Source organism: Camelus bactrianus, chromosome 9 (genome assembly GCF_048773025.1).
Source record: "Camelus bactrianus isolate YW-2024 breed Bactrian camel chromosome 9, ASM4877302v1, whole genome shotgun sequence".
In the NCBI taxonomy this organism is placed as follows: domain Eukaryota; kingdom Metazoa; phylum Chordata; class Mammalia; order Artiodactyla; family Camelidae; genus Camelus; species Camelus bactrianus.
Genome location: NC_133547.1, coordinates 44,316,574 through 44,557,593, shown reverse-complemented (window position 1 = coordinate 44,557,593; position 241,020 = coordinate 44,316,574). Strand labels below are relative to the sequence as shown.

The window sequence follows — 241,020 nt, the reverse complement described above, 5'->3', positions numbered from 1 at the left end:
AAGGACAGTGCTCAGACAGATACAGGAATAGCAGCTGTTCCAAGAAGCAATAGTGAAAACTCTCCTAATTCATGGGAAATTTGGTCATATAAAGGTTTTGCCTCACTTTGGGGGGAAAATTAGCCCTAGACTAAATGCTATTCTGATCCTGCCTGGCAAAACTTAAAAGCTAGACCCAAAAGGATCAACTCTTTGCAAGTAACTGAACTGAGTCAAATAACAAAGGTGAATGATATTTATAGAAATACAGCAGATGTGGAGAACACACTAGTGCTTACCAGCTGGGAGAGGAAGGGAAGTAGGGATAAGATAGGAGTAGGGGATTAAAAGGTACAAACTACTATGTATAAAATAAATAAGTTGCAAGGATGTGTTGTACAGCATAGGGAATATAGCCAATATTTAAGAACATTAAATATTGAATCACTATATTGTACACATGAAACTAGCATAATATTGCAAATCAACTATACTTCAATAAAAAAATTATAACAATATCTGGTACCCAAAATTATAATCCATAATATGTGGCATTCAATAAACAAATTACTAGTCATACAAAAAAGCAAGAAAATGCAATTCATGATGAAGAAAAAATTAATCAATTGAAACTGACCCAGAAATTGTACACATAATAAAATTAGTAGACAAAAGACTTCAAAATATGACACCACCAAATGAACACAATAATTTTCCAATTACTGATGCCAAACAAATGGAAGTTTGTGAGTTACTGAAAAAGAATTAAAAATAATTATTTTAAAGAAACTCATCAAGATTCAAGGAAATAAGATAAATAACTCAATGAACTCAGGAAAACAATACATGAAAAAGAGAGAACTTCAATAATGAGACAGAAATCATTAAAAAAAAAAAACAGGAATTCTGGGGCTGAATAATTGTAAATCATATTGAACTCCAGAATATAAATTAAAAGACAGACTTGTTGAAAATAACTGTGGCTACAATATTTTGTTAATAAATGTACAATATACAAAGATATAAATGGGGGTATCAACAACATAAAGTGGGGAAAGCAAGAAAATTTGTAGAATGTTTTTATGCAATTTGTTACCAGCTTAAAATAGACTTATAAATATGAGATATTTATATGAGCTTCATGGTAATCACAAAGAAAAACCTATAATAGATACACAAATGATAAAGAAAAAAGAATCAAAACAACTACAAAAAGTTAACAAATCACAAAGATGGCAAGAGAGGAAGAAAGGAAACAAAAGAACTACAAAACAGTCAGAAAACAACAAAATGGTAATAGTAAATTCTTAAATATCAATAATTACTCTACATGTAATGGTTTAAATTCTCAACTTAAAAGATATAGTGTGGCTGAATGGATAAAAAAAAAAAAAGACTCAATAATATGCTGCCTACAAGAAACTCACTTAAGCTTTAAGGACACTCATAGGTTGAAAGTGAAGGGTGGAAAAGATATCCCATGCAATACATAGAGTTCGGAAAATTGGATAGCCACACGCAAAAGAATGATATTAGACCATTATATTACACCATACACAAAAATTAACTCAAAATAGATTAAAGACTTAGATGTAAGACCTGATACCATAAAAGTCCTAGAAGAAAACACAGGCAGTACGTTCTTTGACGTTGGTCTTAGCAATATTTTTCTGTATATGTATCCTCAGGCAAGAAAAGGAAAAGTGAAAATAAACAAATGGGACTAATCAAACTAAAAAGCTTCTTCACAGCAAAGGAAACCAAAACAAAAATAAAAAAACGACCTATCAAACAGAAGAAGATATTTGCAAATGATATATCTGATAAGGAGTTAATATCCAAAAAGTATAAAGAACTCATACAGTTTAACATTAAAAAAAAACCCTATTAAAAAATGGGCAGAGAACTTGATCAGCATTTTTCAAGAAAAGACAAACAAATAACCAACAGGCACATGAAAAGATGTTCACCATCACTAGTTAATAGGGAAATGCAAATCAAAACCACTATGAGATATCACCTCACACCCATCAGAATGGCTGATCCCTCATATAATCAAAAAGACAAGAAATAACAAGTGTTGGAGAGTATGTGAAGAAAGGGGAACCTTCAGACACTGTTGGTAGGAAGGTAAACTGGTGCAGCCACTATGGAATACAATCTGGGGATCCCTCAAAAAATTAAGAATAACACTATATGATCCATCTTTTTCACTTCTGGGAATAAATCCAAATGAAAATACTAATTCAAAAAGATGTATTCAGGGAAGAGAACAAGATGGTGGATTAGAAGGAGCCAGAGCTCACCTCCTCTCACAAACACACCAAAATCACAACTAACTACAGAACCACTATTGATAAAGAAGACAGGAACCTACTAGAAAAGATCTTCCATAACTGAAAGCATAAAGAAGAAACCACAACAAAACAGGTAGGGGGGTCTGATTCACAATATAATCAAATCTCATACTCCCTGGGTGGGTGGCCCACAAACTGGAGAATAATTGCATTGCAGAGGTTCTTAACAGGACTGACAGTTCTGAGCCCCACATTGGGCTCCTCAGCCTGAGTGTCTGACAGCAGGAAGAGGAGCCTGCAGAGTATTTGGCTTTGAAGTCTAGTAGGGTTTAATTGCAGGAGCTCCATGGGGTTGGGGGAGGTAGATATTACTCTTAAGGGATGCAAAATCTTGTGCTCACCAGGACCACAGGTGAAAGCAGTAATTTCATAGGAGCCTGGGTCAGACCTACCTGCTGTTCTTAGAGGGTCTCCTCAGGAGGGGGGAGGGGAAGCTGTGGATCACCCTGGGGACATAGACATGGTGGAGGACAGATCAGGGAATACTCATCTGCATGAACTCTTCTTTCTGGAGATATACATCTTTCTTGGGTCATTAGCACTAAGACCTGGCCCCACCCAACAGCCTGTAAGCTCCAGTACTGGAACACCCCAAGCCAAACAACTGACTAGGTAGGGACACATCCCCACCCATCAGCAGATAGGCTGCCTAAAGACTTCCTAAGCCCACAGCTGCCTCTAGACATGCCCCTAGACAGAGCCTTGCTCACCAGAGGGCCAAGACACAGCTGCATCCACCAGTGGGCAGACACCAGACTCTCCTACCCAGAAACCTGCAGAAACATCTTGACCAGCCTCACTCACCAGGGAGTAGATACCAGAAGCAGGAAAACTACCAACCTGCAGCCTGTGGAACAAGTCCACAAATGCAGGCCAGACTCTACCCTGGGACTACCTAGCCCCTGGCCCTCGGCTGCTATGATGCATAGGATGTCTCCTACAGAGAGGAGCCATTCCTCCAAGATTGAGAAACATAACTAACCTACCACATACATAAAAATACAAACTGAAATTTAGGAAAAATGAGGCAGCAGAGAAATATGTTTCAGACAAAGGAACAAGATAAAATCCCAGAACAACTAAGTGATGTGGAGATAGGCAGTCCACTCGAGAAAGAGTTCAGAGTATTGATTGTAAAGGTGATCAGAGAACTTGGGAGAAGAATAGATGCACAGAGCAAGAAATTAGAAGTTTCTAGCAAAGAGTTAGAAAATATAAAGAACAACCAAACAAAATTGAAGAATACAATAATACATTAGAAGGAACCAATAGTAGACTAAATGAGACAGAAGAACAGATCTGTGAGCTAGAAGACAGAGTAGTGGAAATCACTACCACAGAACAGAAAAAAAGAAAAAAAGAATGAAAATCCTGTATGAGGACAGTTTAAAAGAACTCTGAGACAACATTAAACACACTAATATTCCCATTATAGTGGCTGAAGAAGGAGAAGAGAGAGAGAAAGTACCTGAAAAATATTTAAAGAGATAATAGCTGAAAACTTCCCTAACTTAGGAAAGGAAATAGTCACCCATGTTCAGGAAGCATAGAGAGTCCCATACAGGATTAACCCTGAGAGGAACACACCTGGACATACTGTAATTAAAATGACAAAAGAATATTAAAAGTAACAAGGAAAAAGCAACAAATAACATAGAAGGGAACTCTCATAAGGTTATCAGCTGATTTTTCAGCAGAAACTCTGTAGTCCAGAAGGGAGTTGCACAATATGTTTAAAATGATCAAAGAGAAAAACCTACAATCAAGAATACTCTACCCAGCAAAGCTCTCATTCAAATTTGATGGAGAAATCAAAAGCTTTACAGATAAGCAAAATCCAAAAGAGTTCAGCATCACCAAACCAGCTTTACAACAAATGCTGAAGGAACTTCCCAAGGCAGAAAACAAAAGGCCACAACTAGAAACAAGAAAACTACCAAGTGGAAAAGCTTACTGGTAAAGGCAAACATACAGTAAAGGTAGGAAATCATTCACACACAAACTAGGAGGAAGATTAAAAGACAAAAGTAGTAAAATCATCTGTACCCACATTAAGCAGTTAAGGGATACACAAAACAATTAAATGTAAAATATGATATCAAAAACAGTAATCATGAGGGAAGGTGAGTACAAATGCAGGGTATTTAAAATGCATTTGAAATTAAGAGATCAGCAACCTAAGGCAATCAAGTATATATATAGACTGCTATACCAAAACCTCATAGTAACCACAAACCAAAATTCTATAATTGAGATACACACACACAAAAAAAGGAATCTAAACATAATGCTAAATATAGTCACCAAATTACAAGAGAACAAGAGAGGAATAAGAAAAAAAAAACCCTACAAAAACAAATCCAAAACAATTAACAAAATGGCAATAAGAATATACATATCAATAATTATCTGAAATGTAAATGGACAAAATGTTCCAAACAAAAGATACAGACCGGCTGAATGGATACAAAAACAAGTCCCACATGTTTGATGCTTACAAGAGATCCACCCCAGATCTAGAGACACACGCAGACTGAAAGTGAGGGGATGGAAAAAGGCATACCACACAAATGGAAATCAAAAGAAGCAATACTTATATCAGACAAAATAGACTTTAAAACAAAGACTGTTGCAGGAGACAAAGATGGACACTACACAATGATCAAAGGACAAATCCAAAAAGAAGATATAATAATTGTAAATATATATGCACTCAATATAGGAACACCTCAATATATAAGCAAATATGAAAAGACATAAAGGGGAAATTGACAGTAACACAAAAATAGAGGGAGACCTTAACACCCTCATTTATATCAATGGACAAATCATCCAGACAGAAAATCAATAAGGAAACACAGGCCTTAAATGACATTTTAGACCAGATAGACTTAGTTGATATTTATTCAACTAAGCATTCCATCTGAAAGCAGGAGACTGTACATTCCTTTCAAGTGCACATTGAACATTCTCCAGGATAGACAATATACTGGGCCACAAAGCAAGCCTTGGTAAATTTAAGAAAACTGAAATCATATCAAGCATCTTTTCTAACCACAGCACTAGAGATTAGGAATCAACTACAAGTGGAAAAAAAAAAAAAACAGCAAAACCCACAAACACATAAAGGATAAACAATATGCTATGAAACAACCAGTGGATTACTGAAGAAATCAAAAAAGACCTACAGACACTCAAAATGAAAACAAGATGATCCAAAATCTATGGGATGCAGTAAATGCAGTCCTAAGATAGAAATTTATAGTAATACAAGCTTACCTCAGGGAATAAGAAAAATCTCAAATAAACAACCTAACCTTACACCTAAAGCAACTAGAGAAAGAAGAACAACAAAACCTAAAGTTAGTACAAGAAAAGAAATCATAAAGATCAGAGTAGCAATAAATGAAATACAGACTTAAAAAACAATTAAAAAGATCAATGAAATTAAAAGCTGGTTCTCTGAAAAGATAAAAAAATTGATAAATCTTCAGGGGCTCATCAAGAGAAAGAGAGGGCATGAATCAATAAAATGAGAAATGAAAAATGAGAAGTTACAACCAACTCCATAGAAATATGTGATCATAAGAGGCTACTATGAACAACTATAGGCCAATGAATAGAAAATCTAAAGGATGAATCCAGAAAACTACTAGAGCTCATCAATGAATTCAGTAAAAAAGTTGCAGGATACAAAATTAAAATACAGAAATCTGTTGCATTTCTATACAGTAACAATGAAATATCAGAAAGAAAAATTAAGGAAACAATCTCATTTATCACTGCATCAAAAAGAATAAAAAACATAAGAATAAACCTACATAAAGAGGCAAAAAAAACATGTACTCCATAAATTATAAGACACTGATGAAAGAAACTGAACACAAGACAACAGAAACAGATGGAAATATATACCATGTTCTTGGATTGGAACAATCAATATTCTTAAAATGGCCATAGTATCCAAGGTAATACACAGAGTCAATGTAATCCCTATTAAATTACCGATGACATTTTTCACAGAACTGGAACAAAAAAATGTTTAATTTGTTTGGAAATACAAAAGACCCTGAATAGCTAAAACAACCTTGAGAAAGAAGAACGAGCAGGAGGAATCACACTCTCTGATTCAGACTACAGTACAAAGCTACAGTAATCAAAACAGTATGGTACCAATACAAAATCAGACACATAGGTCAATGGAATAGGATAGAAAGCCCAGAAATAAACCCATGTACTTAATCTACAACAAAGGAGGTAAGAATATACAATGGGGAAAAGATATTCTTTTCAAAAAGTGGTGCTGGGAAAACTGGACAACTTCATGTAAAAGAATGAAATTAGAACAATCTCTAACACGATATACAAAGATAAACTCAAAATGGATTAAAGATCTGAACGTAAGACCAGATACTCTAAAACTTCTAGAGGAAAAGATAGGCAAGACACTCTTTGACATAAATCACAGTAATATTATTTTCAATCCATCTCCTAGAGTAATGGAAGTAAAAGCAAAAATAATCAAATGGGACCTGATTAAACTTAAAGCTTTTGAACAGAAAAGGAAATCACAACCCAAACAAAAAGATAACCTATGGAATGGGAGAAAATATTTGCAAATGATGAGACTGTCCAAGGATTAATTTCCAAAATATCCAAATACTCATACAGCTTAATATATATATATAAACCCAATCAAAAAATGGGCCAAAGACCTAAATAGACATTTCTCCAAAGAATACATCCAGATGGCCAATAGGTACATGAGAAGATGCTCAACATCACTATTAGAGAAATGCAAATCAAAACTACAATGTTGTATCACCTCACACCAGTCAGAATGACCATTATTAAAAAGTCTACAAATAATAAGTGCTGGAGAGGGTATGGAGAAAGGGGAACCCAGCCAATTAGTGATTGCCTGGCAATAGGGGAGGCAAGGAAGAGCAAGAAAGAGGGATTACAAAGAGGCATAGGAAATTTTTAGGGGTGATGAATGTGTCCATTATCTTGATTGTGATGATTTCATAGGATATACATATATAAACCTATCAAATGGTAAATAGCTCTTTAAATAAATGCAGTGTCATGGTTTGAATTGTGTACACCCAAAATTCATATGTTGAAGTCCCAACGTCTAGTGGCTCAGAATGAGACCTTATTTGGGAGATAGTGCATTTCAGATGAAATTAATTGAGATGAGGTCATACTGCAGTAGGTTAGGCCCCTAAAACAATGATTGGTTTCCTTATAAAAGGGGGAAATTTGGACACAGACTTATGAGCAGGGAGAATGCCATGTAAAGACTGGAATTATGTTACCACAAGGAGAGGAAATTCCAGAAGCTAGGAGACAGACCTAGAACAGACCCTTTCCCAGCACCTTCAGAGAAGCAAGACCCTTCCCTACCAATACCTTATCTTGGACTTCTAGCCTCTAGAACTGTGAGAAGATACATTTTTGATGTTTAACCATTTAGTTTGTGGTACTTTATTACAGCAGCCCCAGGAAACTAACACATGCAGTTTATTGTATGTCAATCATACCCCAACAAAGCTGTTTTTAAAATTCAATAGATAGAAATGATCTGTGCCTACTCCTCAGGATTCATATCATATCACTACTTCACTTTTACTCACTATTTTCCTTTGAACATTCTAAGCTTTTCTTGCAACAGGGCTTTTGCATTTGCTGTTTGTTCGTTATGAAGAGCTCTTTCACCAATCACCAAATGGCTTCCTCATTATCTCAGCTTAAAAATTATTTCCTCAGAAAAGCCTTCCCTGACCACCAAATCTAACGTATCACATTGCCCCTATCACTTTTCATCCCACAATTTCATTCTTTGTTCATAGTACTTAATAACTTTCTGATATTTGTTTACACATTTTTCTCCGTTTCTCCTTTTCCAAATAGAATGTAAGTACCATAAATGGAGGGGGTTATTTGTCATGGTCATCACAGTACCCTCAGAGTTCAAACCAGCCTATTGTATATATTATATGTTCAGTAAATATTTACTGAATGCATGAGTAAGTGAACACACAGATGCTAATCCCAGAGTTGTATGATTCTATACATAGAGAGGTTATTAACTGCTCCAATGTTCTATACTTACAGGCAAGCTAAAATCCAAGTTTCCTAAAACCCTTTTTATTACATTAAAATGTTAACGCATTCTCAAAGGGAAAAAAAAACCATCCACAATCTTCAATTAGCTAAACAGAGAAGTGGCATTGGAATATGGATCAGACCTTCTAATACTTTCCCCTCCTCAAAGAGTAGGTACTTTTCTAGCTTGCAAGATGCTCTAGTTCCATAAAATTCTAAAATCCTATGCAACAGATATTTTTTAAACATCAGTTTATTCATCTGAAGTCTGAGTTATCTCTAAGAGTCAAATTACAATAGTCTGCAATTTGAAACAAAATCTTTTTGTTTATTAAACTCCTTTCAATGTTCTTTTCTTAAACAATACAGACAATTGATAGCAGGTAGAGCTGGGCCTAATATGCATATTGATCATTTTATTATCTTGAAGCTCTGAAGTAGAGAGACAATTTTGATTTAATATGTATAAAACTTATGTCAATTTGCATCTCTCTTTTGCTAACTGGTCAAAAAGCCCCTAATATGAGATTTATATGAATTTATACATGCCTGTCCCCTCCATTTCAAAACATTTTTAAATTAAGGTTATATATAAATGTTAATAGGAATTGCTAATGTTTTCTGTAATAAAATTCATAGTGTTAAAAAGTCAGATCAGTATTAAGTTTTCTTTCCTATATATCAAAACTTATTTCTCTAGCCTTAGTATAATATCTTTCACTCTGTTTTTGTTACTTTATATAACCTCCTGGTAATTAGATATTATTTCTCTGGCTGAATAATATGAGCAGTATTAACTGTACTCACAATAACATGTGTAACCACTTCTCAGCAACTAATCAACAATGTTATTAATCTCACCAAAAAATATTTTAACTTTTCTCATCTTTGTTTAGTAGAACTTTTACTATAAAAGAAGTTCACAGTATTGTTATATGCAAAAGTCAACAGATGATTGTTAGTAAATTAATCTGTGGTAGCTAAGGAATAATAAACCAATAATATAGTTAACTTCCTTCACTACATGTGTGTAAAAAAACAATTGAAGTGAAAGTAGCTAGACAGAAAAGATTACATATGGTATGATTCCACTTCTTTGAAATAAACAGAATAGGTGAATTTATAGAGACAGAAAACACACTGGTGGTTACCAGAGGTTGGGGGAGTGGGAAATAGGGAATAACAGCTTAGTGGGTAAAGGATATCCTCTTGGGGTGATAAAATGATTTGGAACCTAGATAAAGGTAGAGTTTGCAAAACACCGTGAATGTATTAAGTGCAACAGAACTGTTCATTTAAAAATGTTTATTTTTATTTTGTGAATTTCTCATAACTTTAAAAAAGACAACTGAAAACTTAACGCAAAAATATTAACAATGTAGTGTTTAAAACATATGCAGAAGTATATTGTATGTCAGGAATAGAACAAAGGACAGGAATGAGGAATGGAAATATATTTCTGTAAGATTTTTATACTATGCGTAAAGTGCTATAACATTATTATAGGTAAACTATGATAAACTGAAGATGTATATTGAAAATCCTAGAGCAACCACCAAAAATAATAATATGGCTAAAAACACAATAGTTCAAAAGAATGAGAAGACACAGACTGGGAGAAAATATTTACAAAAGTCATATCAGATAAACCATTGTTATCTGAAATATTCAAAGAATATTAATACTTGACAATAAGAAAACTAACAACCTGATTTGAAGATGGACAAAAGACCTGAACAGATACATCACCAGAGAAGACATACAGATGGCAAACAACATATGAAAAGATGTTTCACATTATATGTCATCAGGAAATTGCAATTAAAAAACAAGAAACCACTACATACCTATTAGAATGGCCAAAATCCAAAACACTGGCAACAGCAAATGCTGACAAGAAAGTGAAGCAACAGGAACTCTCATTAATTGCTGGTGGAAACGCGAAATAATACATCCACTTTTGAAGACAAATTGGCAGTTTATTACAAAACTAAACAACCATTACTATAAGACTGAACAATCATGCCCATTAGTATTTACCCAAAGGAGTTTAAAAGCTTTTCCACACAGAAAATTCCACATGGATGTTTACAGCAGCTTAGTCTATGACTGTCAAAACTTGGAAGCAACCAATATGTACTTCAAGAGGTGAAAATGTAAACAAATTGTGGTACATCCAGACAATGGAAAATTATTCAGCACTAAAAAGAAATGCTCTATCAAGCCATGAAAAGTTATGGAAGAACCTTAAATGTATATTACTAAGTGAAAGAAGGCAATCTGAAAAGGCTACATACTATATGATTCCAACTATATGACATCATGGAAAAGGCAAAACTATGGAGACATTAAAAAGATCAGTAGTTACCAGGGATTAGGGGAGAGAGGGATGAGTGGGCAAAGCACAAAGGATTTTTAGGGTAATGATAATATTCTGTATGATACCATAATGGTGGGTACATGTCATTACACATTTGTCAAAATCCATATAATATATACCACCAAAAGTGAACCCTAATGTAAACTATGAAATTTGGATGATAACAATATGTTGATAAAGGTTCATCACTTATAACAAACATCACTCTGGTGTAGGATATCAGTGGAGGGGGAGATTATAAATATGTGGGGCCATGTATATATGGGAAATCTTTGTATTTTCCATTCAATTTTGCTATAAACCTAAAACTACTCTAAAAATTAGTCTGTTACTTTTTAAAAAGCCCATGATAAAAATAAAATGGAATCATGACAACATTAAAATAATCCAAAAGAAAATATAGGCATACTTTATTTTATTGTGCTTCACTTTACTGCCCTTCACAGATAGTGCATTTTTTTACAAATTGAAGGTTTGTGGCAGCCCTGTGTCAAGCAAATCTATTAGTGCCATTTTGTCAATAGCATTATTTTAAAATTAGGGTATATATATTGGTTTTTTAGACATAATGCTGTTGCACACTTAATAGACTACAGTATAGTATAAACATAACTTTTATATGCATTGGGAAACCAAAGAATTTGTATAACTCACTTTATTTTGATATTTTTATATTGCAGTGGTCTGCAACTGAACCTTTATTATCTCCAAGGTAGTCCTGTAGAAACAGAGAAAAAAAGGTACAAAGAACAAATGGAACAAACAAAATAAGTGGCAAGATGGTAAACCTAAACTCAAGCACATTAATAATTATTTTAAATGTAAACAGTAACAAATTCAAAAGATACATGCACCCCAATGTTAATAGCAGTACTATTTACAATAGGCATGACATGGAAGCAATCCAAGTGCCCATCAACAGATGACTGGATTAAGAAGATATGGGGTGTGTGTGTGTGTGTGTGTGTGTGTGTGTGTGTGTGTGTGTGTGTGTAATATATAATAAATATTATTCAGCATAAAAAAGAATGAAACATTGCCATTTGCAGAAACATGGGTGGACCCAGAGAACATTATGCCTAGTGAAGTAAGTCAGACAAAGACAAATACTATATGATATCACTTATATGTGGAATCTAAAAAATAATACAGTGAATCTATATATAAAGCAGAAATAGTCTCACAGACATAGGAAAAAAAAGCTTATGGTTACCAAAGAAAAGGGGGGTGGGGGAGGAACAAATTAGGTCTATGGGATTAACAGATACAAACTACTATACATAAAAATACATAAGCAACAAGGGTTTACTGTATAGCACAGGAGATTATATCCAATAGCTTGTAATAACCTATAATGGAATATAATATACAAAAAACTGAATAACTACATTGTACACTTATAACTAACACAATATTGTAAACCAAATCTACTTCAATTTTAAAAATACATAAATGGTTTAATCTTTCAAATTATAAAGCAAAGATGTTCAGATTTGATTTAAAAATCAAGACTGACTGTATTGTGTCTATAGGTAAACCCAGTTTACACATAGAGACACAGACAGATTGAAAACAAAAGTATGGAGAAAGATACAATATGCAGACATTAATTAAAAGAAAGCTATAGTGGCTATACTAATATCAAAGTAAATTTCAGAGAAGTGAATAAAAAGGGACATTTTACAATTATTAAGGAGTGAGTTCATCAAGAACAAAAAAGCGATCCTAAATGTACGTACAACTAAAAACAAACTTAAAAGTATATGAAACAAACGCTGATAGAATTAAAAGGAGAAATAATCTACAATTATAGTTGAAAATGTCAACTCTTTTCTCTTAGTAATTGAAATAATAAGTACATAAAATAGCAGAAAGGATATAGAAAACTTGAACAATCCTGTAAGCCAATTTGTCCTAATTGACATATTTAGAATATTGATCCACCAATAGCAAAATGCACATTCTTTACAAATACACATGAGTGCATATGGGACATTCACCAAGATAGACTATATTCTGGGCTATAAAACAACAGTCAAAAAGTTTTTAAAGATTGTAATGATACTGAGTATAAGTTCTGACCAAAAGACAATCAAACTGAATTATCAACAACAGAGGATATCTTGAAAAATATTTGGAAAGTAAACAATGCACTTTTAATATAGAATGGTTCAAAGAAAAAAATCACAAGGGAAATTAAGAAATACTTTAAATAGAAATCAAAACACAACATATCAAAATTTGTGGAATGCAGCTAATGTAGTGCTTAAAGAAAAATGTACAGCCTTAATGTATATACAAGAAAAGGTCTAAATTCAATTATTTAAGCTCCTACCTTAAAAGAAAAAGCAGATTAAACCCAAAGTAAGCAAAATAAAGGAAAAATAAAGATGAGAACAGAAATCAAATAAATAGAAAACAGATGAAAATCAATAGAAAATGCAATAAAATCAAAAATTTTCTTGGAAAACATCAACAAAATCTATAAACATCTAAGTAGACTAGTCAAAAGAAAAAGAAAGACACAAATCACCAAAATCAGGAATGATACAGAGTCCTCACCATAGATTCTACAGACATTAAAATTATCATAAGAGAATACTTTAAATTTTATTGCCAAAACATTCAATCACTTAGAATAAAAGATACATTTTATGAAAGATACAAATTACCAAAACTGACTCAAGAAGAAATACTCTAGCCACATCTTTATCAAATAAATTTGTTTGATAATTAAATATATTACTCAAAGAGAATTTCATTCCCAGATATTTCACCAGTGAATTCTATCAAACATTTAAGAAAGAAATAATACCAACTTGACACAAAGTCTTTCCAAAAGTTGATGAGAGAACACACCTCAATCAATGTTATAAGATCAGGATTACCTTGACAGCAAACCAGACAAAAACATTACAAAAAAGAAAACTAGAGATTAATGTCCCTCTCTCAAAAAATGTAAAGATGCAAAAATTCTTCATAAAAACTTTAGCAAATCAAATCCAATAATATATAAAAAGGATAATATATCATGACCAAGTGAGGTTTATCCCAGGAATGCAAAGTTGCATTAACACTCAAAAATCAATTAATCTAATTCAGCATGTCAACAGACTAAAAATGAAATACCATATATTCATCTCAAAATATGTAGAAAAAGCTTGAGAAAATTCAACATTCGTTCATGTTTAAATTAACCAGAAAACTAGTAATAGAATGAACTTCTTTAATATGATAAAAGATATCTAGCATCATACTTAGGGTGAAGTAATTGGGAAAAAGCAAGGATGTCCACTGTCACCATTTGTATACAACATTGTACTAGAAGTACAAGCCTGTATAATAAGGCAATAAAAAAGGGAAAAAATCATACAGATTGAAGATGTAAAAATGTCTTTATCCATATATGACATGATCATCTACACAGAAAATTGTAAGGAATCTACAAACATGCTACTGGAACTAGCAGGTGAGTTTATTAAGGTTTCAGGAATCAAATTCATTAGACAAAAATTTCCACCTCCCTAGGCATCATTATCTTGCTTCTGCCACAGGGTTTCTGGACGGTCAGACTATGCTACACACATGCTCTCTTTCTGGGTCCAGAGCACCAGAATGTTAGGGGGCCATCCTTGGGTCCAACTACTTGCTGGTTTGCCAGCTAACCTGCCTTGACTCCTATGTACCAAATACCATTCCATGAATCCTTCAAAGCAGATGCAGACCTCAGCAAAGCAGAAAGCACTCAATCAGTAGAGCTGGCACCAGAAGACCAATGCTCCATGCCAATCTGGTCTTTCACAGATTGTGGCCACCTATTACTGGCCACAGCTGCCTTAGGAGGCCCTCACATGTCCATCTGTAGGAATTGCAGCCTATGAGTTAACTTCTGTTTTCAAAGGACCTGGGAGAAGCAGGTAGCTCGTAATAGCTACAGCAAGCACCAGCTTGGCAATACGGATTCTGCTGACATTTCATGTACCCCTAGGACAGGAAGGGGGCTTCTGAGGATAGAGAGAGTCCACGGGGCCAATTTAGAACTAGGGAACATCTAGAGTACAAGTCCTCCTTTTTCATTGTCTCTGTTGAATTTTCACCTTTATATAGGGAGTCAAATTCATTAAAACCCACTGAAAGTCCCCCTATCATGGGCATTCATAACATTGATTTTATTAATAAAAATGAGAGATAATAATTATTAGCACTTGCTCTGTGCTAGACACCTTTCAAAATGTCTGTTAACTCATTTTCTCTATTTATAATTATCACCATTTTACAGACCAGAAAGATGAACCACAGAGAAGTTATTCGGAACTTGAATGGCAGAGCTAGGACTCCAGACTCAGTCAACCAAACAAACCCCATACTTTTAACATACACATCTTATCACCTGTGGTCTGGCCTGCAGAATTAGTTTTGACTTAACTAAACAGGATAATCCAATAAATTATATTTGTGATTTAGCTGATCAACAGGATGTACAAAAATCTCAGATACTATTATAAGAGCGAGAAAACTTTTAATGCAATAGTTCTTAATTTAGTGGAAGTTGAGAGAGGGTTCGGCACTATGAACAATATTGCTGGCAGAAAGAGAAATTTTCTACTTATTAAGACTAGGTCATTTAATGACTATCAATCTACTGGGAAAGTCATTGGGAAAAAAATGATGCATTTTCCCTTGACAAATAGTTCCTACACAGGCTTCTTTTAACTACAAACAGATACATCAAACAAATAACACAGCAATGATTTTTAAAGTAAAATTATTTGGAAATTATTAGAATAATTAGATGACCTGCACTACAGTTTTATCACTTGGTTAGCGGTTTTATAAGAAAATAATATTCAGTTTGTAGAATTAATTTTTGTCATAGAATATATTTTCAACTTTTGTTTATATAATGACTTATATATTTAATATATATTTCCATACCAGTAACTGCATTTTTCTTACTATCATTCCTAGGCAACATCTATTAAAAATTTAAATATATATATAGATAGATATAGATATAGATACAGATATCTCTCTCTCTCCATAGGCCTGAGAATTCCAAGTTAATAATTTATCCCACAGAAATAAAAGCACTAACATTAGCATTGTTCATAGTGCATAAAACTGGAAACAAAGAAAATTCCCATTATGTCAGTCATAGATTATGCCAACAATAACAAGCAACCTTAAACTCACAGGGGCTTACCACCTCAAAGTCTTATTTCTTATTCATTCTATATGACCATGATGGGCTAATCAGAGAACTTTATTACATGAAATTTTCACTCATAGACCTAGGATGACAGAAGTTTCATCATTTATAACATCACAAATTGCTGCAGTAATAAAGGGTCTCATACCATTAACCAAATTCTCTGGTACAGAAGTAATTAGTACACATCATTTCTACCTAAAATCTATTGGCCAGAACTTATCATATAGCCTTACCAAGGTGAGTGGGGTAGTACAATCTTCTCATGTGCCTGGAAGTGAGGAAGAACTGGATACAGGTGATCATAAAAGTCTCTACCATATTCTAGTAGATAAATAGCTGAATTATGGTACATCTATGAACTATTATACAGCAATTTAAAAGAATGAATTAGAACTATACCATGTTTTAGAGAGATTTCCATGAGATATTGAATGAGCAAGACTCTGAAAAGTACACATTATCCCATTTTTGTAAATTAACCATGATCAGAGAACCCTGTATGTATGCATGCATATGTAAAATTATATCGAACTAAATACATTATATCTGTATCTATCTGTCATGGATAAAAATAGGGAAGGATACATGTTAGGTTCTTGTCAAGGGTTAACCAAGAGAGGGGGATTTGGCGGAAGGGGATCCTGATGTGTTTAGACAGGGGAATAGGGTAAAAAAGAAAGCAAAAAAAAATAAATAAATAAGATGCTAAGAATTTATGTGATTTATGCATTGATATAAATTATGTATATCTAACATAGAAACTAGGTCACTGTTTAAACTTTTCCTTATAATTTTGATTGCTTTTATAGGCCTCAAACTACTGTGTTGAAACTAAATGCTCTTTTCGCTTCACCCCAGCTCTAAATTCTATGATTTCATAACTAAATGTTAAGTCTTATCTGTCTCCATTTGTCATTTCTATTTCTAACCCACAGTTGACCTGTCACTGATTAAAGTTCTTGATGTACTACTACAGCCTGTGGACTATTAATTATGCTGAATTCAGGTTGCCTGAATTTTGAATAATTTATCTCTAACCTTTATATCAACCAAAGCAGCTTGGTCTTTGACATCATTAATTTACATTTACATGAAGTAGGAGACTTTTATTACTGTTAAAATGATAAAGTTATGGATATCTTTCTTAGGACAGGTATTAGATCTAATCTAAAAGTCTACAACTTAAACTTTCAGTCTAAGAAATTTTCCCATCTCTCACCTCGACTATTTAATAGCTTCAATAGCCTCACATGTTCTGATTTACATCTAATGATCTTTCTAAAACAAAAGTCTTTTTCAAGTGGGCAGATGGATGATTGAGTTAGGAGACCATATACTTTATATCCTTTTGTAAATTTTTCATTTTAAAATATCACATTTTAAGTAATAAAGTCTTATTTTCCTTGCTTAAACTCCATTCCATTTTCCATATAAAAGAACTCCAAACTTTGCAACATAATGTACAACATCCTATAGGAAGAGACCATGGTCTAGTTCTCTTAACTACTCTTCATCTCATCCTTTATATTGCTATTTCTTTTGCTTTGATTTCCTCTTGTCCTTCTTATACACCTGTAACATTCTTTTTTATGTCCAAAATTCATCCCTTTCAGAAGGCCTCTGTATCCTTTCTACTTGTATACTCTTGAATTTGTTTACATATTTGTATTTGCTACTTGACTACAAGTCATTGAGAGCAGATATTGTGTATCATATAGATAATCCCAAATCCAACTACTTATTCTATACTTTCCAGCATTGCTACTTAGGATTTGACACAGGAGAATACTCTGTTCTTGATTTACTTTGTTCTCTAGGCTTCCATGATCCTTTATGCTTCATCTGTCTCCCTTATTATTAGTCTTTCCAGCAATTTTTCTATTGCTTGACAATGTGCCAGTACCCCAAAGCTCAGTATGAACTCCTTTCCTTTCTATAACTAGACATTCACCATCTGTAAAGAGAGTGCATTCAGTCCTGTGCTTTAAATGGCGTATTTATGCCAATGATTACTATATACCAACCCTTTTGGAAAACTTCAGATTCATTTGTTTAGTGACCTTCTCAACATCTCCACTTAGATATCTAAGCTATCTCAAATATTACATATTCCAAAACAGAACTTCAAAACCCAACCTTAACACCTTTTCTTTCTTTCACCTCATCCTTACCTCCAGCCAATTTGTCAGCACACCTTTTTGGTTCCACTATAAAAATATATCCAAAATATAACCTTTGAGTCCCACTCCTTTACTTAGTCTAGCATAGCTAATATTTCTTCTTTTTACAGCCCAAATTTGGCTGAGGTCCCCTCAGCCTGTGCTTCTCCTGGAGCGTATGGCCTGTGGACACACTGAGGTACTTATTTTGCTTCAGACAAAGCTTACACGCTATTCACTTAAGATCCAGAACCTGCACCCTATTTCTATAAAAACAGCAATTCATGTAAAAACAGCAATTCGTGTAAAAACAAGGCTACCATAGGCTACAGTGACCGATCAAGTTAAAATTCCTATGGAGCTATTATCCTATACAGGATCACCTGAGCCACATCAGAGTTTCAATATTAGTATGTTTTTTAGCTCCCCCCAATTCCACTCTATTTCAACTGTGTAATTAGCTTACAAAATGTTCATAATAATTAAATTATAAATCTGCCAATTGTTCATTAATAATAGCTGCAATTATTTTTACGAATTTTTTTGGTTGGGGTTTTTTTTTTTTTTTTTTTGGTGAAGTTACCACAAATGAATGCACTGATCTCTAAATTTTAAATGACAATTTTTCCCAATCTGGTTTTTTTTAGGAGTTATCTAAAAGTAAAAATAGCATTAGTCTTAAATTTTATTCTGGATTTGGTTGTCAAAACGGACTCTCTAGAGCTCAAAACAGAAGAGACAAATATAGGCTCCTATAATAATGCTTTCAGAAAATTTTATGCTTTTCTAATTGCTAATATTTGATCTTATTTTTAAATCATGTATTAAACATTTTGGTTCTGAAGTTTTACTCACTGTAAGAATCATCAGTATGGTACATGTAAGTTTTTCTTAAATATGTATTAATATTTTATGTAATCAATTCAACAAATATTGACTACCTACCAAGGGCCAGGCAGTATTTTAAGCACTCAGCATATATCAATAAACAAAACAGACAAAAATCCTTATCTTTCTGAAGTTTACATTCTAGTGAGGGAAGACAATGAATAATAAACATACTAAAAAAAGTACATAGTATGTTAGAAGATAATATGTGCCATGGGGAGAAAAGGAGCAGTGTAAGGGGAATCACTGGAGAAACAGGGAAGTTTCTAAGGAAGAAGCATGCCCAGCATTTTCAAAGAACAGCAAGAAGCAATCTTTCAAAACTTAAGAGCCTAACTAACTCATCTTGTTTTAATTAAAAGCAACGAGGAACAATATTTGAAAATTTAAAGAGTGTAAACTAATTGTGACAGGCTGGCTAGTCGTTCACCTGACCCTTTCCCTGATCTCCTCCTGAGACATAACTAGAAATGAGTCACAGTCTATCTTAAAATTAGGCATGGCCAGATGATTTGGTCCTAGAAAGTAGAATGTGGGTGGAAGTGATGTACATCTACTTCAGCCCTGGGTCATTAAAACTTCGCACATGGATCTTCCATGGTGTTTCCCCTTTCACAACAAACTTGGAAGCCAGTTGTTGAAGATGGCAGAGAGAGAAGTTGGAAGGAGCCAGGGTCCCTAAATCACTGCCTAGAGGAATGCTGCTTCCTAAATAGGGCTGTTTATTTTGGACTTTAGATAAGTGAGAAGTTGATGATTAACCAGAGAAGCTAGTGTTACCTTAACTAATACACAAGTCTTGTTTTATTTTAAAATGTTTGAAAATCTATAGTAGCTTCAAATGTGACATACGTTGTCAAGACTAATAATTCTCTAAAAAATACTTGCTCAGGAGACTATAAAGTTTCAATTAAGAGATCAAAAGCTAGAAATCCAAAGATCATATCCAGTTTTCAGAGTATAGTCTTGGGCATATAAATTGAAGGATGAACGTAATTTCTGTAATGTTACAGCATTTCCATTTTTCTTGGCTAGCCTTTCCTACAAATTCTCTACCATTAGGAAATTAAAATTCTACTACACTAAAGTTATTATTTATAGACAACTCTAAAACTATTTTTTATCTATTTGTCAGGTGTTTTTATGAAGTTCATTCACCCCTCTACTTTATTAGATTAGTCTTTCATACCCACTCTTCTCTTCACAACTTGCAACACTTTTATTCTAGTGGTTGATATTCTTACTTTACTAAAAAAATTGAAGCTATGAAACTAAAGTTCTACAAACTCCTATCTACCATCATCTTGTCCTATATACTATTCCTTTTCTCTTATTACTGTAGTAGAACTGTCTTTTCTCCTAGCTAAGGCCCAGCACTTTAATCTTCCACTAGATTCCCTCCCTCTTGCCTATTATAGGACATTCTTTAAAAAAAAAAAAAAAAAAAAACTCCTGCATATTCATTTTACATCATCTTGAATCTCTCCCTAATTATTTAAACATATTATTAATTCTTGTATCTTTAAAAATAATTTCTCTTGACTCACTTCCAATTCTAGTAGCTGCATCATTTATCTTCTTCCCTTTAAAGTATAACTTCTTGAGTTCTTACTCTTGATGGAGATAGCTATCTCCACTTCTTTCCCTCCCATTCTTTCCTTAACCACCCCCTGCAATCAAACTCCACTTCACTAAAACTGCCATTGTTAGGATCACCAAAGACCTCCATATTAATAACACATTAATCCATTAATCAATTTTACTTTCTTTCTGAGGAGTATTTAATACAATTGGTCACTCTTCTTTGAAATACCTTCTTGCTAGACTTCATTTTCATTCTAGCTAATGCCTCTCACCTCTTTGATCTCTTTTCTGGGTATAGTCAATCTCATGATTGTATATGTTCTCATCCAGTCTGATAGCTTTAAATATGCAGCTGACTTCCAAATTTATACCACTATCCTGGATCTGTCTCTAAGCCTGTCACCATCTCCATTTGGATGTCTAATATGCATTTTAGACCTAACATGTCCAAAATTACATTGCTCAGCCCAAAAATATTGACATTATCCTTGTCCCCTTCTCTGTCTTATCCCACATCTAATCTTCAAAACATCCAGAAGCTGACCTCTTTACTCCTCTGCTGCTCTCACCCTTGTTCAAGCCACTACCATCTCTCATATGCATTATTAAAACAATCTCCTGTTTTCTCTGTTTTAACCTTTTGTCCCCTTTTCAAAATCTGTTCTCAATATAGCAGTCAGAAAGATTTTAATTTTAAAACATGAGTCAGATTATGGCTCTTCTTTGCTCAGAAATATATACTAATTTCACATCTTATTCAGAGTAAAAGCCAAAGCTCTAACAGTAGCCTATAAGCCCTACATAATCTGCCCACCCAAGTTCCCTATCCTGTTAAATATCAGGCCTTTTCTCCTTATACTCTTCTTCTGCTCATTATCCTCTACCCACACTGGCCTCCTTGCTGCCTCCCAGACACACTAGGCATACCTCCACTTCTGGGCCTTTATACTTTTTCTTCCTTTTACCAGGAATGTTCTCCCCTAGACAGCTAGAGGCTTACGAGTTATTCATCACATCTTCAAATGTCCTTTCAGTGTGAGCCATACTACATAAAATTTCAACCCCTTTCAATACTCCCTAATACTCTTCCCTGTTATTTCTCTTTAGCAACTATCATTAATATACTATGTGTTTTGCTTATTTGTTTATTATCTATTTCCTTCATTAAAATGTAAGCTCTAGAAGAACAGAGGGCCTATTTTTCTGTTCTTTTTATTGTCATATTCCCAGTATCTAGAACTGTGCTTAATTCTTAGCAGACATTCAATAAATATTTGCCTAATGAATGTAGAATAAATGAAATAATATTTCAGGAAGTCATACTGGTAGAGCCTTTCTTCCTGCAACTTAAAGCCATTTATCAATTTTGTAAATAGGTAAGTCAAAGCTGCTTCAGAACTGTGAAACTTAACTAAAATGACCTGAAGATTTTAAAAATAAGTATTAGCAAAACTATAATGATTAGCATTTCAGATTACCTCACAGAATCAATGAGAAGTATTTATTTGCATCCAAAATATTTTAATAGTAAAGAATAAATAGTAAATCCCAGTAATATACTTCTAGCATTCAATGGATAACTGTGCAAATGTGAAAACTTAGCTAAAACAGTTTTCATGAATACAAGAAAAGGTAAAAATAAAATATAATCATCTAATTATCTGAATACAATTACAAGTTTTCAAGTAACATGTAGTCATTTCCCATTTAGGCTAAATTATAAAAATATAAAGAAACAAATTATTTATGCAATATCAAAGAAGTCTCAATTTCAGAAAATGTTTGGCTCCTTAGAAAATAATAATAAAAAATTAACTATAAATTTGATGTTATTAGGCTCCTTAATTACAATTTCCTGAAATTAAACAAATAGCTTTTCTGCTTCCTTTAGTTTCTGTTTCCTATCCATTTTAGCAATTACAGCCCAACAGTCCTCCTGCATATTTCTCATAGCTCCAAACTTCAGCGTAGATCCAGGGGTTGTTAGAGATGAAGGAGTCTGAATAAAAAATAAAATTATAATACGTTTAACTTAAAAAAAAAAAGAATTAAATCCAGTTTTTGAAATTTGCTTTCTGAAATAAAATTTAAAAGCTACCTTTTTTGGTGTTCTGACACAAAGATGAGAAATTGGTGGATTATTTTTCTTGTATCGCTTTTTCAGTGTCTCTTCCTCTGAAACCATGCTCTTAAAGAAAAATATAAAAATATAATTAGGGGCTGCAACCATTAATATTATATTATTAAATTTTTGTCTACATACCACATATAAAGGTGAGGTGGTGGAGGAGGAGGGAGGAAAAAAGAGGAAAGAGATGAAAGGAGAAAGAAGAGAAAAGAAAGAATAAAGACTGAAGAAAGAAGACAATGACAGAATAAATCCTCAATCTGCTAAACAAGGACCTAGATTTTGATTCTATTGACTATATACCTCAAAGGTTATGTGGAATATAAGTTGTGCATGAATAGTATTTTTCTACTGATTTCTATTTTAGTTTCAGGATCTTTATACAACCACTTCCTTGTTTTCCCCAACCTAGTTGTTCAAACACACTTAGGCCTTATAATAAGCATTCATAATCCTATAAAAATTAGGTCAATCATCAATTTATGAATATTTTCCCAAATAATAATAGCTGACACCTATTTAGTACTTTATGTCAGGCACTATTTTAAGCACTCTGCATATTTTAATTAGTTTTAATCCTTGCAACAATTTCGACATAGGTATACTATTATTATCCCCATTTTAAAGGTGAAGAACTGAGACACACAAACATTAAGTAACTTGCCCAAGATTACACAGCTAGTAAGAAGTAGAGCCAGGATTCAAATCCAGGTAGACAAGGTCCAGAATCCATTCTCTTAAATATGCTATATAAATTTAGTCAGGTAAGCAATCAGTTCACATTATCTTTTCCTGCTCATTAAAGTCATATTTAACAAAAATTTCAGAAGCTTCATGGATAAAAACATTCAAACATTTTCATGGGTTCTAAGATTTCAGCAGAATCATTAAGTCACAAATAACTGACTTTTCAGTATGCACCAACTGACCAGCTTAGAAAAGAGAAATTATCTTAAAAATTATGTTGTAAATTATCATTAAAATTTTACTTAGTGCATGGTAACTGAATGTTCATTAATGACTGATCATATAAAAATAATAAATTAACCAAATTTAAAACAACAAAAATGTTATCCTTATGACTCTGTAGCATTCATCTTTCATGTGCTTATTGGCCATTTATCTTCTTTGAAGAAATGTCTATTCAAGTCTTCTGCCATTTTTGAACTGGCTTGGTTTTTGTCGCTGAGTTATGGGAGTTCTTATATATTCTGAATATTAATTTCTTGTCAGATATATGTTTTGCAAATATTTTCTCCCAATCTTTATCTTGCCTTTTCACTTCCTTAATAGTGTCCTTTGATCTATGAAAGTTCTTAATTTTGATGAAGTCCAATCTATCTATTTTTTGTCTGTATTTTGGTATCATCATATCCATGAAGTCCTTGCTATTCAATGTCATGAAGATTTCCCCAATATTTTCTTCTAAGTGTGTCATAGTTTAAGCCCTTAAGTTAAGGTCTTTGATCCACTTTGACTCAATTTTTTTAATACAGCATAAGATAAAAGTCCAAATTCATTCTTTTACATGTGGATATCCCATTTTCTTAGCACCATTTGTTGAAAAACCTGTCCTTTCCCCATTGAATGATCTTAGCACTCTTTTCAAAAATCAATTGACTATATACATAAAAACTTACTTCTGGGCTCTCTTTTTATTACATTGGTGTATATATTTGTCTGCATGCCAGTACTATACTGTTTTAACTACTAGTGTTGTAAGTTTTAACGTCAGGAACTGTTAGTCTTCCAATGTTATCTTTTTCAAGATTGTTTTAGCTATCTGGAGCCCCTTGCAATTCTGTATAAATGTGACTGTCACATTTTCCATTTGTGCCCAAAGGCTGTTGGAAATTTGACAACAGTGAATGTTGTTGAGTATGTAGACTGCTTTGGGTAGTGCTGACATCTTAACAATATTAAGTCTTCCTACCTACGAAGAAAGTCTTTCAGCAATTTTTGTAATTTTCAGTGTACAAGGATTTTACTTTCTTGGCTGGATTTGTTCTTAAATATTTAATTCTTTTTGATGGTACAGTAAGTGGAATTGTTTTCTTAATTTCCTTTTTGGATTATTCATTGCTGGTGTATAGAAACAACTCATTTCCATGTGCTGATCTTATACCCTTCAACTTTGCTGAATTCATTTATTAGCTCTAGAAGTGTTCTTGTGTTCTGTGATTTTCCATGTATAGATATGTCATCTGCAAATTAGAGACAGTTTTACCTTTTTTCATTTGCATACCTTTTATTTTGGGTTTTGGGGTTTTGTTTTTTTTTTTTGTATTTGTCTAATAGCTAAAAGCTGTGGCTAGGACTTGCAGTACAACATTGACAAGGAATTGTGAAAGTGGGCATCCTTGTCTCATCTTAATCTTAGGGGTAAAGCTTTGTCTTTCACCACTGACCATGATGTTAGCTTGGGTTTTCATTAATGCCCTTTTCATGTTGAGGAATCTTCTTTCTTAGCTTTATGAGAGATTTCATCATAAAAGGATGTTGAATTTTGTCAAATGTCTTCTCTATATCAATTGAGATGATCATGATGTGGATTTGCTTTCCTTCATTCTATTAATGTGATGTATTACATTGATTTTCTTATATTGAACCACCCTGGCACTGCTTAGATAAATTCCATTTGGTCATGGTGAATGACCCTCTTAATATTCCGTTCGGTTTGATTTGCTAATATTTTGTTGAAGATACTTACATCTACATTCAGAAAGGATAATAGTCTATAGTTTTCCTCTCTTGTGATGTCTTTATCTGGCTTTGGTATCAAAGTAGTGTTAGCTTTATCAAATGAGTTACGAAGTGTTCCCTCTTCAATTTTTTGGAAGAGTCTGAAAATGATTGGTGTTAAGCCTTTAAATGTTTGGTAGAATACATCAGATCTCACTAGAAAGCCATCTGGTCCAGGACTTTTCTTTGTTGGGAGGTTCCAAATTACTAACTCAAACTCTTGTTAAGGTCTTTTAAGGTTTCCTGTTTCTTTTTGAGTTGGTTTAGGTATGTGTGTTTCAAGTAATTTTTCCATGTTTATTTATTCTCAGTTATCTAATTTGTTGGCATACAATTATTCACAGTATTCTCTTTTTACCTCTGAAAGTTTGGTAATAACATCTCCAATTTCATTTCTGATTTTAATAATTTGCATGTTCTTTTCTTTGTCTAAGCTAAAGGTTTGTCAATTTTGTTGGTCTTTTCAAAGAAACAAATTTTGGTTTTATTGATTTTTCTCTGTATTTTTCTCTAATTTGTTTATCTCCACTCTAATCTATTATTTCCTTATGTCAGCTTTGGGTTTAGTTTGATCTTCTTTTTCTAGTTCCTTAAGGTGTAAATTTAGTATATTGATTTCTTTCTTTCTTTTTCAATGTACAATTTACAGCTATACATTTCCCTTTGAGCAATGTTTCTGCTGCTCACATAAGTTTTGTATATTGTTTTCATTTTTCTTCATTTGTTAGTCAAATTTCCCTTGTGATTTCTTCTCAGATCCATTTTAGATGGTTAGAAATGTGTTAATTTCCATAAATTTGTGAATTTTCTATTTTTCCTTCTCTTATTAATTTCTAACTTCATCTTATTATATTCAGAGAAGATTATTTATATGATGCTTAGCTTTTTAAATCTAGTAAGACTTGCTTTGGGACCAACATGGTCTACCCTGGAGAATGTCTACGTGTACTTAAGAAGGATATGTACTCTGTTGTTGGATTGAGTGTTCTATACATGTCTATTAGATCTATTTTGTTTCTGTTGTTCCTGTTTCCTTACTTATCTTCTGTCTAGTTATTTCCTCCATTATTAAAGGTGGGGTATTGGAGTATCCAACTATTAATGTGTAACTGTCTATTTCTCTTTTCAATTCTATAAAGCTTTGCTTCATATATTTTAAGGGTCTGTTATTAGATATGTAAATGATTAAAACTGTCATAACTTCTTGCTTTACTGAAACTTTTATTAATATGTAGTGTCCTTATTTGTTCTTGTAATTTTTGATTTAAAGTCTATTTCGTCAGAAATTAGTAAAACCATCTCACCTCTTTTTCTGGTTACTATTTGTATGAATATATTTTTCCATCCTTTCACATTTGGCCAATTTGGATCTAACATGAGTCTCTTTTAGACTACACACACACACACACACACACACACACACACATATATACATACACACATATATTTTAGACCATATTTAAGCCATTTTAGAGAATCTATTCTGCCAATCTATGTTTGTTTATTAAAGAGTATAATCCATTTACATTTAAACTAATTACTGATAAGAAGAGACTAACTTTTGCCTTTTGTGATATTTATTTTTTATATGCTTTATAGGTTTGTTTTTTTTTTCGGTCACTCATTTCCTCCATTACTGTCTTTTGTACTTAGATGACTTTTTTGGTAGTAAAATGTTTTGATCCCCTTCTCATTTCCTTTTGTGTATATTCTGTAAATACTTTTTGTGGTTACCATGCGTATTACATTTGACAACCAAACATTAAATAACCTAATTTAAATTTATACCAACTTCAACAGCCTACACAAATTGCTCTTATACAGCTTCTTTCTCCCTCTGCTACTGATGTCAAAAAATTACATCTTTATATATTGTGTGCCCAGTAACATAGACAAATAATATTTATGCATTTGTCTTTTAAATTATGTAGAAAATAAAAAGTGAATTTAGAAGCCAAAATTACAATTCCAGCTTTTATAAATTTCCATGTATTTAACTTTATCAGAGATCTTTTATTTCTTCATATGACTTTGAGTTACTGTCTAGCATCCTTTCATTTCAACCTGAACAACTGCCTTCAGAGCTTCTGGAAGAGAAAGAAGGTCTAGTGACAACTCCCTCGGCTTTTTTAAATCTAGGAATGTCTTAATTTCTCCATTTCTGAAGAAAAGTCTTGCCTGATATTAAATTTTTAGTTGACAATCTTTTTCTTCCAGCTCTTTGAATATATAAACCTACTGTCTTCTGGCCTCCAAGGTTTCTGATGAGAAATCAGCTGATAATCTTCTCAAGGGTACCTTGTATGTGATGAGTTGCTTCTCTCTTGCTAGTTTCAAGATACTCTTTGTCTTTCAACAGTTTGATTATAATGTTTTGATGTGAGTCTGAGTCCATCCACTCAGAATTCAATGAGCTTCCTAAATTTGTAGATTCATTTCATCAAAATTTGAAGTTTTCAGCCATTTCCTCAAATATTCCTCTCTCTCTCTCCTCCTTCTATATATCAATTCATATATTGACCTTTTGATGATGTCCCACAAGTCTCTGAGGCTCTATTCACTTTTCTTCATTCTTTCTGTGTTTATACTCAATAGTTTATTGTCTTATCTTCAAGTTTATCAATTATTTCTTCTGCTTACTTATATCTGTTTTTGAATCCCTCTAATACACTTTTCATTTCAGTTACTGTACTTTCATTTCCAAGATTTCTTCTTTATTCTTTTTATAATTTCTATCTCTTTATTGGTATTCTTATTTTATTCATACAATTTTCTGTCTTTGTCTTCCTTTAGCTCTTTGAGTAACTTTAAAACAGTTATTTTAAAGTTTTTGTCTAGAAAGTCCAATACCTGAGCTTCCATAGGGATATTTTCTATTGATTTGTTTTGTTCCTTTGATAGGCCATACTTGCCTTTCTTTGTATGCCTTGTGATTTTTTGTTGAAAACTAGACATTTTAATCTTACAACTTGATACATCTGCAATTCAGATTCTTCCTCTTCCCCAGGGTTTGCTACTTATTTATTTAGATTTGTTTTGCTTTTTGTTTTACTTTTGAAAGTATCTCTGCACCATGGACAAGCCTCTGGTGAAAATTTGAGATCTTTTTGGTTTTTTTGAGAGTGTATCTTTCCCTGGGCATGTGTAGTGGCTTTCTAAATGCCCCATAAATGTGACTGATTTTGAATGTTCTAACCCTTAAATGTCTGACTCCCCAAAGAGAAGGAGAAAGAGAGACAGAGAAACAAGTTCAGTTCATTTAAATCTTCCAGAAGACACTTCAGCCAGTAAGGACTGAAACAATGCCATAAATGTGATTATCCGTAATAATTTTACCAAAAGATCTGTACCTGTACCTCAGTGATCAGAAGCAGCAATCAGCAATCAGAACACTGAACCTCGATCTCTGGAGAACAAGGTCCTTTTTGCTCACCCTGACTCCAACAAGATGCAAGCATGGCTGCCTACAATATGGCTATGTGTTAGGTGATAGGCATCCATTACCACTTTTAAACCTGAAAGTGACCAAACTTAACCATAATTTACTACCCAAGTTTCCCCCTGGAAGTTGCAAGCATTCAAATAGTCTCTAGAGTTCCAAAATAAATTACTTCAGATAATTTCTGCCAGTATAATTGTTGTCTAGGTGGAGAAATGGATTCCTGACACTTCCTACTCCACTATTTTCTCTAAGGTCATTCTAGACAATACATTTTTAAACTTTACTTTTTATAATATTTGAATGTTTGCCAAAATTTAAATGCAACAGCTAAGAAAATTACAAAAATAACTAATTTCAAGTGATAACTACAACCAATAAAGCCCATTGTGAAATGTCCTGAGACTAGTTTAAATAATTGTTTGCAAAGTTGTGATGCTCCTTTTAAAAACGAAGTAAAATTATGAGTCATTCCAAATCTCAGATCAGCTAAGAAATTGGCCTAAATTCACACTAGAAAAACAGTATGGATTTCAATCCTGGCATGTCTAATTCCAGAGCTCATGCTCTTTCTACCAATTCTCATTACATTTTTATATACTTAGACTTCAGTCTGAACTGGTAGATATTATGTACAATGCCATACATAGGATTTGGAGACATACTGTCAGTGTTCAAATTTTAGCTCCACGTATTACTAGCTATATGATCCTGGGCAAGGTACTGGTAGGACATAACTGCCTCATCTGTAAAATGAGAATAACAACCCTGTCTATACTTCTAGAGCATGAGATTATTTTTAAGAAATAACTGAAGTAATTTGTGTAAAGTCTTTACAACAGTGCCTGATTCACAGTTCTAATCATTAAAATGTTAATCACTATCTATAAAACAAAGAAGTACTAGAGTAGTGATTTTCTGTAAGTTAATTTTAGTAATTACAATTTTAAGACTTTAACTACTCATTATTTCAGAACAAATGAGAGTAAAGGATCCCAAAGCAGTATAAAAGCTTGAGGGATCACATAGTTATTAGTCAGAATAACAAAACAAATGACTTTGACTTGAATTTTGTAATTAAGAATCTTTGGTATATTGCTCCATTTCATGTAATGAGATTTATTTGTTTTTAAATTAAATGAGTCTAAGTTTAATTATTCATTTTCAATTAATAATAATTATGCCTTTGGAAAATACTGATATGTGTGAATATACTCATAGTAGGGAGTAATTGGGGATACAAACTGCTAGGGGAAATATCCTCCTTAAGCACGCCATCTTTAACATATTAACTCTTTAAGAATCATAGAAAGGTTAAGGCTGTCAACCAATACTTTGATACAGATTTCAACGAGTAAGTGTTATAAAATAAAGGAACATGTATAACAACAAAATCAAGAGGGGTGTCAAAAAACAAATTTGGCTGCAGCAACATTAAAAATATTCATTTGACCTTTCTTTAAAAAAAAAAAAGAAAAGAACACGCCAATGGAAAACAAGACGGTTAGTCATCTCATAAGCCAACTATGTTACATCAAGTGTTTCAAAATGTCATGTTTTCTGAAGTTTAGGGAGATTATTTTAATCCTAATTTCTTTAAAATGCCGCAAAAGCATAGAGTTTTGTTATAGTAGGGTCCTATTTTTTTTCAGTATTGCAATGATAGATACTATGCCCATATATTCTGTATATACATCAAGCAATAATGTAGAAGTAGAATAATGTAAATAAATAATGAATGTGATTATCCGTAATAATTTTACCAAAAGATCAGTAGTTTCTGAACTATCCGAATTAATATCAAAATCAAAGACTGTTTTTCTCTTTTTGTTACATTCTTCAATGGGTACGTTCTTGTTTTCTCTTTGCCGAATTTTTTGTTTTGTTGGTGTCTTCACAGTATATGCCTATCAAAAAAGAAAAACAATACATTATTCCATCAAATAAAACATGTTATTAAAGGCAAATTGAAGCTTTAGCGATCAATAACTCTCCATTATTATTGGCATGTATATAAAGTAGAAATTTTGGATAAGAATTTAATTCATATGTTTTTGCAGAAAATAGTAGGGGGTTGTGAGGAAGAGGGTGGAGGGCAAGGAAAGAGTGAGAAAGAGAAAGAGAGAGAAAGGAAGAGAGGATGAGAGAGACTGCCTCCAGCTTCAGCAGTCAACAGTCTTAAGAAAGACCTTAATTTTGCTAACAATGATTAAGACCAAAGAACTGAGAGCTTTGCTCTCTCTATAAAAATCCTTACTGATTTATGAGAAAATAAGTTTGCTTATCTTTTGTTGGTAAGGTAATTGTATTGGTGAATGTTTAGTATTCCATATTACCCTGTAATATGTAAATTTTATAATTTTTAAAAATTATCTTTAAAAAGCTCACTGAAAGGTAGAGTAAGGAGTTACAAAAATTTGCTTTTTCACAAAGCAACAAAAGTGCTCATAAAAGTGGTCAAAATCAGCTTGTTTAGAACTCTAGAAATTAACAAAAAGCTTGCCACAACCTGGAAAGTATTTTTGGTTTTTTGTTTTTAAATGGCTGAACCTCTGTAAGAACAGCAACATTAGTGGTATCAACTTTTCCTCATCTCATCCCCTGCTCTCTAGCTCTGTGTTACCTTTAAAAAGTAACAGCCCACATTCCTGGTCCAGCCTGGTAGCCACTAAAGAGAGCAAAACAGAACTAGAGCTCTTTCAAAGCTTTATACTCAAAGAGTTGTCATTATTTGACCTGTCTAGTCATTCTCTGGAAGACTTCATTTACAGGGTTGTCTGTATTTAACTCACTCAGAGTTGGGGGGGGGGGCTCTCTCCTCAATGTGTGTAGGGTAGGGAATAACATTTGTCAAAAAAAAATTACAGACAAGTATTCTAACTTTTCAGCTCTCTGAGGCAATGACCATCAGCTGGGGTGAATGAAAGACTAACCAAAAACCTTACAAGGACAGCTAAGAAATGAGATGTCCACAGGGACTTTGAGAAGCTTTCATATATTACTGGAAAAACAGCCACTCTCGTGGATAGGGCTGTGAGTAAGCACAGGAAAGACATGAGTAGGTCCTAAGCTCTTATCTTTGGCTCATCTTGAGGGTCTGCAAAAGCAGAAATTGGAGGCTAAGGCAAAGTCGTCTACTGTCTGGCTGGGTATTGAAAGTGCCTTAACACTAATAGTCCTTTGGCAACAACTGGGAGATTTAATGATTCAAGCATTTAAGAAAATCTCTACTCAAACAGCTGAACATTAAGCTAACCAAGTAGAGACTTTAATGGCACTCAAAGAATATAAACTTTATAGAATTAGTTTACAAAAATCACTAATCGAACAATTAAAAACTGATATGCAGGAACAACAAACCTTAAGGAGAGAGAAGAATTTGATTATCCAGAGTTGTCACATTACATTATTTTTAATGTTCAGATCTCAAGAAAAAATGATAAGATGTGCAAAGAATAAGAAATTATGACCCATACATGGGTGGGGTGGGGGGCAGTCAATAGAAACTATCTCTAAGGAAGCCTAGTTATTAGACTTCTTAGACAAAGACTTTATATCACCTATTTTAAATATGTTCAAAGAACTAAAGAAAACCATATCTCAAAGAGCTGAAGGCAAGCATAAAGACAATGTCAAACCAAATGGAGTATCAACAGAGGGACAGAATTTATTTTTAAAAGAATGAAACAGATATTCTGGAGTTGAAAAGTACAATAACTAAAATGAAAAAATCACTAAAGGGGCTCAGTGTCAGATCTGAGAAGGTAGAGGAAAGAATTCATGAACCTGAAGATAGTTCAAATGATACTATCCAGTCTGAGTAATAGAAAGATGAAAGAAGAAAAATGAACAGAGCCTCAGAGAATTATAAGGACACCACTAACCACACTGACATACGCATAATTGGAGTCTCAGAATGACAGTAGAGAGAGAAAGGGCAGAAATAATATTTGAAAAAATAATGGCTGAAAACCTCCCAAATTTGAAGCAAACATTAATCTATCTACACATCCAAGAAGCTCAGCAAACTCCAAGGAAGATAAAAATCAAAGAGAACCATACATAGAAACATTATAAGCAAACTGTCAAAAGACAAAGAGGGAGTTTGAGTTTTCGAGCCTGTTGCCTGTCCTCTTTGCTTGGCCCTGCAATGAACCTCTCTCTGCTCAAAAAAAAAAAAAAAAAAAAAAAAAGACAAAGACAAAGAGAAACTTGAAAGTAGCAAGAGACAAGTGACTTATTACATATAAGGGATCCTCAATAATATTAACTAGATTTTCCACTAGAAACCAGGCTATCCAAAAAGCGTTGACATATCCAAAGTGCTAAAAGAATTGTTACCAAATAATTCTATATCCAGCAAAACTATCCTTCAAAAATGAAGGAGAAATTAACATATTCCTAGATAAACAAAAATTTAGAGAATTGTCACTAGCAGATCTTCCTCACAAATATACTAAAGGGAGTCCTTTGGGCTGAAATGAAAGAAAATGAAATTCAAATTCACATAAAGAAATAAAGAGCACCAGAAAAGGACAATGCATAGGTAATTATAAAAGATAGTATAAACATATTTTTGTTTGTAACTTTTTGTCCTACCTAATTTAAAACACAGACATATAAAGCAATAATACTGTGTCAATAGGCCTAAATGTATAAATACATGATTCATATGATAAAAGTGAAAAAGAGAATGAAGCTATAGTGGGGCAAAGTTTTTATATATCATTGAAATTACTCTGATATTAATTCAAACTAATCATTTTAAGTTAAGGTGTTAACTATCCTTTCCAGGTTATCATTAAGAAAATAATTCCAGAAGTATAGTTTTAAAAAAAAAAAGAGGATTAAAATGGTATACTAGAAAATACCTATTTAATACAAAGTAAGACAGTAATGGAAAGACACAGGAACAAAAAGACATAAGACATATAGAAAATAAAGAACAAAATGGTGGACTTAGTTCTACCTTTTTAGTAATTACATTAAATGTAAGTCAATTAAACATTCCAGTAAAAATGCAGAGTTGTCAGAATGAATGATGGAAAAAGCAGGATCCAACTATGTGCTGTCCACAAAAGACACAATTTAGATTCAATAACAGGAGTAGGTTGGAAGTAGATGGGTGATATATCATACAAATAATAAACAAAAGAAAGCTGGGCTGGCTATCTTAATGTCAGATGAAACAGACATAAAAAAGATTACCAGAGACAAAAAAACATTCTACAAAGGTAGAAGGGTCAGCCTATCAAGAAAGAATAACTGGTACAAGTATATATGCAGCTAACAATATAGCTCTCAAATACATGAATCAAAAGCTGAGAACCGGGTAGGAAGGGATAAATTGGGAGTTCTAGATTTGCAGATACTAATATACATAAAATAGATAAACAACAAGTTTGTACTGTATAGTACAGGGAACTATATTCAATATCTTGTAGTAACCTATGGTAAAAAAGAGTATGAAAATGAATATATGTATGCTCCTATATGACTTAAGTAATTGTGCTGTACACCAGAAATTGACACAACATTGTAAACTGACTATACTTCAATAAAAAAGAAAAAGAATAAAATTTTTTAAAAACTGAGAAAAACAGATAATTAAACAATAATAGTAGGAAGTCTCCCACATCCCACTTTCAATAATGAAAAGAACAACTAGACATAAGATCAGCAAGGAAATATAATACTTGAATAACACTATAAACTAGCTAGATGAATACTTAGGAAATTCACAAATATGGCAATACAATGCACATAACTTTATTTTTCAAAAATAAATAAATCTTAAGGGAAATTAGAAAGTACTTTGAGAAGAATGAAAAGGAAAATACAACATACTTATAGGATACAGTGAAACCAGTGTTCAGAGAAAATTTTATAGCTACAAATGCCTATATTCAAAATTAAGATTAAGACATTATGATTAAATACAATGTGGTACTTCGGGTTGGATCCTGGAAGAGAAAGAGGACATTAATGAAATAACTGAAATCCAAATAAAGTCTGAAGTTTAGTTAAGAGAACATATGATTCTTAGTTTTGACAAATGTAAACAGTAATATAAGATAATAATGGAGAAAACTGGGCAAGGAATACAAAAGAATTCTCTGTACTACCTTTGTAACTTTTCAATAAATCTAAAATTAATTGCAAAATAAAATAAGTTCATTTGAAACAAAAAAGTAAGGTTACCACACCTGAATGGCTAAAATCAAAAAGATGAAAATTACCATGTGGTGGCAAGAATGTGCAGCAATCAGGACTCTCATTCACTGACAGCCAGAATGTAAACTAGTATAATATTTAACAACAAAAAAACCATGATTGGTAGTGTGATACAATAAGAAATACATGTTTGTTATTTGCCTTTGGTTTCTGACATAGAACTTTTAAAACCGTTGTAACTTCTCGAGTGACAGGGTTGACAGGATGCACCTTTTGGTATAACATTTGGTCTCTGTCCCCAGTGATATGATAGAATAATCTTTTGTAATCCATAATGAGCTCCTTTCAACTGTACCTGTGTTTATGCTAATGAACTAACTGGTGGTAGGTGGTGCCTAAGCAGCTTCAAGATGATGTCTGGTTGCCAGAAAGATCAAGGCATGATTAAAAGTTTGGAACCTTTCAGCCTCACCCCCTGTACTCCTGGAGAAGACAGGGGTTAAAGGTTGAGTTAATCATCAGTGGCTGATGATTTAACCAATCATGCCAAGTAATGAAACCTCCATAAAAACCCCTAAACAATGAGGGTCTGAGAGCTTCCAGCTTGGTGGACACATGGAGATGTTGGGAGGGATGGCACTCCCAGAGAGGACATGGAAGTTCTGTGCCCATTCCCCCATACCTTGCACCATATGCATTTTTTACATTTGGCTGTTCCTGAATTATAACATTTATAAACTGGTAATAGCAAGTAAAGTAATTTGCTGAGTTCTGTGAGTCATTCAAGCAAATTATCAAATCTGAGAAGGGGGTTGTGGGAACCTCCAATTTATAGCCAGTTGGTCAGTAGTACAAATGGCAAGCCAGCACTGTAACTTAAATGGGAGCAGACTTGTGGGACTGAGCTCTTGAACTGTGGGGTCTACATTAACTACAGGTTGGTAGTGTCAGAATTTAATCAAATGGTAGGACACCCAGTTGGTGTCTGGAGAACTGGAGAATTGGCTGGCATGGGGAAAAACACATGCATGTTTTGTGTCAGAGTTAAAACAGATCAGGCAGTATCTGTTAACATGGAATGTGTTATGCATAACCCTATAACCCAGCAATTTTACTCCTACGGATATATACCCAACCAAGATGTGTACATGTCAAGCACTAGAATTTTTATAGTAGTGCTATTCATAAAAGCCTACTCTGGAAATTAACCACATGTCCATTAACATTACAACTGATAAGCTGTGGTACAGTCCTACAATGAAATGCCAAATAGAAATAAAAATAAAGCAAGTTCAAGCAACAATATGGATGAATCTCATAAACATAATATTAAGTGAAAACGTCAAAACAAAAATACTGTTTCTAATTATAGAAAATGCAAAAACAGGTATATCTAATATTAGAAGTTAGGACAACAATTGGCCTTGGAGGAGGGGCTAGCAACTGGAAGGGGAAACAATCAGCTCTTCTGAGGTGACAGTATTTTCTGTGTTTTAATCTGAATGCTGGTAATAAGGTCATGTTCAGTTTGTAAAGATTCATCAAGTTGTATAATCAGGATCTGTGCATTTTTCTTGCATATATTTCAATAGAAAGTGTTTTTTAAGAAATTCTTAAATAGAGACCATTTCATATTCTGAGTAACAGAATAGTAAATACAATAAAATAATTTTACATAAAAGCCTCTCTAAGCTATGTAATTTACTAATTTTCATAATTTCCACAAGGTGGATAATATTGTATATATAATAGGATATGAGTGGGACTCTTTCTTTTGCTCTAGACTTGTCAACGAAAGCATGAAGCTGGTGGGAAAGTGCTAGTAACACATATTCTAAAGGAAGCAACCTATGATTAAGGCCAGCTCCATCTCTAAGGCTTATTAAAAAATGGTTGAACAGGCCCAACAATTACCAAACATCTCCCTTACTCCCAGTTATTTTAAGGAAACTGGGAGGGAAAGGCATGAAATTTCAGCTTAGAAGGGTAAAGACAGGTTGAAATACTCTTCCCCTCAACTTCCCTGAGGAAAAAACTCTAAAAAGCAGCCTTATAAAGACTAGGGGTGCCTTCAAGAAGGGGAGACTGGCATCTTATTCCCCAGATGGATATAAACTTGGGCAGAAAATTTGTTTATCTGTCTTTGTGTCTGGCTGAGCAGAGTCAAAAGAAATTAGAGATAAGATGGCAGAGAAAGGGGAATGCAGAGTCAGAAGTAGAGCATTATATACTGCTATTTAAGCCCTGAAAAGTTGACTGAATTCCCCACAGATTAAGTGACATGTGGAAGACAGCTAGATATGAGCCACCTTGCTAGTGGCACCTGCTCCAAGAGGGCTGACTGCTAAGTAAAATACTCCAGCAGAAAGATTATGAGGAGTAAACAGCAAAGAGAGGTAACTGAGGTGATAATGGAAAATGTCAAGTTTTTGCACATCAGAGACCTATGCATTGGTGAATGCCAGAAAATGATGGAATTTGCCCAAGATGTCATTAAGTTGTGAACAGTGACAGATTAAAAAATGAAACCATTTTATGCTAGTTTAACAAATAATTGAAACTTTCAAGAAAATGGTTCTATATCTATGTGTGCAATACCACATATATGGTATGTGATACTAGAGACTTCTTTTTATTTAAAAAAATTACTGCTTTCTTAGAAATTTTAGCAACAAACCTTTGGTAATGGTGCAGATAAAGTATTTTTGGCAGATGTCCACAGATTGTTTTTTTTATCTTTTGATTTGCCATGATCAGCTGATGCGAATTTACGAGATATATTTTGTGAAGGAGCTGCTTTAGAATCAAATTTCCAATAACTAGTTTCAGGTGTTTCCAGTGAAGATGTCTGTGTTTTCTATATTAAACACAAAAGTGAATAAAATCATCATTAAAGTCACTTTAATTAAAATGCACCAACGAGTAGAAGTAACACTGAAATAAACCAGAATTTACCACCAAACTTGTTATTGATTAGAAAACTTTGAATAAATTACACTTATCTTCTTTGTCACTTCATTTTCCCATTTAAGATGAAAATGGTATCTGCCCCTCTCTGTCTTCACAGAGCTGCTATAAAAACAAGTAAGACATCTCAAATCCCCATTTGACCAAAAGTTGAGGATTCTTCAAAGAAGAATCTCTGTTCCTGGTGGCAAAAAATCTTAATCTGTGGTTCATTCCAATAGCCTGAAAGCAAAAGGGCATTCTCTTTTATGCTTTCATATTTCCTCTATCACCTATAAACATATCAGCTGTTTCCTATTCACTAGCCTCACTTCCTCTAAAAAAAAAGAGAAGAAAAAAATTTTAAAGAACTAGAGAAATTTTTAAGAAAAAAAGGTGAAAAAATAGCTTTTGCTTCAATTCTGAAAATAAACAAATTGCAAATTTACTTTAAATACTTAGACTTTATTTCAACTCAATTTTTTCAAATTCTCTTTCTCTTACCTTTATACATATATTCCTTCAGCACTTGACCTAGCTTTCTAGTGAAAACTAGTAATAGTTGTTTTAGTGGACTCCTACATGAAACCCAGCTCATCAGTTTCTATTTCAGAACTTCCTTCAGTTATAAACATCTCCATGAATACAATTATGGCTATTAATCACTAGAAAGAATGAAATACACAAACACACACACACACACTTACACACAAAGGCTACTCTCAAAACAAAAGCTTGGTGGTTGAATCTGGAGTGAGTTTAAATTAGGAGGGTATAGCATGCAGGATTAAGAGGTGACCATGCATGTTATGAAAAAACACTGGATGATGAGTCAAGTAATATGCTGTTTTCTCCTGGATCTTTTACTGCCTTGTTGGATAATTTTAAGTAAATCTCCAAGTATCTCCAGGCTTAAACTTATTCCACCTACATAATCAAGGAGCTAAATGACTTGGAAAACTATAAGACACTGACGAAAGAAATTGAATATGACACAAACAGATGGAAAGATACACCATGTTCATGCATTAGAAGAACTAATATTGTTAAAATGACCATATTACCCAAGGCAATATACAGATTCAATGAAATACCTATCAAAATACCAATAGTGCTTTTCACAGAACTGGAACAAACCATTTTAAAATTGGTATGAAAATACAAAAGACCCTGAATAGCCAAAACAATCTTGAGAAAGAAGAACGAAGCTGGAGATAAGCTTCCTAAAATTCAGACTGTACTACAAAGCTTCAGTAATTGAAACAGTATGATACTGGCACAAAGATTAGACATAAATCAGTGGAACAGAACAGAGAGCACAGAAATCAACCCATGCACTTATGGTCAATTAATCTATGACAAAGGAGGCAAAAATATACAATGAGAAAAGACAGCCTCTTTAGTAAATAGTGCATGGGAAACTGGACAGCTACATATAAAAGAATGAAATCAGAACTTTTTCTAACACTATATACAAAAATAAAGTCAAAATTTGAATTAAAGACCTAAATGTGAGACCAGAAAACATAAAACTCCTAGAACAAAACACAGGTAGAACACTCTTTGACATAAATCATAGCAATATTTTTTGGCTCTGTCTCCTAAGGCAAAGGAAACAAAATCAAAAATATACAAATGGGACCTAATTAAACTTAAAAGTTTTTACACAGCAAAGGAAACCACTGAAAAAACAAAAAGCCTACTGAATTGGAGAAAATATTTGCAAATAGTATGACTGATAAGGGGTTAATATCCAAAAAATATAAATAGCTCATACAACACAACAACAAAAAAATGAACCCAATTAAAAAATGGGCAGAGAACCTGAACAGATATTTTTCCAAAGAAGACATATATGGAAGGTCAACAGGCACATGAAAAGATGCTCAACATCGTTAATTATCAGAGAAATGCAAATAAAAACCACAATGAGATATCACCTCACAGTTGTCAGATTGGTTATTATCAAAAAGACCACAAATAACAAATGTGGAGGAAAGGAGATCCTGGTACACTGTTGGTGGGAATATAAATTGGTGCAGCTACTTTAGAAAACAGGGTGGATGTTTCTCAAAAAACTAAAAATAGAACTACCATATGAGCCAGCAATTCCACTCCTGGGTATACATCCAAAGAAAAGAAAAGCATTAATTACACCACATCAACAAGAGAAAGGACAAAAATCACATGACCATCTCAATAGATGCAGGAAAAGCATCTGATAAAATTCAACATCCATTTATGATAAAAACTCTTACCAAAGTGGGTATAGAGGGAACAAATCTCACCATAATAAAAGCTATTTATCACAAACCTACAGCCAGCATAATACTCAATGGTGAAAAGCTGAAAGCCTTCCTCCTAAAATCTGGAACAAGACAAGGATGCTCACTCTTACCACTTTTATTCAATATAGTATTGGAAGTCCTAGCCATAGCAATTAGACAAGAAAAAGAAATAAAAGGCATCCAAACAGGAAGAGAAGAGGTGAAATTGTCATTATATGCAAATGACATAATACTATATGTAGAAAACCCTAAAGGCTTCACACAAAAACTACTAGAGCTAATAAAAGAATTCGGCAAGGTAGCAGGATACAAGATTAACATACAGAAATCAGTGGTATTTCTTTACACTAATAATGAAATGTCAGAAAAAGAAAGTAAAGAAACAATCCCTTTTGAAACTGTATCCAAAAGAATAAAAGACTTAGGAATAAATCTGACCAAAGAAGTGAAAGATCTATATGCAAAGAACTACAAGACACTGACTAAGGAAATTAAAGCTGACATAAAGAAATGGAAAGATATCCCATGTTCTAGGATTGGAAGGATTAATATTGTTAAAATGGCTATGCTACCCAAAGCAATCTACAGATTTATTGCAATCCCTATCAAATTACCCAGGACATTTTTCACAGAATTAGAACAAATAATCCTAAAATTTATATGGAATCACAAAAGACCTGGAATTGCCAAAGCATTACTGAGGAAAAAGAATGAAGCTGGAGGAATAACCCTCCCAGACTTCAGGCAATACTACAGAGCTACAGTAATCAAAACAGCATGGTACTGGTACAAAAATAGACATATGGATCAATGGAACAGAATAGAGAGCCCAGAAACCCACATACTCAATTAAACTTTGACAAAGGAGGCAAGAACATACAATGGAGTAAAAACAGTCTCTTCAGGAAATGGTGTTGGGAAAACTGGACAGCTGCATGTAATCAATGAAGTTAGAATATTCCCTCACATCATACACAAAAATAAACTCAAAATGGCTTAAAGGTTTAAACATAAGATAAGACACTATAAACCTCTTAGAAGAAACCATAGGCAAAACACTATCTGACAAATCTCAGCAATGTTCTCCTAGGGCAATTTACCCAGACAATAGAAATAAAAGCAAAATTAAACAGACAGGATCTAATTAAACTAATAAGCTGTTGCACAGCAAAGGAAACCATAAGCAAAACAAAAAGACAACCTACAGAATGGGAGAAAATATTTGCAAAAGATGAGACTGACAAGGGCTTAATTTCCAGAATATATAAACAGCTCATACAACTTAACAAGAAAAAACAAACAACCCAATGGGAAGAAGACCTAAACAAGCAATTCTCCAATGAAGACATTTGAATGGCCAATAGGCACATGAAAAACTGCTCAATATCGCTAATTATCAGAGAAATGCAAATCAAAACAACAATGAGGTATCATCTCATAGCAGTCAGAATGGCCATAATTCAGAAGTCCACAAACAATAAATGCTGGAGAGGGTGTGAGAAAAAGGGAACCCTCCTACACTGTTTGTGGAAATGTAAATTGGTGCAGCCACTACGGAGGACACTATGGAGGTTCCTTAAAAAACTAAAAATATACTTAACCACATGATCCAGCAATCCCTCTCCAGGGCATATAACCAGAGGGAACTCTAATTTGAAAAGACACATGCACCCCAGTGTTCATAGCAGCACTATTTACAATAGCCAAGACATGGAAACAACCTAAATGACCATCAATAGATGACTGGATAAAGAAGTTGTGGTATATTTACAATGGAATACTACTCAGCCATAAAAAATGATAAAATAATGCCATTTGCAGCAACATGGATGGGTCTGGAGAATGTCATTCGAGGTGAAGTAAGCCAGAAAGAGAAAGGAAAATACCATATGCTATCACTTATATGTGGAATCTAAAAAGAAAAAAGAAGAAGACAAACAAACTTATTTACAAAACAGAAACAGACTCACAGACATAGACAACAAATTTATGGTTACAGGGGTAGAGAAGGGGGTGGAAAGGGATAAATTGGGAGTTGAGATTTGCAGATACTACCTACTACACATAAAATAGATAAACAACAAATTTATACCATATATAACAGGCAACTATATTCAATATCTTGCAAAAACTTATGGTGAAAGAGAATATGAAAATGAATATGTGTATGTTCCTATATGACTGAAGTATTGTGCTGTACACCAGAAATTGACACAACATTGTAAACTGATTATACTTCAACAAAAATATATCTTAAAAAAAGTTGTATGCACCCCAATGTTCACAGCAGCATTACTTAAAATAGCTAAGATATGGAAGCAACCTAAGTGTCAGTCAACAGATGTATGAATAAAGATGTGAGGGGTGTGTGTGTGTGTGTGTGTGTGTGTGTGTGTGTGTGTGTGTGGGTGGTGGAATACTACTCAACCATAAAAAAGAATGAAATTTTGCCATTTGCAACAACATGGATGGATTTGGAGGGTATTATGGTTAGTGAAGTAAGTCAGACAGAGAAAGACAAACACTGTACAATATTATTTATTTGTGGAATATAAAAAATAAACTAGTATATAATAAAAAAAAAAGCAGACTCACAGATATCACAGTGGGGAGAAGGGGGGAAGGGCAAGATAGAATTAGGATACTATGAGGTATAAACTATTGTGTATAAAATAAATAAGCTACAAGGATATACTGTACAGCACAGAGAATATAGCCAATATTTTATAATAAATATAAATGAAATATAACCTTTAAAAATTATGAATCACTATGTTGTACACCTGAAACTTATTTAATATTGTAAGTCAATTGTACCTCAATTTAAAAATAAAATAAAATACAAAATGTTTAAAAGGCAGTTTTGCAGGTTTTTGGCCCAATTCAAGTGATCTCACTTCATGGTCCTTTTTCCAACAGGTATGAATTTTGGCAGCATTTTTTCACAGAGTTGCATTTCTATATCCTTTTCCCCAAATATTTCTACATCATAACTGATAACACAATACTTTGAGGGTTTTTTGTGTTTTATTGTTTTGTTTTGTTTTTGGAGGGGAGAGGCAATTAGGTTTATTTGTTTGTTTTTATTTTTATTTATTTATTTATTTTAAATGGAGGTACTGGGGACTGAATCCAGGACCTCACGCATGCTAAGCATGCACTCTACCACTTGAGCTACCCTCCCCCCTTTGCGAACACAATTTTCATGAAAGCAAAGTTTTTCTGCTCTCTGGACTCATCAGGAGTCATCCTCAGAATCTCCAAAATGTAACTGCTTTCATGGATAAATTTTTCTCACCCAGAAGGACTGAGAATGGCAACTGCACCACCTTGTGGTCATATCTGGGAATCTAACAGTTCCCTGGTAGCCTGGTAGCCTAAAAGAAAATGCACCCCCATTGTAGACTACTGAAGTAACCCTCTTTATAATATATCATGGAAATGTATGTACTTTCCTACAAGTTACATTTTTTCTTAATATTACATTTCCAGTGATGCATATATACAGAATATTCATGACTTGCTCTGTCATACTTTTAAAACATTTATATGGCATTTCTTAAATGCCAACAAGCACTATTTTAAATGCTTTACAAATATTATCTCATTTATTCCTTGTAACAACTTTAGGAAAAAGATACTACTGCCTTTATAGATGAGAAAACTGAAGCATGAAGTAACATGCTCAAATTTAGTAGTGTTTGATAAACCTAATGATTATTATACATAGGCTTGTGATACTTCAGTATTGTGGGAATAAAGCAAAGCACACCAAAGCCTATTTAAATCTTTTCATCTCTTTTATCACTTTCTCATTATTTGCAATATGTATATCCAAACCCCAACATAAAATATAAAATATATACATAAATATAAAATAATTCCTATTAAATAAATGTTTATTTAATTAAAATATAAATAAAATAATTCCCATTAACTGGTCTACTTGATAACACATATAAATAATAGGCATATATTACTGGAATTATACATGAATCAAAACAACTCTAAGAATATATGATATATACTTTCATAATATGAACACATTCTACATTTAGAAATGAATACTGCAGTTTAACCAATTTATTATCTTCATCAGACACTTCCCTTAGACTATACCTAACGCTCCTGGCTAATTTTACTATGATAACAACTTCTCCAAATATAATGTTTTCAAGTGTCTCTCACAATGTCTGGACATATGAAGCACTCAATATTCACTCAGAGATACAATATTTCTTCTTTTCTTCTCTTTCTTTGAACCCAAATGTAACAAAATTGTAGCACTGTTTATATGTAACAATTGAACTGTTCTCAATTACTGTCACTTTCCGTTTATAGTCAGAACGTCTGTGGGGACTTAGGTGACTACATCACTGTGTATAAAGAATATTTAATCATTTAAACTAAAATTTGCAATTAAAATTTTCTGTAATTATCCTATATTACCAAATGGATTTGAAGCTGAATAGAATTATTTCTCATACCTGGTGTTTCCTTCCAAGTGCAGGAAACATTCCTAACCTCTCTCTGCTTCCTTAGGGGGAGGAGCAACAACTTAATGAGATTGTTGAATTTGAAAGGAGTAACTAGGGACAAACAGTTTAGCCCCTTCCTTACTACTCTCCTTAAGTACCAGGGAAGCACACATTCTATTCTATGCCATACATTTTACAAGAGCAGGCCAATCAAGTACATAGACTTGTCCTGGTCCAGCTCTAACTGTGACAGGGTAGACAAATTTGTCTAATTTAGGATTTCAGGATTAAGAAATACTCTTGCCTTCAAACATAAGCCACATTCTCCAATATTAGTTGTCAGTAATAAAGATATTATTTTGATTTTCACTGTCTTTCTCAATTGGCTCAGACCTAAGTAAGGAAAGCAAGATGTCATTTATTTAGCCCTCTCAAAACCTAAAATTAGACTTAAATACAAGCTTTAGATTTTTTAATGAAAATATTTTGCCTCTAACATTGGAAATTTCTCAAGAGAGAAATACACAAGTGCCTAATTAAAGATAATACTATAATAAAAGTTATAGAAGATTAAAATCTTCTCTAAATTTCCAAACAAAAAATGCTTTGAAATTTTTAGCAAATGTCTTTGATTTAATAAATGGCAAGAAACAGTTATGAAAATGAAACTGTGTGATATATTTTTGTTCTTTTCCCATTTATGAATAAAAAAATTTAACCAGAAAATGAAATGGTTATAAAGAGATCTATGAGAATTATATAAAACTCTTACCTTGTCTTTTTTTTCTTTGAGAGTAACTGTGTTTTCTTCTGTCTCTCTTTTGAATTTTTCCTATTAAACATGAATATCAAGTATACACAAGTAGTTATTACTATTATAAAACAATTAATGTTTCTATTATCAAATCTTTCCTAAGAAGTATTAACAAAGAACACTGCCCTCTAAATCTTATAAAGCAATGAAAAGAAAAAAGAAAAACAAAGTTCCTTTTCTACAGAGGTATGTTACTTGGTTTTGATTATCTTTTTTAAAAATTCTGATCTGTCTCTAGCAGGTGTCTAAGGAACACTGAGGAAGGTCCTTTAAAAACTCTGAATCTCAGCTTTCTCATTTGTAAAATGAAGTGGATGAGTCAGATCATAAAGTAAAGGATATACACAAGTAACTAACTGTAAAGAGCTGCAAAGAGATTCAAAATATTATGAGTCTTTAGAGGCAGAATTCACTTTTTCTCTGTATATTGAGAAAAGCATTTCAGTTGGACACTGAATAATGAATTTTCAACATGAGATAAAAAGTGATGAGGGATAAAAAGAAAATTAAAAAAAGTACAAAATACTTAGGAAATAACACATCATTTCTCTAGTGCTCCAGGAAATAATACATTTTGCTGTATATTAGGGTGTGTGTATTCAGTAGGAAAAAAAGAAAAATTAACCCTGGCCTGGGAAAACAATATGTGCAATGCCTTTAATATGACAGTCATTTGGAAAACAGAATTGTTACAGCCGCAAGGAGCCTTAAAGGTCTCATAGAAGGGAAAGTTTCAATGTGTAGAACTTTAGGCCTGTCCATGATGCCTATGCCAACACCTGTACTCACTGAATGCCTTATGTACACCATGGTCTCTCTCCCAAAGTGTTGCTCCTAGTCAGAGAATACTCTTCATCATGAAAGGATAAAGTATAGCCTCTAAACTAACAAAATTACACTGACTCTCAAAATATTTATTTTGGCTTCTAGAGGACAGAAAGGAGAAGGCACCTTCTACAACTGCATTTTTTCTAAAACTCTTACTTTTGCTGGTCTAGAGATCTTACCACAATCTGCTCTGATATACCAAGTGTTTCCAGAGAGTGAATTAGAAAGATGTGTCTTTGACAGTGTCTCATTGATCATGTGTTCCCTAAGACCAAAGTAATGGGCAGTCCACCAAGTTCCCTGTTTAATCTGAGTATCTTAAAAAATGCTTCTAATATGGTCTGGCAAAGAGAGGATTGACTTGAGTTACAGAAGTAGAGAATGACAGTCCCTGTGACTAAATTTCATACCTGAAAAAAATTTACAAACCTAGAACCCTTTAAATTAATAGGAAGCCTGGTACTCTTGTGGAAGGATTTTGCAATCACATCACAAAGATATACTGCACCCTTCCTACTACCATGTGCACTGAAAGAAATACTAAGATTTATGGGTAATTGGTCATTGACAATGAGCTAACACCAATTTTTGTAAACCATAATGTTACTATTTGCACTAGTTTGAGCACAGATGTATTGGGATTAGGTGATAAATATCATTTACTCCAAGTCCACTTCATGGTGAGCCCATGGTACCATAAACCCATTCTGTGGTCATTTCTTTAGATCCTGAATATTCAGTTGAACAGATAAACTCAATAAGAGGCAAAATCCCCATATTGATTCTGAATAAAGAGTGAGAAATTTTTATATTTGGAAAAACCAACTGGAAAACTTTAAAACTCTCTTTCTATATCAAGAATGTAAACAAATATACAAAATAACACATCTCACTGAGTTAGAGATCAAGCCGTGAAAGATGTAGGAAAGGTGATTTAACACAGTCTCACAAAACCAACCTATTTTAAGTGGAAGCTAAGACTTTCATATGGTAACAATTTCCTCACACCAATGGGTATGCAAAATAGTTCAAAACTGGGATTGGCATTTTGGCTAGGATCAAAATTGAAAACAATGAAAAAGATATAAAAGATGAGCTGAATTTCATATAAAAAGGTGAGCTGAATTTATGTAAATATAAAGCTCAACTTAAATATTGGAATTATGGTTACAGAATTTTATTAATCTTGACAATGTAAAATAATAAAATATCAAAACTGTATATGTGAAGAAGAGGTAGTAGGAGAAAGTATTAGATATATTGTTTAAAAATATAAAGGTAACCAGTAAAATAATTAAAAAGATGATACACACCTTCCAGATCAACCAAAGACACACACAATTTAGAGAAAAAGATAATAAAATAAATAATATGTAATGTAAAATAAGATTACAAAACATGATTAAAATATGTATCATATTGATAAGGTTTATATCCACAATACATAAGGAACTCCTACAACTCAACCAAAAAACAAATAACTCAATTTAAAAATGGGCAAATTATCTGGACAGTTCTCCAAAGAGGATATACAAATGGCCAACAAGCATATGAAAAGATGCCCACCATCACTAATTAAAAGAGAAATGCAAATCAAAACTACAGTGAACTATCACTTCACATTCATTAGGATGACCATTATCAAAATAATAGAAAATAACAAGTGCTGACAAGGATGCAGAGAAATTGGAACACTTACACATTATTAGTGGGAATGTGAAATGCTACAGTTATGAAAAACAGTATGGTGGTTCTTCAAAAAATTAGTAATAAATTTACCATATGATTCAGGAATCCCACTCTCATGTAAAAAGCCAAAAGAATCCGAAGCAGGATCTCTAAGAGATATTGGCACACCTATGTTCCTTATAACATTAATAACAATAGCCAAGAGGTGGAAGCAACTCAAATGTCCATCACAGATGAATGGATAAAGAAAATGTGGTATATATATACAAAGAAATATTATGTAGCTTTTAAAAAAAGAAAATTCAGTCACATTCTACAATATGGATGAACCTTGAAGACATTATCCTGATTGAAATAATCTAGTCACAGAAAGACAAATACTGCATAGTTCTACTCATAAGAAGTATCTAAAGCAGTTAAAATCATGGAAACAGAGAAAAAAGTGTTTACAAAGAAGGGAAGAGGAATTAGTGTTCAATAGATATAATAGAGTTTCAGTTTTGCAAGATTAAAAAGTTCTACAGATCTACTATACAACAACATGTATATGCTTAAAACTACTAAACTGCACACTTAAAAAAAGTGTTAAGATGATGGTAAATTTAATGATGGTATATATTTTTACCATGATTAAAAAAAAACAAAACTACAACCATTGTATCTTACGAATATCAACATGAGGGTACAAAATAAAAATATTAGGAAACAGAATCTAGCATCACATTAAAAAAATATTTCATGACCAAATGAAGTTCATTCCAGAAATGCAAGAATAATTCAAAAAATACATATCATATCAAAAAAATACTACCAGGAAAGGTAAGCTATTAAAGAAGAAGACTCTCAGATTAGAGACTCAATCAAAGTTAGTAAGAAATGGACAAAAACGTATAATACAAATAAGTACAAAAAGAAAATTAGGGTTACAACATGAATTTCAGGCAAGGCTGATTGCAAAGCAAAAAGGACAAAGATAAAGCATACAGTTTCCAAGGAACAATTAATTAGTATAAACTTTTACACAATGAATAGTATTCATCAAAACACACAAAGCAAAACTGGCTGAGAATTCAAGAGGTTCAATATAACAGTAATAGAACCCTTAACTCTTTCTTTCAGCTCATGATTGATCAAACAGAAAAAAATATATAACAAAGTTAAAGTAGAGGTCAAAAAATAACTGATATAGTAGATCAAACTTCTTGTTAAAGGTGGAAGAGTAAAAGCTACATTATAAAAATCCTCCTCTCTCTAAACTAACAAAAAGTATGAAGGGAGGGAGGAAAGGAAAGTAGTTAAGAACTGGCAAAAACAAATTGAACAGAAACATGTCATTTTCAGGCCATAATCTCTGATCCTAGTAGGTTCGGCATGAAAGACAGAGTACAGTTGTGCTGATTTATCTCAATGTGGCTCCTAACCTAACCACCACTTATATGGTATTGGTGAAAGGGAACACATATAATAATGAGAATAATTATCACTATTATGCCTAAATTCGGTAAGAAGAGATTTGAGAGGATAAGTAGACAGTCCAGGAAAAAAAGGCCTAGAAAATGTAGGAAAAGTGACTAACTCTTACCATTTTGGTCTCTCTAGTCTGGACAAAGAAAGCACAACAATCATATCCATATAGAATTAATTATTCTTGTCAATAAATAGAACATACTAGAAATAAAATCAAAAGACAAAATTTTAAGAAAGAAGAAAAGATTCCCCTGAAGGAGTAGAAAACACAAAAATAAGAGATTTATTGAGAAACCATGTGAATTTTGTCCTCATCCGTGGGCCCCCTTCTCATTACCCTGTAAATAGATATCAAATCATGATATTCTTACCTTTTTCCTCATAAAATTTAGTGAGTGAGGAAATACAGCTTGGAAGAGAGATTGGGAAAATGACAAAAATGAATAAATAAACATAGCTTCTCCTCTCAGACACATGGGCTCCAGGGCTTCACACTGAATTGATAAAAAGATGTGAAGCCTAAGCACAAGAAAACTACAGACCAATATGGATGCAAAAAAACTTCAACAAAATACTAGCAAACCAAATCTAGCAGAATACAAAGATTATATGGCATGACCAAGAAGGATTTCTCCCAAGAATGTAAGATTAATTTAACATCTGAAAATCAATTAATACTTCACCTAACAGAATAAAAAACAAAACCATATGATCACCTCAATAGACACAGAAAAATCATTCAACAAAATTCAACACCTTTTCATGATAAAAACTCTCAACAAATTAGGAACAGAAGAGAACTTTCTCAAACTGATAAAGAGCATATAGACAAACTGAAGTTCATCAAAATTAAAGATTATGCTATAAATGATACCATCAAGAAAATGAAAAGACAATTCAAAGAACGGGAGAAAATATTTGAAAATCATAGATAAGGAACTTATAACTAGAATATATAAAGAATTCTTAAAACTCAATACTAAAAAAATAGTAACAACAATAATAACCTAATTTTAAAATAGCAAAGTATCTAAATAGACATTTCTCCAAAAATATATACAAACAGCCAGTAGCACATGAAAAAATGATTAACATCATTAGCCATTAAAGAAATGTAAATCAAAACAATGATATACCATTCCACACCCACTCGGATGACTATAATTCAAAAAAAGACAAGTGTTGGTGAGGATGTGGAAAAACTGAGATCATCATGCAATGCTAGTGGGAATCCAAAATGGTAGTAAACAGTTGAGTAGTAGCTTAAAATATGAAACATAGAGACACATTACCCAGCAATTCTAGTCCTACATACATAATTAAATAAAATGAAAACATACATCCTCACAAAACTTGTATACATATATTCTTAACAGCATTCCTCATAATAGTCAAAATGGAAACAATCCAAATTTCCATCAAGATGAATGGATAAATAGAACATAGTATATCCATGTAATAGAGTATTATTCAGCAATAAAATGGAATGGACCTTAAAGACATTAAGTGAAGTGAAAGAAGCCAGTCACAAGACCATATATTATATGATTCTATTTAAGTGAAATATCCAAAATAGGTAAACCTAACAGAGACAGAAAGTAGATTAGTGATTGACCAGAGCTAGTGAATTTGTTGACAGTGGAAAAGGGGCAGGTATAATGGCTGATGGGGGGTTGATACAGATATTCTAAAACTACACAGCAGTGATAGTTGCACAACTGTCAATATGTTAAAAACCATTGAGTTGTACAATTTAAATGGGTGATTGTAAAGTACACAAATTATATATCAATGAAACTGTTTTTAAAAACTTACAGAGCTGAGTAGAGAAACAGACAAATTTGGGGACTTTAACAAACCCTTTTCAGCTACTAACAATTACCATGCAGAAAGTCAGCAAAAATATACAAAATCTAAACAACACAACCAATTAATTAAATGTAATTGACATTTACAGTACACTCCAACAACAACAGCATAAAAAACATTTCTTTCAAGCATCTATAGATCATTTACCAAGATAGACCATATCCTGGGCCATAAAACAAACCTCAACAAATTTAAAAGCATAAAATTTCTATGGACTGGATGTTTGTATTCCTCCAAAATTCACATATCAAGGCCTTAATCCCCAATGTGGTGCAGTATTTGGAGATGATAATTGGATTTGGATGGGTCATGGAGATGAAGTTCTCACAATGGGATTAGTGTCCTTACAAGGAGATGAAGAAACCAAAGCTCTCTTTCAGTCATGTAAGGACAGAGCAAGAAGGCAACTATCTACAGCCAGGAAATGGGCCCTGACTAGAACCTTACCATGCTGCCACTGTGATCTCAGACTTGCAGCCTCTAGAGCTGTGAGAAATAATATTTGTTGTGTAAGCCATTCAATTGATGGTATTTTTTGTTACAGCAGCCACAGACCAATACAGAAATCATAAAGACTGTTTTCTGACCTTAATGAAATCAAACTAGAAATCAGTAACAGAAAGACAACAGGAAAATCTTTGAACGCATGAAAATTTTAAAACAAACTTCTAAATAATCATGGGTCAAAAAAGTCTCAAAGAAATATAAAACTATAAGAACTGAATGAAAACAAAACACAACATATAAAATCATATGGGACACAGCCAAAGCAGTACTGAGAGAGAAATTTATAGTACTAAATGCTTACATTATGAAAAAGGAGCCTGTGAGTTCAGCAAAATGGCACAATAGGCGTTTTTACCACCATTCCCATGAAGAACACAGATTTTGACAATCATCCACAGGTGAGAGTACCTTTGTGGAAGTTCAAAGATAAGAGGAACAGTTTCATTTTACCCATGTCATCCCCTCTCCTAAGACAATAGAGCGCAGTGCCAAGAGAGACCCTCTCAGCCAGCAATTTTTCCCATGGGGGAAAGTGAGAACATGAGAGTGAGCACCTAGCTTTCCCAACTATGCACAACACTGCCAAATATTTGCAAACCATATATCTGATAAGGGGTTAATATAAAAAAATGTGTAAAGAACTCATACAATTCAAAGAACCTGAACAGACATTTTTCCAAAGAAGATATATGAATGGCCAACAAGCACATGAAAGAGTGTCCAACCCATTACTGATCATCAGGGAACTGCAAGCCAAAACCACAATGAGATATTATTACCTCACACTGTTAGAATGGCTATTATCAAATAAGATGAGATAAATGCTGGTGAGGATATGGAGAAAAAAGATCTCTTGTGCACTGTTGGTAGGAATGTAAATTGGTTCAGCCACTATGGAGAACAGCAGGAAGATTCTTTTTAAAAAATTAAAAAATAGAACTATCATATAAACCAGCCATTCTACTTCTGAGACTACATCCAAAGGAAATGAAATCACAATGTTGAAGAGATACCTACACCTCCAAGTAGCATTATTCACAATAGCTAAAACATGGAAACAATCTAAGTGTCCACTCACTGATACATGAATGGATAAAGAAAGTGGTGTGTGTGTGTGTATTAGAATGTTATTCAACCATAAAAAGAAGGAAATCCTTCCATTTGTGACAACATGGATGGACTTTGACAGTATTATGCTAAATGAAATAATTCAGAGAAAGACAAATACTACATGATATCTCACTTCATGGTATCATTTATATGTGGAATCTGAAAAAACAAAACACAAATAAATTCACAGAAAAGGGGATCAAATTTGTAGTTACCAGAGGCAGTGGTTGGGGAGATGGAAAACTGGATGAAAATGGGCAAACCGTACAAACTTCCAGTTATAAGACAAATATGTAGTAGGGATATAATGTAAAATCGATTACTATAGTTAGCACTACTGTATGATATATTTGAATGTTATAAAGAAAGTAAATCCTAAGAGTTCTCATCACGAGGAAAAAACTTTTTTTTCTTTTTTTTAATCTACATGAGATGATGAATGTTAACTAAATTTATTACAGTAATCATTTTATGTGTAAGTCAAATCATTATGCTATACATCTTGAACTTACACAGTGCTGTCAATTGTATCTTAATAAAACTGAAAAAATGGAACATCAGGAATAGTTTAATACAGGAAGTACTAGTCCTCTTTTACTGAAACAGGATAAAGGTAAGTATATATGTTATTGCAGGGTGAAGTGAAAGTCACTCAGTCATTTCTTTGACAAACATTTATTAAAAACAGAAAATCTTCAAAGCGCTGTGCTCAAGCAAAGGAAAGACAAAGATAAATAAGACATAATCCTAGCCCTTGAGGTGCTTCAGATATAATGGGACACGAGTGACATTAACTATTTTAATGCAGGAACAAAGCGCTATGAGAATATTTATATACAGTCAGCTCACCTTTGCAAGATGAAAGATATGTGAGATTTTCCATAGGGGAAGAAAGGAATTAAATGCAGGAAACAAAGTAAACAAATGCACAGAGGTTTGAAATTGAAAGCGAATGTTCTCTAGATATGTTGCAGAGTGATTAAGGGAACAGGATTTGGCATCATGCAAAATAGAACTAGATTTGAACTCTAGGCCATTCTACTTTTTTATTATGTGATCTTTAATAAATAACCTAACCTCTGGAAAATCGGAGATAACAATAAGTATTGCTTATAGCACTGTTGTAAGAATTAAATTAGGTAAGTAGGGTACTCAGCAGTGAGCTGTCATAGAAAAAGAAAAAAATAGTATTTTTCACTTTAAGATGTGAGTCAATCACTTTGCAAATTCCAAAACACTATACAAATATGACATTAATTTTTTCTGAAATGTGACCAATAGCTAAAAATCACACCCAAATATATAAGCACTTTATAATACATGAAACAATATTTCTCAAATACTTATATATAAAAGCACTTTTACTCTTAAAGCATACCTATATTTATGTGTTTCATATTCAAACAAGGGAATATGCTAAATACTTCTAAAAAAAGGTAATGGGGAAAATTATATTTTTTTACCCCTACTGAAATTTATCCTATTATTTTCTAATATGACATGTTTATAAAAACTTAAAGTTACACCTAAAACTTAACATTACGTTATCTAAAATGCCACAAAACCTACTTTTTCTTCTCTTTCTATTTTAAGTTGTTTCTTAACAGACCAAAGTTCGTTTTTGAGATTGGATAGTTCCGTCTCCTAAAGAAAAAGAAACATGAAGTTTATAAACGCATCCATATATTTCTCAAAACAATGAAAGTGTAAACTACTGTTTCCAAAAAATTTAGTTTTACAGGGAAATAAATTCAATCGTAAAATATATACACTTTTAAAAAACTTACTCATGTGAAGGCTGCTAGATGAGCATACTAAAGATTCCATTTAGACAAATTTTAGTTTGCTCTAAAGAAATATTTAACATTATTTATATCTCTCCTCCTCACCCTCTCCAATCTATCCCACCCCTCCTTTCCCAATCTCGATCAGTGCCCAAAATTTATCTGTGACTGGAATTTATTACTTTTCATTTGAAAAAATAAGTTCCCTCTACTGTTTCAAAAATAGAATGGAAAACTACCTACCTATAAGACACTTATAACATCCCTTTCAGATCTATGATTATTTGATTCTATAGCTCAAAAATTATGGTTTTATTTATTATTCTTTACTACCAGCCATGTTGACATGAAAATCCTATTCCTATTTGTTCTCACCAAAGATGCTTTCATTGATGACTGTTCTTGTTCTTTGCTCTTATAAAGTCCTAATTCTGAATCTCTTTCTTCAACAATCTTATCATATTGGTGCTATATTAAAAAGAGAAACCATTTTAGGTACATTAGAACCCAAAAGATTATGTTTAATAAGACTGGTATCCTTATGCATTTAATATTTGTAGAAAATGATGTTAATGAACTCAGTAATATATATTTGAACATATTTTTAAGTTTTTTCAATTACATTATTTAATTCTAACAATAAAGCCAAAAAAACATAGATAACTGTCTTAGAAATAACCTAACCCACTTATTAATTCCCTAACAGAATAATTACTTTAAAACAACAAACAACAATTATAAAATATTCTTCTGACTATACTTCAATAAAAATACATATAAACAGAAAAAAACAGAGCACACTCACAAATACAACAAGCATTAAATTTTTTCACCTATTTATTACTGTTTAGCCTAGTATGTGTTAGACACAGATAGAGGATACAAATATTAACGATTCATATATCCTAGATATGTACTTAAATAACTATAAGTTAGAAAATGTTGTAAGAGACTACTATGAAAATTTAAAAAAAAAGAGTGATTACTTCTATCCATTCAATATGATAAGGAGAGATTTTTCAAGCGACACCTAAGCTCAGCTTTGTGTGGTTAAGATTTGGAGAAGTAAGAGATAAAGGATATTCCAGCTATATATAATTAGTCATTGTTGCACAGGCAATAATTTTCTCAGACAACTCAGAATGCTATATTTTACCATTTTATGCATAAATATGGCTCCAATTAATAACTTTCATTACACAAAAGGAAAAAAATTACCTTATGTTTTTCCATAAGTGCTACCATTTCAGCTATTTTATGATGACATCGCGTATCGATTTCTTTCTGTAATTTTACTGCTTCATCAGCTATTACTTTTGCTTTCTCAACCTATTAAATAAATTTAAAGTATTTTTTAGTTAATGTACAAAAAACAAATTTAACTTAAACGCTAAACTGAATATGCAAAAAATTAATATGCAAAAAATCAAACAACAGGAAATTAGGAAAGCCAAGTAGAAAATGCATTACTGTTTTGGTTTATTTTAGTTAGGGTATTCTATCAAGTGAGATGACAGTATAACACTGTAAAGATCATTTAATCTTTCCAAAATAATTATATAATACTCAAATACTTAAAATAACAAGGATACTTTTCAATAGCTTCTATTTAAAAAACTAATTATCCCTAATATAAACTTATTAAATCTTCTAAAGAATCATGATTTTAAAATTAAGAATTAATACTTTTCTTTTAAAATGGTAACATACAAATATCAGATTTTAGTATAACAAATTCTCAGACACATTTAGTTTTTCCTACCTCTCCCAAAAGATTTTCTTCTGATAGCTTTTTGGCCTCAATTTCTTTTTGATAGCTGTCAATCATTTCTTTAAATTTTTGTTTGGCACCTTCTAGTTCTAACTCTAATTTACTGACCTTTGATTAAAGAAAATAGCATGAACATTAGTAAATGGTACAGATTACCTGAAAATGTTCTATATTCTGAATCTTAAAAGATGATTTATTCATGAGTATTATGGTTGGATCATTTCCCTTACATTTATCATATAGTGAGATGTGCTTTCACAAAATCTATCTTTTCCCCTAAAATACGTAGTCTTTACAAGTAATATTTTAAAAGAAGCCGCATTTTTATTTTTAATGAATTTCTCAACAATATTTAAATTATTTAGTCTCAGTTTGCTGTTTTATTACAATAAGTTACCATTCCACTTGGACAGAACACCCATGTGATTCAAAGAAAAGGCATTTTAAAAAAGCTTTGTTGAGGTATAACTTAAATACAAAAAAAATACACATATTTAATGTACACAGTCTGATGAGTTTGGACATATTCATACACCTATGAATTCATGTACTTCATCAATTCTAAATATTCTTAGCATTTATTGCCTCTTCCCAATTCACTCTATTCTCTCCTTCTTCCTGGATAATACAAAACACTTATAAAAAACTTCATTAAAATATGTGACAATAATAAGAGTATGACAGCATATAAGTTAGACATGAAATACAAAGATTATGTATTATGAGGCTAAAATGTACTAGTAAAAAGGACAAAATTGTCAGAGTGTATAAAATTATGAACTCCAGCTATATGTTGTTTATAAGAGACAAAATTAAAACACAAAGATACAGAAAGCATAACAGTAAACAGATTTTTAAAAATACTATGCATACACTAAACACTAAGAAGAAAATTTGTATAGAAGAATTATTCTCTAAGGCAAGAAAACACTACTACATAGATAAAGGGGGATCTTTATTATTAAAAAAAGAAGTTCTACTATATATAGATATAGAAGAATATATATTAAGTATACATATAAAGTTCCACATTGTATAGTAAAAATTGCATGTATTATAAATAATATGCACCTAATAATGAGGCATTAAAAGAAAAACTGACAGAACTGCAATGAAGAATAGAAATCCACAATCATCATGTGAGATTATTTAACACATCAATCTCAGTCAAGTAATAAAATAAAAAAAATCGGTAAAGATACAGAATCAATAAAGATGCAGAAGTTTAAATAGGACTTTAATCTTGACCAAATGGAACACTTCACCCAACAACTGTAGAATACATATTATTTTCAGATACATGAGGAATGTTTACAAAAAGTGACTGTATATTGGGCCATTAAGCAAGTGTCAAAAAGTTTCAGAGTACTGAAGTTATGCCAGAGTGTGTTCTCTAATTACAATGCAATTATGTTTGAAATCCGTAACAAAAACATAACATATCCTTAAGCTTAGAAATTGAGAAATATAGGAGGGTACTGAACCTAGCAATACTAATTCATTATGTATCTAAACCTGTGATATACAACTACAACAAAGCTTAGAATGAAATGTATAGCCTTAAAATGTGTACATTAGAAAGACTGAAAATTAATGATCAAAGAATTCATCTCAAATTAGAAAAAGAACATAAAGAAAAAAACAACAAAATTAGGAGGAAATAATAAAGAAGAGAAATTAATGAAATAAAAACAAGCACCCTACAGAGAAGATCAAAAAAGCTAAAAGTTGTGTTTTTTAAAAACTTCCAAAATTGATTAACACTTGGTAAGTTTGATCAAGAACAACAAAAGGCATAAATAACCAACATCAGGATTGAAAAGAGGACATTACTATAAATGCTACAATTTTTAAACTATAGAAAATGTAGATGAACTAGGCAAAACTTCCCCAAAATATTATTTACCAAAACTGAAGAAATAACAGGATACACAGTTAACATACAGAAATCTGTTACATTTCTAAAACACTAACAATGAATGATCAGAAAGAGAAATTAAGAAAACAGTCCTGTTTACAATCAAATCAAAAAGAATAAAACACCTAGGAATCATCTAACTAAGGAAGTACAAGACTTGTACTCAGAAAACTGCAAAACATGGATGAAAGAAACTGAAGATGACACAAAAGAATGGAAATATATACCAAGCTCATGGACTGGAAGAATTAATATTGTTAAAATGACCACATTACCAAGAAAATCTACAGATTCTTTGCAATCCCTATCAAAATACCAATGGCATTTTTCAGCAAACTACAACAAATAATTTTAAAATTTGGATGAAACTACAAAAGACCCCAGATAGCCAAAACAATCTTGGAAAAGTACAGAGTTGGAGGTATCATGCTCCCTCATTCAAACTGTACTACAAAGCTACATTAATCAAAACAGCAAGCACAAAGACAGACACACAGATCAATGGAACAGAGTAGAGAGCCCAGAAATAAGTCACACTTAAATGATCAATCAATCTACAGTACGAGGCAAGAATATAAACAGGGAAAAGGCAGTCTCTTCGATAAATGGTATTGGGAAAAGTAGACAGCTACCTGCAAAAGAATCAAGTTGGACTACTTCCTCACACCATATATAGAAATTAACTAAAAATGGATTAAAGACTTAAATATAAGACCTGAAACTAAAATTCCTAGGAAAAAACATAGGCAGTATGCTCTTTGACACTGATTTTTTTTGGATATATCTTCTCAGGCAATGGAAATAAAAGCAAAAATAAACAAATGGGAATCAAACTAAAAAGCTTTTTGCACAGAGAAGGAAACTATCAAGAAAACGAAAAGCCCTCTACTGAATGGGAAAAAATGTTTCTAAACGATATTATCTGATAAGGGGTTAATATCCAAAATATACAAAGAACACATACAACTCAACATTAAAATAACAAACAACTTAATTTTAAAATGGGCAGAGAACTGGAAGAGAAATTTTTCCAAAAAAGACATACAGATGGCCAACAAGAAGATGAAAAGATGGGCAACATTATTAACCATCAGGGAAATGCAAATCAAAACCCAGTGAGGTATTACCTCACACCTTCAGAATCATCAAAGACTACAAATACTGAGTGTTGATGAGGATGTGGAGAAAAGGGAACCCTAATGTACTCTTAGTAGAAATGTAAATTGGTACAGCCACTATGGAAAACAGTACGGAAGTTCCTCAAAAAATTAAAAAGAGAACTACAATATTATGAGCAATTCCACTTCTGGGTACTTTTCTGAAGAAAACAAAAACATTATAATTTGAAATATATTGCACCCCTATGTTCACTGCGGCATTATTTACAATAGTCAAGATATAGAAGCAACCTAAATGTCCATCAACAGATGAATTGATAAATGTGTATTATATATATATGTAACATATATAAATATATATATATAACATATATTACTCAGAATATTACTCAGCCATAAAAAAGAATAAAATCTAGCCACTTGTGACAACATGTATGGACCTAGAGGATATTATATTAAGTGAAATAAGTCAGACAAAGACAAATACCATAAAGTTTCACTTGTGTGCAGAATCTAAAAAACAAGGCAAATGAGCCAACAAAACAAAACAGAAGCAGACACATAGATACACAGAACAAAATGGCGGCTGCCAGAGGGGAGGTGGGTGAGGGGATGAATGAAGCAGATGAGGGAGATCAACAGGTACAAACTTCCAGTTATAAAATAAATAAGTCACAGGGATATCAAGTACAGCATAGGGAATATAGTCAATAATATTGCAATAACTTTATATGATGACAGATGGCAACTAGATTTATTATGATCATTTTGTAATACACAAAAATATCAAATCACTATGTTATACACATGAAGCTAATACAATATTGTAAGTCAATTATACTTCAATAAAAATTTCTTTGAAGAAACAGGACAACTAGATAATATTATAACTATTGATGAAATTGTTTCAGAAATTAAAAGCTTTCCCACAAAGAAAATTCTAGGCCAGACCTCACCAATGAATTCAAATTTATCGAGATAAAATTTACATGCAATAAAATTAACAATTTTAACTGTACAGTTTGATGAGCTTTGGCAAATGTCTATACAATCATGTATTGACAACATCAAGATATATATTAAAAATGTAAATTGGCTATACTTCAATAAAAAAAAAATACATAGGTTATTTTCACCATCCCAGAATGTTCCTTCATGTCCTTTTGCAGTCTAAACCCCACTCTCTGGAGGCAACCAATGTTCTACTTTCTTTTTCTATAAATTGGTTTGTCTACTCTGAAACTTCATTTAAATGGAATCATGCCAAATATATTCTCTTCATATATGAATTATTTTCCTCAGCATGGTCTGAGATTCATCCATGTTCCTACAGGTATCAATAAGTCTTTTTCTTAACTGCTGAGTAATATTCCATTGTGTGAATATAACAAATTTGTTTATCTAGTCTCCTATTAATGGACATTTGAATTGTTTTCAGCTTTTTATCATCATGAATAAAGCTTCTATAAACATTCTTGTACAAGACTTTTAGTGGACAAGTTTTCATTTCTTTTAAGTAAATATCTAGGAAAATTGATAGGTCATAGAGTAGATTTATGTTTAGTTTTATAAGCAATAACCAAACATTTTCCAAAGTGACTATACTATTTTACACTCCTAATAGCAATGTATGAGAGTTCTGGTTAATCCATATCCTCACTAACATTTGGTGTTAATGGTCTTTTCAATTTCAGTCATCCTTTTAGGCAGGGCCCAGTTTCATAGGTTTGAGCCCTGTGTAGTCATACAGTGCCCTGGAATTGGTTTCCAGCCCATCTTGAAATTTTTACTATTATTTGAACTATGTACCCCACCTTGCATTTTGCACTGAGCCTTGCGAATTATGTGGCTAGTCCTGCTTAGGGGTGTAGTGATAGCCCATTGTGATTTTATTTTTATTTCTTATAACTAATACTGTTGAATATTTTTTCATGAGCTAATTAGTCATCAGTAATATGTCCTTTGTGAAGTATCTATTCAAGTCTTTTGCCCACTTTATTTTTATTATGGTAAAATGCCCATAACGTAAAATTTACCATCGTAATCCTTTTAAACCATACAATTCTTTTATATGGCTATGCAACCAATCCCCAGAATGCTTTATCTCATGAAACTGAAACTCCATACCTATTAAACAACAACTCCCCACTCGCCTCCCCACCATGCCTGGCAACCATCATTCATTAGCCTATGAATCTGACTACTCTAGGTACCTCATGTAAGTAGAATAACATAATATTTGTCTTTTTGTAACTGCCTTATTTCACTTAGCTTATGTGCTCAAGGTTTATCCATGCTGTAGCATATATTAGAATTTTCGTCTTTCTTAAGGCTGAGTAACATTCCATTGTATGTATATACTACACATTGTTCACTCATCAGTCAATGAACACTGAGTTGCTTCCACCTTTCACCTATTGTGATAATGCTGCTATCAACATTGGGGTACACATATCTCTTTCAGACTCTGCTTTCAATTCTTTAGGTATATTCCCAGAAGTGGAATTACTGGATTATATACTAATTCTATTTTTAATTTTTTGAGTAACCACCAGACTACTTTTCATAGCAACAGCACCATTTGACATCCCACCAACAGCGTTAAGGATTTCAATTTCTCTGTAATTTCACCATAATTTGTTATGTTCTTTTTTTTCAGTAGTACCCAACCTAATGGATATAAAGTGACATCTCACTGTAGTTCTGATTTGCTTTTCCCTAATCATTAGTGATGTTGAGCATTTTTTCATGTACCTATTGGCCATTAATATATTTTATTTGTAGAAATATTTATTCAAGTCTCTTTGCCCATTTTTAAATCAAATTATTTGCTGTTGTCTTTTGCCCATTTTGAATTGGAATATTTGTCTTTCAGTGTTGAGTCTTAAGAGTTCTTCATATATGTAGTTTGTCAAAAAAAAATGTTTTTATCAGTTTTTTCACCTTCCTTGTACCTTGCCTATTTATTTTCTTAATTATACCATTTGATAAACAGGTCTTTCAGATTTTGATTAAGTCTAATTTATCATATTTTTATGAATGTTGCTAGTTCACTTACCAGCATACTAGTGACTTTGTAGAAACCTCAGAATTTTCAATGTAGACAATCACATCACTTAAGAAGAATCAGTTTTCCATATTCTTTTACAATCAATATAACTATTTTTTTTTTCTTGGCTTAATGGACTAGCTAGAACCTCCAATACAATGTTGAAAGGGGTGGTAAGAGCAGACACTGTTTTTGATATTAATGAGAAAGGACTCAGTCTTTCATCATTAAGTATGATGTGAGCTTTAGATATTTTGTAGATATTCTGTCTTAGACTGATAAGGTCTCCTTTTATTCCAAGTTTGTTGAAAATTTTTATCAAGAATAAGGGTTTCACAGTAATTAGCACCAAGATGGTGGAAAAGTCAACTCCCAGGAGACCTGGAGGCCCAAGATGGCAGGAGATTTGACCTCCAATGGACCTTGAACTTTATTATACAAATTGTAATGTACTAGTATGGTAAATGACACACCCACAAGCGCCATGACAGCTCTGAAGCTAAACATGAAAGGTCAAAGAGAGGGCAGTGGCCCAATTCCTGAGAGTCCCTACCCATTCCTCAAAGCAGTTCCAGTTATTCTCACTTGTTAGCATATAAAAACTATCAACACCGCACCTCGCAGTCACCCTTCTCTCTTGCCTTCCAAGAAGGCCTGCACTCTGTCTATGGAGTGTGTATCTACCTCTACCTTAACCAAACCCCCCACCCTCATATACATCTCTCTAAATAAATCTACTTTTACTCAAAACAAAACAAAACAAAAATAAGCATTTTATTTCATCAAATGCTTTTTCTGCAACCTTTGAGCTAATTTAATGATTTTTCTTTTTTATTACTTGATATAGTAAATTACTCTGTTGGTTTCTTAAACCAGCCTTACATTTCTAAAACCTCACTTATTCAATGTAACATGGTTTTAATATATTGCTAGATTATATTTACTAATATTTTGTTAAGGGTTTTATATCTATATTTATAAGAGATACTGGTCTGTAATTTTTTTTTCCTGCAATATCTTTATCAAGATTTGGTAGCAAAAACTAGTTGGGAATTGTTCTTCCTCTTCTATTTTTTGAAAGAATTTGTTTGTGGAAGACTGCTATTACCTCTTCCTGAAGTGTTTGTTAGAACTCACCAGTGAGAACTTCCCAGATCTGGATTTTTCTCTAGAAAATTTTTGAACAAATTCAATTTCCCTGATATATGTCTCTTCAGATTTTCTACCTCATCTTGTGTCAGTTTTTGAGAGCTAGGTTTTCAAAGAAATTTGCCCATTTCTTCTAAGTTTCAAATTTATTGGTATAAAATTGTCCATGACATTCCCTTGTTACCTTTTAATATTTACCATATCTATATGGTCATGGCCTATTTTATTCCTGACTTCAGTGAGTTTTATTCTCTCTCTCTTTGTAATCAATCCTGCTAGGGGCTAAACAATTTTATTAATATTTTCAAAGACTCAACTTTTGACTTCCTTAATTTTTCTCTTTATCTCACCTATTTCTTTGCTCTCTCTTCTCATCTTTATTATTTCCTTTGGTCTGTTTTCTGTGAGTTTCATTTGCTCACCTTTTTTTCAGTATCTAGATGAAAACCTAGGTCATTTCTTCTTTACACTGTTTATAAATTTCCCTACAAAACTGCTTTAGTTGTATCCCACAAATTTTGATACATTGTATTTCTATGATCATTGCCTTTAAAGTAATTTCTAATTTTCCTTGTGATTTCTTCTTTGGCCCATGAATTATTTACTAGTGTAATGTTTAATTTCCAAATATTTAGGCTTTTCTAGATACATCTTATGGTTACTCGTTTCTAATTTAATCCTGTTGTAGTAAGAGAATATACTCTATAAGATGTTATTATTTTTAAATGTATAGAGACTTGCTTTATGGCTTAGCATATGGTCTATCTTGGTAAACATTCTATGTGCACTTCTAAAGAATTTACAGTTGTAGCTAAATGTCCTACAAATGTCAATTAAGTCAAGGGAATTAATAGTATTGTTCAGATTTTCTGTATTCTTACCAATTTTTTTTCTAGTTGCATCAATGGCTGAAAGAGGGGTATTACAACCTCCAACTATAATTATGAAATTCTCTACTTCTCATTTTACTTTTTTAAGTTTTTTCTTTATGTATTTTGAAGCTCTGCCATTAAGATCAAACAGATCCATGACTATTATATCTTCCTGATGAATTGGTACTTTTGTCATTATCAAATGCCCCTCTGGATCTTTGATAATACTCCTTGTATTTCAATCTACTTTATGTTTTATTAAAATTGTCATTCCAGCTTCTCTATTCTTCCTACTTGCCTGGTATATAGTATATATTTTTTTCATCTTTTTATTTTCAATTTCCTCGTATCTTTATATTAAATAAAGTCTATCTCTTGTAGGGAGCATATAGTTTGGTATAGTTTTTGTATCCAGACTAACAATTTCAAGGCTTCTCCCCAAACCTACTCAATTTCAATTTTCAATGTATGGGGTAAGAAATACGAAGACATACACACACACAGACATACACACACACACACACATACATATATTTTAAGTTGCTTAGACGATTTTAACACAGCTAAACCACAGATGTGCACTCTATTACAATTACAAAGATTGATCTCCACAATCTCAAAAGACAATGTTTGAAAATAACTGCTACAGTATAAGGAGGTTAAAATTCCTAAATTCTCATCTATGTACTTGTATTTTAAAAACAAAAATAAAGATTCCAAATACCTTTGTCTCATAAACATTCAGTTGCTTGCTTTCTGCTGTACTCTTTTTTTTTAAGGTCTTATTCTGTTAAAAGTTCAAAATAAAGAATTAAATTTAATACCAAAATGATTCAAACTTACACCGCCACTGACTTAAATTAAAATTGCTAAAGGAAAAAAAAGCATTATTCACTAAAACTGTAGTAAAAAAAAAATTTTTTTTAAATAGTTTGATTTTGTGAATCAGTACATACCTCCTGCTGGAGCTCTTCAATAACCTTGCTTTTATTTTCAACTTGTTTCCTTAAATTGTTACACTAAAAAATCATGAGAAATTAAAATTTTATTCAATATTCCAGTCAAAATAAATAATTTCAGACTAACAAAAACATCAACATACCAATCACTTCAAAAATCATGTCATTAAATAATTCCATTAATGTCAAAATTATGCGAACAAGTACAAATTTTAATAGATTATCTCAGTACAATTTTGAAATTCTTAAAGTCTTAATCTACTTAAAGAACATGTGAATTCAACTACTCTAAAGAAAAATGTGCCTCTTAATCAATCCCATACACTGAGCTGACTTATATAATTAATTGGGTTTTCAAAAGCCAGCCAGAAGTAAGATTAACTGTAATTTGTCTTTTTCCTTATTCATTATTCTCTATTTATTATTTCTGAGATCTCTTTAAACTTATTACATTTGGGAAAGGGGAATAATGTGATACTCTATTTCTCCTAACTACTTTCTAATTCCTCTTTCAGGAATATCAGCTAAATCAATTTTTTATATTTCACTTTAAGGGACTATTTCACTTGGTACACATGTAGAATTGGATTAAGAGGTATTAGGCCCAAGAAATATTTGGAGTACCATAAAAGCAGCACAGATTTCTAAAGAGTCCTAAAACATCACAGATATATAATTTGTTCTAATGTCCATCAAAGTAGAAAGAAATTCCAATGGGAAAAAATTTTTTAATCTCCCTAATTAGCACAAAATACTGTGTTAAATATTCTCCTTGCAACAGTCATGTGCAGTCACAGTCAGCTACTATTCTGAAACTGAGTAAGATATGACCCTGCTATTTACAAGTGATTTATTTCATCTAAATTTTAATGTGCCCTTCAATGGTCTATTTCAGAAAACTCAAAAGAAAACTAAAAGAAGAAAAGCTACAGAAAAGTGAGGAACATTTTACTGATTTTTATATCAATTTGGCTGGTATAAACATATTAGCAGGTGAAATTATTTGTGTATACAATTTTTATTTATTAAAAACTAAATCAAGGATTTCCATTTTTGACAGAAAAGCTACCTAGATACTCTGAATAACCTTCTTAATAAAAATAATTTAAAAGTAAATATCTTGGAAAAAAGGAATCTGCTTACTTGAAATCACAAATTTAAAGTATAGTAATAGTAGATTTGGGGTTGGCACCAAAGCCAGCATTTGATCTAAGTTTATCTGCTGAAACTACTAGGGTACAGGAGATAGGAGATAACACGCAGAGCTCACTAAAGGCACAGAATCCATTAAGACAACCCTGCATAAAGTTACAAACTCAAAAGACTACCTACTTGGTGAAAGTGTAAACAAGAAATAAATCTGCCACACAGAAGGGTACAGTAAGGAAACTCCTCTATCCTGATCCTGGCCCGGAGTGAAAGGCATAAAAAATTGTCCCTTAAAATTTGTAGCCATGAGATGGCCTTATAATGGGGGATTCATACTGAACTCATACTATCTCTATGATCTCCAAAAACTTCAAATGGAGATTTTAATTTAAAATGGTTCCTAGTTAGTAGTGCCCCCAAGAAAATCTTTTTGGGAGGATATCAACTTAAATACAAACCTCAAAGAATTACCACAGATAAAATTCCAAGGAATCAAAACACAGAGAAATAAAGCTCAAAGAGTAAAAGTCAGCAAAAAGAACAAATAGCAAAACAGACCTGAAAAGGCTTCAGATATTGAAATTACCAGAAAAAGAATATCAAATTTAAATATTTTAATATTTTTTAAAATTAAAGGCTTAAAACTATGAAAAAGAAATGAGAGACCATAAAAGACGGTTGAGAAAATTTTAAAAAGAACTAGTTAAAACTTCAGTAATGAAAAATGTAATTGAAATTTAAAACTCAATAAAGAAAATCAGTTACTTTTTGGCCTTACCAAATGAATGCTGAACAAATTTTTAAAATATCAGTTTGAATTATCACCAGATTATAACTTTGCCCCAGAAAGCACATGTTTTATGTATTTCTCTATTATTCAGACCATCAAAATTTATTCTTTTAAGAGTTCATGTTGATGACTATACTTTTCTCCCACTCAGCTTTTCCTAAAAAACCGTATTTATAACTGACATTACTATACATTAAAAAAATTTTTATAACTAGGATTATTACAGTTTAAAAAACTGTCTATTTTACTAAAAGGATAATGACAGCAGATCTATCAACTTTGAATGTCATTTTGACTGTCCCATCTGTCATTTTGACTGTCCCATCTCACTCTCCCTTCTTTCTGAATAAACTAATGAAAATTAAAGTAACTTAAGTTTTCAATCCTTTTAAATTTAAAAATCTCCAAATTTAGGACTAATTAAGATTTATTTAGTGGAATGCCCAAAAATTTTTGAAAAGATTTTAAACTATCACAGTTCATTTTTAAGTAAAATAATTCATATGCATAAAAACAAAGAATTTTATTCACCAGAATTCTAGGTAGAAGAAAACGGTATTAATTATTAGAGGTCAGAACTTCAGAAAGTGAACTCTACTTTCCAAAGGACTACGCACTAACTCATATACAGAAGGTCAAGTTTAGGACAAATGTATGGTGAGGAGCAGAGAAGGGAAAGTGAATTGATATGGCCAGCTAGGCAGCAGAAACACATAAAGAAAGCGGACATTTTTCTGCAGCTCCCCTAATGATAAGAATGACAGAGATATATAAGAATGATCTTTAAAAGCATCTTGCTACTCTTAAGATATCCACAACAAATGCAGCTGCTGAGAGCATGAAATCTGGGGAAAGGGAAGAGATACCTCAAGAACAGTTTAATGAAGCTTTGCTCTTTGAAGCATTGTGCGAAACTCTAAACCCAGAGCCTCTTCAAAGACACCTGCAGTAAAAATCCTAAACTATTCCTAAAAGCCTTCAAAGTAGAATTGAGATTTCTTTGTACAGGACAATGTAAAGGTTGGCCCAAATCTAGTCATACATATACTGTTACAAAGCCTCTATTCCCGAACATTTTTTGCATTTGATAATACCTTGTTTTCTAATATCTTCATTTGTTTATCTTTTTTTACAACTTCACATTCAATGCTTCGAGCCTAAAAAATATTATTTGACATCAGATTTAAAATGTTAACAGAATTTCTATTTTCTTCTTTGAGTATCTTTTAGAAATGGAATTATAAAGCTTAGTCTTATATTTCTACAAAACTCTTCCAGTTTATTTCACTATCCTTTCCTAAAAGAGAAATTGTTTTTGTGTCTATATGTTAAAACCCATCATCCTTACCTTATCCTAGTATCACTTTGCAATATTTTATTAGCTTTCCCAGTTTATACTGGATTTTTAAATATTCTTATATATAAATATTTATAATCTCTTACATATGTCTTTCAGAAACATCTGTTAAACTTAACTTTGTAACAACCTAATATTATAGAAAAAATAGGTATTTTATCCCCATTTTAGAAATGAGAAAACAGAAGCTCAGAAAGATAAAGTCTGATGAAATAACGTCTGAACTAAGGTAGTAGATTGGGGAGGGGGGAAGCATAATGAATTTCAGTGTCAGGCAAAATATCCAAGAAATATTTTCAACTTGGATTCTTCCCAGGAAACTGTTTCAATAGGTAAATTGAAATCAGACCATGGAAAGCTTCAACATGCTAACAACTTATCTTGCATTTTGGTTTTCTTTTTTCTGTTTCTTAATTCATTAATATTTTCTACACTGGTAAAATAAATTTAAGTTCTTAGTGAAATATTTTTATTTTACATTAAACATTAAATTCATGTTCTTCCCCACACTGACAAGATGAGTGTTTTAAAGCAGCCTCTGATATAAATTTTAAAGTAGTGAATTACATACCAAGTCTTTAGGATATTAAATTCATTTTTTCTGGTTGAACTTAACTTATAAATATGAAACTGAAAGACAAAATAGCTTTTTGAGAAAAAAAATTTGATGTAGTCTAAAGAATGTCAGAGAGCCAGCTCTTCCACTTCTGTCATGTAGTCTTTCGAGATTTTTTAACTCTTTGGAGGCCCAATTTCCTAATTCATAAAATGAGGACAAAAATGATATCTACTTAAATAAGATAACATATATAAAGAATCTAGAATGTTCCCAGTTCATTGTAAGCCCTTAAAAATACAGTTCATCTCATCTTTGGACTATTCTAATAATCTGAAAACTCTCCAAAGTGTAAATAAAATTATGATTCTTCTCAGGTTAAAACTCTGCAATAACCTCAGACTACTAAATACAGCTTATGAGGCCTTAAATGATCTATCCTCATTTCTCCCCACCCTCATTTTCCCCCATCACATCATCTCTCCACTCACTCTCTCCCCACTCTCTCCACTATCACCACTATGTTAAACTCCACTTTTCAGCCAATGGAAACTTTGTATAGTTGCTTAAAAGTATGGGCCCTCTCATACTTCCAAGGCTCCTTCATACTTTGTATACAAGTTACATATGTATGCATCTCTGTGTGTGTGTGTGTGTGTGTGTGTGTGTGTGTTTGTAACTTGGAATACTCTTCTCCTCCCTAATATATTCGTGTCCACCCCTCTGCCTTCCACTAATTCCCATTAGTCTAGGGTTTCAAAATTAATGTTGCTTCTTTCAGGAAGTTTGTCCTGGCTCGTTTAGATAGATGCCATTTCTATGGGCTCCAACAGCAATTATATAGAAGACCTAATGTTCTGTTCTGGCCACCATCCTTTCCTGCAAAAACTCTTTTAGTGTAAACTCCACAGTAATCCTGCTCAGTTCATGTAGTTTGATGGGGATGGATCTGTCTGTAAGAGTGGGACTACTCTCAGGCTTGGCCAGATTACTCTGTCCCCTAACTGCAAAAAGTGGCTTAGGTATAAGTGAACTAAACTAGGCCAGAGTCCTCTCCAAGATTTTTTTCTGAGCTTTCAAGATGACTTTTACAGCTTTTGTGTGCCTTTCACATCTCCTTATTACATTCTTAAAATTTTTAAATGTTGTTTTCCTAATAAAAAACCTTAATTGGATCACTGTTATCCACCGAAACAAATTAAATCCAAACTTAGCACCCAGAACAGTGCCTGGCATGTAGTAAGTAGTAAGTAATATTTGTTGAATGAATGAAAAAACACAGTCAAGGCCTTTGCAATCTAGTTTGATCTTGCTATTTCAGCACTATTTTCTCCCAATATTTATATTGTATCCTATAATCATGTCACATACTTTCTACTATTTCACTTTTGTGATAATCTTTCCTAAAAGCCTTTTTCCTTTCTCAGCTCTTTGAAATCACAGCCAATGCACAACACAAACATTAATCAATTTATCAGTATATTTCATATTACTAAAGCACAAGCCTTTTATTTAGCCCAAAAAAATAAGTCAACATTTATAAATGCTCAATATTTAAAGAAATTTAGAATTATGCCACCATTTCTTCTAGATATAAACCACATAAACAAAACAACCCAACTTGCCTATATTTTTAAGGTCAACAGCCTACAACAGTCCCTAGACCACTGGTTATTTATACAATAGTATACTTTATTTGTTTTAGACATGAGGTATTGCTTTTATGATTTAAAACTTTGTGATACAAACAATTATTAAATATAACATACATTTTCTTCACTCTTGTCCAATTTGCATTTAACTTCGTCTCCTTTCTGTTTTAGTTCTTCTCTCACAGATTCCAGTTCATTCCTTTAAAGGAAATGGAAGAGTGACATTGTAATAAAATTTACATTTTTATATTTTATTCCCTTTATGAAATTTCTAAAATGATTGACTATTTAATTTTTTGGTTTATACTTTCATTTTGCTTGGTAATTTTTCATGCATTATTATCAATAGGCACACTGCTACTCATATATTTAATGTATACTTTTATTTTGAAATTATCTAGATCCTTATAGTCATTTTTCCATTTAAAAAAAAAACTCCTAGATAATACTACTCAGCCATAAAAAAGAATAAAATAATGCCATTTGCAGCAATATGGATGGACCTGGAGACTGTCACTCTAAGCAAGGTAAGCCAGAAAGAGGAAGAAAAATACCATATATCACTTATATGTGTAATCTAAAAGAAAGACACACATGAACTTATTTACAAAACAGAAACAGACTCACAGACATAAAACAAATTTATGGTTACCAGGCGGGGAAGTGGGCAGGGAAGGGATAAACAGGGAGTTCAAGGTTTGCAGATATTAACTACTATATATAAAATAGATAAACAACAAGTTTATAGTGTATAGCACAGGGAACTATATTCAATATCTTGTAGTAACCTATAACAAAAAAGATTATTAAAAGGAATACATATATGAATATATATGACTAAAACACTATGCTGTACACCAGAAATTGACACAACATTGTAAACTGACTATACTTTAATTTTAAAAAAGAAGGGGAAAAAAACTCCTAGATAGAAACCCTCATTTCTTATATAAGCCGAGATTTCACTTTACTGTTTTCTTAGTCATAAATTAGTTATCATTATAAGACATAGTCATAAAGTTTTATAAATAAGCTAGGGAAGTGATTTTAATGAAGAACTACATGACTGAGATATTTGCATATACATATTCCCTTATATAATGTACAGAGTATATCTGGAAAAATACATAAGAAACCATGATACCTCTGGGAAGAGAGACTGGATAGCAGGAAGAGAGAGGGCAAGAAAGATAGTGTTCTTTCCCCGTGTCCCCTTGTCCTTTTGACTTTTACACCATATGCATGTATTATCCATTCAAATTTTTTAAAATTAAGAATCTGTCTGTTGTACATGGAAACAATGGTGCTTTGTCTCAGATGGATATATGAAGCTATTTCTAATGGTAGTCTCTCTTGTTACTACAATTATATGTTGCTGGGTCTGACCTGAATGCATAGAACAGTATTCAATCATGTGGAATAACTGGCCTTGTGAAAACTGAGTCTGGGATGTCTACTCTTTAACTGAGTTTTAAATCTTTAATCAGCATATTTTACTTTTCCTAAACATATTTGTATTTAAAGTTCTATAAGTCCACTGAGTAGCTAGATATACAAAAAGATATTATCTAAATAATTTGAATTCTTATAAATAAAAAGCAGCCTTCCCATAGAATATGTCTTCACTTTTTATCCCTGAAATGTACCATGGCTTAATCACAGAGATTCAATCTATAATAACAATCACTTCTGAAGAAGAAAATTGAGCATAATGGACGAAAGCAATCTTTAGAAGCAAAATAAGAGATGACTTTCCAAATATGGAAAATAGTAACAGTTAAGTACCAGGCATGTGTTCAGCACTTTATTCATTTTCTCATATAATCATCAGACAGTCCTATAAGGGAGGTATATCAAGTCTAAAGGAAGTCTCAAATCATTTAAAATAGCAGGTTAAGTTTTAATGACCACATTCTTTAATCAATCAAAATTTAATATTTCAGAATATAAGTATAAATGAGAGCCCCCAAATATTTGGAAATTGTCTAAATTACTAATGGATTAAAAGGAAACTTAAAATACAAAAATAGATCATTTAGAAAATAATAAACATGAAAACACTGCATGTCAAAATCCAGGTCATGGATCTACAGCAGTGTTAGGAAGTAAACTGATATCTTGAAATGTTTTTATTATTTGAAAAAATGAAAGATATATTTTACAATAAATAAAGAAAATATTAATATTTGATTGCAAGAAGGAAAAACTTTCTAAGTATAAAATCAATAGGTGTACAGGAATCATACCACAATAAATGTGTTAAAAAAAAAAAAAAGCAATGGGAAAAAATATCAAAAGGAAAGACAATTAGATTTAACACAAAATTTTTTTTTAAAATTCTATATGACAAAAAAAACTACTCAAAGTGAAAGGAAAATAACAGGTTGGGAAAAATATGTGCTGTAAATTTAAAAAGATTAAGGATTAATGTGCTTTTTAAAGCTTAAATAAATCAGTACGAAAACAATCAAGATCTCAAAACATTAGTGGGCAATGGGTATAAGCAATTTAGAAAGAAATGTAGAAAGCACACATGAAAAATTCCAAAACTTACCCAAAATGTGCAAATTATAAATCATAAGAACTATGAGTTGTTTTTATCTGTTATATTATCAAATAAATTAATGAAAATACCCAAAGGTAATTAAAACATTTTGGAACTAGCATTTTCATACAATAATGGTTTACTGCATAGCTTACAACCGATAAGACCTATTAGAAATCATTTGTCTATCAAAAGTGATTGAAATAATTATTTGTATGACTCAGTAAATTCTACCACTTGAAATTTATCCTGTAAGAAAAAAATCTGTATATGCCAAAATGTTTACTGTACTATTATTTACGATAGCAAAAAACTGGAAAATGTAAATATCCAAATTAAAATAAATAATGTTAAAGCAACTTGTGTGACTAGCATACAGGCATTAAAATAGATGATTGTGAAAACACCTAAAGACACAGATAATACTTAAAATAATATTAAATTTTTAAAATACCTCTTTTAAATTTCTGGCATATGATTAGTGTACTTTCTTAGTTAAACAAGTATTAAATATTAGAAAATCTATGATACTTTGAAACTAATTTCTATGTGTAATATCACTATTTCAACACTACATATAAATAGACATTATTACAGTTTTATTTTTAAACAGGATTCCAAAGCAGTAATTTAAGTCTAATTTTTTACTTTATTCTATATTCAACATAAGATTAATCCAAATTAACTCTAACAAGTTAACAGAAAAGAAATACTAAAATCTTTTGCCAGAAAAAGGCCAATGCATTAGTCTTGCCTTAACTGTGTTTCTGTTTCTTCCAGATTTTCTATTTGTTTCAACATTCTTTCTTCTTGCTTTTTGCTATTCTAAAGAAATAAGCAGTGTTGTTTACATTATTTTGTTTCAACAAAAATAAAATTGAAACTAATATTTAAGACCATTATTGGTCTTAGAATTTATAAAATTCATTTAGTTACATATAACTAGCAAGAGTTATATATAAATAGCAAGAGAATGAGCTATTTAACTTGTATACTTCCATACTACTTTTCCAGCCTTATTTTATTCCCCTAACAATCCTTACACAGTAGCTAACAAACCAAGTCTTACTTGCCGTTTCCCAGTGATACTTTGAGACTTGTGTCTTTTGTTGTGGCTTCAAGGAATGCTTTTCCATTCACTGTTAGCTACTGAACTCATAATTATTCATGTTTTAAGGCGTATACTGATGCTATATTCTTTCTGAACACTTCTCTTTCCCCAAGGCAGAAATGATCCTGTGAACTATGATAACACTGTATTCCCAAAATGATACATATGACATACTATTTTAAGTTATTTTGACATTTTTTTTCTATTGAATCATAAACTCCTTAAGAGGAAGGATGATATTTTACTCATCATTGTATCCTCCACAGTGCCTTATATAATTTATTAATATTTGAATACTTTATAAAAATCTGAATGCTTAAAATTAGAGTAACTTTATCAATAGAGAGTCTCTATCATCTGTCATTACCATCTAAGATCAATATGCATATTTTTCTTCTAAAACAAAGTGGTATTAGCTCTAAGATAATCAGACTTGCAAAGCTAAAAGAATCTTTAGAGGTCATCTAATCTAACCCCATAATTTTACAGTAAGAAAACTAAGTCACTGGTACTGTCTTTTTCAACTCACATTAATATCTTCTTGCTGTTTCTTGAGTTCTAGAGCCATATCACTTGTTTCTTGTGCTAGTTCTTTGTTCTCCACTGAAAGCCTGCTGCAGCTTGCAGTTAGTTCAGTATTCTTAAGCCTATTTTTTAAAAAACATGTCATACCAAAATATTCACATGCAAAATTATATGTGTAATTTTATCCAAAATAATCTTAGGGGGAAAAAAGGAAGAATTGGGGTTATAAATGAATAAAACTGACCATTAGTTAAGAATTTTTGAGGCTGGGTAGTAGGTATATGCTGGTTCATTAAACTATTCCCTCTTAACATCATATATAATTGAAATTTTTCTGTAATACGTTTTTCAAGATGTCATATATTTCCTTGACTATTACCCACACCTCTTCCCCTTTTACCTTTCCACAAATTTTGAAAAGTACATTATTTTCTTCATATATTTTCTCTCTAGTAGACTCTTAGAAATTGTTTCAAATTTCTAAAGATTTGATTTAAGTAGTACATGAAACATTATTTTCATTTAACTATCCTCATGAAAATAAATAAAACTTTGTACACAACACTTAAACTGCTCTTACAAGGTCTGAAACAGTCTACATTGGAAGAGAGATTATTGCTGTTATTGGCTGCAGCCAGAATCAATTTTAAATGAAGAAAGGGGAGTGTGGGGCTCTATGGAATGATAGCAGGAGCATCTATTATCTCCTCCTATGTCCCGACACTGGAAACTCATCAAGGAGTAGATATAAGTTTTAACTAAAAAATGAAAAGTTGAAAAAGCAAATATAACAACAATAATACAAATTCATACTAATCAGCTCATTCATTAAAAGGGATTTTGGTTAATAAATGAATTTTACCCAGAGTCCCTATAAAAGTACTGTTGAAAAGGTACCAGAAGCTGAAAGAGAAGGGACAAGATGCTGAGTAAACTAATTATTTCTCATTTTTATGTAGAGTTGAGAAGCAACCAGAAAGGAAAAATGAAGCTCACCACTAGATTGCCTACTCGAGTTTAGTTCTCTGAGTAATAACACAAAAACTATTTCCTCCCACTTTCTCTAGAAATTAAATTTACTAAGTAGGTAAAAATCAATTAAATATTTTGTTTGGACAATGTAAGAAATAAATTCTTATTTTGCCATTTCATCAGTTCAAACCTATGAAGTAATTTAGTAAAACAACCAAAATAACTATTTAGAACTACAAATGATTATTTTTATGAGAAACTAAATAATCTCTGAGAAAAATAATAAATTGCTCTTTTAAAGCAGTTCTCAACTTTGTGATATACTCTTCTTATGTCAATGATACGTACTTCCCTTAGCAATGAAACCGATAAATTATTTTGACCTTTAACTTAAAAATAAAACACAACTTTAAGCCTATTCAAATAAGTATTGAACATAATTTACTAACTTATTATTAACTACCAGAAAGCTTAGGAATTCAATACATAAGCTACTTTATAGATAGAAAACATACTTCTCATTTTCAAGCTCAGTTTTCAGCTCTTTAACCTGTTTTGAATAATGTTGTTCACTTGTTGCAATGGCAGTTAATTCTATTTCCAAATCATGTACTTTTTTCTGGAAAATAAACATGTATTATCACAGCAAATGTTTTTACAATTTTCTCATTTAAAAAGTATGATCACTATGCAAGCAAGTCATATATTTAATAAAAATGTCAAATTTTAAAAATTTAAGTAGATTTAATACCATAATCATTATAATTTTAAAACAATGAGCAATGACAAATGCAATACAATAAGTAAATTCTATTTTGATATTCTGAAGCTCAACCAGTAAAATTATATTTGCATATTATAAAATACTGTTATCAATTTTATACAAGGTATTAATTTCAATTAAAATATCATATTACTAAGAAGAAATATATTAATTAATGAAATTAGGCAGTATCTGAAAAACTAATTGTTTTTACTATATTAAAAAGACAGTTATAATGTAATATTGTAATAGACTGAAAACATACTTTCTAAAAATAAAAGACATTCTAAAATTATAACATGAGCACTATAACAATATTGTAAAGTAAGAACTTAACTTAGTAAAGGCTAAAATTTAAATATATCATTCAAAAATTTAATTGTTACAAACCATGGCATTATGCATACTACTGTCATCTTACTATTGTCATTAAATGTAGCAGGAACACATCTTTAAAAGAAATTTTGTGAAGCAATCTTTCACAAAACTAAAAGCCACACCATAATTTACAATGTAAATCTGTATCATACTAACAAATACTTGAAAAAAGGATGTGTTCTTTTTAAACAAACCTCTCTGGTTTGGAGAAGCCCAGCTAGTTTTTGTTCTGCTTCTTTTAATTCTTCAGCAGTCTTCTCAAACTGTTTCTTCTCATCTAAAAGCTTTTGGTTTTCTGCCTATAAGAACATTAGCAAATCATGACAATCGTATCAAACTGCCCAGATAGAATTGTGAAGAGAATTATGAATTTCTCTTTGACTAAAATTTTTTAAAAAGAGAAAAAAAAGTCATCATTAAATAAATTCCAAAACTAAACATGATGACAAAGGATTTAATGGAGAGCCCTGGAATTTTTTATTTGAAAAAAATCATACAGGAGCGCCTTTCTATCTGCTAGATTGGATGCTGTCTGATTCATGAATCACAGAATTGAAACTTAATGGATCACTAAAAAAAACAAAAATCATACAGGTCATTGAATTCAAACTTTATCTTACACATAAATCACTGCAATTTATTAGCATTTGTTATTCACTCACTATTCTATATCCTGTTTGTCCTTATATTTTACTAAAATGTTCTTCCCTGTAACTTTCATGCAATGGTCATTGCTCTGCATTCCTTAGTCACAAAGAAGTCTAACTCCTCTTTCACATATTAGCTGAGAAATATTTGAAGAGAGTTATCATCACTCTCTAACTTTTCTCTTAACTATTCTATAATCTCTAATTATTATTATTATTACTGCTATGAAATGGCTTTACATTGCCTCATTCCTTTCAGATGGGCTCACTCTGTCAATATATCATTTTAAATGAGGTGTCAAGAATTGAATTCAATGTTCTAGACAATCATGGGTCAGCAAACTATAGCTCATATTGGGAACACTGGACAGCTACTTGCAAAAGAAACTGGTCTACTGTCTCACACCATACCCAAAAAAATAATCCAAAATGGATTGAAGACTTAAATGAAAAATCTGAAACCATAAAACTCTTAAGAGAAAACATAAGCAGTATGCTGTTTAACATTAGTCATAGAAATATCTTTTTGTATATGCTGCCTCAGGCATTAGAAACAAAAGCAAAAATAAACAAATGGGAGTATATCAAATTAAAAAGCTTTTGCTCAAAGAAGGAAACACTATCAACAACAACAAAAAAAGGCCACCTACTGAATGGGATAAGATATTTGCAAATGATATATCTGAGAAGGGCTTAATACCCAAAATATACAAAGAACTCATACAACTCAACATCAAAAAAACCCAAACAACCCAATTATAAAAGGGGAAGAGAATTTGAACAGAAATTTTTCCAAAAAATACATACAGATATCCAATAGGCATATGAAAAGATGTTCATCACCGCTAACCATTAGGGAAATGCAAATCAAAACCACAATGAGATATCACCTCACACCTGTCAGAATGTCTATTATCAAAAATTATCAAAAAGACCTGGCTCCTATGATCATCTGTTCTTAACTGTTCTATCTTAGCATATTGTGTTCTTCATACTGCAAAGCAAATGAGTTTTACAAAATGCAAACAGCACTGTGAACTAATGCTTTATCGCCCTTGGCACCATTGTATTATTACCTTTGAATCACTGCTTGTATTTATGTGTGATTATTTTGTGACTGTAACTCTATGAAAGCAGGATATGCATCCATTTGCTCCCCTACAGCAACCCCAGATTATACCATAAAAGGAACTGAACAAATGTTTGTTAAATTAATAAACGTGTTATATTATTCATCCCTCACCACTACCCTAAGAGATCTGTACAATTATTTCCCCCATTTCATAGATGGAAAAATCAAGCCATCAAGAGTTTAAGTAAATTACTCTAGGTCATACAGCTAAGAAGAACTGGATACTAATCAAAGCATTATAATTCTAAGGACCAAGATATTAATTATGCTCTATTGCTATTGAAATATAACAAAATCATAAACCAATTTCTGTCCATGTAGGAGTGTAAAAATAATACTTTAGTGTTAACTCAGTTGACAAATATTTACAAAGTGCTGACAAAGTATCAGTCATTGTGCTAAGTACTGAGGTTACAGGGCAAACAGGATAGGTTTTTAGCTTTTATTGGAGCATACATTCATTTCACTATTTACTGACCACCTACTGTGTGGCATCTATTTTGCTAAGTAAAGGGGATTCTACGGGCAAATAAAGCTTTAAATAATTATACCAAAAATCAATTTCATATGTGATAAGTGCTATAAAGGAAACATTCAAGGGTGCTATGGGAACAAGCTATACAGAGACCTAAACTGGCTAAGAACACCAATTGATATTTAAGCTGAGACTTGAAGTATAGGTTCACGTTATAAAATCTGAAAGAAATGTAAACATTATTACTTACAAGAATTTGTGCAAAAGCAGTTTACTGAAAAAAGGATAAGTATTTGGAAACTAGGCTTCCCAAGAGATAGAAAAATTAGGAGTTGCAAAATCAGGTAGAGATGCAATATATATATCTGTAATCATATATCTGTAATCAAACAATATTGTCTTTTATAAGCAAGGGTTAGCAAACTACAGCCTCTGAGGCAAAATCAGCCCACAGATTTCTTTTGTAGGCTCTTGAACTAATAAATAATAAGATGGCTCTTACATTTTTGCAAGATTGTCCAAAATAAAAAAAGAAAAAAGTAGAGGGGGAGGAGAAAATTAACATTCTGTATATAGCCCACAAAATCTAAAGTATTTACTATTTAGTCCTTTACAAAGAAAGTTTGCCAACCCATGCTCTACATGCTATAATCAATTAAAATATAATGAAGCCTTATCCTAACAAATTCATTAAATATGGTTCTACCTGAACACTAAACATAGGTAATGAATACATATCATACATATCTTTCTCAAAACTGCCCCTTTGTGGCTCAAAGGTATCAAAGGCACACCAAATTTACAATCAGCTATATGATATGCTTATTTGATCTCACTTAAATGTACTGTCAACACATGTTTAAATAATAGAACCACCTTCACCAAGACAATTATCAAAACGTGTAAATATTGGTACAGATAAGAAATGTGAAAAAAAAAAAGAAATGTCGCTTTACTAAAATCAAATATAATTTTTTTTTATATTTTAGCTGAAAAAACTACCATAAAACACTATAGGATAAAAATCTAAGTCACTAGATTCAACTATTTTGAAAAATAATTGCTATACATTAATAAGAGAAACTATATACTTACCAAGATATTTTTCATTTCTTCAAGTTCTACTTCTTTGTTATTTTTCAGCTTAGTCAATTCTTCTAAAAAAAGCAAAAGAATATAAATGTGTTAAAAGCTGGACTAAAAGAATAGGAAAAGAGAGACAAGAAATAAGAATACCATTTGAGGGAAAAACCAAAAGAGATGGGCTAATGCAACTAGAGCACTGTAAAGAATAGAGGAATTCCAAATGAAACTATGCAAAATAATAAAGATAACTATTAATAGTAATGTTCCTATAAAGTTAATTCCACAACCAAACGAGCCCAAGTTCATTAAACAAAATAAGCAATGGATCTATATAAAATATATTTAGAATGAAGTCACACAGCATGTGCATTTACCTTCAACTCACCACTGTCTAAACATCTGGCCTCTTAATCTTCACTCCAAATTTAAAAGGAGAAGTAATCCACTTTTCTCAAGCTATCTCTTGACCACTGTTCTGGATCTCAACATTCCTACCTCCTCTAAGACTTCAGTTGCTATATTAGCAATATACAATGACTGTAGACGAATCTTTAATTTCCCCCATCCCATCTAAACATCTATTTGAATACAAAACAAATATCTGAGTGATCTATCCTTTTCATACTATTGTCAAATTTCTTACTTTGTTTTTGTAGCCAAATTCCTGTTTGTTACCTATACATTTCTTTCTTAATCCTATGCAAAGCTAATGTCTATCTCCATTAATAAAATTATTATCTCAAAGATCACCGATAACTATTTTGTGGTGCAATTCTCAGTCCTCATCATTGTGGAGCTTTTGGCATTTGATACTACTAGCCACTCTCTACTTGTCTCCCTTTGATTTTCAAGATCTTGTATTAGTAGTATTTCCTGTTTCCTAACTCTTACTCTTGTTTTCTTTGCCAACACCCTTCTTCTCACTTTAAATAACAATGATTTTCAACGCTTTTCTTTCTATACTTCCACGAATTCAACATTAGACTAATGAATTAGAAAATCTTTCCAGCTCAAATCTCCTGCTTTTTTCTTTCTTACATTAAAAAAACTTTTTTATTTTTCCCCCTAACGCAGGCACTGGGGATTGAACTCAGGACCCCAAGCATGCCAAGCACACACTCTACCACTGAGCTATACCTTCCACCCACCTTTCTTACATTTTAAAAATAGCTACAAAGTTTCCAAGTGATGTCTAGCTGTCATCAAAAATTTTATTATACCTGAAACATCTTTCCTCACTGCTAAGGGTTATTAATTATAGGAGATACAATAGATTGAATGAAAATTTCCAGACTCTGTACATTAAAAACAAACAAAAAACTTGAAATAATTGCCCAAAGTCTCTAAGAAAAATAAACAAAATTAAAAATGCAAATATAGAGTTTAAAAGAAAAACCTGATATGCAAAACTTATTGAACCACAAAGTTTCATTTTAGGTAAAAACAGTTAATTTTTTAAAACTCAAGGATTGGTTCAAGATAGTGGACTGAGCATGTGTCCACATTCTCACTCATCCCCAATCCCATAAATTTTTTAAAAGAATATATATATATATATATAAACATTAACAAAAACCAGACAGCCTACCATTAACAAACCAAAAAGTTGAGGGATCCTTGGGAAGGGGGAGGAGAATCCATATTAATTCATTAAGGCTATGTGAACAACTAGACCAGGTGACCACACACACACACCCACCCTCCCATACACGCATACAGCCTACCTCAGGTTAAATCAAGGATTCTGGGAAACCAAACAGATTTGGCACTGTCCCTGACAGCTCATAATCTCTAAGCAACACAAGCATTCTCTATACCCAAAAGACAAGCTACCAAGCCCACTCTTCCTTACAGCGCCTACCATCTCTCCCCATAATCAGAAGAATCAGATTATAACATAGACATAGAAGAAGATGGATTCTCAGATACTTAGATGAGTAAGCAATCAAGAATCAACAATCGGTGAAGAAAAAGCAAAACCATGAAAGGCACCAAATTCAATTAAGAGAACTAAAATAAAATCCAAGGAGAAAAAAATTAATAAACAGAAGTAGATATTAAATGTTCCAACAGGATGCTATATCCATGAAATAAATTACCTAGAGGTCTTAGAAATTTAAAATTAGACAACTAAGGTTTTTTAAATAGCAAGATAAACATACCTAAGGATTGAATCAGGAAAAAATATTTCCCCAAATTCTGCAGAAAAAGAACTAGAAGGTAGAAATTTAAGGAGAAAAAATTTGGACATGAAGGATAGATCCAGAATTTGCAAAATCCAACTCTCAGAGGAGAGAGAGAGAGAGGCAGAGGCAGAGGCAGAGGCAGAGGCAGTGGCAGTGGCAGAGAGAGAGAGAGCGAGAGCGAGAGAACAATGACACTAGAAGAGAAGAAAAAAAAGAAAAATGTTAAAAGCTGAAGACAGACAAAATGTCCTCAGATTAATGGGCTCACCAAGTGCTAGCAGAAGTGTGATAACAATTCCATTTTTAACAGATGTCTTTCATATCTGTACCACTCAAATAGCCTCCTACCTGATTTTTCCACTTATATTCTTTTCCTGCTACCAGCACTCCCCACCCAAAACCAAATTTTTTTCCATACAGAAGTTACAATGATCCTTTAAAGATGTAAGCAAGATCATGTCATTCCTCTACTTAAAATCTTTCAATGGTGTTCCTTTGCTATTATCATAAAAGCAAAATTCCTTTCTTTGGTCATACCTGATTTGTTCCTTATCACCCCACACTCACTTCATTTCCCTTTCCATATTGCTTCTTACACTCAGTCACAAAGGCTTTCATTCAGTCCCATGAATTAACCAAGCTCCTTCACATCTCAGAGCATTTCTACATGCTTTTCCTGACTAAAAAGTTCTCTCTAACTCACATGCTTCACCCTAACTAAGTCTCACTTATTTAAGTCTCAGTTTAAGGCCATCCTGATCAACAAATCGAAACTAGGCCTTATTATTTTCTTATATTTTATCATTTTCATTTCCTTCATAACACTTATCCCAATCTGTAATTAAATATTTATTTGTGATTATTCATTTTATGTGGCCCCAAGTAGAGTGCAAAGTCTCATGAAAATAAAGACCATGTCTGTTTATATATCCAAAGCTAAATGAGGAATAAACATCTAAGTCTAAATTCAATAGTTACTGTTGTATCTAATAACCAAAGAAGCAGCAATAGAAAAAACTAGAAGGAACACCTGTTACATAACCAGAGTGAAAACAAACATGGGTACAGATACAAAAAAATGACTATAGTAGTAAAACCTGTTTAGAACTATATTAGACTGAACTGAAGATGGGAGACACATGAAGCAGCAAAGAAATCTGCACCAAATAAAGAAATTGAGGAAAAATTATTTGACAAAGATTCTGTATTTATAGTTGGCTTTAACTTACTTGGTAAGCACTAGCTTATTCTTTAAATGAAGAGTGAAAAGACACCTGGTATTTAAAGAATTTGAACTTAGGCAATTAGATGACTCTTAAATCTACAAGACAGAAAAATTAGATTTGTACTTTTAAAGAACACTCTAGTATTAGTGCAGAGAATGAACAAAAGGTAGACAAGACCAGAAACAAAAAGACTGATTCTAAAAATACTGCAATTAGTCCTGCTCAGAGATGTCAGGTCCCAATCTAACGTCAAGACATAAGGGGTAGAGCACACTGTATCTGAGTATTGCATAGAAAAAAAAGCAGTCTAGGATAAGTCAATGATTGAGACTGCTAAGGGAACAATGGCGGCATACTCTAATCAAGATGTAAGTCTAAGAAAATACCACCCATTAAGAAAGCAAAATGTAGCCAGGAAACAAAGTGCTAAGAATGAGATCTATTGCAGGAAGGAATAAGGTTATGAATGAAAGCCAAAGCAAACAGAAGCCTAGTAAACACAAAAATGGATGAACAAAGATGAGGACAATGAGGGTAGTCTGAAGCATGATTTGATGGTTAATCTGTCAAATTCAATTTGGGTTCCATTATATTACTCACATGCATCCCTCTGCTAGACTAAGAGAATGTGCTTGAAATTCTACTAACCAGGAAAGAAAAATGAGGATTTGAACTGTTCTAGATCTGCAGAGAAGAAAAGGGGGAAGATTCAAAAGATATTTCACAGATGCGGGGGTGGGATGGGTATATATAGCTCAATGGTAGACTGGGTGCTTAGCATGCACAAAGTCATGGGTTCAATCCCCGGTATCTCCACTAAAAAATAAAATTTTAAAAATTAAAAAAATACATAAATAAACCTAATTCCCTCCTCTCCCCCCCCCCAAATAAACAGAAAAAAGATATTTAAGAGTTAGAAACTCTTAAATTAGTTAGATTTTAACAGCTAGATATTAAGAGTTAGAAACAACAGCACTGAATAACCAGTTAGAAGTGAAAGTAAGGGAAAAAGGAGATTTTTTGGTTTTGAGAACTATACATTTAACCAAAGAAGAAAATAAACTAACATTGGATACTTATATCACTGTTAATGATACTCTCCTATACATAATACTTTGCACACTCCATCATTTCTGCAACTACCCAAAGCTTCTCTATACCTTAAAGTCTACCTTTGAAAGCTACCTCTTCTATAAAGCCTTTTCCAACTCTGCAGTCCACCCTGACACCTTTGGCTTTCTCTTTTTAACAGCATTATCACATTTCCATCAATAAGAAATCTATGAGCACTTATCTCAAATATATAAATATGTATATAACACAAATACATATTTATGTTTTGTAAATTTATAAAAAACATAAATATGTGTATTATGGTATTATTTGTTATAAAACATGTATAAAGCATAAAAATAAATAGAAATAAAAGTTCTAATATTTCTTTCCCTTATCCTAAACAAAATTCTTGCTCACTCCCTAAATTTTGGAAATACTGCTCTAATGATTTTGTGTCCAAACTTTGTCCTACAGCACCTAAGATAATGCTAAGAAACACATACAGAACCATTTCACAATTCTAGAATTCCTTATCCAAACTTCTCATTATATATTGCTCTACTAAGAGAAATATCACATTATGCATTTGATTTTTTTAATATGACAATAACAGCTATTAATATTCAATGTCAGATTTAATTGTTACAAATAAATATCCATTAAAGATATTTTAAGGACTAAAATTATTATTTAGTCTACAACATTCAATTGACCAATTCTAAAGAACATAGATACACGCAGTGATTTAAAATAGTATGTTTTGCTCTAAAAGAAGACTTAAAAATTGGATGAAAAGTGCATTTACAATCACTCTAATATAAAATAATACTAAAAAATTATTTACAATTGGTTAAAACAGTTTTGGGTGTTCAAAAGTTAATCTAGTCTATAGTGGAAAATTAAGCATTGCAAAAGGAAAACAGTGTTTCAAAGTTCAACCAATCATCCAAATAAAGCACTATTACTGATAATTATTTTAATCAGGTAAGTATTCAAAGCTAATAATAAAGATTACAGAAAATTATAGAGATTTTTAGAAAAACACCTACCTATGAATTATTTTAATTGATACAAATAATTCTTTTCACCAAAATTGGAAAAAATGTCTTTATAGCTTTATAAATCTCCACATTTGTTGATATGAAGCTTTGTAAATATGAAGCATAGAATTATTAGAATTAGCTAACTAAATGGTCATAAGCTCATAAATCAATTGAACTTCTCTCTCTCTTAGCCATGAAAGTTGATTAACAACACCATATGATAAAATAGGATCACATTTTCTTATAATAATTCATAGTCCAACATGACTAATCAATGAAATTTCAAAATTCAATTAAAATATAGCAGACCTTTCCCACTAAGAATTATTAAGGCCTCTGAATTCTAAAATAAGAAAAAAAGGCTACAAAAACATCTCTTGGCTCCTTATACTTCTGGACACCTATGAACTGCATTATGAAACTGGACAGTGTTTCTTAAGATTTAAATTTTCTATCTTCAAAAAATCAAATAAAAAGTTATCAAATAATCACTATTGGTAAACAACAGAGGAGAAAATATATTTTGTTCTGAAATAATGTTTATGGTTATATAATTAATATTGTCACATATACATGTTATTCTCTAAATCTTACCCAGTTCACTTGACTTCTTCTGAAGCTCCATGGTAAGTACTTTCAACTGATCTTCACTTTTTCCCAATCTTGCAAAATAATTATATTAGTTCACAATGTAAAATATTCTTTTACTGAGAATTTAATCTAGTAACTAAAACTGATGCAATTTAGCAACAATATATCTTAGCACAGACTCACTCATTCAATTAATACACATTTTTTACTACCTACTTTGTGCCAGATAGTGTAACATTTCAAAACAAGATATTACTATTATACATACATAGTTGTGTATCAATTGCATCTACATAAAACTTTAAAGCTTATTGTCATGATTTATCTCTTAAGTATTGATGATAATCAAATTAATGCTTCCTACAACTTTGAAAGAGATTGAGCATATAACTACTGTTATACTGAATTCTGCCTTAGGAATAATATAAATATGAGAACTGTGCAATTCTCTTAACTACGCTGGCTTTCCATTTCCTCATCTATAAAACTGAGATAATTGGAACAGATGACATTTAAGGTCACTTAGAAATTTTAAATTTGAAAATCACCTGGAACGGCCAATCAAAAATATATATAAGATTAGCTAGCAAGAAAATCTAGCCTTTCTTCCTTCACCATACACAAGCAGTAAAGAAGAAATTCTGCTAGGCTCAGGTTTGACTTCAGAGAGAAGTTTTTTCCTCTCTTTCACCCTCTAGACTTAATTAACCCTTATACTAATGGGACAAAAATAATTACCTAGGCCTCATAACACAGCTTTATAAAACTAGTCCCTTAATACAAAGTAGTGAAAAACAAAGTAAGTTTTTAACTCAAGTTTTAGAGAAACTATTCAGATGAAATGCAAATGAATACTTTATTTTATATATAGTTAAGCATATTCATTAATCCATTGATTTAATAAAAATTTTTGAGTACCTACTCTGTACAAGGCTAGTTGCTAAATTTGTAAGTCAGAAAGAAGGTTACAGACCCTAATAAAATAAACCCACAGCCTAGGAAGTTATTTCTATTTAATAATCCACAGTTTAATTAAATACGTCATATCACTGCATCAGCACTCATGAGCTTATCCATATTGCTGAACGCTATGAAAAGCATGCATGGGAATACCTGCTCTTTCCCTGGGATATCTACTTACCCAATACAAATTCTTAAAATGTGTTCCCAATTGATAGAACATAAAAAGACACTTGATTATAGTTATTATAGGAATTACAAGTCAGTTGACAAGGAATAGAAAATGGCATTGAATATTAGAATTAAATTGTTTTTATTCAGCTAAATAAGTATATTTACCTTTGCTGTTCTGTTGTTAATAATTCTTTCAAGTTGCAGATAGTAGTTTTAAGTTCAGTAACCACCAATGAATGGGCAGCTTTAGCGTTATTAAATTCTTCCTTTTGAGTTTCTTTTTCTCCAGTGAGCTGATATATTTTTTTTGTTGCTATTTGTAAATCCTCCTCTAAAGCCTTTTGAGTACTCTAAATGAAATACAGTACAGACAAAAGCTATGAAGTAAGGGCCTCAAGAAAAAGCTGAATTCATCTGCTTTCTGTAATTGACTGCCTTTCCCTCCCTCTCTCCTTATCCTCTCACCCCCTCCTTTACCCTATCCTGGCTAATCTGGAATGTCCCATCCACTACTCTTATTTCAATTCACCATTCCTCCAAAGCACACCTATAATTCCAACCACTCCATGGAGTCTTCCTAACCAATCCAGCCCATAGTGTTATTTCCATTTTTAAAACTATTGTAGAATTTTTGCCTGAATCACGTTGGTTCCCAGCATAGTCTTGTATTTTAATCATACTTTTGATATGTTTTTATCAAATGTCTCCAATTAAACTCTAAGCATTTTGTAGACTGGAATTGTATCTTCTCTATTTGAAGCTTCAGGTCCTTGTAAATAGTATTAGCATTCAATAAACATTTGTTGACTGATTGATGGGGTGAGAATTAGCACACACTAATCAGTTTTTATATCATACCACACTTCTTTGCAAAGACATTTTAGTATCTTCTAGTACTGATGTCAAATGATCTTGCTTCTCATTTGATTCTTTTAAATTTTCATTCTGTAATTCTAAAAGAGAAAGTTGTAGATAGGTAGTACTCAATAGAAAATACATACCAAGAAAACAAACTATTTGTAACAATTACTTTTTTCCTCTATTTCATACTCCAAAATGAGGAGGAATTATGCAAATATAGATGCACTGTATTGGTCATCATCAACTTTTATTTTTTCAAGATTGCTATCATCTAAGCACTCAAAGATGATTAGATAAGGACTTTCAGTGCTACATTTTTAGTAACAACTAAACAATGGAAACAACGTAAATATCCAACAGGAGAAAAATTAAATTATGGTGATATATACATACAATGGTATGCCATATAGCCACTGTAAATGATGATATAGATATTTATTTATTTATTTATTTATTTATTTATTTATTACTAATTTGGATATCATAAAATACCATAGAATAAAAAGGGCAAGTTAAAAACAATATTTATATAAATAGTGCACATGAAAGGAAAGAACACACACAAATTTCAAGAGTTATTCATCTCCTACTGGTGAAATTATTCATGATTTATTTTCATTATTTCCTATCTTGATTTTTATATTTTTCTGAATTATTATATTACTTATTTAAATATTACCCAAAAAGCTACTGACTTCACATGATAGCTAATATTTACTAAATTCTAAGTGCTAGATACTCGTCTATATGCTTTATATGTGTGCATTCACTTTTAAACCTCATAAAAACACTAAGGGAAAAAAGTTCATGCTCTTCGTTGGTTTAAATCATTCTATTTCCTTTTACTAGTTACCTAGACTCGGGTATGATACTTAACCAGTCTGTCTCTACTTTTCCCTCATGGAAAATTATAGTTACTCACATCTTGAAGGGTTGCTGTTAGGATTAAACAAGATGATGCAATTTAAAATGTTTAACCACAGTGTCTAGCGTATAGTCAACAAATGTTAAAGACTGTTTAAAATTCAAGGTATTTACAACACAACTGGGCAGGCAGAAAATTATCAAAGATAAGTACTGATGGGTACTCACTAGAAGTTCTAGGAATATACATAGAGAGAACACCTAAGCCAAATAGAAATGGTAAGGGTTAGAGGTAAGGGAAGATAGACATAGAGAGGGAGAGTTCAAGGTAGGCTTCCAGAAAGTAATAGCTGAGTTGAAACATTTGAAAGCCAGTAACAATTAACAAGAGTAACAGGAGTCGGGGAAGAAAGATATCACAAGACAGGTGAAAGAGCATATACAAAGGCAAAAATGAAAGAGACAAGATGACACATTTTGGAGTCTAAAGAAAATGTATTTTTTAATACATTTGAAATTTAAATTATAAGGGAAAAATCAAATCAGATATGATTGGAAAAATAAGGACAAAAATCGTAACAGGATTTATAGACAACTTGTTCAGGATTTATACAACTTCATAACCAATGAAAAATAATGAAGGATGTTAAGCAACAGAATAATGTTTCCAGTTTATATTTTTGTAAAAATTCCATTCTCAAAATCTGTGAAGAAATGAAGAGATCAGTGGTCCATCTCCGGAAAAAAAAAATAGGAAAAGCAGATATGGAGAGAAGGAAATGATAATTAAAGACTATCAATTATGATACTATTATGGTCTGTTATTAATAAGTGTCTCTTCTTAGAAATCATGATCACAAACTAGTACTTAGGCATGTGTAGGAACTGAATATATGCTTCTTAAATATCCTAAAAAGCTCCAAGCCAAAACTTAATTTGAAGTTCCCCTAAGTTCCTCCAGGATTCCAGAAGCTACAAAAGAAAATTTTCTCTGTAAAAACATACATCCAACTCAGGCCTTAAAGAATATCCACAGATGAAATTGCATGACCTCATAATCAAAAATCACAAGACTAACACACAGAGTAATCACAAAGCACAATGAGTAAAGTCAGCAAAATGAACAAAAGACAGACTTGGACCTGACTGCAAGATTTCAAGTGTTAGAATTACTGGCTGTGGATTAAAACAAAAGGTATTATATCATTCTTTAAAAACTAAAAGAAGTAAGGAAGATGTCCACAAACCTAAAACTTACCTAGAAATGACATATAAAATTGAAACTGGAAACTCCATTAGGGTAATGATAAGGTATGCCATTCAAACAAACATTCCTCTAAAAAGGAATGAAAGTTCAGGATAATATATCAAGAATATTAAAATAATTAAATTCCCAACAAAATAATAAGAAATTGCCAGGCACAAAATGAAGAGAAAATAGAAACTTGGAGAAGTAATATATGCAAAAACCTGCTTTTGCCCCAAGGTCATTTGCAGGTCCTGGAAAAACTAGACTTTTGATTTGAAATTATGATGAAGTGAGGAAAAGAAATATGAAAATCCAAAGACTGAATAAGGTAGAAAGCCCAAGAATTAAATCTTTGTACAATAAGCTAGGACAAACAACATATACGGAGGAAGCAAAAGTAAACTAAACCCTCAAGCAAATTTGCAGCACAGGTTCAATCACTAGAATGGTCCAATTAATCCAAAGCCATGAAACTGACTTAAGATTGTAGAGCCACCATGCACATGGTAAAAGTAAATACAAATCCTCTAAGGAGGAAGTTAAGTTACCTATATAACAGGCAGGCCTTATTATACCTACAAATAATTTTTTCAAGAGAAATAATGAAATGGAATCAAAGACAACAAGGCACCCAATAAAACAAGGCACTTGGACTAAAAACTACCAGAAACAAAAAGACAGTATAAGGCTCATAAACCTTTAAGATAAAGAATTACCAGAAAAAAACCATAAAACAGCTATTCTTAGTATATTTAAACAAGAAAACTCCTGTAAATAACAAGAAATAGAAAACTACATAAAGCAGAATAGCAGATTTGAAAAATAATAACATTTTAAAATAAACACCTTAATAACTGAAAATAAAATTGGAAGAGTTCATAATGAATGAGAAACAAATGAAGAGAGAATTAGTAAATGACAAGAATAGTCAAAATAAATCAGAATAAGGCACAGAAAAGCAAAACTGAAAATATAGAAAAGAAACTGAGTCGCAGAAGATAGAATTAGAAAATTAACATAATTTTTATTCAGATTTCCAAAAGGGGAGGAAACAGAATAAAACAATTAAAATGTTTGACGAAGCAATAATAAAGGACATTAATTTACAGATTCAAGAAGCTATAAAATAAAGTGTGTATCTTAACATACTATATGAAACTGCTAAAACATCAAAGGCAAAAAAAAAAATTTGAAAAGCTACAAGAGAGGAAAAAGATACCTTATCTTCAAAGTTTAACAGTTAAATTGACAAACGACACACAAAAAAAAGCCAAAAGCAGGATGGTACCTTCAGTGTGCTAAGAGAAATTTCTAGGAAAACATATAGGGTGCCAACCAGAAATACGTATCATACAAAAATATCCTTTCCAGATGAGAATGGATAAACAAATGTTCAAATAAAAGAGAAATCATCATAAACACATCCTCACTAAAGGATATTCTAAGCATTATTCTTGAAGGCAGAAAAAATATGATCTAAATAAAAGATCTGAGCAATAAGAGGAGGGATCAAGATCAAGATGGCAGAGTAGGATGCAAAAATCACCTTTCCCCAGGAACACCTCAAAAATACATCTACAGGTGGAGCAATTCTCACTGAAAACTAACTGGAAACTAGCAGAAAAACCCTTATATAACCAGGGCTGTAAGAAAGATCCACTTGGAATTCAGTGGGAAGAGAAGAGAAGCAATCACATTGGGACCTGTGCCCTTATGAGGTGACACAGAGGAAGGGAATCCTCCTTGGGGAGTGAGCAGTTCAAACCACATACTGGGCACTCAGACTTGTCTAACAGCAGGAAAACAAGTCTCCTTAGCTAGTTAGAAAACCAGTGACACTAACAAGGGGACTTGTAAGAAATCTAGACTCAACTCATGAAGAGAGGCGCAACACTTGCTTACTCCTGAAACAAGACAGAGAAAGCAAATTGAAACTGCACTGGACTCTGGTTCATTTCCTTTGACTTCCACAGTGTGTCACCCAGCCTGAGTCAAGTGCCTGCTCAGGCCTCCCTTGCTTCACAATGCAGCTCCACATTAGGGCAGGGGCTGCTGCAGCTGAGGGAAGTGCTCAGTTGTGAAGGACTATGCCAGCTGGGATGCAAAATGGCGTCTAAGCAGGGAAGGGGCAGCCATTACCAGCACTTTCAGAGACAGTGTAACTGAAGTGGTTCCAGGTTCTAACTGCAGCTGAGACCACCATAGCCTGGCCCAGACCCACACCAAGCACCCACACCAGCTCTGCCTGCTCTGTAGCCCAGCTCTACACTAGGGTGAGGGTTTTAAGTGGCCAAGGGGAGTGCACAGTTGTGAAGAACAAAGGCAGCTCAAACCTAGAACAGCATCTGAATAGTGCAGGGGCAGCCATTAATGGTGCTTACAAAACCAGTGCATCAAAAGCAGTTCAGACTCTGACTGTGGCTGGGGATGTCACAGCCTGTACCCAGACCCACACCAAGCACTTGCACCAGCCCCTCTGGCTCCAGCCCCCTGGGTTGAAGGTACCCGTGCTGGGAGGGAAGAGAGCACATACTTAGAAGGAATGAAGCCAGCTCAGACCTAACCCTTAGAGTTTCTCCTTGAGCAACTTGGGACTTGACACTGCCGCCAATACAGTTATATTGGCCACTGAGCAGAGAAAAAATCCTGGCTCACACCTGGCTCTGGCTCTAGTCCCTCCATTTTTAGCCCTGTCTCCTACCAAGCTGAGAGCTGCCAGCACATGCTGGGAAAAGACAGAACTCATGCTCACATCATATCCAGTTCTCCCATCACAGCCACTGGGCACGTGTACTCTCCTAGACAAGGATCTCCCTTCAGGACCTCAGTAGGTAGTTTTTCCACCTAGTTTCATCAAGACAGAGACAGTTAAGCAAAATGAGAAGACAGATGAATTTGTTTCAATCAACAGAACAAGAGAAAATTCCTAAAAAACAACTAAAGAAACTAACAGTTTACCAGATAGAATTTAAAGCTTTAGTAATAAGAATGCCAACAGAATTAGGGGAAAGAATAAATGAACATAGTGAGAATTTTAACAAATAATTAGAAAATATAAAAAAGAATCAGTCAGAACTAAAGAACCCAGTAACTGAAATGAAAAACACATGAGGGGGAATTAACAAGTGACTAAGTAATACAGAAGAAAGCATAAGTGATCTGGAAAATAGAAATATGTAAATCACCCAATAAGAACAGCAAAAAGAAAAAAAAAAATTTAAATGAGAACACTTTAAGGGACCTCTGAGATAACATCAAGCATACCAACATTCGCCTTATAAGAGTCCCAGAAGGAGGAGACAGAGAGAAAGGTCAAAAATGTATTGATGAAATTGTGGCTGAAAACTTTTCAAACTTAAAGAAGGAAACAAATATCCAGGTACGGAAATACAGAGGAACTCAAACAAGATGAACCCAAATAGACACAAACCAAGACATACCAAAATTAAAATGGCAAAAGTTAAAAATAAGAGAGAATTCTAAAGGCAGCAAAAGAAAGAGTCATAAACAAGGGAACCCCCATAAGGCTACCAGCTTACTTTTCTGCAGAAACTTTGCAGGACAGAAGAAAGCAGCATGATATATTTAAAGTGCTGAAAGGGATAAAAGTGCAACCTAAGATACTCTACCCAGCAAGATTATCATTTAGAATTGAAGGAGAGATAAAAACTGCTCAGACAAGCAAAAACTAAAATAATTCATCAATACTAAACATGCCCTAAAAGAAATGTTAAAGAGTTTTCTGCAAGTGGAAAAGAAAAGGCTATAACAAGAACTGATAGGAAAGGAAAAATCCCACTAGTAAAGGCAAATATATAATAAAGGCTAAGCAACAACCACTTAAATACTCCAGGAGGAAGATTAAAAAACAAGAAATTGTAAAACCAATAAAGATCAAAGGGGTAAAAGTGAAGATGCAAAATAAGACATCAAAAACACAAAATGTTGGGGAGGGAATTATTAAAAGGTAGATATTTTAAAGTATGTTTGGACTTCAATGACTACCAGTTTATAAGATAGAAGCTATAGTTATAGGTCACCATATATGAATCCCATAGTAACCACAAATCAAAACCTACAATAGATACACAAAAGCTAAAAAGAAAGGAACACAAGCATATCATTAAGAAAATCATCAAATCACAAAGGAGAAACTAAAAGAAGACAGAACAACTATAAAACGACCAGAAGACAAATAACAAAATGGCAATAAGTATATACCTATCAACAATGACTTTAAATGCCAATGAACTAAATGCTCCAATCAAAAGACATAGGGTGCATAGAAAACAAACTTATGGTTACCAGTGGAGGAAGGGGGTAGGAAGGGATAAACTGGAAGTTCAAGATTTACAGATACTAACTACTATATATAAATTAGATAAACAAGTTTATACTGTATAGCACAGGGAACTATATTCACTAATTCAACAACTTGTAGTAACCTATAATGAAAAGAATATGAAATGGAATATATGTATGTACATTTATGACTGAAACATTATGATGTACACTAGAAATTGACACAACATTGGAAACTAACTATATACTTCAATTGGAAAAAAAAGACATAGGGTGGCTGACTGGATAAAAAAATAAGACCCATCTACATTCTGCTTACAAGATTCACTTCAGAGCAAAAGACACACACAGACAGAAAATGAAGGGATAGAAAAAGATATTCCATGAAAATGAAAATGACAAGAAAGCGAGGGTAGTAATACTCATATCAGACAAAATAGACAATAAGACAAGTTTATGACAAAAGATAAAGGACATTATATAATGATAAAGGGATCAACACAAGAAGAGGATATAACACTAATGATCATGTCACCCAGACAGAAAATCAATAAGGAAACAGTGGTCTTAAATGACACATTAGATCCACTGGACTTAACAGATATCTACAGAACATTCCATCCAAAAATAGCAGAATATACATTCTTTTCAAGTGCACATGGAATGTTCACATGCTAAGCTACAAAAAAGTCTCAACAAACTTAAGAGGACAGGAACTTTATTAAGCATTTTTCCAAACACAACAATATGAAACTAAAAATCAATTAACAGGAAGAAAAATGGGAAAAACATAAACACATGAGACTGAACAACATGCTACTAAAACAACCCAAAGGGTCAATGAAAAAATCAAAGAGGAAATCAGAAAATACCTCAAGACAATTGAAAATGGAAAAAAAAACTTTCCAAATCTATAGGACATGACAAAAGCAGTTTTAAGAGAGTTTACAGTAAAATTAGAAAAGACATAGTTAAACTCAACACCACCATAAATCAACTGGATATAATAGACATCTACAGACTACTTCATCCAATAACAGCAGAACAAACATTCCTCTCAAGCTCATGTGGAAAATTGACCAAGATAGACCACATTCTGGGTCATAAAACACACTATAACAGATTTAAAAGAAAGTCCTACAATGCCTGCTCTCAGACCACAACGGAATTAAACTAGACACTAATTGGCTTATTTGCTTTTTTATTGCTGAGTTTTCTTTATATATTATAGATAACAGTCCTTTGTCAGATATGTGGTTTTCTGTCTCCCAGGCTGTCTTTTCATCATCTTTTAAAAAAAAATGCATACTTTTAATATTTTTCCGTATGATTCAGGTCTGTATCACTTGGTAAATATTACATCTTATGGCATAATTTCCTAGTTGACTTACACATTGCTAAGTGATGTTCCTTTATTTGTTTCCAGTCTTTTGCAAAATGACTGGAATTATCAAGATTATTAATATATTTTCAAGTTTAGAAGCAATTAGAGTTTTGGCATAAATTCCTAGGTGTGGATTTTCCAGGTGAAAGGTTATATGTACTTCCAACAAATAATTCCAATGTTTTCAGCAAATTGTACATTAAAGTGCCTGTTTTACTGCACACTTGCTAACCCTAAACATAGTATTTAGTTTGTGTAAATATGATGGGTGAAATATATATAATGATTTTAATTTGCAAATCTAAGATTAGTAATGAAGTTCTGCATCCTTACCTATTGTTACAGATGATTTCATTTATTTGGGGGGAATTACTTTTTTTTCTTGCTATTTATATAAATTGTCTTTTTATTGATTTGTAGAGGCTTCCTATATATTTCTGGTATTAATCTTCACTCTTTGCATCTATACTTCTCATCTTGAGTTCTCTGAACATCTTCGCCATCACTACGTTAAACTCTTTCTCAGACAAATTGCCTATTTCTTCATCACTTATTTCTTCTTCTGGGATTTTATCTTGTGCCTTGGCCTGGGAGATACTCCTCTGCTGCCTCATATTGTTTATCTTTCTATTTGTATTTTTAGATAGGTTAGTTACATTCCTTGGCCTTGGAGAGGTGGCCCTCTGTGGGAGACGTCCTATGCATCCCAGCAGTACACTCCTCTCTTGTCACCCAAAGGCTGTGGTTCAGCTGGTTCTAATGTAGAGTCTGGCCTGTGTTTGTGAATTCCTTCCACAGGCTTTAGGATTGTTGTTTTCTTATTCCTGGTATCTGCCGCTGGTGGATGAGACTGGACTAGAGGCTTATGCAAGTTTCCTGGCAGGAAGAGCTGGTGCCTGCCCACTGCTGGGTGGAGCTTGGTCCTGGACATCTGTGGGAAGGGCCTTGTCTAGAGGCCTTTGTGGCCTAGGAAGTCTGCTGATGGGTGGGGCTGTGTTCCCACCCTGTATATTGTTTGGCCTGAAGCTTCCCTAGGCTGTTGGATGAGACTAGGTCTTGGTGCTAATGATCCAATCAAGATGTCAGCCTCCAGGAAAGCTCATGTAGATTAACAGTTCCAAAATGTCCACTACCAGCTTTTATGTCCCCTGGGTGAGCTGCAGCTGTCCCCTATGCCCCCAGGAGACCCTCCAAAACCAGCAGGCAGGCCTGGCCCATGTTTCTATGATCACTGCCTCTGCCTTTGGACCTGGTGCACTCAAGATTCTATGTATGCTTCCCAAGAAAATGAAATCTCTGTTTCCCTTAGTCCTTTGGGGCTCCTAGAGCTAGGCCCCTCTGTCCTTCAAAACCAGATGTCCTGGGGTCTCCTCCTCCTCCCAATGCCAGAACTCAGGGCTGGGGAGCCTAACGTGGGGCTTAGAACTCTCATTCCTGTGGGAGGGCCTCTGTGACTTAATTATCTTCAGCTTGTGGGTCACCCACCTGAAGTGAATGAAGGACTGCAAATGGCAAAATATCCTTCTTTCTTATGGGTGAGTTGTGTTCCATTACATATAGGTGCTGCATCTTCTTTATCCATTCATCTATTGATGTGCACTTACAATGCTTCCATATCTTGGCAATTATGAATAATGTTGCTGTTAACAGTGGAGTGTATGCATAATTTTGAATTAATTCTTATTTTGTGGTTGGCTTTATTCCTTTGATAACTATGTAAGTTTAAAAAGCTAAATCTCTAAATCTCTTAGAAACAATGAACAGTACATACATGTAAATTTTTAAAAATATGTACAGTATATTGTGTATATGTATTTATATGCAATACACTGTATATTTGCAGTCAAATTATAACAAGTCTACCTAATAAAACTGAAAAATGAAAAAAATAAATAAATGGAAAGATATCCCATGCTCTTGGATTAGAAGAATTAATATTGTTAAAATGGCCATACTACCCAAAGCAATCCAGATTTAATGCAATCTCTATCAAGTTATCCATGACATTCTTCACAGAACTAGAACAAATAATCCTAAAATTTATATGGAATCACAAAAGACCCAGAATAGCCAAAGCAATACTGAAGAAAAAGAATGACACTGGAGGAATATCTCTCCCAGACTTCAAGCAATACTACAGAGCTATTGTAATCAAAACAGCATGGTTTTGGCACCAAAACAGACATGCAGATCAATGAAACAGGATAGAGAGCCCAGAAATGAACCCACAGACCTAACAATCAATTAATCTTCGACAAAGGAGGCAAGAATATACAATGGAGAAAAGACAGTCCTGTCAACAACTGGTAGTGAGAAAACTGGACAGCTGCGTGTAAATCAATGAAGTTAGAACACTCCTTCACACCATACACAAAAATATGTCAAAATGGCTTAAATACTTAAATATTAGACAAGACACTATAAACCTCCTGGAAGAAAACATAGGCAAAACATTTTCTGACATAAATCTCAGCAATGTTCTCCTAGGTCAGTCTGCTCAGAGAATAGAAATAAAAGCAAAAATGGACAAATGGGACCTAGTTAAACTTATAAGCTTTCGCACAGTGAAGGAAACTATAAGCAAAACAACCAATGAATGGGACAAAATATTTGCAAAAGATGAGACTGACAAAGGTTTAATTTCCAGAATATATAAATAGCTCATACAACTTAATAACAAAAAAAACCAAACAACCCAATCCAAAAATGGGCAGAAGATCTAAACAAGCAATTCTCCACTGAAGATATACAAAAGGCCAATAGGCACATGAAAAAATGCTCAATATCACTAACTATAAGAAATGTAAATCAAAACTACAATGAGGTATCACTTCACACCAGATGGAACAGCCATCATTCAAAAGTCCACATATGATAAATGCTGGAGAGGGTGTAGAGAAATGGGAACCCTCCTACACTGCTGGTGGGAATGCAGTTTTGTGTGGCAATTACGGAAAAACAGTGTCAAAATTCCTCAAAAAACTAAAAGCAGACTTACCATATAATCTAGCAATTCCACTTCTGGGTATATATCCAGAGGGAAGTCTAATTTTAAAAGATACATGCACCTCAACGTTTATAACAGCACTATATACAACAGCCATGACATGGAAACAACCTAAAAGCCCACAGACAGATGACTGGATAAATAAGCTATGGTATATTTATACAATGGAATACTACTCAGCCATAAAAAAGAATAAAATAATGCCATTTGCAGCAACATGTATGACCCTGGAGATCGTCATTCTAAGTGAAGTAAGCCAGAAAGAGAAAGAAAAAAATCACATGATATCACTCATATGTGGAATCTAAAAAAAAGAAAAAAGACACTAATGAACTTATCTACAAAACAGAAATAGACTCATAGACATAGTAAACAATTTTATGGTTACCAGGGGAAAGGGGCTGGAAGGGATAAATTGAGAGTTTGACATTTGCAAATACTAACTAGCATGTATAAATAAACAAGTTTCTTCTTTATAGCACAGGGAACTGTATTCAATATCTTATAGTATCCTATCATGAAAAAGAATATGAAAACAAATATATGTATGTATATGTATGACTGAAACATTATGCTGTACACCAGAAATTGACACATTGTAAACTGACTATACTTCAATTTTTAAACAATTACTGGGCACACCGAAAGATAAAGACAAATCACTAAAAAATACAATTAAAAAGAAATAGAGGGGGTAGGGTATAGCTCAAGAGGTAGAACGCATGCTCATATGCACAGGGTCCTGGGTTTAATCCCCAGTACTGCCTCCAAAAATAAATAAATAAACGTAATTACCACCCCTTCCAAAAAAAAAAAAAAAAAACCTAAGTAAATAAAGTCACCCAGAAAATGTAAAGAAAAAAATATTTTAGAAAAGAGAAATAGAAAGTAGAATGGTGGTTATCAGGCGCTGGAGGGAAGAGGGAATGGGGAGTTACTGCTTAATGGATACAGAGTTTCAGTTTTGCAAGATGAAGAGTTCTTGAGAAATATACTGGTGATGACTGCATAACAGTGTGACTCTATCTATGCCATTGAACTGTACACTTAAAGTAATTAAGATGATAAATTTTATGTTATGTATACTTTATCATAGTTTTAAAAAAAAAAGAAACAGACCAACAGGTGAGCCAGATATTGATGTAAAAAGAAAGTAGCTATAAAATATCAATTATTAATATATTCAAAAGGATGAGATGTCATTTTTAAAAGAGGAGAATTTAACCAGAGAAGTGGAATCTTAAGAAAAAGAATAAAACAAATTTAGAAGGAAAAAAATATGATTAAAGTGCAGAATTCAGAGATGGGTTTAAAAACAAATTTATAGACACAGCACAAGGCAGGGTTAGGTAACAGGTCAATAGAAGATCTCTAAGTCGAAACAAAGAGAAAAACAAAATACATACACATGGGAAACAATGAAAAGTAACTTAAATGAATAAATTTCAGTGCTTATGAATCTGCAGAATCACACAGTACTAGTTATTTATTACCAAAAAGTTGTTTCCAGTTTATATGATAAGATCAAATATTCATTTATCCCAATACCTATTGAATTCCTATTATACATACATAGCAATATGCTGGGCACTAGAGTTAAAAAGATACTTAGTGAGACACAGTGCCTGCCCTCAAGATACTCATAGGAGACACACAAGTAATGCTTAAGCCACTCTAAATAACAAGGAGCTCCCTGGGCATATATCCAGAAGGAATCCTACTTCAAAAAGACACCTGCACCCCAATGTTCATAGCAGCACTATTTACAATAGCCAAGACATGGAAACAGCCTAAATGTCCATCAACAGATGACTGGATAAAGAAGATGTGGTGTATTTATACAATGGAATGCTATTCAGCCATAAAAACCAACAGCATGATGCCATTTGTGGCAACATGGATGTCCCTGGACAGTGTCATTCTACGTAGGGTGATCCAGGAGGAGAGAGAGGGATACCATGTGAGATCATTCATATGTGGAATCTAAAAAAAAAAAAAAAAAAAGGAGTATGGATATGGAGCAGAGACAGACTCATGGACGTGGAGTGCAGGCTTCTGGTTGCCAGGGGGGAGGGGGCTGGGAGGGGATAGACTGGGAGTTCAAGGTTTGTAGATACTGACAGGCATATGCAGAATAGATAAACAAGATTATACTGTATAGCACAGGGAAATATATACAAGATCTTGTGGTAGCTCACAGCAAAAAAAAATGTGACAATGAATATATGTATGTTCATGTATAACTGAAAAGTCGTGCTCTACACTGGAATTTAACACAACATTGTAAAATGACTATAACTCAATAAAAAAAGGTTTAAATAAGTAAGTAATCAGGAGCTCACTAGAATTTAGCCAACAGATTTAGAGACAAGGTAGGAGGTTCATTTTGGGTAGCGAAAGTAGCCAAAATCATGATGGTGAGATAGTAAGAACATAAAATGTAAGGGAACTTAAAACAATTTTAATATATCTGGAGTATAAGATACAGTGATGACAGTAAGGTGAAATGAGCAGGCATAGGTTAGCTGGAATTAGATAATTATTTGCCAAATAAAGAAGAGAAAATGTTTTTAAGAGAAAAGGGAAAAAAATGCCACAAGATTTCTATGATGTTTTGAAAGGGGCACAGTATTTTACAAAGTGTATTATGCATTTCAAGTGCCTTACCACTAGAACAAGTTTGAAAAATATTCAATAATAAGATAGTCTAAACATAACATGACACTAAAGATCCTTCAAAATCTGATGCAAACATTTTTTTCCAGTCTCATCTGAGTTCTTGAAGATAGACAATATAGACACCAGTGTTTCAAATATACTCTTTCACACTCCAATGACTTGCACAAACCATTCTTTTCTGCCTATACTCTCTCCTCCAATTCACTGTCTTATGAATCTTTAATCATCCAAGGTCTAGCTCAATAAAAAATTTTCCCTTAATGCCTTTCCAAATGCCTTTCCCCAAGAATAATTAATAATTCCCTCCATAATGCTCCCTAAGTATTCATTTATTTATAAAATACATGAGTGCCTAATATATGCCAGGCACTGTTCTAGGCACTTGAAATGTATCACTGAACAAAGACAGACAAAGATCCCTGTTTTCATGGAGCACCTTATTGAAACTCTGAAGAAGGTGAGAATATGGAAAGGGAAAAGAGGAGCATGTATACTTTGAAAAAGCTTCCTAAGTGACTCTATAATGCCCTCCTCCAACTGGCCCAATCCAGGTTGAGAATTATGGCATTAGAAAGCATTACAACAAAATTGTAATGAAAACTAAATTTAAAACATAGTAAGAGGAATACATAAGACATAGTTATATTTTATTATATAAATCCTTACTTGTCTTTTCCTCTAATTGATTAACTTTATCTCTGGACTCCTCTAGCAGAAATGTTAAATCTTTCATTTTGTTTTCTTTCTCGGTACTCTGGACCAATAGCAGTGATACCTAAAGTGAAACATTTAAATAATACATTATAGACATGAAAATTAAATAAGACACCTTAGCATTTATCACTATCTATGACTATTTTATGTACTTGCTTATATGCTTTTTAGTTGGCTATGCCTGGCATTTAGTATGTGCCTGCACAATAAACATTTATTGAATAAAGGAATGAACAAACTAATGCAATATATCCAATATTACAGTATGCATTTTAAGTTATCACTTACAAGACTATATATTGAAACCTACTGGTTCATTTGTTCTATAAATATTATTGAGCACCTATTCTGTTCCAAAAACCATAATAAGCATTGAATATACAAAGATGATGGAACTCACCTTCAATAAAGTCATAGCCTAGACCAAGAGTCAAACAATTATACTTGAATATTGTCAGTAGCAGAACAAAAATATTATAGGAATCAGGAAAAAAACAACTAAATCAGTCTTAGGGGATGTAATAAAAAAACTAACCCTTCCCAGAACCCTACTTCAGGATGACACCTGCACCCCAATGTTCATAGCAGCACTATTTACAATAGCCAAGACGTGGAAACAGCCTAAATATCTATCAACAGATGACTGGATAAAGAAGATGTGGTATATTTATACAATGGAATACTACTCAGCCATAAAAACCGACAACATAACACCATTTGCAGCAACACAGATGTTCCTGGAGAATGTCATTCTAAGTAAAGTAAGCCAGAAAGAGAAAGAAAAATACCATATGAGATCGCTCATATGTGGAATCTAAAAAACAAAAAACAAACAAAAAAAAACAAAGCATAAATACAAAACAGAAATAGACTCACAGACATAGAATACAAACTGCTAGTTGCCAAGGGGGCAGGGGGTGGGAAGGGATAGACTGGGATTTCAAAATTGTAGAATAGATAAACAAGATTATACTGTATAGCACAGCGAAATATATACAAGATCTTATGGTAGCTCACAGAGATAAAAATGTGACAATGAATATATATATGTTCACGTATAACTGAAAAATTGTGCTCTACACTGGAATTTGACACAACATTGTAAAATGATTACAAATCAATAAAAAATGTTAAAAAAAAAAACTAACCCTTTCCAGAGAAAGAAGTGAATTGAGTCTTGATAGACAAGTACAAATTAATCAGGCTCACAGGGAGAAATGAGCATTCTAGATTCTTACAAGAACACAAAGGATTAAGAGATCGAGCTTCATTCAAAGAGCTGAAAACATTCAGACGGCTAGAATATAGAGTGCATGTAAAGAATACATGAAACATAAACTTATAAACATAAACTGAAGACTTGCATATTCAAGATGGCAGAAAGACCTCTCCACCCTATTTTCAACTTCAAATCACACAAAAAATAACTAAGAAAACACCAAAGACTTCATCTTCCACTAAACCATGAGACTTCTGTAATCCAAACCGTAACACATGAAAAAGGGAAACGGAAGGAACAGAAAATGATTTAGCATAAAAAAGCAAGGTCAAAACTAAAGAGTCTACACAGGGATGATTACAAATGAAAAGCAAGATAAATCAATCCCAAAGAAACTCAATGTTTGAAGAATTAGAAGCAACAGATGCTGTGGAAAACAGGTATGAAACAGGAGACTAAGTACAAGGAAAATGTTTGGAAGTCTGCAAAGAGTAGTAAGATTTCCCTAGGCCCTCTTACCCTCCTTTTCTGGACTCTACTCCCTGAAAGCCAACGTAGTCAGAACTAACCTACTCTATCTTTGTAAGAGACAGCAGTATGGTAAAATTGAAAAAAAGAATCTCTAAACCTGGGTATTTCAGGCACAGGAAGGGGTGGGGACAAAGAATATTAATTGAGATGTCAGCATATGGAATGTTGAGACTCAGCCTGTCTTTCCTATCCTGTCAATCCAGCTCCAAAATGCCATCAACAAAGTTTACATCCCCAGGCAGAAATCTGGAGAACTCCAGAAAAAAAAAAAAAAAAGCTTATAAATAATGACATTTAGGAGTCTCCAGCAAAACACTAGATGGCCACACCATCACTTTACAGGGAACTCTCAAAATCTATAAGCTCTGCTCATGTACCCAAATCTCCAACAAGCTTTTAGCATTTTATTCTTTTTTTGTGTTCTCTATACCAAGTACAATTTTAACTTTTAAAAAGACCTCCTTCTTTCAGAAATCTGGTTTAAAAATACAGTTAAAATACAGAAAAAAATAACTCAAAAGATCTGAGTATAATACATAAAGTAGAATTCTATCGTTTAACCAGAACTTTAAGAAAACTTTAAGAATCTTCTCTGCACTTTCAATTAACATGTCATTATTGTTTAAGTAGATTTCCTTGTTATCTATAATTACGAGGTATCAGTGGCAAGTCAAATAAAAACTCTGAAAAAGTAGGGGGAAATAGAGAAAAGAGGATTCCTTTCTATATTTTGCTTTCCATTTTGGATTCAGAAGGCTTGAAACTGATAAAGTTGGCATAATAGTCATCTGAAATTAATATTCTTGCGAATGTAAAAAAAATAGACACATCATTTTCAAGTCTCCCACAAGCAAAAGAATGTTTTAGTTCCTCTTCATTGGTGTCATGAATCATATATTTCAAAATTAACTACAAAACGTGGGTTGAGCGGTTAATGATCATTATCTTTACATTTTATGAGGTTTTTACGTGAACAAAAGTTCTCACAAAATATTTTTGCAGCAATTTCCTAATACCCAATACCCTAATATAAATATTGTAGAAGATGTACTAATTTTTAAAAAAAGTCTAGCATTCAGTGTGTGCATATTTGAGTCAATGGAAATTAAGGCAAATAGAAAATATATTTGGATATGTATAATACCAAAATTCTCTCATAGAAATTTATAATGCAGGCAGCAAATACAAATTGCTCTTGAAATTTTAAGTATCTTATGATTTAGCAACTATAAAGAATACAGAGAATTGATTTTTTAAAAATACCTGCTTTTCCTTGTCATTTACTTCCTTCTTGTATTCTTCTTCAAGGTGTTGGATTTTTTCATAATCTTCCTTTACTTTAAAAATAAAACAAATATACTTAAATATCTTAACATAATCGTATAACAGACAAAATTTTGAGTTTCTTTTATTTTACTTCACCTCCTTATTTATCTAGATACTAAACCCCAAAGGTTTCTAAGAAGCTAAAACAGCTGTTTCTATGCTGCTAACGTTCTGTTTAGCAAAATAATGAATTTAAATAATATCAAAGTTACAGTAACTTACGAAAATTCTGTAATTCTTATAACAGCACATATATAAAAGCTTATTCTTTATAACACACTAATATGAAATAACAGATTTTAAACATATATATATAATTATTTTAACATGCAACTTGACCAAGAAATGTAAAAATAAGACCAAATCACACTTATGAAATCTTAAATACAAACCATAATTTGATTTCAGGGAAAATGTAGCTTTTGAAGCCAAAAGGATATTTTTAACATATATCAGTTCCCTGCCATAATCCACAAGATTTCTGAGGGGCCTATAAAACCATATAGAATACAAAAATTTTCAATAATTTAGGCATCAAGCTGAAAGTATGAAAACATTGACAGAATCTAATAAAAATATAAATAGCAGAAGAGTAATATTAAAAACTAAGGATCCCTACACTTAAAATGCACGTCCAGTCTGGAGTTCTCAGCTTGCACACGAAGTTCCTCAAAAGCTATTATCATTTTCTGAAATATAAAGTTTAACTTTTAAGAATCATACTTAGACTTTTTTAAATAGCTTTCTTTAAACAAAAGAAATAATAAATTTGTATCATGTGATCATTAGATTTAAAACTACACAACTTTGAATAATGAAAACCCTATACTTTTTAATAATTAAATAATTTACTAAAGTGTATTAACAGTGCTTAATATGGTAGCTTCTTAGATGTTTAAAGGCACTGGAAACACATTATATAATAGCAAACAGCAGCAAAACAATTGTTCATAATCTAGTCATCTACTTAATAGCCCATATCAAAATCTGTAATTTTATATTGATTTTTGCTTACTTATTTCTGTCTTCACTAAAGTATAACCTCAGTGAGATCTCTCCCCATAAGAATCCAAATTATACTTCCATGACCTGGCAGCATGAGTTCATTCAACATTCAACAAATCCTGATTTGTAAAATTGGATGAATTCATTTATTCATTTAATAAATAGTTGCTTAGTGTCTATTATGTGACAGGCACTGTTTTCGGCACTTAGGACATAAGACAAAGGCCTCATCATACTAGAACTAACTTATGTTACAGTGTGGGAAAGAATACATACATACATACACACACATACACACGTATTTCAAATAAATGTGATGTAGTTTTAAGTGCTCTTCGAAAAAGTTAGACAAAGTGAAGAGATAGAGGATAACTGAATAGAAAGATATTTTAGGTAAAGTAGTAACAGTGGATAATAAAAAAGTAGAATGAAGCTCATGAGTTTGCATAAGATCTTGGACACAAAAGTTCTATACAGAAGAAACAAATTCAAAGAAGTAAGATCAGAAAGAGCTTAGCAAGTTTGAGAAACAAAGAAGAAAGGAACAACTATAGCAGAGAAGCAAAGTGGAAAATGACAGAAGATAGGATAAGAATGGTGAACAGGAATCAGACACTGATTAATAATACTTCGCATGTTTTTCAAATTAATAGTTGTATGCCAAAATGTGCTAGTCTCTGACACAGTTAGTATCTGATAAATGAAGTTAAATAGTGCCACTAACATGTAAATTCAAAAACTCCTAAATAGTAATACACTAATACAGGATAGAATCTTGGGAATTTTATTGTATATAATCATATATCAAAATATAAATAAGAATCCCTTTAGCAAGAATGACTGTCCATATCTTTGTAGCTATCAATCTAATTTGCTAAGAAATGCCTCTGTTTAAAATATTCAAATTTTCACTACCACTTACCTCAATGTTACTATTTAGGTCCACATAAGCTTGCCTAGTTTCTTCCCGTTCGTATTCATCTATTATAAATACAAAATATTTCAAAATTAAATGTTTAGAACAATTATAATTCCAACAAGATAATACCCAAATGTCTCACATAAACATTAAAATATTTAAAAATCTGTGTTAGTAAAGGGCACTGGTATATCTTTTGAGTCTTTTTAAGTAGCATCAAAAGCAGTTTCATAGTAAGGTATGGTCATACCTCAAAAGCTAGATGTTGTTCAATTATCTCTAATTTCCTTTTATAGAATTACTGTTCATGAATTTATCCAAACTTTGTAAAATATGTTTATAGTTTTAGCCTTTACAATAAGTAGGGATTTAAGAAATAGTCTATAAGGTATTTTCCTTCGTATATTTAAGATTCATGAAGTACACATGAAAGGCAAAGTTTACTGTTATCTCTGCTCTGTATCTGAAGAGGCAGAAAGGGAGATAAACCTAAAGACAAGAACAAGTAAAGAATAGGAGTAGTCCCAAAGAGGAATCTCCGATGGATCCTCTATGATCTTTTTTTTAGGGTTTTGTTTTTGTTTTTGTTTTTGTTTTTGGGTTTCTTTCTAACCTGAGCAATGATTCCCTCTAGGTATATCCAAGCCTCGAGTAAAATCAGTAAAACAGTGTTGTTAGGTAGTGCTGTAGGGAATTAGCATACAAGGCTGTAAGAGAAAATGTGGCTTTTCCCCTTTATCATTCCCCCAAGTGAGGCCAAGCATCACAGAAATCACATTAATAAGGAAGGTATTAGTCCTAGTAACAAGCTGCAAAATAAGAGAATGACAACTATGACAGACTCAAATGTCAATGAGGAACCAAACAACTAAAAAGAGGGTACATGAACTAGCTTTAGAAGAATATAAGTATCCTAAACCCCTCAAAAATCCTGGAGAGAGCTCTAGACTTATCATAGCATGTGGAACAGAAGCTGAATCACTTTTATTTGAATATTTAAGGGCTGGAAAATTCAAGGAAATAGAGACAGAACACCTCAGCGTTTCAACAGAAAGATAGTTCATCCTTCTCACTCCATTTATTCAGTCTCATATTCACTACCTACACATTTATCAACAAACCTTCTCTATTTCTCAGAAACCATTTGTACCAAAGAATTGTATTCTAGTGCCAATACCTCTAATCTTCCCATTACCACCATCACCAGTACTTCCAAAATACCCTCCAGTCATTCTTCTAATAAGGCAAGTACTGAAAAGTAAATAAATAAAACTACAAAAAAGAAAATAAATCGGTATAGATGTACTTTACAGTTGTCAGGAGCAAGGTGCTACAGATAGCATAGAGAAAGGACTTTGGTACAGAGAGTTCTAATGTAGTAATATAATATTGTAACAATATAAGCCTACCATTTGGGTTTTCTTGGTATTTATCCACCTATATATCTGTCTGCCCACACACATCTAATTCCCTTCTTCCTCCTTCCCTCCTGTCTTCCCTCTCTCCTCTCTACTTTTACACACACACACAGACACACACACACACACTTACTTTGCCCTAATTTGGTGAACTAGATCTTGCTGTGTTCACTGCCTTGAATAAGAGATGATTCAACCAAAAGCAAAGAAAATGTCTTTGAGTTTCAAAAGCCCAGTGTTGGGGTAAGGGATATAAACAAGTAATAGATTTTCAAAATATATAAGTCAGAACAAAGTTTCTCAACCTCTAGACCTAAGAAATACTTACTAGTTTGTAAGAAAGAAGCCTTTAAAGGAGAAAGCTGAGAGAGTTCATTAGATTCTGGCAGATACTGAAGAATGAGTTCTGTAGCCCTTTACACTCACCACAGAAACCCCAGACAGTATGGGCAAACCAAGAGCAGAGTGGGATTGTGCTTTTTTTATTTCAGTAGAACTCTAGAAAGATGACAAAATGTGAGAAGAAATGCCTGTGAAATATATCTAGACAGATGGGGCCTTAGCTTCACAATTACCCTTATCCAAGCACCGGGCACAACTGAGCATGATGGGATAAAGTACAGAGAACGAGCATACCTGAATGGGCCCTGAGGACAGGTCTGAGGGACAGCTCAGCAGCAACCCATGTGGACCAATAACTGAGTATCAATCAGAATGATGAAAGTCTCAATGGACAGATGACTCAGAAACAAATGTCCCTCTCTAACACATGGTACTATACGGGCACCCCCAAATTTACATACAACCCCAGGGAAAGAAGAAAAATTCCCAAATTTACTGAGATAAAGTTTCTTACATGCCAGCAGACTGAAGGATTTAAGATATAAAAATTAAGTTTTTAACATATTAAGATATAAACATTTTGTGCCTGCTTGAGTTTGTTGACTATAATCATTCAGAATCATATATTCTACAAAATTTATCAGAGTACCAGAAAACCAGGCAGAAGGACAGAAAGGAAATTCAGCTACCATAAACAGAGCCATGCAAGGTGAAAACTTTACAAACTGCTCAGTCACCTGCCACACAACTGTAAATATAAAAAGAGAAATTCAACCACTATACCAAGGTCAACTTATCACCTAGTTTGTTTATTTAGTCTAGGTAGTTCTTGCTTTTATCAACAATGTAGATATGGTTAGAAAACCTATATGAGGCTTATGAAAAAATACTGTCAAACAAAGAAAAGGGAACATGAAAGATGTAAAAAGGAACAATCTATCTCTGAAAATGAACTCTAGAGAATTCAAATGAAAATGTCAGAAAACCATTTGGTATTCTCAACAGAACCAGGAAAATACAGTCTCAATGAAAGAGGAACACAAAATCATAAAGAACAGGCCACAATATAAATGTGAAAATGAGATGAATTAAATAGAAAAATAAATAAGGAGGAAAAGGGCAATACATTAAATAATGAGAGACTGCAAAGGAACTACAGGTTAGAGGCAGGACAAGAAAGAACTGAAACTTCAAAAGTCAAACTGGAAATACAGGAAACAAATGTAAACATAAAGAGTTGGAAAAAAATATTTAAACAATTAGAGAAATGGATAACACAGGGGCCAACAAACAAATAATAAGTATACCCAAACAGAAATCAGATCAAATGGCCAAAGATATACAAGGCTTTCCCAGCCTAAAGAAAGACTGGTGCATATAGATTGAAATGGCTGTACTGACAAAACTGTGAATTATTAGAATCAAGAAAATGCCAAAGTCCTGGCAAGGGGGAAAATATGCACATAAATACATACATTTAGGTTAAAAATATAGGTATAGATATATGGAACCGTGATTATCCCCATTTCACAGATTACAAAAGCGTGACACAGAAAAATTATGTTATTTGCCAGAATCTCAAAATAAAAAGTGGTGGTACATAATTAAAACACAGGTCTGCCTAATGAAATCCAGTAAGGAAAAAAGCAAAGAATGCTATTTGGATCTAAAAATCTAAATGCACATACAAAGAATGAAGTTTTAAAAAAAGTTGAAGATTTTAATTAATAGTGAAGTCACTAAGATTATAATACAATGTGACAATCAAGTAAGCTGACTTTAGAGTTCATTAATGACACCTATAATTACCAAGAAATAGTCCTTTACACAGATCAAGTTACACATGAGATTACCTTATACAGGTCTGGACTCCTAAATATAACAAAGATATTCAACAGATCAACCAAAATAACAAAAGCATGAGAATCTTGAAACATCTAGGCTACGTACAAGATTCAGAAAGGACAAGTAGCCATATTTAAAGATCTAAAGAGATAGCACAAAAAAAAATGGCTTAGACTTTTTCTGTATGCCTTAAGGAGAAGAATCACAATAAGAAGAGAGAAACTGCAAAGAGATGTAAGTATATAAGATTTTAGTATAAAAACAAGAGCTGCCCTCAAATGAACTTATTTACAAAATACAGACTCACAGACAGACAACAAACTTATGGTTACCAGAGGGGAAATGGGGTGGAAAGAAATAAATTTAGAGTTTAAGATTTGCAGATAATAACTGCTATATATAAAATAGATAACAAGTTTCTACTGTATAGCACAGAGAACTATATTCAGTATCTTGTAGTAACCTAAAATGAAAAAGAATAGGAAAAGCAATATATGTATGTATATGAATAACTGAAACATTATACTGTACACCAGAAACTGACACAACATTGTAAACTGACTATACTTCAATTTTTAAAAATTAAAAATTTTAAAAAAGGGGGAAAAAAAGAAGAGCTGTCCTTAAATGACAATCTTGGGGTTAGTGAACTTCCATCACTGAATATATTCAAACACAAGAAAGGTTCCCATTTCGTAGTTGTAAAGAAAAATATTAATTTCCTATAAAGAAAATTAAAGCAATGGAAATGTATGTAGAACAAAAGGCCTTAAAGTCCTTTCCAACACTAAGTAATTTAGGTTAAGGAGTAAGGCTACAAAAAAAATGTATGCAGTACCTCAAATAGCAGGCTAAAGAATTTTAATATACTTATATGTGCAATAGACAGCCATTTAAAGGATTTTTTAAGATACATCTAAGAACAAATCTGTTCTTTATTCATTCATTCATTTATTTATTGCCTACTATCTTCAAAAACACTGTACAAAGTGTTGAATATACTGAGTCAGATAAGATAGGATCCCTTGCTGCAAGCTTACAGTGAGATGTATAGCATGTAATAGGTACTCAATAAATATTTGTTGAAGGAATTCATAAATACATGGTAAAGACATACTAAGGGTGGTAAGTGAAAGAAGAAGAGTATTTAAGTTTTTAGATAAGGATTAAAAAATTCAGAAATATTTTCCAAGGGTAGTAATACTTAGTTTGAGTTTCAAAGGACAAATAGGAATGAACAAGATGAAGAAGGCAGGATTAGCCAATAAAAGAAACAATATATGCAAATACTCAAAAGCATAATCTGTTTAGAGGTTAACAAGTAGTTCTCCATGAGCATGTATATGTGGTGCATGTGGAAAACATTTGGCAAGGTGAAGTAAACTGGCATACACCATGCTATCCTGAAAACTATGGAAAGCTACTGAAGAAATTAGACAATGACATTATTTGATTTATTTTGAAAAAGCATCTAGGACTTTGTTTTCTGGTAATAGCTAAGTAATTCAGAACAATCTTCCTCCTAAAGACAATTAAAACTCTGGAGGAATTTTTTTAATTATTAAAAGAATCAAAGATCTAAAAATATAATGATGAGTCATCAGGCCAAGAATAGGTTGAGGATTATAACTCAGAAAAGCAAAACCAACTTCCAGTGTCAGTCAAGAGGGAGTAAGCCCATTATAGCCTTTCTCTCTCATTGATTACAACTAAAAACTCTAGATGAAATACATAAAGCAATTACTTGAGGAATCTGAAAAGTAAGCAAAAGCAGGCAGACTGGGAAGAAAAGTAAGCGAAGAAGTGACTCATGTGGAGGTGAGCTTCCTGTTTGTTCAGTTTTTTCCTATCATATCTCCTAGATTACTAAAGTGCAAGGAAGGCCCCAGCAGAACTGTAACAGGAAGTATGAGCAGTCAAAGGAAATCTTGTTGTTTTTTTTTTCTCTTCCAGCCCTTCCCCAAGGGTGGCTCCTGTAGTGGAGCTACAGCAGTCACGGCAGCAAGGACAAAAAAAAAAAGGCAAGAGAAACTCCATGTTTCCAGCCAAAGGACAGGGGGATGGAACACCTGTAAGGCTGAGAATGAGGGGGAGATCCTAGAGAGAACTGGAGGTGATTCTCTAATTGTTTGTATGAATTGGCTCAAGTCCCATAGGGAAAAAGGAGGATGTGCATGTGTAAGACAGACCAAGGCAAATATAGCAAAAGCTCTGAAATCACTATCTAAGTCCCAGAACTAATATTTAGTGGAGAATACATGACATAGACCCAGAGTAGCATGGCAAAAGCTTTGAAAACTGAACTGATAATGGGACCCCAGGTAAGTAAGGTAAGACAGAACTTGTGGTATGAACTTGAATTGACTATCTGCTAAAATATAAACAAACAAGCAAACATTCCCCAGGGGACTTTAACAGGACACAGAATCTCACAGCATAATATTCAAAGTGTCCAGGATATAATCCAAAATTTTTCAACATTCAAAGAACTAGGAAACTGTGATATCATTCTAAGTCTCAACCAAACAATCAAAGATAATGAAGTGCACAATAAAATAACCAACAAAAACTAGAATCTACAAAACAACAAACCATAGAAATAGACTCCAAGGGATTCCAGATATTTGCACTGCTGGACAAAATATTTAACAAACTAAGTTTAGTATGCTCATGGAGACAAAAAGTCAAGATTAAAATTTTCTGCAAGAACTTGAAACTCTAAAAAAAGTGACACTCAGTTATTTAAAAAAAAAAAAGCTAATATTTACAGAACTAGAGAATGCAACAGTAGAAAATTAAGACCTAACAGATGAATTTTAAAAGTTTAGAAAAGCTAAATAGAGAATTAGTGAACTGGAAGAAAGATTAGAAGAAATGATCCTGAAGGGAGCACAATGAGAAAAAAGGGTGAAAAATACGAAGAGGGTAAGAAATATGGAAGGTACAGCATAGTGACCTCATTGCTATGACTTGAAAAGATTAAACAGGCTCTCATCTAAGGGATTTTGCATTTGCCATTTCCTCTGCCTGAAATATTAGTTCCCAAAATAGCTCCATGGTACACTCCCTCATTTATTCAGGTCTCTAATCAAATACCATTTAATTAGAAAGAACTTCCCCAAACACCCTATCTAAAACATTCTCTTTTTAAGCAGTTATCATCACCCAACGTATATTCTATTTATTCATTTATGGTATGTGTCCCTCTACTAGAATGCATACTCTGCAACAGCAGAAACTTTGTTTACTACTGTTTTTCCTCAGCATCTAGAACATTTCATGACACACAGGAGGCACTTTTAAAAATGTTGAATGAATAAATAAAAGACAGAGAAAATCGCAATAGCAAAGATAAAGGCTTAAGGCAAGATTCTAGACGGAGTTTATACTAAGGCAAGCATTACGATTTTTTAGGAGAAAAAGAATCTGTCACATCAAGATATATTCTTTAGTTTATTTAAGAGATCACCTAAAAATGTTTAAAAGATTCTTCAAACCTTTCCCACAGTCTGATCTCTGACTTAGAGAGCTTAGAACTAAACAAAAGAAAGAACAGGTAGTCTTATTTCTCTAGCCCAGGTTACTTTCTCCAAGGTGGTCAATATACTATCTCTCTACCCTCTACCCATATACTTTTCACCACTCTACATCTAGGCAGAAAAGTTAACCTTGAAAGTTGAATAGAGATGGTATAGTGAAAAAGCTGGCAGTGGTGCAGTACATTCTGAAAGGTATAGTTACAAATGCAAAGTAATATAGGCAAGGACCAAGAATTTAAAAACCTAGTAATACTGCATGCTGGAAATAATAATAGCTAACATTTATTGAGCACTTGGCACTGTTCTAAGCATTATATATTTATTAACCAATTTAATTCTCAAAACAACACTAAGAGGCACTTTATTAACTAATAAACAGATGGACAGATTACATAAATTATCCAAATTATTCAAGATCAAGCAGATAGAAACTGAAAGTTTGAATTTGAGCACAGGGCTGTATAACTTCAGCTCAAGCATTAAGCAGTAAGCTGTTTCATATATATACCACAAAATTAATAGAATGTTTTAAAAAAAAAAAGTTTCTTTAAGAGAAATTTGAGAACTCTATAAATAACTACATTGCTATTCTTAACTAACATGCTTCCAGCATAGCCCTCCATCAGCATTTTCTATTATGAACATGGTTATATATTATTCTTCATTCAATTTCCTAGCTGTTCCAGACAGAAGAGAAGGTTAGTTTCAAGAGCACACTTTAAGTGAAATGAGAATTAACCATAAATGCCAAGTATATAGCTTCAGAAATATATTATCTTTCAAAAAGCTTTGAGCTTTGAAAGCTCAAAGAACCAAGAATCTACTTAATACTTATACAAAGAAACGGTATGAGGCACATATAAGTTGCTCCAATCAAAATTGGTTCCAAAGAGTGAAAAGACAATTTGTTGGCCTCTCCATCCACCACCAATTAAAATGTAACAACAAATTGATAAAAATCACATAAAACAAGATATTTACATTTCTTTGTCTTTTCTGCAGATCTGGCACAGGTTTCTTTTAGTAGATTACATAAATGTCTTGTAGCATTATTCCTGAAACAAAGGAAAGAGTTTGCGTAAGTGTAATCTGACTTCCAAGCAAAAGTATATATAAAAGTTATGAAATATTACTTTTACAATCTTAAAGAAAATCTTAAAACCTTATAATATTTTGTAAATATCAAATATCGTTCACAAGTGACTATATGAAAGAAAAATGGGTTGACTGTACTGTTAACAAAGATGATTTAACAGCTGACTCCTTTTAAAGTAAATGGCTCCTTAAAAAAATAAATAAAAATAAATGGCTCTTTAACAAGTTTCTACCCAAGTAGCTTTCAATAACCTTTCAGTAAACAGTTCCATATCCATCTAATAAAATGAGAAGTGAAGACTGGGATTTTCACTACCATAAGAAAAAAAAAATCACATGATAATTTCAATAGATGCAGAAAACGATTTGACAAAATTCAACATTCATTCAAGTTAAAAATTCTCATCAAAGTTGGTATAGAGGAAATATCTCAACATAGGCCATTTAAGACAAACCAACAGCCAACATAATACTCAACAGTGAAAATCTGAAAGACTTCCCACCAAATTCAGAAGCAAGACAAGGATGCCCACTGTCACTGCTTCTATTTAACATAGTACTGGGTGTCCTAGCCACAGCAATCAGATGAGAAGAAGAAATACAAGGTACCAAAATTGGAAAGGAAGAGGGAAACTGTCACTCTTTGCAGATGACATTATATTATATATAGAAAATCCTGAAGACTCCAAGAAATAATTGTTAGAACTAATAAATGAATTCAGTAAAGCTGCAGGATACAAAACCAATATACAAAAATCAGCTGCATTTCTGTACATTAATAATGAACCCTCAGAAAGAGAAATTAAGAAAATAATTGCATCAGAAAGAAAAAAATGCTTAGAAATAAACTTAACCAAGGAGGTAAAAGATATGTACACTGAAAACTACAGGGACACTGACAAAAGAAACTGAAAAAAACATGAATAAATGGAAAAATCTTCCATGCCCATGGATTAAAAGAATTAATATTGTTGAAATGTCCATATTACCTAAATGGGTTCTGGAACCAATTCCAACTTGGGGAGGGGGTTCCCCACATCAACAAGCAATTCTTGGCACACAGTTACGTGTCCTACAAATCAACTCAATTATGACACCATGTACCTGGAGATAGCATCAGATTTCACAGGTTAAGGATTCAGTTCTACAAGTCTGCTATCCTCCCCCTGCCCCAACTTCAGATTCCAGCTGCAATCCCAGGCTGTTACTTGTGTTTCTGTCAAACTGGCAATAAATCAGAGGTTCCCATGACCTCCTCCTCAGGTTCTATTAATTTGCTAGCATGGCTCACGGAATTTAGAGAAACAAATTACTTAGTAGATTACTGGTTTATCATAAAAGGATATAACTCAGGCCAAGTGGAAAAGATGAATAGGGCAAAGTATGAGGAAAGAGCAAGAATCTTTCATGCTCTCTCTGAGCTCACCATTCTCCCCAAATCTCCACATGTTCACCAATCCTGAAGCTCTCAAACTCTGTTCTCTTAGGTTTTTATGGAGGCTTCATTACATAGACATGATTGATTAAATCTTCAGCCATTGGCAACTGATTCAACCTCCAGGCCCTCCCCTCTCCCTGGAGGTAAGGGGAGTGAAGGGTAGGACTGAATGTTCCAACCCTTTAAACACTTGGTTGGCTTTTCTGGCAACCAGCCCCTATCCTTAAATGGGATCCAAAAGTCACCTCATTAACAAGACACCTTTGTCACTCTCATCATTTAGGAAATTCCAAGGGTTTGTAAAGCTATGATTCAGGAAAGATGGCTGAAAACCAAATATATATGTGAAATATATTTTGGTCGTCTGAATGACCAAGTATTTCTTTTCTTATAAATCACAATACTACACCACTCATAGCAATCTACAGATTCAGCGCAATTCCACTCAAATTTGCAGTAGCATTTTTCACAGAAACAGAACAAACAATACCAGAATCTATATGGAATCACAAAAGACCCCAATTAGACAAAGTAATCTTGAGAAAGAAGACCAAAACTGGAGGCATCACACTTTCTGATTTGAAAGTATGTTATAAAGCTATCATAATCAAAACATTATGGTATTGGCATAAAAACAGACACATAAAACAATGGAACAGAACAGGAGAGCCCAGAAATAAACCCATGAGTATATGGTCAATTAAGTCACAACAAAGAAGCCAAAAACATATACAATGAGAAAGGACAGTCTCTTCAATAAGTGGTGTTGGGAAAACTAGACAGCCACATGCAAATGAATGAAACTGGACCACTACCTTACACCATACACAAAAATAAACTCAAAAGGGATTAAAAACTTGAACCTAAGACCTGAAAACATAAAATTCCTAGAAGAAAACAGGCAGTAAGCTCCTTAACGTAGGTGATAATTTTTTGGATTTGACACCAAAAGTAAAGGCAACAAAAGGAAAAATAAACAAGTGAGCTACATCAAATTAAAAAAGCTTCTACATAGCATAAACAAAATTAAAGGGCAACCTACTAAATGAGAGAAAATATTTGCAAATCATATATCTGATAAGGGATTAATATCCAAAATATATAAAGAAATCATAGAACTCAATAGCAAAAAAAATCAAACAATCTGATTTAAAAATGAGCAGAGGACTTGAACACAGATTTTTTCCAAAGAAGATATTCAGATGGCCAACAGGTACATGAAAAGGTGCTCAACATCACTAATCACCAGGGAAATGCAAATCAAAATCACAATGAAATACTACTTCACACCTGTTAGAATGGCTATTATTTAAAAAGACAAGAGAAGGGGAGGGTATAGCTCAGTGGTAGATTGTGTACCTAGCATGCACAAGGTCCTGGGTTCAATCCCCAGTAACTCCAATTAAAATAAATAAATAAATAAATAAGTAAATCAATCAATCAATCGATCAATCAATCAATCAATCAATCAACCAACCAACCTAATCACCTCCCCCCTAAAAAAGTTCTGGGTATTTATCCGAAGGACACAAAAGCACTAACTTGAAAAGATATATGCGTCTCCATGTTCAATGCAGTATTATTTACAGCAGCCAAGACGTGGAAATTACCTAAGTGACCACTGATGAATAAATGGATAAAGAAAATGTGGGATATATATACAATGGAATATTATTCAGCCATAAAAATGAAGGAAATCCTGCCTTTTACAACATTATGGAGAGAACTTGAGGGCATTAAGCTATGTGAAATACTTTAGACAGAGAAAGACAAATACCATATGGTCTCATTTATATGTGAAATCTTTTTTAAAAATTTAAAAAGAAACTCATGCAGATGGCTGCCAAAGGTGGGGGTAGGAGGGAAGAAAAATGAATGAAGGGGGTCAAAAGTTATAGCCTTACAGTTATAAAATAGGTCCTGAGGATGTAGTGTATATAGCATGATGAAGATAGATAATAACACTGTATATTTGAAAGTTCCTAAGAGAGCAGAACTTGAGGGTTTTCATCACAAGAAAAAAAATTTGTAACTATATGTTGTGATGGATGGATTTATTGTGGTGATCATTTTGCAATATATACAAATATCAATCATTATGTAGTACACTTGAAAATAATATAACGTCATATGTCAACTGATCTCAACCAAAAAAAAATTTTTTTAAAGATCAATATAATGCAGTCAGATCTTCCAAATCTTATTAAATGTTACTGAAAGTTAAAAAAAAAAAAAAGACCTCTGGGTGTCTTGAAGTTACTGACATATACAGCAGTTAGGTTTAATTTTCTAACCTATAATTTTCTGCAGAAACGAATTATTACAGATTAATAATTTATAATAATTTATTAGCTCAGTGAAAGGCAAAAGATGGAATATTACAAAACTATATCCTTTAACATTTTCAATAACCTAATAAATGAAAAACTTAAGAAGTCACTGGCCTTTGATTTCAATCAAAGGTGGTTTTGTTTTGTTTCCAAAGCCTGTGACTATTCTCTAGCACAGACCAGTAGTTTCCAAAGTATGACCCTTGGGCCAGCAGCATCCACATCACTTGTTAGATGTGCAAATTCTTAAACCTACTCCACAGAATCAGAAACTCTGATAGGGGAGGAAAGGCCAACAATATGTTTTAACAAGTTCTGCAGGTAATTCTGAGGCTTGCTAAAGTTTAAGAACCACTGTCTACAGAGAAAAACTTTTCTATTTTTACTGGTTTTGTAAAATCAAAACAAGTAACTATACACCTAATTCTTCAACTACAACTTGAAGAAACATCTTCAGCCTTTTCCTGTCAACTTAAGGTGAGAAGTAGAGGAGTGCCTTTGGCAATTTGTTCCCCAAACTACAATGATCCTTTGAGCAGCATAGCCTGGCATAAAACCAGCCATATACTCCATATACAAGCAATCATTCAGTCAAAAAATATTCATTGCAAGTTCACTATATACTTAGTGGCCTAATATACTTTTCACTGACTCCAAAATAACCATCTGCAGCAACTTTCAAGCTTTTTTTAAGAAACAAAATCCTTTTTCAAAGTGAAATCTTAACTGATTTTAAATCATACAAATCACAAGATTTAAAATCATATAAAAATAAAGCTGTTCTTGTTAAAGTAAGGAGAGAAAAGGAACTACACTTGTGACCACTCAGCCTTTTCTTTAGCCCACCTTTCTGTAATGCCTACCCTCCTCCTCTACTTCAAGATAAAGTCAAAACTCCTCAGCATGGCATGAAATACTAGAGTAGTAACCTCTAGTTCCCTTTTGGGATAACTCCTACTCCTACTGTATAAAGATACATTGTCTTCTTCAGATAGCCTCTAACAACCACCACCATAGCATTTGTATGCATGGGGCGGGGCTTGGTAAGGTTTAACTCATCAAAGTATTTAAACAAATCCCAGATAAGACTCTGACAAAAATCCAATGTTGTAATTTTTAAGGTAATTTCTGAAAATATGTAATTGTGATGCTTCAGGCTTGACTGCTGGAATTTGAAAATTTAAGACACCACTGTTATATCTAATGGTGAAAATCAGATCATATATGAGATCTTGTTTCATTCAAAAAGAATAATGCCTCCAAAATTATCTAAATTACCTCAAAACTCTCTTCCTGCTCAAAAATGTCAATGAACCAAAGTGTCCATTCTCTCACAAACTTCTATTACAGGCCAAGCACAAGGTTTTGAAATACCCAGAGTCACCCAAAGTCTCTTTCAAGCTCAAGAAAGAAAACAAAAACAAAAAAACAAAAAACATGAAATTTTTTTAAAAATTAAAAGATTAAAAAAAAAAGAAATAATACTCTAAACCTACATCCCTTTCAGAAAGTCATGATCATGTAAATAATGGGCTGGTTGAACTACTTTATCTTAAATTTGTCATCCAATAATCAAATCACTCTATCTTAAGTACTACTTTTTTTCTTATTTATATTCTGACAAAGCTCAACTAAATGTTAGGTTCTCTCAGATGATAACTGACAATTCAGCATTTGACGCCAAAACTGACACTCAACTGGATCAAGTGCTTAAAATAGAAAGATACCACTCCAAAAAATAAAGCCACTCCCTCCCACCTCAAAAAATGGCATAAATTCTATACTATACTATGTATACTATACTATTCTACACTACACTGAGTACTATATAACTAAACTAAGTAGTCACAGTATTTACAATGTTTATTAATGGAAGCAGCAGCCATTTTAAGAAAACTCACAAGTTACCAAGTACTGGTATTAGCTACAGTAGCCTTTAGATCTGTCTTAAACTGTAGAAACTCAATCACATACCCATATAAAAATGACAAGTACAAAAAAATACAGTAGGCACACAATGTTAGATCCTTCCTTTTCTATCTCCCTTCCCCCTAATAATTAAACCTCATTTAGGCAGGAAAAAAATTAAGGTATAACATTAAGATTTTTTTTCTGGGAAGTCATAGGTTGTCTTTCAACTGGGCTAAAACAATCCATTGTAATAGCATTTTTCAATTATTAGAAACTTCACTGACAATGTGATAAGCCTTCTAGAACTGCGTTTAGCATGATGTTTAACTTAAAGCAAGAAGGAATAAACAAACTTGGCCCTTTGTCTGGACTCACACATTAGGTTCTAACTATTCAATATTCACCTGGCAAGCAAATTAAACAATTATACTTTTCTACTGAATTCTGCATGATATCATCTGAACAAAGTGAGTAAAGTATAAAATAAGGCTTAGATATTGTTTGGACAAAGGAAAGGAAAAGTCAAAGATGATACTAAAACTTAAAACCAAAGTTAATGAAAGAATAATTGGGCCACAGGCAAAAACAGAAATTTGAAAGTGAGAATTAGACTGGAACTAAGTTGAACCCTATTCTGCATGTGCTGCACCTAAAACAATAGTCAAAGAGAAAAGCAGACAATATACATAGTTGTAGATATGGGATTATCAGGTACCTTTTTTAACACCAAGTAATGGCTTCCCCTGCCTGACATTTTAAAAAGTGATAAGTTATTAGTCAGTGACCATAGTTTGCCAAATGCAAGAATGTCAAATAGTTATGACTTCCTTTTTTCCACAACACCAAAACAGAATTCTATATATAAGTTAATATTACAAGAGAAAGTGCTCATTAAATTTTTGGAAATTATCTTAATAAGTTTGGAATAAAAAATTCATAAAGAATAAATTCATTAAATTATTACTTACTCTTTTATTAAATCTTTATTTTCTTGAATTCCTTCTTCTAATTTCAAACTTACTTTTTCATTTTCAAACTAATGTACAAGACAGAAGAAAAGTTCGTAACATTTTGATTAGCAAAATAAACATGAGTATAATCATTAAGCAGCATTTCTTTGTTAACATGCTACAATGGTCTGTAAGAGTTATTTTCTTTGAATACAAAAAAGAACTTTTTTGTCACACTTATGAAAGTCCTATAAGAACATACTTTCATCAATCTAAAATTAGGTTTGCTGAATTATCTCTGAAAAATATCCAACAATATTTTAATGTAATAGTATCTTCCCTAAACATTTCTAAACATTTGAAATGATGTTTTATCTTTGTCCTAGCCCAATGTTGCATTTTCTCAAAGTTTTCCTTTCACTATGCCATAAAATTGAAGCTAAAGAGTTTCAAATTTAAAGTTTTATCTACAAATGTCATGTTCTAATATAATAAAAAGACATTAATATCAAATAAAACATCATCAGTAATAGGAAAATAATAAAAACTAAAAATTCTATAATTAGAATCATTAAATCAATCTTTATCAAAAGTAATTTATTATTTCCCTAATCATTTGCATTAAGTTTTGTGTAGCTTGTCATCTGTGCTCATCCTAAAGTTGAAATGCAACTAATATCAATGAAACTTCAAAAAAGCACTATTCTTAAAATCCACATCACAGAAACAAGATAAACCCAACTCATCCTGAAATAATATTCTAGTTTAAATAGTATTATAAGATTTATTATACTATATTTTCAATTTCAAATCTGATTATACCTGTAGTTCTTGAATGGCTTTCCGCTGTGCTTCAATTATCTTTCTGTTTTCCTGCAACTTACTTTCTTTCTGCTTCAGCTCAGATTCTACACTCACTTTCCACTTCTTGATCTTTTCAGCTTCCTTATACAATTTTGAATACAGTCTGCTCATTGGCTCTGAATTCTATTATAAAATAGTTTTTCAAAGATTGTTAACTATTCAAAATTTTAGTATAACCAAACTACAGCTGCCTATTGAAAATATACATGAGTGTCTTAACAGTTGAGACCAAATTTCTCTTCAGTTTATGCCCTAATAGCATACTGAAAGCTACATTAACTTTTTTAACTACTAAGGCAATATTAGCTACTTCATTAAGATTACTGGTCATTTGACTAAGCTATTCCTTGCTGAATAATATCAAATAACTTCCAAATGTACTTAAGCCAGAAGTCAGAAATATTTAAGTCAATGAGAGAAACCAGCTGGTTAAAAGCTAAATAAATCACTCTATATGAAATCTATAAATTTTAGCAATGGTCTTGAAACATTTGGGTTATACAAATAGCTTAAGGATTAACCAAAGGATATGAAGTTTAAAATACAATAACATGAAAAATACTAGTGAACACAAGGTCTAACTTTCATTCAGCCTGAGGTTTTATTTGGATTTTATTTGGATATTATCCTGCATTATCCATTTGCACATTATAAGGTAAACGCCAAAGGTTTTTGGGTTTTTTTAATCACGCTATTGTCTGCTTGCTGATAGCTCTTTGTTATTAAAATATATATAAGTTCCAAATTTCTAAATTTGTGATACCATAATCCCAGCAACAAACAGTAATAAAGCACTTTATCAGGCCATAGAATGTCTCTTTACTTTAAAGATACCTATGTGCCATAAGAATGATTTTTATAACTAAAATCAAAAGTACAACATATCCTACAAGTTCCTTAGACAGTAAATCGGACAATCATACTTATTAATTCAAGAATTGTCCATAAAATACTGGCTTAACTCTCAGCCTTTTCACATATTGTATTCATCTCCCCTTTTGTTACCTTGATTTTTATGATTTAAAATTAAATTGCCCCTTAAGAATGAATGCTTTATAACCCAGGAAAATACAGAGGCCTAGTATTTCAGCAACTTCAAAATAAAAACAAAGGGAAAAAAAGGTTTTAAAGAATATAATTTAAAACATTAACCAAATATTAATACTTTTGAAACTTTAAAAGAAAGATAGATACAAATAATAATAAATGATACTCTAATTACATGAAACTTAGTATGTGTGGGAAATCTTCTGACCTCAAAATCAGAGTCTTTGAGTCCTTCCTGGTAGTGACAACTGTCAGAATTATCAACCTAAAAAAATGAATAAATTTTTCCTATAAGAAAATATTTCTGGTAAGAGTTTCCAAATAGTAGCAATTAAATACTGAAGACTAGTAATTCAACAACTAAAGACTTCTTTTTCTTTTTCAAGCAAGCAATGCAATATCTAAACAGATTCCATCTATGTACACTATACTTAACTGACCTGTTCAAGCATGGGCAAAAAGTTAACTTTTTGTAAAGCAGGATCTGCAAGATAAAAGACAACTGGTATTAAATTTGCCAACATCTTATTTTTCATATTAAGTATTATATCTTGCTTTAATGTTAAGGCTATCAATATAATACCTGTTATATTTTCAATATCTAGCAATGTATATTTTAAAAATGCTTCTATGTATGGTGATACAAACTTTTCTAGTCTCCTACCTGAATCAATGTTTTCCCCAGTTTTGGAGAGATTAGTCATTGCAAATGGAAAACCAAAATCATCTTCAACACATTTGTTGAAACCCTAGAAACACAAAGAAGTTCTTAAGCATACTATCCCATACCACTCTAATAACTACCAGTGTAATATGTGATTACATTTATAATATACATCTGCTTAAAGAAGGGACTATAATTATAAATCCTTTAATGTATATATTGTGTTAAAAATATCAAATGCTTTTGTTATGTAAATAAAGCAAAAATTTCTAATTTTCACTTGTAAGATAAAACTAAATAAAAATTAGATGATACATGCCTTGTATATACTCAGGAATAATATTAGTAATTTTAATCAGTAGCATAGAATTTTAGTTTTCTTCAATTTCATTGTGATCTTTCCCTTGCTAGAACTGAGGATTATCTTCACTGAATAGCATTTTAACGTTATACTCTTTGCTACAGAGACATAAGAATTTTTTTACAGCATATAAAATTAAAATATTCATTGCTTCATCCCGTCTCCAACATAAAGTTTCAAATGAGAAATTTAAATAAATTACTAGAAAAGGGCCTATTTCACCTGAGAAACTTGGTATAATTCCTCCCTTCCAATAAAAATCTACTATTTAAATGAATTTCCCTTTTTATCCAGGAAGCTCAAATTTTAAGCTCAGTCACACTAATTTTTACCAGTATGTCAACATATTTGTCCAAATTTTCTTAATTTTCCTTGATCCTAATATTCTTCTAATTTGTATTTTACTATTTCATTTTATATGCTTATAAGTTGCTTCAAATCATTTAAAGAAAGAGGGAGGATTAAAATAATCAGGTCCCAGTATGTATGCAGAGTTCTAAAACAGCAGTGATTGTATCTTTAAACGAATGATGCTTAAACACACTACGTACGCTCATTAATCATTCACAGCAACGCTATACAAAATTCCTGGGAAATCAGACTGTATTTAATGAAAAAAAAATATTGTATATATAAAATATAACCAGGAAGAAAGTTTACTTTGCCTCATTTACCTAAAGTTAAGAATAGGCAAATCAAGACTCATATGCAAATTTACCTTGAAGAAATTAGAATCTCCTCCCAAGGTCTGAGGTTTCACTGCAGATACTTGACTGCTACTTAATCTTGGTGGCACAAACAATGTAAAGGGCTTTTGCTTGTCCATTTTCTCTCTTCCAGTCGTAATTATCTATTGCTCCAGAGGGAGGAGAAAGCGTTTTACGTTGTTTCGTTAATCCTACTGATTCTTTATCTTAAAAGGTGACGTTTGTATAATAAATGGGGATATAAAGAAATGGACGAAACCTTCGCCACCACGTTAGCCTACAGCGCGCTTACTGCCGAGGTGATCAAAGTAGAGACATCCCCAATTTGTCCCACCATCCCCACCCCCACCCCCACCCCGACCCCCAAAGGCCACGCTGGCGACGGATATAATCGAGAAACTCGAACTAGGCATCTCCACTGCAACAGCCTGAAAAGAAAGCCCTCTACCTCCTCCAGCCCCGTCAAACTGCACCTCCTCGCCGGGAAGAACTATCTTAGGTTCTCACAGGACTACCGAGAAGATGCCGGGCTGCCGTTGTGAGGGAGCAGCGGTATCAAAACCTCGCCCCGCTCTGGTTCCGTCCTCAGGGAAGGAACTCGACACACCTGCCCTTACCTTTAAAAACCTAGCGGGAAACCGCAGACTCGGTGCCCACGCGAATTGCCACCTGCCGTCTCTTAGGACAGCGGAAAGAACTGCGGGCTTCTGCCTCCGAACCTCAGAAAAGGCGGGAAATCGCACCACCTCTGCGGCCGAGAGGGAGGGGCGGCGCCGGTGGCGGTTTAACGGCTAAATAACGGTCATCCGCCTTGGTTGGCTGGGCGCCCAAGCCCTACGTCTCGCGAGATTTGCCTTTACGTTCGTAACAATTCTCGTCCGCATTCTGTTTCTACTGAAGAGTTCACATTCTTTAAACCTGTACTATTGTTAGAGGATGAAAGGAGAACTATCAGGTGCTGTTGGAGTTGAGAGTGAAAAATCTATTTCTGTCCTCCAAGAGCTCACAGTCTTAGGAAGAAAACAGAAGAGCAAACTATTATAGACACCTGTAATAATTTAACGATCGTAATTTTTAAGACTCGTTGGGACACAGGGAAAGCAGCATTTACAGTGACTTGGGAGTCAGGAGAGGGCTGCACGGATGTGGTGCCCGTCTGTTACTGCTTCCTCAGAGAACAGAAGGGTCAACAGAGCGCTGACTGGATAGTGAATGGAGGAAGGGATATTCCCGGCTGAGGGACGGTAGGCAAAGACACTAGAGTTGTGAGAGAGAGAAGTACTAGAGTGTGTGAGTCCAGAACTAACACAATATTAACAATCAACTATACTTCAATTTTAAATTTTTTAATTTAATGTCTTAAAAAGTGAGTGAGTCCAAGAAGCGTGGTGTATGCGTGTGAGGACACAGTGGGAAAATGGCAAGAGATGCGGCTGGAGACAGAACAGATACGAAGCCTTGCAAAAGCTTTTGGATTTTAGTCTTTATAGATGGGGATCTTGACGAATTTTGAGTTGAAAGGGAGGCATGATCAAGTTCAGAAGAAAATTTGTAGAATGAGAAACAGTTTAGGTTTATGAGACAGGAGTTAGGGAGACAGTTTAAATAGCCTGAATAATGCATGAGAACCTTAGCTAGACAGCAGCCGTGAAGATGAAGCAAGGGTGTCAAATATAAAAGCTATTTAGAAAATAAAATTAATAGGATTTGATGGCTTTTTAAAGTGAGCAGCAAAAGAGAGAAATCTAAGATTACTGGGTTTCAAACTTGCATTACTAGAATAGAATAAATACTGTGGTGCTAAGTACTTAGGTTTGAGCAATAAGATAGTGAGTTCTGTTCTTGATATATTGATTTTATTTTCTAACTTTCTTCATGTATTTTAGCTGATGCTTTTCCAAAGGACTTTGGTAATATTTTTAAATAACTCATTTTGTTTTGTATCAGTTTAACCTATCAGACATAATAGTTTCTGCCAAAATTACAAAATTTTTGAGCTGGAAAGGATGATCCAGCGTTAACTCTTTCATTTTACATTTTAAGGAAACTAAGTCTAGATACCCTAAAAAAGATAAAATACTCCCTTCAAGAGATGATACCAAGAATAAATGCACAAGATAACCCCTGGGGATAGTAATTGATATGTTTAATTAAGATCTTTTATAAGTTGAGGGTTTAACAAAGATTTGTTCCTCTTCAATAATTCATAAAATGCTATAATAGGAATAGGTTTTAAATGTTAGTTCTTATCCAGTGATCTGTCCTTAAGTAATGGGGTTCACCAACTGCCTTTATTCTGATTATAATTGTTACCACTAGATAGCCTCTTTCATGTCTACACATAATCTATATATTTTCACACAATCTTCTACTAAATAAAAAAAAGAAGTTTCTTCAGGTAAGAACTCCATTTAGTATTACTCTCTTCTGAAGCAACCATGCACTAACAATAACAATTGCTTCTTTGGGACAAATCTTGAAAAGAATCCTAGATATCCATCTAGTAGTGGTCCTATATTCCATAAAATTTAATTGAGCCCTTGATGATGTCCACTTTATGGCAATATATGGGTAATACAGCAGTTCTGGTCCTATTTTTCAAATCAGTCCTCCTATGATGATAGAATAAACAATCTAGATTTAGGAAGTTTAAGACAAACTAAACATTCTAAAAGTTCAGCAATGTGAATACAAATTCCATTTCTCAGAAAGTAAACTAGCCAATCTGGGGTCCTTTGTTTTCCAAATGCTAAGTATTTCTGAGTGGTTGTGATTCAGTGTTCTCAGTTCAGTGAGCCTCCCTATGAGACGAGCAAAATGCTGTAGGTCTTCTGGATGATAAATTTTTGAATATTTGTACAAGATTTGTAAAACTGGTTCTTGTAAATTTTCCACATGTTGCTTATTTTTAAGGCATGGACGATCTGAAAAACATCATTATATATATATATCTTAATGAATACTGGAAAATGGTAGAAGATAAATTAAAACAATACAGATTTTAAATAATAAAAATACCAAATATTTACTGAACCCTTGATATATGCCAGATTTTATGCTAGATAACTTGCTTCTATGCAAAATCTTATTTAATCCTTATAATACTCTATGAAAGAGAATTTCTTAATGATTAGACAGCACCCATTCATCCAGTCATTGAGCTGGAGATACACAATGAACATAACAGACTAAATTTTCTGCCCTCATTGAGCTCATATTTTGGGTCTGGGAGAAATAAGGGAGGAAAAAGACATATATACATTTTTTAAATAAAAATATATGACAACGATAAATTTTATAGAGAAAAATAAACAGAGGAGAGGATGAGAATTAGGATAGAGGGGCTATAGCTATATTTATAAAGGTAATCAGAGTTAAGATGACATTTAGCAGAGATCCAAGATGGTGAAGGATGGAGCCATAAAGCTACCTAGGAAAGAGTTTTCCAAGCAGAAGATTTGTCATATATAGTAGAACCTATGGCAGGAGGCTGCTTGAAATTTTAAGGGAACATATGCATCAAAAACAATGTGACTGTGGAGTTGAAGCAAAAGAAATAGTAGTGGGCAATGATGGAAAGAACTTTGGCTTTAAACTGTGTAAAACAGGAAGCCATTAAAGGGTTCTGAGCAGAGGAATGACATGATCTGGCTCATCTTGTCAAAGAGTCACTCTGTCTACTGTATAGAGAATAGATCCTAGGAAGGCAAGGGCAAAAACAGGAAAGTGAGTTAGGATAGCAGTATTATTAGGGTGGCAGGGACAGAGACAGTAAGAAGTGGTTGAATTCTGGATATATTTTGAGGCTGGAGCCAACAAAATTTGTTGCATATTTGATATGGGTATAAGAAAGAAAGAAGTGAAGGATGACTTCAAGAATTTTGGCTTATGCAATTTGGGGGATGGGGTACAATTTAGTAGAGATGAAAGAAGAATATAGGAGAATTGAGGGGGGGAGGAGATGAGGAGTTCACATTCAGATATGTTAAATTCTTTATGCCTGCTAAACATCGAAGCTGAAATCTTGAGTAGCCCATTTAATGGAGTTTAGGGGAGCAGTCCAGGTTGGTATATAATTTGGGAGTTGTCGGCGTATAGATGGCATTTAAAGCCATGAGATAGGATGAAATTTCAAAGGAAATGAGTACAGAAGAAAAGATAACTGAGCCCTGGGACACTCTAATATTTATCAGTGTGGAAGATGAGGAATTAACAAAGGAGACAGAAAGAGCAGCTACTAAGGAGAGAAACCAAGATAGTGTAATGTCCTGGAAATCAAGTGGGAAAAAAAATCAAGTCAAAAAGGAGGGAGTGATCAACTGAAGCCTAGGTAAGTGTTCTAAGAAAGAGGGTGTGATCTGCTCTGTCAAATGTAGCTGATGGATCAAGTGAGATGAAGACTAAGAACTGACTACTGGAATCAGCAATTTCAAATTACTGAAGCTCTTGGCAAGTTATGGTGGAGGGGGAAGGGAGGGGACAAAATCTTACTGTATTGGGTTCAGGAGTGAATGAGAGGAAAGAAATGGAGGCAGGAATATAGACAACTCTAAAAAAACTTTTTTTTTCCTGTAATATAGAACAGAGAAATGGGAGAACAGCTGAAAGGGGATTTGAGGTCAAGAGGCTTTTTTTTTTTAAGATGCAAGGAATTACAGCATGTTTGTAAGCTGAAGGCAGTTTTTATGAAAATTCACACATTTGGAATCAATGAATAATATAACTATAAATTTCATGCTTTCATCGCCAAACTTAATCCAAATTTTTACTGCTAAATGTTTTTTTACCTGAAAAAAACACAACTGTTGCTGCAAGCAGAGCATATTCAGTATTAGTAATATTAAGCTCACTCATTCTTCTGTAGAAGTAAAACAGTGTGGTAATAAATTCTTCAACAATCCCTAAAAAGAAATATGAAATGTATTTTCATCAGAACATAGTGCAAAATCAAACATATTACTATTATCCTATTTTCTCAAAGCAGTAAAAGAAAATGAAACATATTTGACCAATTTTTTTCCATCCAATAAAATATTTTGTATTATATGTAATATTACCAGTCAGCATAGTAGAAGGACAGTCTTCACTGCAAAATGTTTCCATAGAATAAATAACACTTCTATCACCACTCTGTTTGTGACAATTCAGTGAACGAGCTGAGTGATTTGATATTTTCATAGTACCTAGTTAAGGGAAAAATATAAAGTCTGATTTTTTAAATACAGATAGTAAATTCAATCTCTCTAATCTCTGTTAGACAGGAGAAGTTCCCAACAAATGGTAGCTTTATAATTTTTATTACTGAAGTGTGGATCTAGATTAAAAGTTCTTATTTTATATAAAAATTATATAGAAGACTCTCCAAAAATGTGCCTGCCACTTTGCTATATAAAAAGAATGGCTTTCTTTAAAAGAAAAGCAAAAGCTAGACCAATGAACTGGAAAACAATAAACAGCTATTATGAAGTACTTATTCCTATACTGAGTAGTAAAATAAAAACATAATAAGAAAAAATATCTCAGTTACATAATTTGTTTCTAAATTTGATAGTGACTATTAACATTAAAATTCAATTAATTGGCCTTTTTTACTTTCAGAAGCTGGTGAAAGACATTCTTTCTGACTGTAAATTTGGGCCGCATGAAGGAACATCACTTCAGTTTTTGATCCCTTCCGTAATGCAGTCTGATCCTCACTGGTCAAATTTTCAAACCCTTTAAGAAAAGATCACATAATTGTTTGAAATAGATAATGAAAAGATAATTTTCAGGTATAAGATTTAACATTTTTATATTATTTATTTAATTATGATATGAATCCTAACTGTTCCCTTAGAATAATCATGATATGTAACTTCAAATCTGAATAAAATTCTTGATTCCACACAGTAATATTTTGGGGTACTTTCATCAGAACTGGATATTAATACTTTCCTGTGGTAAGAACAAATTAAACATAGTTGGTTTAACCTTGAAGAATTTATTTTTACAGAGAGTTATCTGTATATGTAAATAGATAGCTAAGTTTTGGCCAACAGTGGGTTGATTTTTTTTGTATTGTACAGGGAATTTTATCTGTTTCATGTTTTATCTAAAAACCAAAAATAATGTATTTCCAAAGATAAAAATAAGATAAAACATACAACCAATCATAGTTTGTCTTAACTCTAAGTCTTCGAAGTCACCTGTATATTTTTAAATATTTCTATTTTCACCTACCTGATTGATTAAAGCAAATAAAGTAAAACATGGTTTTGAATTTAGAAGCAGTTTTGGTGGAAAAATAGGTTTTGTTTCCTTAAAACATCTCCTTCCTTTAAAACAAGGAACTTTAAAAAAATTAAGTATTAAATTAATTTTTTTTTCCAGAGGTAAGGTGATTACCTGGAAGTCCCTTGGTAAAATCCATGAACATTTTTATTTGTAGGATAACTGTCTTGGAGAGTTGCAAAAAGCTCAGTTCAGGATTTGCATATTCCTGCAGCTAACCACCAGAAAGAAATAAGATTAACAATTTTTTTCTTTCCAATAGCTGTTTAAATTTTAAACTTATATTTATGCTGTTATTTTCTAACGTAATTACAAATTACTTCTTGCCAGTAATGAACACATACAAAGCTTTGTGTTTCTTCTAAAGGAACTTTGTATTTTTGATGAGCAGCCACAATGTTATTAATGAGCTGATTTTCCTCTTGTGTTAGTTCCACGCTCTCCTGAATCTGTAGGAAAATAAAGGGGCAAAACTATAGTGTATACTTATTAAATAAGACAGCATCATTAACAAAACAGGAAATTTCACTTTTCCAGATCTAGTGGTGGATGACACAAGTTTGTTGTTTACCCCTTCCTCTTTCACTTTGATGTTAGAGCAAAAACTGTTATTCTTCTGTTTAAAGTTCTTTCGAAGCCTCTTTGATTTGCATTGGATTTCTGTAAGCAAACCTGTAACATTAGAAAATTCATACAAAATGTTTTAGGTAAAGCAAATTACGGGATTTGATGAAAATTGTCTTGTACACAAATATCATAAACTTGTCTTTTCACAAAGAACCTTTCTTTTTTGGTGAGCATGTACAACAGCAATTAAATTGACTACATTACTCTCTCCTTTTCCTAACACAACTACCTGTCTACTTAAAATTACATAGTCGTCCTGGACATAAATTAATATTAATTTTGCATCTCCAAATTATAAATTTAGACCTTTTTATATTAGTGAAATTTCCACATTAATTATATCTTGGAAGCAACAGAATGTTGATTGGTACATTGAAGGGAAACTCCTAATTTATAATTCTGCTTTTTCTAGGTGAATTATATAACTTTAGGTTGAATAACATGAAAATACAATGATTTCCAATTAAGAAGAAAATATGATTATTACCAAAGTTAGAGCAATATAGTATAAAACAGAGTTTACTGAAATAATTACCTAGATTGGTAACTGGCTATCCTAACTTAGCAGTTGCTAGAGAAATAGCTTAAATTCAGACAAATATGTTACGTTCAAATATATTCAAAATAACTTGAAGAATGTATTAAGTTCCCAGCAAGGTAAGAAAAACTAAAATCCCTCTCAAAAAAACAAACAAAAAAAACAATAACACTTACATTCTTCCAACATTCCTACTGCCTTACACTTTTTTAGTCTACACTCTTGACATTTTCTACGCATGTACATGTCCATTTCACAGTGACCACCATTCTTGCAATTATATACTGCATTTTTGGTGATGCTACGTCGGAAAAACCCTAATAACAAAAAGATTTTTTAAAACTTTACTAAGTAGGTATTTTTAGTTACTTATTTTTATTAATATATAGCTCCATAGTAAAGTAATAAAGTTAGTTAAAGTTATTTCAGTAAAATATTTTTCCCCCAATAAGAAAGTTTGGTTTAATATACATTTATCTGGATAATTGTTTTAATCCTCTCCTGTTTGATATATTTTATTCCAAGGTTGTTCCTGTCCATAATTTATCTGAAGATTAAACTAAATAACCCCAACACATTAAAATAACTCTATTTTACTATGGTTATAATATATCATCCAGAAGATTTTTAAAACTATGTTTTACAGAATATCAAGATTCTGTGACACATCTCTCAAGGTTCCCCAGAAAGAATATGTACTAATGTAAAATAAAACTATAAGGAAAGCCTTTCTGTTTCTCTTCTCACATTTCCACCTCAACTCGTAAAGGAAGAGATATTCATCCAAACTTAACTCCTTTGTCCTTCTCCCTTTTTAGCATTTCCCCAGATGAGAAAATATTGCTAATTTATTTGGTCCAAGATGTTGAATGGGCCATGAGTGTGTGTGTGTGTATGTGTGTTAGGGAGAGGAGGTGGAGTGTCTACATTTTCCTAAATCCACGCATAGCAGCCTCTTCCCATTACCTCTGTCATTTCCCATTCCTGTGCGATAATCGCTGCTATCTTCATCTTATTCCATTCCAAGCAGAGAAGTTGATTAGTGAACTAGAACCCTCTTAGAACCTTGCAATACTCTTTATCCATAGACACACTTGAGAGCGAGAGTTTCATTACTCTGACTCAAAAAAAGGAGTAGAAAGCTCAAGTTTATGTTTCCAGAACTATGCCTCATTTTTCAGCTTAGTTTGAACAGCAAGGCCCTGCATTTTTATGACTAAGCAAATACTGGCCCAGCTATTCCATTCGTAAAGCTTTTACCTTTAGTCCCCTTGATCTTCAGCTGGCTATTCTTTGACAGGAATGAGTTGTGAGATTCTGACAATAAAACTTCACCCTGAACTTCTAACAGACATGTTTACCTAGTGCTGTATTGGTCTAATCATTTCCAGGTTCTGCCCCCAATACTGCATTTGTGAATTAAAATAAGAAGTATTTCAAAACCTCAAAACATCATCAAGGATTATTTCGCTCTTTGAAAATGCCATTGTCAATGATGGTCTTCACTTGAAGATTTCTTCAATTGTTTTCAAAAGAGCATTCCAAAAAGATAGCATCTTAGAAGTCATTTAATTCAAATTTCTTCCTAATCCATAAAATATCAGCCACATGAGAAGATGTAATTGTTAACACTGACATCGTTTTAACAGACATATTCCATTCCAACATCAGATTCATCTAGGAACATGGAAACTTTTTGCTACATAAATGTTTTGAAATTTATATTTAAATGTAAAAGTCTTTGAAATTGAAAAGAAAACCGAGTCAAAACTTTATTACATTCCATGTTCATGTCTTTGATCCCACAGACTGATCACCTTTAAAAACATCAAGGACTCTCCTTGGTTTTATTTTTCACATTTTAAAAAGTAAGAATATTCTTACATGCTTAAAATTTCATCACTCTTCAGTGAACACTAAGATTAAGTTTTGTTTTAACTTTATCCTTACCTTTGCAACCTTCACAAGTAAGGGCATTATAATGATATCCTGACGCTTTATCACCACAAACTACACAGAGTTCTTCCTGTCCCTTAATTCGAATAGAAGAATGAGATATTCTGGACCTTTTTATTCCAAGGTAACCATCTTCAGCATCATGGGCAACCACATAAGTGGATTTATTTAATTCACAGGAAACAAGTCCATACTCTCCACCATTGAACTGTGGATCCAAGCGATAAGTGTTGAAATGACTTTGTAAAGATTGAGACTGTAGAGCTGGAGGAAACTGGACAGTAGAACACTGGCCATAAGGAGGTTCTTGAAAATCAGTGTCATGTAGCTGATAATTGATTTGTTCTGGCAATATATCTAGTATTTTAACATAAAAAAAAAAGGTGATAGTCAAAATTCATAATCATTTTCAAATTTCAAAGAGTTTTATATTCAAGAAACACAATTAGTTTAACATGTCCACTATATCCCAGGGACTTGCTCTTCAGCTTGAGAGGCAGACAGTAAACTGAATTGCAATGCATGATAAGTGCGGCCATCCCAGAATTATGCAGAGGTTGCTCAGGAGCTGGGAGAAAGGGTTGCTCATGGCTTATATACCAACCCAGTCTATCTCCTTAAGTAGAAATGAGTATTTCCCAGAGTTTGGAATGAAAGCTTTTCCCTATCATCTGCATTTTCCTTGTCATGGATACAGTTGTTTTCAGTGCAGTCAGATCCATAAAGAAATGAATTAATAATTTATCCAACCCTCACCCTTGCCCAAAAAAAAAAAAAAAAAAAATCAAACTAAAATACAATACCAGTTATCTGGTTATTTCCAGCAAAAAAATTTTTTGTTTGAACTCCTCATTTAATATACTTTAACCATTTGTAGACCTTATTTAAATTACTAGTTTCTTTTTGTTTTGTTTTGTTGTCTATCAATTCTAACTAGCAATATCTGGAGATAAATTCACTTACCTCACAGGGTGACTGTAAGGATGAAATAAGTATGACATGCAAAAGTATATAATACAAAATGATACTTAATGGATATCTTTATTATTATTATCAGAAGCTCCCAAACACCAACTTACTTTCTGTTTTCAGGAGAGTTACTGAATCTAAATCCAGAAAACTGGGTCCAAAAAGACCCAGGAATACTTAATGTCTCTATGTCTATATCTAGTAATTTTGTAATTTTCCTGGTGCTGAATCACAAGGCGTTCTGATTTATTTTTATTCCCAAAATTCCAAGACTGGTAAACAGTATAATTCCTATTAATTCACATAAATCATTTAAAATTTTATAGCAGCCAATCCAACGCAAAATGTTGAATAAATAACATAATAGCCTGATACAAGAAAAATGTTATTGGGAAAAATAATGTAACTTTTTTTATAGAAGGGGGCCCTTCTTGGCTGAGTATCAAGACTGCAGAATACTGGCTAATGTTCCATTGGTATGGAAATCAGAGTTCAAGCTGTAAACGAAAACTGCATTTAAAACGAAATTCATATTGTAATTACAATCTTAGTCTTTTTGGAGAAAATCCCTATTGTCTCCTAAATTCTGTTTTCTATTTCTTTCCCTTTGATAAAAGTCTTATATTAAGATTAAAATTTCAAGTACATTGAATAGCTACTCTGAACTACATTTTCCAAATTGCATGTGAACTAGCTTCAGCTAATCCCTAAAAATAACTTCTAATTTGCATGTTAATTCTACTTTTAAAAATTGAATACAATTTTTCTTCTTTACATTTGATTCTGGCTTACAAAATCTCAGTATTTCTGATTTTTGAAATTAATTATATTCTCCAGTCAGGAATAAAGTCACTGGTTAATTTGTTAATTTCTTAAAAAAACAAAAAACAAAAAACAAAAACAGAAAACTGTGATTAACCATAATTCCCACCAAAAAAAGTTTTATTAACTATTTTACTGTCATTTTTTGTGACATACCATAGTACTGCACTGGTTCAACAAGACAATACCCATCAGATGCAGTGACATAAGTACTGGCCATTCTTTTGTCCAATTTTCACGTCTTCATTAGTGAATGCTAAAATAGAACCTGAAGGGAACAAAAATTTTGTAGACTATTGGAAAGTGTGATTATCAAATCCATATGATTTTGTAAAATTACAGTACTGTTTTTGAAAAATAAAGAATTTAGTAGACTTTGTACATGAGACATTTATATTTACACTTTAACTGGAAGAATACTGATTTTTCGTATCTCTACATACCAAATTATTTAATTGTAACAATTTCTTATTGATCAGCTCTTTATAAATAATCTAAATCTTTGTAATAATCATTGTAGCTCTTGAAAGGGTACCAAGCTTTGGAGTTAGACTTCATATATTGTTTTCACCACTTATTTATGGGTCATTTATTACACCTCCCTGAACCTCAGTTTCCTCATTTGTAGAAGAGAAACAATAAAACACATCTAGCAAAGTTGTTGGGAGAGTTTAATTACATATTTAAAATCCAGCACAGTTCTTGACTTAAACAGAGTCTACAATTATTATTCTAATAGTTTCAAGATCTCAGTGTTCTAAATTTAGATGAATTAGGAAGAAAAAGTACTTTTTCATAAAGAAAATTAAAGGGTAGGAAAAGAATGGCTTTCGTAGCACTTTTTTAAATCTTTTAAGTTCTTTGTAAATATTAATTTTTTATAGCACTGTGATATGCTAAACATTAAAACATGGTTCTACTTGACTAATGAAAACAGTTGTTTGATTACTGAAAAGTGTTTTGTTTTTAAAAATAAAGCCCCAAAATGATAAGCTGTTATGAGGAAAACTTATTCAAAATCTAAGACTATACCTTATGGGAAAAGCTATTTTTGCTACTTCCCAGGAAGGAACTCCAAAAATAATGAACCTTTGAATAGACTTAAACAGGAAATCAAAGTTAAAGAAATTGGAAGTTATTAAAAGAAAATAATGGTCACTCTAGAATCCTTCATATTTTATAGCTTTATTCTCTCTATTAGAACATAAAAACTGTTTTCACCATTTAAAAGAACCAAAAAAGAAGAAAATGGGTTTTAAATCATGCCAAAAGATATGCATGACAAACTTCTGAGATAGCTTCTGAGATTATATTGAAAAATCTTTTACTTAGATTTATTTCGCGTGTGATGGGTTCATGGCTAAGGTTTCTATATCCCTGAAGGTGATGCAAATAGTAATATTGCCAAAATTTCTCCTTTATTATTTAATAGACTCCAAGCTCCTTTAAAAGCACTTGAATCTTCCACTCTCTGACAGCACAGCAGCAGTCACGCAAAAGAAGCATTGGATGGAACAGATGAAGCAAAGGTGGTGCCCCCAAATAAGTGCAATTTCAATATGACTTTTTCCTTGAAAAGTAAGAACTAAAATCAATAGGCCCAGCCAGTACCCACTTCTGTTTTCCCTACATCACAATAGGATAATTGGCCCTCCATACAAAAAGAATTCTGAATGCTATCAGTTTAACCTGTGTGATACTTTTTAGCAACAGTGTTAAGACCTTTCCACACTTCTCTTTTGAGTCTCAAATAGATTTCAGAAAATTCCAAATGCATGTGCAAACTTGAAGTTGTTACTCCACCTTCTTTTAAAATCGCTGCTTTTATCATTAGGCTTCATTTAATATTAAACATCTGAAAACCACTGAAATTTTTAAAGTATTTGGTACTGCTTTGTCATAGACTTTTGCTGAGAGAGATTTCATTTAAGAAATAATACAGAATAAACCAGAGGTAACGCATTAAAACAAAACTGGTAATATCCTGGCAAATAAACACAGAAGTATCTTAAAACAATGCTGCTGTCAGGGTTCATATCATAAATAACAATGTTCTCAAACCAAATCTTTCCAATACTGAAAAATAAATGCCCCCAAATATTGTCTAAAGCAGAAAATTTTTTTCAGTCTGTGAACTACAGGTGTACCTCAGAGATCTTGCATGTTTTGGTTCCAAATCATCAAAATAAAGCAAATATCACAATAAAGCAAGTCACATGATTTTTTTTATTTCCCAGTGCATATAAAAGTTATGGTTAAACTATACTGTAGTCTCTTAAGTGTGCAATAGCATTATGCCTAAAAAAATGCACACCTTATTAAAAAATACTTTATTGCTAAAAAAAATGCTAACCATCATCTGAGGCTTTAGAGAGTCATAATCTTCTTGCTGGTGGAGGGTCTTGCCTCAGTGTTGTTAGCTGCTGATGATCAGAGTGGTGGTTGCTGAAGGTTGGCATGGCTGGAACAATTTCTTAAAATAAGGTAATTATGAAGTTTGCTGTATCAATTTAACTCTTCCTGTCATGAACGAGTTCTCTGTAGCACTGCTATTTGAGAGCATTTCACCCACAGTAGAATTTCTTTCAAAATTGGAAATCAATCCTCTCAAACCCTGCCAGTGCTTTACAAACTTAGTTTATGTAATATTCTAAGTCCTCTGTTATTATTTCAACAACCTTCACAGCATCTTCACCAGGGGTAGATTCCATCTCATGAAGCCACTTTCTTTGCTCATCTATAAAATGCCACTCCTCATCTGTTCAAGTTTTATCATGAGATTGTAGCAATTCAGTCACATCTTCATGTTTGACTTCAAATTCTAGTTCTCTTGCTGTGTCCACCACAACTGCACTTACTTCCTCCACTGAAGTCTTGAACCCCTCAAAGTCATCCATGAGGGTTGGAATCAACTTCTTCCAAACTCCTGTAAATGTTGATATTTTGACCTCTTCCCGTGAATCATGAATGTTCTTAACGGCATCTAGAATGGTGAATTCTTCCCAGAAGATTTTCAATTTGCTTTGCCCAGACCCATCAAAAGAATCACTATCTGTGGCAGCTATAGCCTTATAAAATACATTTCTTAAATAATAAGACTTAAAAGTCAAAAGCCGTAAGTTTCAGAATGGATGTTGTGTTAGCAGCATAAAGACGAAATTAATCTTGTCTATCTCCATTAGAGCTCTTGGGTGACCAGATGCATTGTCAATGAGCAGTAAATTTTGAAAAGAATTTTTTTTTCCTGAGCAGTAAGTTTCAACAATGAACTTAAAATATTCAGTAAACCATGTTATAAACAGATGTGCTGTCATCCAGGCTTTGTTTTTCCATTTATAGAACACAGCAGAGTAGATTTAGCATAATTATTAAGGACCCTAGGATTTTCAGAATGGTATCCAGAATGGTAAAGGAGCATTGGCTTCAACTCAAGTCACCAGCTGCATTAGCTCCTAACAAGAGTCAGGCTTCCCTTGAAGCTTTGAAGCCAGGCATTCTCTCTAGCTGTGAAAGTCCTAGATGGTATTTTCTTCGAATGTAAGGTTGTTTCATCTACGTTGAAAATCTGTTGTTTAGTGGAGCTGCCTTCATTAATGCTCTTAGCTGGATCGTCTGTGTAACTTGCTGTAGCTCCTTCATCAGCACCTGCCGCTTCACCTTGCACTTTTACATTATGAAGATGGCTTGTTTCCTGAAACCTCGTGAACCCACCTCTGTGAGCTTCACACTTTTCTTCTGCAGTTTCCTCATCAATCTTAGCCTTCATAGAATTGAAGGGAGTTAGGGCCTTGCTCTGGATTAGGTTTTGGCTTAAGGGAATGTTGTAGCTGGTTTGCTGTTCTGTACAGACCATTAAAACTTCCTCCCTATGAGTAATAAGGCTGTTCTACTTTCTTATCATTCGTGTGTTCACCGGAGAAGCACTTTTAATTTCCTTCAAGAACTTTTCCTTTGCATTCACAGCCTGGCAAACTGTTTGGCACAGAGGCCTGGCTTTTGACCTGACTCAGCTTTTGACATGTCTTCCTCATTAAGCTTAATCACATATAGTTTCTGACTTAAAGTGAGAGACATGAGATTCTTCCTCTCACTTGAACACTTATAAGCATTGTTGGGTTATTCATTGGCCTAATTTCAATATAATTATGTTCCAGGAAATAGGGAGGCCCAAGGAGAGGAGAGATGGGCAACAGCCATTTAGTGGGTCAGTCAGAACACATACATTTATTGATCAAATTCACTGTTTTATAGGGGCATGGGTTCCTGGTGCTGCAAAACAATTACAATAGTAACATCAAAGATCAATTATCAGGGAGAGGGTATAGTTTAGTGGTAGAGTGCATGCCCAGCATGCCTTGTGCATACTGGGTTCAATCTCCAGTACCTCCATTAAAGATAAATAAATAAATAAAAACCCAATTATCCCCCCCCAAAAAACAAACAAGATCAATGATCACAGATCACAATAACAAATATAATAATAATAAAAAAGTTTGAAATATGAGAATTACCAAAATGTGACACAGAGACACAAAGTGAGCAAATGCTGTTGGAAAAATAGTGCCAACAGACTTGCCCGATGCAGGGTTGCCACAATTTGTAAAAATTTCAGTATCTACAAAGTGCAACAAAGTGCCATGAAATGAGGTATGCTTATATACCAGGGTATATATGGGACATATACATAAATAAGCCACTGAGTAAAATGTGCCTTTTAAATTATGAAATATTTACCTATTTTATATGCTATAGTAATAGTTACATTATTTTCTACACAAAATTTTCACTAATTAAATTTTTCTTCACACTTTTAAATGTTTAATAGAAGTATTATAATATGTATTCATGGTAAAACAAATCTTTCAGAGTGTGTTTATAAAATTAGTTTAAAACACTTAAGTAATTATTAATGACATAGAGAGAGATATGTAATCAAAAACTTCCTATCCTATTAAAATAAAGAGAAAAGTTACAGTGGGTTTGGAATGATTCATTTGGTTATCTTTCCCAGTAAATATTTACTTAAAGAGAAAAAAACTCAGTTCAGAGAGGAGATTTTATCAAGAGGATCAATTTGGCATGGGCAAAGTCTATATTTTTCTTTAACAAATATGACTTTATAAAAAAACGTGCTTTTCACAGATCATGAAAGCCATGTTACTGAAAAGCTGCCTAGTTGCATAAATGAATTTGCATATCCTCTGCTTTAACCATAAATTGCCCTTAGTAAATCTTCATATATCTACAACCTTAACAGGAAAAATGTTGATTTCTGAAAACTACATCTGTATGTTAAAGAATTTCACAGTTTTTACATTTTTACTCTTGCAATATATGTCATTTGAATCATGAATAATTCACTGCTTAAAATGGACATAATTGAAAAGTAGATTGCTTCACAAGGAAAACATTTTAGTTTTCATAGTAGCCTCTACTAAAAAATGAGTGATAGTGCTTTATGATGCATAATTATTAAAAGGATTTTTTATGGTAGTGTTTCTTTGAGCCAAAACTCTTTGAACTTACTGGAACCAGGAAAAATGAAAAGAATATATTTGAATAATAACGCAAATTAAGGCTTCTTGATTCCTTCATAAGAATCTATCCTTTAACTTTAGAGTACAGGGAGGATTTTACACTGTGAAGTCTTCTCATAGTTTTATTATACAGTTTTATTGAGATGTAATTTACAGAACATAATATTCCTTCTTTTAAATTCACTATACAGTTCAGTGGGTTTTAGAATATTCAGAGTGTGCAGCTATTACCACTATATAATTCCAGAGCATTTTCATCACCCCAAAATGAAATTCCATACCTGTAAGAATCACACCTCATTCCTTCCTCTCGCCAATTCCTGACAACCACTAAGCAACTTTCTGTTCCTATGGATGTGCATATTGTAGACATTTCATATAAATGGAATCATATAATCCACATACAGATTTAAATGAAAAAAGTATTTAATATCATGTCAAGTAGCTTTCACAGTTTAAGATAGAAAGAAAATAAACTAAGTATTTAGAAAATTCATGACTATGAAATTAATATTTTATATACTTCAGAGGCATATAAATATATTTTGTGTCTATTTCCATAATTTGGAACAATTTTTGCAATTATTGCATCATAGAATTTTCAATAGAATTATAATTCCCTGAATACACCTTTATCAGAATATATTTGAAGTTGGTTTGAATTTACATGTAACTATTGCTCAAAAAAATAAAATATATTTTACCAATAAGATCTTGATTTAAAAATAAGTTTCATTTTTAAAATATAACAGTAAAGATTATTGTGAAGTGATTTACAGTATTATATCAAATGTCAAGTCCAACTACAGTCCCAAGTTACTTTATCATTCTTTAAGAAAGAACCAAATTATTGCATAATCTACTTTACTTAATTAAATTTCTTATTTTCAAAAGGAAAATGCTTTTTACAGTTTGACTACTGTAGTAACAACAATTAGCTTATTTACCTTGAAAAAATTAAGTTAATGTTAGTGGAAACTAAATATCTCAAGAAATACCCTTTAATTTATTAATATCATACAATTTAATAATAGTTTCAAGTAAATTGTAGACAAAATTAACATATTTAATTTAGACAGCATAAACACATTTTTCTTATTTTAGAGAAAACAAAATACTCACAGTTCAGTGATATTACTAGAGATTGTCCTTTTCCTCACAGTATGAGTAGAGGTAGATTTAGCAATGACTTTAACTTTCCAGCTGGAGGAAACTGGACCTTTTCCCTATTTATCAAGGAGTGGAAAGCGGGGCACGCTGCATACACTTAGGCTCCAGACAATCTGCAGAGAAATGCTTCAGCTTATCTCAGAGACAAACTTTCCACACAATCCTCTCGGGTCAAAACAAGGGCAGTTACAGGCTAACATAAATCAAATAATAACCAGATCATCAGTGATAGAAGCCTTTGGGACTTTCAGGTCACATTCTCCCAGAGTCCCTTATTGTTTACTTAACAAATATTTTGTTTTCTTGATTGCATTTGCCATTGTCCCATTTTGAATACAAAACATTGGTCTCTGCAAACTACTGAGTAATAGATACAGGAAGGAAAAAAACCTTCATTAAATTCACACTCCACTAACACAGGTGCTATAACAAACTTGAAGTTTATTTTTTCATTACCTACAAAAAAGTGAACTTGTTAAACCAAATAACAGCGTGAATAATAATTCATAGATTGCTACAATGTTAGATGTATACAAGTCATCTAATCCAACTGTCTCATGGTTTTGGCAAAGAAAAACTGCAATACAAATAAATACTACTTCTTGTCCAAGTTCTCACAACTACTTAGTAGCAGAGATGAAACTCAATGAAAATCCAAGCAGCTGAACAGGATTTATAAATAATTTCAGTATGATTTTTTCATGTCACTTACATAAATAAAGTTTGTTGGATACCAGGCTCATAGTCTCATCCCTTTAAGGCATTTCTACAAACGCAAGTAGACGCAAGTTTACAAACATGTTCCACCACTAAACTCCATCTTCCTGGTCACACCTCCTCTGAGCTGATGACTCACTTTTTTCAATCTGACTCTATGCTCTTGTCTCAGTCCTACCCAGTTCCACTTTTGCATAAATATGGCACAGCTTCAGTATACACCTTTACCTTTCCTGGCATCTGATCTTGTCCACCTCCAGTTTCTGACTTCAAACTATAATACTGATGAATTCTTCAAGGGTCTTCATCTACCACAGGGCAGAATTCATGGTAAAATCTGCAAGTCATGTCATGTGGAGTTTTATTTACTTTTTAAAATAATAGGCCTTGTATCTGTGAATTTTAATTAGTGAACCAAATAATAATCACAGCGTTGTAATTCATTTGTGTTGATCCTAAAATATTTCAAAAATAGGCTTCAAATTATGTCTCAAAGAAGTGATATTCTACTAGCAGCCTTACATTGAAAAACAGCAAAACAAACATATACTACTTGATATTTTTTAAAGCAATGCTTAACTTCTAAATATTTATCAGGAGCATTTGTTCCTTAAGAGAACACTACCCTTTCACTATCAGTATACAAATATCAGGAATAATTCATAAATTTTATTGGTTAGATAAGTCCCAATTTTAACCTCTGATTATAAGCAAAATTAGTGGTTTCTGTATTCAAATAATATATTTTCACATACTCATTTGATTCAAACTTTTCACTTATTCATATTATCTTGACCACTCATACCTTCAGTCCCACCCTAATTATACCTGAGATACTACAATTCATTTGTTAATCATCTTCTTTGTTTAGTTTCACAAAAACTAACTCATCCAGAACTTGACAGCTACAAAATTTTACATGTACTTCCCTGGTTTATAATAATATTCCAGACTTACTGACATTAGCATAGTACTCATTCTAAGGTACTTAAAGACATGCAAATATATGTTGATATTTTAAAATAAGAAAAGGAGAATATATTTTTTTTAATTTTACACAGGCTACGGTCACCTGAGTGTTCTATTTATAATCACACAGTTCACTGATATTTCTTAATAAGCATAAATGAGAAAATTTCTTGAAATGTATTCTTTTATACTGTCACTCAATACATAGCTAGTCTGTATGGATAGATACACGCCTTTTAAAATACTAACATTACCTTATCAGTTACAAATAACCTGAGTTACAAATCTAACCCATTTGTTTGCTGTAAAGTTAGGACATCATTAAGGAAGGCTCTTTAAGAAAGTGACATCTAAGACAAGACCTAAAGGATGAGGAACAGCCAGCCACAGAAAAAGCTGAGGGATGAGTGTTTTAGTAGGAACAAAACACTTATGTATGTTGGCTTGTTTACTGATGTATGTTGGCTTGTTTAACACCAAAAGAAGGCCAGTATGGTGAATGGTGACAGAAGACAGGACTAGAACAAGAGGAGACTGAAGAGAAAATAAAACCAGATTGTAAGAGACTTAGAAGTCTGAATTTCCTTCTGGGTGTAATAAGAAATCATTAAATGATTTTAAACAGAGAAGACACAATCTGAAGTATATTTTTTGTTTTTTTTTTTAATTGGATAATATGCTATTATTTTGGGGGGTAAACAAAGTTTATTCTAAGAAGAGCAACTCATTGAGGGATATAACCATTTTAAAATTTACATACATGTACTGTTCATTGTTTCTAAGGACAGTTTAGAACTTTAGTTTTTTAAACTTACATTTTTTATCAAAGGAATAAAGCCAACCACAAAATAAAATCAACAGAATGCAGTAATTCAATCATAAAGGACAGTCAAAAGTGCTTACACATTTTATTTATTATTTATAACTTAGATGATTGATTTCTTGAATGTATGTAAGAACATTTGTTGGTTTGCTTTTAATTGAGATTTTTATAGAGATCATTATAGACTCACTTGCAGGTGTAAGAAATAACACAGAGTATCGAACATATATGCTTAATCTGGTTTCCCCCAGTGGTAACATTTCGCAAAATTGTAGTACATCACAACCAGGATCTTGACATTGATATAAACCACCTTATTCAGAGTTCCCCAGTTTTACCTGTACTTATTTATACATGTGGATTAAGTTCTCTACAATTGTATCACCTGTAGTAGGTTCATGTATCTATCACACAGTCAAGATACTGAATAGCTCCAATATCAGAATCCCTCATGTTACCCTGTTTTAACCACACCCACCTCCTCATTCCCCCTCCCCGTTCCTAACCTCTGGCAACCACTAATTCGTCTTCCATTTGTAAAATTTTGTCTTTTCAAAATGTTATATAATTGCTCATACATTGTGTAACCTTTTATCATTGGCTTCAGCATAATTTCCTAGTGATTGATCCAAGTTGTTGTACACATCAACAGATCACTAATTTTCATTGCTGAGTAGTAGTCTGTGGGAGTAGTTATGGGAGTACCACAGATTCGATATTCACCCGTGGAAGGACTCGTGGGTTAATTCTATTTTCTACTATTGCTAATAAAGTTGCTATGAGCACTCATGTACAGATTTATGTGTGAACATGTTTTTGTTACTCTGGGGTAAGTGCCCAAAAGTATAATTTCTAGTTTTATGATATTTGTATATTTTATTTCATAAGAAACTGCCAAACTTTTCCAGAATAACTGTACAACTTTACATTTCTACTCACAATGTATGAGTAATGCAGTTTCTCTGCATCTTTGCCAGAATTTGATGTGGTTACTATTTTTAATTTTAGTCTTTCTGATAGATGTGTAGTGATATTTTGTGGTTTTCATTTGCATTTCCCTGATAGCTAATTATATTGTACATCTTTTCACATGCTTATTTGCCATCTGTATATCCTCTTTGGAGAAATGTCTGTTCATGTCTTTTCCTCATTTTCTAATTGGATTGTTTATCTTTTTTCTGTTGAGTTTTGAGGGTTGTTTACATATTCTAGATACTACTCTTTTGTTGCACAAGTGGTTTGCAAAAATTTTTCCTAATCTGTAGTGTGTCTTTGCATACTCTTTATAGGGTCTTTTGCAGAGCAAAAGTTTTTAATTTTGATGAAGTCTAATTTATCAATTTATCCTTTTATGGATTGTACTTATAGTGTTAAATCTAAGAACTCTTCACCTAGCTCTAGATCCCAAAGAATTTCTCCTATGTATTTTTCTGAAAGTTCCATATTTTAAGCTTTACATTTAGATCTAGGATTCACTTTTAGTTAATACGTTTATAAGATATGAAGTTTAAGTAAAGGGTTTGTTTTCTGTTTTTGTCTATGGATGTTCAGTTGCTCCAGTACTGTTTGTTGAAAAAGTGATCCTTCCTCTGTTGAATATCTTTTGCACTTTGTCAAAATTCAGTTGGGCATACCTGGGTGAGTCTGTTTCTGGGTTCTCTATTCTGTCTGTTGATTTATGCGTCTTATCTCTCCACCACTACCGTACCATGCTGTTTTGGTTGCTATCGAGAAAGGCTTAATGTTGAATGGAGGGATTCTTCCCACTTTATCCTTCTTTGTCAAGATTGTTGTAGTTATTCTAGAACCTATGCTTTTTCATTTAAATTTTAAAATAATTTTGTCTATTTCTACCAAAAAAATTGCTGGGATTTTTATAAAAATTGTATTAAATCTATTGATCAGTTTGAGAAGAATTGACACTTGTACTACTTTGAGCTTTCAAATCCATGGCGTATCTCTCCATTCATTTAGGTGGTCTTTGAGTTCTTTCATCATAAATTTCAGCATACAAATCCTGTACATCTTTTGTTAAGTAAATAACCTGAGTACTTCATTTTCTTTGGAGTGATTGTAATGACATTGTTTTTAATTTTAGTTATTTCATATTCATTGTTGGTATGTAGAAATATGACCGCATGTTTCTGTTCATCTTGTATCTTGAAACCTTGCTGAACTTACTTATGAGTTCTAAAGTGATTTTTCTATTCCTTGAAATTCTCTATGTAGACAGTCATCATCTGCAAGTATAAATAGTTTTATTTCTTCCTTTCTCACCTGTATGCCTTTATTTCTTTTTCTTGACTTTTTACAATGGCTAGAACTTCAAGTACTATGTTCAGTAAGAATGGTGAGAGCAGACATCCTTACCTTTCTCCTAATCTTAGGGAGAAAGCATTTAGTTTTTCACCATTAAGTGTGATGTTAGCTAAGATTTTTATAGCTGTCCTTTACCAAGTTGAGGTAATTCTCTTCTATTCCTAACTAAACTACTGTATGAGTGAACTTTATATTCATATAATTCTGATGCTATATGGGGAGAGGAGAAAGAAAAGAAGTGAGGTAACCAGTAAGGTGATTATAATAGTACTCCAGGTGAGAGATGATGGTAGCTAAGACTAGGATGATGGTAGTGATATGAACTAGGAAATAAGTGGGCAGATTCAAGATGTATTTTGCTGTATAAACTGTAGGATTTGCTGATGGATTGGATGGTTGGCATCAGAAATTGCATTTGGCTACAAATAACAGAAAACTCTACTACAATGACTTAATCAGAGGGTTTTCCCTTCATACAAAAGTAAGTCTAAATGTAAGCAGTTTTATTGATGTCATCAGGGTCTCAAAATCCTTCTATTCCTTGCTCTCCCATCATTAACATATTACTTTGAACTATAGGGTCACAAAATGGATGTTGTACTTCCAGGTACCACAGATGAGTCCCAGTAAGAAAGATAGAAGGAGAGTTGCAAAGATTTTCTTTTAGTGAGACTTTATTCAGAAAGTTAAGTGCCTCCAGAGACATTCACTTACATCTCCTTAATCAGAACTGTATCACTGGCCACTCAGCTGCAAGGGAAGCTAGGAAATGAATATTTTATTTTCCAGTCTCTAAAGTAGAGAAAAGCAGGGAGAAGTTTATTGCAATGGGTGCTAAGTGAGCCAATCCATAGTACCTGCCACATTAGGGATCATGGATTACGCCCATGTTTCTGGTTGTTGTATTATATTACAGTTTACTAGGATGTAGAAGAGTGGAAGAGACCTGGATTTTTAAGGGAAAGTGATAGTTCAACTTTGGACATATTGAGATTAAAATGTTTGTAAAGCATTTAGAATGCAGAGAATTTGATTTGTGAGGCTGGAATTTAGAGAAGTCAATGCTAGAATAACAATCTGAAAGTTTTCAGGATATTGATGGTATTTAAAGCTGTTGAACTATGTAAGATCACCTAAGAAGACAAAAGTAGCAGAGCATAGCCTTGAGGAATTCTAATATTTAAGTATTGCTTTGGGGAACTTGAACAAGCAAAATATATTGAGTAGCTAAAAAGGTAAGAGAAAAGCCAAGAAAGGCATCAAAGAAATAAAGAGAGATATATGTTTCATAGAGAAGGTATTCTATATTATAGAATGCTACTGAAAACCCATATAAGATAAAGAAAGAAAAATTTCCAATGAACTTATCAGCATGAAAGTAACTGATGATTGAATTAATTTCAGAGTGAAGAAACAAACAAAAAATCCACTTAAACCCAAATAAGAATCTGACATTTTTTTCCACACAGCAAAAAGTCTGGATGTAGCAGCTAAAGGCATTAGTTGGGAGCCAGTTGTCAGAGCCTGCGTCTCTGTGATTCCCTTGAAATTTCCCTTAGGGCTGTAAAGTGGGTATCATTGCCCTGGACTCAAGTACAAGGCAGAAAAAAAAAGAAAAAGAAAAAGAAAGGTGTGGTGCCAGCAACATATGTCCCTTTATTAAGAATAGAAAAACTGTTCCTATCCTCAGAATTACTTTGCATCTCATTAGTCAGAACTATGTAACACAGCCACCCTGAACTGCAAGGGAAACTCTGGGAAGGTGAGAAGTTAAATTTTCTAGGCTCTACAGTGAAAATGAACAAGAAGAAGGGGGACTGAGAATGGATGGTTTAAGCAATCAAAAGTGCCTGCCATGATGACCTTGACAACAACAGCTTTAACGGTGTGATGAGACTAAAACCAGATTACAGAGGATTGAAGAGTGAATGGGAATTGACACAACATTGTAAACTGACTATAACTCAATTTTTAAAATTTTAATTTAATTTAAAAAAATTTTTTTAAAGAATGAATGGGAGATGAGGTAGCAAAACACCACGGGGAGAAACATTTTCTATTTATTTGGCCAGAAGTTTAGCTGTGAAGAGGAGCAGAGAAGTGAGATGGTATCTACACAGGGCTGTAAAGTCCAGGGAGATTTTTCTGTTTTATTTTATTGTGGTTGTTGTTTTTAACATGAAGTAGTAGACTATGTTTGTAAGATGATGAGAGCGATCATAGCGATGAGAGGAGAGACTAATGATCGAGGGAGGGAAGAGAATGAAAAGGAAGATTCCAGAAAACTCATCCCCATGGGTTCTAGTCTGCTCGTGATTTTTCCCGTCCTAATCACCTGCCTATGGACTTTGGACTTGCTTAGCCAGCCTCCACAATCATATCAACGAACTCCCTGTAATAAATCCCTTAATCTATGAAAAAAGAGAGGAGGTACGCTTGGCCTGGGGAAATAAGTGAAGACTTCTGGAGTGAGATTTCACTTAAGCTGAGTCTTAGAGAGTTATTAAAAATTAGTAAGGCAAGGCAGGAGTGGAAGCAGTGGTGAGTTAGTGAAACAGCTCACTAGAAACAAACAAACAAATTTGATTTGTAGCGTTTGATAATTTCCCTGGTGTATATGCTCCCAGCATGGCCAATTTTAAGCTATCAACATGATGCCACAGAAAACTTGGAAAATTGTCACACCCTCATTAGTCTGGGATCAAATTTTTGAGAATCATTGTAGTAAGATGAAAATATCCTCTTGGTTTTGAAGGTATTTAAAAGCCAGTCTTTAACTCATACATCTATGGTACATATCCAAAAGAACTGAAAACAGCTACTCTAATAAATACACATGCCTATACCATTCAGTGGGAACAGAATACTCTCTTCAACAAATAGTGCTGGAATAACTTGTTATCTACCTGCAAAAGTATGAAGTTAGATCCCTACCGCATACCATACTAAAAAAATTAGCTCAAAATGGGTCCATAACCTAAATATCAGAGCTAAACCATAAAACTCTTAGGAGGAAACACAGGAGTAAACTGTCATGATCTTGAATTTGGAAATGGCTTCTTAGATATGACACCAAAAATATGAATAACAAAAGAAAATATAGATAAACAGAACTTCATAAAAGTTAACTTTGTGTATCAAAGAACATTACCAACAAGGTGAAAAAAATCTATGGAATGGAGAAAACATTCGAAAATCATATATCTGATGAAGGTCTAGAACCTAGAATATATAAAGAACTCTTACAAATCAACAACAAAAAGAAAACAATTCAATTTAAAAATAGGCAAAGGACTTGATTAGACATTTCCCAAAAGAAGATATACAAATGGCAAAAAAAAAAAATGCATAAAAAGATGCTGAACTTCATTAGCCACTATGGAAATACAAATCAAAACCATAATGAGGTACTACATCATAACCCCTAGGATAGCTATAACAATTTAAACAACAGAAAATAAGTGTTGGCAAGTGTGTAGAGAAACTAGGACCCTTATATATTGCTGATGGGAATGTAAAATGATGCAGTGTGTGGAAATCATTTGGTGATTCCTCAAAAAGTTAAACAGAATTACTACATGACCAAGTAGCACATACCCAAAAGAATTGAAAACAGGTACTCTAATAAATACAGGTTCATAGCAGCACTATTCATTTTAGCCAAAATGTGGAAACAATATAAACATCCATCAATAGATGAATGGATCAACAAATTGTGGTATAAAAATACAATGAAATATTAAGCCATAAAAAGAAATGAAATACTGACATATGCTACAATGTGAATGAACCTCAAAAATATTGTCAAGTGAACAAAAGTAAACACAAAAGGTCACATTCTGAAATATCCAGAATAGGTAAATCCATAGAGACAGAAAATATATTGGTGGTTGCCAGGATCTAGGAGTGGGGTGAATGGGGAGAAATAGCTTAGTGTATATGGGCTTCCCTTTTGGGGTGATGAAATGCTCTGGAACTAGATAGAGGTGGTAGTTGTACAACACTTAGTGTACTATATCACTGAAATGTTCACTTTAAAATGGTTAATTTTATGTTAAATGAATCTCACCTCAATTTCAAAATAAGAAAATCCTGACTCTATAGTTGAAGTACATATTAGGCAAACAAAAAGAATGTCTCTTAAAGTTGCACTGATTTTCATTTTCTGTTAAGATCAAGTGATTCCATTTTGTGTTTTGGACCTGTTTCATTGAATTTGAAAAGTAAACTAGATGTGGCTTTCAATTCTAAACAAAATTAAAATAAGGTTATAAGAGAGATGGTTTGGTTGGTTTTTTTCATCAAGTGTTTTAAAACATTTTTGAGGTTTTTAATAGTAAAAGGAAATCATATTTAGTACAGCTGGATCATTTCTACATAATTGGCTTTTCATTCTTGATCTGGTTTTGAACTGTTTACCCCACTTTAGTAATTAACCATTATCAGCTTCATTAATGAAACAGAAACCACCTCCTCTAACCATTTATAAATTGCTTGTCAAACAAATTTTAAACAAAGAATAGGATCTGGGCAAAGTAACATCTCTTTAAAAGCTACTGCAACTAATTATAGGAGTGTTCAAAGTTATTTTGTTTTTGTTTTCCATTTATTATGAAAGAATCCTAAAGACCTACAGCATTTCTCTTGGCATAGTCATGTGAATTCTTTTATACAAGAGTAATTATTTTAACAATACTTTTCACTGATATGAAAAGCAGAGTTTTCAGCTACTTATTTATGTCTATAAACTATAAGAATCAGATTCCTATTTAATCAAGCCACCTTTAGAGATATTATTTCCTATTCTACTTAATTTTTAGTTGATTGAGTAAAAAAGAGCATGGGAGACAGTTTAAGACATACTTCTTAGTTTATGATATGCTTATAGATTGCACAAGGAAAATTATCAGTTTTTGTATCCAAAAACAAAAGATTAGATTTAAATATTCAATTCTAAAAGGTTGTTCTATTGGAATTTAATGAGAATGCCACAAAATTTTAAGCGATTTATGGGAAAATTTTGTAATCCTGTAAAAAGTGTGTTCCACACTTATAATCCTTTCTCCTGATTTCATATTTTACAGAGTTGAGAATGTTAGAAAAATAAGGCAAAAAACTAGAATGCTAATTCAAAATATGAGAGATAATGATGAATTTCAAGCTTTATATGCATAAATGATGCTAATGGCTGATCATTAGTTGAGCATGTTCTTTGTGCTTCTATTCTAAGTTCACCACTGCACTTTGCTGGCTAAGGGGGTCAGTCTGTAGCTATGGAGCAGGAAAGGCTCTTAGGGTGATTCAGTCCATGATCTTTTTTCATCACTATTCCATTAGACTCTGGATCTGTGACTACCTTCTTCACTGTTGTGTTTCCAGTGCCCATCACAGGTACTGGCTCATAATAGATGCTCAATAAGTATTTCTTGATTGACTGACTAAATAAATAAATAAATGAAAAATGAATGGCTGCTATGGTAACCAACTGAGCTAACTATTCAGGCAGTAAAAGTAAAGATGTAATAAAGTAATGCCTCTGGCATTCAAGAAAGTCAAAATACTAATTAAGGACTTCATTATCTTACACCTTCTGTTTTGAATTCAAGATGTATTTATTCTCATTTTGAAGGAGAAAAACTGAACACCAGTAGTTGACACTTTGTTTATGTATCTATTAGTGCTTTCTCTTCCTGGGCTATAATTGTTTTTACTCATATTTCTCTAATAAATTAATCATGTATACCTTATAAACAGAGACCATATTTATTCTTATTTCCTTTGTGCTTAATACAGTGACTTGCACATAAGAGCTACTCAACAAATGTTTATTGAACCTAAAGTTGACACTTTCTCTATAATATTTACCTCTTCACTTTTTGTTGTTTCTAATATATTAATGTAGTACAGACCTTTCAGAATGCAGAAACGATAGATAATGACAAGGACATTCCTATCTATTTATAACTTATACTTAATATATTTTAAAAATCTTATTGATTAGCACTAGTTTATGATCAAACACCATCAAAAATGTATGGCTTCTAATTAACATTAAATAATATTTTACAAAGTTTCTTCAGCTTTTGCAGACTATTACACATTTTAAAAAATCATATTAATAAAATAACCAATGAAGAAATTAAATCTTATAATAATCTCAATTTCAAGGGCAAGAAAGGTTTCTAAAGTGTTTACTTACAATTTTCTTATCTAGAGAATTTGTAAAATAATACTGCCAAATATTTTCTCATAATACTAGTGAAAATCTGCAGGGATAAAGTATTTCTTTTTCTCCAAAGTGGCAGAGTTATAGAAGCACCAATTAAGAGTCTTTATTTTGAGAAAAACAAAATAGCCTAGTTTAAATAGCAGGCGAATCTCCTTTATATGAAGTAGAGAAGTAAATAATATCAGAGAGAATTTGAGAGTCACTATTTATGACACTGACATTTTTTACCTGTGAATTTCACCACTGGTTTTAGACTGTCACATATTTTGTATAAATGCACCTTAAAATAGAGAATTAAATCTTCTAAGGCTTCTTTTCATTATACTTCCCCTTTTCCTTAATCAATATTATGTTTGGCATAATGTATAGAAATGCACAGGATTTGTGCAGACTGTTTTTGGCCTTATCCGATTGTTTTTGTTTAATGGGGCATTGACAGATCAGCTCAGGCTCTAACTGTAAGGATAAGGTATTATTCACATTTTTAATGTGGTGTTTATGACTACTTGGCACTTTCCTTTACATTAAAGCTAGAGTTAGAATGGGTACTTTTATGATATCTGTGGAGGAGGATAGTTGCTCTTTCTTGTTCTTTAAATCAAGTGACTCTTCTTTAGCAGCTCTTCTGAGTCCTGCCAGAATGAATTTGTATCATTTTGACAAGATGCAGAAGTGTCCCTAATAGTTACTAAAAGCATTAAAGCATTAACATTTAGCAACCTCATTTTTCACTTGGTACCCTCATTTAAGTATTTTATCAAACTGAAGTTAAACACTAAACATTAGAGTGAACAGCTAAATCTATTCTCTTCAGCCTAAAAAGAATACCTATGACAGAAAGTGAAGGCATTAAAGGAAGAGATGGTGTAAATAGTTGTTTTAGTGTTAATTAACACAATTCTAATTATTTATGAGTGGTGAAACTAAAGTCTCAGAGAGGGAATCATTCTGGAAATATTCACCATAATTATCGCTGAATATGCGGAATTTCAAAATTATAGATTTGATAGTATCAGGGCTTGGTTTATTAAAAACTACATGAGAACTCTAGATTAAAGAATTTTCAGATCAGAATATTTTAGAGAGTAGCCTCTCTAATCACAAATTTGAGTTCAGTTTACAGCAATTCACAGCACACCTCAATTGGAAGTTCTCAACAAATACTAACAACTGCGCCAAATCTCTGGTCTCCTGACTGTAAACTAAGCACTTCACTGGCTATTCAAGCAGAGCAAATATAAATAAAACAGAATTCCTTTCTAGGTAGGGAGTAGGACATGTGTACATGTAACTACTACACAGGGTAAAACATGATAACTGCTAGGCAGACAAAGCACTATGAGGACACAGCAGAGGAAGAAATAATTAGCATAGCCCACAATGAGCATTTGTAAACGACATTTACCATTCTTTCTAGCCACCTGGTATCTGAGACTTTTTACTATGTTTGTAAACGTCCCTTTCCTTATGATTCTTGGTAAGGCAGAGCCCAGCTTTCACCATGGAAACTAAAAATGTGGCATCCTCCCTTGCAGCTAGAACATGGGCCTGTGACTTAAGCTCAGCTGACCAGATATCACCCTTCCCGCCCAACTCTTCCCAACAGCAAAGACTGCACAGAACTCACCCTGTAGTAGTGGCTGCAATTGCAAATAAATTCCTGGAGCAACTACAGTAGAGATACTTGAAAACTCTCTGCAGAGCAAGCTGAAGCATCTAGGGATAAGGATAGTGGTGTAATGTTCTTACTAGACAAGTTCTGCAAACATGATTTTGAACATCGTTCCTGGTTGCACAACTGTGAACTGGATTTTCCAGTCTTCCTAGTGGATCTGTAGGCAACCTAATATCCTTAAAATAAATGTTTCTCCATTCAAACCAACCAGATTTGTTTTTATAGCTAGCATCTAAAAAAGCTGGTGGACACAGTATTTAATAAATGATAGCATGCTTTTCTTCTGTCATATTTCCACCTGCTGACCCAGTCCAGGATGTTAAACAGGACCTTCTAGCATATGTAATGCAATGGTCCCCACATCTGGCTAACCATCAGAACCAAACTGAGGAGCTTTCAAATTCAAACTAAGGGAACTTGATCAAAAGAATCTGATGGCTTTATTCATTGTTTCACAATATTTATTGAATATGTACTATTTTTCAGGCACTCTGCAGGTGCTAGGGACCAATGGTAACAAAAACAAACACTTCTCTACTCTTGTGGACATTAATGTCTCCTGGGGAAACAAAATAATCTCATAATCATATGGATGAACACATCATTATAAATGAAATAAATTTGTGAAAGAACACAATTTTATGATGGTATGTAATAAAAGAACCTAACCAAAACTGAGAGGTTTCAGAAAGCTTCCCAGGTGAAGGACTGAGTTGAGATCTGAAGAATTAAAGCCATTTGATTTAGGCCTGGAAGGATCTTAGGCAATAGACGCAAGAATGAAAGTGTCAGTGATAAGATTAGATAGCATAACTCCTGGAACTATGAGAGTTGAAGACCAAGAGAGACCAGCCATCTCTCTCTCTCTCTTTTTTTTTTTTTTTTTTTTTTGGTTCTTTTTGTTGTTGTTGTTGTTGTTGTTTTTATTGAGAAATATTGATATACAACACTATGTCAGTTTTAGGTGTACAATATAACTGGAAGTTTGTAACCTATGACCACGTTTACCCATTTCACTCATACCCAACGCCCACCTCTGGCAACCACCAATTTGCTCTCAATATGTATAATTTCAGGTTTGGGTTTTGGGGAGGTTTTTTTAATATTTCACATACCTCTCTATCTGACTTATTTCACTTAGCATAATGCCCTCAGGGTCCATCTATGTTGTCACAAATGACAGAATTTCCTTCTTTTTATGGCTGGATAATATTCCACTGTATATGTGTATGTGTGTATGTATATCTATCTCACACCTTCTTTATCCATTCATCCATTAGTTGGCATATAGGTTGTTTCCATGTTTTGGCTATGGTAAATAATGCTTCAGTGAATATGGGAATGCAGATTTCTTTTTGAGTTAGTGTTTTAGTTTCCTTCTGACAAATGTCCAGAAGTGGAATTACTGGATCATATGGTAGTTCTATTTTTAATATTTTGAGGAACCTCCATACTGTTTTCCATAGTAGCTGAACATTCCCCCAAACAGTTCATACATGTTCCCTCTCTCCACATCCTTGCCAACACTTGTTATTTCTTGTCTTTTTGATAATAGCCATTCCAACAAATGTGAGGTGATATCTCATTGTGGTTTTGATTTGCATTTCACTGATGATTAATGTTGAGCACTTTTTCATGGACCTGTTGGCCATCTGTATGTCTTTGGAAAAATCTCTATTCTGATCCTCTGCCCATTTTCTAATCAGATTTTTTTTTTTTTTTTTTTTTTTTTGCTATTGAGCTGTATGAGTTCTTTGTGTTTTGGATATTAACCCCTTATCAGATACATGATTTGCAAATATTTTCCCTCATTCAACAGGTTGACTTTTCATTTTGTTGATGGTTTCCTTTGCTGTGCGGAAGATTTTTAGTTTGATGTAGTCCCATTTGTTTATTTTTGCTTTTGTTGCTTTTAGCAGCCACCTCTTTAAAAAAAAAAGTAATTATGTATAATTGACATATAACATTATATTAGTTTCAGATGTACAACATGATGATTTGATTTTTGTACATATTGCAAAATGAGCACCACAAAATCACCATAAGTCTAGTTAACATCTATCATTATACATTGTTACAAAATTTTTTTCTTGTGATGATAACTTTAAAGATCTACCCTTGGCGATTTTCAAATATGCAATACAATATTATTAACTGTAGTCACCATGCTGGACATTACATCTCCTTGATTTATTTATTTTATTGCTGAAACTTTGTACCTTCTGATCCCCTTCACTCATTTCCTCCACTCCTCCACCCACCACCTCTGGGAACCACCAATCTGTTCTCTGTATCTATGAGCTTGGGAGGTTTTGTATGTTTGTTCATTTTTAGATTCCACATATAAACGAGATCTTTTCTGTCGGACATTTCATTTAGCATAATGCCTCAAGGTCCATCCATGTTGTTGCAAAAATGATTTCATTCTTTTTTATGACTGAATAATTACTTGTCCATTGTATACATATACCACATTTTTTATCCATTCATATGTCAATGAACACTGAAGTAGTTCCCAGATCTTGGCTATTGTAAGTATTGTAAATATTGTAATGAACATGAGGCTGCAGATATCCCTTTGAGTTAGTGTTTTCATTTTCTTCAGATAAATACCCAGAAATGGAATTGCTGGATCATATAATTCTATTTTTAATTTTTTGAGGAATTTCCATGTTATTTTTCATAATTACTGGCAACAAGCTCTTGAGAGAGTTCCAAGGGACTAATATTATCAAGGGAAAGTCAAGCTTCAAGAAAGGGAGGGAATTGGAAAATATGTTTGAAGAATTCAGGCGGCCAAAGAATTTATTCACAAGAGAAAGAATGTTCCTGAGGGCACGGTGTAAGTCAGCAGTCTCTAAACTAGGGTACCAATATCCCTGGAAATGCATGAAAACATTCCAACATCACTGAAGGATGTTTCTGAAAAGTCAATTTCAAGAACCTCAAGAAGCCTTTTTTACAACTGATCTGTGTAAGAATGAGTCTGTGTTCATAGTAATAATTATTTTACTTTACAAAAGAAGTACATATTCCTTATCCAACCCAAATCTTAACCATGATACTTTTCCATGGATTATATTTCTAGAGAATCAAACAAAAGCATAAATGAAAAGTTTGGGAGAACTCTACCTTAACAATAAATCAAAGCACACTAACCCCTAGGGCTTCCCATCTTTCTTAGTAAGACTTAGCACTAGATATTGGGTATCTTGACCTGCATATAGGATATTCTGAATTCAGAATAGATTAATCAGTCTAAATTAGCATTATTCTTTTAAATATAAATGGAATACATATTTAATGCATGTTGTATATTTAGGTATAACATATATAAATGGAATATCTGTGAGACTCCCAAATTTTTTGAGATACACTGACTAAAACATATAGATAAATGATGCGCTTTATTCCAGTATTAAAACCAAATTTATGAACTCATATAATTAAATATTCCAGTTAGTCAATTCTCATCTTATAAATGTTTACTATTTCCTAGATAATTTTATCAAAAAATAAGTGTATTCAGATACAGAGAACAAACTAGTGGTTATGGGGTGGGGCAGGGAGTAGGGGTGGAGGAGAGGAAGGAAGAAACTATTGGGGTAAGATAGGCTACAAGGATGTATTGCACAATACAGGGAATAAGAGCCAATATTTTGTAAGAACTGTAAATGGAATGTAACTTTTAAAAATTGTATAAGAAATTTTAAAAATTAATAAAACATGCAAAAAACTCATTAAAAATAAGTGTATTTATATTTATGGTGAAAAATCATGGACAAAAACCTTAAAGTGTAAGTAGGTCAATATTTTTTCAAAATTCTTGTAGAGAATACACTAATGCAAATGTATAAGGAAAAGGTTGCACTCATCTCTGAGTGAATGTGAGCAGAGACCATAGTTTTATTTGGCAAGCATTATACTTCAAAATTTTATTAATCTGAATGTCTTTAGGTAGGGTTGTGAGACGAGGCATGCTCTCGAATTCTTCACCATAGAGCCCTCCACTCCCTATTATTAGCACTTAGCTCAGTTAACTTATTTACACTTCCTGAGTGGCTCCTCTTGGGCTTTGAGTTTACAACGCCTATAAAGGAACAGTATGTAATTGAAATAATACCAGGAGGTTGTTGTTGAGAGACAATTCTCCAAGAGTCTCTCACATTTCTGCACATCTTGCAACTGATGCACTTACCTCCCTGTATTTATACTTTCTTTTCAAGGATGTTTGAATAGGAAACAACCTTTAAGATAAGATAGTGTCTCCCTCCAGACCAAAAGGGAGGTGTGCTTACTTCCTTTATAAAAGATTCATGTTCCTAAGCTCCAGGTTCTCCTACCACAACCCAGCACCGTGTAGGTGTAGGTGCCATCCTGCCCTCTTTACATCACTCTGTGGGACTGGGGAACCAACATAGAAGTGCTGATGCTCTCACGACTGCTGTTGCAGAGAGTAATAAACTGCCCTCCATCTCTGACCCAGGAATTTTGAGCATGATTCCCTCTCATCTTTCTGGTGATTCTTTCCCCATCCTCGGACAGTTTCCTAATATTCTTGTGCTAATCAGTACTTGGTTAAAGAATTTAGAGGGACATTCTGCAGATCCTGGAACTACGGTGAGGCAAGAGAGATGTCCAGGGCACAAAATTTAAGGAGGCCCTCACTCTCAGGCTGAAGCAAGCACTAAGAGTGAGTGCCTCTGAAGTCTGCAGTCTGGGCATCTCTCTTCCTTCACTCTAGCCCCAGCCATGCCCAGACCTCCAGCGCACTCTCATTCTGTCCCTGCACAGTCTCTCTCTCTGTCTTCCTCTCCCAGGCTTCTTTCTCTCCAGTATTCTACCCTAAGACCTCTGGGATGTTGTGAAGAGAAAATGCACTAATATCTGTAAATGTTTATTGCATGCCTAAAACATAGAAAGTGCTCAGTAAATGTTTATTATTGTTAAGCCTATTATTATTTAAAGATTTTTTTGTGCGTTTTGGTGGATACATTTGACTTACATTTTTTTCTTATTTTTTAATTTCTTTTTTCTTTTTTTTTTTTTTTTGTGAGGGGGAGATAATTAGGTTTATTTATTTATTTATTTTTATACTTGACTATTATTATTTTTTTTAACAAAGGTACTGGGGATTGAACCCAGGACCTCATGCATTCTAAACACATGCTTTACCATGGAGCTATACCCTCTCCACCTGGTTTAAGTTTTGTTGCTACTCTTTTTCTATCTAACAAAGATATTCCATTAAATCAAATGACCAAAGTATCTCTGAAGCACTTTTTAAAGGGAAAAAAAATCTAATGACATCTGAAAAATGTTCACATTGTTTAAGAATTACATATTATGATCCTAAACCTTTATTAAAAGCATATATAACCTTATAAATGGAAAAGCTGAAACTCTGGTATCAGTCCAATGGAGGAAGCCAACAACATACTTACTACTAACCCATTTGGGAGTAACAAAGCTAAAGTTATAACCCTGCCAGTACTCCCCACACATACACATACCACTCATAAGTAGAAAAAAAGAAATAAAGAAATAAAGCAAGCATGCTTACTTAATCCAACTTTCCAATTCATTAAAAATTGAAGCCACTGTCTTCTTGGGAATTGTGGTTTATACTGTGTATGAAATTTAAAACTTAATGTTTCACTGACTTTGCCTTCACTTGTGCTCCTAAGACTCCTGTCTTCCAGCAAAATTTACACTCATATTTATGGGTCCTAAAAAATGCATTACATGTGATAACAGACAGGACCAGTCAAAGGCTATCTGGAATCCATGTTGTTTTGCCCCTTCTGTCCACTAAAAGTAATAACCTCTACTAGGTGCTTTCTACTGGATGGTTCTGCCTCTATCAAGCACCACTACGACCTCAGTTGGGTATCAGTCCATCTATCAGGTACTATGTCCTTGGTCCCCTGCCTTCTTCTTCAGCTGGGCCTCATTACTGATTCCCAAAGACCTCACTCTATTCCATTGCTAGTACTACAGTTTGTCTCTAAGAAGCTGAACTATGCTACAGAGAATTGTAAAATCATGGAGACTGTGCCACCACAAAAGTATAATTTCTAATTTTATAGTCAGACTCCTAACATGTCTCATTTATCTTTAACCACTGGTACCTCTCCTATGAGAGACTGCAAATCTTCCATGGTAGATTGTAAAAATGGACACACATTCCTTCCCTCTCATAAAGAAGTGGAGTCCATTTCTCCACCCCTTGAATGTGGGTTGGCCACATGACTTGCTTCAGCCAGTGACTCGCTGCAGCATACACGAGTAAGCAGAGATGAAAAAACACTTGCAAGTCTGGGCTTGTCCCATAGCTACGTGAACAAGCCATGGTTAGCTTACTGCAGGATGAGAGACAGATGACCAGTCACCCCCATCACTCCAGCTGACAAGTGGCCTACCACCAGACATGTGAGTGAGTACATCCAGGACCAGCTAGCCCCCTGCCAGCCAATCAATCTCAAACCAAAATCAGCTGAGCTGAACCCAGACCAGAAGGACTACCCAGCAGGCTCATGAACAAAGTAAATGATTGTTGTTTTAAGCCACTAAGTTCTGGGGTAGTTTTTTATGTAGAAATTAATTAATACCCTTTGATTCACTTCAGTAATTACCTTATTCCAAGCCTTTGCACCATTTAATGACCACCCCCACTACCATTCTCAGCAGCTGATTTTACCTCTTTTTCCAAAGAGAAACACAGAGGTACTTAACTCCCCACCCTGCCCTAATGCCACACTACAGCATAGTGGTAAAAAGTACTGATTCTGAAGCCAGATTTCCAACTCTTATCTTGGCCCTCGCAGGTATAAGCAGTAAAAGACGTAGACAAAATTGCACGTTCCTTCCCTGTTAAAGTAGGAATAATGATAATGCCTACCTCACAGGGTTGCTGTGAGAATTCTAACTTAAAGCTTTTAGATCATTTCATTGCACATAGTAAAGGTTCTAAAAGTATAAGCTACTATTATTTTTATTGTGTACTGGCCAGTAATCCAGAGCTTGATTTTTTAACAGCTTCATTCACATACCATATTTATTCATATTCATATATAAAATTAATGCATTTAAAGTGTACATTTCAGTGGGTTTTTTTAGTATATTCAGAGTAGTGCAACCATCACCATAATCTAATTTTAGAATATTTTAATCACCCCAAAACAAAGCTTGATTTTCAAGACCTGAAATACTAAGGTGGCTCTGAGCCAAATCCTTGAGGAAAGGCCAAGAGTCCAACAGGGAAGACCAAGTATTGATGACAGTCCAATGAGCAGGAGCAGAGGTGTAAACAAGAAGTGAAGCCAAGAATCAGAGTCAGAGAGACATAGGAATGGAGAGGAAATGAGATTGAGTGCTTAGACACAAACAGCACTACACTGTCTCCAGCTAACACTATCATGCATGCCAGACTGGCTTGAAGGTGTAGTGTTAGGGGAAGCTTCTCACCCCCCACATTCAGACCTACCCTGTCAAGGCTGGCAAAGCCAGGGCTTGCCCCAGATTTCTGCCTTCTGACATATCCTGATAAGCTTTAGTCAAGTTTCTTTGAGTTACAAGTATAAACTCAAATGTCCCCAACTTCTCCAGAATTGAGGTGATCACCTTTCTCTTTAATGTCCAGCTAACATAGTCTAAGCCCTCATCCTATGTGACCTCAGCGAGTTTTGTCCACTCCCCAAGTATTTCCAACATTTCTTGGGAAATGCTTACATGTTCCACAAATATATCCTTATTTCTTGCCATCTCTTACTCAAGACTACTGCTGTGTTTCTCAAAAGATCTCTTCTTACTATCTGAAAATCATTTCAACATCCTGCCAAGGGTATCCCCTCATCACTTTGCCCCAAGTGTAGATATAGGGGCCTCCCTAAAATCCCTAAGTACAGCTAACCTGAGGCTTTATTGTTTATAAATGTAACTGCTGACTCAAAGATAAAAGGGACTATAATGTGGGAAAAGATGATTATTTAAAACAAAATTTTAGTTATCATTGCCCTAAAATCTGCTGGTAGTACTTTAATCCCAGAGGGTTTCCTACCAATGATCTTTCTCCTTATCCTTCAGTTGGCCACAGTGTTGTAGAATGATGGCTCTCCTCCCAAAGTCAAGGGTCACTTTAACATTATCTTTTCCTTCCCAAGCCATGAGCTCTCATTCTCTTTCTCAGACCCAGAGAAAAGGCTGGCCTCTACCCTGGGGCCACATTTCCTCCTCAAGGATTACTGATGGTAGGAACAAGTGCTGAATTCAAGAAAGATCTCCTATGCTTCCATATCTTGGCAATTATAAATAATGTTGCTGTCAATAGTGGGGTGTATGTATCTTTTTTGATTAATTCTTATTTTGTGGTTGGCTTTATTCCTTTGATAACTATGCAAGTTTAAAAAACTAAAGCTCCAAATATTCTTAGAAACGATGAACAATACATATATGTAAAATTTTTTAATGTGCAGTATATTGTGTATATGTACTTACATGTACTGTATTGTATATGTGCAGTCAAATTAGAACAATTCTACCTAATGAAACTGAAAAATGAAAAAAAAAAAAAAAAGAAAGGTCTCCTAGTTCCTGCCATCCAAAATATGATATGGACCCTGGCTCTGGGAAGCCAATCCATAATTGACCATATAGTTCCCAAAGTCTGACTTATTCAACCTTGACTAGAACCACATGTGGTTCACTGACTGACACTGACTGAGACTGTTCTACTCAGACACTGCCAAATCAGATCCAGTCCAGTTCCTCTTCACACACTTTCTTCCAAGTTATAATGAAAAGAATTTTGAACGTTCATGTTCCTCTTGAACCCATTCTCACAATCACTTATAAACAAATATTTATACCAAAGATATGCACAATCCCAAAGAAAAATAATGATTATATTCTGTCATAGAGTGGCCTAAGTCTGGAAATATGAAGAAAACAATTAACTGTATGCTGCCAGTTTTATAAAAAATGCAATTATGTACAAAAGGTGCACATAATTCATACTATTAAATTAAACATTTATCATCTCAAAATGAAGAATATAGTTAATTTGGGTTTTTTTCACCTGGTCAGGACTCTCTCCAAAATGACAAGTATTATTACTCATTACTCAACATCCTCAAGAGTAAAAGGGATTGCAAAAAAACCTGTAGAACAATTATAAGCTTCATTACACAATGTAGATACTGTCTACTGTCCTTAAAATGAAATTATTTCCAGCTCACATGATTAGGTCATGTCTAGTTTGATCAGCTGTGATCAGGGGCAGGATCATAAGAGCCCACAACCCCTTAAATACTCATCCAAAATCCAAAAATTTCTGAAATTTGTTTTTTTTAATGCTAAACATTTTACCTTCTACTGTGTATTTTATTTTTATTGAAATAACATCGATTTATAACATTATATGAGTTTCATGTGTACATTTTATTTTTACTTCTGTGTATCCTACAATATGCTCATCACCAAAAATTTATTTTCCATCCATCACCATACAGTTGATCTTCATTACCCATTTTGCCCTCCCCCACCCTCTTCTTCCCTCTACCACTACTCTGTTCTCTGTATCTACATGTTTGTTTTTGTTTGGTTTGTTCATTTGGTTTTGTTTGTTCATTAATTTTCCACATATGAGTGAAACCATATGGTATTTGTCTTTCTCCATCTGACTTATTTCACTTGGCATAAAACATCAAGGATGATCCATATTGTTTCAAATGGCAAGATTTCATCTTTTTATGGCTGAATAGTATTCCATTGTATACATGTACCACATCTTCTTTATCCATTCATTCACTGATGGGCACAGGCAACCAAATTAAAAATAGGTAATTTGGACCACACCAATATTAAAAACTTTTTTGTGCTTCAAAAAGTACCATCAAGAAAGTGAAAAGACAACTACAAAATGAGAGAAAATATTTGCAAATTATATATTTGGTAAGGGTCTTAAATGCAGAATATACAAATAATTATTATAATTCAGCAAAAAGATTAATAATCCAACTTTTAAATGATCAAAAAGTTTGTATAGATACTTCTCCAAAGAAGACACACCAATGGCCAATAAGTACATGAAAAGATGCTCAGCATCATTAGTCATTTAAAGGGGTGAAATCTATCACACATGAATTATATCTCAATAAAGTTAGTATTAAAAAATAACAAAACAAAAAAAAACTGACCTGAGTTTTTTTGGTGGCCTAAACCAAGTGAGGTTATATATAGTCTTCTATATCCATAATAAATGAATATTCATATGTTTGTTGCAGAAATCTGTGTTTAATTACGAGTACTTCCCCAGCCCCTGCCAGGAGTGTTATATAATATTAACTACATAGATCTTATTACTTTTCTTAAGTCTTAATTTTCTGAATCTCAGAGCATACCATGCCTTAAGGTTTTGAATAATGAATTCTGGACTTATATAATAAAAATATAACTTAAGGAAAATGGTCAATATCAGAAAAGTTTGAACTAGATAGAGTATACTAAAGCTCTCTAATGCATAAGGCATTGCTTGGAGAAAATTTAAAAATCTAACCCATAGGGTAATTGTGAGGATTAAATAATTTAATTACTGTAACGTCCTTAGAACAGTGACAGGCACAGAGTAAGCACTTAATAAATATCAGTATTGCCATCATTCTGGCTGAAATGGGAGCCTGGTTCCAATGACATCTCTTCCGGACCTACCCCTTTCCATCAAACCAGTGTTATGCGATGGTTATGGTGCCATAGAACTAGTATATCATCCACTGTAAACTTCAGCTTCTTGTGTCAAATAAAGGGGGGCAGGGACAAGACTTAGGCCTCCAGAGGCACAGCAGAGAATAGTAGTAAGAAAATTCCACAGGGTAGCATAATAAGAGGTAGAATTCAATAGAGTTGATTACTTCTGTGGCTTTTGAATGGACCTAAAAAGTTTTCCAGATTTCAATAGGAACAGATTTATGAGTATACAGTAAGAAGAGAATTAGATAGAGAATTCCACTAGCTTGTCTCTCCTATAGGCCACTGCCTGTTGTGTATATTTAGTGCTTCTCCTCTGCATAATGTAGATACCCTGGAGGGTTGTGGTTCAAATGGTGTGGGGAAGTGTAGGAGAGCACTAATTGCATGCAATTGTGGTTTTAGTAGAAGAGTATATTAAGACATTGTTTGCAAATTCTGCAATGGTGAGGTAGGTGGGCCAGCAGTGTTGTCAATAGGAGATGTGGTAGGGAGATTTTCTTCCAGAATCTGGTTGACATAATCTGTTTGGCAAATGATTCTTTAAGTGATTGGCAGGGGACATACAGGCACATAGATAAAGGGCTTTGATGCGATTACCAGAGTCATAATAAATCTGAGGGGCACAGGTAAATTGGTAGGATATTTCTGGAGACAACTCTGAAAAACAGTGGAGATGACTACATCAATCAAAAATCTAGAATATGAGCCTTTGGTTAAGGACCATTTCCACTATCAAAATACGGAGGTTGGGGGCAAACGAAAACAGTCTATTAAACATTCCAACTAGGGCTGAACAGCTATAGAGTGTTCAAGGAAGACACTTTCTCAGGGAGTCTAAGCTGTTTTTGTCAAGCTTATACACAACTATACATTCACCAGTTCTGGCTACATTTATAACATGAAAGTTAAAACTTGAATAAAATTGCCCATCTCATCTGGTTCAGGCTAAGCATTCTCATTTTTTTCTTAGTTGTTCTGAGCCAAGGTAGTTAAAATTTATCATCTCAGGATGACAGACTCTTTCCAAATAATTCTGAAGATGGCTTACTGTCTTATAATTCCCAGTTTCCTGGTTTGCCACAACCAATGCTAGCTTCCTTGTGAAGGCATGATGGTGACTTGTAGAGTAGATCTTTAACATCCTGAGTGATGAATCCTGATACCTATATGATATTCCAAATTTGAAAAGATGACTCTAGCATATAATTTTCCCCACAAAATGAGTACAAATCACACAGGCAACAATAAAACAAGGCCCATGCAGATGTTCGATAAGCCAACTGACTAGCTAAGCAAAAATCCTACACACTAGTTTGTAGCAGCCAAATTACCATATGTCATGAACTGTCACAATCATTTGAGAATACTCAGAGCATGAATGCTAAATCTTCAAAATGCAAGAATCTACCATCATGTGCCTCTCCATACAATGGAAGGGGACCTGTCACATTGTTGGATGTATGTTTCCCTAATGTAGGGACACAGCGAGTCAGCCAGGATCAGGGTAAAAGTGGCAAAATTTTTGAATTTTCAGAACTCAGTGCCCACCCATTTAGGTGGGTCCATGTTATGTAATGAGCCATTTACAATCTTATCCATGTTTTATTGAATATTCAGGAGACTTTGGAGCCAGCTTAGCATTTCACTTTGCCTCTTAACACAAGGTGGGACTCTATATATACTGGGATTCGTATCCCACTTAGCTCAGTGTTTCTGCTGACAAATAACTCTATAACTTCATAATGCTTAAAAATACTCTCTATGATTTTTTTATATCAGTCAACTGGTCTCTCTTTCTTTTCACTTTACAATTCCAGAAAAGGAAGGAGAACACTGTGGGAGTTATACAGGCCTGAGGGGAAGTAGAAGAGGAGATCAGGGTAGACTGTGGGAAAAAAAGATTGAGGGAAGACATGTATAGGTCCTGACCACTTTTCTCTAAACTGAAGTCCCAGATTAAAGTCCAGAAAAGAAAGATATTTTGTCCTGCTTTTGAGACTCTGTGCAGATGTAAAGTAAAGTATTCCATGCCCCCATTATTATTTCTTCTAGTTAAATTTGAACTCCTCAGGTCTGTTCTCTCATACAATGCTAACTAAAGAAATTCCAGACCCGAGCCTTTTAAATGCAAGTTTACTTAACTAACATGTCCCTGCAAAAAGCAATCTCAGAAAGAGCCAGAGATGCTGCTAAACATCCTACCATTCACAGAACAGCCCCTACAACAAGGAATTATCTAATCCAAACAGTCATTAGTGCAGAGGTTGAGAAACCCTGCTTTCACCTCTAAAAATCATCTATATGACAGGGGATATATGGGAACTCACAGTACTTACCCCTCAATTTTGCTGTGAACTTAAAACTGCTCTAAAAAATAAAGTTTATTAATTTAAAAGAATCATCAATATCTCTGAGTGATTGTTTGGTGATAACATTATATTTGCCATAGTAAGAATGTTATAATTATCATTCATGAAAAGCACTGCAGAATTTCCTTTTCAAATCAAAACAGGACCATGGGCTCTTCCTTCTTCTCCCATATGCATGGCGGAAAAAAAAACCAACTCATGACTTGGCTAGACTTCTTTTTAAACAAAGAGTTTGCTAATCTGTGTCTCATTCTAATTAAGAGGACGACGACTCCTTGCCAGCTGCTCCCCCACACCAACCACTGCTGCTGCAGCCATAGAGAAGAAGAAATGGTGATTACAACATGGAAGGCACCCAGAAGTTCCCACAGGCCTCTAAGAAGATAAGAATAGTAGCTAAGTATTTGACTAGGGAGCTTACCAGAGGAGTTCACTGCAGAATCAAGAGGTACCAAAGTTATCCCATAGCTCAGGACTCTAAGGAGCACTGGCTGAGCCAGGGACCAAATGGGAGGTACAGCCCTAGGGAGATACTAGTTCTGTAAACCCCTCCCCACCACCCCACGTGGTCAGAGAGGACTACCAGGTCCTAAATGAACCTGGAGAGGGTAAATTAGACTTGCTGAGAGATGGAGCCAGACCAACTACCCCTGCCACAAGGTTGTCGGTGGGGGAAGGGCACTCTTTGCCTCAACACCAAATACCCATACTCCATCATGGATCAGAGTGGCGAGGGGGAAGGAAATCTGAAAGACTGAATTATACATAAGAATCTGACTTATTTAAAGAAATTACTTAACTAGAAAAAGCCAGGTTTTTCCCCCCTATCATCTAATGGAATAGGTATGGGGACTCACAAGAAAATGCAGACTATAGAAAATAAGCTACAGTTTCTTTACACATCTATATAGTAAATGTAAATTTGTGACTCCACTGAACACATTTTTACATATTGACCAAAATTTGTCAGCATACTTGACAACAATTTGGAGCCCATAAGAACAATTGGAGTGAATGAAGAAATGTTTTTAAAATAAGAAAATAGCCAATTCCATTAAAATAAAAGTACAATTACCTACCCTTTGGTCCCACATTTACTCCATCACCTTTAATAGGACTTTGGGGCTGCATTTACCTATCTTCCCACTCTGCCCAGTAAGCAGCTTCAGCATCCCATGTCTAAGCCAGCAGGAGGTACTCTGGATTTCATAACTACAACCATCCATCTTGTTGTCTCCCCCAACATTTTGATAATGCCAAAAATTTCTGTTGTTTGGATTCTCTCTTACTAATTTGAATGAGATTAAGCCTTTTGTTTACTTAAAAAATCCACCGGTCACAGCTTTTGTTTATTTGTTTTTAATCTCCATACATGAAGAAGAGAATAGTACCAATGATGTGCTTCTCATTTCATTAAAAAAAAAATCTATATATGTGTATCAGTGTCCTAGGGTTGTCATAAGAAATTACCACAGGGTGGCTTAGAACAACAGAAACGTAATCTGTCACAATTGTGGAGGGCAGAAGTCTGAAATCAAGGTGTCAGTAGGTCTGACACCCTTTGGAGGCTCTGAGGGAAACCATTCCATCCCTCTCTCCTAGCTTCTGGTGGCTGTAAGCAATTTTTGGCATTCCTTGGCTTGTAGAAATATCACTCCAATCTCTGCTTCCATCTTCACATGACCTTCTTCCCTATGTGTGTCTGTTTGTCTTCTCCTCTTCTGTCACTTTTAAGGACATATGTCATTGGACTTACGGTTCACCATAACCCAGGGTGATCTCATCTCAAGATCCTTTTTGTAATTACAAGTGCAAAGATTCTTTTTCCAAATAAGGTCACATATACAGGTACTGGGAGTGAGGGCTTGGAAATATCTTTTTTTTTTTTTGGAGGGGGACACAATTCAACCCACTACAAAGCATATTTAAACCTTTAGATAATAGGGATGTCAATTTAAATATTATTACCATGCAATAAATTATTAAGACAATCAGTCAAAATGATAGACTTTTTAGATGTTAAAGATTAATTTCATAGGCCACAGCAATAATCTGAATTCTAATTGAGATACAGGGTATCTCAATTAGAATTAACATTTACAAGGAGAGTTTCATGATACAAGCTACTATCTGCTTTTCTGACTTTCTAGGAGAAGACTAAACATTTCTTCTTATCTGGTTGAGATTTCTTTCACCATAATTATGAGGGTCTGTGGTTTTTCAAGGCCAACCTAGAAAGCCATTAGTTATCAGCAACAGGGAAAAAAAATAGGTCTTAGAGCTCAAAACTTACCAACCACAGAGAAAAGGACAAAGGAGCAAAATAGGGTACTTAATAAATACAGTATGTGACATCTAATGCTTTACATCTATGCTTCCTAACCACAGAGTCTAGGTGTCTATAAAGCTTTGCAATGCAAATTATTGGCAAATTTTTTCAGAGGCATCAAAGGGGTGGCATCAATAAGGTATAGTATAGATGTGTGGACAATGACTCAAGGATGCTGAGAGGGCCCTCAGGGTTAAGTATAGTTGAGTATCTCTGCCCTTGCCTCTGTTGTGGGCCACTGGGACCCTGTACTCTCATAATTCTAGGCAGGGTTTCTCAGATTCAGGGACAAGAATAAACCTGCTACCCTGTCTGTGTAATATGGCTACAGCAATGAGTATGGTACTAGAAGAGGTATCAATAAAATTTCCCAGTCCTTCCCTCACTAGAGTTCATGTAACTGTGGCAAGAATTTTGCCCTGTGGTCAGATTTAGATCATCAGATGATCACTGGGATAAGGCATATACTCTGAGAGAGGCAGAAGTAGAATAGCTGATAGGTCAGTCTAAGAGCTGAGATAAGGTAGGGAGACCCCAAATCACTTCCTGGCCCAAAAAGTAAGGGTGGAATGATAAGGAGGAAATGGAGTCAAGAAACAGAAGCCAGACAGAAATTAGATCAGAATAGAAATGAGTCAGAACCAGCAAAACAGATCTTGGGCAAAATTTGTGAAATTTCAGTGACCAACACTTAAGGTGCCTGAGCTTATTTTACTGGTTTGTTGATGGGTGGAATGTGGAAGTATTGAGATGGCTTGAAGATCAGAACTCACTCCCACTTCTTCTCCCATCTAGAATCCATATTTGTATCTAGCCTTTTTTATTTTCCTTCCAATTAAGAAGCGTGAAATGTCTCTTATTCTAGTCAAGTCCAGCAGCTTCGCCTGTGTTCTTAACCCTATGTCTATCATCCCAAACAATAGTCAACAAAAATTTAAGCAGATACTATGTCCCTTCTCCTGGTTCTCCCTTCTGCAAATGTTCCCCTACTGTCTTGTATTTCTTTCTCCTTCCCCTATAAAGCCTATAAACATGCTCAAGCATTGTTCACAAAAACAGGGAAAAAAAAAAAAGAAACTGTGCCTTATTTCTGTATCCCCTTTTAATTATTACTAGAATCAAAAGATTAGCCAAGGGTTGGAGTTTACTGCTTGCATATGGCCTAAAAAGAGGGGTACAAAAGAATTAAGGGTGCTAGAGAGACAACAGTTCAAAGCACCAACCACAAGAGTCCAGTCTGGCCAGGGAAAAAAATTATACTGCAAGGAAAAAGTTTCACAGATAGGGAGAATAAGTATACATTCAGAAATAGAAGAGCTGGATGAGGTCATAGACAGTAACAGGAGAAAATTTTGCTAGAACTGGATAGACTAAAACAAAGGTTGCAGTCAAAGAGTTAGACATTAAAGCTTTAAATTTCTGATGAGGAACAATTTTTGGTTAATCATTAAGGGTGTGGCCATGGATGGTCAAATAAAACGAATGTCTCCAGAACTGAGGAGGCCAAGGAAGGATAGAACATTAGATGAATTGTCCACATGAACATGAAAGTCACCCAAGTGGAGGGCAAAATATGGAATAATCAAAAAGACTGTAAGCCAACTCCTCAAATCTATGAATAAAGGAAAACACCTAAGTAGAAGGTCATTAATTGACAGCAATATGGAGAGACAGAAGATTCTTCAGCTGGATGACTCAAATAAAGTGGAGGTTTTACACAAGCAAGTAAGAGTAATTGCTTGACAGTGTCATTGGGGAATTAGAATGACCAGCCTTGTTCTCAGCCCTAAATTGGGTGGGGCATAGAAGAATAACTACCCACCACTGAAAAGGCAGTAAGAAGTTGTGGTGTCCTTGAGGGAAAGCTATTAAAGGAGATGACTTGAGGTTGGGAGAAGACTGGTTGGAAGACTGTTGCTTTATCTGGGTGAGAAAGGATGAGAGCCCAACCTACCCAGTAGCAGTGTGAATACAAAGAAGGAAAAATGTTTTAAAAATATAAAAGAGATAGATTGCTTTGGTAATTCATTATGTTTGAAGAATAAGTAGGAAAAATAAAGGATGACTTTCAGAATTTTGGGCAAATGGGTATACAAATGTACTCTTCACTGAAACAAGAAGAGGAGCAGGTTTAGAAGCAAACAAGTTTATACTGTAGAGCACAGGGAAATATATTCAATATCTTGTAGTAACCTATGGTGAAAAAGAAAATGAAAACGAATATATGTATGTTCCTATATGACTGAAGTATTGTGTTGTACACCAGAAATTGACACAACATTGTAAGCTGACTGTACTTCAATTTAAAAAAAAAGATAATGAGTCAGGTTTTAAACCATATTAAGTCTGTGGTTCCTGTAGGTTGTCCCTGTGGAAACATTCCATCAGCAAGCAAATATAAATATCCTAGGCTCATAAAAGAGATTTGGGCTACACAGGTAGATTTGAGAACTACCATCATTGAATTGAAATTAAAGGCAAATAAGTGAAAGAGATCACTTAAGGAGAGTCTTTTTGCTTTGTTTTAATCAATGAATGAAATTTCTTTACCTCTGTGTCTCTGCATTCTTTTTTTTTTTCCCTGTTGGTCAATGGTTCTGATTCATTATTTTTGTTGAACTTTTTCCCCATCTCCCCATCTTGACAGTTATTGAATGTCTCCATGTGCCAGCTGCTGGGAATACAAAGGTAAAAAGCCCAATTCTCCTCCCCATCCCCTTCTCTGAGTTCTCACTACTGCTGTGACACTCTTGCCCCTTTCACCATGTTCCTAATCCTGTCACTACCTTCAATTATTTCTAAGAGTATGAACTCTTTCTCCTATTACAGTATAAACTCCCTAAGGGTGGCAACCTTGTGTCATTCTCTGCTGTATTCTCAGATACTAAACAGTGCCTGATACAAAGAAGGCTCTCCGAAAGTATTTATTAAAGTAATTAATGGAAAAGAACAAAGTTTGACGTACAAGCTTGACAAGGTAAACTCACAAGCCAATATAACAAATAGCACAAAAGTCATTGCTATTCTGGTTAAATTTGTTTTCAATTAATAATTGAATTAAAATAGAAAAAAATAGGCAAGCAGAAAATAACCACTCCATCTCACACCCATTACAATGGCTATTTAAAAAACCCGACAGAATAGCAAATATCTGCAAGGATGTGAAGAAACTGGATGTGGAGAAATTACGCACTGCTGGTGAAAATGTAAAATGGTGCAGCCACTGTGGAAAACAGTTTGGTTATTCCTCAAAATTTTTTAAAATGGAATTACCACACACCTCAGTAATTCCACTTCTGGGTATATACCCAAAAATAAATTTAAAGGAGGAACTCAAACATATTTATACATGTGTTCACCGCAGCATTATTCACAACAGCCAAAAGTGGAAGCAACCCAAGGATCTATCAAAGGATAAATTGATAAACAAAATGTGGAATATATATGTATATGTGGGTGTGTGTATGTGTATATGTATACATATATGTATGTGTGTGTGTGTGTGTGTGTGTGTGTGTGTGTGTATAATTCAGCCTAAGAAAGGAAGGAAATTATGTACATGGATGAACCTTGAGGACATTATGCCAAATGAAATAAGCCAGTCACAAAAATGACAACTATGATTTATATGATTCCACTTATATGGGGTATCTAAAGTAGTCAAATTCATAGAGACAGAAAGCAGAATAGAGGTTGCCAGGCGCCAAAGGGGAGGAAGGTAGAAAAGGGAGTTAAAGTTTAATGGGTACAGTTTCAATTTTGCAGGATTAAAAAAGTTCTAGAGAGAAATGGTGGTGATGGTTGCACAACAATATGAATGCACTTAATACATTAATACTGAACTGTCCTTTAAAAAATGGTTAACATTGTAAACTTTGTGTATTTTACCACATTTTTTTTAAATTAAAAAAAAAAAAAACAAAAAAACAACGATGACAAAGTAACAATCCACATCAGTCAAAACCAGTAAGGAAAGGAGAAACTCGGAGGAGCCCAGCCATAACTCAACTTGACCACCGGGCCATGGGAACAGGAAACCAAGGGCGTGGCAAGGGCAAGCCTCTCGGGCTTTCACAGGGCGAGGCTACAGGGCGAGGCTGCAAGGCAAGCCGCAGGTTAAAGCGAGTCACTGCCGCCTAGGCTGCCACTGCGCAAGCGCACATCGCAGCTCCCACCGAGGCGCCTTTTAAACGCACCCGGAAATGACGTCTGTAACACTGAGCCTGGCTCAGGGAGGAGCTGACTGGTTCGTACAGGTGAGCGGTGCTGCGGCTCTGGTCCTGCGGCTGCAATGAGCTGCACCATCGAGAAGATTCTGACAGACGCTAAGACGCTGCTGGAGAGGCTGCGGGAGCACGATGCGGCCGCAGAGTCGCTGGTGGATCAGTCGGCGGCGCTGCACCGAAGGGTGGCCGCTATGCGGGAGGCGGGGACAGCGCTTCCGGACCAGGTCAGGCAGAGGGTAGGGGCCCGTGCCCTCAGGTTCTGGGCACTTGACGGGTGGAGGGTGAGATAAAGTGGGAACTCGGCCCGGAATTTTTCCTTGCTCTTAGAGGGAGGCGGTGAGACCTTTCAGCGGGGTCGGGGCTGAGAAAGCTGCCCTGGAGCTCTGCCTCCTACCTCTTCAGTTGCACCTGCGGCTGTTTTGTTTACGGCGCGATTAGTCTGTCTCTGTTTGTCCAGTATCAAGAGGATGCATCCGATATAAAGGACATGTCCAAATACAAACCTCACATTCTGCTGTCCCAAGAGAATACACAGATTAGAGACTTGCAGCAGGAAAACAGAGGTTAGTCAGGCCTTTTTGTGTAGTTATGATTTTCTACTATCCAGTAATATTTCAGAAGTTCTTGCAAACTGTTCACAAAAGCGCACATGCTATATGTTATTTCCAGGTCAGTACTTTTAACAGGAACGTTATCTTGTGCTGGCCCAGTAAATAACAGTTTGTTACATTACCCTTTTGAAGGTCATCTGTCTGGTTTTGTATAGGCAGCTTATCAAAGAGGTGCTTAGTAGAGTTCAATTACTGCATGACTTATCTAGGTGTCTCCAGATGGAGGCTTGCATAACAAAAGAGTTAATATCTTCCAGGGCTTAAATTCTAGTGTTTAAATATTAATTGAAATAAACATTAAAACTAAGGTTAAAGTTTTTTAATGTTCTTGTACAGGGTGGAAGAACTAAGTTTTATCATCAGGTGTATTTTCTTGGGCTTGATGAATACATTATTATTGACAGTAGCGTGAATAGTTACTTGTATATGGGTTTACAGAGGGCTTTCACGTATATCATCCCATTATATTCCTATGTCTTCATTTTGGTGTAGATAAGCCAGGTATTTATTATAAGGCAGATGAGAAATAGGCTCAGAAAGGTTAAATGATTTGCTTAAGGGTAGTAAGACCGTAACTCAAGAGAACTGAACTTAAATTCATGTCTTCTGATGCCACATCCCATGTTATTTCTACCAGACTATACTGCCTCTGCCTAGAAAGTTATTTTTCACATAGCCTGTAACTATAAAGTTTTGTGGATTTACAACTTTGGATTCATTATATCTCATTGAGTGTCATGAAATTCCAGTTGTTTACGTTTGGATTTCGGAGCTATCTCTCAGATATCACTGCCAAGTTATTTTATTTTTTTGATAGAGCTATGGGTTTCCTTGGAGGAACACCAGGATGCTTTGGAACTCATCATGAGCAAATACCGGAAACAGATGTTACAATTAATGGTTGCTAAAAAAGCAGTGGATGCTGAACCAGTCTTGAAAGCCCACCAGTCTCACTCTGCAGTAAGAATCTTTAATGAATAAATTCAAAATGAACTGAATTAAAATCTTGAAATTGTTTTAGATTCTGTGCATGCTTTTGAAGAAAAGTCAGCTTGTTTTCCTTTCATGTTTATCATATTTGCTGTTGGTTTTTATATAGCTTTGTGAAAATATGAATAGAAAGAAGTGGGTAAGGGACTTATTAGGGCTTTTTGTTTGAGTAAGTCTGAAGTTCCTCCCTCTCTCACCAAGATCTCTTTTCAAGATGTTAATGAATACTTAGTTCTTCCACCAAACAGCATGCCAGTTAGTGTTTAAGGTGCTCAGTAAATACTTGGGTGATTATTATCATACATTTCACTAAATTGTAAGCTCCTTTGTTGTAAAGAGCATGAATTCATCTTTAATCCCTAACATAGTACCTGGTACATAGCAGGCTGTCTCTAACCTTTATTAAACTGAACTACATAGCATCATACTGTGTTGTTAGGAGAGAGAGGTATAGTTTAAAAAAAAAATACATGACATAGTTTCTAAGTTTTGGTTGCTTATGATTTAATTTGGGAGACCCAGTAATTGTTCTTAAGTTTGTAGAGTGCTTCACAGTTGTCATTGTGCATTTACATGTACTATATCATTTAATCCTGGATTAATAGATTGACACCTCACTATTTGCTACAGTAGGACTTATGAAAGATAAGTTTCATTTTAGCTTCCATTGAAAACATTTTACTGACTTTAACTAAAGTCATAGGGTACAGGGATATTTCAGATATGTGAATGGCTTTCATCTGGATGAGAAACTTTATTATCTGTAGTCTGGAGGAGAAAACTTGAACCTTGAAGGAGACAGTTTAGCTCATGTGAGAAACTTGCTAAGAGATATGTCCAAAGATTGAATAAGGTATCTTAGAATGTGGTAAGCTTCCTACCAATGAAAGTATTCAAATTTAAATTCAACTGCCATTTAAATATTGTCTGGGTGAAAACCAGGAATCCTAACTGCTAGACCATGTTGGGGAGGACTAGAGATACTGTCCAACATCCAATGGGTGGCTATATTTTTTGAAAACAAATTACCTATGAATATCACAAGATAACTTTATTACGGCTTTACATCTGAGGACTTGGATTACAGTGAAACTCCTGTGTAACCTCGGTAGCATAGACAAAATGAACTTATAACATCGTAATGCACATGTTCTCATGAACTTTCTATCTGTAAAAAAAAAAAAACAAAAAAAAAATTTTCACCTATCTTCACAGGAAATTGAGAGTCAGATTGACAGAATCTGTGAAATGGGAGAAGTGATGAGGAAAGCTGTTCAGATGGATGATGACCAGTTTTGTAAGATTCAAGAAAAACTAGCTCAGTTAGAGGTAAGATTGTTTCTACTTTAGGTTCACAATATCTTAGGGAGTTTTCATAGAGTCTGAAAGGTACGCCATTGCTATCCTATCACTGCAATATATTGATGTTTTCTGTGTGCTCTAATTTAAAATTAAAACACATCCTCCATGCCCTTTTCAAGAAAGGAAATGTAATCAGCAGCAAACAGTGAAAATGTGAACTATGTATTGGCTAGAAATTGAGGTATTATATCAAGAGGGTAGAGAGGGTGGAAGGGACAGATTACATGTGAGCTAAAATCCTCATCTGCCATAAAAGAAACTCAAATAGATAATGTCTAAACTTGATGATCAGGAAATAGCAGTGCAGGGCACATTATTTAGAATTATGGAAATACCAAAAGAAATAGATAAAAATATTAGAAGTGGTTGCCTTTAGGAAACAAAGCCAAGAGACTGCTATTTTATAAACCTTATAGTCTTGATTTTTTAAAAGCTATTTTCATGTAATATTTTGATTAAAATGGGAATAATTTACAAAGAAAGGCCTAGGGTGTTAGTGTGCCCCTACAATTATTAAGGAAAACCATTACAGTAGATCATTTGAATGTTCCTTATTACAAGATGCTGTCGTGGGCCATTTGAGAAATACCAGAGAGAAAGAGATAGGGCCCCTCCTCAGAGTCTAGTGAAAGGCATAAGACTAGTACTTTTTTGGTATCAAATGGTATATAAGTGCTAGGAGAGAGATACAGAGTATTAAGGGAAGCACTTTATATGACACAGATATAATGACCATGGGCTCTAACTCTTGGTGGAACCTGAAAATACTCTGGTTTACCAGAATTTCCTGCAGAGAGGATGAACAGTGCAAGCTGCCCTGTGTGGAAATCAAAAGGAGTGGCAAATCAAGTAGGATTTTGGAGTTAGTTAAAATGATAGAATGACATTGTCAACACCACCCCTAATTTACCTCAGTTACGGAAACAGCCCAAAAGACATGCAGGACAAAGTTTACTTAATAGTTTAAGTGGAAGAAACCTGGGCATCAGATTGAGACCCTAGCATTACCACATCCAAGTTGTCTGAGTTTGGACAAGTTTTTGAACTTTTGTGAGCCCCAGTGTCCTCATCTCAGTGTCCACATCTCAGTGTCCAGTGTCCTCACTGGAGAGTATGGATGTAGGCAATGGTACCTACCCTACACATGGTTATGAGATAAGATATGGAAGACAGCGACGTGGTACCTGGCTGTGTGTCCAATAATTCTTCCCTTTCCTTCCTTTCTCCAACTGTAGGACATTGGAGAGAATATTGAGGAGAGTGAAACTATTAGGAATTTGAAAGATAGAAGAAACAATAGTAAAACTTGTGGGAACCATGAAGAGTTTGACAAGCAGTGAAATTTCTCAAGTGGAGAGGGACCTTGTTTTTTGCTTTGTAGACCTAATCCACAGCATATAGAAATTACTCAGTAAATGCTTCTTAAATGAATAAATAAGTATTTTAGGAAATTCTCAGTTCTTCTGTTTCTTTAAGCCTTTTAAAATTAAAATAATATGCTTTCTGTTTCTGGCCCAGAACAATGTGTTCTGATGCAATTTGACAGTCAAAATAACTGAAATGAACATATACTTTTTTTTTCCAGCTTGAAAATAAGGAACTTCGAGAATTATTGTCCATCAGCAGTGAGTCTCTTCACATTAGGAAGGAAAACTCAGTGGACACAGCTTCCCAAGCCATCAAATAATTCAACTTCTGAATGACCGCTGGAGATTGCTTATCAAGGAAGGAACTTACCTCTCTATTCAAATATCGTCCATTCACTCTCTTGCCTCACACTTGATTTAGTGTTGATTAAATGTATCAAGTGGTAGGTTAGAATTCTCAGTCAAAAGTAGCTGTCCTCAAAAACAGTTTTTGGGTGTGTTTGTGAAAATACAGAATTTCACCATTCCTTTCTCTAAGAGACTACTTTTAATTTTCATTTCTGGGACCTCGGTTTATATAAACTGTTTTCAATTCATTTTTGTCCTTTCATATCTCTGAAACTTGGAGCATTTTATTATAAGCCAGCAATTTTATTTTATATAGGCTTGTAAATTGCAATTCTAAAAAATTTTAAAAAGATATTAGCTTTTAAAATCTATTTGGCATAAACTTGGATTGTTTTTTTTTTTTTCTATTTGAGAAAAATAATACAATTCCACAGAAGGAGATTGCCAGATTCTCTAACTTGTCATGTCATTCACCTTTTATGAAGTTTTAAGTCTCTCTGGTGCTAAGAGTTGGCACTTTATGGCCTAGTGCCTTTACTCTTAATTTGAGAGAACCTATTACTAGTCCCCAGGAAACATACTTGAAAATAAGTCAACTGTTTTTTTCTAGTGGTAGTGTAATCATTGTATTGTTCAAAGAATGCTGAGAAATTTGTTCTCTGTGTGTATGTGTACACGTGCTATTAGTTCAGATGCTAAAAGTAGCTTTTATTTATTCTGTTTGATATTAATAGTCCATTTTTCAGTTTTGTCCTACTAGGAAATCTTCAACGTGGGTAGTTTATCCAGTGTGAAGTACATATAATGGGTTTATTCACATCATAGTTCTTAGGTACTACATACTATAATTTAATTTATACATAACTTCTGTTTTATAATTAAGAACTATCACTTACTTGGATGTCTTTCATTACTAGTACTAGTAGTTGGCTTTCTTTTTAGGTCCAATTTTCACCAGGAAGCAAAGTTTTATCACCTGATTAGAGTTATTACAGTCATAGTGCTGTGCAGACAACAAAACGATGTTGAGATTCAAATTCTAAATGGTCAGCTAGGCTCACTTATGAACTCATTCCCCCATCTCAGTTTAGTCACATTTCAAATTTACAAATTACTTCATGTAATACTATCAATCTAGGTTTGCCCAGAAGTAATTGAAATAATGAATGCTAAATCTGTCAATGTTTTCCAATAACACCAAGTACTACTCTGCATGGGAGAGACAAATCGTTAGAGTTTTTTGTTAGTGCCTTGTGTGGTGTAAACTTCCTTTTGTACTGCCATAAAGAACTCCAGTCAAAACAACAAAATGTGTCCAAGATATCCTAAAAGCATCTGATCCCAGTGAAACTAGTGGACTTTGCCTGAATTAATTGGTATATGTCATTTTAGAATTTGTCAAATTTCTATTCAAAGCTCTGCAAAATACTTCCACCCCACATGTGGGCATTTTTTTTAATCTCACTTCCCAAGAGTAAGTAAACTTTTAGTCTAGCCATTTGCCTTGACGTATATAACCTAAGTGCCACTGTATGTCCCACAATTCCATTCAGGAGGCAGGTACCCTATGCCATTTGTCAGCTGCCATGGTCAGTTTTCAGTGAAAATGATAAAGTAATCAAATGGCCCACTAAAGTGTAACATATGTCCCTTTTTCTACTTTATGTTCCTTCAGAGTTGTTTGTAAAGTTCTTTACATTTCAGGTATCAGGATAATCTATATGTTGACTTTTCTCCCTGGCAAATCAAAAGCTCTCAGCACCCTACATAATATAAATTCTAGCTGGTGTTAATGCTATGAAAATAGTATGTAGTTAGAAAATAGAAGAGAAGAAGGAATGTTCTTGACTTTGAGTGGGTATTAAAGTTTCTTTTGCAGTGGATGATGGAACCTGACTGGTTTGCAAAATTTTAATACAAACTTATTTTTTTTAATAAAAATCTCATTTTGAGAATATCAGCTAATTTTATTCAGTAATGAGTCTAATTACTAGGAAGTGCAAAGGTTTATTTTTCACTTATATGGCAACCTGTTAAGTAGACAAGGGTTTTCATAAATACTTTGTAATTAGCACAATGTAGTCAGCAGTATAACTCTACCAGTAGTTGTTCCTGAAATGGCTTTAGAGATTTCCTCATGATTAGAAGTCATTAATTATATGATTATAAGCCAAATTATAAAATTAAAAGTTTAGAAGTATCTTAAAAAAATGCTTAAATATTATCAATATTTACCTTTATTACTTTATATTAATACATTATGCATAATTTGATTCAGACATTGAAGGTCTATTTCAGTGTTCCTCAAATGTGGCTCGCTGTCCTACTGAAATGGAAATTTGGGAATGGAACCTAGGAATTTGTATTTTAATAATCATCCTAGATAACTTCTAAGGACACATTTGGAATTACAAATTTAAAAAAGGAGGGGGAGACGTTGACTGTTTTTGAAGAAAAATCTGGTAGAGGAGGCAAATAATGTGATAAATTCAATACAAGGATGTATAGAGTAGAGGAGGGACTATTTACAACTTGAGAATCCAGTAGAGACAAAAATGGGTAGGTGAACTAGAAAGCGTGGTGCTTTCTAGTTATTATGTAACCCCTATTTCAACTGTACCTCATTTTACAGATACTCAGGTGCAAGGAGGTTATGTTATTTTTCCAAACTGAAACCAAGATTTAAACCCAGATAGACTTTTAAACATTCTTAACCATTGAGATTCCTTTAAATGCCAAATACTGTTCAGAGTTTAGGTGGTTCTTGATTAGCAAAATCTTTATGAATACTGCAAAAGAAACGCTGCAGCCCATATATTAGAAAATATCATGAATTTAATAAATGGAGTCTTAACTAATGAGACCAAATTGTCATCTGTTTCTGGAATGGTGTAGCTGAGAGTATGTATGCATGCAACTGAAAGGAACAATACTTAATCAGTGGTCCTTAACTATGTACAGGAAAGGGTGCAGTTCTGCCTTTCAAATCTGCCTTCTTAGCATGTTCTTCTTCATCCTTCATGCTATTTTCTTGTGGTTGTAAGAAGGCTGCTACTGTGCCAGATGATGAAGCAGGAAAAAAAAGGGGGGAGAAGGGTAGGGAATGGCCTATGCCAGCTACATGTATTCCCTTTTATGAGGAAAAGCAAAGCTTTCCCAGAAATTCCAGATTTCTCCTTGTCCTATTTGCCTGACCTGTTAAATGGTCACTTCTAGCAGCAAAGGAGGCAGGGTATATAGTTGCCCCAAATAAAATCAGTATTCTATTAGCAAAGAGGAAAGAGTATTGAGAAAGCAACTAACAATGTCTGACACAAGTCTTCTTGCATTGCATAGTTTTTTAACAAGAGTAAGCATTAGCTGAAGGAGTCTGTTGATACTGAGTGGCCAAGGAAGGGGCTGTGGAAGACATTCCGCATCTGCCATTTCATTGCTTCTTGGCTGCCCAGTATTCTAACTCTTACCCTATATTTAGGGAATCCCTCACCTAATGAGACAGAGCCTTCCTCTCTCCTAAAAAAAATCTGAAAGTGTAAGATACTTGTTTTCCCAGCCTCCTTTGCAGCCAGGAAAGCTACCTCTGACTTAAACCTAAAAGTCAGTGATACAAAGAAGCAGGGAACTGCAGAATTCTTTGAGTAAAGGCCATGACACAACACTGGCAACTACATCTAGCTCCACAGAAGAGCAGCAAAAGTGGCTTAATGACAACACTGCATCCAGTGTCAGGTGAAAGCTGCAGTGTTTGCCCAACAGTGGACACAGTGGAATCTTCACTGAAGCAATTATCTGAAATGATTAGAGGCTTTGTAGCCTCTTCTGGTATTTTGTCTGTCCTGAAGATCCTGAGGATTACTTATTAGCCTTTAATAAAATCACTTTTTGTTAAATTAACCTGAATGGCCTATAATTAAGAACACTTATTGATAAAATAAGCATCATTTAAAAAGCAACCATACAAATACAAATTTTGTCTACATTTTATGCATAATTTGGCACATATTTTAATTAATTTTTGACACAAAGGATAAATGTGATGTGCAAATAAGTTACCAAGCATAATAATTATTCATCACCTAATTTAAGAATCAGAACATTACCCATACTTCACATTTATGTATTTGAGCTCCTCTCCTCTCTCCCTACCCCTCTGCTCTCTCTTTTTCATAGTTTTATCACATGTAAAAAGGCCTAAAATATGTATGTAACCCTAAAGGGACATTTTTTAGTTGTTCCTTTTTGAGCTCTATGAAAATGGTATCAGACTGTAAAGTAGTCTCTTGCGATTTGATTTTTTCCCGCTCGTTATGTTTCTGAGATTCATTTTGTTGTATGTAGTTGTCATTTGTTTTCATTGTACAAGATTTCATCTTGTAACTACAATATATTGTTAAAGGATACATACATATAAAATAATAAAAATATACATTTTAAAAAATCCTTGCTAATATCTGACTCTTAATTTTTAATTCTCCCTCCATCTACCTCATTGATACTAGAAATATTTCACTGTAAGCAGTCATATTTCATATTCTGCTGTTTGCAGTTGTCTCATGGCAACTTTCAAAGTGAATTAAGGAGTATTATCTGCTAATCTTCATAGTGGAAAGCAGGTGATGCTTTTTCTTTTGTCACTCTCCAAGAATGCTAAAGAGGAGGTAGAACCTTCGGGGCTTCAATGAACTACAATTCACTCAACATTTCATCTAGCCTCCTAGAAATGGAATTCTGTATGTTATTGATCCTAAGATTCATTTTTTTAATTGACATATAGTCAATTTACAATATTGCGTTAATTTCTGGTATACAACACAGTGATTCAGTTATACATATATATAGTCCTTTTCCTATTGTTTTTCAAAGTATTGAATATAATTCCCCATGCTAAACAGTAGGACCTTGTTGTTTATCAATTCTATATATAGTAGTTAGTATTTGCAAATCCTGAACTCTTGATTTATCCCTCCCCACCCCCTTTCTCCCCTGCTAAGATTCATTTTTATTTCATATTTCAGCGTCTCTGAAATTGGGATATGTCTTACACATCTCGGGGTTGTGGTGTGGTTGATTCCAAGCATAAGCAAAATTGATTTGCATTCCTGGTGGCATGACTGGACAAAGGCAAGCTCCCGATATTTTGGTCAACAAGCTAAAGACTATCTGAGAAAGGAATGGGGGCTTAGCAGTTTTCTGTGAACTTCCCATTAACACTTCTTACAAAATCAAGCGTGCCAGCCTAAGAACTTAGAGTATGGCTGTATTAGTTTCCTGTTGCAAATCACCACAAATTCAGCAGTTTAAAGTAACACCTCCACTTACTATCTTTATGGTTCTATAAGTCAGAAGTCCATGCAGGGCTGAACTGGGTTCTCTGCTGAGGATTTCACAGGCTGAAATCAAAGTGTCACCTGAAGCTAGCATCTCATCTAAGGCTCTGGGCCCTCTCCCAAGCCCATGTGGTTGCTGACACAATTCATTTCCTTGCAAGTGTAGAACTCACAGGCCTTCAAGGCCTGTTTTCAAGGCCAACAGATCATCTCTTTCACTTCCCATGTCTCCCACCTCTAGACTCCCTTTTAAGAGCTCACCTGACTAAGTTAGGCCCACACCCAATAAGCTCCCTCTTGATTAACCCAACTGATTAAATATCTTATTTACATCTGCAGTGATTCCTGTTGCCATAAAGGGGAACAGATAAAACCAAATTGAGGGATGTTTGCAAAATAACTGACTAATGTTGTTTCAAAGCATCTAGTTATGAAAGACAAGGAACAACTAAGGAACTGTCATAGAATGGAAGAGACTAAGGAGACATAATTAAATGTATGGTAGGATCCTGGATTTGATGCTTGGATAGCAAATGAATATATTAGAGGAAAAAAACTGATGAAACCCAAATTAATTTTGTGGTTATTATTATCACATCAAGACTAATTTCCTAGTTTTGAAATTTGTTCTATGGTGTGGTAAGATTAATATAATGGAAAACTGGGTGAAGGATTTATAGGAACTATATTTCTAATTTTGCAAGTCTAAAATTATCTCAAAACAAATATGCATTCTCCTGATTTCTAATAAGGCTGAACATAATTTCAATGTTTATTTGCCTGTACAGGGCTTTTTAAAAATATAAACACTCAAGTCTTTCCTCCATTTTCCTTTGATTTTTTTCTTATCAATTGACATGTATTAATTTATTATATATTTATGATACAAATACACTGTCAGGATTTATATTTTGCAAATATATATTCTCCTAATCTGTTGATTTTTTATTTTTCTATGCTGCCTCTTGATGTATGGCATTTTTAAAATATGTTCAAACTTATTACTAAAAAGAGATTCAGAAGAGTTGGACTTTGTAAAGAAGTTTTAGGAATATCTTAATTTACTTTGCTTATGTATTTTTTTAACTTTATATACACACAAGAGTGACACATGATTTCAAAAAACTAGGTCTAAATAAGTTTAAAAGAGCTCTTTTCATAAATATAAAATTCTAAGTAATAAAAGTAGTCATAGTGAAAATGGCAACATATTTTCTTCTTGCTGGTACATAAATGATGACGTATCACACAATCAGTATTGCCTTCGATTTAATTAAGTAACTGTAATCCATTCATTCAATGGTCATTTATTAAGTACTTACTGTCCTAGGTTTAGGGGGTACAATGATGAACCAAACTGAGAACTGAAACTTATGTTATTGTTCAGGAAGCAAGGCAATAAACAATTAAATTCATAAATGTGTTAATTTGGGATAGCAATACATGTTATAAAGACAATAAAACAAGCTAATATTATTATGGAGAGTAATGGTGATAGTAGGTACTTTTACTTCAGAAAAGATGTTTGTGAGGTGATAATATTTGGGCTGAAACATAAATGATGAGAAAGTGCCAAATATGTGATGATTTGGGGAAAGAGCATTTCAGGCAGAGGCATGAGTCAAGGCAAGGATTCCGAAGTAGGAGCAAATTTGCCATGTTGGAGGAACCAAAATGGCAGTAGAAATGAATCATGGTGAACCAGGGGTTAGAGGCTTAGTGGGGACTAGGTCATTTAGGGTCTTGTAGGTCACTCACTGTAAAAGTGTTAGATTTTATTCTGAGTGCAGCTGGTTTTATTTTTAATTAAATTTAAAATAGGCTTTTGTTCCACAATTCCCTCTGGGTGATTCCCAGAGCTAAAAATGTTATGCTGATTACTTGTAGTGCAGCAGCTTAGCACGTCCACGTAATTCTTCCATTAAGTGCAATGCTGACATTTTAAAGGGAAGCATTATATAAAGCTTTTGCCTTATTTTTATTTAAAGAGTATTCTAATATTTTATTACATAATTGTTATTCTTATATATTATTCTCATTTAAACAATCATTTTAACTGGGGTTGTTAATGAATAAAAAGTTTTGGATTGTAAAGTTCTAGGAATCTTATTTACATTCTTTTGTAAGTAATTATTCTTTTTTTTTTTTAAAGTCATTCCTTTTTTTTTCTTTACATTTTCTAGGTGACTTTATTTATTTAGGGTTTTTCGGGGGTGGGGTGGTTAGGTTTATTTATTTATTATTTTTTTCGGAGGCAGTACTGGGGCTTGAACCCAGGACCTTGTGCATGCTAAGCACACGCTCTACCACTTGAGCTGTACTCTCCCTCCTTGGAAGTAATTATTCTTTATGAAAGTTTTTGCTCTAAATTGTATTTTCCTGTTCTGAAATCTTAACCATCTGCAATTATCATAATTTTATAAAAGAAGTTCCCATTAACTTCCCAGGATAGGAAGGATAAAATGACAGAATAAAAAGTCCTTAAATCTTGAATCAATTTAGCCTTACTTAAAAAAAAATCTCTACATTGAACTAATTTTTTATCATTCACAGAGAACTGACAAAAATCTCATCCATCGCTGCTCAAGAAAACCTTATAAATGCGTAAAGGATACTTACTCTTGATTCTCAAGTAGACTTCACAGAAATGTGCTTATGATAATTCAGAGAAAAAAACACACAACCATAATCAATCTTATTGTCTATTTAAGTGTCTCAGAAAGAAAAATCAGAATGATAAACAACCAAAAATAATTTATGCAATTTTAAATTCTGATGATTATTCCTTAGTAGACTAAATATCTTCCCCAAATCCATGACTAGCTGTTGTATAGGAAATGGTTCCCCAAGTGACTTGACAATTTTCTGCTTTAATTAACTTTGGTTTAAAGAAATAAGCATAAAAGATACTTACATTCTTTTGTTTTTTTAATTTGATTTCAGAATTAATCTAAAAAGTATTATTGCCTTAAAATGTGACCTTCTTAAAATGAAATCTACTTCTGTGGGTGGTACTTGCAGAAAGAATAAATCATTTAAATCAAATTACTCCATCTTTTACTTTCTTAATGCATTAGAGCTAAAATGTATGCTTCTGGGTTTACACATATTTGCATTTTGTGTTGAATATAGATTGATACTAATTATGGATCAAGAAGGAATTTAAAGGCAATTGAGACATATCAGAATGAGGATGATGAAACAGTTACATAGTTTAAGAAGGTCTTTAGAAGTTATGTGTGATGGTAGAAATAGAGACTTTATTCTTATTAATAGGAATTGTATTTATAGAATTTAGTGAGACCATTATTTTTTACATTTCCTATTGCTGTGATATTTGAGAATGTGTGCTCTTAGACCTAATTCTACTTTTAGCCCAGCTTCACATGACCTTGTTTCTACTGCAAGAGCCCAGAGCAGTTTCTCTGTAACATTAGAATATCCAAACTAGATCCGTTGCTGGGGAGAAGAAATTTCAGATTTAAGAACTGGACAGAGGAAACAAAACAGCTAGTTTGATGTATCTACATTCTGTACTTCCCAACAGAACATTTTACTTTCTAACAGCCTCTCACACTGTTGTTCAGTGGTATTCATTCAACAAGCTTTTGACAGTTGTCTATGCCAGCCACTGTCAGGAACCAGCGATGCAAAGATGAATGTCATGGGCCCTGTTCTAAAGTATCACTAATCAGTATAAGCTAGTAATTACAACAGAGTGAGCTATGAAAGCACTGAAAGTGAAGCACGTATCTGTGCCTGGGAAAGCATGGGAAGGCATTAGAGGCAGCTTGGAGGTGGTACGGAATTAAACCAACAGCAACAGAGGTGGAGAGAAAAATCTCTAAACATCAGAAGTACGATACTGCCTCCTCCTACAATTCAAGATGATTTGCTCAGAAGTGAAGGTTATACACTCTCATAACACTGTGCACCTTTCCTTCATTGCATTTATTTCAATGTTTATGTTTAGATTTTGGTTTTTGTGATTACTGAATGATGCTAGACTGTAAGTTCTTTGAGGACAGAACCATGTCCGTTTGTCGTTACTACAATATACACCCCAGTGATGACTTACACGAGGTGTCGGACAAATATGTTGAAAGGGAAAATGAAGTGGGTGGGAGAGTGCTTAGGAGCGTGGCTGGTTGTTTTTCATCCAAAATTGTCAAGTGAAAGAGCCACAGAATCTGTGAAAAGCTTTCCTCTCACCAGAGGGGGCTGCTCTATTGTTTGGCAAGGGATAATTCAGTGAACTTTTCCGTGGCTAGAATTAACCATTTTCCTGTTTCCCTCTTTTTCCCGTTGGATGAATCATCCATTTGCCCTGATTTCAACCTTTTGGTTATTGATTCATCCTCTTTGATTACCTGATACACTATGAACTGGTAACTAGAAAGGTCAGGTGAAGGAGTTTGTTTTTTGATGATTATGCCGCCTTGCTCACTCTTGTTCGTCTGTTGCGAGCAATATAGCTTGTGGGAGATAAAGTCCTCACTTAAGGCATCCAAATTATTTTGCTAAAAACCTAACTCTATGCTAATGAAAATTCCATTCTAACGTAGCAGACAAGAGAAAGAAACCTTGCACTGTTTGTAAAGAGAAACTGGAGTTTGGGAGCTTCTGGATTATCGCTGGGAAGAGAATTCCTTTCTATGACATTCCTGATATGCCCTCCAAATTGCTCGCCTTGAAGGTTTAGCCCGGTCTCGCTGCCTAAAGCGTATTCAGATTGGCAAAGATCAGAGACGCCGAAAGTCACAAGCCACCCCGCCCCTTGCGTCCCAACAGAGTCAGTAAACACCGAGATCGTTTCCCGCAGTTTACGGGGCAGGGAATATAGGAAAACGCATACACCATCTTGGTTGAGGTTAAGCGAAGCGCACTGGCTGGCGTCACTCAACACTCGTGCGCAGGCGTATTAGGGATACGCTCCACCCCACCCCCTCCCGCCTGTGCACGCGCTCGGAGCCCGCAACTCTCGCGAGAGAAGCGAGATTTATTCCTACGTACCGGGCCGTGCTGCTTATGGCGGCGCTGGAGAGGGGGCGCTGAGCTGTTGGGGTGAGTACGACCTCAGGGTCCAACTGGGGGTAGCAAGAAGCCAGGCTAAGGGCAGATGAGAAGACCAAGACAAACGAGAGAGACTTCTGAGTTAGGGTGGGCACTCTTAGAGCTCCGGGTAAGGAAGGTCTCACCGTGAGTTCCTACCCTGGGCTTTTCCACGAGGCCCCGGTTCAGCTGTCTAGGCCTCACGTCAGGCTGCAGAGCCGAAGCGAAGAGTCGAGGCCAGGCGGCCCCGCGTGGTGGTGGTAGTGGTGACTGAAGTGGGGGGAGGGAGCGAAAATGGAGGCTCCGACCGCAGCCAAGATGGAGGTAGGGGTGCGGGGATTGGGCGCGGAGGCTGCTGGGAGTTGTAGTCTGGCTCCTTCCTCCTCTGCGGCTTGGTGGGGGAAACGGGAACTACAAGTCCCGGCGGGCGGGGCGAGGGGGGTGGTGGTGCGGTCCTTTGTGTGAGACTGGAAGAGCCTGAGGCAGAGGATACGGGCCTACTTTTACTCTGGACCCGATAGTTTCTTAGCCGTCCCCTACTTGAGGACCTGACTACGAGTACCAGAGCGCAGTGCGGTAGTGGCGCCTCCTTTGTGTATGTGCTGAGACCCCGCTCCGTCTAAGTGCTTAGAGACACCTCTTTTCTTCGGCCACATCTTGCACAGTAGCGCGGCCGAATTGTCATCCTTCCATTCACCTACAGCTGTCTATCTTGGGTCTCGACACCCAGCCTTCCTCTAAATCTTCCCTTCGGTTTCTTGAGAAAAGGAACCAGCTCCCTAAATGAACTTAGGCGCATGGCTTTACCCGCTCTGTCCTGGGGTTAGGGCGAACTCTGTTATGTGAGAACCCAGTCGAGTTCTCCTGACCACCTTCTCCGATTCTTATGGTGCAAGAGCCTGGCCCACATTGTGCAATGAACGGCTTGGCTTCGTCATTCTATATAGAGTTAGTTTTTTAGAGCCCTGGTCGGAGACACTTTCGAGGTTTTTACTATCCGGTATTCCATCAGTACGAAATCTTAATTCCACGGTTCTTTTTGCTTTTAAAATTTTCCTCTAGAAGCACCCAGATGTCTCCTTTATTGCTTGACTCACAAGTGAGGCAGGGAACACTCTCTAAAACAGCCTTCAGTCTGCAAATACAAAAATCTGAACGTTGTTGTGCGAGGTAATTTCCTTGTTTTGCACCTAAAATGAGCGAAAGAGTGTGATCGTCTTTAAAACAGTTGGGAGACAGGGTGGAGAGGGAGGGAGGATGCCCAGAGGCACTGTGATAGGCAAATCTTGAAATCTATATATATCCTGTAAAAGATTTAGTTTTTTATCAGAATGGTACAAACTGACAGCTCTTGTCCGGAGCTACCAATCTGTAAAAATGTAGGAACCAAACTGTAGTCCACTAGTATAAGTTATTCTATATCAAAACGCTGAGTAATTTTCGAGTTTCCAGAAGGTAAGCATTTTCAATAGTACGTTGAGGGGCGATATAATACCTTGGTGCCCTTTTGGTACTAACCAATATTGGGTATTCTTGATGTGGGTAAGGAGGGGTTTTATATACTTGAATAGGCATATATGCCTGAGTCATAAAATCTTGATAAATTTTCAGCCTTGTTTCTTTTTTCCTTTTAGCCATAGGCCCAAAATAAAAGAGATGGTAGTGGTTTGAGTGATTTTGCAGCTGCTTTGGATGTTTACCATGTAGATGAGTATTTATAGCAGCTGAGTTGAAAACTAAAGTATTTGAGGCACAGAAGATAGGTTTTCTCCTTTTGTAAATAAGTTCTGACTTAACAAGTATGACCTTTAGAGTATGGTCGAAAATTCTGGTAAATTCCTAACAAATCAAAAATGAGAATGTGAAAGCTGACATGTAGTTCCTGCTTTATCCCACTCCTGTTTTCCTCTGCCTCCATCTGAAGACACGATGCAGGACCATACAGCATTTTAAAATACATATTTTCTTTTAAATTGTGGTAAAATATACATAACAGAATTTTCTGTTTTAATCTTCTTTTGAAGTGTACAGTTCAGTAACATTAAGTTCATTCACATTGTTGTAAGGATCATACTTCTCACAAGGTAGTTGAAACAGATGGCCATGTGGACAGATTTTTAAGGAGTTGAATTTGAGGACTGCATTACAAAATAAAAATTTTGAGATCTTGTTAAATAAATACAAGACATTGATTTGCCTTCTTAGTTTAGTCTTTTCAAAAAACAGAGGGGAAACTACTTTGCGATCTTTGACCCAGACTGTCTCATGGAGAGCTGTAAAACTTGTAGGATTTTTCATAATAGAGAATTACAGCTAGAAGAATTGTAAATATTTTTTAAGACTTAATAGCTAGAATGTCTTCAGTGTTGAAACTACTGTGGTGAGAGTGACTTGCTTTCTAGAGTCCCATCATTTCTTGCTGTTAAATGCTTTCTGCCAAATCAGGATTTTAAGAAATTCCGTTGTCTTTGTATTAGATTGTTTTCCACTTGCATGTGTGAGTACCTAGTTAAAAAGCAAAGTAAATCATAACTTTTTTTCGGTATGTACTGCCAAGCCTGAGGAATTCTGACATGTTTCTGTTGTGCTACATTCTTTTATTAGGGGTATTAAGCTGAATATGGTACACTGAATGATTATTTTTAGAGCATTCCTTAATGTTCTTTTATGCTGAAGTAATACATTAGTGTGTAGTTGAAAATAAAATAACCAGCAATTTATTCACATTGAACCAGTAGGCTCTCCATTGATTTGTAGTTACAGCTGGTACATAGCCAGTTATTTGCACTTCTGCTTCTCAGATGTAGTAAGTACAAACTCCTGCTATGGTCAGGTTTGCTAGATACTGCCTCCTTGAGTGAAAGTCTTTGCCCAAGGGCCTTACATACACTGTTGCTTTATTGGGCAAGCCAGTGCCACCATCACTATACCTGCTCTGGTCAATGTGATAGCCACCAGCCTTGTGTGACCATTCTGCACTTGAACTGTGCACAATTCTGAATTGAAATGTGTTGTGGATTTTGAGGAATTAAAAAAAAAAGTCACTTCCTGTGGGAAGTGATGACATTTTGAATTTACTTGATTAAATAAGATAATTAAAATTAGTTTTGCCTGTTTCTTTCAACGTTACTATCATTACTAGAAAATTTTAAATTACAGATATGGCTTGCACTGTTATTTCTGTTAAACAGTGCTGATCTATACTATTCTCTGGTTTTTGTGTCTGTAACATTTCTTTAGTTTCCTCCTGCCCTGGCATTTGTCCTGTTTCAAAGTATTAGTATACGTAAAAGCAGTTAAGTGATGAGTGGGTATATAATTTTAAATATCTTAGTAATTAACAACTCAGTACAATTGTTATTACTAAAGTAAACATATACAAAAAAGATAGTTGCAGCAATTTCCACTCAACATGGTGATGACTTAGACTCTTTTAAGGTGGTTAATTGTCCAAACTGTATCATTTTCCTTAAATCCCAAAGTACAACTGAACTAAAACCTATTAGGCACTTAAGTTACACAGGTTAGAGAAAAGTATGATATGTCTTGATTTAATACATCAAGAAATATGAACTGGGGAATTAAGGCAAGAATGAATATTATCCATAAAAATTACCAGTAGAGAGCCTTTTCAGTCCCATGCTACCTATTTAGGTCTTTTCTCAAAGGAAGAAGTACCCGGAAGAAAGTGGGTTAGGTGAAGACTTTTATAGACTGGTTTAACATTTCATTAACATTCTTCCCAAGTGAATGCTGTACAGACTTTGAGAATAATTTGTCAAAATGATAAACTGGGTTATATGATACATTTTAGATGAATTAACACCATATAATTGTATTAGCTCAACATGTATTAATTTAATGCCTACTGTGTGCCTGGCTTATGCTAGGCCTTTAAGATAAAGCACCGAACTGGAGGAAACAGTAAATAACAAAACAGGTGATCGTAATTTTAGGACAGGTGAAATGGAGCATGACTGTTTGGATTATCAGTTCAAGTAAAAGGAATTCGGCTTTAACTCCTAAAACAGCGTGACATAATAGTTGATAATTAACTTACGGTGATAGTGTTCACCTACTGAGCAAAGGGAAAAGGATTTGATTATTTAGCAATCAGGGAGACTCTCAGATCCACATTTAAATTGATCGTTAGTTTTTTGATTAGTACTTTGTAGTTCATGTGACTTAAGAAGTGTCTAGCTTTTGGAGGGGATGTAGGGGATGCACTTAAGTTCAGAAGGTTAAAGCAAAAGAATTTGTCAGTATTACCCATGAATGTTAATTTTGGCATGAGTGGATAGCCAATTTATTAATATGTCCAGTGGGTATTTTTTAAAAGAAGAGGTTACTTCTTGATTGGATAATTAAGACTTTATACAGTTAACCAAAACTTTTTAACATTGGTAGAACTGTTTGCCAACTTGAATTGTGTCTTTTACCTATTATAGATTAATTATCTTTTTGCTATATTAGTTTCTGCTGTGGTTAAGTTTAGCAATACTGGGTTAGGTACTAAAGGGGGCTGTGATAAAGGAATAAACTTGAGTTTGTCTTTCAGAAATTTGAAATATAATTGAAAGAACAAGGTACATAAACATGAAGTAAGTAAAGTACAGAAATGATTTGGTTCCAAAAAGAATGATGCAGACAGTGGGAATTAATGCTTCCCATAGTGAAAATTAAGATATTAAATCTGTACTGAAATGCTCAGGAAAGGCTTTTTTTTTTTTTTTTTTTTTTGGTCACATTGAAGATGGCAAAATATATCTTTGTGGACAGATGCATAGGCACAAAGACTAGAATTCAGGAATCTCCCAAGATTTGTGTTTAAGAGTTAGGAAAATGCACCTATCTAGAAGAACTGGACAGCAGTAGAAGATAAAGTTGGTAAGGTAGAATAGAGACATCTTGAATGGTGGTTGTTTAACACTGACTGCAAGTCAGAAACACCTTGGGGTGGGGTAGGGGGAGAAAATATACCAATGCCTGGGACTTATTCCCAGTTAGATTAGAATCTCAGGGTGGGATCCAGGCTTTGTTTTTGTTTTGTTTTGTTTTGTTTTCGTTTTTTTTTCATTTGCCCAGGTGGATAGGATGTGCAGCCAGGATTAAGAACTTCCCATTTAGAGTGCTGGAAAAATCACTGAGGATTTTGGACAAGGAGATGAGATGAATGAGATGAAATTGGAATTTTAGATAAATCAGTCTGGTAGTGTTATGTGACAGAAAATGGAAAGGGTTGACACTAGAAATTAGGTGTGTCAGACACCTGGACCAAAATTTGGTGTCATTTAGGACCAAAGATATCTTGAAATGTTGATAAGACTTGCAACATCGAGTGTGGAGGTGGAGAGGGAGGACTCAGAGACCATTACAGAAGTGACCCGACATCAGGCAGGTTTAATTACTCTTGGGGGAGTGGGCATAGGTATTTCTTAAAGCTTCCCAATTGATTGGAGATCCACTGCTCTGAGTATCTAGTCTGGGTAATAGAATGATCCAAATAAAAGATCTGACAAATGTAACATTTGATATTTGAAATAACAGTATAAAGTCATGGAATGTTAGATAAAACCAATGGCTACAGATCAGCTGTTAATAAAATAAGTTTTCATTTTGCATAGGAGAAACAAACTCAGGGAGATTAAATATAACTTGTTTGTGGCATTTTACTGGTAAGCGTCAGTGTGATTAGAATTGAGCTCTCCTACTCTTAAGTCATTTCATCAGCTCTGAGTAATCATTTTTTATAGCTAATACAAAGCACAATTCTGAGGTTTTGTTTATAAATATATTTCATTTCTCTTCCCTTCTCAATTGTTTCTCTTCTATAGACATTTCTCATCTGTTTATGGCAATAGCTTGAATGAGATGTCTGTTTCCTTCACTAAGTCATCTCTCATAGGATTTCAAGACTTAATACCCTTTCATCAAGAACTAGGTTCTCTGTTTCCTGTTATATCAAGTTGAAGTGCTTCATAATCTGGCTCTGCTGCACCTGTCACACTATATATCTCATTTCACTTTAACCCAGCCCTAGCTAGTCTATTGATTCCTCTGAAACAGCAAGCCATACTTGTTGCCACAGTCACTCATGCTACTAGTAAAGCTCCCTTGGTTCTAGGCATAGAAAATCATATACATGATCTCTGCTCTGAAGGAACTTAGAATCTAGTTGCATACTCTGGCTTGGTTTATGTGATATTTCATGCCTGGACTGCTCAGCTGTTTTCTTTCTCTGAAAAATCTGCCTTTCTCCAAATTAAGCTGAAATACTCCAGCTCTTATTAAAAGCCTTCTCTGATCATACTTGCCATGTTGCTTTGAGGCACAGACAGTGGTGAATAAATAATAAGTAATGTATGTAGTATAGTATGTGACACAGTACATATCCAGATATTAGTTGAGCAGGTTAATTTTTGGCATTTTATCCTATATTCTGTTTTTTCCTCCTTGTATAACTCTTCTCAACAAGAATGCAGACTGATGGCAGGAACTTTTTATATTCTCCACAGTACCTAACAGTGCTAGATAATTACAAAACTCTTATACTAAATTGACTATTATGCTGTGTAACTTAGAGCTTATTTAGGGGAAGGGGTGTCAGCAAGGACTATGAAATGATTTCTGGTATTGAGTGTGTAGTACCAAAGGAAATACCTGTTAGCAGTTGAGAGATTGCTCAAATGACATCAAATGTGTGTGCTTCCAAGTTTCCTGTAGTGCTTGATTCTAAGTTAATGAAATGAGCTTATCCCCCCACCTGCCATCTGTCCCTGATTCTTTTATGTAAGTTATAGTTAATATCTTTGTTTTTTATCTCTAGTATGAAGTGTAACAGAACATACTTTACCACCTGAAACTGCTGCTTCAAGTTCAGATCAGGCAAGGAACAAACCTCGAAACAACCAAGACCAAAGAAGAGTACACTTAAGTTGAAGACACAACACTTGATCTGAAACAAGAAGTTTGTGCCTACTCAACAGCTTTGAAAGAGCACTTCCCGACGCTGCTAGTAGTCTTTGTTTTCTTCAGTGCTGTGCTGTGAGATTGCCCGGTGCAGCAGCAGTTGTATTCTTTATTAGCTTCATAGATCATTTTCTCTCGCTCTCTCTCTCTTTTTTTTTTAATACTAGCAACTTTCATTCTTTGAAACGTGTGCTGAAAAAGAAGAAATCAGCAAATACTACTGAAAGTGCAATATTTGATTATCACTGCGAGGTAGGTCTATAGTTTCCTGTTGTCAAGAATCAGTTTATAATTCTGGATTTTCTGATTTCTTGGTTAAATATAAAATTTAAATTTGTTCTCTTCTAAAGGTATTCTGAAAATGATGTATATTCTCAACTATTAGTCTAAAAATATCAACACTAGGTTATTTAATTATTGCTTCTTGTTAGATGAGGACAGTATTTATGGCCAGAACTGGGATTTTTCACCCAATATTGTGTTTATTAATACATACAGATCTCTTGATTCATTGATCTTTTAGAAAAACTCCATTTGTACTATTTAGAAGTTAGAGTTTCAGATAGGAGTGCCTTTTACAATCTTGTTAGAGGTAACCTTGAGTGAAGAAAGCCTACAAGAAAGGGAAATTTGAAGGTGAGTACTACTATGTTTAAAGGGAGATGAGTCTTTGGTGGAGGTATAGAGCTAACAATTAGCAGATTCAAGGAAGTCTGAAAACACATGGTATATATTGAGTAGTCCATTATGAACAGTAGAGAGTACAGTTTTGTGGGACAGAGAGAGAAACTGGAAAGGGAGGCTTACTGGAGGCAGGTTCTTAAGGGCCCACTTTATTTGACATTTTTTAGGAAGGTCACCAGATGTTTATAAGCAAGGGCTTAATGAATTTTGTATTTCAAATCTGAGATAATTTATTGCTTCAGATTTTGATGTTACATATTCAGAAGTATATCTTTAAAAGACAAGTAGTGCCACTTTTAAGGAATGGGCTAAGGATGGGATGCCCGTTAAGACCAGTGGACAGAGTGTAAGAAAGATAAAGTTAGGGTAAAGGCAGAGAGAAGAGGTAGACACTAGGTGTTTTAATAGTAGAAGTGGTAGAACTATTGACCTATTGCATATGAAGATGAGGCTGGAGGGAATTGATTTAGTCTATCCAGTTGTCCAAGTTAGAAACTTTTTTTCATAGGAATAGGGAAGTTCAGGTAGGGACTTGTGGAAATCTGTTGTGTTTATTAGATAGTAATCCGAAGTTGAGAAAATATTGTTTGGAATGTTAAAACAGTGGCTGTTTGGGAGAGGTAAGATTGTGGTGGGCAGTTTTCCTTTTTCATCTTTAGTTCTTAGATTTTTTTTAAGATCAGCAGAAATAAAGGTTTGAAATTCAAAAAGGAGTCATCACTTTATAGGTAATAAATGAAGAAGTACCAAAGAAGAGAATGCTCAAAGGAATAGAGGTAGTCAGCAAAGAATGCTAAGGAAGATAATTCCAAGAAGATAAACATTTTGTAAAATGCTGCATTGATCAAATGAAATGGGGAATGAAAACAGGTCATTCCTAGGTGGTTATCTTAAAAGCTTCATCACCGTTTCAAGAAGCACTTGAGCCTTTATCTCCAATTTATTTAAAGATTGAGAGCTTACTGTGGTAATGATCTTACTGTGGGCCAGAATTATTCCTTAATTTAAAACTATGACTAATAACTATTTAAATTACCCATAAACAGACACTTAATCACTCAGTTTTAAGGTCATTGTACTGTTTGCTTTTTCTATTTGTTCCTTTCTACCTTCTCTTTAAAAATTATTTTTGACTGTCATCGATTGTGCTGGATTGGTAAAATAATGGAGATTGAAATTGTATTGTTTTATCTTTACTATTCAAAGGGTAAAAGACTAGATGCTAAAGCTTTCATTGACATGATTTATAGAAATGGATTAAAAGCAGAAGGGCTTTTTGTTTAGCCTAATTTTTGTCTTCTGAGTGTTAATTTATTACATGAACATTTTAAAATGTATAAATAAACCCACATGCTCCCATAGCTGTCAGAAGTTAGGTTGTATATGTTAATACACATATTTATAAACATAACAGTTGGGGTGGGAGATATTAACAGTAAAACATGTTCTTGTTGTACAGTTGTGAATTATTCCAATTAAAAAGAGTACAGTTAAGGAAACAGATTTGGTAATGCATTAGAACACCAGATTTTTAGAGACTTCTGGAAAAAACAGTAAAAGTAGTACATAATTAGGAGTGAATAAATATTGAGGAGTGGGATTGGCCCTAAAAATATCAAGGAAGAATAAGGCTTATAAGAAGTTTGGTTGGCATGTAAAGATAGACTTGATTGCTTTGGTGAGAATTTTGATCAAGACAGTTTAAGGTGACAGAAGAAAGCAAAGCTAGGAACATTAAAAGAAAACTGAAGCCCCAGGTAAATGAGAAGATAACAGGGTAACTTGCTATAAGTGTGGAAATAGCTAATGGAGACTTGTGACCAGAGTCTTGATTGTTTTTTCAGAGGTAGGTATGGGAACTTCGGATCTTGCTTTCTATCCCTAGCAAAAGTCCAGGAGCAAACCGGTAAAAAAAAAAAAAAAAAGATACTTCTATAAGGCCATTTGACAGTATCTCATGATAGTATAATGATTAGTTTGGAGAAATACAGATTGGGTAATAAACATTCAAAGGCGTTGACTAATGGACTGATTTTTCAGAGAATTCTCTGGGTATGTGCTGCCAGATTCTATCCTTGCCCTACTTTTAAAAAATAATTTAGTAATAAGTAGTTATGTCTGTACTTAGGTACTATGCACTTCAGGTTTTTGTATGAAGTAACCCTAACCATCCCAGCAACTCTGTGAGGTGGGTATTAAGGAAGGACATAGAATGCTTAAAAGATAGCTTACAAAGGCTAATAATTTTAAATTATCCCTATAAGTTGGAACTCCAGGTTAACCAACAAAAGAAATTTAAAAGCATTAGATTAGTTTTTTCTTTCTTAGCAAATGATCAGTTCTAGAAGAATTAAAAGGAGAAAACCTGATTTTACTAATTTATTAAGAAATGATCTGGAGGGTTTTTTTTTTTAAGTTATACAAAGTTTCTAAAGACTAAACATAATCACTCACTACTCTATATATATTGGTCAGGATACAATAAGAATAATAGTGAAATATGCTTTAGTGAATAATTGTTTAGAACATATCCAGAAGACAGCAATTAGTATGAAAAACGTTGCATTCAGAAAACTGAAAGGAACAAAAGAAGTTAAGGGAAATTATATGTAGGTTAAGAATACAAAGTCATTTTTTAAAACTCTTATAGTGAATTAGGTTGCCTTTTCTAAACTAATTCCTTTTCAGTGTGAGGCAAGCAGAGTAGGTTAGAAAGGGGCAGGGGCTGGGGGCAACTCAGTGATGTTACAAGAAGAAATTACAAATCATAGAATTTTGATTTTTTTCCCCCCTAGGGAATTCAAAAATCACATAGGCCATCGGTTTTCATATGAGGAAACAATCCCAGAGAAGTTAAAAGTATGGGAAACAAGACTAAGTTCTATATTCTTCAGGGAAATTTAGTTGATTTCTTGAACTAGAAGTGAATTAAATTTAACTTGAGGGTCTTTACAAATTTTTTTTTACGGGGATTAATGTTAATGACTTGGGATGGGGACTTTTGTCTCCTCTGTTCACTACTATAGAAGTAGAACCTAGAACAGTACTGATGCATTGTAGGCACTCAGGTTCTGGTTTAATGTATAAGGCAGTGGTTAAGAATTCAAGCCATGGAGCCAGTACTGGATTCTGTTCCCATTTACCATTTTTATCTCTGTGCACTTAAAATGCCATCTAAGTGTTTTCTCATCTTTGAGCATTAAATTAGATTTTCCCGGTCTTTCCTTTTTTAAATACAGTTGAAGTCATACTATGTGAGTTATTTTATTTTTTGTCATATAAATTACTGTGACTTCTTGAACCAGTGTTAAGACTTCAGATTATTTCCAGGAATTTGTTACTAAAACATTTCAGTGACACATTTTTGCGTATAGGTTTGTCCACATTTCACACTTCCCCAGGATAGGTTTCCTGCAGTGGAATTAATAAGGAAAACAGCTCCACATTTTGGTACATGCTGCTAGACTATTTAGAAAGGTTGTACCAGTTTACCACCGTAAAAGTACATGAGCACGTTCTTAACCTACTTTCTCAGTATCTTTTATGTTTGGTAGTTTTATCTTTTAATTTTTTTATCTTTTAATCTTTTATCTTTGGTTTGATAAATGAATAATTTGTTTTATCAAAATTTTTGCTTGCCAAAATTGAAGTTTATATGTTGTGTAGTTAGTGAATGATCTTTTAAGACTATTTGTCTTAATGTCTTTCTGTAATTAAACAGATGAGTGCCTGCATTTTGCCAAGCACTGTCTAACACTGGGGATTAGCCTTGAACAAAAAGTTCCTACTCTCATGGAGCTTATTTTCTAATAGTTTCTAATTCTTACTGATTTGTTTAAATTCTTTAAGATACACCCATATATTTACATTTGCATTTGTTCTCTTTAGATGTGAATATAAAAGCTTGTACTTTTTAAAGTTTTTTATTTTATTTTTTAAATTTATTTGGGGAGAGTGTAATTAGGTTTATTTTATTTATTTTAATGGAGGTGCTGGGGATTGCATGCTAAGCTAACCTAAGCACTCTGCCACTGAGCTATACCCTCCCCGCAGCTTACACTTTTTATATAATCAAATATTGACCCTTTGCATTTTTTCTGTTGATTTCAAAGCTAGGAAGTCCTCCTTCCAAAAACTACATGCATTTTTAATTAATGTTTGTTAAGGTGTTTAATGAATATTTTTTGTATGTTGTGAGATGAGCAACTAAATTGATTTTTCCCCCCTATTTAAAAAAAGCCAAATAACTTTTACATGTTGGTCCATTCCTTCCGCACACCCTTTCCCCTTTTTTTCTGGTGTTGTCTTTATCTTTTTATAAACAAAGATCTGTTGTTGAGCGATCTACTTTTTCCATTGCACTTTTTACGTAATCATGTGGTGGTTTTGTTTGTTTTCAGTGAGCATCCGTTTTGTTTAATGGTACTTCTTTAGTCTTAATGGTGCTGGTTAAGAAAAATTTAGGAATTCTTTTAAGGGAACGGTGTTAGCATATTGTCTTATCTAAAGTTGCTTGAGTAGTATATGGTTTCCCCTTTTAAAAAAGTCCCCCAAATGGATAAAAGCTAGAGTAAAAAACTTAAGTCAGTAAAGATGCTAGGAGAAAGGAAAATTCTCTTTCAATTCTGTTTTGATGTGCTCGTCTAGAAGTGAGATGCGATTCAGGTAATACAGCCTAAATTCCAGTACCCTCATTAGGGAACCCTTACAAGGAAATGATAGCTCAGATCCCTTCTGATTCTGATTCATTTTCCCTTAGGGTGAGAAAAACAGGAGTCTTATCTCCTACCTACAGATAGGGCTAGTGGGACTGAGGACTTCAGAATGTAGTTTTTGCACCTTCCTGGCCTGTATATTGCAGATAATATCATTGCATTCTTACTTGTATGGTGATAAGAACTACAGTTTAAACCTGAAAAAGCACAGCTTGAAAGTCATCACCTAAGTCAATGATGTGGAATAGTGCTCTTCAGTATTAATTTGATAATACTGTTTAGCAAGGAAAGCATGTATAGTCAATATTTACATGTGTAGATATTTATAAATTGTGTGATTATATTACTGCATTTGCACTGTAAAGCAGTGCATCAAAGAAAGAGGAGAAATACTATAAAAATAGCTTACCTGTCAATAGTGCAGAAACTTTCCAGCCTCACCAGAAATATTATGTATGTCTGGATGTGTAGTTTATAAGTGCTTAATTTAAAAACTTTATATTATCATAAATTAATATATAAAGAACAGTATGCATTTGTGTGTTTTATTGCTATTAGTATAAGTCTGTATCATAGTCTTAATCTGTAATGTTTTGGCAGACTTGTCAGATGTTATTAGATGGTCATTTATTTCACAATGTGGAGGTTAAAAGAACTAGTACTAGGATTAGAGGTGTCTCCTCCCAGTATTCTTGCCTGTGATTGCTTTATTAACGTTATCTTCTAAGATTCTTCTATGGAAATCTTTTTCAACAGCTTGTCTATTTGTGAGGGCAGTTTAGTTAATCTGGATAGCTAAATTTGTATGTACACTTAATTGGGGAAATGTAAACTGTAATATGCTGAAAGTAAATGAGTGAGGGCGTCACTATTGATCTCTTGTTGGAGTCTTCACTCTTACCTCAGAATACATGAGTAATGTGTGACATGTAATGTGATCTGACATACCAACTCAGCAAGGCCTCTCCTGTGAATACATAGTAACTACTTATAAAAGCTAATTTTTATCTCTGGGCAAAAAATGTGTCCTACTATTTTCTTTCCACATCCCATTGGATTATCCTGTGTGTACCCTACTTTAGGGAGACAGGTGATTGAAAATATTGGATTCTGTGTAAAGTTGTGAGACATTGAAAAGTTGGTATGAATTGTTTCACTGTAGCAACCACCAGAGTCCTTACGGCATTTTAAAAATTGTAAATGTTATGGACTAGGAGGTTGTATAAGGGCTTTAAAAAATAAATTTCAGTTTGACCTTTTAGTGTTAATGCTATAATTTATTTTATCGATAGAAATATGATTAAATGAATTATATTTTGCTAAAGTAACCTAATAGTAAATCTTTAAACAGGTTAACTGTAAAATGTGTTAAATTTGTTATTGATCATAGTTCTAAACATTGTGCTATGTTGTCACAGCTGTTTGAGATGGAGAACGTTTTTACTGTGTCATCAGATCCTCATCCCCCTCCTGCAGCCCCTCCTTCACTTTCTTTACCTTTATCTTCATCTTCTACCTCATCTGGGACTAAAAAACAAAAGAGGACCCCCACGTATCAGAGATCTGTAAGTCAGGGAAGCAGTCATCCAAGCTTATTTTTCTTTGTGTTAAGAGCATGACTGAGAAGAGTCACTCAGTTTGATTGAAATACCCTGCAAACTCTCTAACTTTTCTAAAAATTTCCTTCACCTTGAATCTTGAAAGATAAGTTTAGTAGTTTAGGGCCTTGCTACTCAAAGTATGTCCAAGAATCAGAAGCCTTGGTATCAATGCTTGGAACCTTGTTAGAAATGGAGAATCTCAAACTCCTGCTCCCACTGAATCAGATTTCCTGTTTTAACCAGATCACCAGGTAACTTTAAGTTTGAGAAGCCCTAGTTGAGAATCCATATTGTAGAGGTAGCCCTTCTTGATTTGAATCCTCTGTCATTTGACTTTGGCAAGTGATTCAGTATCAATGTCTTGTTTCCTCATTGGTAAAATGGGGACATAACTTTCTCATGGGCTTTTATAAAGATTAAATGAGTTAATAGATGTCCAACACAGAACAGTGTCTAGCATGAAAGAACTAGAACTTAACCACTTACAGATAGCTTTGATTTGCATGATTTGGCCATCCCACGTAGTGTTTAACTACTAATACCTTCAGTTTATCTTTCTAGAATTTCAGTCATCTTTTTTCTAATGAGAAATGATTTTATTAATGTTCAACATCACACTTAAATGAAAATGCTTATAAGTCAAATTTTCAATGAAACTGTCTAAAACTAGTTGTAAGGATGTGGATATGTTGCTGTAGTAAATCAGTTATAGACTTCACATTTCCTAGGGATTTTTCTCCTCTATCTGATGCTTCACTTAAATAAAGTGAAATATTCAATGTGATAGATAGTATCTGATGATTAAACAGGCCCCAGTGCATTGTATTTAAATATCCCCTTTCACTAAAGAATGTTTTATTTGCTTAGCTGATCATGGAAACAAATGACAGTATTAGGAGATTTCATTGGTGTCTGAAATAGGTGAAAAGATTTCTTTAATTGTACCTGTGAAGTGATTGAACATTTTTAGAATTGAGGGAGCTTTTGTTGTCTTGGAGTTGTGCCTGAAAACTTGTTTTCTAACTCGTTTTGAGTTATATTCTATTAATGGACCTAAGCATGCATTCATTTTCTAGTTTGAAAAAAGTATTGCATAGAAAGTTTTTTAATCTCTACTAACTTAAATAATTAGTTTCAAGATGCATGGGTTACCAAGTAGTGTAAAGGTTTCTGTTTACATTTCAACGTAAGTGTTAATAAATTTCTTAAGGAAATATTCTGGTAGTTTGTGTTCCCGTCTCTTGAATATTAATTACCTTTGTTCTGATATTTTTGTTTTAGTCATTTAAAGGTAATATAAAGACAGCTTTTACTTACGTAGTTGCTTTGTCTTAATATTTAAACTCCAGAAATTGTATTTGTCTGGTAAGTAAAAATTCTACCATAAATTGGGATGGTTCCTCCAAATAATTTGATAAACTTCTTCTGAAATGTATTAGCTAAATTAACATTTCAATAATAAAAGCACATGATCTTCCTTTTACCTGTTTTACCATTATTTTCTTTGCCTTTTTATGTTAAAAATTCAGGGTTTTGTTAATCAGACTTAGTGTGCTATGGAGATAATGTACAAATCTGTATATATTGAGTTATTCTTCTTTTTAAAACAGATGAGCTTTGATCCAAACCTTCTCCACAACAATGGACACAATGGGTACCCCAATGGTACTTCAGCAGCACTGCGTGAAACTGGGGTTATTGAAAAACTGCTAACCTCTTACGGATTTATTCAGTGTTCAGAACGTCAAGCTAGACTTTTCTTCCACTGTTCACAGTATAATGGCAACCTACAGGACTTAAAAGTAGGAGGTAATCTGTCAGTTCTCCTTTTTATAAAACTAATCACAAATTTCCCTTATCAGCTTACTTATAAGAATGTTCTGCCTTTGACCTTTTAATCGTACCAGTTACCAAGGTTTGTCTGTGTAAACTTAGCAGAATCCTGATACCTATTTTGGTGGTGATCTTTTTGAGGGATGAAAGGGTAATTGACTAAAAGATATCTTTGGATAGTTTTTAGATAGACACTTGGTAGATATAATTGTTATTCCCCTAATGATGACTGTTTAGCTAATATTAGATTTTAAGCCAGTGAAAATATTGAACTTACCATGTTTTAATTATTCCACCAGGTACTAGTTTGGGTAGTACCTGAAAAAACTTAACTTACAATGTCATCACTTGGACTATGTAGAAATTCATTTTGACTGACACCATAGAAATCCCCTTCACATGTGAAAATGTATGGCTTATTAAAGGACTGACATTACAAGGTCTCAGTGTGTGTTTTTTAAAATATCTTTAAGAAAAAAGTCAGAACAATAGTTAACATGAATATTTGGCATACCAAATAGTCTAAACTGTACAGGAGTGTTACTGTGTTATTTTGGTTAATCCTCATTTTACAGATGAAGAAACGGAGGTATAGGGAGATTTTTCGGGGTTGTGGGGAAGCCAAACCTCATGGTCATTATATTGCATCCTTTGCAGTATGTGAGAATGCCATGAAAACTAAGATATAGCTACCTTGGTCAAAACAGTGGTTCTGAAAGATTAGTGTGTATCAGAATTACCTACATGACTTGTTAAAATACAGATTGCTGTACCTGATGCCCAGTTTGTTTTTGAGTAGGTCTGGAGTGGGACCTGGGAATTTGCATTTCTGCTATGCTCCAGGTGATGCTGCTGCTGCTGCCGGTTCAAGGACCACACTTTGAGAATCACCAGTCTAAGGAAACTCAAATGCTGCATTAAGTTTAGCTTGAAAGTGAGATACCATTTTACCAAAATTAGTCCAACAAACACAACACTCTGTTTATTTTAGATGATGTTGAATTCGAAGTATCATCTGACCGGCGGACTGGGAAACCCATTGCTATTAAACTGGTGAAGATAAAACAAGAAATCCTCCCTGAAGAACGAATTAATGGACAAGTTAGTGACTTTGATGCTTTATGTTTTCTTAGGGCCCTGCATTTGCATATCTTTCACATTAGAAAAGGAAGATTCTTCCCCATCTCCTCAGTTTGCACGCAAGAGAGCTATAGTATATAAAAGTTACCATTTTAAAATTATATCAGAAGCACTGGCATTCCTTGACCTGAAATAAATATATGGTCAAGACTCAATTGGGGTTCTTACATATAACCCTAAGTCTATGCTTACAGTCAGTTTATGTACTGTAAGTGAAACTTGGCAGCATGACATCCTCTTGTGGATCATACTAAAATGCATCCCTATGTATAGTATAGAGGATATTAAAATTCAGTTTATATTGCACAGTGCTGCTCCTGAAATGATTAGCAATGGAAATTTTTTTTTTTTTGACTGGTAGGTTGTGTGCGCTGTTCCTCACAACTTAGAGAGTAAATCTCCAGCTGCCCCGGGTCAGAGTCCAACAGGGAGTGTATGCTACGAACGTAATGGGGTAAACTTGTGTATTTTTCTTAAACCTTTGCCTGATCCACCATGTGATCTATAAGCGTACTTTAAAATTCAAAATAGAAAACGTAAGCTGCAGTTGATAAAATCAGTTTTAAATTTGGTTTCAAAGAGGCTTCGAGTGCAGCATAATCAAAAAATTTAAAAAAATAATAGGACTTCCAAGTGTCTTAGCTTGCCCAAGTGTGACCTTAGTTAGAACATTAAGGTAAAATGCTTCTTTTACTCACTTTTTTGGGGGTTGTGGGAGGGGATCTTTTTTCTGGTTCCTTTTAAGCACTAACTCCAGCTTTTTTTGTTTGGAACACCTTATATAAAAGTTGTTTTTTTGAAATGTAACTACAACCTCTGGGCAAATGCTTCCGTGTGTAAGCTTTTTGAAGTTGGATTGCTGCTCAGCTGTGGACTCGCAGAAGTCATCAGCACTATGGTGGGGAATTGTGTTTATATGAATAAACTATGTACTTGTCAAAAGGCATTTAATTTTAAGAAATTGGCTTAAAATGCCAGTTTAAGAAGTATTTAACAAAGTAAATCACAGTATGCAGTGAATATGCATCCTGCCAATATAGTAATAATAACTTCTTAATTCACAGGAAGTGTTTTATCTGACTTACACCCCTGAAGATGTCGAAGGGAACATTCAGCTGGAAACTGGAGATAAAATAAACTTTGTAATTGATAACAATAAACAGTAAGTTTTTTCCCCCACCTTTTTTTTTCTTTTTACAATGAATTTGAAGCAAGGTAAAACCTAACGTGTAAATCTAGATAATTTTCATAATCTTTTAAACTTTATTTATCAGCTAAGCATTTGAGGGGCAGTTCTATGACAGGCACTGTGTAGGGTGTCAGAAATAGGAAGATAATTAAAGCATGGTCAGAGCTTTCAAGAACTGTTCTAGAGATGAGTGAAGGTTTTGCCAAAACAGCAGTGCTTGTGGTAAGTTTTGAGAGTAGGGTGTGAAGTCACTAGGGAGATGAGAAAAACATTCTGGGTAGAGGAAGTATCATTTGGGGGAAATGGCCAGACGATTGTGTTGTTTGAATTGACTGGATCATTAGAAAGATGAAGTTTGAACTTTATTCGTTAGTCATGGGAATCTTTGAAGGACTTTAAATGGAGGAGTATGATTGATTGCGGTTATTGGAAGTGGTGGAGATGGTAGGCTTTCAGAGAGTAGGGATGCTCTAGATTAGAGGCAGTGGTATGAGAGTTAATATGAAAGATGAGGGTCTAATACAGATAGGCCATGGGTGGTTGAGTGTAGAAGTCAAGTCATGTCACATTGAAAAGATAGAATCACCAAGTTTTAATCATTTTTTAGATAGAGGTTTGTGTTTCTACTAAGGGAAGGAGAGTCATAAATGCCATTTTTCTGGCTTAGGCTGCTTGCGGTTACCATTAACTGGACTAAGGAGACAAAGCAGAGAGTATTAAGGGTGAAAGAAGAATGATACTAATTGGCATTTTGAGTTTGAGATGTGTGTGGATGAAGATACTGAATATGCATTTGCGTGTATAGATCAGAACAAGCTAGTGATGGGCATGAGATAGAGCTGTTGAATTCATTGGCATAAGCAGTTAAGGAAGGTGTACTTAAGAAAGCACAGTGATGATTATTTTTACTTTGGAGTGGGAGAAAGTACAGAAGGAAGTTAAAAATAGGAAGTTGGATAGAGTGCTAGGAATGGGCTTTCAATGGTGGTTCAGATGGAAAAGTCCCAAGAGCATGGGCAGGATTATTAGCCTTGAGCCTTACCTCTTGTAAGACTAGAAGGAATCAGATTGAGTTGTGGGTATGGATATTTGTAGTTCTAGTCTGAGGCCTCCCTTTAATCTCAGGTAGGAAACTAGGGAATAGGGCTTGAGTTTGAGAGGCGTGGGGAGCCAATGAAAGGGTTTCATTTAACCTTTACTAAGTTCTTGAATGTGCTAAGCACTTGTACTGAATATTTTGTGTACAGTTGTTAATCCTCAGAACAGCCTCATCTGATAAAGTTTCATCTGTAAAATGAAGTACATTCTCATAAAGTAACTTGCCTAAAGTCATACAGCTTTTATATTGACATTTGAATCCCAATCTGGCTCTAAATAAAGCCTTTTCACTGTAGTAAATAGCGGAGGCAAGTAGGATTTTTTTCCAGCGTCTTTGTTAGTCTTTTACATTTTTGAAATAAAAAGCACAATTTGGCTACAGTTTGTTCATGAGGAATTAAAGGAAGTAATTGCTTGGTCTGCAGATCTTAAAAACAACCACACCAACAAATACTATTGAATCTTATATAGTCTATGCCATCTTTAAAAAGAAATCAGATTTACGTTGTTGCTGCTCAAAGATGGGGACAATATAGCAATATGTGATGTCTCTCTTGTCAGTGGAGGTAAATGTCATTATTTAAATCATAGGAAGTTTCTCCTTTAATCACTGTGTTTACTCATGTTTCTTTTATGGCTGTTTAGTCAGAAATAATTGATGGAATAGCTGCTAAGTTCAGCATTCGTTGCAAACAGGACAATCTCTTAGTTATCTCTGTATCTCTCTTACCTTTGTAGCACGTAGCACCTACTCAATGTTTGTTCAACTAACAGCCTTTCTAAAATGTTAGCATTCCCCATCTTTGGTTGCAGCCAATTTGTGGCCTTGCTTAAACACTCCAAGAGAAAAACAATCTACGTAGATGTGTGCCCAATTTAAAAGGCAACGGAGTTTGAGCAAAAGTCCCTTTGCATATGAAGATAAAATAAAAAGGGTTATGTTTTATAACCTTATATTTACACTTAGTGATAATATAGAATTCTTGAGACCTCAGAAAACTAGCTTATTATTTCTCTAAACTCACAACTAACCAAGCCAATGCATTTTTCACCCCTCTTTGGTCCCCGCCATCCCCACCCGATTTTTATTTTTCTAGTACTGGTGCTGTAAGTGCTCGTAACATTATGCTGTTGAAAAAGAAACAGGCCCGCTGTCAGGGAGTAGTTTGTGCCATGAAGGTAAGTGTCATCAACTTTGAGAAATTCAAGTTTTTTTCTTTGACTTCTCAAACCCAAGTCTTTTGTTTTTCCTCTTCTCTTTAAAAGTATTTCACTGTTAACTTCAGAAGTAATCTCTTAACATTCTTTGGTTACTAATATGTTCTTTAAAATGAGCCATTGGTGAATTGAATTAATACTAAACTTTATATCGTTTCCACTGAAGTCTAATTTTATGAAAATGTTTATTTATTATGTATACTGAATAGTACGTAATATTCCTGTTATTTTTTGCGTGTGTTTGTTTGGCTTTAGGACGCGTTTGGCTTTATTGAAAGAGGTGATATTGTAAAGGAGATATTCTTTCACTATAGTGAATTTAAGGGTGACTTAGAAACCTTACAGCCTGGAGATGACGTGGAATTCACAATCAAGGACAGAAATGTAAGATAGTTGATTAAATTTGATCTTTGGCCTTCTTTTAATATTAGTAGTGAGTTAAAATTTTAGGAAATACATAAAGTGACATGATCCCCCTCTGCCCCCTCCCTTCTGGTTCAGGGTAAAGAAGTTGCAACTGATGTCAGACTATTGCCTCAAGGAACAGTTATTTTTGAAGATATCAGCATTGAACATTTTGAAGGAACTGTAACCAAAGTTATCCCAAAAGTACCCAGTAAAAGCCAGGTAAGTAGTCTTATTTTTAGGAAAGTCATCTTTTGCCTCATCAGTAATAGAATAATATGGTATGGTATATAGGAGTTTTATTACACTTAATTAAATGTAATTTTGTGATAGTGAAACAAATATTTTTTAATATGTATAATTAAATGAGAAACCTTTGATATATCTGTGAATTTTTTTTTTAACTGGGTAATACGATGAAAGGGATAAAAAAATGCTAGTTAGATTGGGGATAAAACAGTTCAGGTGTGCATGTGTATGTATGTCCCCATTTGGTGTTTTTTGTTTGTTTTGTTGGGGAGGTAAAGAGATGAGAGGTGGTGTAATTGCTGAGGAAATGTAAAACATAGAAGACTGAAATTCTTTTCCTTAAATAAAATCTCTCAGTATCAGAGTACAGGATGTGAACTACAGTATTGTGAGTTTATGGTTGTATCATGTGACCATAGAACACAAAGCTTTCAAATTGGACTTACGTTATCAACACCTTTTTTCCTTTATGGAACTGTCTATTATAAATAACATGGGTTTGCTGTGTGTTCTTCTTGTTTGACTTAGAACTAGGAAGGATGAGAAATCTCCAGCTAAAATAGTTTTTCCTTCTCATCAGAATGACCCATTGCCAGGACGCATCAAAGTTGATTTTGTGATTCCTAAAGAACTTCCCTTTGGAGACAAAGATACGAAATCCAAGGTGACCCTGCTGGAAGGCGACCATGTTAGGTTTAATATTTCAACAGATCGTCGTGACAAATTAGAGCGAGCAACCAACATAGAAGTTCTGTCAAATACATTTCAGTTCACTAATGAAGCCAGAGAAATGGTAAGTGTTGAATATTATTAGATATGTATCCAATATAGGGGGTGGGCAGGGCAATGTTATATTCAAGCATATAATATGATATTGAAAATTCTTTGAGTTATGACAACAGTTATCTTGTTAAGGTGATTAAGAATACAGACATTTGCATCAGTCTGGGTTTGATGCCTCGCTCTGCCAGTTACCTTCAAATAGGTATGAAAAAGTTTTAGAAGTCTGGAGAGGATGCTTTCTAAGCCCTTTTGAAAGTCAGTGATTCTCTGGCCCTTAAATATGAAAATTGGGGAAATTTATGGAAAATGTAAGTCCATCATTATAGAAAGTAGATTTTTCCAGGCTGTTCCATAAGATTTTCTGTAAACACTAGACTAAACAAAGTAGGTTTTGTTTCTTCTGTTATTACCGGAGGACTTTGCAAAATTCTTTTAGTGAATATATGTCCAGAAATGGTATGCCAGATGCCAGAATTGTTGCCCAAACATATTTAACAAGTTCAGTTTCCTTAAGTTAACTTTATCAGATATAATTAACATTTAGTTCTGTTTGGGGTTATAACATCTACAGTATATCTCAGTGTCAGTATAACTGGATACTTTAATGAAAATTTAAGTTTGTTGAGACTTTTAACCATTAAAACTGATCTTGTTTGAAATTTGCTTTTAACTTTAATGCATGATTTTTTAAAAAAAAGCTGCTACCTGTTTTGCTTTATTATATGGAATACATTGTTGAATAGCTTGGCTGTCATCAGGATTTAGCAAGAATTAAATGTCAGAATATTGTTTAGGTTGTATTCAAAACTAATTATAGAATAGTCATCTCTGTAAAATGTAAATATACAAGTCGTTGGTGGGTTGATAATTGTGTTTCACTAAGCATTTGAGTACCTGTCATTTGCCAGTTATTGTGGATTTTATAAAGCCCTCAGGAGGATAGAATTTCCTGTATTTTGTTCTTCAGACCTAAATCTTAAGTCTTCCTGTGCCTAAACTCAAGTTTTTTGAGGTAGAGACTAGAGAGTTGCCCTTAATTGACATTTGAAGTATTGGGAATATCGTTCTGTGGGTTTTTAATTTCTGGAAGTTGTTTTGTCATAAAGCTTGGGCCTTACTTGGAATCCTGGTTACTGCTACTTACTAACTTTGTGCTTTGGGCAAATTGCTTAACCTCACTCAACCTCAGTTTCCTCATCTTGCAAAACAGGATATTTTTCACAGAATTGAAAATTAAATGGCAATATGTTGTATGCATGTGTTTACTTCAAAAATGGTAACTTTTTCTAGTGTATATTGGCCAAAGAGTAGCACCTGAGGAGTCTTAGTTGCTTAGAGGTTACTTTACTGAAATCAGTGAGTTTGTATTTAAATGGAAAAATTAAAATGTGGATACAAAATTTCGTTATTTAAAACAGAATTCCTAATGAATTTAACTTGACAAAACTTCCAAGCTTGAATGTTGTTGTCTTAACAATAGCAGTGAAACTGTTATTTTGGTTTCAGGGTGTGATTGCTGCCATGAGAGATGGTTTTGGTTTCATCAAGTGTGTGGATCGTGATGCTCGTATGTTCTTCCACTTCAGTGAAATTCTGGATGGTAACCAGCTCCATATTGCAGATGAAGTAGAGTTTACTGTGGTTCCTGTGAGTTGTTTTTGAGAAAAGTAAGAGGGGGTTTTCATTATGCTTCCTTTTTCAGTTTAAAGTTACTTTTGTTTATCATTTGTAGGATATGCTCTCTGCCCAAAGAAATCATGCTATTAGGATTAAAAAACTTCCCAAGGGCACGGTTTCGTTCCACTCCCATTCAGATCATCGTTTTCTGGGCACTGTAGAAAAAGAAGCCACTTTTTCCAATCCTAAAACCACTAGCCCAAATAAAGGCAAAGAAAAGGTAAGTTTTAGTCAAAATGATTTTTATAGCTCTTTATTCCTCTTCTGCTTAAAGACAACCAGTGTCCACACAATATTGTCTCTTTCAGGATTCTCTGTAATATTAACAGTGAACTAATATAAAGCAAGGGTGTTTTTTTTTTTTTTTTTTAATTTTATCTCAGCCTTGTTAACATTTTAAGCTGGATAATTCTTTGGGTAGAGGGAGATGGGGAGCTGTTCTATACATTTGGGGATGTTTAGCAGCATACGTGAACTTTACCCACTGGAGGCCATTACCTCTTCTCCCCTTGTGTGACAGCCAAACATGTTTCCAGAATCTGCCAAATGTCCCCAAATCACCCCCAGTTTAGAATCCCTCATCTAAAATGATATAATTTGTCATCCAAGCTATTTAAAACTTTAAATTTGGGTAGTTCACACATTTGAACTCCATTTATTGAAAAGTCAACTGAATTGTAAATATAAAGATGTCTGCTCTTAAGTAAAAAGTGAAGAATTGTATAGAGACGTAATTCATACAGAATTTTAAATGCTATTGTAAAGGGTCAATGAGTGAGCTCTGGCAAAAATTAATTCTACACTGTCAGGATCTGGCGTGGTTTCACTAAGGCATTGACATTTAATAGACGGAGAGAGAAATGAGGAAAGGATATCCTCACAGAATAGAGGTACAGATGAAAAAAGTTCAGGGTTTCTTTTTAAAGCACTGAGTAGTTTAACAAGAAGATAGTTACTCTTTTTTTGGCAGAGGTGAATTGGGGAAATAACGATGAAAGATAGGGATACAGCTAGATTTAGAATGTATAGATTGCTACTCTAAAGAGTTTAGAGTTCTCAGAAAAAGATTTCTGTTGGAAAGTGACATCAGATCACTTTGAACTTCAGGAAGATGAAAGGGTAGTATGAGAATGGAGTTGGAGAAAGACAAAAAGATGAAGAGGCTGGATAGGAAATTATTTAATAGTTTAGGTAGTCCTTGAATGAGGGACAGAGATAATGGATGTGGGCAAGGGAAGGTACATGGGAGATACTGGAAAGTAATGTAATTTTAGAAATAACTACATAGGAGTCAGAAAGAGCAAGGCTAGCATCTTGCTTCATACTTATTTTGTAGCTTGGGAAATTACTTCATCTCAGAGCTTTAGTGTTTAAACTTAAAAAATGATTGTCTCCTGTTTCGTTTAAAAAGCCCTCATAGTGCTAGTCCATAGTAGGAATTTCACAAGTGGCAGATGGTGCTATTACCAATAATAAAACTAAAGGAAAATTCAGTGGGACTTACTCGTAATTCTTAATGGTTTTTAATTTTTTGAATGGCCTGCTTCCCAAATGTCTCTGGCACAACTGGCTTGATCCAAGATAGCCTTTGAAGCTTGAGACTTTTCCTGCCCTTTCATTGCTATTTCTTAGGCCATTTAACTTGTTTATGAATCTGTCTTCTCTACTAACTGGGCTCTTTTTGAGCAGGGATTGTCTTACCTCTATTTAATGTGCATGGTGTATAGTATATGGTCAGATGTTGACTGAATATTGAGGTCAGTGTTAGAGTTGAGAGTAAATAATGAATGCTGGTGTTGACTTGCAAAAAAGTTGATGCCATTAGAGTCAAACCTGAATTTATTGACATCATCACGCTTCACTTAATCAAAGTCAAATCCTTAGCATCATTTTGTACTGGCTGTATAACTGTAATCAAGTTTATTTTAACCTCCTAAGACTTTACACATTTGCAAAATGAGGGGTAAGAGTAACTGTGGAGATGGCTTTATCATAACATTAAATTTGGTAATACAAAGTACCTAACATAATGTCTGGGACATTATAAATGTTCAATGAATATTATATAGCAGTTACAGAAGGAGTATGAATAGTGGAAATTAATTGATTTTTAATATGTAATAGTTGGTAATGAGTTCTGGAGCATAGGAAAGGCATCAGAGCTAGATTAGGAATTAAACCTCATAGAAATGATGGTTGAAACCAAAGAAACAATGATTTACATGTTGCTCTACAATGTAATTGTTACTATTTCTATATGACAGGCCTGAAATTTCTTAGACTTTTGAAGAGCTGATCTTTTTGGTGTTGACAGTGATTTAGGTGTCACTGTGGAAACATTGGTATATCATAACTTAATCACCTACCTGAATATTAAATGCTCTGAACTGTGCTAGATCCTGTACCAAATTAAATTCCCATGCATTTGGTAAATACATTGATTAACATTATGTACAAAACACTGTGAAGTACTCTGGGAGATTCAAATTAGGCAATACGACATCTTGCCCTACAGAATTTCTACCTGGTTGGAAATACATTCCCAGTTTGATTTCTGATTGGCTATAAAAAGTATAGAATAGACATGTTATCAGTAAACTCTCCCTCCAATAATAAAATTAGGTTAAGACCAAAAGACTCAGTTACAGCAGACTGAGTCAGTCCTGGGTTAAGGGTTAAGGCATGATCATCTTTTATTCATGTAAACAATATGTATTTTAGAGAACCCTGAACAGGTAATTTCTACACCTGTGCCAGTTCTTAGGCTCTGGAGTCTGTAATAACTATAATTATGCTTATATTATTTTTTGTTGTTTTCTGACTATCTTTCTTTAGGAGGCTGAGGATGGTATTATTGCTTATGATGACTGTGGGGTGAAATTGACTATTGCTTTTCAAGCCAAGGATGTGGAAGGATCTACTTCTCCTCAAATAGGAGACAAGGCAAGATATAGTTCTGCTTATTTGAGAGAGGAGGGAGGGTTAAAGGTTATCATCTTATAAATCCTGCAAAATGGTTTCTTTACATTTTATTAAGTATTGCCAAAATTCTTTCGTTCTTACAAGTTTAATATATGAGCATCTTCTTATTTAAAAGTAGTTTATTCAATTAGAACAGGATTAGCAAGCTTCTTGTTAAAGGCTTTTGAGGAGTCAGTATTTAAGCATTAGATATGCCAAAAGCAGTTACCTTAGATAAAATTAATATTGGTAAGAAAGTTAAGTCACTGAAACATTATCAAAGTACAGTCACACCAAAGGTTTTTACATTGCTGTTCATTTTTATCATACTTTGCCAGATTTTCCAATTGACCTTTCTCCTTGAGAAATTAAGAATCTGTAAGGAATACACATTGAAGAGCAAAACTTGATCCTTGTGAAAAGTGGAATGAGAAATAGATGTATTTTGGTGAAAATCTATCCCATCAGAGTATTTACAAAGGATATTTGGAGTGAAAAACAGAGTCTGAGGGAGCTGTGTCAGAGTTGAAAAGCTTGGTAGGGAAATGACATGATATTAATAAGCATCCTTATTTTTCACAGGTTGAATTTAGTATTAGTGACAAACAGAGGCCTGGACAGCAGATTGCAACTTGTGTACGACTCTTAGGTCGTAATTCCAACTCCAAGAGGCTCTTGGGTTATGTGGCCACTCTGAAGGATAATTTTGGATTTATTGAAACAGCCAATCATGATAAGGAAATCTTTTTCCATTACAGGTGAAGAATGCCTTTTAGGAACTTAAGAGCTTACAATCCATTCTTTGGTTTTAGAGTCAAAAGCATTAGTATTGGGTGGTTATGTATTTTTTAATCCCAGATTTCATACTGGTAAAATGATAGCAACATATAGACTAAAGTTAATCATCCACCTCTATATAGAGAACACGTGGTCAAAAGATACAAGAAGACCTGTACCTGCTTTGAACATTGGATAGGAGCCTTTCTGCTTCAGTAAAAGAGTAGTGTTTTATATGTTGCTACCAGAGGGTTGTGCTTCTGATTTGGTGTTATAGATAGCAAAGTGGTTAAGGGCATGGGCTCTTAGAACCATACAGTTTCAGTTTGAATCCAGGCTCTGCCACTTTGTATCTGTGATACTTTTATCAAATAAAAATAACCTCCTGTCATCGTAGTTTCACTATGTTGAAGCTGGGGATAGTGGTGCCTCCTCATAGCATGTTTCTGAAGATTCTGAACCAGTGCTTTAAACAGTATCCAGCTTAAGTAAGCACACCATGAATATCATAGTAGAAGAAATGAAAGCTCCTTGCTACTGTTGATGTTTTTGGTAAATGGTTATTCAAATGTCATTTTTTCCTCTCCCCTACAGTGAGTTCTCTGGTGATATTGATAGCCTGGAACTGGGGGACATGGTCGAGTACAGCCTGTCCAAAGGCAAAGGCAACAAAGTCAGTGCAGAAAAAGTGAACAAAACACACTCAGGTAATGCACTGTGACTTCTGATTATTCAGCCTCTCCTTTGGGTAGACGGTGAGGGATAGAGTGAGAGATGGAGCAAAACCCTGTTGTTCTAGATCATTGTTTCGCCAGGTGTGATCTCCAGTTGCAGCAGCATCACAGATTGTTAGAAATACAAGATCTCTCACCACACCCTAAACCTACCAAAACTTTGGGTGGTCTGATGAACACTGAAGTTTTGAGAACCACTGTTCTAGATACTGTAGGTTATTTGCTGTGAGTTTATTTTCAATTCAGTGTCTGTTTTTCAAAAATAACCCCAAGCAAATAAATCTCCATGGGATTGGGGAGGGAGACATGCCTCTAGAAGACTGTTTTGGAGAAAATTAAGCCTAAATGTGAAAAATAATGGGAACTTAAGAAAATTGTTGCTATTTAGGATCTCCAACTTTCATATAAGACGTGCAACTTACTTTTGGCTTTCACCTAAACTCCCCAAATGACACTTTTTTCTTGGTGTTATTCTAGAGAAATGGGAGCCAAGAATGTTCATTCAGTTTAGTAAATACGTAAGTGCATGCTACATTTTAGATACTGGGGTACAGCAGTGAAGAAATAAGCCAAATCAGCAAAGAAAATGAGTAAAATATTGTATGTACCATGTTTAGAAAAATATTAAGGTAAAGTAAATTAGGGAAGTATACAAGTATTGGGGTTGCCAGTATTTTTAGAGACCTGGGAAGATCTCACTGAAGTGATGCTTGGTCACCTGGGGAAGGTAAGAGAGTAAAACATGTTTAAATATGGATACTATTAATTCCTTAAGCAACTTTAATAGTAGTTTAGAAGTATTTCAAGACTCGTGGGCAACTAGCCAACCTTCTGTTAACATTTGTTCTGATGATTTTTGCTTTTTTTTTTTTTTTTTTGGCCTGTGGAATAGGGCTTAAATAAAAAATGTTGAGGGAGAGGTATATGTGCTTTTGTTTTGTAGTGAATGGCATTACTGAGGAAGCTGATCCCACCATCTACTCTGGTAAAGTCATTCGCCCCTTGAGAAGTGTTGATCCAACACAGACTGAGTACCAAGGAATGATCGAGATCGTGGAGGAAGGTAGGAGCATCCCTATCAGATAGTTTGAAATTGGCTTTACTTTCAGATGAGCACTTGGATGATTTAAAAATACGGTGATGTTGCAGTTCTCAGATAGCTTAAAAACTGAATTAAGGAAAAGTGACTTTTTCCCACCATGCTTGGTTTTTGTTTTTATATCCTTTATAAATGAGATCAGGCTGTGTTTATGTTGTGAGCAAATGGCTGTTGTGTGAGCATATGACTGATATGTTAGCAGCTAACATTGAATTATAATGAAGCAGACTGAGAACAAAATCTGAAGACTAAAAATGTGCATTTGATGTTTGATATGAGATATTCACAGTTGGTTGGGTTTAGTGCAGCTTTATAGTTTTCCTCTATTATTAACTGGCTGTTTACATCAGTATTAACTGAATTTCCTAGTAACCATTGAATTCCATATTTTTGCCTCCTGTTAAAGTTTACTATATCTATCACTTAATAGCTAGGGTTCCATGGGGATCCTACTACTTGTCTTCAGGTCAGGGATCCCAGTGTTCTCATTTTGTCTTTTTCTCACCATCTTTAACTCCCTGAGTTCTGATGCCATCCTTTACCCCAAACAGTTAAGTCCAGAAAGACCAACTTTGTGCATAAAGTAAGTTTGCAGTAGAAATAGTAGTAAGGAACACTGGATAATTAGTATAGCAGAATTACCATAATGATAGGGTTGATGAGAGAGTTTGAAATTCCAACCAAAGATGATAGGTTGACTCACAAAGAGAATAAATCTTGTGCATTCTGGAAGTCATAGGAGAATATAAAGTGGGGAAGGTCAGGTCATTTGGGAGAAGGAAATGAGCCTTGATAAACATGTTCCTGTATCACATGAGGTTCTTTCGAATTTCTGTTTTTCATAGAACCAGTATCCTCATACACATAACACCTCCAAATATGAATTGATAAACTGATGCCATGGTGACACCATACCCTTATAAGGGGCTGTGAGAGAGAGTATGGGCAACTAACTTAAACTCATGAGATAAAATTAAAGTTATGTTTTTCCTCCTATCATGCCACATTTCCTTACTTTTGCATTCCCAACCCCCAATCCACTTATTCTTCAACACTGGCCATAGGATATAGTCCAAAGCAAGGATTTTGTGGAAAAGGAAACTTTCCTGAAATCTTTAAGCCTATTCTCACTTGGTGGTGAGAATGGCTCTTTTATTTAGAAATATTAACTATAACTCAATATAAGATTATGGATTTGGGAGCTGGGCAGACCTGGATCTGAGCGCCAGCTCTTCCATTTCCTAGCTGTATACCCTTAGGCAAATTAATTAAATCTTTCCTGGCCCAGTTCTTCATCTTTAAGATGAGAGTATCTTCAACCTCAGAAGGTTCTGTAAAGATTAAATATGAATCAGTGTAAGTGTTTAATAAGTGATGGTTACTACTAATCCCACTACACCTCTAATCCTTCTGCATGACTTGGAAGTATCTCCTCAAAGTTTTTTAGTTCCTGTATGTTTGAAAAGAAAATCTTCACTTACCCCTATAATCCTCAAGAGAATGTATGGTTAAAAGAATTCTCAGTTTTGAAGCTTCCTCTTCCAGCTGGTGTTTCTCTCTTTTCCACCTTTGTTGATTCAGTGAATTCACCATCCAGGTGAACTGATAAGCAGTTGAACTCTTTGGTCCAGTTTTTATCCATAGCCTACACTGATCTCCAGCCAACTTACTACTCTAGGGTAGAGCTCTGCAAATATGATGGCTTGTTTTTATAAATAGTTTTCTTGAAATACAGCCACAACCATTCATTTACAAACTGTCTTTGATTGCTTTCTCACTGCAATAGCAAAGTTGAGTAGTTGTGACAGACAGGATCCTATAAGACTGAAATATTTCCTGTCTGGTCCTTTAAGAAAAAGTTTAATGAGCCCTGATCGAGAAGAAAGGTGCCTCTTGGTTTGAGAGAGCCACAATCAGAACAAAGAAAAGATTCGGAATGCCAACAAATTTATGTACATTGTTTTCACCTATGCCCGGCTTGTTGTTTAATGCCCAGTTGGGAATGAATCAAATTTTTTTGACTGGTTGGTTTATACTGTGAACTTGGGAAGAAGATACGCCAATGTATTATATTAGCAACTCATTGTGCTTTAAAAGCTCAAAGGTAATGAGATTGTGAATGATAGTGGGGTTTGGTGTTTTTGTTTGTTTTAATTTCATAAATGTGGTTTAAAACTGTTCATTAGCTAGTTTTTGTGGTAGTATTTAGCATTTAGAATTTTATTGAAGCTTTAAAGTAGAAGTTCTCAGGGAAAAAAAAAATCTTAGGGAATATAATTATTTTTAGCAACTTACTTATAAATTTATTAGGACCATCAGCAGAGGGCTGTTGTGAAGTACTAGCTTTTAGACTTTGTACCTCTTTCTCCTTACAGGGGATATGAAAGGTGAAGTCTATCCATTTGGCATAGTTGGGATGGCCAACAAAGGGGATTGCCTACAAAAGGGGGAGAGTGTCAAGTTCCAGTTATGTGTCCTGGGCCAAAGTGCACAGACTATGGCCTATAACATCACACCCCTGCGTAGGGCCACAGTGGAGTGTGTGAAAGATCAGGTAAGTGGTAATAACTTGATTAGATCTGAATTTGATACTTTTTGAGTTGATCACCAAATAATAACCAAAACCTTGAAAATTTTTCAGCCAAAGGGAAACTTATCATTCATTCCGTTTTCATTTGTACTTTACCCCCCTTTTCAGTGATTTTAGGCAGCTTATAAAAACATGGAGAAAACCACATGGAAAGAAAAAAAAAATGGCAGTAGAAGCAAAAGGAAAGTTAATAACTAACATAACGAGGAAAATAAGCTTGGAGTGAGATTCCCAGAATAGAAAGACTGTAATGCTTTTCATACTTTAGCTCAGCTTCTTTTGCAGACCACAAAAAAAGAAAGAACCTGTGTGTGGAAGTGTTCATAAAATAACCTTAGGACAAACAAAACTATTCCTGGTACTGAGATCTCAAGGAAATCTCTGAGTCCTCAGAGGGGACATTTTTCAGTATCAGTACAGTAAATGTAACACTGTTTCTAGTAATACCATAACCCTGCTTAATAATTTTAGAAGGGATCACAGTGATGCATATGTTCAAATAATAGCTTCCTAATGATTTTGCTTAATTCAGAAACTTAGTTTAGACAATATATGAAGGCACAAGGCAGCCTTTTTTGTTTCTCAGGCTAAGATAGAGTGAAGGGCAGTGATTTCAAAGGTAGCTTTCTCCTCTGACAAGTTTTGCAAACCCATGTGCTGTTATAGCCTAGGCAGCTGAAGTGGAGCATCAGCACTGACAGCATGTTTTATAAATCCCCTTCTAGTTAGGGTTAAGCATTGTGCTTCATTCAAAGTGAGTTTCTTTTCCCTGGTTTTTTAGCTACTGTCTTTTTTTTATTTCAGTTTGGCTTCATTAACTATGAAGTAGGAGATAGCAAGAAGCTCTTTTTCCATGTGAAAGAAGTTCAGGATGGCATTGAGCTACAGGCAGGAGATGAGGTGGAATTCTCAGTGATTCTTAATCAGCGCACTGGCAAGTGCAGCGCTTGTAATGTTTGGCGAGTCTGGTAAGTTTTTTGTTTTTGTTGGTTAGTAACCTCCCTGAACTCTCTCTTAACTTTTGCAGTCTCTGCTTTATCATATTTCTTCACTTGTCCATCACTGCTTTTTTTAATCCTCTTCTGCCACTTGCTTGCTTATTTCCTAATACTTCTGCCAGAAAAGACCTCATCTTCATTGTCTAAACTTTACTCTCATAAATCTGACTCAGTAAAACATTAATTGGCACTTCGAATGTAATAAATCTTAAATATAAATAGATTGTATAGTCCTTGTTATAGGATTCTGCTTAGTTCTTTTTCTTCCATTCAGCCATTTCTAGGTTATATGCTGCTTAAAATTCTAACTTTATAGTTTAGCAGTTCTGGCACTGTACTTTTTTTTTTTTTTAAATCAGTCACATTGTTAGCATGAGGAGTGGGGAGTCTGGAAATTTCTTTACATTCCTTTTGTAAGGTTTTTTCATACCCACTTCTTACATGTCTGTGAAACTGGTCTTTCTGGTTGTAGACCAGTCTAGAGATGACCCTCACCCAAATGATTCTTCCAGCTCCTACGCAGTAATAAACCTTGAGTTGGGAATAAAAACATAAACTTGTCTGTCCTGTCTTGCTGGCTAGTTGGCTAGGTGAGGCAAGAGTCCCCCCTCATTAAAACTGAGTCATTTGGGTAGTTAGGTAGAAAACACATTGCTCTGCAAGTACTTTATTCCCACCAAGTATTGCTTCTTCTCACCTCTTAACTTTGTCACAGCGAGGGCCCCAAGGCTGTTGCAGCTCCACGACCTGATAGGTTGGTCAATCGCTTGAAGAATATCACCCTGGATGATGCCAGTGCTCCTCGCCTAATGGTTCTTCGTCAGCCAAGGGGACCAGATAACTCAATGGTATGAGCGGGCAGGCATACAAGGTTTGAGAGGATGGGGGCAACTGACAGACCAACGTAGTACTTGAGGTCCTATTTTAGTATAGTTCAGAGAGTTTAATTTACCAAGGAGCTTCAGCCTCGCTTATAAACCCTAACATAATGGTTGCTTATGGTGACAGGTACATTTCTTGGTGTTCCTGACACTTTGAACATAGTTTAGGTAACAATTCAGGAGGATTTATTACAGATTTCCTCCTCTGCAGAACAATTGGTGGTGGTTGAGATTACAAAGTAATGCTTTTATAATCCATTTTGGAATTGTGGATGGTATCATAATTGTCATGCACCCAAGTCATTAACTGCAATTTTATTTCTTCACAGGGATTTGGTGCAGAAAGAAAGATCCGTCAAGCTGGTGTCATTGACTAACCATATCTACAAAGCACATCATTAATCCACTATGATGAAGTTGGGGGGATTCTGGTGAAGGGTTCTGAATATCTCCCTCTTCATCCCTCCCAAAATCTGGAATACTTATTCTGTTGAGCTATTACACCAGTTTTAACACCTTCCTCGTGTTATGTTTAAAAAAATAAATAAATTTAAGAAAACCATTTTAAAATTACGCACAGTTGCAGCCTGGAAAACTTAAGGTGGCGCCTTATAGTATCAATTTTAGGAGCTTTATTTGGAGCATTTAACGCAACTGGTAATTGCAAAATCCACTTTGCCTGTGTAAGTGAAAAATATAGACTGTTACCTTGTTGGCCCTATGAAATTCTGCACTTGATATTTAGTATATACTCTACCTTCATTACTTCTGGCAAGATGTTCTGCCTTAGCACTCAGTTGCATTCTTTTTCCTTTTCTTTCCTGTTCATTATGCTTTAATTCTGAGGACCATATGAGGGTAGAATATATTAAAAATTACAAAAATTTGTATAGGCAAACCATTTCCTTAAGTCAATGGCCAAATGTTAAAATGTTATTTTTCATATCATTTATAATCTTGTCACAGTCCACTTAACAAAGTTTGGTTAGATTTCAATGAAAATTATCTTCCAGAGTAGTTTTTTTTTTTTTTTCCTGGGATGGGGGTGGGTAACTTTACTACAATTAGTATGTATGGTGCAGAATTTCATGCAAATGAGATGTGCCAGCAGTGTGATAATTTAAACATATTTAAAAAAAAAAAAAGACGAATGCACAAATTTGCTGCTGCTTAGATCACTGCAGCTTCTAGGACCCAGTTTCTTTTACTGATTTCAAAACAAAACAAAAACAAAAAAAATAAAAAAGTTGTGCCTGAAATGAATCTTGTTTTTTTTATAAGTAGCCGCCTGGTTCCTGTGTCCTGTGAAACTACGGGCACTTGACCTTGGTGTAGCTTCTGTTCGACTTTATATCAAGGGAACGGATTGGTCTGATTTCTTGGCCCCCATCTTGAATTGGCCAAATACAGGTCCCCGGCCAGTGGACTGAAGGCTTTGTCAAATGACAAGACAAGGGTCAGCTCAGGGGATGTGGGGGAGGGTGCTTTTATCTTCCTCGTTGTCGTTTGAGGTTTTGATCTTCTCTGGGTAAAGAGGCCATTTATCTTTGTAAACACATAACATTTTTGCTTTCTCCAGTTTTCTGTTAATGGCGAAAGAATGGAAGCGAATAAAGTTTTACTGATTTTTGAGACACTAGCACCTAGTGCTTTCATTATTAAAACGTCCTGTATGGGGGGAGGGGGGGCGGGTCTGGGCGCGGCCTGCCGCGTGACTCCTGGGTCGGAGGCCCACGTGGCCGGGGCGGGGACTCGGGCGCCTGGGGCTCCTACTGATTACGTAGCGGGCGGGGCCGGAAGTGCCGCTCCCTGGTGGGGGCTGTTCATGGCGGTTCCGGGGTCTTCAACATTTTTCTCGGTTGTAGTCCTAATCTGTCCGAAGCGGAGGCAGCGGAGCTTGAGGTAAGGTTCTGGCGTGTGTAGCGTTCGGCTTTGGAGCATACTAATGACTCCTTGTTGCCAAGAATCGAGCGGAATCTGCGAGCCGAAGACAAAGGCCCTGGGCGGGGGTATCCTTCGTTTTGAGCCCTACGGGGGAGCTCTGGAGACAAGCCGGGGAGTAAGAAGGTGGAGACAGCCTGGAAGCTTCCCCTCAGAACTGAGAAGATTTGCGAGATTACTAGGAAGGGGGGGTTCCTTTACCTTAGGCTGAGGGCGGGGCCCAAGGGCTATTGAAAAATAGACGAGGGTGGGGGTAACTAGAAGGCTACTTCAGAATTCTGAGGCCCAAAGTAACCTGCAAGTGTTTTTGCACTGTTGAATCACTTTAAGAACCAAGTGGAGATGAATGTGTGTGGAACCGATACATTTCAAACTCTGGTTTCAGTTACTATTGATTACAGAAAGCTTCGAAGTTCGCCAGTTAACCCTAATTGCTGCTTTCCCACAGGTTCTTGCTGGTGTGAAATGACTGAGTACAAACTGGTGGTGGTTGGAGCAGGTGGTGTTGGGAAAAGCGCACTGACAATCCAGCTAATCCAGAACCACTTTGTAGATGAATATGATCCCACCATAGAGGTGAGGCCCAGTGGTAGTCCGCTGACCATACCTCTCTCTTTCCGTTCACTGTTACCCACTCCCTTTCCCATTCCCTTCAGCTATTCTTTAACTAAAGGAATAATCAGGAGAGAAAGCAAAAAGTTATTTGGGGTATTGTGTTCACTAATACAGTAAGTAAAGCTTGTTTGTGGAGAAAAGTTCCCTTTTATTAGCTGCTGAAGATTTTCTAAAAAGTTTACAATTTTTAACAGCTTTATAAACTGTTGCAAACTCTGTGTTGAACTCATTTAGTTTCTTTACATATTACAGTTCTGTTAAGAAACACAAGACATAGAATAAGTGAATAATAGCAGAATGGAGATAAAGGATTCAGAGATGCGTGTTCCTTAGCTAGTTGAAGCGTCTGAGACTGTGGTAAGAGTAGAAAGCGCGTGAGATTTTGAGTCAGCTGTGCCTAGGAATACAGTCCCTGTTTGCAGTTTATTTAGTTATGTAATAGCAAATCAGTTAATCTCGCTGAGCTTCATTTTCCTCATCCATTAAATTACCATAAACTTGTCTTGCCTATCACACAGGGGATGTTGTGAAAAATATGTTAAATGTGAATGGTAGAGCACTGCATAATTATTACTTATTAAAGATTCCGTTGTTTTTGTGGGAGTTCATGTTATAGATTGGCTTTAATAGGTGGCATCTAAGGTCCTTTAAGTGAAGAGTTTTGTAATCTTACTCAATTTAGAAATGTCTAACTCTAGAGATTATTTTATTTCAGTTCACACTCTGGACTTCCTAACACCCAGCCACTGAGTGTTCAATGCAAGCTAACTTGAATATAGTCATTATGAAAAGTTTAGTCCTTGGAAAATTTTTATTTTAAGCTTAACAGCTTTAGTATTAGTAGTTAGAACATTTTAGTATTTTTCAGAGTTTTATTCATTGAGAAATAATTTATATAAAGTACATAAATCTTACATCTACAGCTCAGTGACTTTAAATTTGTGTACACTTAGGTAACTACCATGTAGATAAAAATATAAACTATTTCCAGTGCCCGGGAGAGTTCTCTCATGCCCCTTTCTAGTTGGTAAACCCCTCTACCCTGCCAGGAAATAACCACTTCTCTGTATTCTATTATCATAAGTTAGTTTGACTAAAATCTATCTTTATAGTTTTAATTTTGCTGTTTCCTCAGAACAGTCATACACTTGACCATATTTCAGGCTTCAAGGAAATTTTGGCAGTGTCATTTCTGTGTCAATTTGAAAATGTTTTACAGTCCCGCAGCAGAGTTACAGAGGAGCCGTTCAGTGGCCTGGCAAATTATGTTCCATACTGTTTCTGGAGCCAGATCTTTACTAAGTGTGATGAGGTTATTTTCTTTGAATGGAATTCCCAGAACATAAATGTTAAAATACAAATAAAATTTTTGCCTTAAAGACGAATTGAAAGTATTTTTTAAAATATGATCTATGCATGTGTATCTTCCTGATGTAACTGTGCCTTGTTTGGAACCTTTAGGAATTTGATTCAGGAATATTACCCAAAGGTACAATCTGTCATGATGAGAAGAGTATTTTGGTATTAAAACTTTGTGTGAAATAAAAGGTATTTGTGTATTTAGTCATAAACACAAAAGACACTGTATCCAGAGCCAAGTTATAATTGGTGGAGGTATGTTTAGAATTTTAAATGAAAAAATCAAAAACTCAAATAAGAGAAGTCCAGTTCATACCTTAGTGATACACACTAGGAACTGAATTTTTAGTCAAACTGCAGATAGAGCTGTCTTTTGAATTACTTCATCTTTCCAGGAACAGAGTGACCACATTTTCCTTGCTGCAGGCATACAGGATTTGGGGCTTTCTTCCTAGGGTGAAATTAAGTGCTTTCTGTTTGTGATTATATATTGGCAGTTTGAGGGACAAACCAGAGAGACAGAAATGGACTTGGTTAGGAGCTTATTTAATCTTGGCAATAGCATTGCATTCCCTGTGATTTTTTTAATAAAAATGGAATCTCGCTCTCTCCCTGCCCCCCACCCTCCACACCCCCAGGATTCTTACCGAAAACAAGTGGTTATAGATGGTGAAACCTGTCTGTTGGACATACTGGATACAGCTGGACAAGAGGAGTACAGTGCCATGAGAGACCAATACATGAGGACAGGCGAAGGCTTCCTTTGTGTATTTGCCATCAATAATAGCAAATCATTTGCAGATATTAACCTCTACAGGTACTAGGAGCATTGTTTTTTTTGAAAGGATAATCTTTAAGTGTGTTCCGAAGTTTTGGAGTGGGGATGAGGAAGCCACACTAGGGAAGATACAGCTTTTTAATTATGAAAAGAATTGGTTTTAGGTTGTGACATTGAGAATTAGGGATTATTACTGAAAAGTTAACACTGGAATTTATTTTATATAATCTACTGTAGCTAGAATGCGTGATAATACATCAGTGAAGCTTATTAATGGGAGTGATTCAGAACTAGAGGTGTTATGAGAGATCACAAAGGAATTTCAGAAAGGAAAACACCTCTGAGAAACATTCTTGAGTAAGTAGTAGAGAAGATAGTTGGAAGAAACAAAGAACGGTAGATAAAGATGAAAGCAGGGCACGGGAATGTAAAGATTTTCTTTCTCTGTAGAACCTTAAAGTTTCCAAGATCAATTGGACCATAAAAAAATTCTAGTACAACATTCTTATTTTACAGAATCAGTTCAGAAGGTGGTTTGTTAGGTTTTTGTACTCATGATTGTTATTAATAGCAGAGCCAGGACCAAAAACCCAGGGCTCCTTTTTCTCAGCTTTGTGTTCTTTAAGCAGAATAGTATAATGGTTAAGAAAATAGACTCTGCCTGGAGTGAAACTTGGCTCCATCATCTCTTAGCCATGGAACTTGCGGGAAACACTGAGCCTCTGTGCCTCAGTTTCTATATCTGTAACATGGAGATAGTAGTACCTACCAAGAGTTGTTGTGAAAATTAAATGAGTTAATAAATATATGAATTGCTCAGAACGGAGTTTAACACAGACTAAATGCTACGCAGGTGTTCTGCCTAGAGCCTTGAGTCCTGGCGTATGCCCCATCCACATGAAGATGTCGACTCACAGAAGCAAATTAGTCCACTACTGGTTTTCAGTGGTTTTTTTCCCTCCTAAACCTATTCTACTTTCCATTTTCTCTCTAGATTTAATAGCAGCATGTAATAAAATGCTCAGCACTTGGCAAGCACCTAATAAATATTCTCTAAATTTCTAGAAGTCATTTTTCTTCTTAGTCTGTCCTATATTATCCCTTCATTCACATAGGCTACTGCCATCACACCAAGGCTCATTTCTGCAGATAGCCAGTGAGATGCATTTCAAGTACATGACTTTGTATGTAATCCAAGGGTAGTCAAGAACAGTGCTGTGCAGCATGGTAGCCACAAACCATATGTGGTTATTTAAATTTCATCAAAATTAAACAAAGTTTAAAAATCAATTCCCTGGCCGTAGTAGCAACTGGCTTTTCAAGTGTTCAGTAGCTTCAGATGACTAGTGGATGTAGTTGGACCTCACAGCGAGAGAATATTTCCATCATCATAAAAAGTCCAGGGTTAGTGAAGAGAATCTGGAGCAGTAGTTTCCAAACTGCTGTGTGGTATGCCTTACATGTCATTGAAGGGAGTGCTGTCAGCTGGGAATTTCAGATCCTTTAGTCCCCTGTTAATAAGAGCAGTTGTGTTTTTTGTATCTTGGACTTCCAGCTATCATCTTGTTCAAAGAAAATGTTTGGACACCACCCACCTAGAAAAGTGGACAGACTGTCTTTCATTAAATACTGACACTCTCAAGGGAGCTTCAAGTTATTTGGAGGGAGTAAGCTTTACTTTTTATAACTTCAGACCTTAATCAAGAGTGAAATTTAAAGTTGCCGGTTAAAATCAGCCAAGCTCTTTGGAGAATCAAGGAACATAACGGGCGTGTGTCAAGATAGAAGGTGAACAGGCACTTGGCTCCCTGTGGCTGCTGCATCAAGTCCAAACCAATCTCCTTAGTATGCAAGGCCTTTTATAAGTAGTAGGGAAAAAAGTGAAATTTAATAATAGAAGCTAGCAGAGCTAGATAAAATTTGCTAGATTTTCTTTTTTTGCCCTAGCTGTTTTTTCCTTCCTAAAAGTTTATTCTTATGTTATGATAACATATTCCCTTTTTCAGGGAACAGATTAAACGAGTAAAAGACTCAGATGATGTACCTATGGTGCTAGTAGGAAACAAGTGTGATTTGCCAACAAGGACAGTTGACACAAAACAAGCCCATGAACTGGCCAAGAGTTATGGGATTCCATTCATCGAAACCTCAGCCAAGACCAGACAGGTATAGTACAGCTTTCAGCATTTGGCAAGGGTTTAAGGCAGAAACATTTGATGGATTGACTCTTTGCTAGAGCTATGATCCACATTCTTTGCTGTTTTGGATTTCTTTGTTTGTTTGTTTTTAGGGGGGATAATTAGGTTTGTTTGTTTGTTTATCTTTTAATGGAGGTACTGGGGATTGAACCCAGGACCTTGTGCATGCTAAGCACACACTCTGCACTGAGCTATACCCTCTCCCCTTGTTGTTTTTGATTTTTTCAATAGAGTTCTATTTTTTTTAATAGTGTTCTATTTTTTAATCTTCAGTTTAAACCCAAAATGAAATTAATACTTTTTTTTTATTTCTGCATTAACATGCACAAATATTTCTAAAATGAAGACCCTTGATTAAAGATACTTAAAACATCAGTCCTTTCTCCATCAGCATCAGTCACTGTTTAAGGAATAAGCCCTCCTGAATGGAATCTTTAGATCTGGTAGTTCTGTATGTCCCACATTACTCATTTTCCTTTGCTTGAATGTTATTTCTGCAAAATGTGCCGTTTGTATACCAGCCTGTTCATGTAATTTAATAGGAAAGCTAAATTTAGTATCCTCTTCCTAAATCATCCTATTTTATGAGCTAATAATTTAATAATTGGAATTTTAAATCCACATAAAGAAGTACAAATGAGAGCAAGAGCTTTCAACTTGGATTGTGTCTGTTGCGCTGGGTGTATCATTTTCTTTCTTTTATAGGGTGTTGAAGATGCCTTTTATACACTGGTAAGAGAAATACGTCAGTACCGAATGAAAAAACTCAACAGCAGTGATGATGGAACTCAAGGTTGTATGGGGTTGCCGTGTGTGGTGATGTAACGAGGTGAGCTTGTGGTCTCGACATAATTACAAGTGTTAATGGGGCAGCTTGGAGGAGCGCTGCTGTTACGTTTCCTATGTTGCTGTTTACCTGAGAGTTTCTGCTCCCTTGTAACTATAAAATAAACTACTTTCCTCATGGCAACCTTGCTGAAAATACTGCAGCCTAAACTGTCCTTAAAACATTTAATTATTTTACAGACAGTGTTACATTTCCAATAATATTAGAAATTAGAGGACATTATTTATGAGATGTGTTATACCACATTCTTGGCACTGACCAGGAGCTTGAAGGACCCCTACATCAAAACCAGATGATAATGACATGGTGTGTATTCTTTTCTTATAGATACTTTTAAAGTTCTAGCATCAGAAAAGAGCCACTGTCAAGGTAGGACAAGTTTGGAAACGAATGTGTGGTCATTGATGTTGGTTTTGTCACCTTGTCTCTCTGATACTCTGTGTCATTTATACAGATTCCATCTTTATTTCAGCTGCACTGACGCCCTGGTCTGGACTTCCCTGGAGGAGAAGTATTTCTGTTGCTATCTTCAGTCTCACAAAGAAGCTCCTGCTACTTCCCCAACTCTCAGTAGATCAGTATAATATTCTCTTATTTGAGAAGTTCTCAGAATAACTACCTCCTCACTTGGTTGTCTGACCAGAGAAATGAACCTCTTGTTAAGCCCCAGTATTTTTCCACCCTGAGTTCTCCCCCAACACACAGACACACCTCCGCCACCCCAGGTTTTTCATCTGAAAAGCAATTAATGCTCTGAAACAGAGAACCAAACTGTAGAAGCATGAAATTCTTTAGAAAACAATGTCTTCAGCTCTAAAGTAGCAATTGCTGACAATTTTTTTTTCTTTTTACTGTTGAACTTGGAATTATGTTGATTTTTGGAGAAATGTCATAAATTACTGTTATACTGAGAATATAGTTAATGTTGCTGTTTGGTTTGTTTGTAATGTTATCAGCTATATTCTATAAACTGGCATCTGCTCTGTATTCAGAAATACAAAAGTGAATACTGACTTTTTGAGTCTATCCTCGTCTTCTCGACTTTCTTGTAATTAAATCTAACTTTCACGATGAAGTGCCTTTTTCCTGGAAGTGGTTTGTAGACTTCCTTTACAATACTTCAGTGGAGTAGATGTCTCAGAAACGATTATAAATGAAAATGAATGTCTGAGGTAAGTCTATGACCTGTCTGGCTTTGAGGGAACGATATACTGACATGATAGCAGATGTCATTTCTTACATATTTGAAGTTGGTTTTCTAGAGACCTATTTTTGGGCTCTCCCAAGAGAAAGATGAGACTAAAAATGATTAGGAACAATTTCACTTAATTTTCCCCTAACCTCCCCTTTTTTTTTGTTTTTAGTAGTTTACTACCTACGAAATGTATATAATTTGTTTCTTCTAGCTTATAATCTAATGTTCAGTGAACTTCCATTCATATTTAAATTTGGGTCGTATCAGATTCATTCACAGGTGTTCAAAATTGTAAAAATTGGATGCAGTTTAATAGTTGTAATCATTGATTCTCCAAATATGTTAAACACATTTTCACTGTATACCATGGTTATTGATGATGTATATAATTGCTCTCAGTCCCCTTCTCACCCCGTCCTCTGTCCTTCACCCCACAGCAGCAGTGACTTGGTTAATTATTTTAGTTGAGTAAAGCATGGTGCTAATAGACCAGGGTCACAGTTACAAAACTTTAGTGAACCAGTTAGCATCACAGAGAAAGAAATTCTTCCACATTTGCTCATTGCACCGTTAACTCCAGCTAGTGCTTTTGCTAGATGCATGTGGTTAGTCCTGCAGGGAGAGAAGAGGTCAGTTAGCACAAAGTCTTTACCATTACTGGAAAAAATTGTTATCCTGAGGAGGGTCAGCTTAGAAGTCCTTATAAAGCATCTAGACTGTTTTTAGCCCCATGGAAACTAAATTAAGCCGATATTTTTTTCTCATGTTTTTGAGAATAAGGATGCCTCAGATCAAAAGTTTTTAGATTTTCTTTATTCATAATGTTCTTTGAAGGGTTTAAAACAGGATGTTGATTAATTAGTCTGTGCATACCAGATAACAAGCTGATGAGTTTGATCAGAACAAAAAGTACCCTTTGGGTTGAAATTGCTGTTTGAGAGGGGAATGGAAAATATAATTAATTGTTAGTTATGAGGATTTGGAAACTTGGCTTTTCCATTTGCAGATAATATCCTGATAATTCTAATGAAAAATGGACTTGGATAACTTTTGATAAAAGACTAGTTCTGCATTAGTCTCTTTCTATTCTGGTCTTCTAATGTGTAAATACTTACTGAGGTCCTCCCTCTTCTAATATGAGTTTTCATTTATTAAGCAAATTCCACATTATCTTGAAATGAATTCAGAAGAGGAGAAGAAACATACTGTACCCAGAGGATAAAAAACCCATTGAGGCGTGCTCCTACTTGTTCATTCTGAGAGCTTTCACGGTCCACACCGTAAACAGACCGCAGTTTTGCTTCTGCTCCTCTTGGAGCATTGTTCTGTCATTTTCTCGAGGATAGATCGAGGCTTGTCACCTTAGTTGTCGTCATTGTCTCCCCTTTCCTCTTCTTCCCATTCCTCTTGTCTATGTGACTGACAGTGTGACTCTTTAGTGTCAAATTAGGGGGAAAAAATAACTCATTTTGGGCTTTTGTGCCCATTACCCTTGTATGTTTGTGTCTTTTAGTTTCCTCAAATACATTCTAAGCACAGAAGTATCTAAATGGGGCCAAAATTCAGACTTGAAAATGTTCTTTTAATAGCTTACAAAGTTACACTTTGGTGTGAATTTTGGCACAGAGGAGTGACAAACATAGTTAAACGCTGAATAACTTCAGTTAGTGTGGTATAAAATAGTTTTTAGAATATGTTTGTGATTGCTGAAAACAATTATAATTTACCTCAAAATCTGAAAGTCTCTTTCCCCAAGTTAAGTGCCTGGCCAGCTGTCATAAATTACGTATTTATGTTTGTTTGTTTTTTAAGGATTGCATGTTCAAGATTGTGAAAACGAACCAAGACAGGTGTTCTGTCTGAAAGCTACCATGCCTATCTGTAAATGGATCTGCTGAGTGCTGTATTTGCTCCAACAGCTTCCTATCGATTGTTAGTTGGTAATACAATATCATACTTATTACAGCTTTCACTTCAGGAGTATAATAGGTAAAATTACCCTCAATATGTATTGTGGTGGGCCCCATGTTTAGTCTTTCATCATCCTTTAAACTGCTGTGAATTTTTTGTCTTGACTTGAAAGCAAGGATAGAGAAATACTTTAAAGAGAGATTTTGGGTTTTCCATTCCAGAATTTGTGAGCATAGTCATATTTTGCTTTACATTTACAGTCATGAACTCTTTAAGCTGGCAGCTACAACCAAGAACCAAAAAAATGGTGCATTCTGCTCCTTGTGATTCATCTCTTGCTAATTAATTATAAGGAGCAAGGATAACTAATTAGAGAAAGTATCTTATTTGGGTGGTTTCTGTAAACAAGGGACTATAATTCTTGTACATTATTTTTCATCTTTGCTGTTTAAGAAATCTAATGTGCCACAAAATTATTTTAAGGTGTTTCTTATAAGAATTGTTTTAAAAGCACTCGTTATCAGAGTAAGTGTAGATATATTTCAAAATATAACTGGTAATTTTTAAAGGCCTGAGTACTGACCTAAGAAGCAATCGTATGAATTCTCTGGAGGGAAGGGAGGATCTCAATGGAAGTTGTATGACTTTTATATTTCTGTGCCATCAAATATAGTTTAAAAATATCACTTGTGCAATTCTGCTGTTTAAACAGAAATTTTGGCCTCCTTGGCCCTAAATGAAAGGGCTGATATTTTAAGTTGCTATTTTATTGTAAATTAATCCATCCTAACTTTTTTTTTAATTTGGTTGAATGTTTTTCTTGTTAAATGTTTAAAAAAATAAAAACTGGAAGTTCTTTGCTTAGTCATAATTTTTTTTCCACTGATGTACCTTTATTGAAAGTTAATATTAAATTCATATTTTTAGATATGCCATTTGGACAATATTGGAAGATCTGAGTTCCTCATTTTATCTCAATGTGAAATATGTCAGAGCCTGCTTTATTACGTACATCAGGAGTGATTCATAGCTATATGTCAAGTTCTTCACATATTAATATGAAGTGCTAAAAACTACCATTGGATCTTTTGGTCTTTTTTTGCATTACTGCACAGTCTACCAATCTTGGTAGAGCTGGAAGAGCATAGATCTAGGAGCCAGAGAATAGGGGCTCCAACTATAATTTTACTACTCCAGCCAATATTTTCATCATCTGCAAAGTAGGGAAATTGAATAAGGGTATCTCAGATTTCCCAGTCCTAATTAAGGAGATATAAAACAATGATTTCAAACCTAGGCTTCTTCACCAACACTGGAATACTGTGATTAGGAGGACTTTGGTTCATTCTACCAAAAATAACCATTTTTTTCCACTTTTTTCTTTAAAAAGGCAAGGATGTGGATCATTAGTATTTGAATTAAGCTTAAGGAAACCAAATTCAAGCAACAAAATTCTGTTTCTAGCTACTGAGATGAGTGTAAATATTTTAGATTGTAAAATGTATATGAAAAAGAAACAGAATTATGGACGTGGTGTATCAAACAGATTTCCTCCTTAAGTTGATCACCTATGCTTCACATCAGATCTTTTGTTCTGCCAATAGTTGACTCCCCAGTAACTGAGAAAGGAAAGGAGGAAAGAATATTTTCTTATGATCGCTGCTGTTCTGCTTGGCAAAATGAAGCTTTAGAGAGACAAACAATGAAAGATAGCTAAAGAATGTTTTTTATTTGGAATATGAGGGGACCTGTGCATCTCTGTGCTGTTAAGGTTTCTATTCTCATAACAAGCAATTCTCAAGGTCATGAAAAGGCCAACAGAGTTGCATGAGTTATTTGGTATCCATAAATACATGTAAGGGGCCAAGAGGTTGTGCTAGTGGTTATTTTGCAAAATGGCTTTGGACACATTTCAGAGAATATTCAGCCCCATGACTTGAGAGCACAGAGAGAATCAATGTCCAGTATCCAAATGGGAAAGGTATGCTTTGTAATGCTTTAAATATAACTCTGGGCAATGCAATGTGGTCCTAGATCATAATAAAAGAAAACTGGGACTCAAGGAACATCCGAAATACAGATAACAAATACCTTTGCGGTGCCAAAAGGAACATCAAAGGTTCAGACTTGTGAACTGGAAGTAGACCCAGTGAATTGATCACTCTTGTCTGGACGCATTGTATTCACGATGAACTTTGCACTTGCACCAAAATAGTTAATACTTATTAACCTACTGGTGAGAGGGGAGAGGCATTTACTTTTCAACTGAAAAGTGCTTAATCTCTTCTTAAAACTAGTATAAATACAGATTGCCATCAATTTGTAGGCCACATAAAGAGAACTAGGGGTAGTGCCTGTGATATTGGGGGTTAAAGTGACATTAAATATTTCTAAAAATAGAGGCAGCTACATGCCTAACCAGGGAGGATGTGGTTGGAACTGAGCAGTTGCCTGCCTACTAGAGCCTTCAGATACAGAAGCCTGAAACATTATCCGAGTTAGGAAAAGCAATCTTCTAGAGTGGCTTCTGTAGGAGTGATAAAATTGGCACTAGTGACACTTTCTGTGGGAGCTTGCGATGTGTGAATTCTGTATGATACCTAAATCTGAAAGAAAATTTGCACATTGTTTTAAAATATTTTAGTGTAAATCAGTTCTCCACATTTACAACTGAGACCCCCCAACGTCCCTGATGTAATTTTTTTTAATCATTGGAATAGAGTTTAAAGACAGACATCTTGAAAGTTAGACCAAGAAATCTCATAAGTTTATGTTTGTTTTGCTTGTGAATTTGAGGAGTTTGACATTTAATATTGAAGTCCAAAATGAAACTCTAGCACAGAATATGAACTGAAATTACTAAAGCCTGTGCCCCTGTTGCCCTATCATTCTATAGTTGGTGTGACATTTCCTCTCCAAGAACCACATTTGGATTCCTCCGTGAGGCATAGCCACATGCCCTAACAAAACATTTTTGTTTCTTTGGCTCAGTAAATTTCTCTTACTACTTTCTTTCCTAACTCATTTAGCAGATTTTTATTGAAATTCCTAAGTGCCTGGGCACTGCGCTGCTCCAGTCATATAGCAGTGAACCTGACAGGCTTGGGCTCCTCATTCATCTTTTATATTGTATTGAGGAGAGATTTCAAAAACAGTTTCTTAGTTGCTGTTTGTTTCGAAAGATAAGGAGACATACTTCTTATTAGCCTTGGTGTTCCAACTGCCACCCTCTTGACACTGCCTAGGGCTACCGTCTTCCTGATTTTTCTGAATTCTCAATGCTACCTAAGATGCACCAGAGCCCATCTCATGCCTCTTTGCCATTTGGGTCTCTTCTTTTCAAATCAAGGCTCTCAGAAGTGGAAACCATAAATTGCTTTGCAATTTCAGAGTGCTTTTAGCATACATTTGTTTAATCCTCCACAAATGCCATATAAGACAGGAAAGATCTCCATTTTACTGATGAGAAAACTGAATCCCCTAAAAGTAGATGAATTGATTCCAGATTGGAACTCAGGTCTTCTGACTTTAGATCCTGTGCTCTTTTTCATTCACTAGTCCAACTGACCCTTGAACAACATGGGTCTGAACTGGGCAGGTTCACTTATATGCAGATTTTTTTCTCAATAGCAAATATTACAGCACTACGTCATCTGAGGTTGGTTGAATCCAGGGATATAGAGGAATCGCGGATACTAAGGGCTGACTGTAAGTTATAGATGGATTGTTGACTTCATAGAGGGTGGGTACCCCTGAAGTCCCACGTTATTCAAAGGTCAACTGGAGTCTTCAAACTGCTGCTCAAGGCCCTTGGAGTGTCATATAGGAGATTCCTGAGAAAGCTTGAGTGGGTGGGGCTCTGCTCTTCCTCCCTGTCCTCACCTTCAACCTAAGCTCCACTTTCGTCTGTGTTTTGGGTTTTTTTTTGCACATTATCCCGATATTTTAATAATCTTAAATATCAAGAATGACAATTTTTAATTTAACTACCTGAAGTTTGGTGTGAATTGACCTCATGTTTTGAATATTCAGTTTTACTAATTTTATAATAGTAATAATAGAACCTGGTTTTTAAAAAATTGAAAAAAAATTCAAACCATACATAGAATTAATTACAGAGTTAACCTTTATTCAAAGTTAATCACTTTAAACTTTGGTTGTTGTTGTCTTATCATCCTTTGTGAAGATTCTTATGAACGGGGTCATATGGCATGCGTGTGTGAAAGCTTTGTAATTTTTCACAAATTGAATCATTTAGATATACGGTGTTCTATACCTTGCTAATTTCACTCAATAATATACATTTCACACCTTTTCCTAACCAGCATTTTACAGCAACATCTTTCTTTTGAAAACTGTGTATTATATACAACCTTCTCTCTACTGACACACACACAGGCTCTTTTTTTATTTGATGGTTGATTATTGTCTCATATCAAATATCATTATTCTCAACATATATTTGCCAGTACATGCATAGAGCAAATTGCCACAAAATAGTCAGGTTTACACT

At 34.1% G+C, this 241,020-nt stretch overlaps 5 protein-coding genes across 16 annotated transcripts; 3 read left to right on the top strand and 2 right to left on the bottom strand.

Moving 5' to 3' along the window:
* Positions 1-22,181: 22,181 nt before the first annotated feature.
* SYCP1 (synaptonemal complex protein 1) lies at positions 22,182-127,466 on the bottom strand. 9 transcript variants are annotated; one of them, XM_074370237.1, is made up of 33 exons: positions 127,332-127,466; positions 126,726-126,863; positions 125,647-125,731; positions 125,423-125,466; positions 125,191-125,247; positions 123,894-124,058; positions 123,090-123,157; positions 116,329-116,402; positions 108,207-108,265; positions 106,899-106,968; positions 106,217-106,290; positions 103,156-103,264; positions 89,002-89,096; positions 88,309-88,493; positions 87,013-87,080; positions 80,917-80,978; positions 77,762-77,866; positions 76,942-77,045; positions 75,459-75,576; positions 74,573-74,643; positions 71,391-71,472; positions 68,803-68,865; positions 65,767-65,829; positions 65,535-65,597; positions 56,696-56,812; positions 56,152-56,262; positions 55,309-55,401; positions 54,719-54,793; positions 45,638-45,697; positions 37,831-38,010; positions 30,743-30,886; positions 22,769-22,858; positions 22,182-22,669 (listed from the first exon to the last, which is right to left on the bottom strand). In XM_074370237.1, exons 2-33 carry the CDS (start codon positions 126,831-126,833, stop codon positions 22,532-22,534), a joined length of 3,000 nt encoding a protein of 999 aa, XP_074226338.1. In that variant the 5' UTR covers positions 126,834-126,863; positions 127,332-127,466; the 3' UTR covers positions 22,182-22,531. The 9 variants fall into 9 exon arrangements, with proteins under 9 accessions (XP_074226338.1, XP_074226337.1, XP_074226339.1 ...); XM_074370236.1 differs by having other exon boundaries at positions 126,726-126,857; positions 127,332-127,465; XM_074370238.1 differs by lacking the exons at positions 45,638-45,697; positions 127,332-127,466 and having other exon boundaries at positions 126,726-127,004.
* Positions 127,467-129,390: 1,924 nt separating this feature from the next.
* On the bottom strand, positions 129,391-144,801 carry LOC105079976 (bile acid receptor-like). Of its 2 annotated transcripts, XM_074370244.1 has the most exons (11): positions 144,556-144,798; positions 138,053-138,164; positions 136,100-136,462; positions 134,326-134,466; positions 133,556-133,656; positions 133,329-133,433; positions 133,099-133,198; positions 132,307-132,429; positions 131,772-131,897; positions 131,502-131,615; positions 129,391-129,638 (listed from the first exon to the last, which is right to left on the bottom strand). In XM_074370244.1, the coding sequence occupies exons 2-11, from the start codon at positions 138,114-138,116 to the stop codon at positions 129,391-129,393; spliced, it is 1,485 nt and encodes a 494-aa protein (XP_074226345.1). In that variant the 5' UTR covers positions 138,117-138,164; positions 144,556-144,798. The 2 variants fall into 2 exon arrangements, with proteins under 2 accessions (XP_074226345.1, XP_074226346.1); XM_074370245.1 differs by lacking the exon at positions 131,772-131,897 and having other exon boundaries at positions 144,556-144,801.
* Positions 144,802-176,849: 32,048 nt separating this feature from the next.
* On the top strand, positions 176,850-181,931 carry SIKE1 (suppressor of IKBKE 1). The gene is made up of 5 exons (XM_010968303.3): positions 176,850-177,229; positions 177,463-177,568; positions 178,434-178,576; positions 179,822-179,935; positions 181,554-181,931. Exons 1-5 carry the CDS (start codon positions 177,071-177,073, stop codon positions 181,653-181,655), a joined length of 624 nt encoding a protein of 207 aa, XP_010966605.1. The 5' UTR covers positions 176,850-177,070; the 3' UTR covers positions 181,656-181,931.
* A 9,985-nt stretch (positions 181,932-191,916) lies between these two features.
* On the top strand, positions 191,917-227,302 carry CSDE1 (cold shock domain containing E1). Of its 3 annotated transcripts, XM_010968327.3 has the most exons (21): positions 191,917-192,074; positions 198,889-199,283; positions 205,849-205,995; positions 207,642-207,840; positions 208,856-208,965; positions 209,366-209,458; positions 210,069-210,166; positions 212,389-212,470; positions 212,765-212,893; positions 213,011-213,136; positions 213,744-213,956; positions 215,453-215,593; positions 215,679-215,843; positions 218,459-218,566; positions 219,167-219,342; positions 219,956-220,068; positions 221,039-221,158; positions 223,570-223,748; positions 224,589-224,752; positions 225,498-225,630; positions 225,993-227,302. In XM_010968327.3, exons 3-21 carry the CDS (start codon positions 205,858-205,860, stop codon positions 226,038-226,040), a joined length of 2,535 nt encoding a protein of 844 aa, XP_010966629.2. In that variant the 5' UTR covers positions 191,917-192,074; positions 198,889-199,283; positions 205,849-205,857; the 3' UTR covers positions 226,041-227,302. The 3 variants fall into 3 exon arrangements, with proteins under 3 accessions (XP_010966629.2, XP_010966646.2, XP_010966637.2); XM_010968344.3 differs by lacking the exon at positions 205,849-205,995; XM_010968335.3 differs by lacking the exon at positions 209,366-209,458.
* A 124-nt stretch (positions 227,303-227,426) lies between these two features.
* On the top strand, positions 227,427-237,363 carry NRAS (NRAS proto-oncogene, GTPase). Its single transcript, XM_010968317.3, has 7 exons — positions 227,427-227,565; positions 228,053-228,180; positions 230,217-230,395; positions 232,363-232,522; positions 233,260-233,383; positions 233,729-233,770; positions 233,874-237,363. Exons 2-5 carry the CDS (start codon positions 228,070-228,072, stop codon positions 233,377-233,379), a joined length of 570 nt encoding a protein of 189 aa, XP_010966619.1. The 5' UTR covers positions 227,427-227,565; positions 228,053-228,069; the 3' UTR covers positions 233,380-233,383; positions 233,729-233,770; positions 233,874-237,363.
* Positions 237,364-241,020: the final 3,657 nt, after the last annotated feature.

Coding starts and splice junctions, on each gene's coding strand:
- NRAS (XM_010968317.3), top strand. CDS start 228,070: ATGACTGAGTACAAACTGGTGGTGGTTGGAGCAGGTGGTGTTGGGAAA. Junction 228,181..230,216: donor AATATGATCCCACCATAGAG/GTGAGGCCCAGT, acceptor CCACACCCCCAG/GATTCTTACCGAAAACAAGT. Junction 232,523..233,259: donor CCTCAGCCAAGACCAGACAG/GTATAGTACAGC, acceptor TTTCTTTTATAG/GGTGTTGAAGATGCCTTTTA.
- CSDE1 (XM_010968327.3), top strand. CDS start 205,858: ATGGAGAACGTTTTTACTGTGTCATCAGATCCTCATCCCCCTCCTGCA. Junction 207,841..208,855: donor ACAGGACTTAAAAGTAGGAG/GTAATCTGTCAG, acceptor TGTTTATTTTAG/ATGATGTTGAATTCGAAGTA. Junction 219,343..219,955: donor GAAATCTTTTTCCATTACAG/GTGAAGAATGCC, acceptor TCTCCCCTACAG/TGAGTTCTCTGGTGATATTG.
- LOC105079976 (XM_074370244.1), bottom strand. CDS start 138,116: ATGGCCAGTACTTATGTCACTGCATCTGATGGGTATTGTCTTGTTGAA. Junction 132,430..133,098: donor TTTTACCAAGGGACTTCCAG/GTAATCACCTTA, acceptor CTTTTCTTAAAG/GGTTTGAAAATTTGACCAGT. Junction 131,616..131,771: donor TCCTTCTACTATGCTGACTG/GTAATATTACAT, acceptor ATTTCTTTTTAG/GGATTGTTGAAGAATTTATT.
- SYCP1 (XM_074370237.1), bottom strand. CDS start 126,833: ATGGACAAGCAAAAGCCCTTTACATTGTTTGTGCCACCAAGATTAAGT. Junction 124,059..125,190: donor TCAAAGACTCTGATTTTGAG/GTCAGAAGATTT, acceptor ATTTTATAATAG/AATTCAGAGCCAATGAGCAG. Junction 88,494..89,001: donor TGTCTTTGCAAAGAAGTGTG/GTATGATATAAA, acceptor TATTTCATTTAG/AGTACTCAAAAGGCTTTAGA.
- SIKE1 (XM_010968303.3), top strand. CDS start 177,071: ATGAGCTGCACCATCGAGAAGATTCTGACAGACGCTAAGACGCTGCTG. Junction 177,230..177,462: donor GGACAGCGCTTCCGGACCAG/GTCAGGCAGAGG, acceptor CTGTTTGTCCAG/TATCAAGAGGATGCATCCGA. Junction 178,577..179,821: donor CCCACCAGTCTCACTCTGCA/GTAAGAATCTTT, acceptor CTATCTTCACAG/GAAATTGAGAGTCAGATTGA.